General features: G+C 44.2%; 2 protein-coding genes and 1 gene segment (V, D, J or C); all 3 read left to right on the forward strand.

Annotated features, from left to right (window-relative positions):
* Positions 1-3947: 3947 nt before the first annotated feature.
* LOC141148556 (uncharacterized) lies at positions 3948-79536 on the forward strand. Of its 4 annotated transcripts, XM_073636108.1 has the most exons (11): positions 3948-4042; positions 24646-24748; positions 34730-35059; positions 35732-36025; positions 39043-39312; positions 39411-39515; positions 39789-40169; positions 44763-45065; positions 45655-46005; positions 74955-75266; positions 78786-79536. In XM_073636108.1, exons 2-11 carry the CDS (start codon positions 24703-24705, stop codon positions 78911-78913), a joined length of 2520 nt encoding a protein of 839 aa, XP_073492209.1. In that variant the 5' UTR covers positions 3948-4042; positions 24646-24702; the 3' UTR covers positions 78914-79536. The 4 variants fall into 4 exon arrangements, with proteins under 4 accessions (XP_073492209.1, XP_073492208.1, XP_073492211.1 ...); XM_073636107.1 differs by lacking the exon at positions 3948-4042 and having other exon boundaries at positions 24619-24748; XM_073636110.1 differs by lacking the exons at positions 3948-4042; positions 74955-75266 and having other exon boundaries at positions 24619-24748.
* A 4121-nt stretch (positions 79537-83657) lies between these two features.
* On the forward strand, positions 83658-154581 carry LOC141148557 (Ig mu chain C region-like). The segment is given in 9 exon segments: positions 83658-83699; positions 90244-90334; positions 92832-93161; positions 94866-95165; positions 102790-103059; positions 109929-110024; positions 136151-136495; positions 140442-140744; positions 154248-154581. Coding segments are annotated over 8 exon segments (1806 nt in total).
* A 62583-nt stretch (positions 154582-217164) lies between these two features.
* On the forward strand, positions 217165-249398 carry LOC141147974 (tyrosine-protein phosphatase non-receptor type substrate 1-like). The gene is made up of 5 exons (XM_073635130.1): positions 217165-217254; positions 221400-221726; positions 225525-225824; positions 242114-242383; positions 249193-249398. Exons 1-5 carry the CDS (start codon positions 217209-217211, stop codon positions 249396-249398), a joined length of 1149 nt encoding a protein of 382 aa, XP_073491231.1. The 5' UTR covers positions 217165-217208.
* The last annotated feature ends 38130 nt before the right edge of the window (positions 249399-287528 follow it).

Genomic DNA, 287528 nt, shown 5'->3' on the forward strand with positions numbered 1-287528 from the left:
TGTATGTTGTGTTCACTAAGATGCACGTCCAAGAGTCTTTTAAAAATATCAATACTCCCCGCTGACACCAACAACTGTGGAAGAGAGTTCCACATCCTTATTGCCCCGACAGTGAGGAACCCCCTACACAGCTTAAAGTTAAAATGCTTCTCCTCCAATCTCATTGTGTTCTCTTACGCTCCCTGAGACTGAACAGTTTTTTCCTACGCTGGGATCACCATTTAGATATTTATATATTGCTATCATATTTTCTCTCAAGCATCTCTTCTCCGGCGAGAATAAATTTAGTCCTTGTATTTCCTCGTGATTAAGGTCCTCCATTCCCCTTATCTCCGTATTTATCGGCGTATAGCACGCACCCCAAGTTTAGGAGGGAATTGTAAGGAAAAAAACTTTTAGGAGGGAAGTTTAAGGAAAAAAAACTTACATTAAAATGCCCATCAACGCAGCCTCATCAGTGTCCATCTGCAGCCTTGTCAGTGTCATTGCAGCCTTTTCAGTGTCCATTGCAGCCTTTTCAGTGCAGTCCATTACATGCTCGGACAGATCGCCTCCGACATACACATAGCATGTAGTTTTAAATATGGCGCCGCGGAGTTCGGAGGGACTCGGCGGTGCTGAACGAGCGCCGCCGAGATACACATAGTCGAGTGTACTCGGCTCTTTCCGGCGCCGCTCACAGTCCCGCCCAGTCCCGCCCTATGATGGACATAACACAGGTCCAATGGCGGGACTGGGCGTGACTGTGAGCGGCGCCGGAAAGAGCCGAGAACACTCGACTATGTGTATCTCGGCTCCGCCCAGTCACTGTGAACTCAGGGGAGCTCGTTCAGCTCCGCCGAGTCCCTCCGAACTCCATGGCGCCATATTTAAAACTACACGCTATGTGAATGTCGGCTGCGATCACGGCAATCGCTTGGAATAGATCACAATTAACGTGGATCGGCGTATAACATGCACCCCTCGATTTTCCCCTGATTTTAAGGGGAAAAAAGTGCATGTTATACGCCGATAAATACGGTAATTTTATTGCCCTTCTCTGGACTCTCTTCAGCTCCAGTACATCCTTTGAGGATTGGTGACCAGAACTGGACAAAATACAGTACTCCAGATGTGGCCGAGCCAGAGTTTTATAAAGTGGCAGAATAATCGTTTTATTTCTGAAGTCAATTCCTTTTTTTATGCATGCTAATATTCTACTGGATTTGCTTGCTGCAGCTTGACATTGCATGCTATTGCTCTTCTACTAGGACTCCCCAGATCTTTCTCTATCCTTGATTCCACCAGAGGTACACCCCTAGTGAGTAGTTTGCGTTTATGTTTTTAGCCCCCAAGTGCAACCAACCACTTCAGCCGCGGAAGGATTTGCCCCTTTCCTGACCAGGCCATTTTTTGCGATACAAGACCAAGATAGAACTTAATTCTAAGCGGTATGTGTAGAGAAAACCAGGCACTGCTCATCACCTGTCCAATACAGTCCCAACAGTGAAGTATGCTTGGTTGCAGCATCATGCTGTGGGGGTGTTTTTCATCCAGGGACAGGATGACTGGTTGCAATCGAGGGAAAGATGAATGCGGCCAAGTACAGGGATAGCCTGGACGAAAACCTTCTCCAGAGTGCTCAGGACCTCAGACTGGGCCGAAGGTTTACCTTCTAACAAGACAATGGCCCTAAGTACACAGCTAAAATAACGAAGGAGTGGCTTCACAACAACTCCGTTGCTGTTCTTGAATGGCCCAGCCAGAGCCCTGACTTAAACCCAATTGAGCATCTCTGGAGAGACCTAAAAGTGGCTGCCCACCAACGTTTACCATCCAACCTGACAGAAATGGAGAGAATCTGCAAGGAGTAATGGCAGAGGATCCCCAAATCCAGGTGTGAAAAACTTGTTGCATCTTTCCCAAAAAGACTCATGGCTGTATTAGATCAAAAGGGTGCTTCTACTAAATACTGAGCAAAGGGTCTGAATACTTAAGATAAGATAGAGAAAAAACTTTTCAATGCATATTTTGTATTTTATTCTTACCAAAGAATTGCATGGTAATACTGTACCCATATGAAATTTTTATCATTTTGTTTTCACACAAATAGAGCTTTCTTTTGGTGGTATTTAATTGCCACGGGAGGTTTTTATTTTTTGCTAAACAAACGAAAAAAGACCAAAAAGGTGAGAGAGGCACTGGGCGGGGGAGGCAGAGAAGCGCAGCCGACAGGAATCTCATTGTGGTCTTACACTAGCTCCATTCCCAGGACATTTTTGCTGGATAGGACTGGAAGTATATTGTGTCCGGGTCACAGGTGAACAGAGACCCGGGCAAGAGTGTCTAAACCTGGACTGTCCGGGGCAATACCGGACAGGTGGCAACTCTATCCAGGGACAAAACCGGAGACAGACTTGGTCCAGGGACAGTGTCCTCAGTCCAGGGACTGTCCCTGGAAACCAGGGACATCTGGTCACCCTAACCTAGCACAAAACATCACAAAATTTGTATTACAACAAATTGTGGATTGATTTCAAGTTAATCTTTTTCAGGAGTAATTTGGGGGTAGGTATTACAAAGTACCAGAATCCAAAGGATTATCCACCATGAATTAAAATTATAAGTCCATAGGTTGTTGGTGACCACCACAGTGCATGAAAACAGTAAGCACAAGGAGTACCAGGGGATCCTCAATAGAGGTATACACAAAATGAAGAGGGGGGGGAGGGACTAACCACAAACAACCATAATGATTCCCTTAATCCAAAAGATGTTTTCAGCCCAGTAGTTAGAAATTAAATACAAACGGGCATACAGGTCCCCAAATGGAAGGGCATTAATGCATCAGCAAACTCCTAGTCTGTTTTTCAATGGGATCACATCCACAGACACAGTAACAGCAGCAACTGTATTAAAGTCAGACAGCTGGGCAACAAACATTTTCAAATTGGGTCAGCAAAGCAACTTTCATATTTCTTGCAGCACAGGGTTAGAAAACTTGAAAAACAGGTATGAACACTACAAGTTCATCTGAATTAACTTTTTCCCACCCATGCTATAGCTGAAAGATGGCTACAGAGCGGGCCTTACTTTGCCGGGAGGGTGTCCTTGGATATCCTCCTGAGCATGTGCTGTCAGCGCCATCTCTGCGGGCCACGCGTGGCGCGCTCTGTGATCAGCGAGTCTATAAGACTTGGCTGATCACAGATCAGAGTAAGGGGTCGATCTCGGCCCCTTACTATGTGATCAGCTGTCAGCCAATGACAGCTGATCACGTGATGTAAACAGAAGACCGGTAATCTGTATTTTTTTTGCCCTCGCGCTATCAGCGTGGGGGGGAAGAAAAAGCCAATCACCGACTTCTGTCAGAGGGACATCAGTCCCTCACACAGAGAGCCGCGGTTACCTCATCGGTGCCCACCAGTGCCACCTGCCAGTGCCCACCAATGCCACCTATAAGTACCCACCAGTGCCATCTACCAGTGCCATCTACCAGTGCCCACAGTGCCACCTACCTTTGCCCACCAGTGCTGCCAATCAATGCCCATCAGTACGTCATCAGTGCCACCGATCAGTGCTGCCTGTTAGTGTCACCTACCAGTGCCCATCAGTGCCACTTATCACTGCCACCTCATCAGTGCAGCCTATCAGTGCCCATCAATGAAGGAGAAAAATTACCTGTTTTCAAAATTTTATAACAAACTATGAAACTAGGTTTTTTTTTTTTCAAAAATGTTGGTATTTTTTCGCTTTTTAGCAAAAAATAAAAAACCCAGCAGTGATCAAATACCACCAAAAGAAAGCTCTATTTGTAGGAAAAAAATGATAAAAATGAAATCTGGGTACAGCAGTGCATGACCGCGCAATTATCATTCAAAATGTGACAGCGCTTAAAGCTGAAAATTGGCCTGGGCAGGAAGGAGGTGAAAGTGCTCGGTAAGCAAGTGGTTAAACAAACTCAAAACAGGATTGAGGTGTGTCTGGTCCGAGCTCTGTGTAGGAGGACACCGGCTCTGTATGAACATATCACCTTTCACTTTCACGATAAGAAGCAGAACATGTAAGTATTCAAAATCGTTCTTTTCTTTATAAACTCGTATTAGGTATGCAAATGTTGTTGTTTTTTAAGCTCTTATGCCCCGTACACACGGTCGGACTTTGTTCGGACATTCCGACAACAAAATCCTAGGATTTTTTCCGACGGATGTTGGCTCAAACTTGTCTTGCATACACATCCGATCGTTCTAAACGCGGTGACGTAAAACGCGTACGTCGGGACTATAAACGGGGCAGTGGCCAATAGCTTTCATCTCTTTATTAATTCTGAGCATGCGTGGCACTTTGTCCGTCGGATTTGTGTACACAGGATCGTAATTTCCGACAATGGATTTTGTTGTCGGAAAATTTTATATCCTGCTCTCAAACTTTGTGTGTCGGAAAATCCGATGGAAAATGTGTGATGGAGCCTACACACGGTCGGAATTTCCGACAACAAGGTCCTATCACACATTTTCCGTCGGAAAATCCGACTGTGTGTATGGGGCATAACTGTTTAATTATTCATCTAGAGTGCAGTGATATACATGCAGGTCACACATCATCATTTATTTATGATATTTTAAAAATATTGAACTGATTGCACAGATTACAGGAGCATGTTGAACGCGGTTTGATTGCTATACCCATAATATGCTCGCTCTTTCATATCTTACATATAATTGAGGTGATTGTAGCCATATTGTGACCGAGAAAATTGAGTTCTGTCCGTGATACTTTTTACATTTTTTTCTTTGCACTAACATACAATTTTTCATGACAAGCTTTTGTGGTATGTCCTCTTCTTCAAAGTCCAAGCTCTACTCCACCTTGAAGAAGAGGACATACCCCGTAACCCCAAAAGCTTGTCCTGAAAAATTGTATTAATGCAAAGAAATAAGTAAATAAAAAAGTATCACAGACAGTACTGAATTTTCTATATCTTACATATGTATGTAACAAGGTGATGGGGCTTCTCTGCTGGACTGATTTTGGGAGGGCTTCCCTGGTTTCTGCAGCAACCTATCTCACTAAAATGGGTGGTGGAGCCTTCCAATGGGCATTGGTGGAGTGTGCCTAGGAAAGCCCTGAGAGATGTCAGGAGTGATATGTTTTTTTGGTTTGATAGAGACTGGAACATACTTAACCATTTCAGCTCCGGAAGGTTTACCCCCCTTCATGACCAGGCCATTTTTCGTGGTCATGTGACGCTGCACCCAAACAAAATTTGTGTCCTTTTTTTCCCACAAATAGAGCTTTCCTTTGGTGGTATTCGATCACCTCTGCAATTTTTATTTTTTGTGCTATAAACAAAAAAAGCCGACAATTTTGAAAACAAATATATATTTTTTACTTTCTGCTATAAAACATATCCAATAAAATATTTTTTTGGTAAAAAAAATCACAATAAGCGTATTTTGATTGGTTTGCGCAAAAGTTATAGCATCTAAAAATGATGGTATATATATTTTTGGATTTTTTTTTTTTTTTTACCATTACTGACGGCGATCAGCGACTTATAGCCGGACTGTGACATTGCGGCGGACAAATAAGACACTTAACTGACACTTTTCTGTTATAATAGTTTTTATTGAAATTTTTTTTTCTTTTTAGAAACATCACAAGATATAGCAGCAAACAATCCTTCCCATGCTCAAATCATTCAACGATACAAATACATAAGGAACTAAGGGGTGGGGGGGGAGGAGAGGGAAACCTAATCGAGGCTTCACAAATAAGACAGGTCCACCTTGGAGGCCGATATAGGCACAAGAGCGAACATGAGGACCAAACATTAAGTAGGTGGTTGCATAAAGGAAACCCATGAGGCCCCCGTAGGTGGAAGAGGGGGCCCTACAGGTCCATCCACTATACATACATAACCCTAAAAGCTTTGAGCAGCAATATCGCCAAACCTTTATGAAATATTCTTCAAACAATTAAACTTCTTATATTATAGGCTGCAGTTACTCTCTCCATTGTCAGAACACAATGGAATCTTTTATGGGAAATGTAACTCCCACTACTGATCGTTTGTGAAAAATAGGTAGGGTAAGGGGTAAAAAGAGAAAAAGAGTGAGAAAGATAGAGAAGAAAAGGAGGTAAGTCCATCTGGATGTCTATTGCCAACCGTTCCTGGAGTCAGCACCTTATGCCTGGGATCTGCAAATAGGCAAGCCAACTAACCAACACTTTTTGGGGACCAGTGAGACTAATACAGTGATCAGTGCTAAAAAATTATGCACTGTCACTGTACTAATGACACTGGCAGGGAAGGGGTTATCAGGGGCAATCAAAGGGTTAACTGTGTCCCTAGGGGGTGCTTGCTAACTGCGGGGGAGGTGCTTGCACTGTGAGAAGGCAGAGATCCTTGTTCCTCCTTAGCAGGAAGACAGGATCACAGCCTTCCCTTGTCACAGAACAGCGATCTGCCTTGTTTACATAGGCAGATTGCTGTTCTGTCTTTCTCCTGAACAATCGGCCAGTCCCAGCCAGTGTTGCCAACCATCAGTATTTTTTACTAGCAGCCAGTAAAAAACAGGCACTTTTCTCCTGTTAGTAAATGCCAGTGACAGGAAAAGGTTGTCAGTAAATAATATGGCTGTGACACTCTGCTTGGAACTGCGCATACGCAGTTCTGGTCCGGAGCCGTTTGAAACCATCCGAGTTCCTGCTACAGTGTGTTCAGGCAGTGCTGGCGGGGGGGGCAAATCTGGTGAAGGCTGTGCTGTTTGGACTGGAAAGGACTAACGGGATCACCTGGTGTGGAGAGAAAGTGTCACTGTGACTCAGGAGGGGACATGTTATGTTGGCGAGGTACCATCATCATCTGTGCTGCTGCACACTGCTGCCAGTGTCACTGAGAGTCAGTTTCATGTGTGTGCCACCTATTCTAATTTCTTGCCCTCCTGAGTTCTGTCTCTGAGCTACTTACTAACTATATCCAAAATAAAATAAGAAATATGTTTTTTGCCTTATTATCTACCTAACATCATTTTTGATATATAACTTTATGTATGTTATAGCTTAGCATCTGGCGCCATCTAGCGGCCAAAATATGTAAGGACTGCATCTTTATTTTTCATCGTTCAAGAAGTTAACATGGAAGTGTTTGTTTGTTTACATTGGACATTAACTTGACCTACCCATAATGCCCAATACCTCCCATGAACATCAGGAGAACAGAACTGCATTGTGGGAAGATTATAAAAGGGCTCGGCGTGGCCATCTTAGTTTTTCTTGGACACGCATGGCTAGCCTGGGAAGATCTGTTTGAGGTCTCCAGCGCAGTGCGGCCTACCTCCACGGAAGAGCGATCCAAGCAGCAAGATGGTGATACACCAGTTAGCTGGGCTGACGGCGGGGCAAGACTGGGAAGGAGCTAGAGGAGCCTGTCAGAGCCATCTGAGAGTTCTGGAGCGTCTCATTGTGTGGAGCGGAGCAGGGCAGAGGTGCCGGCTGGCTGGAGACAGGGCCATGTACACCAGAGCGGAACTTTCTGACAACACTGTCCTGGTTGGGTGAGAGGGCTGTTGCCCAAAAGTTTCCTTGATGCACTTTTACACATTCATCTATGCAATACAGAGTTGCTGGGATTCATAATCCCACAAGCAAAGTCAAGAGGATTAGACTGAGCTAAAACTAGGCCCCGGGACTGTGTCTCATTGAGGACTTGGTACTGCATCATTGGGATCAGAGATAGCTACAGTACTGCTTTATCATAACTTTGATTAAACATCCAGCTTGCTTTTATCGGGAATGATTAACCATTGGATTACAAATTCACTTTATTCATAGCTAGCAGAAGAAATAAGAAAAGAAGGACTGTCTAATAAAACACAAGGCTTTGTGTTTCATTGCCATATTAAAGTTACAGACAGTCACGGAGCCAAAGGGGGACCCTAAGCGCAGGGACGGCATGACAGTGCTGGACTGCACATCTGCCTGTCTTAGAATGGAACAGTTCCCCTTTTAGAGAAGGGGAGGGGCTGGACAAGGAAAGTGTAGGAGATGTGGAAAGGGGAAGTGACGTCAGTCGAAGAGCGGTGGAGGACGAGATTCCCACCCACCCTCCCGATTGTTGGCAGTTGTTGGTTTCCTTTAATAGGATAAGTTATGTTACAAGTTGTAACATGTGTTACCCATCCAAGGATGGGGGGTTGTTTGATGGTACCCATCCATATGATGGGGGGTTTTGCTGGTACCCATACATGGAAGGATGGGGATTGAAGTTGGTACCTTCAGGCCTTAAGGGTTAACCTGCAGAAGTTTAAAATGCTAGGTCACTGGGGTATGTTGTGATATGCCGTGTCAGCGGTTTCCGACTGGCAGGTTTTAAATTAAGGAGGTTGTACCAGTGAAGAGGGTCATAGTTATCGTTCTTACAGTAAATTTACCCTCACAAGTTATTTAAGAAAGTTCAGTTATTTATGATATTTATGTTAATTTATACGTTTAAATAAAAGGCCGCAAGGCCATTTTACTCCAAAAACTAGTCTGAGTCATCCATGATGTTTTTGGAGGGAGGGTATGTGCGGGTAGGATGGTTTTAGGTATATGGGCTTAAGTCCTACAGTGTCATGTGATATCAAATAATGGGAGCTCCCTAAATATTGTATTATACTTTATTAAATGAGCCTTTGATTTCTTTATAGTTACAAATCGTGCAAAGGATAGGACAGTGATCATAGTGAAATCAGTTCACTCTGCCATTTATCCTACTTTCCTTAGCACATTATTAGCAAGTTGTTTCAAACACCTTACATCTGTATAATATCTTTGTAAGCTGAAATCTGTTGACCGTCAGGCTACGTTGGTCTGACAGTACAACTATTGTGGTGTTCTACTTTAAAGCGAATACAGTAAACAAAGTTCTTGTTTAAGGAGAATTGTGTGAGTGTTGTTTTCCTTTGCATTATCGACCAAGTGGAGACCAAAGGTAAAGATAAAAAGGTTTATTACATTGTGAAATTGTCTTTAGATTCTTTACCACACACTATTATACAACAGCTGTGTCAGGGGGACTGAGAGAAATCAAAGGGGTAACAAAGCAGAGTACAGGCCCAATTAAAATACAGCAGCTCCTGCAGGGGTCAGTGCTACACGTGGGGGTTCATCCAGGATCCTGTTACATTGCAGAAAAACCCACCCTCTTGACGTCAGAATGGACCCCGTTACTGTGGTCCAGTGGCGCGAAGCTGAAGGTGCACACTCAGAAGCGAGCGTGGCAATTGAACTCCCCGGAGAAGGATGGGAGGAGAAACAGGTGAAAGAAGTGGTGCAGGTACTATCCCCAGAGAGGAAAAGCCTGGGTGATAGCTTTTGAGGCCAGACCATGGGACCTCCCGCACTTATGCCTTACTGGAATGGAGGAAGGGGGTCCCTGATAATTTTCACCAGTGAGACTGTCTGATAGAACTGAACTCTGCTTGACACATCCTGCCAAGCAGGGGGAGACAGAGCTCACTCAGCAAGAATTCAGTCTTCGGTCTACCCCAAGGGAAAGTGGCAGAGGGTCTCCTCCCTCGAAGAAAAGGGCAGCTATTAAAACAGTTGGAGTTTCTGAGAGGAATTCAGAGTCAGAGCAACAGTTAACCGAGTTGAAACAGCAATACAAGGAAATACAGAAGCGGTTTCAGGAGACTTCCAACATGATTGCAGAACACATTAAGGGACTAACTGTCACATGCAGAGACCTGGGTGACAGTCAAGTGATACCCAGACCAGTGTCAGTAATAAAAAAACGCCCTCATAACCGCCTGCCAGAGGTGGAAAGACTTCAAGATTGATGGTCAGATAGGAGAGAGGGGACAGAAGGATAAGCTCTCTTACCAAAAACTCTTGCACCAAATTGAACTGGGTTTACAGAGGGGATACTTGAAGTCTGAGATTGTAGAGGCTGTGATCAACGCCATTAGTCCAGGCCTAAGCAATAAGGGCATCCTGGAGATGAAAAATGGGTTGACTTTAACTCAACTCAGGAGAATTCTGAAGAGCTATTATAAAGAGGAAGATGCTGCTGAACTGTTTCATCAACTGATAAATATGACACAGAGTAGTCAGGAGACTCCTCAGAACTTTTTATTCAGAGCCATTGAGCTGAAGGACCGTCTGTTGTCTGCCTCGATGGGAGAAGGATCTGAGGAACACTTTGGAGTTGAACTGATCCAGAAGAAGTTCCTGAGGTCCGTGACTACAGGGCTGAGGAGCGACTATATCATGCTTCGGTTGAGGCAGCACCTAGAAGATCTATCTACACCAGATGAGGTTCTTATTGAGGAGATAAATGAGGCAGCAAAAATGGAGGTAGAAAAAGACAAGAAACAAAGAAAGAGTCATCCTCCCAGTATAACCAGGACAAAAGGACAGCAGTTAGATGTGTTACTAGGCATCAAGGAACCTAGTGTTCTGATGGTGAGCGCAGATCAGACATCTTGGCCTTCATCTACTCAACATCTGTCGACATGTGAGTCTGGTCTGGAGAAACTGCTCCAAATGCAGAAAGAAATGTTAGAGATGATGATCCTAATGGCTGCTAAACTGGGTATGCCACGTGAGAATGAAGTTTTGACCCTTAGGACTCCGACGAGTACTAACATTATTCAGACTGTGAAAAAAATGAAGAAGAACATCTGCTTTAAATGTGGAGGAGCGGGACACTACCGCCGAGTATGTCCAAGTTCAGCAGAACCACAAAAGCCAGGGGAAAACTTCCGAGGGCCCCAGTGAAGGAGTCAACTGGGCGCCCTGTCACAGCAATCAACTCCAAATCCAATTGTACTCATCAGGCTAAATCGGCCACAGCTACGTCGAAACAGAGGAAAGAAACTTCACATAAGCAAGGCATGAAGGTACAAGCCACTCAACAGGATAAACGTGCTAAAGCAAATGGATTTCCTTCCAAGTTAGTGGGACCTTCCCTAATTGTCCCAATTCAGATCGAAGGCATATACACGAAAGCCCTGCTGGGCAGGGGAGCTCAAGTAACTCTGCTATACAAAGACTTTTATGAGAAATATCTCAAGCATCTCCCCTTGAAGAAGCTGGAAGAGCTGGAGATATGGGGTTTAGGGACACAGAACTTCCCCTATGATGGATACATACCCATCAAGCTTACCTTTGATCCAATTGTGGCAGGAAAGGCCGAAACCTTTGACACCTTAGCAGTGGTGTGTCCTCGCCCTCCTGGGGCTGACAGAAGTTCCCTTATTATTGGGACCAACACTGACTTGGTAAGAAGACTTCTAACTCCACTTGTACAGGAGAAGAACACCCCAGCCAAGGGAGTGCACCCCATACGAACACAGGTGTACCAGGATCTTGTGCAGGAACAGAAGGCTCCACCCGAAGGCATGGAAAAGGTCTGGCACCTAGACAAGAGGGAAAAACTGGGTGAGGTAGTCTGCTTAAAGGCCTCTGTTAAGCTGAGTTGGAGAAAGCCGGCACGTTCATCGTTCTTGAGACAGACAGGCAGAAAGAAGACAAGGGCCTGGAAGTTATCCCTGAAGTGTTGTCAACTAAAGTGCTGAAGAGAAGTAAAGGACATATCTTGGTCAGTATTCGCAACACAGCAGCCTTGCCTGCCTAGTACTGCTGGGGCAGGTCAGTCCAGCAACCCCAGTCTCAACGTGTGGCATCATGGGAGAACAGGATGGAGAGATTCCCCTGGAAGAGTTCTACCCAAAGAACACACCTCTTACCCCTGCCTGGATGGAGAGAGCGAAGAATCAGCTCCTGAGATGGAGGACTGCTTTCTCAAGAAGTGAGTTCGATGCGGGACTTGCAAAGAGTGCCTAACACAAAATCAGGTTAGAAGAAGATAAACCTTTCCGTGAGAGGGTAAGGCAGATCCCGCTGGGAGATCTGGAAGACCTACGGGAGCAGCTGGCTGAGCTAAAGAGGACGGGGATTTTTCGAGAGTCCCGGAGTCTATATGCCTCTCCGATAGTAGTTGTTAGGAAAAAGAATGGCTCTTTGCCACTATGCATAGACTACCGGACACTAAATCGGAGGACCATCCCAGATCACTACACCACACCTCGGATAGAGGATGCCCTACAGAGTTTAACAGGAGCAAAGTGGTTCAGTGTGCTAGATCCTAAGAGTGGGTACTATCAAATCCCCATGTGCCCTGAAGATAGAGAGAAGACCGCTTTTATTACCCCTGTAGGATTCTTTGAGTTTAATCGAATGCCTTAAGGTCTGTCTGGAGCTCCAGCAACCTTCCAGTGATTAATGGAGAAGACAGGGGGTGACATGAACCTGATCGAGGTGTTGGTCTATCTAGACGATGTCATAGTGTTTGGCAGAACACTGGAGGAGCATGAAGAGCACCTGGAGAAGGTCTTGAAGAGATTACATGACGAAGGACTGAAGCTCTCCCTGGAGAAGTGTCACTTTTACCAACCCTCTGAGAATTACTTGGGCCACATCGTATCCGCTGAAGGAGTGGCAACAGACCCGCAGAAATTGGAGGCCGTTACCTCTTGGCCTAGACCGACTAATGTCACTGAACTTAGATCCTTTCTAGGGTTCTGTTCTTATTACAAGCGGTTTGTGGAAGGGTTTGCTAAGATACCCCACCCACTCACCGAGCTGTTGAAGAATCAAGAAGGAACTGGCTCAGACTCAGAAGGCTTGGGAAGTCAAAGGAAGGCTCCAGGAAGAAGAAAGAGTTCATCCAAGAAGAATGGACTCCACAGTGTGAAGAGGTTTTCAGACAGCTGAAATGGAGCCTTACCACTGCTCCGGTTCTAGCCTATGCAGACCCTACGAAATCCTATGAATTACATGTGGATGCCAGCTGAGACGGTCTGGGCAGAGTGCTTTATCAGGAACATGATGGACAACAAAGGCCCATCGCCTATGTGAGCAGAAGTCTAGTCCCAGCTGAGCGGAACTATCCCACTCACAAACTGGAATTCCTGGCTTTAAAATGGGCTGTGGTAGATAAACTCAAGGATTACCTGTATGGTGCAGAGTTCGTGGTTAAGACGGACAATAACCCACTTACTTGCTTACCACAGCAAAGTTGGATGCCACGGGCCATAGGTGGTTGGCTGCACTCTCAGCTTTCACATTCAGCTTGAAATATAGACCAGGAATTGGAAATAGAGATGCAGATGCATTATCAAGACGACCTCACTGCTCCCAGGGTCAAGAAGAAGAATGGACCCAGCTCACCCCAGAAGAAGTGAGAGCCCTTTGTGATGGAGCACAACAGCAAAATAAAGGTGGGGCTAGAGCAGAAGAAGCTGCTGCCGGAGTGCCTAAGTGTTACTGTGATGTCACTCAAATTGCAGAGGAAGGTTTATCAAAGGTGTACAGGAGGGATCTTCGGTTGGACCAACAACAAGACCCACTTTGTTGCCTGGCGCTGAAGGCTTTGGAGAGCAAACACCCTGACTTATTTCTCAGAAGCACTGAAAAGGAAGCTCGCGTCTTACACAAAGAGTGGGATCGGCTACAGCTCAAACAAGGGGTAGTCTACCGAAGGGGCCCCTCTGAAGATGGTGAAGAAAAGTGGCAACTGTTCTTACCGGAGAAGCACCGAGAGAAGGTACTGATTGCTCTACATGATCATCACGGCCATTTGGGAGCAGAAAGGACTTTCCAGCTGGTGAAGGACAGGTTCTACTGGCCCTATATGAGTACCGAAGTAGAGAGCTATTGTCACTCATGTCTCCGATGTATACAGAGGAAGACTTTGCCTCAGAGAGCTGCCCCAATGGGCCATTTGGAGAGCCAAGGACCGATGGAGCTGGTCTGTATAGATTTCCTGTGTGTGGAATCCGACTTAAGTGGAAAGGGGAACATTCTAATAGTTACTGATGACTTTAATTGTTATGCTCAAGCATTCCCTACTAAAGACCAACAGGCCTCTACAGTGGCGAAAGTTCTGGTGGAAAAGTTCTTTGTCCATTATGGTCTACCACAACAAATTAATTCCGATCAAGGGAGAGACTTCGAAAGTACTCTGATTCAAAAGCTGTTGGATCCCTTAGGTATTCGGAAATCTAGAACCACCCAATACCATCCACAAGGCGACCCTCAGCCGGAGAGATTTAACCGGACTCTTTTAAATATGATGGGAACTCTGACATCTGAGCAAAAACCATATTGGAGCAGGCACATTACTGCCTTAGTACATGCATATAATAGTACAAAGTGTGATGCAACAGGATATTCCCCCTACAGGCTAATGTTTGGAAGAGAAGCCAGACTACCGGTGGACTTGGCTTTTGGAACAGAGGATATGTGGATAGGTTGAGGAAGAGTCTGAAAACTGCTTACGATAAAGCTCAAGTCACATCAGACCGCAGAGGGTACAGAAACAAAAAGAACTTTGATCTCAAAGTACGGGTTCAAAATTTACAACCCGGTGACCGAGTTCTGTTAAGGAATTTGGGAATCCCAGGCAAGCACAAACTGGCTGATTGCTGGAAATCACAACCATATATTGTGTGCAAGAAACTTCCAGGACTTCCAGTATATGAAATTCGGCCAGAAGGAAGCACTGGGCCAATAAAGACTTGGCACCGTAATCACCTCCTGCCTCTCACGGAAGCAGTCAGGATTACCGCACAAGAGGAGCTGCCATCCACATCCACTGTTGTACACAGACCAGTAACCAGACTTAGGCCTGAATCTTCAGCTACTGAAGAAGAAGGAGAGGAGATGGAGATAAGTTGGTTGTGGACATCTGAAGTATCAGAATCTGAAGTGGACCTTTCATTCCAAGCAGGGGGAGAGGATGGTGGAATTCTTAGACCGGAGGCTCCTGAATTCATACCCAAAAGTAGATCAAGAGAAGATTCAGAGGAGTCTCAAGTTTTTCTTCCAGAAACAGATTTTGGAAATCTAAGTGATGGTTCCGATTCTGAGCCACGAGAAAAAGATGGAGTTGAGGAACAAACCAGCTTGCCTGAGATGCCAAAAGCACAGAGGACCAAAAGAGTTATTCGTCCCCCAAAGAAACTAACTTATGAGACATTGGGCGAGTGTTCTAAAGGAACTAAATTTACTGCCAGGAGAAACCCTGAAAGGCTTGATACTCTTGCTTTTGACTCAGAAAACCAAAACCCTGTCTCACCCACTGACACACCTGTATACGACATTAAAGTGTTGGCTGTGAATGTACAGGACAGCTCCCCATCATGTGGAAATTAGTGGGAAGCTCCCCTGTCGGTTTTGTGTAACCGTATAGAATCAAAAATGTGTAACAGAAACAAAATCTTACATCTCTTTGGGGACCAAAGAGTTCAAGCAGGGGGAATGTGTAGCAGTCACATTTTTGATATATAACTTAATGTATGTTATAGCTTAGCATCTGGCGCCATCTAGCGGCCAAAATATGAAAGGACTGCATCTTTATTTTTTCATCGTTCAAGAAGTTAACATGGAAGTGTTTGTTTGTTTACATTGGACATTAACTTGACCTACCCATAATGACCATTACCTCCCATGAACATCAGGAGAACAGAATTGCATTGTGGGAAGATTATAAAAGGGCTCGGCGTGGCAATCTTAGTTTTTCTTGGACACGCATAGCCAGCCTGGGAGGACCTGTGTGAGGTCTCCAGCGCAGCGCGGCCTACCTCCACGGAAGAGTGATCCAAGCAGCAAGATGGTGATACACCAGTGAGCTGGGCTGATGGCGGGGCAAGACTGGGAAGGAGCCAGAGGAGCCTGTCGGAGCCATCTGAGAGCTCCGGAGCGTCTCGTTGTGTGGAGCGGAGCAGCGCAGAGGTGCCGGCCGGCTGGAGACAGGACCCTGTACACCAGAGCGGAACTTTCTGACAACACTGTTCTGGTTGGGTGAGAGGGCTGTTGCCCAAAAGTTTCCTTGATGCACTTTTACACATTCATCTATGCAATACAGAGTTGCTGGGATTCATAGTCCCACAAGCAAAGTCAAGAGGATTAGACTGAGCTAAAACTAGGCCCCGGGCCTGTGTCTCATTGAGGACTTGGTACTGCATCATTGGCATCAGAGATAGCTGCAGTACTGCTTTATCATAACTTTGATTAAATATCCAGCTTGCTTTTATCGGGAGTCATTAACCATTGGATTACAAATTCACTTTTTTCATTGCTAGCAGAAGAATAAAGAAAAGAAGGACTGTCTAATAACACACAAGGCTTTGTGTTTCATTGCCATATTAAAGTTACTGTGATATCAAATAATGGGAGCTCCCTAAATATTGTATTATACTTTATTAAATCAGCTTATAGTTGAAAAGCGTGCAAAGGATAGGACAGTGCTCATAGTGAAATCAGTTCACTCTGCCATTTATCCTACTTTCCTTAGCACATTATTAGCAAGTTGTTTCAAACACCTTACATCTGTATAATATCTTTGTAAGCTGAAATCTGTTGACCGTCAGGCTACGTTGGTCTGACAGTACAACTATTGTGGTGTTCTACTTTAAAGCGAATACAGTAAACAAAGTTCTTGTTTAAGTAGAATTGTGTGAGTATTGTTTTCCTTTGCATTATCGACCAAGTGGAGACCAAAAGGTAAAGATAAAAAGGTGTATTACATTGTAAATTGTGAAATTGTCTTTAGAGTCTTTACCGCACACTATTACACCACAGCTGTGTCAGGGGGACTGAGAGAAATCAAAGGGGTAACAAAGCAGAGTACAGGCCCAATTAAAATACAGCAGCTCCTGCGGGGGTCAGTGCTACACACATGTAGCCAACACTATATTACCCCCGAAGGAGTTGCTAATAATTTTCTTCTGGCTTACCGTTACCATCTTCACAGTGTTCTTCATAGGGGTACTTGTCATTTGCTCAATTGAAACACTGGCTCCAACACTTAGTCCTTTTTCCAAGTTTTATTGAGAAAACAAAATAATGCAATAGCAGGATAAAGGGATGAACAGGATTCAGGTACTTTGAATCTTGCAGTTTAAAGGTATTTCTTATATCCAGCGAGCAGCAGCTTCACAGCTGGATTTAGCAATCATCGGATAGATTTCTCTCACCAACCTAGCAGCAGATGCAATGCTCAGATATGGTCTCTGCCACAGACCTGACAATCTTAGATGAATTGCTTACTGTACTTGACATGGTCTCTGCTACAGACCTGAAAATCTTGGATGAATTGCTTACTGTACTTGATCTCAGATGCGTCTCTGACTGAGTTCCCAGGCTCTTTTCAAGATACCAGCCTTATGCTCGGTCCTCTCCCGAAGAGTCCTCCCCTGGTTGCAACAATCCCTTGCTTCTTCCCGCAGGCCAGACAGCAAAAAGACCATCCTATGGACCAATAGGCCACTACGATTTTGGGCCTTCTTCTAGTAACAGAGCCTTGGGTCCGCCATCCCTAAGGCAGAATTTTAGGCAGCAGCAATTCCCCCAGGCCAGAAGGGTCATGAGGTCAGGAAGCGCGAACCCCCCTCAGGCCAGGAGGGCCATGAGGTCAGGAAGCGCGAAAAAACCAACACCCCGAAAAGATGGTGTCTGTCCCTTAAATACCTCTACCCAGGATGCAAGGTGAATGAACCACTCCCACCGAACCTGTTTCTGAGCAAAGAGCATTTAATATGCCCAACCAGACTGTATTTACAACATCCACCAATGGTGACAGCACCACCCATGGTCAGATGGAAAACTGCACAGTCCAGCTAAACTGTTACAGAAACCATTACATTTAGGTAATAATAAGCTGAGCCAAACTGTAGCTTCAGCCAACTTAAATTTCAAAAGAATAGCGTCTGCTCTTCAGGAGCAGGTAGCTACACATCACATTGCTAATGGCATATTGTACTTGTTTGTAGCCTAAATACTGAAATTTGCACTTAAAACTGTAATTTTGTAACTTTAGGATATGCCAGTAAAAACTTGGCTGTGCCATATAATTTTGAGTGTTGTGTCAGTAAATTTCAGTCTGGTAGGTTGGCAACATTGGTCCCAGCGTACATCGCTGATTGGCTCTCGCTGTGTCCAATCACCAGACCCCGAAGTGCAGAATCATGTACAGGTACGTGATTCTGCCCAGAGCGGCCGCCCTGCAGCAGTAAATGTGCATGGGGCGGTCGGCATCTGGTTAAACAGGGAGAGAAAAAGTTGAAAGCGAGGTAAGTGCAGGCGATTGGGATAGGCAGGGTTCCCTTTGAGATCCCTGGCACAGATGGACTGTGAAAAGGATGTCCTGCATGTGGTACAGTGTGAGCTCCAGTGATTACTGAGATCCAGGGCCGGGACAAGGGGGTGGGCGGGAAGGACGGCTGCCCTGGCACTGTGGTATCATGTGAGGTATAGGGGCACCATAAGGAGATTGGGGGGGGGAAATTTGTGTTGAGAGGGGGAATTCGGGGGGGGAGGGGCGGCAGGAGGTAGGAATTGTTCTAGGAGGGAGAATTTGGGGAGGTGTGCTGGGAGTGGTGATTTGTGTTGAGAGGAGAGATGGGGAAGAGGATTTGTGCTAGGAGGGGGGATTTGGGGAGTTTGTGCTAGAAAAGGTAATATGATTGGGGAGGGATTTGATATTTGGGGGAGGGGGATTTGAGCTAATTGAAGTTGTTTGGGGGGCATTATTTATGCTGGGAGGGGAATTTTTTTTTGGGGGGTGGGGAATTAATCTAGCATGGAGGATTGGGGGAGAGAATTTGTGTTCAAAGGGGAAATTTGAGGGGTAGAGGATTTGTGCTAGGAAGGTGATTGTGCTAGGAACATATGCGGAATGAGAGGATTTGAGCTGGGGGGATGAGGAAAAGATCTGTGCTGGGAGGGAGATTTCAGCAGGGGGGTGGATTTGTACTGAAAGAAGAGGGAATAAATGCTTAGGGGGTAAGCATGCAGATTAGTGCTCCATTTGTTTTGGCATGTTTGCCCTGGGCTCAAGATGACCTTGTCCCGGCACTGCTGAGATATTTATAGTGTTGGTGAAGGTAGAAGGTACAAGGGTCCTCTGATGAAAGGGAAGGGACCATGTGGCCCAATGCAATCACCACTCAGTATCAATACCCCAGTTTATAGTGCCTGTCCTGAGGGCACTGGTAAGGTTATTTCCTCTTGACATGTTTTGTGGCTGTTTAAACTCAGATAAGTTACACACAAAATCTAATTAACCAATAACCAGCTGTGTAAGGAGTGCAGTGTAGTGGTAGAGGTTCTATTCACTTAACTGGAGGATATTTTCCTCCCTTCAAGAGAATGGGCACCAGTTGCCGAGTGGAGAAGGTAATTCTGTTGAGGCAGTCGAAAGGAGCGCCCCCTTCTCTGTGTTTTGAATTTAACCACTTGCCAACCGCTGCATGACAATATACACTGTGCGCAAATGGGTGTACCTGTACGTCCCTCCGTCATCGCAGGCTAGCAAGAGCGTGCCCGTGGGTCCCGTGGACTCGGTGTCCGCCGGTGGCCCGCGATCGTGGCAAGGAGAGGCAGAACGGGGTGATGCCTATGTAAACAAGGCATTTTCCTGTTCTGCCTAGTGACATGACAGGTATCTACTGTCCCCAGTGATCGGGAACAGTGATCTCTGTCATGTTCTAGTGAGCCCATCCCCCCTACAGTTAGAACACGCAGAGGGAACACACTTAACCCCTTGATCGCCCCTAGTGTTGACCCCTTCCCTGCCAGTAACATTTACACAGTAATCGGTGGCTATTTTTAGCTCTGATCGCTGTATAAATGTCAATAGTCCCAAAATAGTGTCAAAAGTGTCCGATGTGTCCGCCGCAATGTTGCAGTCCCGATAAACTTCGCTGATCACCGACATTACTAATAAAAAAAAATAATAATAAAAAATGCCATAAATCTATCCCCTATTTTGTAGACGCGATAACTTTTGCGCAAGCAATCAACATACGCTTATGTTATTGCGATTTTTTTTTACCAAAAATATGTAGATGAATACATATCGGCGTAAACTGAGGAAGAAATACATTTTTTTAATATATTTTTTAGGGCATATTTATTATAGCAAAAAGTAAAAAATATTGATTTTTTTTCAAAATTGTCAGTCTTTTATTTGTTTATAGCGCAAAAAATAAAAAACGCAGAGGTGATCAAATAACACCAAAAGAAAGCTCTATTTGTGGGAAAAAAAGGACATAAATTTTGTTTGGGTGCAGTGCCGCACGACCGCGCAATTGTCAGTTAAAGCGACACAGTGCCGTATTGCAAAAAATGCTCTGGTCATTAAGGGGGCAAATTCTTCCGGGACTGAAGTGGTTAATACATTTTTATTGACTTTTGAAACATACAAACCAGAAAGGAAAAATAATCAACCTCCATTCAGGGCATCCCATAATTAAAGTTTCTGCCGGGCATACACGTAGAAGGAGCAGAGAAACATGATATTTCACTTCCAATAAGTAAAATACATGAAGGAACTAGTAAGTAGTAGAACAATTACCACACCAATCTGTCCATGGTTTCCACATCTTGTCAAAGGACGCCGAAAGTGGATCAAATGGAAAGTGAGCATTCATATCAGTGGCGTAACTAGAACCTTCAGGGCCCCGGTGCAAGAAGCCCTGAAGGACCCCCCGCCAGGGCCCTTTTCTTCAAGCCTGGTGACGGAATACCAAGGCCCGGTCACAAGTACGATGTTTGTGACCCTGGTAGTTCTGGCACGGATCTCAGAAGTTTTTTTATCTTTATTTTATTTTTTTACTATTTGTTTTATTTTTATTTTTTTTACAATATTTATTTTTTATTATTTTTTTTACAATTTTTTAAGAGCCCCATTGGGGGACTTTGGTGAGATATCTGGGGTCTAAACCCATCTCTGATGTTTCACCTTTGAGACAGTGAATGTTTGATTTTCTTCTGAAGCATATTAAACACGGTTTACTATGTTTCATTTATGAATGGGCAGAGTTAGTGAGTTAGTATAGATCACTGATTCTCTATTTCTAAAAGGTTCCATCCTGACAGATCCTCCGGGTACAGGGGGTACCAGGTGAGAGCACGGGGGCCGGGAAAAAGCACAAAGCACAGGGGGGCTGGAGAGCACACAGGGGGGGGGAGCAGCAGAAAGAAGCCACATAGGAGGAGCTGTGGGGATGGCTACATATAAAATAACTGATCTCTCCATCTCCCCCCCGCTTCTCCTCCTTTCCCTCTCGTAGGCATTCAGCAGCTTCAGGAGCAATATGGAGAGATCAGTTCCTCTATATCAGTGCTTCTCAACCTTTTTTCTAGTCAGGGCACCCTTGAAAAGTATTTTTCTCGAGGCACCCCAGCGTAAGGCTTGGTTCACATAACTGTGTGTCATGTTGTCCGTAAAAAAATTGCATGCGTTCCTGACACACAAACATACTGCAAAGTGATCTCAGCATGGATCACAGGAAGGACATTTTCTTGCTGGTATTATGAACAAGCCGTAAAAAAAAACAAAAAAAAAAAAACAGTTTTGATCGTACAGAAATATGGGGTCAGGATTAAAAGAAATGTGCATACATACACAAGCATGTAAACACACATGTACGCACATATAGATACTGTATATAAATACAAACACATACATGCACACACATATCTAAACACACACATACAGTACATGTACACACACACACATATAAACACACATAAATATATAAACACACACACACATATACATGCAGGGCTGCTGTTAGAAATCACGGGGCCCCATACAGGGCCCCCTCGGCCAAAAGTGGCTGAGGTCATAGATTTATCAGTCCCTTTCTCTACAGCCTCAGATGCACAGATGCATGAATAGGAAGCGCTCTGAAGCTTCCTGCTTATTCACCATCTGAAGCATAGTAAACACAGTTTACCATGGTTCAGTGGTGAATGGACACAGGAGTGATTTGTACCGATCGCTCACTATGTTCATTCAGGAAATGAAGGGGACAATAAATGGTATCCCCTGTTTGCCCGCAGCAGCTGCCAGCGGGAGAGGAGGGAAGCCAGCAGCACTGCAGGGGGAAAGGGGCATACAGGGGGGGCCCGGACAGCAGATGGAAGTGGCAAATGTGCTAGAACCAATCACCTTGCAGTGCAGCCGGAGGGAGGGAGGGGAGGAGAAGCTGGCAGCACTCTAGTGGGATCGGAGTCTGCAATAAGACCGTACAGCCGACCCTCCTGCTCAGCAGGTGCCTGTGCCCCCTTTTGAACTGATGGGGCCCGGGTCCAGTACAGGAAGGCTGGCTCTACTGCCTTTTCAGCGGCCCTGCATACATGCACACACACATATAAAAACACACATACATATATAAACACATACATGCACACACACACATACATACAGTATGTCACAAAAGTGAGTACACCCCTCACATTTTTGTAAATATTGTATTATATCTTTTCATGTGACAACACTGAAGAAATGACACTTTGCTACAATGTAAAGTAGTGAGTGTACAGCTTGTATAACAGTGTAAATTTGCTGTCCCCTCAAAATAACTCAACACACAGCCATTAATGTCTAAACTGCTGGCAACAAAAGTGAGTACACCCCTAAGTGAAAATGTCCAAATTGGGCCCAATTAGCCATTTTCCCTCCCCGGGATGATGATGACTCATTTGTGTTACAAGGTCTCAGGTGTGAATGGGGAGCAGGTGTGTTAAATTTTATGTTATCGCTCTCACTCTCTCATACTGGTCACTGGAAGTTCGACATGGTACCTCACGGCAAAGAATTCTCTGAGGATCTGAAAAAAGAATTGTCGCTCTACATAAAGATGGCCTAGGCTATAAGAAGATTGTCAAGACCCTGAAACTGAACTGCAGCACGGAGGCCAAGACCATACGGCGGTTTAACAGGACAGGTTCTACTCAGAGCAGGCCTCACCATGGTCGACCAAAGATGTTGAGTGCACGTGCTCAGCGTCATATCCAGAGGTTGTCTTTGAGAAATAGACGTATGAGTGCTGCCAGCATTGCTGCAGAGGTTGAAGGGGTGGGGGGTTAGCCTGTCAGTGCTCAGACCATACGTCGCACACTGCATCAAATTGGTCTGCATGGCTGTCATCCCAGAAGGAAGCCTCTTCTAAAGATGATCCACAAGAAAGCTGAAGAAATAGTTTGCTGAAGACAAGCAGACTAAAGACATGGGTTACTGGAACCATGTCCTGTGGTCTGATGAGACCAAGATAAACTTATTTGGTTCAGATGGTGTCAAGCGTGTGTGGCGGCAACCAGGTGAGGAGTACAAAGACAAGTGTGTCTTGCCTACAGTCAAGCATTGTGGTGGTGGGAGTGTCATGGTCTGGGGCTGCGTGAGTGCTGCCAGCACTGGGGAGCTACAGTTCATTGGGGGAACCATGAATGCCAACATGTACTGTGACATACTGAAGCAGAGCATGATCCCCTCTCTTCAGAGACTGGGGTGCAGGGCAGTATTCCAACATGATAACAACCCCCAACACAACTACAAGAAGACCACTGCCTTGCTAAAGAAGCTGAGGGTAAATGTGATGGACTGGCCAAGCATGTCTCCAGACCTAAACCCTATTGAGCATCTGTGGGGCATCCTCAAACAGAAGGTGGAGGAGTGCAAGGTCTCTAACATCCACCAGCTCTGTGATGTGGTCATTGGAGGAGGGGAAGAGGACTTCAGTGGCAACCTGTGAAGCTCTGGTGAACTCCATACCCAAGAGGGTTAAGGCAGTGCTGGAAAATAATGGTGGCCACACAAAATATTGACACTTTGGGCCCAATTTGGACATTTTCACTTAGGGGTGTACTCACTTTTGTTTCCAGCGGTTTAGACAATAATGGCTGTGTGTTGAGTTATTTTGAGGGGACAGAAAATTTACACTGTTATACAAGCTGTACACTCACTACAATACAATAAAACACAATACATACATTTTTTTTGGTAAAATATAAAAGATGATGTTAATATTTGATGAGTAAATGGATACCAAACATGTCACAGTTTAAAATTGCTCACACCTGTGCAACGGCAACAAACGGCGCAAATTTTACTATCCATAATCAACGTTTAAAAGCCTTTACAAGTTACCACTTTATATTTACAGAGGAGGTCTAGTACTAGAATTACTGCCCATGATCTGATGTTCCTGGTGATACCTCGCATGTGTGGCAGGGGGCAGGGTTGCTTTAACCTCTTCATGACCAGGCCATTTTTTGCGATACGGCACTGCATTACTGTTAACTGACAATTGCGCGGTCGTGCGACGCTGTACCCAAATAAAATTTTTTCCCACAAATAGAGCTTTCTTTTGGTGGTACTTGATCACCTCTGTGGTTTTTATTTTTTGCACTATAAACAAAAAAAGAGCAACGATTTTGAAAAAAAAAACAATATTTTTTTACTTTCTGCTATAAAACATATCCAATAAAAATATGTAAAAAATCTAATTTCTTCATCAGTTTAGACCAAATTGTATTCTGCTACATATTTTTTTTTTACTAGTAATGGCAGGGATCAGTGATTTTGAGGGGGACTACGACATTGCGGTGCACAAATCTGACACTTATGCAGCGTAGTGGTTAAATATGTTACAGCTTTGTTAGTCATTGTAGTATATATGACCTTCTCAGCCATAAACTCTTTCTTTTTGGTAGTTCTAGGCATGTGACAGGTGGACTTTGGTATGGCAGTTGCACATCTTTACTACACTATTGTCCTTTGTAGCCTCTATCTCGCTATAATGTTTTTTTTTCTTATAATCCTAGGCGTGTGACGGGTGGATTTGGTTCAGAAGAGGTTGCTGTGCTGCACAGAAAAGATCCATGAAGTTTCCAGATTTCTTTTTTCTACTTCTGTTGCATCGTTCATGTAAGTAGCACTTGGAACAATACTGATCTTTGGGTATTTCCAGGGCCACATTCACTATAGGCTTTAGGGACTGAGATCATTTTTTATTATGTGTACAATATCCGTATTTAAAAAAATAACAATTGTAGCAAAACTGCAGACAAATACTGTAACTAAATATGCATTTGGAATTCATGTACGCTTCCTGTTTTACTTGATTTGTAATAGTGTTTACCCAATTTTGTGATTAACATACATTTTCAACATTGTAAAGATAGACGGGTGCAGCTCTTGATTAAATTTTATCCAACTACGGACCACAAAATGTAATATGTTGCAGCTTACCAATGAGGTGGCTGCATTTGTTTTATATTTCCTGCTTTTTTCTCTTTGGGGTTAATTTACTAAGGTCAAAAAAACTGTCCATTTTGCAAGTGCATTTGCTCCAGAGCTTAGTAAATGAGGTAAGGCTTCACTTTGCAATGAATACCCAATCACGTGCAAAGAAAATTTAAAAAAAATGCATTTTTGCTTGGACATGATTGAATGATGGAAGTCAGCAGAGCTTCTGCTCATTTACTAAGCTCTGAAGCAACTGCACTGGTAGAGTGCAAATGCACTTTGCAAACTGCACAGTCTATTTGCCTTTAGTAAATCAACCCCCTTATCTTCACCTGGTAATCCTGCAAATCACACACAGGAGATTTACTAAAACTGGAGAGTGCAAAATCTGGTGCAGCTATGCAAAGAACCGGCGATCAGCTTACAGGTTTTATTGCCAAAGCTTAATGGAACATTAAGCTGTACCAGATTCTGTGTGTTCCGATTTTAGTAAATCAACCCCGCAGAAGCTTTGTTCACACAGGTGGAAGGGGGCAGCGAATCAAGTAGCATGACAAAATCATCATTGCTTCAGGCTTCCGGCTACTGCAGTCATGAGCTGAAAAAAAAAATCCAACCACCAGATCTGAGTACTAGTTACCTTCAATATACAGTAAAACATCAGATTGCGAGTAATGCGGTTTACAAATGATTTGCATTCCGAGCTGTTTTTTTAAAAGTTCCTGACTCGGTTTGTGAACGTTGTCTCGCAAGACAAGCGGGATTCAAGCCTCTGGGGTGTGCAGTACCGCAAAGGTGGGGGGTGGGGGCACTGGAGACACTCGGAAACACTCGGAGCCACTCAGAGGCGCTTGGAGACACTCGGAAATACTCCGTTCCCAAATGTGTCTCTGAGCCTTTCCGAGTGACTCCGGCGCCCCCTCACCTCTGGCCACATGCAGTACTGTATAGACAAACAGTGGCTGTGGATCAAATTATCTGAGTTTCCATTGATTCCTATGGGGAGACTCGCTTTGATATGCGAGTGCTTTGGTTTACAAGCATTCTTCTGGAACGGATTATGCTCGTAATCCAAGGTACTACTGCATGACATTTTTGTTCATGGGTTTAGTTGTGCTTTAAAGTGTTACTCCAGACAAAAATGAAAAAAAGCATCCATTTACAGTGCAATACAATACAAAAAAAAACCTCAATACAAGCATAAACAAATATCATCTATGTTCATATCTGTAGACTAGAGATGTATTACTGTATTCGTCTTGCTTCCTGAGCCGAGCTGCTATTGAAATAACTGATCCCCAAGCATTGATGGTGCCCAGAAGCTTTGCCTCTTCCTAGGTTGGCCACGTGATCCCCTCACTATGCATGGGCTGTTATTGTCCCTGAGCAGAGCATTCTCAGAGCTTAGGCACATTTACAGCACATACGCAGTGAGGGGAGCATGCAGCCAACTGCCCAGAGTCAGTAAGAGGGAGCGTCCGCCCTGGAAAGTGACCACATACAACTCCTGGCAAAAATGATGGAATCACCAGTCCCTGAGGATGTTCCTTCAGTTGTTTATTGTTGTAGAAAAAAAGCAGATCACAGACATGGCCAAAAACTAAAGGCATTTCAAATGGCAACTTTCTGGCTTTAAGAAACACTAAAAGAAATCAAGAAAAATAATTGTGGTGGCCGGTAACAGTTAGATTTATAGAACAAGCACAGGGAATAAATTATGGAATCACTCAACTCTGAGGAAAAAATTATGGAATCATGAAAAACAAACAAACAAAATAACACTCCAACACATCACTAGTACTTTGTTGCACCACCTCTGGCTTTTATAACTGCTTGCAGTCTCTGAGGCATTGACTTAATGAGTGATAATCAGTACTCTTCATCAATCTGGCTCCAGCCTTCTCTGATTGCTGTTGCCAAATCATCTTTGCAGGTTGGCGCCTTGTCATGGACCATTCTCTTTAACTTCCATCACAGATTTTCAATTGGATTGAGATCTGGACTGTTTGCAGGCCATGGCATTGACCTTATGTGTCTTTCTTCAAGGAATTTTTTCACAGTTTTTGCTCTATGGCAAGATGCATTATCATCTTGATAAATGATTTCATCATCCCCAAACATCCTTTCAATAGATGGGATAAGAAAAGTGTCTAAATTTCAATGTAAACCTGTGCATTTATTGAAGATTTAATGACAGCCATCCCCCCAGTGCCTTTACCTGACATGCAGCCCCATATTATAATTGACTGTGGAAATTTGCATATTTTCTTCAGACAGTCGTCTGCATAAATCTCATTGGAACGGCACCAAACAAAAGTTCCAGCATCATCACCTTGCCCAATGCAGATTCGAGATTCATCACTGAATATGACTTTCATCCAATCATCCACAGTCCACGATTGCCTTTCCTTAGCCCATTGTAACCTTGTTTTTTTGTGTTTAGGTGTTAGAGATGGCTTTCTTTTAGATTTTCTGTATGTAAATCCCATTTCCTTCAGGCTCGGTTCACACGGGGGCGACTTGTCAGGCGACCTAGCCGCCTGACAAGTCGCCTCCCGTTCTGTACAATGGAACCGTTCTAATCGGAGCGACGCAAGAAAGGTTCCTGTACTACTTTGGGGGCGACTTGCATAGACTTCTATACAGAAGTCGTCTTGCAAGTCGCCCCGGCAGTCGTGTGCAGGTTGCCTCGGTGAGGCGACCTGCAAGTCGTGCCGCCTCTGGTGTGAACCGAGGCTTAGGTGGTTTCTTACAGTTTCGTCACAGATGTTGACTCCAGTTTCCTCCCATTTGTTCCTCATTTGTTTTGTTGTACATTTTCTGTTTTCAAGGCATATTGCTTTAAGTTTTCTGTCTTGACGCTTTGATGTCTTCCTTGGTTTACCAGTATGCTTGCCTTTAACCACCTTCCCATGTTGTTTGTATTTGGTCCATGTTTTAGACACAGCCGACTGTGAACAACCAAAATCTTTTGCAACACTGCGTGATGATTTACCCTCTTTACCTACATACTAACAAGCAGATTTAATCTGATGCAGGTGTTAGTGTTTGTAATGAAAATTTACAGGGTGATTCCATAATTTTTTCCTCAGAATTGAGTGATTCCATAATTTATTCCCTGTGCTTGTTCTATAAATCTAACTGTTACTGGCCACCACAATTATTTTTCTTGATTTCTTTTAGTGTTTCTTAAAGCCAGAAAGTTGCCATTTGAAATGCCTTTAGTTTTTGGCCATGTCTGTGATCTGCTTTTTTTCTACAGCAATAAACAACTGAAGGAACATCCTCAGGGACTGGTGATTACATCATTTTTGCCAGGGGTTGTATAATACAAACAAACAAAGTTATTGAATATGCAATTTTTATTAAATGGAGATAAAAGTGTGCCAAAGGGATATATTAGGTAGCATTTAGGCTGTTGGGTAGCAGATGCCTTTCCATCTATTTTAAGCAGTTAATCTTCCTGGATCAGCTGTACAGTTTATTTGGTCTGCTTACTAGCAGAGGTTTTTGTATTAGAAGAACAGCTCAACTAAATTACAAATTGGCTTGAGGTTTCACTTTAATAAAGGCAGCATGAGTGTGTGCAATGCATGCTGAACCTTTTATCAGCAAAGCCCAGCATTGGTTCTACACTTGTAGGTAAGTACCTAAAATGTAATTTGTGTGTTGTGTAGCACTGTAGTCTTATGCCCCGTACACACGGTCGGACATTGATCGGACATTCCGACAACAAAATCCTAGGATTTTTTCTGACTGACGTTGGCTCAAACTTGTCTTGCATACACACGGTCACACAAAGTTGTCGGAAAATCCGATCATTCTGAACGCGGTGACATAAAACACGTACGTCAGGACTATAAACGGGGCAGTAGCCAAAAGCTTTCATCTCTTTATTTATTCTGAGCATGCGTGGCACTTTGTGCGTCAGATTTGTGTACACACGATCGGAAATTCCGACAACGGATTTTGTTGTCGGAAAATTTTATAGCCTGCTCTCAAACTTTGTGTGTCGGAAAATCTGATGGAAAATGTGTGATGGAGCCCACACGCGGTCGGAATTTCCGACAACAAGGTCCTATCACACATTTTCCATCGGAAAATCCGACCGTGTGTGCGGGGCATTAAACAGGGGCTACCAGTAAATTTATCTGTGCTAAGTGGTAACTAACTTGGCTAAATTTGTAGTCTTCGGGGGTTATTTACTAAAGGAAAATCCACTTTGCACTGAAAGTGCACTTGGAAGTAAAGTCGCTGTAGATCCGAGGGGGACATGCAAGGAAAATAAAAAACAGCTTTTTAGCTTGCACATGATTGGATAATAAAATCAGCAGAGCTTCCCCTCATTTCATATCTACCCCTTCGATTTAGAGCAACTGCACTTCCAAGTGCACTTTCTGTGCAATTTCAAGTGCACTTGCAGTGCAAAGTGGATTTGCCTTTCGTAAATAATCCCCCATGCGATCATTTGAATTTTCTCCTAAGCCTGGTTTAATTGTGGCTCCTCCGTTCTGTCAATAGGTGGCACTGTTGCCTTTGACATAAGCATGACGAGCTGCAGTGAGACTGAGTTATGAATTTACATATGTCTTTCAGCCTATCAGTAGGAATTTCAGGCCACTGAACATGCTAAGAGAGAGTATACAGTCAGCAGGGGCGTAACTACCACCATAGCGACCCATGCGGGCGCTATGGGGCCCGCAGCCGAGTGGGGCCCGGTGAGGATAAGAGCACCTCCAGCACAGTCTCCCAGCCAGGGGAAGAGAGAGGAAAGGAAGAGGCGAGCTGTCCGTATCAGCAGAGAGCTGAATTGCCCAATGTAAGAGCTTTCATTAGAACTTCCAGTGTTCCCGGGGCTCACGTCACATAGCTCCACCTTTTGGCCCGGTGCCTTTGATAGACAGAACGCCGATCCAATGCGGGACATGTGACGTCATCAAAGGCGTCGGGCCAAGAGGTGGGGCTATGTGACGATGAGCCCCGGGAAGACAGGAAATTCAAATGAAAGCTATTACAGCGGGCAATCCCGCTCTCTGCTGATCCGGGTGGCTTGCCTCTTCCTCTGCATAGGTGGGGCTGTATGGGGCACAGGCAGACCAGGCTGTATTGGGCACAGGTCATGCTGTATGGGGCACAGGTCACGCTGTATTGGGCACAGGTCACGCTGTATTGGGCACAGGTCACGCTGCATTGGGCACAGGTCATGCTGTATGTGGCACAGGTCACGCTGCATTGACACTAGGGCAGCTGTGGGAGGGGGCCCCATACAACATTTTGCTATGGGGCCCTGCTATTTCTAGTTACCCCCTGACAGTCAGGTCCATAAATATTGGGACATCGACACAATTCTAATCTTTTTGGCTTCATACACCACCACAATGGATTTGAAATGAAACGAACAAGATGTGCTTTAACTGCAGACTTTCAGCTTTAATTTGAGGGTATTTACATCCAAATCAGGTGAACGGTGTAGGAATTACAACAGTTTGTATATGTGCCTCCCACTTTTTAAGGGGCCAAAAGTAATGGGACAGATTAACAATCATCCATCAAACTTTCACTTTTTAATACTTGGTTGCAAATCCTTTGCAGTCAATTACAGCCTCAAGTCTGGAACGCATAGATATCACCAGACGCTGGGTTTCATCCCTGGTGATGCTCTGCCAGGCCTCTACTGCAACTGTCTTCAGTTCTTGCTTGTTCTTGGGGCATTTTTCCTTCAGTTTTGTCTTCAGCAAGTGAAATGCATGCTCAATCGGATTCAGGTCAGGTGATTGACTTGGCCATTGCATAACATTCCACTTCTTTCCCTTAAAAAACTCTTTGGTTGCTTTCGCAGTATGCTTCGGGTCATTGTCCATCTGCACTGTGAAACGCCGTCCAATGAGTTCTGAAGCATTTTGCTGAATATGAGCAGATAATATTGCCCGAAACACTTCAGAATTCACCCTGCTGCTTTTGTCAGCAGTCACATCATCAATAAATACAAGAGAACCAGTTCCATTGGCAGTCATACATGCCCACGCCATGACACTACCACCACCATGCTTCACTGATGAGATGGTATGCTTTGGATCATGAGCAGTTCCTTTCCTTCTCCATACTCTTCTCTTACTATCACTCTGGTACAAGTTGATCTTGGTCTCATCTGTCCATAGGATGTTGTTCCAGAACTGTGAAGGCTTTTTTAGATGTTGTTTGGCAAACTCTAATCTGGCCTTCCTGTTTTTGAGGCTCACCAATGGTTTACATCTTGTGGTGAACCCTCTGTATTTACTCTGGTGAAGTATTCTCTTGATTGTTGACTTTGACACACATACACCTACCTCCTGGAGAGTGTTCTTGATCTGGCCAACTGTTGTGAAGGGTGTTTTCTTCACCAGGGAAAGAATTCTTCGGTCATCCACCACAGTTGTTTTCCATGGTCTTCCAGGTCTTTTGGTGTTGCTGAGCTCACCAATGCGTTCTTTCTTTTTAAGGATGTTCCAGACAGTTGATTTGGCCACATCTAATGTTTTTGCTATCTCTCTGATGGGTTTGTTTTGTTTTTTCAGCCTAATGATGGCTTGCTTCACTGATATTGACAGCTCTTTGCATCTCATATTGAGAGTTGACAGCAACAGATTACAAATGCAAATAGCACACTTGAAATGAACTCTGGACCTTTTATCTGCTCCTTGTAAATGGGATAATGAGGGAATAACACACACCTGGCCATGGAACAGCTGAGCAGCCAATTGTCCCATTACTTTTGGTCCCTTAAAAAGTGGGAGGCACATATACAAACTGTTGTAATTCCTACATTGTTCACCTGATTTGGAGGTAAATTCCCTCAAATTAAAGCTGAAAGTCTGCAGTTAAAGCACATCTTGTTCATTTCATTTCAAATTCATTGTGGTGGTGTATAGAGCCAAAAAGATTAGAATTGTGTTGATGTCCCAATATTTATGGACCTGACTGTATATTTGGAGGAAGTCAAGTGATCGGGGAATTTCCACCTTGACCTTGGTCTGGTGTGGACGTGGTGTGAGGAACAGCGTCCGTGGGTAAGGCCTGGAGTCTAAGGCCTGGCCATGTGCTTGAGGCTCTGGTGGAGAGAGCCTGTTAATTGCCTGGAGGCATGGGGGAGGCTCTGGTGGAGAGACCTTTTTTGTTGCCTGGAGGTATGAGGAAAAGGATGGAGTTCTGAGGTTACTCCGCCACAAGCCAGGGACTGTGGAGAGGCTGGGAAAGCTTAAAGAGGGATTCATCCAAAGAAATCCTGCATGGCACCGTACATTTTTGGTTGCTATTGGAGACAGCGGTTGCCATGTAGATACAGAGCGTTGGGTGCAGGCCTAATGCCCTTGTTCTGCATTGCTGTCTACCTGGCTGGTTTTGTTTTTGGAGTCTGCTAATTTGTCTGCATACTGGATTAAGTATAGCCTGTGCCCTAACCCTCTCTCCCTGCATTTCTTTGTTGTTGTGAGCAATAAACTGGCGCCCATCTTTTCTGCAACCATATACACCCACCATGCCTAAGAACCAGCACCCTGAGGTTAAATGTCAGCCCGCCCTGATGCTGGGGGTCAGGGGGCACTACAGTTGCATTTAAGAGTTACTGTTTAGTGGTGTAAGGGTTATTACGCGGTGGTGTATCTGACATTTGACCTTTGCTGCTTCCTGTAGCAGGGGTATTTAGGTGGGAAGGGGTTGGATCAAGAAAGAGTTGGTTGATTGGCCATGGGAGTGAAAAGGACAATACACAAGGAGATGTAGAGTTGCGCCTAGCAGAGTTACCCTTGGGAGGGTCCCTTAAATGGGATTAGCTATTACAAGTCAAGCTGTTAGACACCACAACATAGCCCAAGTACAGTCTAATATTTAAAGAGGAGCTCCAACATATTTGTAACCTGTTCTGCCATGTGAATTCTGATGAACTGTATTGTGGAGATGAAAAGTAGCTGTATACCTATGCCATTTTTTCAGTGAAAGAAGTTGCTAGTTAAGTGATTCATTTGTTCTGATTTACTGTTAACAGAGCGAGACTGAAGCCCTTCAGTGTATGGGAATGGAGAAAAAAGTGTACACCTTCAAGTTAACCTTTTGTGTGATAGAGAGAAAAATGTAAAAAAGGAAGGAGAAGCAGCAAGTTTAGGAGAGGAGACTTATGCCGCGTACACACGAGCGGACTTTACGGCAGACTTTACCCAGCGGACTTTTCGACGTACTTTACGACGGACTTTCTGAATGAACGGACTTGCCTACACACAATCCACCAAAGTCCGTCGAATTCGTACGTGATGACGTACGACTGGACTAAAACAAGAAAGTTCATAGCCAGTAGCCAATAGCTGCCCTAGCGTGGCTTTTTGTCCGTCGAACTAGCATACAGACGAGCGGACTTTTTGACCGGACTCGAGTTCGACGGATTGATTTAAAACATGTTTCAAATCTAAGTCCGTCCAACTTTTGAGAAAACAAAGTCCGCTGGAGCCCACACACGATCCAATTGTCTGACGAAATCCCATCCGCCGGGCAAAGTCTTCCGTAAAGTCCACTCGTGTGTATGCGGCATTAGGTTCTGTCGGTGGGGTGGATTTGTGGCTGTATTGTCTACTTTTCAAAGCAGCTGAGACCCTATGTTAGGGCCACTGCATAGCAGAAACCTCCTAGGGAACGGGCCTGGACCACAGATCTGCGAGGCCTCACAAAAGAAAATGCAGCTTGCCTCCATGCCATCGGGCTAAAAAAATAAAGTTTATTGTGTAGTGTGTGTGGAAGAGCTGGTGGAGACAAAATCACTGTTCAATGCTATTTGCCTCAAAATGACATTGTAGTTGGTGCCAGGACAGGTGTCACTGGCAAGTAAGAAGACCTTGTCTTTTAGATCAGTGGTTCTCAACCCTGTCCTTAAGTACCCCCAACAGGCCATGTTTGTAGGGTTTCCTTTATCTTGTACAGGTGCTTTAAATCAGAGTCAATGGCTTGGTATTTTGGACAGCTATTTTATCTGAGAGATTCCCAAAACATGTCCTGTTGTGGTTACTTGAGGACAGGGTTGAGAACCACTGTTTTAGATTATGGGCTCTCATGAGCAGGGCCCTCTTAACCTTCTTGTGTTGTATTGTATTGTAATTGTACTGTGACCATTTATTTATTAAAAAGCTGTGTAAACTGTCAGCACTATACAGATCCTGTACAATAATATTAGTTATCTTGTGTGGGGCCCAGTGTAGTGGTTTGGCCCCCAGCCATGAGGGGGCACAGAATCCATATGAGTAACAATACAGTACAATCACCAAGCAGTTCCCACATGCTAACTTACTTGTTAAATATCATTCATAATTGGAGTGACTTGAACATTTTAATAAGTGATAAAAGCACATAGATAATTTTACAAAAGTTATTTAGGTACAACCAGCCTGCCAGACTTTGCATACAATTATTGCTTGCGGCTGTTATAGCCGCTAGTAATAATCACTGTGTTCTCCGCCCTTCCTCCCCGCCTGGAGAACACAATGGATCAGCGTGGGGGATTCCCCTGTCAACACTGACTGTGTGCAACCCATGGTTGCAGAAAAGAAAATTGCTCCAACTATGGCCGGCCTAAGGTTTCTGCTTTGCCCAAGTCTTTACAGTTTTCTTGTCTGGTCCATTTTTTCTCTTTTGTTGTTTAAGGTTCAGCGCTGGATGTTGTGGGAACCAAAACGCACAATGCTTTGATAGGATCCACCACTGTTATCCCCTGCTCATTCACAGTGGACAGTCCTCCCATAAACCCCCAGTTCTTGGCCATCTTGTGGCAGTATGAAGAGAAAGAATTAGTAAGATATGACAACAAGGAGAAATCTGCCACCCCGAGGATGTCCATCGATGAGAAGGAGACAAGACAGGGTAATGCTTCACTGACAATCCACAATGTGACCATCGATGACCAGGGGACCTACAAGTGTTTAGTCATCTACAGTCCTGACAGGAAGGTAAAGGAGATCCAGTTAAATATTCAAGGTAGGTTAATGGACAATTCATTAAGGAAAGGAAGAGGTAAAAACCTTTTTTGTTTTGTTATACATTCATAATGAATTGACAGGGTCTCTTTACATGCCTACATGACTGAGAATTCAGATTAAATTAAATTTATTCCTAACGTGATTACATTATTTTTCAAAAACACTATACATCAGAAACAATTGAATTTTTTTTTTTTTTTTTTTTTAGCAAAATACTGTTTTCGTCTTTGTCCATCTTTTGTCTCATCTCAGATATCCTATAGCCTTTTAGTAGGCAGTTCCTTTCTATAAGTATTGCAGGGATGGCATATCCCAGGACTTGATTCTTGGTGGTGACAGTGGTGTGCCATGCTTTGTGCATTAAGCATCAGCATGACTGCTTACACTTTTCACCGGAAATGCATGGGACAGTGTGACAATATAGAAGCACAATTGGGAGACAGGGACAGAACGTTGTCACCCATAACTTAATGGCAGAATCACCAGGAATTATTTCAATGAAGCTGCGGACTTAAAAATATAAAAAAAATGACATGTGAATTACAATTGAAACTTAAAATAAAAGGACAACTGGGTTTTGGGAGGCAAACATCTACAATATTACATAAAGCGTCTCTAACCAAATAGCTTTTCATCTATTTTCCTCTAAAATATTTATTTTTTCCTCCAGCTGCTCCAAAGGTAACGTTGGTGAAGAAGGCTCTGTCCAAGAATGGGAAAAACCATCTGCTCTGCCTGATCACAAATATCTTCCCCAAGGACATCACCGTGACCTGGCTCAGGAATGGCCAGGCCCTAAATGAATCAGAGTTAGGAATATTTGAGATGGATGCCCATGGGATTTACAGAGTAAACAGCTCTCTAACCATCTCTCCCAAAGAGGGTCATCTAATCATCACCTGCCAGGTGGAACATGTGTCTCTCTCAGATCCCATCCAAGATAGCTATACAGTGCAGTATGGAGGTAAACAATCAAATAAAAAAAGGCTTATTAAAACTAGACAAAACAAGAATTGCAAATTGCCAAAGGGCAAAATCATGAGCAACTCAAGAAAATTGAGTAGAAACACCAGAGCACTAACTGATTCCACTTTATGTGCTTTTACATTTCTGTTAATCATGATGGTTTAGGAGACACAGTGGAAAAGATTTTGAGGTTCACATGCAGTGGGGCAGCTTAAAAAAATGAGACATATTAGTTAAGGTCCAGGAGTGATTGTGCCATGTGTCCTGATGTATCTTGGTTATGCAAATTGACATAAAAGAGATCCCTAATAACACCTGCTTATAGTGGGATAATTTTACTGAAAAAAACACCTGACTGCCTGGTGCAAGCACAGGTGAGGCCTCGTCCAGACTTCTGCATTTGTGCAAGACTCCACACATGTAGTAGTTCCATCACTGGAAGGAACCACAGCCAAACCAAAATCAAATGTTAGACATTCTACAACGGGTTATCAATATATTTGAGAGCGTAGACTGTGGGTTAAACTTTACCCCACCCCAGATATGACAACTCTGGTGAGCAAAGCTGTATAAAAATGTCTTACGATTGTCATCAATCTCTTTATATGTATGAGTGGAGATGATGAGTGAACTTTATTATTCTAGTACTAAGCCTGCCCACATATCGCCCAAAATATTCAATATATGCAAAAATACAAAATATGATGCATTGGTTAACTGCGCACTGTGGTATACGAGGGTCTGGGGGGTTTTTATAGGTCAAATTGTTAAAGTAGAACTATAGGGAAAGCTTTTTTTCATTTTGGATAGAGCAAGGGAGGGTTATAACCCATGTCATATTTTATTTCGCAATCTGTGCCCCATTGGAGAGATTTCCCTTCACTTCCTGTTTCATTGTAAAACTGGAAGTGAGAGGAAATTCCTGCAAAATAAGGGAATTCCTGGGGACCCTCAAGTCACCAGAACTAGTGTCCCCACTAAGATTTCCCCCCTATTACTTTTCTGGGGGCAACCCAAAATTTAGAGATCTTCTTTTATTTTCACTTTCAATGGTAATGGTAAACAGAACAAATAGAGAGGGGGAATCTCCCTAACGATGGCACGGACAGCAATAAAAAGTGACAAGCTTTCTAATCCCTCTCCACTCTATCCAAAGCTTAAAAAAGTTTTGCCTCTAGCTATACTTTAGGTGTATTTTGAGAGGTAATTTCCAGAATATAAGGGTGTGGCCAATGTGCTTGCACTAGACAAGATGTCATTCTCTATTTTTTGCAATTCTGATTTCAACTGCATGCCACGTTTTGGTGAAACCAAGAATTATGGCACAAGCATTAAAATACAACACACTATATCTGAATGGTCACTGAGTTCTATAGTTGGACTGAAGTCTAATTATTCAGATACAAGTTGTAGGTGAGCATCATCTGTGGGGCTTGGCATCCAAACTAGAGAGGTCTAATTAGTAATATATGCATATTGCTCCTTCTAGAGTGTAGTTGAACATACTTGGCTTTTACTTTTCTGATAGATATATAGATAGACTGGAAAGGCTGTAAGTGTGTAGCCTATGTGACTAAGGATGTATGTGGCTGTGTAAGCCTTCTTTTTTGGACCTCATACTATAAGGGGGTACTGGCATAGTTATTACCTTTCTAGGATCTACGTTTATGGGTATACCCTGGCTTTGGTTGTCAGTTTGTAGCTGTTAGCTTCTATATACAGTATATATTATGGTAATTTGACATCAAGAACCGCCCCTGTCCGTTGTTGTTTTTAACATCAATCTATTACTAAATTACTTTGGATTGGCCTACTTTTTCTCCTTCCCTGTTTTACGGCCCTCTGCTGTACCTCCCAACAGCCCTGGATGATCTGATTGGTTCCTCTTGAAGTTACCTTTCTGTTATTGTTTTTAATTAAGAGAGTATTATGGATAACTGGTATAAGTGAATATGATAATCTGAAGAAGCGGAGTGTAATCGTGAAATGCGTAAAATCTACACACTTGACAGTATCTTGTTTATATCATATAATTTCATTGATGCACCCAATGATATACATGTTTTTATTACTATTTACCTCTGTATAATAAAGCTTTCAATGTTTTATATAAATATTTAGTGTATTTGTTTAAGAATATGAAAATATCAGCAGGTCACTCTTGAAAGCCCCTACTACTGTTTCTTTTTTCATTTTTTGACTTTTATGGGGTGGTGACCTCCTGGTTTAAATTTCCCAAATGACTCTCACAGCTGTCCTTTGGCAGCCCCACCGTATACATAATTTAGTTGCCATACCACTAGTAATAAACCTCCTAGTGATTGCCCAGATGGAACATAAATAACCCAGTATTACTGTGACCTCCCACTCTATTACCAGAGGTACCAGTGACACCTATGGGCAACAGGCAGAAGGAATAGCAATGCTGAGCTTAGGGACCTACTGACACTATAAATCAGCTGAGGAGGCGCTCAGGACCCCTTTGTCAGGCATGTAATGTGATGTGATAGGGGTCATGCGTGGCTCTGAAATATTGCACTACTTTGCTGTGATGTGATCTCTCTTTAATTAAAAAAATAAAAATGTTTGGATTTTATCTGAAGATCCATTGTGTGCTTCAAATATTTACATTGTTCCATGCATGGTTCTAGTCTCCAGCTGGCTGGTGCTGCAGCAACCATTACTTTTGAGCCTCTGCCAGGAACATGTGCGATGGCAAAATAGACGTTCACTAGAGCATTAATAACCAGGTACATGACACACAGACACCACACTAAGGCACTGAGAGAAGCTAGAGGAGGGGTTAAATACCTTCCCAGTAGCCAGTATCAGTTGGAGACTGATTATTGAGATCTGCTGACTACTGAGGCTACACTGTTCTGTGAGGCTACACTGTGAGCCCACTTACAGCAGTGTGACAGGGTGGCTACACACATTAATGCAATGCATCACAAAACTGAGGTGTGAAGGAACCATGAAAGTAACTGTTTATTGTATCTTTCCATCTTTGTGTAGCGGAGCCTAAGATCACATTCTTCTCATCTTATAATGGCGATAAGGAGATATTTGTGTGTGAGGTGAAGGAGTTTTACCCTGAGGCTGTGGAAATTAAATGGCTAATTGATGGAAAAATGACAGAACCCTCCAGGAGGAATGCAGATGGCACCTATAATAAATGGGACCATTTCTTGATATCTGGAAACCAGAAAAAGCCAAACAAGATCTCCTGTGTGGTGGAACATGAGACATTGGATAGTCCATTGATGGAGAACCTAAAAGTAAAAGGTAAATCTCCGTGCCATAGACAACACTGTAATACAATTGACAAAATATTGTCTGTCTATTTATTTATCCTATTACAACATACAGTACTTTTGTTTCAGATGGGAAGGACTCTCAAACACCTGTCCTGATTACCTCTGTATCAGTATTAACAATACTATTAACAGCTGGGATTTTGGCTGCATTGTGGATCTACAAGAAAAAATGTGAGTGATATACGTTTTGAAGTAATATTCTTTAGATTGCAAAGTGTCTTCTAGATGTTAAAGTATAATTCATTAGATGGTTAAGATCATACTGGCACTAGCTCTTTTTGTTTTAATATGAACCTGAGCTCGGCCCCTGAACCTCAAAGATAGCTAGAACTAGAGCTTCTGAAGGGCTAAGCTACAAAGAGAATGTTCTGGTTAATTACCATGTTGGAAATGTTTCAGCAAAATTGACTGCATAAACCTCATAATGTCCATCTTACTCTGTAGATTTTCAGCGGTTCCAGGTGAGTCCTATACACATCCCACGTGGATGGAGTAGGAATACAGATGAGAAGGTGACTATGTATTGTACAGCATTCAACTGTCCAGGGAAAATCCATGTGACCTGGACTGTGGTAGAGAAAACTGGAGAGAACGTAAGCATAGCAGACCATCAGACAAGGAGCGATGGAGAAGAAAGTGGCCAGTTGATGAACAGAAGTTATGCAGTGGTGACTGACCAATTTGAGTTAAACGGATTATACAACGCGATCACATCACTGACCTTCACACCAACTATATTAAAACATCGTAATACCAAGGTCACCTGCAGCTTCCTCTCCAGTGGAAAAAGCATAAAGAAAGACAAGGATTGGAGCTTTATCACTTGTAAGAACCAATTTATGATATTGTTATGCATACTGAATGTTACAAATGTATTATTATAAATATATATAATAATTATATGTATTACTGCCATTTTATATTATTCATACAAACCCATTGAAGTGTATCCAAAGCCAATATTTTTTTAACATATCTAAGAAAATACCCTGCAGTAGAAGCAAGGATATAGCCAAGACTGCTATGTTGGCATTAAATAGTCAAAGTTATTTTCAGATTTGATCTCACAGACCCAGAACATTTGTAGTAGAAATGTCACTGTGTAGCAGTCACTGAAAAAACAAATACGTGATAGGATATTCGCTACGGACTGCCAAGTTTCTTATTTACTAAAAATTGAGTATCCCCTTTAATTACATTACATATTTTTCATGCTCTTCTTAGCTCCTATTTTTAACCACTTGACCACTGGGCACTTAAACCCCCTTAATAACGAGACCAATTTTCAGCTTTTGGTGCTCTCACATTTTGAATGACAATTACTCAGTCATGCAACACTGTATCTATATGAAATTTTTGTCCTTTTTTTCACACAAATAGAGCTTTCTTTTGGTGGTATTTAATCACCGCTGGGTTCTTTATTTTTTGCGCTATAAAAGAAAAAAGACCGAAAAATCTGTAAAAAAATGAATTTTTCTTCATTTCTGTTATAAAATTTTGCAAATTAGTCATTTTTCTTCATATATTTTGACCAAAATTTATACCGCTACATATCTTTGGTAAAAATAACCCAAATCGGTGGATATTATTTGGTCTTTGTGAATGTTATAGAGTCCAAAAGCTATGGTGCCAATATCTGAAAATTGATCACACCTGAAGTACTGACGGCCTATCTAATTTCTTGAGACCCTAACATGCCAGAAAAGTACAAATACCCCCCAAATGACCCCTTTTTGGAAAGAAGACATTCTAAGGTATTTAGAAAGATGCATGGTGAGTTTTTTGAAGTTGTCATTTTTTCCCACAATTCTTTGCAAAATCAATTATTTTTTTTACTTTTTTTTTTTTTTTTTACAAAATTGTCATATTAGCAGGTTATTTCTCACACACCGCATATGCATACCACAAATTACACCCCAAAACACATTCTGCTATTACTCCCGAGTATGGTGATACCACATATGTGAGACTTTTACACAGTGTGGCCACATACAGAGGCCCAACATGCACGGAGCACCTTCAGGCGTTCTGGAGTGCCCAGGCCAATTCTGACATTTCTCTCCTACATGTAAAAATCATCATTTATTTGCTAGAAAATTACAAAGAACCCCAAAACATTATATATGTTTTTTAGCAAAGACCCTAGAGAATACAATGGTGGTCATTGCAACTTTTTATCTCGCACGGTATTTGCGCAGCAATTTTTGGAACGCGTTTTTTTTGGAAAAAAACTGTTTTGTGCTTTAAAAAAAAAACAAAACAGTAAAGTTAGCCAAATGTTTTTACATATTGTGAAAAGATGAAGTTATGCCGAGTAAATAGATACCCAACATGTCACCTTTCAAAATTGCACGTGCTTGTGGAATGGCACCAAACTTCACTACTCAAAAATCCCCATAGGCGACGCTTTAAAATTTTTTACTGGTTACATGTTTTGAGTTACAGAGGAGGTCTAGGGCCAAAATATTGCTCTCGCTCTACCGATCGCAGCGATACCTCACATGTGTGGTTTGAATACCGTAAGATCAATAAGACCCCACATCTCACCTCTAGGCTGGGAAGCCTGAAATAAAAAAAATAAAAAAAAAGATCCTGGCTTCGATCGGAGCGGTGAGTCGGTAGAAGCACCGGAGGGTGGCGGGATCGGGGGACGTCCCCTCTCGCCTCCCGTAAGAACGATCAAGCAGTGGAACAGCTGCTATGATCATTCTTATGGTGTAGGGAATCGCCAGCTAAAAAAGTTGATATCTGAATGATGCCTGTAGCTGCACCCATCATTCAGATATACCCGCACAAAGTCAAGGATGTCGTATGACAGCCGACGGGCGGGAAGTGGTTAAAACGCATTTTTTTTAACACAAAGTTGTCCATTTATACAATGTTTCTAACACATAGCATGTACATACCAAAAATGACACCCCAAAATAGATTCTCCTCCTCCTAAGTACGGCGATACCACATGTGTGAGACTTCCACAGCCTGGCCACATACAGAGGCCGAGTACAACTGAGTATGGCCGAGCATGGCAGGGTATGGCCGAGCATTGCAGGGTATGGCCGAGCATGGCTGGGTATGGCCGAGCATGGCTGGGTATGGCAGAGTATGGCTGGGTATCACCGAGTATTGCAGAGTATGGCTGGGTATGGCTGGGTATGGCAGGGTATTGCAGAGTATTGCGGGGTATTGCAGAGTATTGCGGGGTATTGCAGAGTATGGCGGGGTATTGCAGAGTATGGCTGAGTATGGCAGGGTATTGCAGGGTATCGCCGAGTATGACTGGGTATGGATGGGTATTGCAGAGTATTGCGGGGTATTGCAGAGTACTGCAGGGTATTGCAGAGTATGGCTGGGTATGGCAGAGTATTGCAGAGTATTGTGGGGTATTGCAGAGTACTGCGGGGTATTGCAGAGTACTGCGGGGTATTGCAGAGTATTGCGGGGTATTGCAGAGTATTGCGGGGTATTGCAGAGTATTGCACAGTATTGCGGGGTATTGCAGAGTATTGCGGGGTATTGCAGAGTATTGCGGGGTATTGCAGAGTATTGTGGGGTATTGCAGAGTATTGCAGAGTATTGCACAGTATTGTGGGGTATTGCACAGTATTGTGGGGGTATTGCAGAGTATTGCACAGTATTCTGGGGCATTGCAGATTAGTGCAGGGCATTGCAGAGCATTAGGGATGGCTGAGCATGGATGGATGGATGGCTGTATGTCACTGAGCAGCGCTTTGGGCACTACACATCCAGCCCACAGCGCTACTGCCATCCATCCATCCCCCTCTCCGCTCACAGTGTACCGATCGGTACACAGAGGGGAGGAGAGGAACCGGCGTCATGAGATGACACCGGTTTGTTTACATGTGATCGCTCCGTCATTTGACGGAGCGATCACATGGTAAACGGCCACGATCAGCGGCCATTTACGGGGATCCGTGATGCGCCGGGTCCAGTCACGGATGTGTTCGGGTGCGCCCCCCAAGGGGCGTGCGAGAGGGGAATTCTGGGAGGACGTCATAGTACGCCCTCCCAGAGTTAAGCAACCGCCCTGCAGCCGTCATTCCGCTATGGGCCGGTTGTTAAGTGGTTAAATAAGATATGTTTACATAGCTCAATAGCTGAAGCCAAATGAGTCCTGCATTGTTACCCTGTCACATGCATAGTAGAGACTTTTGGCTGGTTTGGCAAGGCACATTTCTCACCACTGCCACCCTCAGTGCTCATTTATACCTGCTTTGCTCTCTGAAGAGTAATAATGTAAAATACGGGTGAGGAGGAGGTGTTGTATCTCCTGCTTCAACCCCCTAAATACTGGACAATCACATGCATTGTGCATGGTTGTGGGATGGTTGCAGTGTCACCTTTTTAACTTGACACTGGTGGTAAAATTCCTACCGCGGCCGTGTAGCAAGATATTGCCACCACAGCATGTGTACTTTCCCAGCCGTTGCCTCTGCAGCAAATGGGGGAGCAGTTGACAGGCAGTAAAACGTGGCTCAAACATGGAGTTTTACTGCTCCCCAATTGCAAATGTAAATTAGCCCTCAGAGAGTCCATTGCTGCCACGAGGCTGCAGATTATCAGCACTGAGATGTAATAAAGGATAAAAAAGGGTGAAAGCAATGTTATCTAAAAGAAAACCAAAGGCAATTGTTTGATATACAGTGCTTTAGCAAACTATGTATAGTTATTTCGATCTAGGCCATTGAGGCCATACAATAAATTTAGGCAGATCCAGGTTTAATTTATTGGTAATGATTGTAATAAAAACACCAACACATTCCATAGTGCAGTACAATAAACCACTCTACAGAAGTTGACTCAGGCCTCTGCTCCCAAAAACTTACCAGCTATTCATGTAAATTACCATGAGGAGTTTTAAAAATATGCCCCGATTTGTGTTTTGTTAACCTGGCTGTTAGATTGCAGTGTTATGGGGCGTACACACGGTCGGACTTTTCGTCTACAAAAGTCCGACGGACGCCGACGGACCAAATCCGGCAGACAATTCGACCGTGTGTGGGCTTCATCGGACCTGCAGCGGACTTTTTCGGTCGAAAATCTGACGGACTTTAGATTTGGAACATGCTTCAAATCTTTCCGACGGACTCGAGTCCGGTCGAAAAATCCGCTCGTATGTATGCTAGTCCGACGGACAAAAACCCACGCTAGGGCAGCTATTGGCTACTGGCTATCAACTTCCTTATTTTAGTCCGGTGTACGTCATCACGTAAGAATTCGACAGACTTTTGTGTGATCGTGTGTAGGCAAGTCTGTTCGTTAGAAAGTCCGCCGCAAGTCCGCCGGAAGTCTGTCGGACAGGCTTTCGGACTTTTGTATCTGAAAAGTCCGACCGTGTGTACGCCCCATTAAATTTAACAATAGTTTACTGCATCTAATTGTGTTATGGTGTCCCTCCAGCCAAACCTTGTCTGTCAACCCCGTTGAAGATGTCCCTAGGTGACCTCGGAGATGTTGTGTGTTCTGTCACCCTGGAAAAGTTTTATCCTAAAAATATCGAGATAAAATGGAGTTCTGGAGTTGGAAATTACCAGGAACTTGAGCATGAAACGAATTTCATAGATGAGTCAGACTACACATTTAAGTGTGAAAGTGAATGTCGAGTCCCAGGAAATCTCTTCAAGGATCCAGGTTTCCGAGTACGGGTGACGTGGACGCATCAATCTTTGAATCATCCACAGAACCAAGAGGTGACTGCAACAGGTACTGCAAATATGGTTGTCAAAAAAAAAGAAAATCTAGTTAAGTTGTCGAAAGAAGTGTATAGTGGACCCCCTTACATGAAGACTGAGCTGTAGTAGTCACTATTAAAATCCAGCGGGGACACACTTTTATTAAATAGGTAGTAAAATCTACAATTATTTTTTTGGAATTCTAGGCTATTGCTATCTATACCAGCCCCACCCCCTTCTAAATCCTTTTGCAATCCCGGTGAAAGGAAGACAGTATTTGTAGCTTTTAGTATTTGTAGCTGCTAACATTTTATTTTATTGGTGGGGGGGACAGAGCTCCGTTTTAAATCCTCTGCTTTGATAAATGCAGGTTTCCCATTTGATCTTGATGATGACCAGAGGGGACCTGCTGCACATTCTGCCGAATGATTCCCAATAAACCTTTCAGTGAAATGAATCCAGGCTCATTTAAACCGCTTTGCATGTCCCAGTTAGTACAACACTAATGACTTCAGATTGTAATTTGCAATTCTGCATTTGTTATCCACTTCAAAACAAATTTAACATTTTATTTACAAAATGGGAAGTACAGTTCTGAATAATTTGCTATTGTGTTGCAGATCTTCCCTGGTTTCCGTTGATGGAAGACATACCAGTGCCTTTACTAGTGCACGGAAGAGAAGCCAAACTACAGTGTGAAATCCGGGGGTTTTTCCCCAACAATCTTGAGGTGAAGTGGTTACGGAGAGAAGCAGAAAAAGAGGAGTTGTATGACGTGTCCTCCAGTGATAAATACAAGATTCCAATGATGGAAACCAAGCAAGACTTTAATAAGACTTACATCTGTTCCACCAGTCTCATTGTATCTATGTCAGCCATAACAGACAAAGGGGTGGAATTTATCTGTCGAGTAACACATCCAAGTCTGAAGACCTATCTGGAGAAGAGGACAGGAGAGCTTAGAGTGAAAGGTAAGTATCACAATGACATCTTCAAGATTATTGTAGAAATCCAGGGCTCTATGCTAGCCAATTATGTTCTCCTAATCCCATCTTGGCATTCGAATGGGGCAGCTCTACCACTGCAGAAGTTTAATAGAATAACATTCATAGATTCACTAACAAGGTGTTTGAGCGCACTTTGTTCTTATCAGATACATTGTACAGATCAAGCCTTCCAGACACTGATAGTTATACATACAGTAAGGAGTTTTCTTGTTGGGTGAGTTGTTGGGATGTCCTGATGAACAACCTTGCTATAACAGAGAGGTTGATTTACTAAAAACTGGGGTGTGCAAAATCTGGTGCAGCCCTCTATAGAAACCAATCATCTTCCAGTTTTTTAGGCAAAGCTTATTTCAACAAGCTGAAGTTGGAAGCAGATTGGGTACGATGCACAGCTGCAATCGATTTTGCACTCTGCAGTTTTAGTAAATTAACCCCAATGTGTTTTGGGATAAAACATTTAACTGTACTTGAGGGTTTCCACATCCATGCCATATACACCAACTGAGCAATTTATTAGAAACACCAAAAACTGAGCAGGGCCTTCCTCAGTTCTTCGTGACATGGATTCCACATTCCACAAACATTCCTTTGAGATTTGGTTCACGTTCACGGTTGACGAAAGGATTGCGTCATCATTTCTGCTCATTTGTCTTCTGCACATTCATGCCACAAAACTTCCATTCTAACACATCCCACATCTATTTGATTTAGGTCTGGTTTTCTTGATATACCTTGCTGATAATGTTGGCATCCTGTTGTAGCACCATGTTAAATGTGTGCTAATAGACATTCCATGGCAATGGGCTTCATTTTTGTCACTGTTTTACAGTGCATCCGGAAAGTATTCACAGCACTTCACTTTTTCCACATTTTGTCATGTTACAGCCTTATTACAAAATGTATTCAATTCCTCAAAATTCTACAAACAATACCCCATAATCATAACGTGAAAGAAGTTTACTTGAAGTCTTTGCAAATTTATTAAAAATAAAAAAAATTCCATGTACATAAGTATTCACAGCCTTTGCCATGACTTTCAAAATTGAACTCAGATGCATGCTGTTTTCACTGATCATCCTTGAGCTGTTTCTACAACTTGATTGGAGTTCACCTGTGGTAAATTCAATGGATTGGACATCATTTGGAAAGGCACACACCTGTCTATATAAGGTCCCACAGTTAAAAGTGCATGTCAGAGCACAAACCAAGCCATGAATTTCAAGGAATTGTCTGTAGACCTTAGAGACAGGATTATATCGAGACACAGATCTGAGGAAGGGTATAGAAAAATTTCTGCAGAATTGAAGGTCCCATTGAGCACAGTGCCCTCCATCATCCGTAAATGGAAAAAGTTTGGAACCACCAGTACTCTTCCTAGAGTGGGCTGCCCGGCAAAACTGAGTGATTGAGGAAGAAGGGCCTTAGTCAGGGAGCTGACCAAGAACCCGTTGGTCACTCTGACAGAGCACCAGCATTTCTCTGTGGAGGGAGGAGAACCTTCCAGAAGAACAACCATCTCTGCAGCACTCTACCAATCAGGCCTGTATCGTTGAGTGGCCAGAGGGAAGCCACACCTCAGTAAAAGGCACATGACAGTCCACCTGGAGTTTGCCAAAAGGCACCTGAAGGACTCTCAGACCATGAGAAACAAAATTCTCTGGTCTGATGAAACAAAGATTGAACTCTTTGGCCTGAATGGCAAGCATCATGTCTGGAGGAAGCCAGACACTGCTCATCATCTGGCCAATACATAGTTACATAGTAGGTGAGGTTGAAAAAAGACACAAGTCCACCTGTGGAAAGGAATTCCACATCCTTGCTGCTCTTACAGTAAATAACCCTCTACATAGTATAAGGTTAAACCTCTTTTCTTTTAATTTTAACCACTTTAGCCCCGGACCATTATGCTGCCTAAGGACCAGAGGACTTTTTCCAATTTGGCACTGCATCGCTTTAACTGCTAATTGCGCGGTCATGCAATGCTGCACCCAAACGAAATTTGCGTCCTTTTCTTCCCACAAATAGAGCTTTCTTTTGATGGTATTTGATCACCTCTGCCGTTTTTATTTTTTGCGCTATAAACGGAAAAAGACGGAAAATTTTGAAAAAAAAAGATATTTTCTACTTTTTGTTATAGAAAAAATCCAAAAAACTCAATTTTAGTCATACATTTAGGCCAAAATGTATTCGGCCACATGTCTTTGGTAAAAAAAATGTCAATAAGCGTATATTTATTGGTTTGCGCAAAAGTTATAGCGTCTACAAACTAGGGTACTTTTTCTGGAATTTACACAGCTTTTAGTTTATGACTGCCTATGTCATTTCTTGAGGTGCTAAAATGGCAGGGCAGTACAAAACCCCCCCAAATGACCCCATTTTGGAAAGTAGACACCCCAAGGAAATTGCTGAAAGGCATGTTGAACCCATTGAATATTATTTTTTTTTGTCCCAAGTGATTGAATAATGACAAAAAAAAAAAATATTTACAAAAAGTTGTCACTAAATGATATATTGCTCACACAGGCCATGGGCCTATGTGGAATTGCACCCCAAAATACATTCAGCTGCTTCTCCTGAGTACGGGGCCCCGGAAACCAATCACTGCCTTCAGGATTTCTAAGGGCGTAAATTTTTGATTTCACTCCTCACTACCTATCACAGTTTTGAAGGCCATAAAATGCCCAGATGGCACAAAACCCCCCCAAATGACCCCATTTTGGAAAGTAGACACCCCAAGCTATTTGCTGAGAGGCATGTTGAGTCCATGGAATATTTAATATTTTGACACAAGTTGCTCACATAGGCAATGGGCATATGTGGAATTGCACCCCAAAAAAATACATTTAGCTGCTTCTCCTGAGTATGGGGATACCACATGTGTGTGAATTTTTGGGAGCCTAGCCGCGTATGGGGCCCCGAAAACCAATCACCACCTTCAGGATTTCTAAGGGTGTAAATTTTTGATTTCATTCTTCACTGCCTATCACAGTTTCGGAGGCCATGGAATGCTCAGGTGGCACAAAACCCCCCCCAAATGACCCCATTTTGGAAAGTAGACACCCCAAGCTATTTGCTGAGAGGCATGGTGAGTATTTTGCAGCTCTCATTTGTTTTTGAAAATGAAGAAAGACAAGAAAAAACTTTTTTTTTTTCTTTTTTCAATATTCAAAACTTTTTGACAAAAAGTGAGGTCGGCAAAATACTCACTATACCTCTCAGCAAATAGCTTGGGGTGTCTACTTTCCAAAATGGGGTCATTTGGGGGGGTTTTGTGCCACCTGGGCATTCCATGGCCTCCGAAACTGTGATAGGCAGTGAAGAGTGAAATCAAAAATTTACGCCCTTAGAAAGCCTGAAGGCGGTGCTTGGTTTTCGGGGTCCCGTACGCGGCTAGGCTCCCAAAAAGTCTCACACATGTGGTATCCCCGTACTCAGGAGAAGCAGCAGAATGTATTTTGGGGTGTAATTTCACATATTCCCATGGCATGTTTGAGCAATATATCATTTAGTGACAACTTTGTGCAAAAAAAAAAAAAAATTTGTCTCTTTCCCGCAACTTGTGTCACAATATAAAATATTCCATGGACTCGACATGACTCTCAGCAAATAGCTTGGGGTGTCTACTTTCCAAAATGGGGTCATTTGGGGGGGTTTTGAACTGTCCTGGCATTTTATGCACAACATTTAGAAGCTTATGTCACACATCACCCACTCTTCTAACCACTTGAAGACAAAGCCCTTTCTGACACTTTTTGTTTACATGAAACATTTTTTTTTTTTTTGCAAGAAAATTACTTTGAACCCCCAAACATTATACATTTTTTTAAAGCAAATGCCCTACAGATTAAAATGGTGGGTGTTTCATTTTTTTTTCACACAGTATTTGCGCAGCGATTTTTCAAACACATTTTTTGGGGAAAAAACACACTTTTTTACATTTTAATGCACTAAAACACACTATATTGCCCAAATGTTTGATGAAATAAAAAAGATGATCTTAGGCTGAGTACATGGATACCAAACATGACATGCTTTACAATTGCGCACAAACGTGCAGTGGCAACAAAATAAATACATTTTTAAAAGCCTTTAAAAGCCTTTACAGGTTACCACTTTAGATTTACAGAGGAGGTCTACTGCTAAAATTACTGCCCTCGATCTGACCTTCACGGTGATACCTCACATGCATGGTGCAATTGCTGTTTACATTTGACGACAGACAGGGCCGGATTTCCCACAAGGCCACCGAGGCCAGGCCTCGGGGCGGCAGTGGTACAGGGGCGGCGCCGCCCCCCACACTAACATCAGCATGCAGTGCACCCGGGCGCCAGAGAGGTGGGGGCGCTGAAGCGCTAGAGTGCTCCTCTCCCTCCTCCTCCTCTCTGTGTCCAGACTGAGGCGGCTCCCTCCGCAGGTCACCGCCGCCACCGCTGTCTTTTTCGCTGCTCAAGCCCGTCCCCCCTCCCTCCTCCTGTCAGAGAAGGAGAGCAGCCGCCGAAGATCGGAGCGGCTGGTCTCTGTGCGGCGGGGGGGGGCGTGTTCTCCTCTGTCTCTCACTCCCGAGTCCCGCCCAAGCCTGTGCCTGTCTCCATCTGTTCTATCTATTGTACACACTTGGAGGGGAGGTTGTCCTGGGGGGTTGTCCTAATGGAGGGGGGGGGTTGTCCTGGGATGTCTGTACTAGTGAAGGGGGGGTTTGTCCTGGGGGGGTTGTACTAATAGAGGGGGGGGGTTGTCCTGGGATGTCTGTACTAGTGAAGGGGGGGTTTGTCCTGGGGGGGTTGTACTAATGGAGGGGGGGTTGTCCTGGGATGTCTGTACTAGTGAAGGGGGGGTTTGTCCTGGGGGGGTTGTACTATAATGGAGGGGGGGGGTTGTCCTGGGATGTCTGTACTAGTGAAGGGGGGTTTGTCCTGGGGGGGTTGTACTAATTAGGGGGGGGGGTTGTCCTGGGATGTCTGTACTAGTGAAGGGGGGGTTTGTCCTGGGGGGGGTTGTACTAATGGAGGGGGGGGTTGTCCTGGGATGTCTGTACAGTGAAGGGGGGGTTTGTCCTGGGGGGGTTGTACTAATGGAGGGGGGGTTGTCCTGGGATGTCTGTATTAGTGAAGGGGGGGTTTGTCCTGGGGGGGTTGTACTAATGGAGGGGGGGTTGTCCTGGGATGTCTGTACTAGTGAAGGGGGGGTTTGTCCTGGGGGGGTTGTACTAATGGAGGGGGGGTTGTCCTAGGATGTCTGTACTAGTGAAGGGGGGGTTTGTCCTGGTGGGGGTCTGTACTAATGGAGGGGGGGGGGTTGTCCTGGGATGTCTGTACTAGTGAAGGGGGGGTTTGTCCTGGGGGGTTTGTACTAATGAAGGGAGGGGCGGTTTGTCCTTGGGGGGTCTGTGCTAATGGAGGGGGTGGGGGTTGACCTGGGGGGTTGTACTAATGGAGAGGGGGTTTTCCTGGGGGGGTTTGTACTAATTGAGGGGGTTTGTCCTGGGGGGGTTTGTACTAATGGAGGGGGGTAGACCTGCGGGGGTTTGTACTAATGGAGGGGGGGTTGTCCTGGGATGTGTGTACTAGTGAAGGGGGGGTTTGTCCTGGGGGGTTTGTACTAATGAAGGGGGGGTTTTGTCCTGGGGGGTTTGTACTAATGAAGGGGGGGTTTTGTCCTGGGGGGTTTGTACTAATAAAGGGGGGGGTTTGTCCTGGGGGGTTTGTACTAATGAAGGGGGGGTTTGTCCTGGGGGGTCTGTACTAATGAAGGGGGGAGCGGTTTGTCCTTGGGGGGTCTGTGCTAATGGAGGGGGTGGGGGTTGACCTGGGGGGGGTTGTACTAATGGAGAGGGGGTTTTCCTGGGGGGGGGTTTGTACTAATGGAGGGGGGTAGACCTGGGGGGGTTTGTGCTAATGGAGGGGGGTTGTCCTGGGGGGGTTGTACTAATAGAGGGGCGTTTGTCCTGGGGGTCTGTACTAATGAAGGGAGGTGGGTTTGTCCTGGGGGGGTCTGTAGTAATGAAGGGAGGTGGGTTTGTCCTGGGGGGGTCTGTACTAAGGGAGGGGGGTGGGTTTGTCCTGGGGGGTCTGTACTAAGGGAGGGGGGTTTGTCCTGGGGGGGTCTGTACTAATGAAGGGAGGGGGGGTTTGTCCTGGGGGGGTCTGTACTAATGGTGGGGGGTTTGTCCTGGGGGGGTCTGTACTAATGGAAGGGGGGTAGTTTGTCCTGGGGGGGTCTACACCCAGGAAAGTACACCCAGGGCTCCAGAGGGAGAGGGCAGTGCTGAGGGAACACCATCGGAGAGAGAACCCCGCTGCCCTGCGCCACCAGAGGGAAAGCCACACAGCCTGGCGCCATCCCTGGTGGAGAAAGGAATGGAGTCATTGCAGGAATACAGATCTGGGTGCTACCCAACGGAGTCGCCACGGGCAATTCAGAGTGAGCTGACTCCTGATCAGGGGAAGCATTGCTGTATCGCTGGGTCAGGTGAGAGGGCCGATCGGCCATTATCTACTAATGTCCATAGGAACTGCAGTCTCTGACCATCTCCTGTATCATGTCTGCAGTCTCTGACCATCTCCTGTACTATGATTGCAGTCTCTGACCATCTCTTGTATCATGTCTGCAGTCTTTGACCGTATTATGTCTGGGGGCTCTTTCTGGTGGTGTGGGGAGGGGGCGGCATTGAAGGGCCCAGCCTTGGGGCGGCAAAGGGAGTAAATCCGGGCCTGACGACAGACCGCCGCTTGCGTTCGCCTTAGCGCGAGAGCAGGGGGCGACAGGGGTGCTTTTTTTTTTTTTCTTTATTATTTTTTTGCTTTTTTATCTTATTTTTAAATTGTTCCTTTCATTTTTTAATTTTTAATCATTTTTATTGTTATCTCAGGGAATGTAAATATCCCCTATGATAGCAATAGGTAGTGACAGGTACTCTTTTTTGAAAAAATTGGGGTCTATTAGACCCTAGATCTCTCCTCTGCCCTCAAAGCATCTGACCACACCAAGATCGGTGTGATAAAATGCTTTCCCAATTTCCCAATGTCGCTATTTACATCCGGCGAAATCTAAGTCATGAAATGCTCGTAGCTTCCGATTTCTTAGGCCATAGAGATGTTTGGAGCCACTCTGGTCTCTGATCAGCTCTATGGTCAGCTGGCTGAATCACCGGCTGCATTCTCAGGTTCCCTGTTGAGACAGGAGAGCCAGAGAAAAACATGAAAGACTGTGGGGGGGGGGCATTCCCTCCCACGGCTTGTAAAAGCAGTCTAGAGGCTAATTAGCCGCTAGGATTGCTTTTACATGAAAGCCGACCGCTGGCTGAAAAGAATGATACCAAGATGATACCTAAACCTGCAGGCATCATTCTGGTATAACCACTCAAAGTCGTGAATGGCGTACCTGAAGCCAAAAAAACGGTTAACAATAAAACACAGTAAACGGTAAAGTATAAAAAATTGCATACCTGAAAAGCAAACATGATAAAACATCATAACAATAAAACATTGCAGAATAGAACAATAGAGAGAGAAAGAGAACAATAAAACGACAACTATTTTTTTTTATTCTATATATATTTTTTTTTTTTACACTTTTTTTGTAACTGACTTTTATAACTGTAACCGGTTCCAGGTTCGGGTCTCTCAAAATGTGATGGCATCTTGGGAGACCCTGTGAAAGTGTGCCTAGTCTGTGCAATGCTGTACCCTACGCTAATACTCAACTAGTGCATGGTAGCGTTCAAAACATTCACCAATGCTAAGACCAGGATTGTCAGGACAGGAGGGACAATAATAGCGGGTGTCATGCCTATATCCGCGCTTGCTGCAGACACAACATCTTTTTTGGGGGGGGTTCGTTGGGTAGGGGTACTCGGGAGGACATAAAGAAAATGCCTCTCATGCAGCCGACTGCATTTGGTTGGGGATGTGAATGGGGGAAGTACGGGCGCTGCAGAAGTGGTGGGTTCCCAATTAGGATTGGCAAATGCAGCAGGAAGGGCACTATGGGCACGACGGGTCTGTGTTTGTCTTCTTCTTGGTGGCAGCGGGACACTACTTGTGCTTGCCACCTCACCAGCTTGAACTGCACTTATGGGACTCGCCACGTCACCAAGTGTTACTGCAGTGCTGGTTTGACTACGACCGGGGTGTACTAGGTCGCTGGCGCTTGCCAGTTCACCAAAACGCTACCAAAAAAACTGTTAGCGATCGCAGGGATCAGGCCTGACTCTGCAAACGCTGCAGTTATGTGTTTAGTGTTTTGTAAGTGACAGTGATCGATCGATACTGCACTTGGGTGGGCTGGGCTGGACCGGGCGGAGGGGCAAAACGCAGGTGCTAGCAGGTATCTGGGCTGATCCCGCTAACACTGCGTTTTTGGGAACCCTAAACTGCTGGGGACGCTAGTATAGATCTAGTTGGATCAGATATTGATCCGTTCAGATACTATACCCCTAAGGGAGGTGTACGGTGCGTGCGTGGGTGTTAGTGGTACTGGCGCTAACCTGATGCTACCTGGGGCTGGTTCTTGCCAGTTCACCAAAATGCTACCAAAAAAACTGTTAGGGATCAGGCCTGACTCTGCGAATGTTGCAGTTATGTGTTTAGTGTTTTGTAAGTGACAGTAGCAGTACTGGCGCTAATCTAACGCTGCCTGGAGCGACGCATATCACCACCGGGCGATCAGGGGGCTAAACCTTTATTCGGTAATAAACGGCGGGTGCCCTGACACTATAAAAAATAAACGAACTAACCAACGTCACCCGTAACAGTTATACAGTGATCAGTGGTGAAAGGGTTAACTAGGGGGCAATCAAGGGGTTAAAACATTTATTAGGTAGTATATGGGGGTCCCTGCAGTGTTGCCAACCGCCAGTATTTTTACTGGCAGCCAATAAAAAATGGGCACTTTTCTCCTGCCAGTAAAAGCCAGTGAAAGAAAAAGGTTGCCAGTAAAAAATATGGCTGTGACGCTTGGCCGAGACTATCCGAGTGCCTGCTACATTGTGTTCGGACTGTGCCGACACTGTGTCACATGAAGTCATGGTGCAAGGGAACAGAGCAGCCGGAGCCTCATGTGCAGGTCTGCGGAACCGGAGGAAGACAAGCTGGTAGTGGACTGAAGGGACCACCTGGCATGGAGAGAGAGGGTCACTGTGATTCAGGAGGGGACGTGTCATGTTGGTGAGGTGGCATCATCATCTGTGCTGCTGCACACTGCTGTCAGTGCCACTGTGTTGTGTCAGTAAATTTCAGTCTGGTAGGTTGGCAACACTGGGTCCCTGTCGCTATAAAACGCTGACGGTGAACCTAAATATTTACCTCCCTAACTAGCGTCACCAGTGACACTAATACAGCGATCAGAAAAATGATCGCTTAGCGACACTGGCGACAGGGGATGATCAAGGGGTTAAAACTTTATTAGGGGGGGTTAGGGGGGTACCCTGGACCTAAAGGGGGCTAACCCTAACTGCCCTAACACAATAACTGTCACAAACTGACACCATGCAGTAATCAGAAAAAAAAAACAAAAAAAAAACAGCTTGGTGTCAGTGTGACGGGGGGGAGGGGTGATTGGGGGGATCGGAGGGTAAAGAGGGGTGTTTTGTGTGCCTGGCATGTTCTACTGAGTGTGTAGTGTTTGTGCACTCACATTAAAGTCTTCTCTCCTCGACGCCGGAACGGAATATACCGAGCCGAGGAGAGATGACATCATTTCCTTTGCTGCTGTTTAGCATACAGCAGCAGAGGAATGATTCTATTGGCCAGCGGCGATCACGAGGGGGGCGCCATGAACGGATGGTCTCCCCCTCATCTCCGATCGCCGCTGGACAATAGCCGACCGCCTCGGGCACCGGGGGGGGGGTCCGATCGGACCCCCCACCCGCAGAAGGCAGATCACGTATATGTACGTGATTCTGCCTGTCCGTGCCACCTTGCCGACGTAAATCGGCGTGAGGCGGTCATCAAGTGGTTAATGAGTGGCCACCTGTCTTGTTAAACTCCTTTCTGTGAAAAAGTTGTATCCCTATTGTGTGGTCACCAGTACGGTATTTGTAAATTTAAATCATATCCCCTTCTCAAGCGTCTCTTTTGCAGAGAGAATAAGTTCAGTGCTCGCAACCTTTCTTCATAACTAATATTCTCCAGACCCTTTATTAGCTTTGTTGCCCTTCTTTTGTACTCGCTCCATTTCCAGTACATCCTTCCTGAACTGGACAGCATACTCCAGGTGTGGCCGAACCAGAGTCTTGCAGAGTGGGAGAATTATCGCTTTATCCCTGGAGTTAATCCTTTTTTAATGCATGCCAATATTCTGTTTGCTTTGTTAGCAGTAGCTTGGCACTGCATGCCATTGCTGAGCCTATCATCTACTAGGACCCCCAGGTCCTTTTCCATCCTAGATTCGCCCAGAGGTTCTCCCCCTAGTGTATAGAGTGCATTCATATTTTTGCAACCCAGATGCATAATTTTACATTTTTCTACATTAAACCTCATTTGCCATGTAGTTGCCTACCCCATTAATTTGTACAGATCAGTTATTGCCCTGCTTATAAGTGAATTGGATGGGTGTGAATGCGCTATTCCTATCTTTACACCACTTGTAATAATATGTGATCAAAAAAATTAGTTACTAGATAAATAACTGTATCATGTGATAATACAATTAGCCATCTCCTGCGTGCAAATAGAATACATAAAAAACACAATTCAAATAAATATATATAAACCAATATCCTTTTCTTGTGTGTGAATTACACAAAAAACCTGTAAAAACAGTTGAAGACCATGTGCAAATTGCCCCTCCTGTGCATATACACAATATTAAAGTCCCATAAATTCCATAAACCATAAAACCAGTGGCGGCTGGTGAAGTTTTAGGATGGGGGGGGCGCTGGTGAAAATGGGCGTGGTTTCAGCGAAGTAGTGGGCGTGGCTCTAAGGTGGTGTAGTTAGCGTCTGAGATGAACGAGGGATGGAGGGAGTGGGAGAGAGGAATGAAGGGACAGCAGCCCCAGATCCTACACAACAATAGAAATGTGTATTCTAGAAAGTTTAACAATCAGCAGATAAAGATACTCCAAACACCTGGTGTTAGCACTTCAATCATCCCGGCACCATGGTTGTTATGGTGTCAGGATGATTGAAGCGCATTATTACTATTATTACATTGTAATATAAAATAAAATCATTCAACTCACCAAAATGCAGAATCAGTGGGAGCCCCGAGCGTGTCGCCTGCCACCAGATGCCATCAGGTGTCCCCAGCGGAGTCGCTCCTTACATGCAGCCTGTGTCACACAAAAAGCAACCAGCTGTGTGTAGAACATCTTATGTAGGACATGCCATGAATTACATGTTGTACATAGCATGTTCTTCTACACATAACATGACATACACATAACATGCCCTCCACATGACATGTCCTCCACATGACATGTCCTCCACATGACATACACATGACATGTCCTCCACATGACATACACATGACATGTCCTCCACATGACATGTCCTCCACATGACATACACATGACATGTCCTCCACATGACATACACATGACATGTCCTCCACATGACATACACATGACATGTCCTCCACATGACATACACATGACATGTCCTCCACATGACATACACATAACATGTCCTCCGCATAACATGTCCTCCACATAACATGTCCTCCACATAACATGACATACACATAACATGTCCTCCACATAACATGACATACACATAACATGTCCTCCACATACACATAACATGACATACACATAACATGTCCTCCACATACACATAACATGTCCTCCACATGACATACACATAACATGTCCTCCACATACACATAACATACACATAACATGTCCTCCACATGACATACACATAACATGTCCTCCACATGACATACACATAACATGTCCTCCACATGACATACACATAACATGTCCTCCACATGACATACACATAACATGTCCTCCACATAACATGTCCTCCACATAACATCCTCCTAATTCTCTGTGTCCTCTCCTCTGTCATGCTGTTGGTGTGGATGGAGGGATCACCAGCCAGATTCCAGTGTCCGGAGAGTCAATCTGCAGTCCTCATACTTCCTGTTTCCTCTGTCTCTTGGGCGCAATGAGACAGAGAAAACAGGAAGTGACATCAAACAGAGATGTCAATCAAACCGCCCGGCCACAGTACAAGCGCCAGGCGGATGCTACTTGGCGATTCGGGAAGCGCCCCAAGGCGGGCTAAATGTCCGCAAATGCAGCGCCACGTCTGCAATCTCGTGATTGCACAGACGTGGCGCTTCCCATAAGTGCACTGTGTCCGGCGTCGCACTGTATCCGGCGTCCGAACACAGTGCACTTAAGGACTTTTTCTTTGTCATTTTTTTATATTTAAAGGGCCAGTATTAAAAAATGTATTTATTTATTTTTTTAACTTTTTTTTTTGACTGCCTGGAGGGGGGGGCCGCCACTGCATAAAACCAAAAAAACTTAAAAAATCCAAAAAACAAGGAAGAGAAATCCTCTTGCAAATGCTGTGACTGTATTGTGCTCTTGTATCTCTTCTTAATTATAAGTGACTTTGTGACCCACCACCACCTTGCAGATTGGCCACTCACCAGATACTGTAAAATGATGTGCCTTTGGTTCATTCATGGGATAACCACTCCACCTTTTTTTTTTAATGCAGCAATTCTGACAAACACATTGTTTTTTTGCGCCGGTGACACATATTTATGCAATTGCCCTGCTTAGCTTAGTATTGTCTGCAAATACAGAGATTGAACTGTTTACCCCATCCTCCAGGTCATTTATGAACAAATTAAATAGGATTGGTCCCAGCACAGAACCCTGTTGGACCCCACTACCCACCCCTGACCATTCAGAGTATTCCCCATTTATCACCACCCTCTGAACTCGCCCTTGTAGCCAGTTTTCAATCCATGTACTCACCCTATGGTCCATGCCAACGGACCTTATTTTGTACAGTAAACATTTATGGGGAACTGTGTCAAATACTTTGGCAAAATCCAGACACACCATGTCTACGGGCCTTCCTTTATCTAGATGGCAACTCACCTCCTCATAGAATGTTAATAGATTGGTTCGACAAGAATGATTGTTCATGAATCCATGCTGATTACTGCTAATGATACCGTTTTCATTACTAAAATCATGTATATAGTCCCTTATCATCCCCTCCAAGAGCTTGCATACTGTTGATGTTAGGCTAACTGGTCTGTAATTCCCAGGGATGTATTTGGCTTTTGTACATTGGCCTTTCACCAATCTGCTGGTACCATTCCAATCAGTAGACTGTCAGTAAAAATGAGGAACAATGGTCTGGCAATTACTTGACTGAGTTCCCTTGACTGAGTTCCCTAAGTACCTTCGGGTGCAAGCCATCCGGTCCTGGTTATTTACTGTATTATGTTAAGTTTCCCAAGTCTAATTCTAATTCTGTCCTCTGTTAGCCATGAGGGTGCTTCCTGTGATGTGTGACGAGGATAAACACTGCAGTTTTGGTTACCGAAGCCCCCCGATTCCCTCGCATGAAGACTGAGGAGAAGAATAAATTCAATACCTTCGCCATCCCCCTATCCTTTGTAACCAGATGTCCTTCCTCATTCTTTATGGGGCCAATATGGTCTGTCCTCCCTTTTTTACTGTTTACATACTTAAAGAATTTCTTGGGATTTTTTTTTTGCTCTCCTCCGCTATGTGTCTTTCGTATTCTATCTTAGCCGCCCTAATTGCACCCTTACATTTCTTGTTGCATTCTTTAAAAAATTCTGAATGCTGATGATGATCCCTAAACCTTGTATTTTTTGAAGGCCTTCTCTTTTGATTTTATATGCATTTTTACATTGGAGTTAAGCCATCCAGGACTTTTGTTCGCTCTTTTAAATGTATTACCCAATGGGATGCACTGGCTAATGCCCTTATTTAATATGCTCTTAAAGGGAACCCATCTCTCCTCCGTGTTCTTTGTTCCTAAGATTTTATCCAAATGTATGCCTTCTAGCAAGGTTCGTAGTTTAGGGAAGTTGGCTCTTTCAAAATTCAGTGTCTTTGTATTTCCCTTATGTTTCCCATTTGTGTGATTTATACTGAAGCCAATTGACCTGTGGTCGCTGTTTCCTAAATTGCCCCGTATTTCCACATCAGATCAGGTCTGTATTGTTGGTAATCAGTAGATCTAGTAACGCTTTTTTTCTAGTTGGTGCATCTACCATCTGACCCATGAACTTGTCCTGCAAGACATTTAGTAACTGGCGAGCCTTAGACGAATGCATGGTTCCCTCCGTCCAGTCTATGTCTGGATATTTAAAATCCCCCATTATGTTAACACTTCCCATCCTTGCTGCTAATCCAAATTGTGACAGGAGGTCCGCCCCCCCCTCCTCCCTCAGGTTAGGGGGGCTATAGCTTACTCCCAGTATTATTTTCCCCTTAGCTTCATCCCTTTGGAGCTCTACCCATAAGGATTCCACCTCCTCCCTAGCTCCCTTAGTGATGTCATCTCTCACATTCACTTGTACATTATTCTTGATATATAGGCACACCCCTCCCCCTTTTTTACCCTCTCTATCCCTGCAATAAAGGGTATACCCTAGAATGGTTGCCAGCCAATCACAAGAGCTGTTGAACCAGGTCTCTGAAATTCCCTCAAAATCCAAATCCTCCTCGTACAACAGTATCTCTAGTTCACCCATCTTGTCCGCCAGGCTCCTGGCATTGGTGAACATGCCACGTAGTTTAGACCGGTCGCATACTATCCTCTTATTAGGTGTTCCGAGATTGCAACTAGGATTTGTTACTATACTTACCTTGGGTTTATGTGCTTTAGTCAACCCACCACTAATGCCCCCAATACTACCCTCTGGACTATGTTCCATGCTGACTATCTCTACCTCTGGACCCTCCCCCCCGTCGCCTAGTTTCAAAACCCCTCTAACTTTTTGGTCATCTTTACTCCCAGCAGATCTGCACCCTCCTCATTTAGGTGCAGTCTGTCCCCTATAATACTGTTGACCAACCGAGAAGTCAGCCCAGTCCTCAAGGAACCCAAACCCCTCCTTACTACACCAGCTCCTCAGCCACTTGTTTACTTCCCTAATCTCCCTCTGCCTTTCTGGTGTCGCTTCAGGTACCGGTAGTATTCCTGAGAATACTATCTTGGAGGTCCTTTTCCTCAATTTAGCTCCCAAGTCCCTAAAATTGTTCTTTAGGACACTCCATCTGCCTCTGACCTTGTCATTGGTGCTAACATACACAATGAAAGCCGGGTCTTCCCCAACCCCTCCCAGTAATCTGTCCACCAGATCCGTGATGTGCCAAACCCGAGCTTCACTAGATTCAGAACCTGGGCTTCCAGGGAAACAATGTGCTTACATTTTGCACAGCAGTATTCGCCCTCGATCAGATAATCAAAGAACGCATACATGCCGCAAGATGTACACCGAGTCGCATCTCCACACCCACCGGGCATCGTACCTACTAATTTAATGAGGATTGGGGATTATACCCTGTCAAAATTACCTAACAACTAGCTTCCTGACACGAATACCATCCCTACGGTGAAGCATGGTGGTGGCAACATCATGCTGTGCGGATGTTTTACAGCGGCAGGAACTGGAGATTAGTCAGGATCAAGGGAAAGATGAATGCAGCAATGTACAGACACATCCTTGATGAAAACCTGCTCCAGAGTGCTCTGGACCTCAGATTGGGGCAAAGTTTCATCTTCCAACAGGACAACAACGCTAAGCACACAGACAAGATAACAAAGAAGTGGCTACGGGACAACTCTGTGAATTTCCTTGAGTGGCTTAGCCAGAGCCCAGACTTGAACCAGATAAAAACACAGGGGTGGATCTAGGGGGGCAACGGGGCACTTGCCCCCTCCGAAAATGCTGGGGAGTGAGTGGGCGGGTGGTTCAGCGGGTGAGCGGGCGGCTCTGCGGGTGAGAGCTCATGCAGCTCCGCGGGTGGGCCGGGCGGCTTGGTTGGTGAGCGGGTGGGTGAGAGAGCAGGCGAGCAGCTGGGCAGCTCAGTGTGCGAGCGGGCTGCTGGTCAATCAGGGAGCCGGTGGGCGGGAAGCAGAGAGATTACATAATCTCTCACCGCCCGGCGCCTGCCCTGCATCCCTGCAGTTCCCTGCTTACTGTGCAGGCAGCCGTAGGCAGCAGAGAGATTACATCATCTCTCTGCTGCCTGGCTGGTAATCTGCTGCCTGACTCTGGGACATAGCAAGAGACCACCTTAGCAGGAAAGTGACATAGCAAGTGCCAATTGTAGCAGGCAAGTGACAATCCGCAACGTGTGGCAGGTGACGTGGCAAGTGGCAATCCGCAACTTGTGGCAGGTGACGTGGCAAGTGACAATCTGCAACGTGTGGCAGGTGACGTGGCATGTGACAATCCGCAACGTGTGGCAGGTGACGTGGCAAGTGATAATCTGCATCTGGTGACAGGCGACGTGGCAAGTGACAATCCGCAACGTGTGACAAGTGATGTAGCAAGTGACAATCCGCATTTGGTGGCAGACAAGTGACAGTCCGCATCTGGTGGCAGGTGATGTGGCAAGTGACACGCTCAGGGCTCCCACTGATTCTGCATTATGGTGAGTTGAACTATTTCATTTTATATAACAATGTAATAATAGAAATAATGCGCTTCAATCATCCTGACACCATAACAACCATGGTGCCGTGATGATTGTAGCGCCAACACCAGCCATTTTCCCGATAGATTGCCCCCAAAAAAAGTATTTTCTGGCAGTGCCCCTCCCGAGACTAGACTCTGGATCCGCCCCTGATTGAACATCTCTGGAGAGATCTGAAAATGGCTGTGCTTGAGAGGTCCTGCAAAGGAGAATGGGGGAAACTGCTAAAAAAATGGTTTTCCCAGCTTGTAGCATCATACTCAAAAAGTCTTGAGGCTGTAATTGGTGCCAAAGGTGCTTGAACAAAGACTGTGAATACTTATGTGATTTTATTTCTATTTGTAATACATTTGCAAAGTTTTCAAACAAACTTCTTTCATGTTGTCATTATGGGGTTTTGTAGAATTTTGAGGAAAATAATAAATTTTTTGGAATAAGGCTGTAACATAACAAAGTGTGGAAAAAGTGAAGCGCTGTGAATATTTTCCGGATCCACTGTAAAATAAAAAATTAAAGTGTTTGGAAGTTTAGAAGCTTCCTTATTATAACTCCTACGTTATTTTTTGATATTCTTGATTTTACAGATAGGAGTCTCTTTTAAATAAACAATGACAAGCAAGATAAATCTAACATTAAAACCAGTGATATCACCATGATGCTGTAAAGAGATCTAAATGAAATTGTAAAGTATCCACAAAAGAACCGTACCCTCTAAAAAAGCTGCCCAGGTGAAACACATAAAAACAATGTGGTATCACCAGTCACAGAGCCCCATTTCTTCCATTATACATGGGACAGTGCATGCACACCTTACATATCTTTGATGCTTTTCAGCCTTGTGTTTTACAACTCTAATCAGATCTCTTGACTGTATATTGGTAAGCTTGTTCATTTTTTTTGCCAGATTTTGCTTGCTTGTAGTGGGTTATAGTAGGTTTGATGTGATAACTCTGACAATAATTCCTGTCAGAACAATGTGAGCTGGTACATGTTCTGAGTCAGTGGCGGCTCGTGCACTGTGGACGCACGGGCGCTGCGCCCCCATCCATGTGCTGGCCCCTTTTAGGATGCTGGATGCATGGATTCCTATGGCGGGGGTGGTATTTTTTGAAGCACCTGATTACAGCCAGAGGCTCTAATAGGCTTCAAAATAGGGTGGGCTAAGGGCGCAGAGATTACGCCCTGATCCCACCCAATTGTGTGACGATAGCAAATTAATCTTTGCTATTTTCACGCTAACCTTTCTCCCCGCCAATCAGGAGGCAGGGCATCAGACCTGTTTCCTGATTGGCCAAAGCGCCAGGCCACCCTATTCGATGCCTTGCGCTTAGGAAGAGGTACAGAGGAGACACGCGCGGCTGGAGCGAAGGTCGCTGTCGTCTGGTGCATTGGAGAGGAGCTGCTGCGGTAAGTCCCCTCTGTCAGAGCCACGCGGGGGGGTTGAGGGTGCTGCCAGAGCCGAGAGCCCCGCAAGTGCGGGGATTGGTGGGCACAGTGGCTGCATATGACGGGCACAAGTGGCTGCATTTGACGGGCACAAGTGGCTGCATTTGATGGGCACAAGTGGCTGCGTTTGATGGGCACAAGTGGCTGCATTTGATGGGCACAGTGGCTGCATATGATGGGCACAGTGGCTGCATATGATGGACACAGTGGCTGCATATGATGGGCACAAGTGGCTGCATATGATGGGCACAGTGAGGCTGCAATTGATGGAAGATTCAATATTTTTCCATTTGTTTGCGCCCTCCCCCCCAAAAAAAATTTTTGAGCACCAGCTGCCACTGTTCTGGGTGGATCTCAATTTTTTTTTTTATTATGTCCTAATATCTATGGCAGTTGGACTGGAACCATCTCCACCCCAAAACTGAAACACTGCTATCTGCTTTTCTTATGTGTCTTTAATAATGCTGGCATGTGCTAACTGAACCATCTCCACCCAAAAACTGAAACACTGCTATCTGCTTTTCTTATGTGTCTTTAATAATGCTGGTATGCTATTTTTACTTAACCGTCTGTAGACCTGTCCACATAACAATGCTTTATTATCTCCCAAAATTATGGCCCGTTTAACTTCAGTGCCCTCTTGCTAGTCTGTTTCTGAAGTTAGAATTTTGCCCTGTTAACCAGCCAAGCTTTATTACCTCCTGAGTGATAATTGAAATCCACCCACACCCCACCCCTATCAGTATAAATATAAGCTTCTTTTGGGGGAAGCATCTGCAGCGGGTACACATTTTCAGCTGGGCTCTTTCTCAAAGTGGGCTATTTCTATAAGTGGGAGCACTTCTGACTCTGCACTTCAGCAAATGCACAAAGCGAAGGGACACAAGAAAAAACTTTGAAAAACACCACACAGACATCAGGTGACCTTGTTTACCCCTTTAGGTCTTTCTCCTTGTAACATGCATTCTCTACCACTCCTTTTGACAGCTCTGTCCTCTATTCTAAAACTATCTCTCCTTCACCCCTCTTCCCCCCCCACAGCATATATATATATATATATCACCCTCACTTCTGTCCTCTCCTTATTACTGCACCCACCAACTCCTGCTAATTCTAAATCCACACACACTAAAAATCTTCAAGACCCTGGGGCATGTCCCTTCATATAAATCCCACTACCATATTACCTCCCTCACCCTCTTGCTTCTCCTAACCTCTGGAGATATATCCCCAAACCCTGGGCCTCCATCATTTAACTGTACCCCATGCACCCATCAACACAATTTAGTTCCCATTTCTATTCTTCCCAAGACCAGACTCCCGAAACCTGGCTCCACGAATCCGACACTGCGTCTTCTGCTGCCCTATCCCATGGTGGTCTTCTCTGGACTCACTCCCCCAGATCCAGTGGACGTAAGGGAGGAGGTGTCGGAATCCTTCTAGCCTTACATAGCACCTTTCAGGTACTTCGGCCACCTCCCTCTCTGTCATTCTCCTCTTTCAAAGCACACTACATTCGTCTTTTCACTACAATTTCTCTAAGGATAGCCGTGATCTACAGGCCCCCTGGACCAGTATCAACCTTTCTTGATGACTTCTCTGCCTGGCTACCCTACTTTCTTTCCTCTGAAATCCCCACAATCATTCTCGGGGACTTCAACATCCCTATTAATACTAACACTCCTGCCCCTTCCAAACTTCTCAGCCTAACCTCCTCCTTTGACCTGAAGCAGTGGATACATGCTCCTACTCACTCCGAAGGCAATACCCTTGACCTCGTTTTCTCTGACCTTTGCACTCCATGCAACCTCTCTAACGATCCATTCCCTCTCTCTGATCACCACCTTATTAGTTTCACTCTCTCCCTCTTCTCCACCTCCTCTCCCTCCAACCGCCTAAAAGTTACCCGCAGAAACCTACGTCATCTCAACCCTTCTCTTCTCTACTTTGCGATCGACAACCTCTACGACAAAATCTCACCCCTATCCTGCACCAACCTAGCCACTTGTGTCTACAACGCTTCACTTCTAGCCTCACTGGACTCACTGGCCCCCCTCACTACACACAGAATCAGGCCCCGACCCCTTCAACCTTGGCAAACAGATGATACTAGAAGTCTGAAAAAACGTAGTCATGCTCATGAGCGCCTGTGGCATAAAACTAGGTCTCAGAGAGATTTCAACCAATATAAATCTGCCCTCCAAAAATACAATTCCAGCCTCCTCTCTGCCAAGCAGACCTATTTTATCACTCTCATTAGCAACTGATCATCCCGCCCCCGTCAACTCTTCTCTACCTTCAACTCTCTACTGCATCCTCCACCACCTCCACCCGCCAACTCACTCACTGCCCAGGAGATCGCTAATCACTTCAAACAGAAGATTGATACAATTTGTGTGGAGATCTTTACTGTTCCAATTCCCTCCACACTTTACACTTCATGCCCACAGGCACAATCATTACTTCCCTCTTTCAACCCCACCACTATAGACGAGGTTGCTAAATTACTTGGTAATGTCCACCTTACCACCTGCCCTCTGCATCCTGTTCCCTCACAATGCTGGGTCCACCCTCTGGCTCTATGCTACACTCTCTAACCCACATCTTCAATCTCTCCCTCTCTTCTGGTATCTTCCCCAATTCTCTAAAACATGCACTTGTCAGACCCATACCTAAAAAGCCCTCACTGGACCCATCCAATCTCAACAACATCTCCTTGCTCCCCTTGTTATCCAAACTCCTCGAACGTCTGGTCTACAATCGTCTGAGCATCCACCTCGCTGATAATAGCCTTCTTGATCCCCTTCAGTCTGAATTTCGTCCTCAACACTCCACAGAAACTGCGCTCCTAAAACTAACAAACAATCTACTAACGGCCAAAACCAATCGACACTATTCTGTGCTCCTACTCCTGGACCTCTCTGCTGCCTTTGATATGGTTGATCACCCCCTCCTCCTCAAAAAACTCCACGCCTTTGGTCTTCGTGACTGTACTCTCCGCTGGTTCTCTTCCTACTTATCCAACCGCACCTTTAGCGTTTCTTACAACTCTGCTTCCTCCTCTCCTCTTCCTTTCTTTGGGGTCCCCCAAGGTTCTGTTCTTGGACCTCTCCTATTTTCAATCTACACCTGCCTGGATCAACTAATAGCCTCCCATGGCTTCCAATACCACCTCTACGCTGACGACACCCAAATCTATTTCTCTACCCCTCAGCTCACTCCCTCTGTCTCCTCACGTATCACTAATTTACTATCTGATATATCAGTCTGGATGTCACACCACTTCCTCAAACTCAATCTATCCAAAACCGAACTTATAATTTGCCCCCATATGCCCCTTCCCCTGATCTCTCTGTCAAAATCTATGGCACAACTATAAGCCCATCCCCAAATGCCTAGGTTCTAAGTGTAGTCCTGGACTCTGAACTCTCCTTCAAGCAACACATCCAATCACTGTCCAAATCCTGCCGCCTCAACCTCCGCAACATCTCCAAAATACACCCCTTTCTAACCAATGACACAACAAAGCTCTTAATTCACTCGCTGGTCATCTCTTGCCTCGACTACTGCAACTCCCTTCTCATTGGCTTACCTCTACATAGTCTATCACCTCTTCAGTCCATCATGGATGCTACTGCCAGACTCATCCACCTTACAAATCGCTCTGTCTCTGCTACCCTTCTCTGTCAATCCCTCCACTGGCTTCCGGTCGGCCAAAGAATTAAATTCAAAATACTAAAAACTATGTACAAAGCCATCCACAATCTCGCCCCCAGCTACATCACTAGCCTAGTCTCTAAATACCAACCTACTCGTTCTCTTCATTCCTCTCAAGACCTCCTGCTCTCTAGCTCATCACCTCCTCCCACGCTTGCCTCCAGGACTTTTCCAAAGCCTCTCCAATCCTATGGAATGCCCTACCCCAATCTGTCCGCTTATCTCCTACTTTATTAGCTTTTAGACGATCCCTATAAACCCTTCTCTTCAGAGAAGCCTACCCTACCCACACCTAACAACTGTATTTTCATTTTCTCCATCAGCTCACCCCCCACAGTTATTACCTTTTTGTTTCCACTTGACTCTCCCTTCTAGATTGTAAGCTCTAACGAGCAGGGCCCTCTGATCCCTCCTGTATTGATTTGTATTGTAAGTGTACTGTCTGCCCCATGTTGTAAAGCGCTGCACAAACTGTTGGCGCTATATAAATCCTGTATAGTAATAATAATTGGACTGCAACATGTATGTCATACTTGCCAATTGTCCCAGATTTGCAGCAACAGTCCTGGCTTCTACTTTGCTGTTCCATAATGGGTGTTTCCTGGGATCACAGTGTGAGGCTTACCCCAAACTACTGATGAAACTACCACCATAGCATGAAGCAGACAATAAGATCTGTAGACACCCCTGTAACTAAATCATATCCCGTTCAGACCTTTGTCCTCAGTATGGACCCACTTGCTGCAAGCACCCGCTGCTTCTTTAGGAACCAGCGACAGCAGGAAGCGGTCATATACAGAAGAGGTAGAAATACTGAATACCCGAATGGCCAAAGTTCAGTCCAAACCTAGGTTTGGACAAAACAGTTGTCTCATCCCTAGACTATACAGACTGAAAGTAGATTGTACAGTTTAAATAAATAAAATTGCATAATAATTGTATTAATATGGAATGTCTTCTTTGCTGTGTTTCTGTCATTATTATAAATCTTCCTGTATAAAAACAGTTTTTAAACGTAACCACTTCTGGACCGCCCACCACATATATACTGCGGCAGGGCTGTGCAAAACCACGTGCCTGTACGTGATTTTGTGCACGTGATCTGGGGCGCCCACGCGTGTCGCTGGAGCGCTGCTCCCGCTGTAATCGGCGGGTCGTGGTGGCCATTGCCAGCGATGATTGACTCCCGCTGTGTCCAATCACAGCGGGAGCCAATCAACGCTGGCAATGGCCGCCGGGACCCGCCGATCATTCGGAGGAAAGGCAGAACGGCAGTCTGCCTATGTAAACAAGGCAGACCGCAGTTCTGTCAGGGAGTAAAAGAGAGATCTTGTCTTTCTGCTAATCAGAAACACAAATCTCTCTTTTCCTCCATTGCATCCACCCTCCACAGTTGGAAAACATTCCCTAGGATCACACTTAACACCTTGATCGCCCCTGATGTTAACTTCTTTCCTGCCAGTGACAGTGCATTTTTTTTTGCAGTGATCATTGTATTGGTGTCACTAGTCCCCAAAAAGTGTCACTTGGGGTCAGATGTGTCTGCAGCAATGCCGCAGTCCTGCTAAAAATCGCTGATTGCCGCATAACTAGTAAAACTTTTGCGCAAATCAATCAATATACGCTTATTTTTTTTTTTACCAAAAACATGTAGCAGAATACATAATGACCTAAATTGATGAAGAAATTCGATTTTTTTACTCTTTTTATTGGAAATGTTTTATAGCAGAAAGTAAAAAATCGTTAGTACACAGCTTTCGAGAGCCGACCACGACAGTTTATCTGAAATTATCCAAAGGGACAAACACAAAAAATTTTCTCATACAATACCAGATCGTACGATTTTCGTTTAACCACTTAACCTCCGGAAGATTCACCCCCCTTCATGGCCAGGCCATTTTTTGCGAAACATCACTGCATTACTTTAACTGACAATTGAGAGGTCATGCGACACTACACAAATAAAATTGATGACCTTTTTTTTCCCACAAATAGAGCTTTCTTTTGGTGGTATTTGATCACCTCTGCGGATTTTATTTTTTTTTTTTTGCGCTATAAACAAATAAAGACTGACAATTTTGAAAATATTTTACTTTCTGCTCTAAAACACATCCAATAAAAAAAAAAAACAAATGGCCAAAATGTATTCTGCTACATATTTTTGGTACAAAAAATAATCCCAAAAGGCATATGTTGATTGGTTTGTGCAAAAGTTAAAGCGTCTACAAACTTTGGGATATATTTATGAATTTTTTTTTATTTTTATTTTTTACTAGTAATAGCGGCGATCAGTGACTTATAGCAGGACTGTGATATTGCAGCAGACAAAAAAACACCTAACTGACACTTTTGACACTTTTTTGGGTACCAGTGACACTAATACAGTGATCAGGGCTAAAAATATGCACTGTCACTGTACTAAAGACACTGACTGGGAAGGGGCTAACATCAGGGGCGATCAAAGGGTTAAGGAGGAAGTAAACTCTGATGGTTTTTTTTGTTCCCTGCAAAGTAAAGGCATAATGTGCTAGTATGAATTGCATACTAGCACATTATGTGACACTTACCTGCAAACGAAGCCTGCGTCGTCCCCGCTGGAGGCCGCATCCATTTTTGCCCATCTACCTTCCAGAGCTGCGGACTCCGGCTCTGTGACTGGCTGGATCCGTGTGACTTCACTCCTGCCCATGCGCGTAGGAGCCGCCGGTCACGGAATACGCTTCTGAAGAAGCGGCACAGGCGGTAGTTCCTTCAGAGCGCATGTGACAATGACATCATTGGCGCAGTATACAGTAAATATCTCCTAAACTGCGCATGTTTAGGAGATATTTACAGTACCTACAGGTAAGCCTTATTCTAGGTCTAGGATACAAAGTACACATGAAGGTTTACAATCTCCTTAACTGTGTTCCTAGCTAATGTTTCAGTGTAGGATTGCCACCTGTTCGGGATTCACCCGGACAGTCTGAGTTTTGAATCATGTGTCCGGGTTTCAGGCAGACTGAAACCCAGACACATTATGCAGACTGGGCTGTGGCTCCCCACATAACCAAAATAGTGACACTGCGGGTGGCTTTCTGGGAGCAGGTTCGGCATCACTGGGGGGGCAGGGCGATGATGTCAGCAAGAGCAATTTGCCCACACCCACTGTTCGCTACGGCACGTGATGCGCAACGCATTATTACTCTTCTTCTAGGCCGCTAAAGTATTCGGGTTTGGCTTGAAGAAAAGGTGGCAACCCCAGTTGTGGGGGAGGTGCTTTTACTAGGGAAAGACAGGAATCGCTGCTGGCGGCTCGCTCCTACTGTGATTTTACTGCCAGCACCCACTGATCCATGTCCTCTGTACTGACAGAATGGCAATCTGCCTTGTTTACATAGACAGACTGTCGTTCTGCCTGTGTACCGAATGATCAGTGGGTGCTGGCAGTAAAATCACAGTAGGAGCGAGCCGCCAGCAGCGCGCACTCGTGCCGATACCCACAAGTGCAGGATCAAGTAGGTATATGTCAGGGGCAGCCCGTCCATTGTGGGTGCATGGGTGCTGCCCCCCTATTCATGCCACACTGCCCTCCCTATCCATGCGCCCGGCCCCTTTCAGGATGCCATTGCATGAATTCCTATGGCGGGGGTTGTGTTTTTTGAAGCACCGATTAGAACCAGATGCTCTAATAGGCTTCAAAATAGGGTGGTCTCGGGGCGTAGAGCATTGCGTCCGGAGCCCACCTAGGTGTAATGCAACAGCGAATGAATATTCCCTGTTGCAACACTGATTCTCCTCCCGGCCAATCGGGAAGCGGGTCTGATATCCGTCACCCGATTGACTGAAAGGACAGGCAATCCTATTGGATACCTATGAGAAGAAGGGAGGGGGTGCACAGAAGACACAGGAGCCTGCTGCCATCCATAGAAGCCAGCTGCCACCCGAACCCGCAACCCGCCGAAGCCCGCCGCCATCACCAGAGCCCGTTGCAGCCTGCCAGAGCCCGCCGGGGCCTGCTTGGGTAAGTTGCGGGGGGGGGGGGTGCTGACTGAGATGCCACCCACCAACTGGGGGGGTTTGCCACCCCCCCCTAAAAAAGAAACCATTGGTCGCCACTGGTATACGTGATCCTGCACAGTGTGGCCACCCTGTCGCTGTAAATCTGCTATGGGGCAGTCGGCAGATGGGAAATCAGTACAGTTTTCATCTGAAAATACAATGCAATACATCACTTCTGAATTTTTAATCTGGTGTACGAGAACATTTTCGTAACTTTAGTAACCTCTTCATTTTTAATATGAGGCTAGCATGCAAAAAAAAAAAAAAAGGCCGCTCATTCATCCAATAATATCATCATGCATACCAGGTTTTAGCCTACTCCCCCTATACTCAGCACACATATGCCACAGTACTTTTGCTGACAAAATGTGCTTTCATGACTGTGCCATAGGCAGGAGTGTAACAGACACGTACAACTCTCAGTACATTCATTGTACTAAAATGAATCTGTTCCATCATATATCCTTTTCTACAAAGCCTACTTTACAAAAGAATGTAACGTTTTTAGAGTGCTGTAATCAGGAGTATGAAATGTAAAATATATGGGGGGGATTTTAGCAAAACTGGAGCAGACAGAATCTGAAGCAACTGTGCATGGCAACCAATTTGTTTCGATCTTCAGATTGTTTATTTAAGCTTTGAAAACTAAAACTATAAGTTGATTGGTTACTGGCTGCTCCAGTTTTTAAAATTGTCCTTAGTGTCTATAGTGCAGGGGCCAGGGGTGCAAAATACACAGGCCACTTAACAAAGCACAACCAAAACAACTACCTCCAACCAGTACAAATCACCCCCAGCCCATATCCTCCACGTTATAGATCTCCCCTAACATCCCTAAATATCTCCTTTCAACCTACCTCCTCAGTGCAGACTTCCCTCCAATACAAACCGACCCCTCCCGCAAAGACCCCTCAGTACAGACAGACTACCCTAGCACAAACCCCCTAGTAGAGACTCCCCCCAGCACAGAGTCCTCAGTACAGATTGACCCCCACCCTCAGCACAAACTCCTAAGTATAGACTACTGACCGATGCTCTCCAGTACAGACTGACCCCCCAGCACAGATCCCTCAGTACAGATGGACTCCCAGCCCCCAGCACAAACAATTCAGTACAGACCCTCCCAGCACAGACTGACCCCACCAGCACAGGCCCCTCAGCACAGACCAACCCCCTCTCAGACTTCACAGTACAAACCACTCAGTACAGAAATAACTCCCCCAGTACAGACCCATCAGTACAGAAACCCCTGCCCCCCTCTCCAGAGCAGACAAGCCCGTCCCCTCAAGGTACAAACAGTACAAAACCCCCAGAATCACTTTCCCTCCTCCCTAAACTCAATCAGATGATCATACTGTACACAGCAAGAGATCAGAGTAAGAGGAAGCCAGAGCAGGGGTGGAATGTGATGGGTATGTAGCGGTACCCCCCGTAGGGGCTGCTGAGTGTTATGGCCTACCTGTCACCCTGCCCAGCCCGGCATTCAATCCTCAGTCACTCCAAGGCAATAAACAGTCCATTAGCTTTGTTTTTATGTTTTATTGAGGGGATTGAACTTGGATAGGGTATAGGAAGTATGGGATGCCCAGTATATTTTAGAACAATCAATTGGGAATTTTAGAACAATCAATTGGGAATTTTAGAACAATCAACTGGGACAAACTATGTACACTCCCTGTACATATTACTACTTCAGTCTCCTCCAGCACTTTCCCTGCTTGCAGACTATTCCTCTTCCTTCCTCCAGCACAAATCTTAGCTCTCAGGATCAGCTAACACAAAATGGTTAGGCCTGACTCTGACTCAGCCAGGCCTTAGCAACCGCCTTTTGCAGGCAGGAACCGCGGGCCCCTATGGTGTAACAAGAAAGTAGAAAGTTCTGGTGCTAGCTGTCCTATATTTGGTTACTAAGCCCAGTAACCCATCTTCAGGTCCTGCCAGCCCTTCTGGCTGCAGCTGCCCTTCTTCACTGCCTTTGACAACACAGTCCACTCCACTGGCTCTGCACCCATCCCAGACTACATTTTCCTAGTCCTCTCAGGCGTGCCTCCCCAGTCCTCCCATCTGTGCTTGTCACTCACCAGCCCTCCTGTCTGCGGTCTGTTGTTCCTCTCCTTGAAGACTTGCCCGGCAATACTAGCTCCTGCTGTCCTCTTTGCTCCTCGTGTGCCTCCTGTCCAGAACCTTCACGTTTTCTTGAAGGGCTCTATTTGTACCCAAGCCCCGGGCCCAAGGTCACCCCCAAGACTGGGGAGCTCCCTCAGAGGCCCCCGACAGCCTTGCACTCCATCTTCAAGCTCTGAACAACTCCGACTCCTCCCCAGCTGGGCTGACTCTGGGTATTAAAGGAGGCCTGCCCCCTGCCAGTCCAGGATGGGGATTGGTCAGGGCTCCTCAGAGCACCCCACGCAACTCAACCTCTCCTCTCCACTCTTTCTAGTACCTTCCAGAAGGCTCTAGAAAGAAGAGGGAGGTCTTATTGATGCTGCCTGTGAGTCACCGGCTGCTATCCCGAGCCACCCCCAGCCCAAATCAAAAAACAGCCAGCCAGCCAGGCCTGCCTAAATCTACCTTGCCTACCACACAAAAATCCTATTCTAGCATCTACCTAAGTAGAGGCTGCTACAGGTGGAACAGAGAATGAGACTTTATTTCACTCTGAGCTCCTTGCTGTAACTGAAGCAGCAGATGTGGACTCACCAGGGGTGCCTGACATTTTTCTTTTGTATTGCATGGAGCTGTGGTGGAGCACTGTGCGTGCAAGACTATAAATTTGGAGTTAGAGACCGGAAGACGAGATCATCAGTGATGGGGCGATCCTCCAACTGTTGTCCAACCAGCTTGGAACGTAGCTTCTCTCACTCAGAAACTGTGGTGTGAGACTGAAACACAGTTTGGAGACTAGGTTGTGGCTAAGTGGAAGGTTACAGTTGGCTTTAGTGTGAGAGGCCCCTAGGGTATAGCATCAACCTCTGTGCTAAGAACTGCTTGTCTGATCTTCCAGAGATAAAAGCAAATGATCTTTCTTGACATGAATATTATTTAAATATTCCAGGAGAACCAGTTATTAGGAGGATTCTCCAGAGTGGTGTATATATTATACTGGAAGTCGATAGTTTGTATACAAAAGATCCTGTGGTGACTTGGGAAGACTCAAACAAACAACATGGCCAATATAAAAGGTTTGCTGAGAAACACATCCGGAGTTTTAGAAGAGAGAGCAGTGATGGCAGCTACAGTCTCACCTTCATATGTGAGGCCTTAACACTGGGTGATCTTGCCAACCCGATGAACAAATATATTAGAGCCACCATTAAACATGAAGCTCTGGAATCTGCAAAAAATATTTACTTCTTACGTACCAAAGGTAAAGCCAGATTTTTGAATACATCTCTGTGTAGCACAATACATTATAACAAAAAGGTCTTCACATGTCTTATTTCATCACATATCCCAAAAATAGAAGGATTATTCTTCATTACACCCCATTAGCCAGGTGCACATCAGGAACGGTTGGTGTATAGTGCAAATACAGCCAAATATTATTACAGATGTTTGATGCGATACCTGTTTGTGTGGTGCAATCGCTCTTTACATACACAGGCATCCTACGCACACATTTGCATTTGCATGCATGTGTGCGGGGAATGAGAGGGATGCTTTTACATTTTTTAATTATTTTTATTTATTTTAATTAAATTTATTTTTTTCCTTTAACTTTATTACTATGTGATAGCCTAGACAGGTAGTAGGTCCTCTTTATGGAGACATCAGGGGTCTCTTCTGCCCTCCACTGCAGCTAGTCAAGCACAGATTGTGTGGGTGTTACAATAGTAGCCGACCACAGAGATTCCTCCATCCATGCTCCTGTTTAGCTCACAAGCTGAATGCAAGAAATCTAGCAATGTGTGATTAGCTTAAGCCTAGTACACTCTAGTACAGTGGAACCTCGGATTGCGAGTAACGCGGTTAACGAGCGTTTGCGAGTGTTGTCCTGCAAAACGAGCATGATTCAGGCCAAAGCGGTGTGCAGTACTGCTTTTGGCCTGAGGTGGGGGGGCGCCGGAGCCAAGCAGAGCCAAACGTCGCTGATCGCAGCCGTACGGCGCCAGTCGGAAATGCACGGAAAGGCCCGAGGACAGCACAGCTGACCTCGGCACCTACCTCTCGGGTAGGAAGTCTTTCCGAGGTTTGCCGAGGTCTGCCGAAGTGTTCCATCGGGCCTTTTCGCCCGTTTCCGAGGCTCTCCGGCGCCCCCCGCCTCTGGACGCATGCGGTATTGCATCCCATTGAAGTCAGTGCGAAACTAGTTATTTTTATTTCCATTGACTTCAATGGGAAAACTTGTTCGATATGCAAGTACTTTTGGATTACGAGCATTCTCCTGGAACGGATTATGCTCGTAATCCGAGGTTGCACTGTATATATCTTTTTAGTTCAAAGCAGCAGGGCTGAAAGAAAAACAACTGAAAGCTCAGAAGGAGCCGCTGTACTAACGCTGTTCCATTGTGTTCTGATAGGGGGACAGACCCCGCCCCCTGCCAGAACACTTCGGTTAGCACTCTCAGCCACTGGCTGAGAGCAATGATTGGAAGCTGCTTGCATAGCTCCCAACTGTCCCTGATTCGGAGCAATGTCCCCCTGTCCCTCATTCCACCTCAATTGTCCCTCATTTTGGTCTGATCCATATAGTTGTATATAAAATGCACTTTTTATCTTTCAAAAAGTGTTTCCCAGCGCTAAACCTTTCATCCAAATTCTAAATTGCTGCATTTGAACATTTTAAAAGCCAATATAAAGGAATAGTAGTGGTAAACTTTTTTTGGTTAATTCTCCTTTAGGGGGCGTGTCCTATGCCTACATACATTTGTTAGTAGATGTCCCTAATTCCCATCCCAAAATGTTGAGAGGTATGCGCTTGGCAGACCTTTTTCGGTCATGTCCCTTCGAAAGAAGCCGGCTTCTGTCTGACAGACTGCAATTAAAGAGGAACTGCAGTCTGCTCGCATAATTTGTGATAAAAAATTTTTTGCCATTCTGAAGCTTCCCTCCAAAGCATTTGCATATTATCCTTTATGTACTGTGATTCTGTACTTGCCAAATATGCTGCAGAAATCTCCCTCCACTGAGTCTGGCTGCATCCATTTTAACTGTGGGCAGCTGAAGCTGCTGCCTGTTCACTTCCTAGATTTACACAGAGGCACACCTCCAGCTCTGCAGCTCTCATTGGCCCTCTTATGACTCATTCCCCCTCCCTTCCTGGCAAACTCTCACAAGAGAGCTGTGCATGATGTCATAAGCTTGGTCTAATGACCAGACAAGAAACAGGAAGTGGGCTGTATAAGGGATTTACTGGCAGAAAAAAAAATGTTTTACTGTACAAAGTTAAAACAACAACAAGGATAGAAAATTTAGAAGATGGAAAGATGAAAAAACGACTGAAGGTCCGCTTTCACATGGGCTGAATATCAACTGATGCCGCCCCACATTTGGCCAGTGTGTAATAGGCTTTAGAGGCTTTAGACCTTTATTTCTGATAATAGAAGACATAAGACTGCACTGCAAATGTCAATTCTGTGTTAAATATTGGGGCCCTTTTATAGAGAGTAGGACTAAGATGCCATTTTCAGCTGGATTATGTGATGCTTCTAGGTGGCCACATTTTCTGCTTTCAGGCCAAATTTCCAACTGCGAATGGCTCCAACTCCGATCACATGAGAGAACCCCCTGCAGGGGTTCCCAGGAATTAGCTGCAGGAAGCAACCCCATTAAAAGCAATGAGAGACTGCCGGCTCCTGATCACATGTAATCATTAATGAAGACATCAGCCACAAGTGTCCAAGGCCGATCTCTCGCAGGTCATAGCTCATGACAGATTTACTAATACCATACACATACACTATATTGTCAAAAGTATTGGGACGCCTGCCTTTACTTAATCCTGCCTTTACCCTTAATCCGTAGGGTTCAATATTGAGTTGGCCCACCCTTTGCAGCTATAACAGCTTCAAATCTTCTGGGAAGGCTGTCCACAAGGTTTAGGAGTGTGTCTATGGGAATGTTTGACCATTCTTCCAGAAGGGCATTTGGGAGGTTAGGCACTGATGTGGATGAGAAGGCCTGGCTCGCAGTCTCCACTCTAATAAATCCCAAAGGTGTTCTGTCGTGTTGAGGTCAGGACTCTGTGCAGGTCAGTCAAGTTCCTCCACCGGAAACTCACTCTTCCATGTTTTTATGGACCTTGCTTTGTGCACTGGTGCGCAGTCATGTTGGAACAGGAAGGGGCTATCCCCAAACTGTTCCCACAAAGTTGGAAGCCTGAAATTGTCCAAAATGTCTTGGAATGCTGACACCTTAAGAGTTCCCTTCACTGGAACCAAGGGACCAAGCCCAACCCCTGAAAAACAACCCCACACCATAATCCCCCCTCCACCAAATGATTTGGACCAGTGCACAAAGCAAGGTCCATAAAGAAATGAATGAGCGAGTTTAGGATGGAGGAACTTGACTGGCCTGCACAGAGTCCTGATCTTAGAAGAACCAGGCCTTCTTGTCCAACATCAGTGCCTGACCTCACAAATGCGCTTCTGGAAGAATGGTCAAACATTCCCATAGACACACTCCTAAACCTTGTGGACGGCCTTCCCAGAAGAGTTGAAGTTGTTATAGCTGCAAAGGGTGGGCCAACTCAATATTGAACCCTACGGAGTAAGACTGGGATGCAATTAAATTTCAAGTGCGTGTAAAGGCAGGTGTCCCAATACTTTTGACAATATAGTGTATGTGTGTGGTATTAGTAAATCTGTCATGAAGACAAGTTGTACTGTATGTTGGGTTTACTGGTCATCAACTGTACATGGTTCATTTGTGTTTTATATTTATACAGGGTATTTTTATATACTATTTGAATCTGGAAAAAAACAGTTGGATCAAGCTGATCGGGAAACATCAGAAATGTTTATTTCCAATACTCATCTGGAAATTAAAGAAACTGAGAATTCAGTGGAGTCTTAAGAATCGGGCTTTAGTGCCGATGGGAATAAAACAGATGCTGGAATTCTAGAAATGAGGAATGTGAACAGGCAGAAACAGCAGTGGAGGCCTATTTCCTATTCCATTGTACGTTATCCAGGCTTTACATCAGTGAACAATGAGCAGAAGCCAAAGATCCTCCATGGAGAAGATGAGTCCTCTCGAGGACTGATGGACAACACACAGTCTGTATTAGTGTCCTATTGTGGTCGGGTGATGGGGCAGCACCAAACCACCAACATATTTCTGATTGTCAGCAACAATTTCCAATGTAGAGTGAAAGATTCCAGATTGACTGAGGTTGATTTTGGTAGAAAATGTTCACATAGCAAAAGCAAAAGTTTTCTTGGCTTATTGAAAAAGATGCACTTTGTATATCTAAACATGTACTGAGAAAATTAAAAGAACAAAACTACTGTGAAAGACTACTTTACAAAGTAAAAATTTCTGTACTCCTTTAGGAAACCTTCCCTATTGTCTTACTTCAGCTCAAACAGTGAAAAAGCTTTGTGATTATTGTCATGTTAGATTTGTGACATACCTCCCAACATTTTGAGATGGGAATGAGGGACACCTACTAGCAAATGTATGTAGGCATAGGACACGCCTCCCTACCCCAAAGCACCTTGCCCTCATGTTGATGAGGACATGGGCCCCTTCCGACAACCCTGGCCGTTGGTTGTCGGGGTCTGCGGGCGGGGGGCTTATCAGAATCTTGGAGCCCCTTTTAATAAGGGAGCCCCCAGATCCCAGCCCCCCACGTGAATGAGTATGGGGTACATCAGGGGTCTTCAAGCTATGGCCCTCCAGTTGTTTAGAAACTACAATTCCCATCATGCCTAGTCATGTCTGTGAATGTCAGAGTTTTACAATGCCTCATGGGACGTGTAGTTCCGCAACAGCTGGAGGGCCATAGTTTGAGGATCCCTGGGGTACATCGTACCCCTACCCATTCACCTGGAATAAAAAGTGTCAAAAATAGCTCAGAGGGTCTCTTCCAACTTCGGGGGTCTCTTCCAACTTCTCCGCTCTCTCCGGCCTCTTCACCCGCTCTCCGGCTATAATTATTGCTCTCGCTCTAACGGTTCTTCTCCTGCTGCTCTTTTGCCCACTCTTTTGCTAGCTCTTGCCCAGTCTTCTCCATTGTCTTCTTCCCTCTGCTCTTCACCCGATTTTGAAACAACGCTCTCTCCCGCTGTAATGCCATGTGTGCGGTGCGCAACAACTTATATAGGCACTGGGCGTGGTCATTGGGTGATGTCATCCGGTGACCCTGCCCCTTATGACGTCACTGTCACATTATGCCTCGGGGGTGATGTCATAAGGGGCGGGGTCACCCGGGGCATGATGGGGCGGTGATGTCATAAGGGGCGGGGTCACCGGATGACATCACCCGGTGACCACACCCAGTGCCTAAATAAGTCGTTGCGCACTACACATACGGCAATACATCGGACGAAGAGCAGAGGGAAGAAGACGACAAAGAAGACCGGGCAAGAGCTAGCAAAAGAGTGGGCAAAAGAGCAGAAGACAGAGGGAGAAGAACCGGAGAGCGTGGAGAAGAGGACGGAGAGAGCAGAGAAGTCGGAAGAGACCCCCAAAGTCGGAAGAGACCCCCATAGCTGCCTAATAAATTACTTTAAAAATCTGTGTAGTGTGTTTTATTTTTGACACTTTTTATTCCAGGTGGATGGGTAGGGGTACGATGTACCCCATACTCATTCATGTAGGGTGGGAGGCCGGGATCTGGGGGCCCCCTTATTAAAGTGGCCTCCCAGATTCCGATAAGTCCCCCGCCCGCAGACCCCGACAACCAATGGCCAGGGTTGTTGGTAAGGGGCCCTTGTCCTCATCAACATGGGGGCAAGGTGCTTTGGGGTGGGGGGGCGCAGTGCCGCCCCGCCACAAAGCACCCACCCCCCATGTTGAGGGCATGCGGCCTGGTACAGTTCAGGAGGGGGGGTGCTCGCTCGTCCCCACCCCCTTTCCTGACCTGCCGGGCTGCGTGCTCGGATAAGGGTCTGGTGGCGTCTTGGGGGGAACCTCACGCAAATTTTTTTTTTTTTAATTTTCATCTTGATCCGACTTCTGGTGCGACTTCTATTCAAATCAATGGGCTCCCATAGATTTTAACCATTGATTTTAAATAGAGACAGAAAAGCCGGACGAGGCTTAACACAGCTTTAAGCCTCGTTAAATCGCGTTTAACACCTTTTGCTGGTGTCTGACGTTTTTACAGCTCTAGCGCTGGAGCCTCAGAATGCACTGGTCCTGTTTTTTTTTTTTTTTGCAGCTTAAAAACGGCTATGCCATTTACAGCTCGAAAACGCCATGGTGGGCATGAGGCCATAGGCTAACATGGAGAGGCGTTTTTAAGCTGCAAAAAACGCTCATAAAAGCAACTGTAAAAACGTCCGTGGGCTTGAGGCCTAACAGTGTAAATTTGCTGTCCCCTCAAAATAACTCAACACACAGCCCTTAATGTCTAAACCGCTGGCAACAAAAGTGAGTACACCCCTAAGTGAAAATGTCCAAATTGGCCCCAAATTGTCAATATTTTGTGTGGCCACCATTATTTCCCAGCACTGCCTTAACCCTCTTGGGTATGGAGTTCACCAGAACTAGCAAGGCACTGGTCGTTTTGGAGGTGTGTTTGTGGTCATTATGTTGGAATACTGCCCTGTGGCCCAGTCTCTTAAGGGAGGGGATCATGCTCTGCTTCAGTATGTCACAGTACATGTTGGCATTCATGGTTCCCTCAATGAACTGTAGCTCCCCAGTGCTGGCAGCACTCATGCATCCCCAGACCATGACACTCCCACCACCATGCTTGACTGTAGGCAAGACACACTTGTCTTTGTACTCCTCACCTGGTTGCCACCACACACGCTTGACATCATCTGAACCAAATAAATTTATCTTGGTCTCATCAGACCACAGGACATGGTTCCAGTAATCCATGTCCTTAGTCTTCTTGTCTTCAGCACACTTTTTTCAGGCTTTCTTATACATCCTCTTTAGAAGAGGCTTCCTTCTGGGACGACAGCCATGCAGACCAATTTGATGCAGGGATAAAACCTTTTCACGGAAGGGAGTTCAACAAGACTTGTGGCCACTCATTAAAATGAGAAGAAAAGAGGTTTAACCTTAAACTACATAGAGGGTTCTTTACTGTAAGAGCGACAAGGACGTGGAATTCCCTTCCACAGGTGGTGGTCTCAGCGGGGAGCATTGATAGTTTCAAGAAACTATTAGATAAGCACCTGAATGACCACAACATACAGGGATATATAAGGTAATACTGACATATAATCACACATATAGGTTGGACTTGATGGACTTGTGTCTTTTTTCAACCTCACCTACTATGTAACTATGTAAAAAATGATAAGTCCATAGGTTGTGGGTGACCCCCACAGTGCATGAAAAGAGAAAGCACAAAGAGTACCAGGGGATCCTCAAGATGAAGGGGGGGGGGGGGGGGGGCTAACCACAAACAATCATAATGATTCCCATAATCCACAAGATGTTTTCAGCCCAGTAGTTAGAAATTAAATACAAACGGGCATACAGGTCACCAAATGGAAGGGCATTAATGCATCAGCAAACTCCTAGTCTGTTTTTCAATGGGATCACATCCACAGACACAGTAACAGCAGCAACTGTATTAAAGTCAGACAGCTGGGCAACAAACATTTTTAAATTGGGTCAGCAAATCAACTTCCTTATTTCCTGCAGTACAGGGTTAGCAAACTTGAAAAACAGGTATGAACACTACATGTTCATCTGAATTAACTTCTTCCCACCCATGCTATAGCCGAAAGACAGCTACAGAGCAGGCCTTAATTTGCCATGGTGAGGGTGCCCATGGACGTCCTCCTGAGCATGCGCTGTCAGCGCCATTCCCTGCGGGCCACACGTGGCGCGCTCTGTGATCAGCGAGTCTATGAGACTTGGCTGATCACAGATCAGAGTAAGGGGTTGATCCCGGCCCCTTACCATGTGATCAGCTGTCAGCCAATGACAGATGATCATGTGATGTAAACAGAAGACCGGTAATCTGTATTTTTTTTGCCCTCACACTATCAGCGTGGGGGAAAGAAAAAGCCGATCACTGACTTCTGTCAGAGGGACATCAGTCCCTCACACAGAGAGCCGCGGCTACCTCATCGGTGCCCACCAGTGCCACCTGCCAGTGCCCACCATTGCCAACTACCAGTGCCTTCTACCAGTGCCCACAGTGCCACCTACCTTTGCCCACCAGTGCTGCCAATCAATGCCCATCAGTACATTCATCAGTGCTACCTACCAGTGTCACCTACCTGTGCCCATCAGTGCCGCTTATCAGTGCCCATCAGTGCCACCTATCAGTGCAGCCTATCAGTGCCCATCAATGAAGGAGAAAAATTACCTGTTTTCAAAATTTTATAACAAACTATGAAACTAGGGGTTTTTTTCTAAATTTTTGGTATTTTTTTCGTTTTTTAGAAAAAAATAAAAATACCAGCAGTGATTAAATGCCACCAAAAGAAAGCTCTATTTGTGGGAAAAAAAATATAAAAATGTAATCTGGGTATAGCATTGCATGACCGCACAATTATCATTCAAAATGTGACAGCGCTGAAAGCTGAAAATTGGCCTAGGCAGGAAGGGGGTGAAAGTGCCCGATAAGCAAGTGTTTAAACAATATCAACAGGAATGAGGTGTGTCTGGTCCGGGCTCTGTATGAACATATCACCTTTCACTTTCACAATAAGAAGCAGAACGTGTAAGTATTCAAAATCTCTCTTTTCTTTATAAACTCGTATTAGGTATGCAAATGTTGTTTTTTAAGCTCTTACTGTTTAATTATTCGTCTAGAGTGCAGTGATATACATGCAGGTCACACCTCATCATTTATTTATGATATTTAAAAAATTTTTAACCGATTGCACAGATTACACCAGCATGTTGAACGCGGTTTGATTGCTATACCCACAATATGCTCGCTCGTTTATATCTTACATATAATTGAGGTGATTGTAGCCGTATTAGTGCAATTGTGACAGAGAAAATTGAGTTCTGTCCGTGATACTTTTTTTCTTTGAACTAACATACAATTTTTCAGGACAAGCTTTAAGGGTGTGTCCTCTTCTTCAAGGTCCAAGCTCTACTCCACCTTGAAGAAGGGGACATACCCCAAAAGCTTGTCCTGAAAAATTGTATGTTAGTGCAAAGAAATAAATAAATAAAAAGAGTATCACGGACAGTACTCAGTTTTCTATATCTTACATATGTATGTAACAAGGTGTTGGGGCTTCTCTGTAGGACTGATTTTGGGAGGGCTTCCCTGGTTTCTGCAGCAACCTATCTCACTAAAATGGGGTGGTGGAGCTTTCCAATGGGCATTGGTGGAGTGTGCCTAGGAAATCCCCAAGAGATGTCAGGAGTGATAAGTTTTTTTTTCCGGTTTGATAGAGACTGGAACATACTTAACCATTTCAGCTCCAGAAGGTTTACCCCCCCTTCATGACTAGGCCATTTTTTGCAATATAGCACTGGCCTTACTTTAACTGACAATTGCGCGGGCCTGTGACACTGTACCCAAACAAAATGTATGTCATTTTTTCCCCACAAATGGAGCTTTCTTTTGGTGGTATTTGATCACCACTGCGGTTTTTATTTTTTGCACTATAAACAAAAAAAGACCAACAATTTTGAAAAAAATATATATATTTTTTACTTTCTGCTATAAAACATATCCAATAAAATATTTTATTGGTAAAAAAAAAAATCACAATAAGCGTATTTTGATTGGTTTGCGCAAAAGTTATAGTCTATTAGAGTCTAAAAATGATGAAATATATAGTTTTGGATTTTTTTTTTTTTTTACCATTAATGGTGGTGATCAGCGTCTTATAGCGGAACTGCGACACTGCGGCGGACAAATCAGACACTTAACTGACACTTTTCTGTTACAATAGTTTTTTTGAAATTTTTTTTTCTTTTTAGAAACATCACAAGATAGAGCAGCAAACAATCCTTGCCATGCTCAAATCATTCAACAATACAAATAAATAAGGAACTAAAGGGTGGGGAAGTGGGGGGGGGAGGAAATGTAATCGAGGCTTCACCAATAAGGGAGGTCAACCTTGGTGGCCGACAGTGTTAATTTTGGCAGCAAATTTCGATTTAGTTTTAGTCTTAGGACTAAAATGGCATTTTAATTTTAGTCCCATTTTAGTCTTCTGCAATTGTTTTAGTTTTAGTCGTATGGAATCTTTTATGGGAAATGTAACTCCCACTACTGGTCGTTTGTGAAAAATAGGTAGGGTAAGGGGTAAAAATGGAAAAAAGAGAAAAAGAGTGAGAAATATAGAAAAGAAAAGGAGGTGAGTCCATCCGGGAGTCTACTGCCAACCGTTCCTGGAGTCAACACCTTATGTCTGGGACCTGCAAATAGGCAAGCCAACCAACACTTTTTGGGGACCAGTGAGACTAATACAGTGATCATTGCTAAAAAATTTTGCACTGTCACTGTACTAATGACACTAGCAGGGAAGGGGTTATCATCAGGGGGGGCAATCAAAGGGTTAACTGTGTCCCTAGGCGGTGCTTGCTAACTGTGGGGGAGGTGCTTGGACTGTGGGAAGGCAGAGATCCGTGTTCCTGCTTAGCAGGAAGACAGGATCACAGCCTTCCCTTGTTACTGAATGGTGATCTGCCTTGTTTATATAGGCAGATTGCCGTTCTGCCTGTCGAATGATTGGCGTGTCCCAGCGTACATCGCTGATTGGCTCCCGCTGTGTCCAATCACATTGGAAGCAGGTCGCCGGTGGCGCACGTGCACGCCACAGACCCGATTCTGCCCAGAGCAGCTGCCCTGCCGCAGTAAATGTGCATGGAGTGGTTGAACAGGAAGAGAAAAGGTAGTGCTCCTTTTTTGACAAGTTGAGAGCGAGGTAAGTGCTTGCGATTGGGATAGGCAGGGTTCTCTATGAGATCCCTGGCACAGATGGACTGTGAAAAGTATATCCTGCAGGTGGTACAGTGTGAGCTCCAGTGATTACTGAGATCCAGGGCCAGGACAAGGGGGTGGGCAGGAAGGGCAGCTGCCCTGGACACTGTGGTATCATGTGAGGTATAGGGGCACCATAAGGAGATTGGGGGAAGGAAATTTGTGTTGACAGGAGGAATTTGGGGGGGTGGCAGGAGGTAGGAATTGTTCTAGGAGGCGGAATTTGGGGAGGTGTTCTGGGAGTGGGGATTTGTGTTGAGAGGAGAGATGGGGAAGAGGATTTGTGCTAGGAGGGGGGATTTGGGGAGTTTGTGCTAGAAAAGGTAATATGATTGGGGAGATTTTTTGGTTGAGGGGGATTTGAGCTAGTTGATGTTGTTTGGGGGGCATTATTTGTGCTGGGAGGGGAATTTTGTTTTTCGGGGGGAGGATTTATGCTAGGATGGAGGATCGGGGAGAGGATTTGTGCTCAAAGGGGAAATTTAAGGGGTAGAGGATTTGTGCCAGGAAGGGGGGATTTTTTCTTTTGGGGGGGGGATTGTACTGGGAGCATATGCGGAATGAGAGGATTTGAGCTGGGGGGATGGGGGAAAAGATCTGTGCTGGGAGGAGGATTTCATCAGGGGGGTACTGAGAGAAGAGGGAATAAATGCTTAGGGGGTAGGCATGCAGATTAGTGCTCCATTTGTTTTGGCATGTTTGCCCTGAGCTCAAGATGACCTTGTCCCGGCACTGCTGAGTTCTGTATAGTGTTGGTGAAGGTAGAAGGGTGAAAGGGAAGGGACCATGTGACCCAATGCAATCACCACTCAGTATCAATACTCCAGTTTATAGTGCCTGTCCTGAGGGCACTGGTAAGGTTATTTCCTCTTGACATGTTTTGTGGCTGATTGAACTCAGGTAGGTTACACAAAAAATCTAATTAACCAATAACCTGTAAGGGGTGCAGTGTAGTGATAGAGGTTCTGTTCACCTAACTGGAGGATATTTTCCTTCCTTCAAGAGAATGGGCACCAGTTGCAGAGTAGAGAAGGTAATTCTGTTGAGGCAGTCGAAAGGAGCACCACCTTTAACCACTTGCCGACCGCTACATGACGATATACAGTCTCTCATGAAAGTGAATACACCCCTCACATTTTTGTAAATATTTTATTATATCTTTTCATGTGACAACACTGAAGAAATGACACTTTGCTACAATGTAAAGTAGTGAGTGTACAGCTTGTATAACAGTGTCAACACACAGCCATTAATGTCTAAACCACTTACAACAAAAGTGAGTACACCACTAAGTGAAAATGTCCAAATTGGGCCCAAAGTGTCAATATTTTGTGTGACCACCATTATTTTCCAGCACTGCCTGAACCCTCTTGGTAATGGAGTTCACCGGAGCTTCACAGGTTGCCACTGGAGTCCTCTTCCATTCCTCCATGATGACATCACAGAGCTGGTGGAAGTTAGAGACCTTGTGCTCCTCCACCTTACATTTGAGGATGCCCCACAGATGCTCAATAGGGTTTAGGACTGGAGATATGCTTGGCCAGTCCTTCACCTTTAGCCCCAGCTTAAGGCAGTGGAGGTGTGTTTGGGGTCGTTATGTTGGAATACTGCCCTGCAGCCCAGATTCCACAGGGAGGGGATCAAGCTCTGCTTCAGTATGTCACAGTACATGTTGGCATTCATGGTTCCCTCAATGAACTGTAGCTCCCCAGTGTCAGCAGCACTCATGGAGCCCCAGACCATGACACTCCCACGACCATGCTTGACTATAGGAAAGACACACTTGTCTTTGTACTCCTCACCTGGTTGCCGCCACACACGCTTGACACCATCTGAACCAAATAATACGTTTATCTTGGTCTCATCAGACCACAGGACATATGGTTCCAGTAATCCATGTCCTTAGTCTGCTTGTCTCCAGCAAACTGTTTGTGGGCTTTCTTGTGCATCATCTTTAGAAGAGGCTTCCTTATGGCCATGTAGACCAATTTGATGCAGCGTGCGCCATATGGTCTAAGCACTGACAGGCTGACCCCCCCCCCACCCTTCAACCTCTGCAGCAATGCTGGCAGCACTCATATGTCTATTTCCAAAAGACAACCTCTGGATATGACGCTGAGCACGTGCACTCAACTTCTTTGGTTGACTATGGCGAGGCCTGTTCTGAGTGGAACCATTCCTGTTAAACCGCTGTATGGTCTTGGCCACCGTGCTGTAGCTCAGTTTCAGGGTCTTGGCAATCTTCTTACAGCCTAGGCCATCTTTATGTGTAGAGCAACAATTCTTTTTTTCAGATCCTCAGAGAGATCTCTTCCATGAGATGCCATGTTGAACTTCCAGTGACCAGTATGAGAGAGTGAGAGCGATAACACCAAATTTAACATACCTGCTCCCCATTCACACCTAAGACCTTGTAACACTAACAAGTCACATGACACTGGGGAGGGAAAATAGCTAATTGGGCCCAATTTGGACATTTTCACATAGGGGTGTACTCACTTTTGTTGCCAGCGGTTTAGACTTTAATGGCTGCGTGTTGAGTTATTTTGACAGCAAATTTACACTGTTATACAATCTGTAGCAAAGTGTAATTTCTTCAGTGTTGTCACATGAAAAGATATAATAATATATTTACAAAAATGTGAGGGGTGTACTCACTTCTGTGAGATACTGTACGCAGACAGAATGGCATGGGTGCCCAAATGGGCGTACCTGTAAGTCCCTCCATCATCGCAGGCTAGCGGGCGCGCGCCCACCTCGGGAGCGTGCCTGCGGGTCCCGCGGGCTCGGTGTCTGCCGATGGCCCGCGATCATGGCAAGTAGAGGCAGAACGGGGAGATGCCCATGTAAACAAGGCATTTCCCTGTTCTGCCTAGTGACATGACAGGGATCTACTGCTCCCAGTGATCGGGAACAGTGATCTCTGTCTTGTTCTAGTGAGCCCACCCCCCCCTACAGTTAGAACACACAGAGGGAACACACTTAACCCCTTGATCGCCCCTAGTGTTAACCCCTTCCCTGCCAGTAACATTAATACAGTAATCAGTGGCTATTTTTAGCTCTGATCGCTGAATAAATGTCAGTGGTCCCAAAATAGTGTCAAAAGTGTCCAATCTGTCTGCCGCAATGTCTCAGTCTCAATAAAAATCACAGAAAAAATAATAATAATAAAAAAAAAATAATAAAAAATTCCATAAATCTATCCCATAGTTTGTAGACGGTATAACTTCATTACCGCTCACTGACTGGTTGCTAGAGGTTACAGCACACATTACGGCTCACTGATTAGTTATTAGAGGTTACAGCACATGATTTCCGCTTGTTGATTGGCTGCTAGAGATTACTGTGGATATGACCTCAGGGGGGCATGATATACATATCAATGCCGCCGGACGCCGCTATTTACATATGAATGCCGCCGCTATTTACATATGAATGCCAGTCATTTACATGTAAACACAGGGTCTGCAGGTGAGTCATCTGTACACAACAAAAGGGCAGAGCATTAGTAGCAGCACTTCACACTGAGATATTGGGATGCAGCACGGGACTAAAACCTCAAGGGACGAGGGAATTTAATCTGGGATAGTTGGCAAGTATGAGGCAGCTGCTTTGGGCCCCACAACACTGACAGGGCCCAGGGCAGCTGCCCCTTTTGTCCTGCCTTAAAAACGGCCCTGGACGTTGCGTTCTACCCAAATAAAATTGATGTCCTTTTTTTCCCCACAAATAGAGCTTTCTTTTGGTGGTATTTGATCACCTCTGTGGTTTTTATTTTTTGCACTATAAACAAAATATTTTTTACTTTCTGCTATAAAACATATCCAATAAAAATATGTAAAAAAATTAAATTTCTTCATCAGTTTAGGCCAAAAATTAGTTTTACTAGTAATGGACTGCAACTGCAGGACTGCAACATTGCGGCGCACAAATTGAACACTAAGTGACACTTTTTGGGGACCAGTAACACCAATACAGTGATCAGTGCTCAGGGGCAATCAAAGGGTTAAATGTGTTCCCTGGGAGTGTTTTCTAACTATGTGGGTGATGGATGCACTAGACAGAGAGAGAGATCTGTGTTCCTGATTAGTAGGAATCACAGATATCTCTCTTTGTCTGTGAGAGAACGATGGTCTGCCTTGTTTACATAGGCGGAGGGGGATTTTAGAAGACAACTTCAGAGTTGAGTAATTCTAAGTAGCTAAACAAAAAAACACTTTTGGCTGAAGTTCTACCAAATATAAGATCATTTTGTCACTCTGTCCACCTTGAGTACTTCAACATTATTAAATATATGTTTATGTTCCAACTTCAGAGACAATAGTTCATTTGATGCTCACCTGCTGGGAAAGAAAGCTGCATGGAATCTGCAAGATTAATATTTCTACTTTTGCTGCATCGTTCATGTAAGTGGTTCTAATTACATTTACAAGGAGCTTTACAGCTAAGGAGTGGGAAAGTAATGTGGTGTAGGTGTGGCGGTGACATACATGGGCAAAATTTACTTTTTTATGTTGGTCAGTCATCCTCATGGCACCCCACAGTTCCACAGCATGGATTCTGCAGGGACTCTGTATCTAATGGGGTAGACACACACTAACTTCACCCCTGGGAGCCCTGGATAAGGCCCGGCTTACTTAAGCCTGCTTTGATTAAAAAAAAAATTTGAGTCCAAAATTTAGAGTCCACACCAGGCTATTTAGAAATAGCATGTACTGAGGAACGATAAGTGAACAATCGGCCATACTGGGTAATGACCGCACAATACTTTAATATTACAGTGGTTCTCAAAATACAGGATTGAGAAGAGAGGAGAGATCCTTGCTTTAGCAGTGGGTAGGAAATAGTCAGAACATTCCTCCGTGGGTGGAATATGATCTGTCTTACCTCCCCAGATATGAAAAGTCCATACTCTTCTCCTCCACATGGGGAAGCTCATGTAAGGCTCCTGGCTACATGGTCACTCCTGGAAAACCCAAGGTAAAAAGATGGTGCAATACTTCCAAAAGTATTTTGACAGCTGGTTACTATCCCTTCCTATAAATCCTGATTATATTTTTGTAGCCAGTTGTTGGACTACAGAAACATTGAGAAGGAGACATTTCCCATAATCAGTTTAGTTTCATTTTCAGTGTTATACTGAATGTTTTTGCGCTACCCCTTCCAGTCTGTAGAGGGAGAACCATAGTCAGAAAAGCCTATGGATGCCTGTGCAGAACGCTAAGGATCATGGATATTTGAGTCCAGCAAGTAAGCCGTTTTGTGGAGCTTATGACCCCTTTGCATTATAATTCCCAAGAGACACTGAAGCAAGAAGGAGTGGAGCTGCCCTTCTGAGAAAGCTAGGTTCTTCCTCTTGGTGCCAAGGGAACCGATAAAAGCACATTTGCTGCATATTGACCAGACTGCTGAAAGGCCAGACCAGTGGTGACACCAGAGGCCACACAGCACAGGCCACAGTGACCACATCTGCACTGTTACTGCGAGGAGTCCTGAGCATCCTCTCACCGTCTACTACCCATGGTTGAATTTCTGGAGTGGACTCCTGTTCTTACAGCGAGAATTCACAGCTGCACTGCAGGGACTGGTGAGAGGGCACTGCAAATTGTTCACACTGATAGCAGGGACTGAGTTACTGGAGGCAGGACATTAAGTATACTGCACCTATATTGTACTTTTGCTGCATCTTTACTGCACCCACACTGAATGATGCTTTATTAAAACTGTAGTTAAGTGTACCAATGCTTCCTAAAGGGCCCCATCAATAGCTGGCAGAAGAACAGCATAAAGGACTGTCCTTCCCATAAAACCATCCTGCGAGTCCCCTTTGTTTCCTTCTCCCATTTCCTTAATTTCTTTGGACAGTACACATCAAGTCAGTCTAGGCCTAGCATAGTTGCAATCCACATTGGCAGTATAGTTCCTGTGTTCAATAAATCAATCTTTATTACTGCTCACTGCTGCCCTATAGGTGACTTTGCTACAGTTTATGCTGGTCTGGACACCAAATGTTATGTTATGCCTAGTTCTTATTACTTATTCTACTCACCTTGTATGGTGAATTGCGTAATTACCATTGTTAATCCAATACTATGCCTGCTATGTTACCAACCATATCAGGTCATTATATATATATTTTACTTTTCATTACTATACTATCCCTACTGTGTATCAGGTATTGCAGTCAGTGACTTTCTGTGATATTGCATGCTTTTTGTATCTATCCTAGTGTGACATATGGGCTTAAGTTCTTAAATAGGTTGAGACAAAAAACAGATGACCCATCCTAACCAGCGGCTCCTACGGGGGTAGTGCTACATACCGTATTTATCTAGGGTCACTAATGAGTGATAGGGCACGGTTGTCAAACAACCAAAGTGTGGTGTACCAGTTTTAAGGACCTCTATCCCAGTAGCTACCCAATATGCAAACACTCACATTACCACCGAACAGAGGCCTCTTGTGGTGTCTATGGAAACTACAACAAAGGTCTCTCTATGTACATCCAACACTCCCCTACAGTAACATTATTGGTACAGTGTGTTCCACCTGCAATAAGCCTATCAGGGTAGTTGGACCTGTTGAACTATGAAAACCATTTGAGATCCAAGGTTGGAGCTGTCACTTAAACAAAAAATGGATTGCTCTATCTCTGAAAAACTAACTAGGAGGATTGCAACCTACTGGCAAGACTTCAGCTCCAGGACAGTTGCCTTTGGAATGTAGTTTTTTTTCGACTTGATCTGAGATGGGCTTCTTTCCTACTAATGATATTCCTAAAAACAAAATTCAGACACAGGGAAATATCTCTTCACTTTTTGCATTTGTTGTTGAATTTTCTATATTGCTCAGATTGTTTTCATGTCCACTTTTCATTTGCACATTGTCAAATTTTTGGTTCAGGTTCAGCTCTGGATGTTTTGGCACCTGGAATTCATAATGCTTTGATCGGATCCACCACTCTGGTCCCCTGCTCATTCACAGTGGACAGTCCTCCCATAAACCCCCAGTTCCTGGCGATCTTGTGGCAGTATGGAGAAAAAGAATTAGTAAGGTATGACAACAAGGAGAAATTTGTCTCTCCGAGGATGTCCATCGATGAGAAGGAGGCCAAGCGGGGCAATGCTTCATTGACCATTAACAATGTGACCATCGCTGACCAGGGGAACTACAAGTGTTTAATCATCTATAGCCCTATGAAAGGGATGAAGGAGATCCAGGTAGACATTCAAGGTAAGCTAACTGTTTTTTGAAGCAGAACTCCAGGCAAATGCAGATACCTAATTTTGCTTCTATCATTTAAAAAAAAAAAAGCCAGGTTAAATGCGCTGGGAAGATTGTGGATGGTGTATATGTGTCACCTAGGGTTCTCTCCTAAGCATGGAGAGGGGCTCCAGAGTTGATGACTGATATGGAGAAAGCAATCTTGTTGTTTTCTCAGTATCTTCATAAGTTCTGTTCTGGGTCCTGGAGCCCAGGGCTTTGTATAGCTTTGGGGAGGAAAATGCCCCCATTCCTAGATCCATATCATACCTGGTAGCCAGACTTTGTTATAAGTCGCAGTTGTGCACAGGTCTTTATATAAGTCAATCGACAGATGCTCAGGTTCCCTCTCTGCTGTAAAATCCTGCTGCTGAGTGAAAAGGCCGACTGCTGACAAAAAATTACCAGCGTACATGGGCTGCCTGTTTTGGGGACCGTTAGTGGGTACCCAGTTAGTGGCTTAGATGAGCAGATGTTTTGTTTGTTTTATGCTATGGACTTGATGTACAAAGTCATCCTGCATTGAATGGTGTTTGATTGCTGCTTTACTGAATAAAAATGCAGTACAAACCTGCTTGGACTGTTCCTGGGTGTCCTGTTCTTGTGCAAGGTTTACCACTTTCAAGTTGATACCCAGGAAGGGGATATTGTGGACTGCAGCGGTACCACCACTTAAATGGTGCCCCATTGTGGCTGATTGTGACATGCAGAGTGGCAGCGGTGCGAACTAGAGAGATAGATTGGCACAGGAGCATGAGGTTTATATTGTTTCTCAAATCAGCCAGTGACCACCAGTGCTGGGGAAGATGCTATATTTACAGCCAGCCACTGACCATCAATGCTGGGGGCAGGGGGTTATATTTACAGACAGCCACTGACCATCAATGATGAGGGGAGGTTAAATTTACAGCCAGCCAGTGATGGGGATATTTAAAGGTTAAAGGAAACCTATAGTGAGAGAATAGAATGGTTTGCATTTAATTATTTTAAATGTAGTGTGAAATATTATAGTTTTTACAGAGGTGTAGTTTTTACAGAATAATTTGCTCATTCTTCCACATAAAGTACTGTACCTGTGTTTTGTTAAACTGGTTTCCTTGGAACTTGAAAATTTCCTGTTGCCAACACAGAGAAGTGATGTATAAAAAAATTTATTGCATATCCATTTGTCCAAATGGAATTGCATTCTACTTTAATTCTGTGCAAATTGGGAAAAGCAAATGTAATTAGGCTACATCCCGTGCTGTGCAAATATAAATCATTAGTTTAAAATAAAAATTATGCATTTGGCCACTAGATGGTGCTAAGAAAATTTCTATAATATTTAGCTCCACCTAGTGGTCGAACGCAGCATTTTCCATTTGAAATCATTAGGTGCTATATAAGTACAATGCAATTTCTTTATAAATCAAACCCAGAGTGATATCCTCATCTGTAAATCCTAGGTTTTCTGAAGGCAGTCAGCTCCAAGAACAGATTCTACCTGCACCTGCTGGTGAAGTCTGGCATTGCAGCATGCCCAATGATTGTGTATGGAAATCATTTAATGTTTTTGTGGTTTGAATTTAGCTCAGTAAGTAACAGAAACACAGAGGTCTTGCTGTTGTTTGTCCAGGAACACTGAGAGATGGGGGTTCCCCTCGTCACAATTTAATGTCACTTTTAACCCTCTAGCTACTCCAGAGGTGACACTGATGAAGAAGGCTCTGTCCAGGAGCGGCAAAAACCAATTGTTGTGTCTGATCACAAACTTCTATCCAAAGGAGATTTCAGCAACCTGGTTAAGGAATGGTCAGACCCTGGAAGGATCGGAGTTAGGACCATTTCAGAAGGATGCGGATGGGACTTACAGAGTGAACAGCTCACTAATCATTTCCCCCACACAGAGCCAGGACCATCCAATCATCACCTGCCAGGTGGATCATGTGTCTCTGCCAGAACTCATCCAAGATAACTTCACCGTGCAGTATGGAGGTAACACCAAGTACTTTTTCATGTAAACAAATGCAAGTACAGTGCTTTGCAAAAGTATTCACCCTCCCCTTGGCATTTTTCATGTTTTGTTGCCTCACAACCTGGAATTAACATGGATTGTTTGAGGATTTGCATCATTTAATTTACAGAACATGCCCACAACTTTGAAGATGTTTTTTTTTTTATTGTGAAGCAAACAACAAATAGGACAAAATAACAGAAAAAGTCAATGTGCATAACTATTCACCCCCCTAAAGTCAATACTTTGTAGAGCCACCTTTTGCGGCTATCACAGCTCCAAGTCGCTTTGGATAAGTCTCTATGAGCTTGCCACATCTTACCACTGGGATTTTTGCCCATTCCTCCTTGCAAAACTGCTCCAGCTCCTTTAAGTTGGATGGTTTGCACTTGTGAACAGCAATCTAAGTCTGACCACAGATTTTCTATTGGATTGAGGTCTGGGCTTTGAGTAGGCCATTCCAACACATGTACATGTTTCCCCTTAAACCAAAGTGTTGCTTTAGCACTGTGTTTGGGGTCATTGTCCTGCTGGAAGGTGAACCTCTGTCCTAGCCTCAAATCACACACAGAGTGGTACAGGTTTTGCTCAAGAATATCCTTGTATTTAGCACCATCCATCTTTCCCTCAACTCTGACCAGTTTCCCAGTCCCGACTGCTGAAAAACATCCCCACAGCATGATGCTGCCACCACCATGTTTCACTATGGGGATGGTGCTCTTTGGGTGATGTGATGTGTTTGCGCCAGACATAGCATTTTCTTTGATGGCCAAAAAGTAAAATTTTAGTCTCATCAGACCAGAGCACCTTCCTCCATACATTTTGGGAGTCTCCCACATGCCTTTTCGCAAACTCAAAACATGCCATTTTGTTTTTTGCTGAAAGTAATGGCATTCTTCTGGCCACTCTGCCATAAAGCCCAAATCTATGGAGCGTACGGCTTATTGTCGTCCTATGTACAGATACTCCAGTCTCTGCTGTGTATCTCTGCAGCTCCTCCAGGGTTATCTTAGGTCTCTGTGCTGCCTCTCTGATTAATGCCCTCCTTGCCCAGTCTGTGAGCTTTGGTGTGCGGCCATCTCTTGGCAGGTTTGCTGTTGTGCCATGTTCTTTCCATTTGGTTATGATAGATTTGATGGTGCTCCTAGGGATTATCAAAGATTTGGATATTTTTTTAGAACTGACTTGTACTTCTCAACAACACTCAAAAAATGAAAATTATATGTAAAACAGTACACATGTACTGTTTTACATGTAATTTTCATTTTCTGAGTGTTCATGGTCCTTCAAAGTCCCATCTTGGAGGGAATTTGTATTGACAGATCATGTGACACTTAGATTGCACACAGGTGGACATCATCTCACTAATTATGTGACTTCTGAAGGTAATTGGTTGCACCAGAGCTTTTTATGGGCTTCATAACAAAGGGGGTGAATATATACACACATGCCAATTATAATTTTTATATTTCTGAAAAATAGTTTTATGTATATATTTTTCTAATTTTACATCACCAACTTAGACTATTGTGTTCTGATCCATCACATATAATTCAGATTAAAAAAACATTGAACTAAAGCCTGTAATGTAACAAAATAGGTAAAAAGCCAAGGGGGGTGAATACTTTTGCAAGGCACTGTATGACTCAGAATGAAGTCAAGAAAACTTTTTGGCTTTTGACTTTTTAACTTTATCACTGGAGAATGGAATATCAAACATATTATTAGATTCATTGGAAATGACAAAGGGGTATTAAAGTAGAACTCTACCCTTCCCATCAACTTTATATCAATATCCTCCTGCCCCCCTCCTCTGATAGAATTGGGTATTCATTTATGTTTTTTAGGGGGTCAAATATCTTTTTGGGGACCCCTCCTCATACTTCTTTATTTCTGGCCTAGGCCAGAATGATGTGTACAGTGCCCACAGCCCACAGCCCACAGGGATACCAATGTCATGGTTCTCAGGAGGCTGTAGGGTACTCTACGGCACATGTGCCATGCCGCTTCATCAGGGGAGCTGGTCATTTGTTCATGGCTTTTGCAGCCACCCCCTGATGACACAACGTGGCACATGTATGTCATCACAGGGCAAAACATGGAAGAGATAGAAGTACCCCCTGGTGACAACAAAAGAAGATGGTGGCACAGGACAAGGTGTGCTGTGGCAAATCGGTGGATCCCTGGAGAACACCACTGGATCACCAAATGTAAGTATGCTTTTTTTGCACTATACCAGTAAGAAGGGAAAGGGAAATAAATATTTACATTTTTCCAGGTTGCAGTATCTCTGTAAACTACAGAATATTTCCCATCAAGTTATGGAGATGAGAATATGAAGAGATATTCTGTAGTCCTGTCCCAGTCCTGACAGTGTTTCTCCTCCATAAAGTATGACAAGTGGGTGTTGTCACTCAAGCACAGGAAGTGAAGAGTTCATACAGACATGTATGTCTCAGTACATAAAAAACAATGATAGTGCTAGTACAGATAATGTGTGTTAGATATACATCAAGGATCAATGCTGATACAGAGGGTCTTCATGTACCGACGCGTTTCGTCAATTTTTCTTCATTGATGGTTTTATACAAATTTTTGCTCCTCATTTTGGTCTGCACAGTTCAATATCTCTCTTTCTATTCTCTTCTATTCAACAGGGATGATGGCATTAATTGGCACAATAATATATTAACAGAGATGAAACAAAGCCTTCTACATAAGTTGTACCTGTTTAATTTCAGCCATTTGTCCTGTACACCCTTGTAAAAGTCAGAGATGAAAATGAGTTTTCACAAAGCCGGGGACAGGGGGCTGGAGTTTCACACTGTACAAGAGCTCACAGAGCTGACTGGAGGGAAGAAACACACCCCTTCACACAGCACACAGGAACAGAGCCGCTGCTGTCAATCATAGGTTGGGTGCTTGAGCTCCCAACTAGATAGCAGAGAGAAATTTCGCTTAATGCTTTGAAGAGAGGCAAGTGAACTATATAGAAATATTTTCTTTATTCAAATATCTTATCTGAGGTTTACAACCACTTTGAAAGGACTACTCACCCTCTTCATGATCCAGCACTGACCTTCATGTCTTCCTGCTACAATTGTCACCAGTCCTATTCTGAATTGAATGATTACCAATGTGATCAAATCAATTCCCAGGCTGTCATGGACACACCCCTTGTGGGCTTGTCATCATGTAACCTCATGCGGACTCACAGTGGAATGATTCATAGACTGAGGACTGCCCATCACAAATGTTACAGAAGAAGTGGAGGGACCCCGCTCATCATATAACCACATAACCAGGCGATGCCTAAAATAAGACCCCCTCAACTATATACAGCGGGTAAAATAAGTATTGAACATGTCACCATTTTTCTAGGTAAATAGGTGCTTTTGACATGAAATTTTCACCACATGTCATTAACAACCCATGCAATCTATACATACAAAGAAACCAAAACAAATAAGTTCAGAAATTAAGTTATGTGTAATAAAATGGAATGGCACAGGGAACAAGTTTTGAACACATGGAGAAAGGGAGGTGCGAAAAAGACAAGGAAAGCCAAGACACCAGCTGAAATCTATCAGTAATTAGAAAGCAGTCCTGCCCCTTGCCAGTGCAAATTAATATAAGCTGGTTTAGTCTCAACTGATGGTCTATAAAAAGCTGTCTCATTACCAAGTTGTCACACAAGAAACATTTAATGATCGGTAAAAGCAAGACCTTTACAACCTTAAAGAGGAGGTCCAGTCAAAAAAAAAAAAAATTAAAAGTCAGCAGCTACAAATACTGCAGCTGCTGACTTTTAATTGGACACTTACCTGTCCCAGGGTCCAGCGATGCAGGGGATCGAAGTCCCGCTCGTCTCCCCCTCCGTTCGGCGGCGCCGGCATTGCAACTGTGGGCGCCGGGCTGTGGCTTCACAGCCTGGCACCCACTGCGCATGCGCGAGCAGCGCCGCACGCCATGATTGGCCGCTCAGTCACCTGGGACCTGTAATGGGTCCCAGATGATTGACAGGAGGGAGGGAGCAGAGCTGAGCCCTTCCTGTGCCGAGGGGGAAGTGATGTCACCAGCCCAGGAAGAGGCAGACTACGAGGGACCCCCTAGCAAAAGGCATTTAGAGGTAAGTAAAAAAAAAAATATCCAAATTTTTTTTGTATTTTTTTTTAGTATTTTTCATGTAGTTTTTTTTTTGGGTGGAACCCCACTTTAAGGTCTGAAGACCTTCACAACCTTTTTCATGGCATTGGTTACAGAAGGAGAAAATAAGAAACCTCTGTGTTGGGATTTTTTGGGCAACAAGAAAAAGTTGAAAAAGAAATTGTATGTAATATAAAAAAATGTCATTTATTTTACAAAATAGAAAACATTTCTAAAAGGTTCTTTGGAACTTAGACACACATATATATTCAAGCATTAAAAACATGATGGGTTTAAAGAGTGATACTGTCCGCTCAAAGATTCAGAAACCTCCAGGAAAACTGGTGGTGATGGAACCGGCGGATCATCCAACACGTTTCAACATGTAATCATAAATACAAACTTCATCAGGGATATTAGTGTAACATACGTATATATACGTATATAACTATATGTGTGTCTAAATTCCAAAAAACCTTTTAGAAATGTTTTCTATTTTGTAAAATAAATGAAATGTTTTTTATATTACATACAATTTCTTTTTCAACTTTTTCTTGTTGCCCACAAAATCACAGAGGTTTCTTATTTTCTGGGATGATGGCAACCACATATTCATTGAAATGAGTCATCATCTTTTGGTTACAGAAGGATTTCTAAACTTCTAAATGTTCCAGCGAGCACTACTGGGGCCATAATCCAGAAGTGGAAAGAACATGATTTCACCATAAACCAGCCACGACCAGGTGCTCCTCACCAGATTTCTGACAGAGGAGTGAAAAGAATTATCAGAAAAGTTGTCCAAGAACCTAGGGCCACTTGTGGAGAGCTACAGAAAGACCTAGAATTAGCAGGTATAATTGTTTCAAAGAAAACAATAAGTAATGCACTCAAAATGCAACTCTTTGGATGCCATAATACACACCATGTTTGGAGATTAAATGGCACTGCACATCACCCCAAAAACACCCCCATACCAACAGTGAGGTTTGGAGGTGGGAACATCATGGTGTGGGGCTGTTTTTTAGCACACAGTACCAGCAAACTTCATATCATTGAAGGAAGGATGAATGTTAAAATGTACCAAGACATTCTTGATAAAAATCTGCTGCCATCTACCAGGATGATTAAGATGATTAAGATAATAAAGATGAAATGAGGATGGACATTTGAGCAAGACAATGATCCCAAACACAGAGCCAAGAAAACGCTCAATTGGTTTCAAAGAAAGAAAATAAAGCTGCTAGAATAGACCAGCCAATCACCTGACTTGAATCCAATAGAAAATCTATGGAAAGAACTAAAGATCAGAGTTCATAGAAGAAGCCCACCAGAACCTTCAAGATTTGAGCAACACATGTGACTAGTTTCTCCATACAGGAGGTGTCTTGAAGCTGTCATTAATAAAAAAAAGGATTAAATAGATTTCAGTTAGCGTGTTCAATACCTTTTCCCTGTGTCAGTCCATTTTATTACACATAATTTAATTTCTAAACTTATTTGTTTTGATGTCTTTGTATGTATGGATTGCCTGGGTTGTTACTGACATGTGGTGAAAATGGTGACGTGTTCAATACTTATTTTACCCGCTGTACATACCTATACATATTTTTTAAAATTAGGTGCCGGTAGGGGGGAAAGACTAGGAAAAAGATTGAGTTGAAATGATTTTGATAATCTCCTGGAAGACAGATAGTATTACGCTGACCATACATTGATAACATTTTGGCTGATTCAGAGTTGATTTGATTGTAGCCGTATTTTGTGAATTAAATTTGTGAATTAGTACTGCTTGGACCTTGAAGAAGGAGACATACCCCGAAAGCTTGTCCTGAAAAATTGTATGTTAGTGCAAATAAAAAAAGTATCACAGACAGTACTCAATTTTTGGCTGATTCAGAGGAAAGACAAAAGAAGCTGGGCCAAAAATTGTTGGCCAAACAGCACCTGCAGCCAATCACCTGCAGGCACTTTTTGGGTATTTTGATTGTTGGCTCTATTACCCCTCAGAATACAATAGTCCGGGGGGGGGGGGGGAATTCATCCATCCATGCTATTTGTGTGGATGGAGGAATCTGTTAGTTTTTTTGATTAGCCTACAGACTGAATGCAAGAAATGTGTTTAGCATGGCTAGAATAAAGTAAAACTATAGGCAAAACTTTGTGTGAATAGAGTAAGGAAGAGTTATAACCCCTGTCAGCTTTATTTTTGCCATCTGTGTCCCATCAGGGAGACTTCACTTCCTGCCCCATAGCAAAAACAGGAAGTAAGAAGAAATCCCCATTGCAAGATTTCCTCTCTATTCCTGTTCTGGTGTCAACACAAAAATTGTGATTGTCTTTCACTCTCAGTGATAACAGCAGATTTTGAATCTGCCCACTGCTGTGTGCTGCCAATCAAAAGTGAAGGGGACCTCATGGAGAGGTAGTCTTCTACTTCCCCATCAGGCTCCGCCCACTCAGTGATGAGTTATTTCCCAAATATGGGCATCACCAATATTCAGGTAATGACATCAGCTGTATCCCCGACCCCTTTGTTTTCATTTACGTTTCAGCCAGGGATACAGCCCTGTGCAGGGTCACCTACAGGACATGACAGCTTCCTAGCACAGCATACCTCCCAATATTTTGAGATGGGAATGAGGGACACCTATTAGCAAACGTTTGTAGGCATGGGACATGCCTCCTGCCACACCCTATTAAAGGAGAATTAACAAAAAATAAAAGGTTAATTAAATCCACAAGGGCTTTTTTTTACTGCTACTATTCCTTTATATTGGCTTTTAAAATTTACAAATGCAGCAATTTAGAATTTGGATGAAAGGTTTAGCACTGGGAAACACTTTTTGAAAGATAAAAAGTGCATTTTATGTACAACTATATAGGTCAGTCCAAAATGAGGGACAAACAAGGGGGAAAGAGGGACATTGCTCCAAATCAGGGACAGTCCCCCGAAATCAGAGACAGTTGGGAGCTATGGCACAGGCATGACCTGCTCTGAGTACTGGGGTACCTCCTGTAGGCCAGCTTAGATTTGGTCTTAATTACTGCCTGTTTCCTAATCTGAGAATTAGCGGTAATTCTTTAAGAACTTGTCATTGCCATAGCTACAGTTTCTTAAAGCAGCGGTATTAAGAACTATCTGAATTTACTGAACTTGTTGGTAATGTTACAGACACTAGCGCAAATGCTTGCCTGAATTAGGTGCAAGTAGTTCTTAATGAAACTACCACCAAAAAATATGTTGTTCAGGCTTTATTGAATTCCCGAGAGAGATTGTGTTGCATAAAATTTTGCTTGTCAACACCTAGATATCTGTCTTTACCCAAAAGGTAATCCTGGTATTGTAGATCAAAAATCTAACTATAACAAATCCCTAAGTAGACTGTGGTAAGTGCATATTTTTGTGCAAATATTTTTTTAACCAGCATTAATTCAATTTGTCTGCTTGCTTCCATACAGTGGAGCCTGAGATCATACTTTTCTCATCTCATGATGGTGATAAGGAGATAGTTGTGTGTGAATTGAAGAGCTTTTACCCTGACACTTCGAAAATTAATTGGTTATTAGAAGGGAAGAGGATTGAGCCTTCCAGAAAGAATGCAGATGGCACCTACAATGATGGGGACCATTTCTTGATTCTTGGAAACCAGAAAAGACCAAAAAATATCTCGTGTGTGGTGGAACATGAAACATCGTATAGTCCATTTATCAGGACTCTAACATTGACGGGTATGTCTATCTCCATCCATCCATTGTTTATCTATCTATCTATCTATCTATCTATCTATCTATCTATCTATCTATCTATCTATCTATCTATCTATCTATCTATCTATCTAGTTGTGGTGCTACCCCTGCAGGAGCCATTGGAAAGGATGGTTCCTCTGTTCTTTGCCTCAACCACCTCAAGGACTTCAGCCCATCTGACACACTAATGAACAAAGTGAACATAGTGAACAAACTAAGTAAACAAAGCTTGCAATATCATGGAAATACCTTTTTTTGCAATATCAGTAGCCAATAATGATGCCCTGTCAGAAAGCAGATAACAGCTTAGGAAAAGCAAGTCTCGATATATTGTCACACAGGATGATTGATAACGGAGGAACGAAGGATAACAATAAAGGCATGAACGTGAGTTAGCAATAGTAATAGTAAAACTCAACATATGGTAAGATCAGTAGTCAGAAGTCGATATAGGATAACACTTTGCACCAGGATCAGCATAAACAGCATAAACAGTAGCAAGGTCACCATTACTGCATTCAGGAGACTATACTACCAAGGTGCATTAAGGGTGACTATGCTAGGCCTAGGTTAACTGGATGGAAGTACCCTTTAAAAGAGTAGTAGATAGGGGCTGATAGAATAGCTTTACAGTATGTGAGTAGTCTTTTACTGTGTTCTTTTGCAGGCTATAGTTGGGGCCCTTAACTAGCACTGGTGCACTTAACAACAGTCTTAGTAAACCAGCATGCAGTGTTGAGACTATAAAAAATTTTATTTTGTTTTTGTAGTGTCAGTTGGACCACCCTGTCTGAGGTAGGCAGCATCCACCCAGTTTTTGGAATTACCGTTGTCCTTGTTGTTTTGCACTACAGAAGACCTCTTAGCACTTGAAGTGACTGCTTGCCAGTTTTGAGACTATGTACTAAGTATCCTGCTTCCAATGACTCAGTCTCTGCTATCCGTAAGCAAAGAGTGGGCAGTGAGCCCTCTCACCTGTCCCAGCGATACAGCTATGATCTCCCTCTGTGCAGTGGTCCCTGGAGACCAGAATTACTTCTCCTGGTGACAATAGTGGTATCACCTCAGCAGCCACACTTCCAAGCCTTGCTCCTGCCAACACACTGGCACCAAAGACCACTCTCTGACTCTGGTCACTCACCCTGTGGATGGTCTGTGTGCATCAGGGCTGATGTGTGGGGCTGATGTGCACACCTCGGCTGCCACGCTGCCAAGAGGAAGAAGTTCAGTAAAAGCTATTTCGCCACTGCCCATATTCCTCAGTGTGCTTTGGGAAATGTAGTGTAATAGTCTATAAGTTCCATTCTATAGTTGATGTCCTGGATCTCAAGTCCTATGATCCACAGTATGCTGCATAGAAGTCCATAGGTTTTCTGGCTATATATCCTCGTGCTGACTGGAGGGGATAGTGCAAGACAGCACAGAAGTAGAAAGTGGAATGTAAACTGTCTGTAAAGAGGAAAATGTCTCCTCCTTTATGTTTCTCTAGTCCAGCACCTGACTACATATCTATCTCTCCATCCGTCTATCAAGGGCTTTTTTTTTTCTCAGAAAATAGGTGCAGGAACCCAACCATAACCCCCCTCCCCCCACACACACTTCCTCCAAACCACATCAAATAGTGGATGTGGTCTCATTTTACTAACAGTGGGAGGGTCTTAAAGGGGCATTAAATACCAGTGCATTATATATATACAGAATGCAGAGTCCATAGGCCTTTGATCTGACCTCTGCATGCAACCCCCCCCTCAACTGCCCCATCTACTCCCCCCTTAAAAGCTCCACCATTTTCCACAAGCCTTACTTTTGTTGCTGTATTAAGCTGAAGCACCCAGCCGACTTTAGTACCTCCCCAAACACTGTAGGTGGCTCTGCCTCTCTTACTTGCAGGTAGCATATCCAGTGGGGGTGTCGGCAACAGCACTGCACCCCGGGCACCTGCATCTGTCAATTGTAAACACAAAAGCCAGACAAGTGATAATGGTGAGCAGGGGGCAGGAAGCCTCAGCCATAGGTGGTGGAAGCAAGTTCCAGATGAAAAAAGGCTCTATCTATCTATCTATCTATCTATCTATCTATCTATCTATCTATCTATCTATCTATCTATCTATCTATCTATTCTTTCATCTATCTATCTGACACTATTTAGCACTACCCCTGTAGGAGCTTCTTGAGTATTGCCCGAGTGTTCCCTACTACTATGCTGACAGCCAGGAACAAGGTATTTTCCCGCAGCCAGGTGCATGAACTTTTAGCTCGTTGGAGTCAAAGACCAGTCTAGGGGTGTTTTGTCGTTTTATTTTAGAGTATAGAATAGATAGAGCCTTAGATTAAGTACTTTGCTGGGAGCAGATGGCAGACTTCTCCTGATTTGGAGTGTAGAAGTAAAGAAGTTTGAGCAAAGTCTCTTGCAGTAAGTGGCAGGTAGATGGAAATCCTCAGGTCACTAGCCAGTGGGCCCTTAGCAGACTAAAGAACAGCAGGGGGGGTTAACAGCACCAGGTTAGTGAGATCCTACAATGGCTGTACTCACAGGCTCTTGTAAAACAACTGGCATCCTCTCTTAGTGATACCAGATGGACCCTCAGTGGACTCCCCCTCAGTCAGCATTTAGGAGAACCAGGGCCACTCATCAGTTCCAGTTTCAGGCCCTCAGGTCGCTCACCTGACGCTTCTTAGCAGCAGGTACCAGGGGAGGCAAGCCTGCATCAACGCTGGCGTGGTACAATCCACTCTGGGAAGGACTCATGTACTCCCAGAATATAAATACCACTCCCCAGCATGCAATCGGGCCACACTCCCCCTGTAATTGGCCAGAGCTGTATCCATATCCATGCTGTTCTTTTGCCAAGTTCCTACCTCTGTTCTGGAAAACTCTAGTGGTTTCCAGAAGGCAGGAGGAGCTCAAGGCAAGCTCAATAGCACCGGAGCATCATAAGTAGTCCTGACTAATGGATTGCAGCACTCTGTTAAGTGGAGGGCCAAGGTAAATTTACCTATTAGCTTTACATTTACTTTAAAGAGACCCTGCCACCAACTTAAAAAATTGAATGTAAAAGCATAGAGAAATCAAGTATTTAAATGCTTACTTGCTTTGTTTTTCTTTGTTCCAAAAATGTATTTTATCCTCTTGCAATGTGCATTTAAAGAGGTTGTAAACCCTGGTTAAAAAATAAAAAATAAATAAAAAATAAACCTGTGCAGCACCCTTGTCCTAAACAGGGCTGAAAGTAAATTTAGTTGTGCTAGGTGGTAACTAGCCTGGCTAATTTGTAGTCTAGATCAAATGGGTTTCTCCTAAGCTTGGGTTTAACTGTGATCTCTCTTTTGTCAATAGGTGGCACGGTTACCTTTGGCATTAGTGTGATAGATTACAGTGAATTCAGGTTATGAGTGAATATGCTTTTCTCAGCCAATCAGCAGGGAGTTTCTTTGGCCGCTGAGGCTGCTGGGATAGTCTATTTATTCGGAGAGAGTCAGGTGGTCGGGGTTCTTTCCAACCGGGCTGCGGCCTGGGTGTGTGTGTGTGTGGAGTAGCAGCTGAGGTGTAGACATGAAACCTGAGGCCTACCCACATGTAAAGGGGCTCAGCCTGAGGGGAGCCTGATCGCTGCCAGGAGGCAAGGGAGAAGAAGTTGCCAGAGGGTCAGCCACTCTTGTTGCTGGAGGCAGGTGTAAAGGAATGAAGTTCTGAATGGGTACCAGAGGAAATTCTTCATCAGCTGGGGACTGGGAAGTAGCTGGGAAAACTTCAGGAGAGTGTACGAAGTACAGCGGGTAGCTGTGAGTAAAGCTTGAAGAGAAGTACAGCGGGTAGCTGTGAGTAAAGCTTGAAGCGAAGTACAGCGGGTAGCTGTGAGTAAAGCTTGAAGAGAAGTACAGCAGGTAGCTGTGAGATAGGTTTGAGGGATCCAGTGGTTAGCTGTGAGTCCGAGGAACCCAGCGGGTAGCAGTGGGTGAAGCTTGAGGAATACAGCAGTTAGCTGTGGGTGAAGCTTGAAGAATACAGCTGGTAGCTGTGAGTGAAGCTTGATCTACAGTGGGATCTTGCGAGTAAAGTTGTTGCTATAGGATACAGTAGTTGCTATGAGATACAGGCATACCCCACTTTTAAGTACACAATGGGGTTTATTTACTAAAGCTGGAAAGTGCAAAATCGGGCTCACTCCTGCATACAAACCAATCAGCTTCCAGGTTTTATTACCAAAGCTTAATTGAACAAGCTGGGGTTAGAAGCTCATTGGTTTCTATGCAGAAGTGAGCCAGATTTTGCACTTTCCGGCTTTAGTAAATAAACCCCATTGTGTACTTAAAAATGGGGTATGCCTGTACAGATTGCAGCAATCAGCTTAAAGGCCCTTTTTCTGTATTGCTGTCTGTCTAGTTCTATTTTTGTCCAAGGAGTCTGTCAAGTTGCTATTGCATTTGCCTAAGGTGTGTCCTGTGCCCTACCCTTCTCTCCCCCTGTTCCTGTTTAGAGAAATAACACTCTCCCTGTTCATTTATAAAAGTAATAGGCACCCATCGTTCTACCTACACTACACCCACCATGCCTAGTAATCTGCACTCTGAGTAGGAATGTCTGCCCTCCCTGACTCTGGGGGTCACCACCAGGCCTGTGGAGGTTGGGGAGAGCGCTATACCTGTAAGACAAAGGCACAGGGCTTTTTTTCTCAGGGAATAGGTGCAGGAACTCCCTCCTTTTCGAATCACCCCTTGTCTCCGCCCCCTACACACCTCTGAGCACCGACCTTGGGTTCCACTCCCTACCCACCTCCCAGTACCCTCCCTTCCAGAGAATACAGAACCAAGTAATTTGTATAGAATTTGACACCGATAACAAGAAAAGCAATTAAATAGATCCCCTGCAGCCAACAACAGTAGACAACCCCCATTCAATAACATACCCCCAGCAACAATAGACCCCCACTAGCAATAATAGATCTCCCAACCGCCAGCAACAATAGACCCCTCCCTCAAAAGTAGATCCCTTCCAGCAACAAGTACCCCCCTCCCACAACAATAGATCCTCCACCAGCAACAATAAACCTCCCCAGTAACACTAGACCCCCTACAACAATAGATCCCCCAGCGACCATAGATCCCCCAGCAGCCAGCATCAGTAGTCCCTCCAGCATACTATAGTACCCCTCGCCATTACATAAATTCTGTGCTGGTGGTGCCGGAACTATGTTCCCCCACGTTCCCGCTGAAAAAAAGCCCTGCAAAGGCATAATGAGCTAGTATGCATTGCATTATGAATCATTATGAAAAAGTTCCCTTAGAACAAAGCCCTCCAGCAGCGCCTGCACACATGTCATCGGCTGCATGCACTCTGAATATCTCCTAAACTGTGCAAGCCTTACTATACGCTTACCTGTAGGTAAAATTTAAAAAATCTTTAAACTTGCTGAAAAATATATTACTCCAAGAGAGTCAATTCCCTAACACTGCACCTCCCTCCTTACATGTCATAGTCCCCTCCTTTTGTGGGAGTGTCTAATTACTGTCTTTGCTGGTCCAGCTCCTTTGCCCCCCCCCCCTCCACCTTCACATGTAAAGAGTCAAGGAGAGTACTATAGATCAGTCTTTTACAACTAGGGTTTCCTCTGGAGGTTGCTAGGGGTTCCTTGAGCAAAAAAAAAACTTCTGCCTCTCAGATAAGTAACCACTTAAACCAATGATCTTTAACTACCTGTAAGGGGGGTTTCTTTCCATTTACCACAAATGTAAGGAGCATTCATCCCATTGATTATCACATCCATTTACCATGAGCTGTAGGTACAATAATTAGTAGTAAGGCTTTCCTGACACCGGAAAATGATTTCAATGTGTTGGAATACAGTGTTCATGCATTTTGTGCAACAACTACATCAGCATTCAGTAGAGATATATTCTTCAACCGGTAGATGGCAGTGCTTAAAAGTTTTAAACTGCATCTATTGTATTGTATACTTTGTTATTTTAGTGAAAAAAGTTTCCTGCTTCCTTGTTGCCGTGAAACAGAAAAGCACATGTGGTCTGTTCTGTAGGGCTATATACAGAATTTCTAACACAAGGGATCCTCCATGTTAAAAAGGTTGAGAATGGCTACTAGAGCTTCACTTGAGTGACAGCTCTGAGTCTGGTGGGACTGCAGACTTTACATCCAAGACTGCAGCACCCAGCAGCTGTCTCAGGGCTTTTGGATGTCTACACAAGGGAGGCTTTTTCGAGTATATAACATAAAAAAATGTTAAATGCACAAAAAACCTTATAGGAAATTGTTGTTAAAATGAATATTCTGGTAACAGGATCTCTTTAATGGTGCAGCGTGGATAACAATTCTGAGACTAAATTTGCTTTTCCCTGGGCACAGCAATCTCTTTTGAGATCTGTTCACATTGCAGGCAAAGTGGAATATGCAACAAATGTTGGTAGCACAATGTTGATCATTCTATGCTTCTTGCTCTGTGGTGACAAATTAGAAAAGGACCTTTACTATTTTACAATGATAATGTTGCTATCCATAAAGCCAGATTTGTACAAAACTGGTTTGATGAGATTAGAACGAAAAGAAGGGACCAGCCAGCACAGGGTCCAGACATTAAAGCTACTGAATGCTTAGGCCTGAAAGCCCAATTTCATTGTCCAACCTCACTAATACTCTTGCGAATGGAGGTAAATCCCACCAACAATGTTGGAAGATTTGGTGGAAAGTCTTCCCACAACAGTAGAGGCTGCCATGGCACCAAAAAGAGAACTATCTTAGTATTAATAACCTGAATATTTTGTCTGCATCATTTTGGTTATACAATGAATCCATTTATTTATTCATTTAGCTAATCAGTTTTTAATATGTTAATTTTTAGAAGAGAAGTACTCCTGGGTTGTTGCTCTGGTTCTTACTATTGGACTTATATGTGTAGTGATTTCTGCATTGGGGTATTTCATCTTCAAGAAAAAATGTAAGTAAGCGTTTTTTTTTTTCATTTTTATTACACACACCAAAAGATAAAAGTATAACCACGAATAGGATAAAATAAAATAAGTCCTAGATAAATGGATCTCCACAATACAAATGAACAAAATATTCTTAATTGCATCTCTTTGCATACTTTGCCCTGTCATATACTCATGGGTCAAACAAGCATATTGGGCTCCATTTACAAAAGCAACTTGCATGCAGTATGTAGGTGTCCGGACACATTTTGCCTAAATATCGCAATCCTGAAACTAAACATTCACATTTTACCACAAGATAAATACCGCATGAAAAGGCGTTAAACTCAGTTCACAGAAGGAAAAAAGTACAGTGAGGGAAAAAAGTATTTGATCCCCTGCTGATTTTGTACATTTGCCCACTGACAAAGAAATGATCAGTCTACAATTTTAATGGTCGGTTTATTTTAACTGTGAGAGACCGAATAACAACAAAACAAAAACGCATTTCAAAATAGTTATAAATTGTTTAATGAGTGAAATAACTATTTGATCCCCTATCAATCAGTAAGATTTCTTGCTCCCAGGTGTCTTCTATACAGGTAACGAGCTGAGATTAGGAGCACTATCTTAAAGGGAGCACTCCTAATCTCAGCTTGTTACCTGTATAAAATACACCTGTTCACAGCAGCAATCAATCAAAAAGATTGCAATCTCTCCACCATGGCCAAGACCAAGGAGCTGTCCAAGGATGTCAGGGACAAGACTGTAGACCAGGGATATGCAATTAGCGGACCTCCAGCTGTTGCAGAACTACAAGTCCCATGAGGCATAGCAAGACTCTGATATCCACAAGCATGACACCCAGAGGCAGAGGCATGATGGGACTTAGTAGTTAGTAGCTTAGTAGTTTTGCAACAGCTGGAGGTCTGCTAACTGCCTATCCCTGCTGTAGACCTACACAAGGCTGGAATGGGCTACAAGACCATCGGCAAGCAGCTTGGTGAGAGGGGGACAACAGTTGGTGCGATTATTCGCAAATGGAAGAAACACAAAATAACTGTCAATCTCCCTCGGTCTGGCGCTCCATGCAAGATCTCACCTCGTGGAGATTCAATGATCATGAAAATGGTGAGAAATCAGCCCAGAACTACACGGGAGAATCTTTTCAATGATCTCAAGGCAGCTGGAACCATAGTCACCAAGAAAACAATTGGTAGCACACTACACCATGAAGGACTGAAATCTTGCAGCACCCGCAAGGTCCCCCTGCTCAGGAAAGCACATGTACAGGCCCATCTGAAGTTTGCTAATGAACATCTGAATGATTCAGAGGAGAACTGGGTAAGAGTGTTGTGGTCAGATGAGACCAAAATCGAGCTCTTTGGCATCAACTCAACTCGCCGTGTTTGGAGAAGGAGGAATGCTGCCTATGACCCCAAGAATACCATCCCCACCGTCAAACATGAAGGTGGAAACATTATGCTTTGGGGGTGTTCTTCTGCTTAGGGGGGTGTCTATAGTATCCTCTTAAAGGGGCGCATGTTTCCCGTGTTTAGAACAGTCTGACAGCAAAATGACATTTCAAAGGAAAAAAAGTCATTTAAAACTACTTGTGGCTATAATGAATTGTCGGTCCGACAATACACATAAAAGTTCATTGATAAAAACGGCATGGGATTTCCCCACAGGGGAACCTCGAACCAAAATTAAAAAAAAAATGGCATGGGAGTCCCCCTAAATTCCATACCAGGCCCTTCAGGTCTGGTATGGATATTAAGGGGAACTCGCGCCAAAATTTAAAAAAAAATGGCGTGGGGGTCCCCCTCAAAATCCATCTCAGACCCTTCAGGTCTGGGATGGATCTTAAGGGGAATCTTGCACCAAAATTTTTTAAAAAATGGCGTGGGGTCCCCCCAAAAATCCATACCAGACCCGTATCCGAGCACGCAACCTGGCAGGACGCAGGAAAAGAGGGGGACGAGAGAGCGCTCCCCCCCTCCTGAACCGTACCAGGCCACATGCCCTCAACATTGGGAGGATGCTTTGAGGTAGCCCCCCAAAGCACCTTGTCACCATGTTGACGGGGAGAAGGGCCTTATCCCCACAACCCTTGGCCGGTGGTTGTGGGGGTCTGTGGGCGGGGGGGCTTATCGGAATCTGGAAGCCCCCTTTAACAAGGGGACCCCCAGATCCCGAGCCCCCCCTGTGTGAATTGGTAATGGGGTACAAATGTACCCCTACCATTTCACAAAAAAAGTGTCAAAAAGTTTAAAAAACACAAGAGACAGTTTTTGACAAGTCCTTTATTAATTTCTTCTTCTTTCGGCTTCTTCTTCCATCTTCTTTATTCTGCTGTTCTTTCGGTGTTCTTCGTCCTCCATCTTCTTCACCTTCTTCTTCTCTATCTTCTTCTTCCTCCGCTCTTCTCGTCCCGCATCTTCCTCCAGGCTTCTTCTCCACTCCGTCTGCACAATCCGCCTCAGTGGGAGTTTTCAGCCGCGTGACGCTTGGCTTCTTCTGACACTTCTTATATAATGGAGGGCGGGGCCACCCGGTGACCCTGCCCTCCTCTGACGCACGGGGAATTCACGGGACTTCCCTGTGGCTTTCTCCGTGTTGTCAGAGGGGGCGGGGATTTTTGAGGGGACCCCCATGCCATTTTTTTCTTTAATTTTTGCCTGTTCACAAGTTCTGCTGCGAACTGAACCAGGGGGTGTTCGGCTCATCCCTAATGGAGACCCTAAGACCCTGCCTCGGCTGTCCAAAGTGCAATGAATCATAATAAAGAAAGTGGCAGAGGAATACGGGTACCTATACCCATACATACCCGCTCACCTGGAAGAGGAGATCTTGGAGAAAGAAACTCAATGGGTGGATGAAGCTGTGCGCAGTTTCCTCCGGATCCCTCTCAACCTAGCCTTTCTGAAACTGTCACCCAAGGTGGCTGAAAGATATACCTCTGTACTACACACCTGGGGCTACGGATGGAAAATGTATCTGGACAGTGTGGTTATCCGTAGGCCAGACAGGAAGGACATCAGGTGCTTTGTCACTATGGTGAATGTCAAAGGAGAGTCCTTAGTATTGCCCGATCCCAGGTACAGGTAAATGCCATCTGTTATCTTTACTGTGGATTACAAATGTGTGTTGTGTGATGTCAAGGACGCTATGCTGACAGCCACTTCACATTCACATTCAAGCTGTTGCTAGTGGAGAACATTCCAGAGAGCTGTACAGCCAGGATTGTGCTGGACTAAATGCTGCTGGCAGATACATGCAGTGCCCACCTGAGCCATGTTGGCTAAAGTTGAAGTTGTTGGGGTGCTCCACCATGAAAAGTGACCTGTGATCTTCCGCAGGTTGTAGCTTCCTCAGTTAAGGAAGGAAGCCATCTCAGTCCCATGTGGACAGACTGATGATATTATTGCAAGGGGACCTATGTCCCAAAGTGCGGTCTCTTGCACTATGGCCTGGCTGCCTGTTGTCTGAAATGCAGCTGTGTCTCCTTGTCCATGGAGTTGTCTCTAAAGAAGAAGGGAAACTGCTGGGAAGTATTGTCTACCCCAAGTGAAATTGATGGACTGTGACGCGTCATTGACACTGGGTGTGTAGTTAGTTAGAATAGGCTGTGATAAAGGGGCAAATGCTTACCTTTCTTTGAATAGTGGACTCATCTATGCATCAGGACTGTCACTCGATGAAACCCTAAAAAAGTTTTATGTTTGACTAGGAAAGGAGCTTTCATTATGTATATAATGCAGATATTTTATAGGGTGTATTTACACTGCTATGCTGTCTTCGGCTGAGGACAATTGCAAACCATTTAATCATGCATATATATATATATATATATATATATATATATATATATTGCATCATGTTACAATGGGATAGGATGCATTTGCATTGCTGTTAATTTCTCTTTCAGGTATTGCTGTATCGGTATGTCTTCCTTGGCTAAGGAAAGACAGGGGATCCAACCTGATGACAACACTAACTCTCTTATATTTGTTATCACTGTATACATTAGACAGATAGCTAGGAAGTAGGTTTATTACTTATGCCTACCTTTATATATCTGGGTGGCACATTACCTTTAGGGCTGTACATAAAAGTACTTACAGTATATACTCGAGTATAAGTCAAATTTTTCAGCCCTTTTTTTTGGGCTGAAAGTGTCCCCTTCGACTTATACTCGAGTCACCGCCGTCTGTCTGCATGATCAGCGTGTCATGCAGGCAGACGGCGGCCGTCGTGTGATGATAGTGTTCGGCGGCTATTCCAGCTTTCAAAAGCCGCGCCTCCTGCTCGTCTGTGATAGGCTGAACAGCTGTCAGTGTACATCCTATCACGGACATTCTCTCATCCTCGTCCGTGGTATGAGAATGAGAGAATGTCCGTGATAGGCAGTCAGCGGTCAGCCTATCACAGACGAGGAGGAGGCGCGGCTTTTGAACTGTGGAATGGCCGCCGAACACTATCATCACACGCCAGCCGCCACTTGAGGATGGAGATCGCCACAGGGAGGATGGAGATCGCCACAGGGAGGCTGCACAGGACACAGGTAGGCTGCACATGCACACAGGACACATGCACACAGGACATGTACAGGACACATGCACACAGGGACACAGAAACACAGGACACATGTACAGGACACACATGTACAGGACACACATGTACAGGACACACACATACATGTACAGGACACAAGACACATGCACAGGGTACAGGTAGGCTGCACAGGACACAGGGAGGCAGGCAGCTGCAGATGGGCATTGTTGATCCTCTGCATTTTTCACACTCGTCTTATACTCGGGTCAATACATTTTTCCCAGTTTTCTGTGGTAAATTAGGGGCCTCGACTTATACTCGGAACGACTTATACTCGAGTATATATGGTAATATTTCTTTGACATATATGATCTACCATTTCATGTGTTTGATACTATGTTTATTCCTTGTGGTACGCCACATACATTACTGTTATTGTTACTCCTTCTCTGTTTCTCCACCAATCCCAGTTTTTGCCAGGAAATTCGCTCTCAGGCTTGAAAGCTTAAAAATATTTTTCTGCAAACTCCAAGAGGTAGTTTTGTAGGCAGGGGGAGGATGTAGCATCTTGGAGTTGAGGCAGTGTTGCTCCTAAATTTACCTGCCAGAAGTAGCTACCTTGGCTAATTCTTAGGGATCAATTGATTTCTCCCTGAGTCTTGCATTGCTGCACTTTTCTCTTCTGCCGCTAGGTGGCCAGGTACCTGGTGGCATTAGGTATGAGAAGGGCAATGCAAGGTCAGATTATGGGTATATGGGGTGTCTCAGCCAATGGGCAAGGGTTGGTGTTCTGTGCCACCTGGACAGTTGTCTGGGTGGACGTGTGTTGTATTGCCCAGGCCGCTAGGCCAGAGTTTGGGCCTATCCCAGGCACATCTGGCTGCTATCCACCTTATTATCAGAGACATATACAACCAAGTGTAGCGCTAAAAAATGAAAAAGAAAATATTGCTATACCACATATAATAGCAAGATAAGTTGTGAAAAGATAGTGTTTTGTATATTTTGTGAACGTTCATACATATAAATCACTTATATTATAAAGCCTTAAGGTCACCAAAAGTGATGACAGGATATAATAATGGCAATAAAGTCCAAAACTGAATATGCAGGTACGATGAACATAAATGTTGCAATGGTGATAAATTCCAAAACCTATACTCGTGAAAGATTTCTGAATGTAATCCAACATGTGCTGACAGACACTTGTGCGAAACCACCACCCGGGATGACTGGAGGCTTACCAGAAAGTTGGGACCCACCTAGCATACGCTATATGGGTCAAACAGGCTTGGATTGCTCACTGGCAATGAAGGTAGGGAACCAAGGGCTGGTGAATGGTGAAGTTGTAACGTTGCTATCCCAAAGAAGTCTTCTTCATATGGAAGCTCAGACAGCAATGGACATTACCCACATGTAATGAAGAAGGGGCTCATAGCGTAATTCCGTAAACCATAAAAAATTTATTTAAATGAAAAACACTTACATTTCAGAATAAAAAGCGCTTGCAAGTAAAAATGGCGGCAGTGGAGTCCTCCCGACGCGTTTCGTCATACAAGACTTTGTCTGGGGTACTTACCCACTGCAGCCAGACTCCTTTATACAGGGACAAGGACCCCTCTGACGAGAATCCAGCTCCCAGGCTTGTTTGCATTGGCACTTCCGGGGTCATCCAAAATGGCGGACCCGAGTGCCTTCCAAGCCTCTCTTTCATGTGATTCAATTCTCATAGGTCTAATAGTGTCATGTGTTTCAAAAGGAGACGTGATGCTGAGTCACGGCATCCAGAACCTCCCACTTTCACTTGTTACCACCCCCTATGGCCTCTTAGTAGGTGTATGGAGGGGGAGGCCGTGACTCTGCTTCACCGCATCAGTGACATCCCCCATAATGTATATTACGATGGAGACCGCGCTCGTGCATGCGCGCGGCGTAATCCAGCGCGGTAACATCATCCATAGGTGTATGGAGGGCGAGGCCGTGACTCCGCGTCACAGCGTCAGTGACATCCCCCATAGTATGATGGAGACCGCGCTCACGCATGCGCGCGGCGTAGTCCAACGCGGTGACGTCATCAAAATACGGCGCATGCATACATCTCCTCCGGCCTCCATTCGATCACACCAGGAAGTGACCTGCAGAGAGGGGAGATGGGCCGGAAATGATGTTGTAATCCCCGGACAGGCATACAAAGTGTACGCAATGAGTGTACATTAATGGGTAACCTAAACACGACTAGGACTTCATTCAAAAATGATAGATGAGTCCATGAAAAACGAAAAAATATATGAAGAAGATGGATTCTCAGCAGGAGAAAGAAGAGGTGGATAATTAATTATTCCATCTCCTAACTCCCTCCATGTCCCCATATAACTCGTATTATATTACTTCAAGAACAACAATACTTTAATAGTAACTACCCAGTTGTCCAAAATAAAGTAAATATAATCATAATAAAATAATGTGCAACAGATGGAAAGGCACATACATATAACTAAAAAAAAAAAGTAACAGACATTATATACCCCCTAGGTGTTTAGAATTCCTAAGCGGAAGTTAGTGTTTCCTATCTCCTGATAAATCTGTCAAGACTCATTTATAAAGGCATTAACATCTACTTCCACATTCATGCCTTGAGGAAAAAAGGTCTGTAGCTCATACGCCCAGAACATTTCAAGGCGAGAGACCCCTCTGATTTTGGCCCCCCCCCTCCGCGGCGGGACATATTTGTCTATAATGACAAATTGTGATCCAGTGGCGTTACTATTATGATATTGCTTGTAATGTCTGGGTACTGTATGCTTAGAGTCCCTGCCTTTGATTAGAGCAATATGTTCCCCTACCCTTGTTGTAAACGTTCTGGTGGTACGACCTATGTATTGTCTACGACAAGGGCACGTAATGAGATATACTATGTATTTGGTACTACACGTGCAAAAAGATTTCACTGTATATCTTTTTCCCGTGACTGTGGATGTGAACTCTGTGACTTTACGTCCTTCCAGGTTATTGTGCAGACATACCACACATTTTTTACACGGGTAAAAGCCTGTCATGTTATGGAAAAAAGAAGGCCGGGATGGTGGATTTATAACATTGGGGGCTATCTGACCCTGTAGAGATGGTGCTCCCCTAAATATAATCTTGGCCTCTTCTGGCAATGACCCGCCTAGAATGTTATCATGTCTCAAGACATCCCAGTGTTTTTTTACGATGTTTTTAATTTGTTTGTGCTGGGTTGAGAAAGATGTTACCATGGCCCATTTAAACTTTTCATCCGGTTCTTTTTTTGGCTTTACCTCAAGTAAAGTTTTCCTTTCCATATTCATAGCTCTCTGGATCTTGAAATCTAGGTTGGCGTTGTCATACCCTTTGTCTATAAATTTTTGTTTGAGGACACCTGCTTGTGTGATAAATAATTCCGTGTCCGTGCAGTTCCTACGGAGCCTGAGAAATTGGCTGCGAGGAACAGCACTTAACCAGGATCTATGATGACAACTGGTGGTAGGAATGAAACCATTACGGTCGGTGGGCTTAAAGTAGGTGTTAAATTTAAATTTTCTGTCTACTATTTCTATCTCTAAGTCCAGGAAATGTATCTTGGTCATGCTGGCCTCATAGGAAAGGGAGATGCCCCTGTCATTGGAATTCAGACACTCGAAGAATTGTTCGAGTGTCTCAAAAGAATCATTCCACAGGAGGAGGATGTCGTCTATGTACCTAGCCCACAGAACCAACGAAGTGGTCTCATGGGCATAGACGACATCCTCCTCCCACTTGGCCATAAACAAGTTCGCAAGACTAGGTGCAAACTTGGCACCCATTGCCACTCCCCGTTGTTGGAGGTAGTAGTTTTGGTTAAACCAGAAGTAATTGTGTCTGGTTGCGAAGTCCAACAGTTCAATTATATAATCACATTGAAAAGTTGCAAGGGACTGTTCACGATGGAGAAACTGTTTAACTGCATCTATGCCTTTCTCATGGGCTATACACGTGTACAAAGATGCCACGTCAGCAGTGGCCATAATGAATCCTTCCTGTATGTTGACCTCTTCTAGGCGTCTAATGGTGGAACCAGTGTCTTTAAGGTAGGAGGGTGTTCGTTTTACTAACGGTTGCAGGTAAAAGTCGATATACTTCCCAATTCTTGCCGTAATGGAATTGATGCCACTGACAATAGGTCTACCGGGTGGACATGTAGGGTTTTTATGTATTTTGGGTAGATAGTATATGGTAGGGATTTTTATTACCAGAGACCACAGTGAGTAGCCGTAGCAAGTACCAGAGCAGTATTCTCACCAACCGGGGACGGTGAAGAATCGGGAATCTTCAGCAGGTATCAAGCCAGGAACCCAGCCAGCGGAGGCGCTGCTTGCAGAGCAGCCTTGTGTGTCAAGCCAGGGACCGAGCAGGCCAGTGGGGTGAAGCTTGAAAATTATCTTGAGTGCCAAGTTAGGGACCCAGCAGAGAAACGGGGGTGACGTTTGAGGAAGTTACTATGTTGAAGATTGGAGGAGCTCAAGGGATTCAGTGGCAGTGAATCATCCAGTCTAGTGAGAGACTGGGAGCTCAGTGGGTTGAAGAACTACAAGAAGTGATTGTAGTTGAAGCAAAGGAACTGTTATTCTTTGGGTTAGAAACTGTTAAAGACTGTTGCCATAGGAGACAGCATTCCTACACATGCAGATGTAGCATCTTGCTGGATGTCTTTCCTTGCATGGCTGTCCTCTTGTTGAAGTCTTGAAGTCTGCCAATTAATCTTACAACTACCTAAGGGTATCCTGGCCCTAACCCTCTCTCACAAAGTTCTGTTAAGAGAAAAAAAATCTCTTTTGCATTCAAGAAGTGGCTGGTACCCGATTAACCACTTCAATACAGGGCACTTAGACACCTTCCTGCCCAGACCAATTTTCAGCTTTCAGTGCTGTCGCACTTTGAATGACAATTGCGCGATCATACAACACTGTACCCAAACTAAATTTTTATCATTTTGTTCCCACAAATAGACCTTTCTTTTGGCGGTATTTGATCACCTTTGCGGTTTTTATTATTTGCTAAACAAATAAAAAAAGTCTGAAAATTTTGAAAAAAATAAAAGTTTTGCTTTTGTTTCTGTTAAAAAAAAATGTAAATAAGTAAGATTTCTCTTTCACTGATGGGCACTGATAAGGCGGCACTGACAGGCACTGATACGGCGGCACCTATGAGGTGGCACCAATGAGCGGGCACTAATGGGCACTGACAATGGGCACTGATATGCAGCACTGATGGGCACTGGTAGGCAGCACTGATGGGTGGCACTCATATGCAGCACTGATGGGCATTGATAGGCGGCACTGATGGGCACTGATGGGTGGCACTGGTTGGCACTGATGGGCACTGATGGGCAATGAAAGGCGGCACTGCTGGGCACTGATAGGGTGGTGCTGATAGGCGGCACTGATAGGCCGCACTGCTGGGCACTGATACATGGCACTGATGGGCACTGATACGCGGCACTGATATGAGGCACTGATGGGCATCCCTGGTGGCACTGGCAGTGGTAGGCATTGAAGTGGGCACTGATTGGCAGCTGCCTGGGCACAGATTGGCAGCTGCCTGGGCACAGAGTGGCATTTCCCTGGGGGTCTAGGGGCATACCTGGTGGTCCAGTGTGGATGGCTTCCCTGGTGGTCCTGGGCGGCTTGCCTGGTGTTCCTGGGTAGCATCCGAGGGGGGGCTGTGCTGATAAACAATCAGCACAGACCCCCCCTGTCAGGAGAGCAGCCGATCGGCTCTCCTCTACTCATGTCTGTCAGACGCATGTGAGGAAAAGCCGATCACCGACTCTTTCTATATACATCGTGATCAGCCGTAATTGGAAATGGCTGATCACGTGGTAAAGAGTCTCCGTCGGAGACTCTTTACCTAGATCGGTGTTGCAGGGTGTCATACTGACACCCCGCAACAACGATCGCCGCGATGCGCGCCCCCGGGGGCGCGCAGCGGCTCGATATTCCTGATCACGTCATATGACGTCCGGTCAGGAATATCAAACCACTTTGCCACCGTCATTTGGTAATAGGGCGGGCGGCAAGTGGTTAATATACCTCATATTACACCCACTATGCCCTGCAACCCACCATATACAGAAAGATATCAGCTCTCTCTGGCCCTGGAGGTTCTCATTAGACCAAAGGAGGCCTGGGACCTTGCTACATATGATAACAATTTTATAGTCTGCACATCCAGCTTTTGTCGGACGAAAAATCGAAATCAGCTGTCGAAAGCACCTTACTAACGATCTGAAAAGACACACACCTCCAGGAGGTGACCTTCCCCCAACACCAGCCAACACTCACAGAGAAACCTTCAGAAATTGCTAAAACAAATCCCTTAACATCTCCTCGGGGGGCCCCTGAAGGACTGCAGGCTCCAGATTTTGTGTCACATGGCTGTGCCCCCCCAGATCTAAGTTGCCTTCCTGCCCCAAAGCCCCCAGACCAACCCCTCCATCCTGCATGCTATGCCCGGCTGCTGAGCTCCTTTCCCATTAAAGCACTCTATAGTGTTCCTCCTCTGCAGGGCTGAAATCACATTCCTTTACAACACAGCCAGTTAGCCATGATCTGCACAGGGTTATCTGCCTACTGCAACTACACTGCCATTCTGACCAGAGAATTTCACAGGTCAGAAGGGCAACATAAAAGCCAGATACACCCTGTGAAGGCTGATAGACTGTGTGTAAAGGAATGTGATTTCAGCTGTGTAGTGCGTGTGTGTGTGTGTGTGTGAGGGGGATGTATACAGTGCAGGGATGAGAAAGGAGCTCTGCCAAGTGACCTGCCAGGGGTCCCTGTCCTCTGATTCTCCAGAGGTGATCCTTGTCCTCTGATTCTCCAGTGCTGATCCCTGTCCTCTGATGTAAAGAGGAACTCTGGGAACTCAAAACTCTTAAGCCACTTTAAGTATCTTGGCGTGTGGTGGATGTATCTGTGTAGATATTTGCCAGCACACCAAGGATCAGCACACGGTGGCGTCCAAACGGTTTCATTTATTGCATGATCACAACACAAAAAGGTGCAACGTTTCGGAGTCACGCAGGACCCCTTCGTCAGGCATGTGATAGATGTATGTGTGGATGTATCTGCACGCACGTTAGAATTAGTGGGCGTGGGGGCAGGTCAACTTTTGCATCGGGGCCCACAAGCTTCACCATATGCCTCTGGCGGTGAGCATAATGACAGTCAGATATCACACAGATATGAGATGATTGATATTGGGGCTGCCTGCGCTACTCTACTGGTGCATCTTATTTTTCCACTTTATTTGTAATCTTGTGTAAAAGTATTCGCATAAGATGTGGAGGGTTAAAATAGAATGGAAACAGTAACCTTTTCTATGCTTATTTGGCTGTGTCTCTCTGGTTACATACCAACAAACTGACATGGACCGGACACCATGTGTGGTGCATACCTTACAACTTGTGATCCACATGGTGCAGAAGGAGGCAAGCATAACGAGAATACTGGATAAAGCAAGATCAAATATGAACCTCTTCTGCAAGTCTTCCATTGCAACACAGAAGATATTGGAGCATTGTGGCCTTACTATTTTAAATGACTGCCCCACACGATGGTCAAGTACATTCAACATGATCGTAAGACTGCTCAAACTGAAAGAGCCGGTCTGCAAAATCGCAAACAACATCTGATGGGACAGCTTGCTCTTCCTAGTGAATGGCAAAAGCTCACATCATTGCATGACCTACTGCTGCCTTTTGCAGAACATACCAAAACCCTCCAGTGTGACACCATGTCCATGTCCCTGCCCTCTTTGGTCTACTCAGCCACCTTCAGGGCTGTAAACAGAACACTAGCTACCAGGACCTTGTCACAATTGCACAAAATATGAAAAGGAGTGTGAACCAGCGTTTTGCTTCATTCTTAGATCCAACTAATGAAATGTTCCCACCACTTGCAGCAGCTGCTTGTTTTGTCAACTCTATTGTCTGTGAAACCCTTGTTGATGTGGCAGATGAAACTAAACCGGCTCTGCTTAAAAAAGCAGAGGAGTATGCCGTAAGAAAATCCACATTGCCCCCCACACAAAATGAGGAATTGTCTGAAGATGATGTGGAAGAGGAAAATATTGAAAAATCACAGGAAGTGGAAGAAGCACCATCCACATCAAAGCAGCCATTCTTTTAATTTTCAGGCAGAGGATCTCCTCAAACAGCATAGAGTAGCAGATTAGAAAAGATAAGGAAGAGCTTTTGCACCAAGTTGCCACCATCAATGAGGACAACGGAACAGATTTTTGGCTGTCAAAGAGTGACACTCTTTATCACCAGCCAAAGCTTTTTGCATTAGACCTTCTGGCTATGCCAGCTTCCAAAGCCTTTGCAGAGAGGGTATTCAGTGTCACAGGTGATCTCTCTAGAGGCTAGCGGAATAGACCAAGGGTCATTTGGAACTAGGTGCTTTCATTAAAGTGAATTGAACCAAATAGAAGTGTTTTATTCTCTAGTTATTTATAACACGAAAAGCATACCTAATACTTGTGGGTTGTGCTTATTGTGAGAGGAAGAATCAGTGATTCAGCAACCGTTCTAATTGTCAATTAAATTCATAGTAAAAATGCACATGCTACAAATGCCATTAGTATGTGGAACTATCACAACCACCACTTTTTAACAACTCCTCCCTCTCTCTCTTAGCACTGACAAATTTGACAATAGGAGGTAAATATCACACTAATGAAATAGAAAAAAAGACAAAAAACTGTCAGTTAGATGCATATTGTTGTTATGAATGCTTTCAATAGCATAGCATAGTATTTACTGCTATTGACAGCACTTCCTAAACCTGTATGCAGGGCTGGATTTATAATTAGGCAGAGTATGCATTTGCCTAAGTGCCCTCCATAGACGGGTGCTGTACAGGTGCCTTCTCTGTCTATTTTCTGACGTCTGGTGATGTCCTGTTGTGTATTGACAGGACAACACACACCTCAGCGTAAGGCTGCCCTATACAATGCCTGCAGCATTTTGTTGGGCTCCTGCCCCTATGGGCACTAACAGGACCTCAGAGTAAGGCTGGCCACCCCTACCCAACGTTACACCCACCCAGTGTGTCCACGATGTAGTGCCAAAAATGTAAATCCAGCTGTGGCAGTGCCTATAGGTGCTTACTGCTCATGTGCTGTCAATACACTGAATGGTATTCTCCGCTATGACAGCAGAACCTCTTATAGCAACAATATTCATCTCATTTTAAGTTAATGGTGTGTTCTTATGCAGCGTACACACGACCAGACTTTCCGTCAGACTAGGTCCGACGGTCTTCCTGACGGACTTCCGGCGGACTTCAGATGGACTTTCTGAACGGACGGACTTGCCTACACACAACCGGACTTTCCAGCAGACTAGGTCCGCCGGTCATCCCGATGGACTTTCGACGGAGTTACGGCGGACTTTCCGAATGAACGGATTTGCTCCCACATGGATAAGTCCATTCATTTTGAACGTGACTCGGGTACGACGGGACTAGAAAAGGAAGTCAATCTCGTTGCTTTTATCGGCGAGATTGACACCTTGCGGGCCTCGTCGCAGGGTATACCAGGCCCTTAGATCTGTTATGGATTATATGGGGAACCCTCTACGCCCAAAATCCATACTAGACCCTTATCCAAGCACGCAGCCCGGCCAGTCAGGAAAGGGGGTGGGGACATGCGAGCGCCCCCCCTCCTGAACCGTACCAGGCCGTATGCCCTCAACATGGGGGGGTGGGTGCTTTGGGGGAGGGGGGCACCCTGCGGCCCCCCCACCCCAAACCACCTTGTGCCCATGTTGATGAGGACAAGGGCCTCTTCCCGACAACCCTAGCCGTTGGTTGTCGGGGTCTGCGGGCGGGGGGATTATCGGAATCCAGAAGCCCCCTTAATAAGGGGGCCCCCAGATCCCGGCTCCCCACCCTATGTGAATGAGTATGGGGTACATCGTACCCCTGCCCATTCACCTAGGGAAAAAAGCGTCAACAAAAAAACACAGTACACAGGTTTTTAAAGTAATTTATTAGGCAGCTCCAGGGGTCTTCTTCCGACTTCGGGGGTCTTCTTCTGACTTCTCCGCTCTCTCCGGCCTCTTCTCCTGGTGTTCGGCCTCTTCTCCCGGTGTCTGGTTCTTCTGCCGGGCTCCTCCGCTATCTTCTGCTGCTCTTTTGCTAGCGGTTGACTGGTCTTCTGCTTCGTCTTCTTCCCTCTTCTCTTCTTCCGATGTTGACACAACGCTCTCTCCCGCCATAATTCTGTGTGGACGGTGCGTAATGACTTATATAGGCATGGGGCGGGGTCACTGGGTAATGTCATCCGGTGACCCCACCCCCTTATGACATCACAGTCTGAGCATGCCCAGTGCGCCCCCCTCCCCCAAAACACCCCCCCCATGTTGAGGGCATGCGGCCTGGTACGGCTCAGGAGGGGGGGCGCTCGCTCGTCCTCACCCCCTTTCCTGACCGGCCAGGCTGCGTGCTCGGATAGGGGTCTGGTATGGATCTTAAGGGGGACCCCACGCCGTTTTTTCAGCATAGGGGGTTCCCCTTAAAATCCATACCAAACCTAGGGGACATTGTCGCCTCGAGATGTAGCACCCTGTCGCGAGAACCAGCGTGATAAGATCGCGCTGGAAACATTCTCACGGGCAGGTGCTGTAGCTGCCCTTGCGTCGTATTTGATCCGTCGGACCAGCATACAGACAAATGGGCTTTCCGATAAGAACTGAGTCAGGCGGAGTTCTGGCGGGAAGATTTGAAGCAAGTTTCAAATCTAAAGTCCGTCAGATTTCCGACTGAAACAGTCCGTCGGAAGTCGTGTGTACGCTCCATTAGTATGCTATTTACCTCTATTGTCAATGCTGAGTGAGTGAGGAGTTGATTAAAATTAGAGTTTAATTAAAAAGAGTTTAATTTTTTTTTTTTTAAACACTTCTGTCAAAAAAGCAATATTCTTGTAACTAAACTTAGTTTTACTTATAAAGACGTTGTATCTTGACCAAATCTGTGTCTGTGTAGTTTGTCCAAATCTTAAAGTGGATGCAAAACCCTCACATATACTCAGTGAAGTGAACAGCCTTGATGATACACAGAGATGAAACAAAGCTCCCTACATAAGGTTTACATGTATATCTTCTGTCTTAAGCTTTATATATTCTTTAGGAAGTGAACATCATGTTAGAGATTTTCTCTTCCTGTTCAGCACTAGGAGTGGATTCTTGGCATACAGCCAAGACAGCTGATTGGAGGAAAGGCACACACCTCCACTCCCACATAGGCAGAGACTTGCAGAGCTGTGTTGTGACAAGGCAAGCTCTCTGCTAATCTATTTATAGCAACCTCCATGGACACAAATTTCAGGCTGGTTTATTCTTGGTTGACAGAGTTGTCAGAAGCTCTCAGGCTAATAACAGAGCAAAGAAACAGTAGAAACACACAGGACTCAGTGCTTTGGAGAGAGATAAGAAAACACTACAGATATATGTGCTTAGGTCAAATTTCCACTTAAAGACCAGCCTCGTTTTGGATTTTAGGTGTTTACATGTTTAAAACAGGTTTTTTTGCTAGAAAATTACTTAGAACCCCCAAACATTATATATTGTTTTTTTTCTAACATCCTAGAGAATACAATAGCGGTCATTGCAATACTTTTTTTTGCACCGTATTTGCGCAGCGGTCTTCTAAGCGCACTTTTTTTGGAAAAAATTCACTTTTTTGAAAAAAAAAATAAGACAACAGTAAAGTTAGCCCAATTTTTTTTTATATTGTGAAATATAATGTTACGCCAAGTAAATTGATACCCAACATGTCACGCTTCAAAATTGCGCCCGCTCGTGGAATAGCGTCAAACTTTTACCCTTAAAAATCTCCATAGGCGACGTTTAAAAAATTCTACAGATTGCATGTTTTGCGTTACAGAGGAGGTCTAGGGCTAGAATTATTGCTCTCACTCTACCGGTCGCGGCGATACCTCACATGTGTGGTTTGACCACCGTTTTCATATGCGGGCGCTACTCACGTATGCGTTCGCTTCTGCGTGCGAGCTCGTCGGGACAGGGCGCTTTAAAAAATTTTTTTTTTTTTTTTATTATTTATTTTATTTTATTTTATTTATTTTTTCACTGTTTTTTAAAAAAAAAAAAATTTGGATCACTTTTATTCCTATTACAAGGAATGTAAACATCCCTTGTAATAGAAAAAAGCATGACAGGTCCTCTTAAATATGAGATCTGGGGTCAAAAAGTCCTCAGATCTCATATTTACACTAAAATGCAAAAAAAAAAAAAAAAAAAAAAAAAAAAGTCGTTTAAAAAAATGACACTAAAAAAATTTGTGCCTTTAAGAGAGTGGGCGGAGCCGTCGTAATGACGTCGCTCCGGCCATCACATGGTATGGAGACGGGTAGGCGCCATCTTGGCCTCACTTGTCTCCATACCTCAGCAGGGAAAGGACCCGATCGCCTCCGCCGCTACCGACGGCTCCGGTAAGCGGCGGAGGGTGCGGGAGAGCGGCGGGAGGGGGGGTGGCACCTCTCCCGCCGCCGATAACGGTGATCTCACGGCGAACCCGCCGCAGAGACCACCATTATCGTGTACAGAATCGCTCACTGTAAAGATGGATATCTCGGTTGTGGCAGCAGCTGCTGCCGTTACCGAGATATCCATCTTCAAAAAAATGACGTATATATACAGTGAGCGGGGCTGAAGTGGTTAGGAAGTGAACATCATGTTAGAGATTTTCTCTTCCTGTTCAGCACTAGGAGTGGATTCTTGGCATACAGCCAAGACAGCTGATTGGAGGAAAGGCACACACCTCCACTCCCACATAGGCAGAGACTTGCAGAGCTGTGTTGTGACAAGGCAAGCTCTCTGCTAATCTATTTATAGCAACCTCCATGGACACAAATTTCAGGCTGGTTTATTCTTGGTTGACAGAGTTGTCAGAAGCTCTCAGGCTAATAACAGAGCAAAGAAACAGTAGAAACACACAGGACTCAGTGCTTTGGAGAGAGATAAGAAAACACTACAGATATATGTGCTTAGGTCAAATTTCATGAATCAGGTTTACATCCACTTTTAATTCCATAAATAACAACATGATAAAAGATTTTTTTATTCCAGGAGTATATAATGAGTTTAGAAATTCTAGAGAAATGCTTAAATAACGCATTACAATTTAACTAAACCCATTCGACTTTAGTCAACTAAAATGATTTTAGTCAATTAAAATGTACTGCAGATTTTAGTCGACTAAAATAAAACTAAACTTAAAACAATTAAGATGACTAAAATACTAAAATGGCATTTTAGTCAAAAGACTATGACAAAAAACGAAATAGAAATTTGATGTCAAAATTAACACTGATCAACACACACACTGTGAAGCATGTGAATGAACATGCGCACTCCTGTGCCTATTCCTGGCTCTATGTGCAGGGATTTGTGGGCTCTCTGATACATACTTTTACAAATAATCAATGTAGATCGATAACACAGCAAACAAAGGTCATTCGACCAGTAAAAGTTTCTTGTAACATAAATGAAAAAACCCAATAGTTTTTGGCTATGGTTTCCAGTCCGGGAAGTTAGGGGTTTGGAGAAGGAGCTGCCAGCAAAGTGTCACTTTAAAGATATTCTGAACAGGCAAGTTTTGTTATAGAACAATTGAAAATGCAATGTCCATCTTTTTCTTTAGACTTCCAGAGGTTTCAGCTCAGCAATATTTGTGTAGCAGATGAATGGACCAATGAAAGAGAAGAAAAGGTAACTATGTATTGTATGGCCTTCCACTGCCCAAGGCAAATCCAGGCTACATGGACTGTGTTAGAGAACAGTGGAAAGAGGGTGACGGTGGAAGATCATGGGGCCCCAAGCGATGAGGAAAGTGAACAGTTACTGAGTGATTACGAAGTGAGAACTGGCCAATCACAGAGAGATGGATTATACAACGCCGTTACATCACTTACCTTCACACCAACAGCGTCAAGAAACTGCAATATGACAATCACCTGTAGCTTCCTCTGTGATGGGAAAACCAGAGAGAAGAGCGTGAAATGGAGCTTAGATTCCGGTAATAGGTTTTTATATTTATTTTTGGACATATATTCTATGTAAAAAAAAAAGAAAATGTCTACCAATCCAATCAATTTATAACTTGCACAGAGAAAGTTCACCTTACTTTAAAAAGTGTGTAATGACCACCTGACCCCCACAGACATGGTGGTACCCCTAGAGACAGGGAGGGCTGATATTTCGCCTCAGGGTGTAGTTCTTAGGGGTTTATTGATTCCCACTCAAAACTCCAGGGAGAAAGGGGTAGAGAATTCAGAACACCTGGTACTGACCTGCAGACTCAATAGCACAACAATAGAATCCAGTGCAGAAAAAGGGCCGTTAGGCTGAAATCAGCAGCCAGTACCTTCTTGAAAGTAGCAGCCATTCCCTATGGCAACTGTACCCTCTTCTATAGCAGCAGCAACACCATTAGTGATCCTTCCGATGCTTTCCCAGCCTTGATGCAAGTTCACTCTCTATAGGACCTCAAGCAACAGAGTCACCTCTGGTACTCCATCCCAAGACATTACCTTCCCTGTTCTCTATAAGGCTCCCTGAACATAGGGACCCCAAGCAACAGGGCACTCTGGATAGGCAGGCTCCCTCCACGCCAAGCACATGCATAGGCCTCTAAACTTTAGACCTAATTTCTCAGCTGATCCTAATACATCCTCCCCAGGCTGCAGCCTGGGGTGATGAGAGAGATCACATGACCTACCCCAAATATTCCCACACAAGCCAGAAGTACCAGTGACACCTACTGGCAGCAGAGAAAAAAAACACAGCTCCAACCAAATGAACAAATACACTATGAATCAGTCTGGGCTGACCACTACCCAGCAAGGCTAAATTTAGATAGTAACCCCAGTTTAGGGCAGGGTGCTACAAGTGAAAACTGGATCACTTTTCAGAAAGTGGAGATAGAGACATTGCCAATCTAAACAAGCCCTTAGCATGTTGGAAAATCTTTGTATTGTGTTTTTTTTCTGTGAATGTTTCATAAAACAAGCACAATACAAAAAAATCCTGACACACGAAGGGCCACTTTACATAGCCGTCAGTCTCTACTGCCCCTCTGAAAAATGATCCACTTCAGATCACTTTTCAGGGGGCAGTAGAGCATCTAATGCCAGACATTCAGAAGGCGATACTCCTACCTCCTGAAGGTTTTTTTTTCTCAGCCAAGGAGTATTTCAGATGGGATACTGCACTGCAACTGTGCAACTGTGAACCAAGTGTATGGCTCAAGGTTACGGCTTGGCCCCAAGCATTTGAATTTTCATTGTTTTAACAATTTGCATTTAAACATTAGATTTTAGTTGCATACATCTCCAAATTTCTTCTTGCCCAGGCCCCTCTGTGAAGTGTAGTCCATAACACCAATCTATAAGAGTCCCCATCTTGGGACATGTATAGCAAACAATACATTGAGACCAGGTATGCCTGGGGGTTGCCCATCCTCCCCAAAATGTTCAGGGATACAGCAGAAGCCTGAAACAGAACATGGACAGCTGAGGACCTCCAGTGTGTCCTGGCACTAAATCCAGAAAGCAAAACAAGGTCTAAACAATATATTACTTTTAACCACTTAAGGACCAGCCTCGTTTTGGAATGTAGGTGTTTACATGTTTAAAACAGTTTTTTTTTGCTAGAAAATTACTTAGAACCCCCAAACATTATATATTGTTTTTTTTCTCTAACACCCTAGAGAATAAAATGGCGGTCATTGCAATACTTTTTTCACACCGTATTTGCGCAGCGGTCTTACAAGCGCGCTTTTTTTGGAAAAAATTCACTTTTTTGAATAAAAAAATAAGACAACAGTAAAGTTAGCCCAGTTTTTTTATACTGTGAAAGATAATGTTACGCCGAGTAAATTGATACCCAACATGTCATGCTTCAAAATTGCGCCCACTCGTGAAATGGCGTCAAAATTTTACCCTCAAAAATCTCCATAGGCGACGTTTAAAAAATTCTACAGGTTGCATGTTTTGCGTTACAGAGGAGGTCTAGGGCTGGAATTATTGCTCTTGCTCTACCGATTGCGGTGATACCTCACATGTGTGGTTTGACCACCGTTTTTATATGCGGGCGCTACTCACGTATGCGTTCTCTTCTGCGCGCGAGCTCGTCGGGACGGGGGTTTTTTTTAAAAGAAATTTTTATTTTTATTATTTATTTTACATGATTTTATTTATTTTTACACTGTTGAAAAAAAAAAGTGTCACTTCTATTCCTGTTACAAGGAATGTAAACATCCCTTGTAATAGAAAATGCATGACAGGACGTCAAAAGACCTCAGATCTCATATTTACACTAAAATGCAATCTAAAAAAAAAAGTAATTTAAAAAAATGACATTGAAAAAAATGTGCCTTTAAGACGTATGGGCGGAAGTGACGTTTTGACGTCGCTTCCACCCAGCAGTGTCATGGAGACGAGTGGGCGCCATCTTAGCCTCACTCGTCTACAGGCACAGCAGGGAGACAGATGCGATCGCCTCCGCCGCTACCGATGGCTCCGGGGCCCCTCTTGAGCCACCAATAAAAGTGATCTTGCGGTGAATCCGCCGCGGAGACCACTTTTATCTGAAAGCCGACCGCCGCACAAAAATGGGGATACCGGGGTTATGGCAGCTAGCTGCTGCCATAACAACAATATCCGCCGCCAAACTTTAGACGTACATCGGCGTGCGCCGGTCGGCAAGTGGTTAAACGTAAGGTGCGCAACCACAGGGCAGTTCAAAGAACAAGCAGAATACAAACGTTCGCCAGCACACTTGCCAGCTACCAAAAAATAAAAATAAACGGTTTCAACAATTTGTATTAAGAAATAAATATCATGTCACATTGGATAGCCCATGTTTATTTGTGGTTGATGATTCACACAACCAGAGCAATTACGCAGAGAGTCTGAAAGGGAATAACTTGTGCTGTGATGTCTCTTTAAAAAAGCCACTGAGCTCTGGTAATCCTTTGTCAGTGGTGAACCTTGTTAAATGTTTTTTTGTAACACACCCTAGGTCCACTGGTTGCCAGGTTTCAGTAACATATACATACCTGATTAAAGGCATTTGATTATGTTAATGTGTAAGTTAAAGTATATCTAAATGCAAAACATTTTTTTTAGGTTTGAAAGGGGTTCAGAACCACTGTCAAGTTTTTAATTTCTTAATGGGTTACATTCTAGAGGTGCTGGGATTTCAATGCTTATTGATACAGAGTAGTAGAGGGGAGGACAACAATCATTCAATCAGCTCACTAGCTCTGCTTAAGTAACTCACATGCAACCAGAGCTACCCTCCAATGGAAACCTAGGAAATTCCCTCAGGGCTTAAACCAAAGAAGAAACCTGTCAGGACCTGAATCACCTGCTGGTGGCACTGTGCTTCCCAGAGCAGAAGGTTGTAGTCCCAGTGTCCATCAGCAGGTGTCTCCCAGCAGCCAGCAGATCCCAGTGATCAATTTTCACCTAATGCTGGCTGTTGGGAGGGTATTTAGATCCTCTGTTACTAGTGCCTCTCGCTCCAGTGTTTTGCTGCTGCCAGATTCTTTTTTCCATTGATCCTGATCTTGTGCCTGCACCCACTTGTTCCCGATCCCAGTTTTGGTTCCCCCTGCCTTCTGCTCCCTGCACCTCTAGTTTTCCCCTGCTTTTCTGTGTTCCCTGTTTTGTATATATTTTTCATAGTTACTGTATACCGACATTAGTTCCTTACTGTATATCCTCACATTTTCTGTTACCTGTTTGCTGGTGTTTGGGTGTCTTTTGTTTTACTATTACTAAATTTACTTTACTATATATAGTCTGTGTATATGTGACAATCAGCGCCACCCCTAAGACTCGGTTCACACAGGGGCAACTTGTCAGGTGACTTAGCCGCCTGACAAGTCGCGCTCCGTTCTGTACTATGGAACCGTTCTAATAGGAACGACTCAAGTCGCTCCGACTTAGAAAAAGGTTCCTGTACTACTTCGGGACGACTTATGGGCGACTTGCATTGACTTCTATACAGAAGTCATTTTGCAAGTCGATGCTGAAGTAGTGTGCAGGTCGCCTTACAGAGTCACGCTGCAAGTCAGGCTGCCCCTGTGTGAACCGATCTCTAATTCTCACTAAAGTGCTATGTGCACAATAGCAAGTAACAAATATATACAATCCTGTGCATAAGTATATCAAACTACCGCAGTTACTGTACACTCCTAGCGGATTCATCAAAGAATTGAGATATATATATATATATATATATATATATATATATATATAGTGCAGCGCATCAATATAAATCAAACAATACGATCATCACAATCTCCCATTGAATAAAGTTCTAATGTGAATATATTTGTGTGACTTCTTGATTGCTGTGAACATCCATTGATATCATTCACCACCGTGCTCCTCTATAGACAATGCTACACACCTTCACCAGCTGTTATACCTGCTCACCTCAACAATGAGTCAGACAGACTCAGATATAAATCTTTACTCCCACTCCTCTACGGTCCCTCTTATCCACAATCAATCAGCTGTTCTGCCCTCTTTTGCTTCAACAACCTCCCGAGTGATTCCAGTGGTTTAAAGAATTGATCTGTCCTATATAGATCCCCGCTCCTTAGACACTCTTCCACTTCTGGGATATCGCTCCAATATCATGCAATCACAAACACAGGATACATAGTGCACTCTGTTTTAAAATGTATTAAAAAACCCAGCTAAAAAGACACTTACAGGATAATTGAATAAAACTGGCACCTTTTGTTATTCTGAAGAAATAGCTATTTGTTTGTCTGTGACCATGTGCTACTATGCACATGAACATCGACAAATAGCTATTTCTTCTGTATAGGAGTGCATTTATAATTATCAGTCCGCTGCTGCACCTGCAGGGCTCTAATGAGGAAAATTGCAGGGTCTGCCAGAGTCCATATTGCATTTTACAGAAAATTACAGAGCTCCAGATTGAAAAGGAAAGGTCATTGTAATAACATTCAATTACAATATGTACACAATTGTATACACTACATTTTTTTGTTTGTTTCTTTATACCTTTCAAGCTTCTCTCTGCATCTGCTTCTCTGAGTCCATTCAAACCTTTGCAAACATTACTGAGCCCTGATGAAGGGTGCGGAGCGTGTTTTGCCATGAAATGTGTTGGCTGCTTTGTGAATCATTAAAGCTGTTTTGGTTGCTTTATGAATTTGGTCTGGTGTTCCTTCTTTTGGTTTAGGCTCTGAGGTTTGTATTGCTGTCTGTTCTCCTGTTAGGAAGATCCATCCTCTCTATTTGACCTGTTTACTGTTATCACCGGGAATGAAAGAAAATCCCAAATTTTGGGTTGTCACCGAAAAGAAATAGATGGTAAATCTTGCAATGGGGACACTAGTTCCAGGGATTCCCTCACTTTGGGGGGGGGGGATTCCTCTCACTTCCTGTTTTGGCCATGGGAATAGAAGTGAAGTGAAATCTCCCCAACAGAACAGAACAAATGGCAAAAAAAAGAAAACTGACAGGGGTTATATCCCTCCCTTATTCTATCCAAAATGGGAAAAAATAAACTTTAGTCTGAGTTCATATACACTATATTGTCAAAAGTATTGTGACACCTGCCTTTACACATACATGAACTTTAATGACACCCCGGTCTTAGTCTGTAGGGTTCAATATTGAGTTGGCCCACCCTTTGCAGCTATAACAATTTCAACTCTTCTGGGAAGGCTGTCCACAAGGTTTAGGAGTGTGTCTATGGGAATGTTTGACCATTCTTCCAGAAGTGCATTTGTGAGGTCAGGCATGGATGTTGGATGAGAAGGCCTGGCTCACAGTCTCCACTCTAATTCATCCCAAAGTTGTTCTATCAGGTTGAGGTCAGGACTTTGTACAGGCCAGTCAAGTTCCTCCACCCCAAACTCACTCATCCATGTCTTTATGGACCTTGCTGTGTGCACTGGTGTGCAGTCATGTTGGTACAGGAAGGGGCCATCCCCAAACTGTTCCCACAAAGTTGGGAACATGAAATTGTCCAAAATGTCTTGGTATGCTGACGCCTTAAGAGTTCCCTTCACTGGAACTAAGAGGCCAAGCCCAACCCCTGAAAAACAACCTCACACCATAATCCCCCCTTCACCAAATGATTTGGACCAGTGCACAAAGCAAGGTCCATAAAGACATGGATGAGCGAGGTTTGGGTGGAGGAACTTGACTGGCCTGCACAGAGTCCTGACCTCAACCCGATAGAACACCTTTGGGATGAATTAGAGCGGAGACTGTGAGCCAGGCCTCCTCGTCCAACATCAGTGCCTGACCTCACATATGCGCTTCTGGAAGAATGGTCAAACATTCCCATAGACACACTCCTAAGGCTCGGTTCACACTATTGCGAATTGGATGTGGGTCTCCCAGCATACATTTTGCATGTCAGGAGATTGTGACAGGCTCTCAATGGAGCGGCTCCAGAGCGAATTGCACAGCAGCCCTGTGTGTCTTCTGGTCTGTTTCAGGTCTGAATTCATCCAAAAATTTGGACCAAAATCAGACCTGAAACTGTGAACAGGGACAGAGCAGACCCCTGCCGTGAGCCGCTCCATACAGCAGTGTGAACCCAGCCTTAACCTTGTGGACAGCCTTCTCAGAAGAGATGAAGCCGTTATAGCTTCAAAGGGTGGGCCAACTCAATATTGAACTCTACGAAGTAATGCCCCGTACACACGGTCGGATTTTCCGACCGAAAATTTGTGATAGGACCTTGTTGTCGGAAATTCCGACCGTGTGTAGGCTCCATCACACATTTTCCATCGGATTTTCCGACACACAAAGTTTGAGAGCAGGATATAAAATTTTCCGACAACAAAATCCGTTGTCGGAATTTCCGATCGTGTGTACACAAATCCGACGCACAAAGTGCCACGCATGCTCAGAATAAATAAAGAGATTAAAGCTATTGGCCACTGCCCCGTTTATAGTCCCGACATAAGTGTTTTACGTCACCGCGTTCAGAATGATCGGATTTTCCGACATCTTTGTGTGACCGTGTGTATGCAAGACAAGTTTGAGCCAACATCCGTCGGAAAAAATCCTAGGACAAAGTCCGACCGTGTGTACGGGGCATTGGACTGGGATGACATTAAAGTTTATGTGCGTGTAAAGGTCGGCGTCCCAATACTTTTGGTAATATAGTGTATGTCCGGTTATGTTTCATTGCGATTTTTCAAAGGAGTCCGGTGCAGTTTTTGTTCACCAGCTCAGGTGCGAATTTGTTAAGTGACACTTGAAATCGCACCTGAACCGGACCTAAAATTGTACAGGACTCTTAAAAATGGCAATGCCCACACATATGTACCTGAAATAAATATGTGAACCGGCTCTATAGAGAAGGCTGCCAGGTCACATGTCATGAGAATTGTATTCGGTTCCAAACGCATCCAGTTCTCATATATGTGAACCAAGCCTGTCAGCCACTTCAAGCTAAATTCAGAAATACAAAACTGATCAAATGTTAACTTTTTATGTCTTGCAGATTCGTGTCCACAGTTGGATGACATCATAGTCCCATCCTTAGTACACGGAAGAGAAGCCAAGCTGCAGTGTGAGATCCGGAGGTATTTCCCCAACAATCTGGAGGTGAAGTGGTTACGGAGAGACGCAGATAGGCCGGATCTGTATGAATTGTCTTCTGATGATAAATATAAGATTCTAGAAATGGAAGTTACACAGGACCTTGATAGGAAATACTTCTGTACCGCAAGTCTCATTGTATCCATATCAGCCAAAACAGAGCAGGGGTCAGAGTTCATTTGCCGGGTGAAACACCCCAGTATGGATACCTATCTGGAAAAATGCACAGGAGAGCTAAACGTGGCAGGTAAATTTCATAACACCACCCACATAGCAGGTGTGGGGTAGACTAATTCTTATGATACAAAGGGGTTGATTTACTAAGAATTAAATAACGGCTAATAATATGTGGTACAATGCAGTAACAATTGTGCAAGTGCATTCACTAAGAATTTGGAGTTCAATACTGAATTCGGTATTTGTTTGATTTAGCAGTAATTAGCGCATTGAGCTGGCTGCCAGGAAGCGGGCCGGGAAGCCAGCCGTGTCCTTAACAACCAATGATTTATCAGCTGTCAGTGGGTTTCCCCGCTCACAGCTGATTGTAAAAAAATAAAGCCGACAATTAAAAAGTATGAAAAAAAAAAAAACGGCCAACATTGGACCCCCCCCCCCCCCGAACCATACCAGGCCACGTGCCCTCAACATGGGGAGTTGGGTGCTTTGGGACAGGGGGGGGCTCTTTGTTTTTTCTTTGTCTTTTTCGGGTGCGGCGGGCGGCGTGATTGACGATGGATTTACATCTGGGGACACTATGGGGTTTATTTACTAAGGGCAAATAGACTGTGCACTTTGCAAAATGCAGTTGCTCTCTGCAAGTGCCGTTGCTCCAGAGCTTAGTAAATGAGGTAAGCCTTCATTTTTTAAAGAGTACCCAATCACATGCAAGGAAAATTTTAAAAACTGCATTTTTGCTTGCAGTTGATTGGATGATGGAAGTCAGCAGAGCTTCTGCTCATTTACTAAACTCTGCTCTTGCGGAGGGCAACTGCACTTTGAAAAGTGCACAGTCTATTTGTCTTTAGTAAATTAACCCCTATGTTTCATTTATTTATTTTTTTAATAAAAGAATTGTCAAAAACTGTGTGTGTGTTTTTATTACCTTGTGACACTTTTTTTGGTGAATGGGTAGGGGTACGATGTACCTGACACTCATTCACATGGGGGGGGGGGGGGTGGGATCTGGGGGCACCCTTCTTAAAGGGGGAATTCAGGTTCCATTTAGCACCCTACCGCATACCCCCACAACCACTGGCCATGGTTGTGGGGATGAGTCCCTTGTCCCCATCAACATGGGGACAAGGTGCTTTGGAGTGAGAGGGGCAGAGCCCCCCTGCCGCAAAGCACCCACCCCCCCATGTTGAGGGCATGTGGCCTGGTATGGTTCAGGAGGGAGGGGGCGCTCATTCGTCCCCCCCTTTCCTGAACTGCCAGGCTGCATGCCCGGATAGGGATCTGGTATGGATTTTGGGGGGGGGGCCAAAACGTTTTATTCTTAAATATTGACGTGGCCTGGTATGGACTGGGGGGATCCCACGCTGTTTCTCTTTCATACTTTTTTTAGCTTCTTTTTTACAATCAGCTGTCAGCGGGGAAGCCCGCTGACAGCTGATGAATCATTGTTTGTTAAGGATGCAACGGCCGGCTTCTCGGTCTGCTGCTTAGCAACCAGCTATTTGTCAAAAAACAGCCTGAGGGTCCCACAACCCCCAGGCAGTTTTTTTGACGAATACCGCATGTGATACCGCCAGCTAAACCCTGGTGGTAATTATCACATGCTCCTTAACAGGGATGGGCCAGACACCCCCCTTTTCGGTTCGCAGTAGAACTCCCAAACAGGGGAAATGTTCTAACCCGAACAGCGAACCCGATTGAAGTCTATGGGAGCTGAACAGCAAAAAAATCAAAAGTGCCCATTTTGAAGGCTTATATGCAAGTGCATAAAAAGGGTATGGGGGTCTGGGTACTGCCCTGGTGGACATGTATCAATAAAACCTTTTTTTTTCTTTTTTAAACAATCGTTTTTTTCAGTGGCAGTGATTTTAATGATGCTTAAAGTGCAACAATGAAAATGAAAAAATCCCTTAAATATCATGCCTGGGGGGTCCCCTTAGTGTGTAAGTAGGAACAAAGATCTCTCTCCTCTAGTCAGCCACATTCCCCTCAACAGTTATGCCCTGTACACATGATCAGAATTTCCGTCAGAAAAAACATGGATGGTTTTTCTGACGGAATTTCGCTCAAGCTTGCCTTGCATACACACGGTCACACAAAAGTTCTCTGAACTTTCAACCATCAAGAACGTGGTGACGTACAACACTACGACGAGCCGAGAAAATACAGTTCAATGCTTCCAAGCATGCGTCTAATTGTTTCCGAGCATGCGTGATTTTTTACGCGTCCGAATTGCATACAGACGAACGCATTTTCGGATAGGAACTTTTTCCGACCGAAAAATAGAGAACCTGCTCTCAGTCTTTTGCTGGCTGGAATTCAGACACAAATAGTTGGATGGAGCATACACACGGTCGGAATATCCGACCAAAGGCTCCCATCACACTTTTTTTGACGGAAATTCCGCTCGTGTGTACGGGGCATTAGAACACATCTAAGGAAAACATTTAACCACTTGATCGCCCCCTAGTGTTAACCCCTTCCCTGTCAGTGACATTTATACAGTAATCAGTGGCTATTTTTTGCTCTGATTGCTGTATAAATTTCACTGGTCCCAAAAAGTGTCAAAAGTGTCCGATGTGTCCGTCGCAATGTTGCAGTCCCAATAAAAATCACAGATCACCGCCATTACTAGTTAAAAAAAAAATAAAATAAAAACACAATAAATCTATCCCTATTTTGTAGACGCTATAACTTTTGCGCAAACCTTTAAATATATGCTTATTACGATTTTTTTTACCAAAAGAATGTAGAAGAATATATATCGGCCTAAACTGAGGAAGACATTTGTTTTGTTTTTTTTTGGATGTTTATTATAGCAAAAAGTACAGAATATTGTGTTTTTTTTTTAAATTGTCGCTTTTTTTGTTCATAGCGCAAAAGAATAAAAAACGGCAGAGGTGATCAAATACCACCAAAGGAAAGCTCTATTTGTGGGGAAAAAAGGTCATAAATTTTGTTTGGGTACAGCGTCGCACGACTGCACAATTGTCAGTTAAAGCGACGCAGTGCCGTATTGCAAAAAATGGCCTGGTCAGGAAGGGGGTTAATTCTTCCGCAGGCTGAAGTGGTTAAGTGCACAAAATACTACATTTAAAAAAAAAAACATTTTACTGATCTTAACATAGCACACGTTTACTGATATTTATGTGCCTGTGTGTACAGGCCCATTGATAGCAACATGCTGCATTCAGATCATTTAAAAAATGCCTGAATGTCTAAAAAATGTTTTTGGCCCTCATGTGATAGATTCCTTAAAGTGTTTGTAACCCCCCCAAACAAAAACAGATACTGTTCCCTTACAGCATGCATAACAGCACAGTGCTTTTGCTGTATAATTTGGCCCCTTCTATCACCTAAAAAACCTGGCTGATCCTGCCTGGCTATACCCTCCCCTGTAAACTGATCACGGTTTATTATGGCTGCTGAGCCCTGACACCGTGGTCAGTTTACGTACCTCCGTCATCCATAGCACTTCTCTGTCCTCTCTCCCCTTCCCTTCCTGTCTGTCAGCTAGTCTGTGCCACTATGCTCCCCCCCCCACCTCTTCCTGCTGCTATCATAACTTTACTACAAACATCCTATCCCCTCTGTTAGCTATCATTATCTATCTCAGTGTCTGTGCTGCAAAAAAAAGCAGATTATACCTTCTATCAGAGCATCTACCAAGGCTCACTTGACTCCTGGGCTCTCTTCTCTCTCCTCCCCGGCTGACATCAGAAGCAGTACTCGGCCCCGCCCACTATAGCTGTCAACCGGGCAGAGGAGAGAGCCGAGGAGTCACATGAGCACCGGGAGACGTTCTGATAGAAGGTATAATCAGCTTCTTTTTATTTTTGCTGCACAGACACTGGGATAGAAAATGATAGCTAACAGAGGGGATGGACTGTTTGTTGTACAGTGGCTAAACAACCACTTTAATGCCTAAAATTGTATTTTTATATATAATTAGTGAGAATATCAATGTGCATTAGCAAGATAAATTATATGATCATTGATCTCAAAATTAAACCTTTTAGGAATCCCGGTTATACAGAGTAATGTACAGGATGATAACATTATTGTACTGGAAGTGGACAGACTTTACACGGAGGATCTTGTGTTGACCTGGGAGGAAGCTAGCAATGAACATGGGCCATACAAAACGATTAAAGACAAAAATATCACGACCACTACAACTGAGAACAGCGATGGCAGCTTCAAAATCCTCAGTAAATGTGACGTATCATATGTGTTGCTCGAGATAAAGGACAGATATTTTAAAGCTACCGTAGAACATAGCGCTCTGAAGTCTCCAGAAGAGATCATCTTTTACAACAAAGGTAATAGTGTGACATTTCTTATCTTGTTGCTTAACCTCCCTGGCTTTATGATTATGGCAGATTTTTGTGTCTCAAAGCAGTACATTGTTTTGCATGGAAATTTGGAGTTTTATATTGTAGGCCTCTAATTCTTAGAGCCCTTGCACACTGGGGTGGTTTGCAGGCACTATTGCGCTAATAATAGCGCCTGCAAACCGCCCCGAAAGTGCCGCTGCTTTCATTCCAGTGTGCAAGCCCCGAGGGCTTGCACACTGGAGCGATGCGCTGGCAGGACGGTAAAAAAAGTCCTGCCAGCAGCATCTTCGGAGCGGTGAAGGAGCGGTGTGTATACCGCTCCTGCCCATTGAAATCAATGGGACGGCGCGGCTATACCACCGGCAAAGCGCCTCTGCAGAGGTGCTTTGCGGTAGTATTTAACCCTTTCTCGGCCGCTAGCAGGGGGTAAAACCGCCCCGCTAGCGGCCGCATACCGACGGTAAAACGCCGCCCCCCGCCCCAGTGTGCAAGGGCTCTTAGGAATAATTTAAATCTGTCCAAACAATAGTCTAGTAGACATCTCAGGTATGATAAAGTTTGAAACACTAAATCATAAATTCTAATATAATAAATAACTATAAATAATTATAACAAATAATAATATAATAATAAAATGTATTCAATAAAGTAATCAAATCAAAAACACTGAAATTTGCTCAGTTGCAGAATTGTCGCTGTCGTTACTTTCAGTGTCTGATGACCAATTTCCCCACTAATTACTTTTTCTCAATCCTGCAAGTGATTCTAATTTACTATCGCTGGGAACGGAGCCCGGCACACAGTACATCGGGCGGAGGACACAGCGGGAGGACATCGCAGGATCCTGGGGACAAGGTAAGTAACAATCCAAAGTGTGGCTCGGGGTTACTGCTTTTGGTAATGAAAATTTGCCCCGAGTAACACTCGGGATTACCACCAGAGATGTTAATGACAAACATGACAATGTGTCAATATTGGAATAGATATTCTTATAGGGATTAATTATATGCAAAAACACTTAACCCCTTTATAACAAAAGTAAAACAAATCCTTATGTCTGAACGCAGCAACTTTGACATGTGTTAGTAAAATTTTACATATCATCACAATTAATTAGTGTATCCAGGTGAATTATACCTTGTTATTTCAGGAAATATTAGGCGTTTATTTGGTGGTAAATGGAAAAGAAAAACTGTCCCAAAATAGTAAAAAAAATATATATTTTTTAATTTAGCTGTATTACTTCTTGCCAATACCACGACCTTCCACCAAAGAACTACCCAATAAAAAATTCTCCTGCTGCTGGTGATCACAGAGCTACCAAATATGTGTATGTTATTTGTTGTTTGTACTCACAGTATGGCTCAGAAACAATAGTGCGCATTTTGCTTTTTAATTCTACCCAATGGTGTCGCTAGGGGGTGGCTTCTGGGGCTATAGCCCAGAATCTGGGGCCCATAGCCCCAAGTCTCTTGGGTGACCAGGGCAGTTGCTGGGCACAGGTGAGGCTGCATTCCAGGGCACTGGTAAGGCTGCATTATTGGGCACAGGTGAGGCTGAGATGTGGGCACAGGTAAAGCTGAATTCCTTGGCACTGGTGAGGCTGCATTCCTGGGTACAGGCGAGGCTGCATTCTTGGGCACTGGTGAGGCTGCATTGCTGGGCACTGGTGAGGCCGAATTGCTGGGCACTGGTGAGGCTGCATTGCTGGGCACTGGTGACGCTGCATAGATGGGCACAGCTGAGCCCTGCATTCTGTATGTAGTACACTTCTGAGCCCTGGGGCTCACTGGGGACCCCGATGTAATGAGGGGGGCTCTGGAGACCCTGATGTAAGTAGGGAGGCTCTGGTGGGACCCTGATGAAAGGGGGGCCTCTATGGGGACCCTGATGTAAGTGGGGGGGGGCTCTCTGGGGACTCTGATGTAAGGGAATAATATATATATATATATATATATATATATATATATATATATATATATATATATATATATATATACATACAGTGGGGACGGAAAGTATTCAGACCCCCTTAAATTTTTCACTCTTTGTTATATTGCAGCCATTTGCTAATCATTTCAGTTCATTTTTTTTCCTCATCAATGTACACACAGCACCCCATATTGACAGAAAAACACAGAATTGTTGACATTTTTGCAGATTTATTAAAAAAGAAAAACTGTAATATCACATGGTCCTAAGTATTCAGACCCTTTGCTCAGTATTTAGTAGAAGCACCCTTTTGATCTAATACAGCCATGAGTCTTTTTGGGAAAGATGCAACAAGTTTTTCACACCTGGATTTGGGGATCCTCTGCCATTCCTCCTTGCAGATCCTCTCCAGTTCTGTCAGGTTGGATGGTAAACGTTGGTGGACGGCCATTTTTAGGTCTCTCCAGAGATACTCAATTGGGTTTAAGTCAGGGCTCTGGCTGGGCCATTCAAGAACAGTCACGGAGTTGTTGTGAAGCCACTCCTTCGTTATATTTTAGCTGTGTGCTTAGGGTCATTGTCTTGTTGGAAGGTAAACCTTCGGCCCAGTCTGAGGTCCTGAGCACTCTGGAGAAGGTTTTCGTCCAGAATATCCCTGTACTTGGCCGCATTCATCTTTCCCTCGATTGCAACCAGTCGCCCTGTCCCTGCAGCTTAGAATTAAGGCCAAAAAGTTCTATCTTGGTCTCATCAGACCAGAGAATCTTATTTCTCACCATCTTGGAGTCCTTCGGATGTTTTTTAGCAAACTCCATGCGGGCTTTCATGTGTCTTGCACTGAGGAGAGGCTTCCGTCGGGCCACTCTGCTATAAAGCCCTGACTGGTGGAGGGCTGCAGTGATGGTTGACTTTCTACAACTTTCTCCCATCTCCCGACTGCATCTCTGGAGCTCAGCCACAGTGAACTTTGGGTTCTTGTTTACCTCTCTCACCAAGGCTCTTCTCCCCCGATAGTTCAGTTTGGCCGGACGGCCAGCTCTAGGAAGGGTTCTGGTCGTCCCAAATAACTTCCATTTAAAGAGGGAGTCCCGCGAAAAAAAAAAAATAAAAGTCAGCAGCTACAAATACTGCAGCTGCTGACTTTTAAAATAAGGACACTCACCTGTCCCAGGTCCAGCGATGTCAGCACCCGAGACCGAATCGTCCCTCGGTCGTCAGGTGCTGCCGCCGCCATTCTCTGTAAGGGAATCAGGAAGTGATTGGGGGGTATCTGCACCCCCCTCCCCCCTGAAAGGTGCCAAATGTGACAACGGAGGGGGGGAGGGTTCCGAAAAGCGGAGGTTCAATTTTTGTGTGAACCTCCGCTTTAAGGATTATGGAGGCCACTGTGCTCTTAGGAACCTTAAGTGCAGCAGAATTTTTTTTGTAACCTTGGCCAGATCTGTGCCTTGCCACAATTCTGTCTCTGAGCTCTTCAGGCAGGTCCTTTGACCTCATGATTCTCATTTGCTCTGACAAATGAGCTGTAAGGTCTTATATAGACAGGTGTGTGGCTTTCCTAATCAAGTCCAATCAGTATAATCAAACACAGCTGGACTCAAATGTAGGTGTAGAACCATCTCAAGGATGATCAGAAGAAATGGACAGCACCTGAGTTATATATATGAGTGTCAAAGCAAAGGGTCTGAATACTTAGGACCATGTGATATTTCAGTTTTTCTTTTTTAATAAATCTGCAAAAATGTCAACAATTCTCTGTTTTTCTGTCAATATGGGGTGCTGTGTGTACATTAATGAGGAAAAAATGAACTTGATTTTAGCAAATGGCTGCTAAATAACAAAGAGTGAAAAATTTAAGGGGGTCTGAATACTTTCCATCCACACTGTATATATATATATCTGCATGTTTTAATCCTACCTAAAATACACTGAACCTGATCTTTGCTCCTAAATTTTGACTCTGAGCATGACCTTTGACCCTAAGGTATCCTTGACACTGAGCTTGATCAAACACTGATCTAGCTATTTTATCTTTATTTTTTATTAATATTTTATACACACACTTTATTTTTATTTACAATTTTCTCATCTAGCAAGGAGAAAAAAAATACAATGTATCTTTTTCTCCATTCAAGAGGAGAAAAATACACAGGGGAGAGCTGTACAGTCCCTGTTCACTGTGATAACCAATCACAGGCTGGTACAGTGATCAGGTGATCAGGAACCAGTCTTTCTAGTTTCCGATGAGACCCAGAGCTGTCCATGACAGATTGTTTATTTTGCTGGGAGTGCGCTATGCAGCATTGTAGCGTATATACAGTGAGGACGGAAAGTATTCAGACCCCCTTAAATTTTTCACTCTTTGCTATATTGCAGCCATTTGCTAAAATCATTTAAGTTAATTTTTTTTCCTCATTAATGTACACACAGCACCCCATATTGACAGAAAAACACAGAATTGTTGACATTTTTGCATATTTATTAAAAAAGAAAAACTGAAATATCACATGGTCCTAAGTATTCAGACCCTTTGCTGTGACACTCATATATATAACTCAGGTGCTGTCCATTTCTTCTGATCATCCTTGAGATGGTTCTACACCTTCATTTGAGTCCAGCTGTGTTTGATTATACTGATTGGACTTGATTAGGAAAGCCGCACACCTGTCTATATAAGACCTTACAGCTCACAGTGCATGTCAGAGCAAATGAGAATCATGAGGTCAAAGGACCTGCCTGAAGAGCTCAGAGACAGAATTGTGGCAAGGCACAGATCTGGCCAAGGTTACAAAAAAAATTCTGCTGCACTTAAGGTTCCTAAGAGCACAGTGGCCTCCATAATCCTTAAATGGAAGACGTTTGGGATGACCAGAAGCCTTCCTAGAGCTGGCTGTCCGGCCAAACTGAGCTATCGGGAGAGAAGAGCCTTGGTGAGAGAGGTAAAGAAGAACCCAAAGATCACTGTGGCTGAGCTCCAGAGATGCAGTTGGGAGATGGGAGAAAGTTGTAGAAAGTCAACCATCACTGCAGCCCTCCACCAGTCGGCGCTTTATGGCAGAGTGGCTCGATGGAAACCTCTCCTCAGTGCAAGACACATGAAAGCCCGCATGGAGTTTGCTAAAAAACACCTGAAGGACTCCAAGATGATGAGATATGTTTCTTTGGTCTGATGAGACCAAGATAGAATGTTTTGGCTGTAATTCTAAGTGGTATGTGTGGAGAAAACCAGGCACTGCTCATCACTTGTCCAATACAGTCCCAACAGTGAAGCATGGTGGTGGCAGCATCATGCTGTGGGTGTGTTTTTCAGCTTCAGGGACAGGACGACTGGTTGCAAACGAGGGAAAGATGAATGTGGCCAAGTACAGGGATATTCTGGACGAAAACCTTCTCCAGAGTGCTCAGGACCTCAGACTGGGCTGAAGGTTTACCTTCCAACAAGACAATGACCCTAAGCACACAGCTAAAATAACGAAGGAGTGGCTTCACAACAACTCCGTGACTGTTCTTGAATGGCCCAGCCAGAGCCCTGACTTAAACCCAATTGAGCATCTCTGCAGAGACCTAAAAATGGCTGTCCACCAACGTTTACCATCCAACCTGACAGAACTGGAGAGGATCTGCAAGGAGGAATGGCAGAGGATCCCCAAATCCAGGTGTGAAAAACTTGTTGCATCTTTCCCAAAAAGACTCATGGCTGTATTAGATCAAAAGGGGCTTCTACTAAATACTGAGCAAAGGGTCTGAATACTTAGGACCATGTGATATTTCAGTTTTTCTTTTTTAATAAATCTGCAAAAATGTCAACAATTCTGTGTTTTTCTGTCAATACGGGGTGCTGTATGTACATTAATGAGCAAAAAAATGAACTGAAATGATTTTAGCAAATGGCTGCAATATAACAAAGAGTGAAAAAATGTAAGGGGGTCTGAATACTTTCTGTCCCCACTGTATGTGACCCCATGGATAAAGACCCTTGTACACTCAGTGGGATGGGGTTAAAAGGCTAGTGTAATTGTTATGTATTTAGTATATTCTCTTTACTTATATGGTCTAGATAAAAGAATAGCTTTTTATTTTTTTTATTTAGGTAAATACAATGTCACTGACATTCTAAATTTCAGGGTGTAGGTGGAGCTCTCAGTTCCTTTTCACTAATTATGCAGATTTTCATTTGATCTGCTTTGCTGGAAAAAGCCTGTAGTTTATAGAGCTCTAAAGCTCAAGCTGTGATTTATACACAAAAGAGCAGTGACTCCTCCTCTTCTGTTTGTGCTGCTCTGATAAAAAAGATTATTTCAGGCATTGTGACAAAAATAACACATTAACCTCCTTGACCCCTTACCACATGATCAGCTGCCAGCCAATGACAGCTGATCACGTGACGTAAACAGAAGCCGGTAAAAGGCTTTATTTTTCTCCTCCCGCTGTCAGCATGAGAAGGGGGAAAAAAAGACAATTACCAGCTTGTGTAAACAGGACATCGGTGCCGCACACGGAGAGCCACTGTTGCCTCATCAGTGCCCACCAGTGCTGCCAATCAGTGCCCATCAGTTTCTCGTCATCAGTGCCACCTATCAGTGCTGCCTGTCAGTGTCACCTACCAGTGCCCATCAGTGCCACCTACCAGTGCGCATCAGTACCACCTATCAGTGCCGCCTATCAGTGTCCATCAGTGCCACCTATCAGTGCAGCCTCATCAGTGCAACCTTATCAGTGCCCACCGGTGTCACTTCATCAGTGCCCATCAGTACCACCTATCAGAGTAGCCTCATCAGTGCACATCAATGAAGGAGAAAAATAACCTGTTTGCAAAGTTGTATAACAAACTATGAAAACTCTTTTTTGATTTTTTTTTTTTCAAAATTTTCAGTCTTTTTTTGTTTAGCAAAAAATAAAAACCCCAGTAGTAAATACCACCAAATGATAGCTCTATTGGTGTGAAAAAATGATAAAAATTTCCTATGGGTACAGTGTAAAATGACCGTGCAATTGTCATTCAAATTGCGACAGCGCTGAAAGCTAAAAATTGGCCTGGGTGGGAGGGGGATATAAGTGCCCAGTGAGCAAGTGGTTAAAAAGACATATAAGATTTACCCCAAACCACTTTAGTTTTCCTAGACCATTAGGCCCCTTTCACACTGGAGCGGTTTTCGGGTGGTATTGCGCTAAAAATACCGCCTGAAAACCGCCCCTAAACAGCCTCCGCTGTTTGTTCAGTGTGAAAGCCCGAGGGCTTTCACACTGAAGCAGTGCGCAGGCAGGGCGGTGAAAAAAGTCCTGCAAACCGCTTCTTTGGAGCGGTGAAGGAGCGGTGTATTCACCGCTCCTTCACCCCTCCTGCCCATTGAAATCAATGGGACAGCGAGGCTATACCGCGGCAATACCGCGGCTATAGCCACGCTATACGAGGGATTTTAACCCTTTTTCGGCCGCCAGCGGGGGTTAAAACCGCACCACTAGCGGCCGAATACCACTGCAAGAACGACGGTACAGCAGCGCTAAAAATAGCGCTGTTGTACCGCCAACGCCCCCACCGCCCCAGTGTGAAAGGCGCCATAGTGACACAGAAAAGAAGAAGAAAAACTCCACGGTCCACATAAAAAATTAGCTAACATTGTATCAATGCTAACATTATATCAAGTTGCACGCACTGTGTATTCATTCTTTCATTAACCACTTCAGCCCCGGAAGATTTGGCTGCTGAATGACCAGGCCATTTTTTGCGATTCAGCATTGCTTTGCTTTAACTGACAATAGCGCGGTCGTGCGACATTGCACCCAAACAAAATTTGATGTCCTTTTTTCCTCACAAATAGAGCTTTCTTTTGGTGGTTTTTGATCATCTCTGCGGTTTTTATTTTGTGCGCTAAAAACAAAAAAAGAGTGACAATTTTGAAAAAAAACACAATATTTTGTACTTTTTTCTATAATAAATATCCCCATTTTTTTTTTTTTAAAAGCAAATTTTTCCTCAGTTTAGGCCCATTTGTATTCTTCTACATATTTCTGGTAAAAATAATTGCAATAAGCGTATATTGATTGGTATACTGATGGTTTGCGCAAAAGTTATAGTGTCTACAAAATAGGGGATTGATTTATAGCATTTTTATTATTATTTTTTTTACTAGTAATGGCGGCGATCTGCGATTTTTATCGGGACTGCGACATTATGGCGGACACATCGGACACTTTTGAGACATTTTTGGGACCATTGGCAATTATACAGCGATCAGTGCTATAAAAATGCACTGGTTACTGTAAAAATGTTACTGTCAGTGAAGGGGTTAATACTAGGGGGCGATCAAGGGGTTAACTGTGTTCCCTGTGTGTTTCTAACTGTAGGGGGAGGGGACTGACCTAGAGAAGATGAGAGATCGTGGTTCCTAGCTATTAGGAACACACTCCTCACAGAACAGAACAGGGATTTATGTGTTTACACACACACGTCCTTGTTCTGCCTCTCGTGGCCGTGATCGCTCGTGGCTGGCAGTCATTGCGACCGTTGGCCACGAGTATCGGCACCCCCGCAGTGCAGCGGGCGCGTGCGCGTGCCTCCAGCTGCACGCGTGTGCCTGCTATCCCGCTTAAAGTGCTTCTAAGACCCTTTTCACACTGGGGAACCTTGCAGGCGCTACAGCGCTAAAAATAGCGCCTGCAAAGCACCCTGAAAGAGCCACTCCTCACACTCCAATGTGAAAGCCCCGAGTGCTTTCACAATGGAGTGGTGCGCTGGCAGGACGCTAAAAAAAGTCCTGCTAGCAGCATCTTTGGAGCGGTGAAGGAGCGGTGTGTATACACCGCTCCTGCCCATTGAAATCAATGGGGCAGCGTGGCTATACCGCCGACATAGCGCTGCAGCAGCGCTTTGCGGTGGTTTTAACCCTTTCTCGGCCGCTAGCGGGGGGTACGACGGTAGCGCAGTTTTACCGCCGTCGCCCGCACCGCCCCAGTGTGAAAGGGCTCTAAAGCTAAAACATTTTTTACCTGCATTAAGGTAAAAAAAATGTTTTGCCACTGTGCACCCCCCCCCCCCCATTATTTAAATTTTTACCTGAGTCCTATATCGATCCAGGGCTGTGCCTGTCTGACAGTCTTCTCTCCCCTCTTCCTTCTCTCACAGACTGGCTGACAGCAGCAGGTGCCATTGGTTCCTGTTGACGTTAGTCAAATCATGTGAGCAGAAAGCAGGAGGCGGGGCTGAGCCACACTATGTGTGTCTATAGACATACCACATGTCTGCCCCAATAGCAAGCACTTGCTATTGGTTGGCACTGAGAAGAGGAGAAGCCAAGTTTGTTAGCAGGGGATCCCAGAAGAGGAGATTCGGGGTCACTCTGTACAATACCATTGCACAGAGCAGGTGAATATAACATGTGTGATATTTTAATAAATATATGTCTTTAGAACCTCTTTAACCACTTGCCGGCCTGCTCATGTCGACATACGTCGGCAGAATGGCACTCCTGCGCAAACCGACGTACCTGTACGATGGTCCGCAAAAGCAGGGTCGCTTGCGCGCCACAGGAGCGTGCTCGCGGGTCCCGCAGGCCCGATGTCCGCCGGTGGCCAGCGATCGCAGCGAGGAGAGGCAGAACGGGGAACTGCCTATGTAAACAAGGCATTTCCCTGTTCTGCCTAGTGACATGACAGGAATCTACTGCTTCCAGTGATCGGGAACAGTGATCGATGTCATGTTTCAGTAAGCCCATCCCCCCTACAGTTAGAGCACGCTGAGGGAACACACTTAACCCCTTGATCGCCCCCTAGTGTTAACCCCTTTCCTGCCAGTGTCATTTTCACATTGATCAGTGCATTTTTTTTTAGCACTGATCAATTTAATAATGTCACTGGTCCCCAAAAAGTGTCATTTGGGGTCAGAATTGTCCGCCGCAATGTCGCAGTCCCGTTAAAAATCACAGATCGCCGCCTTTACCAGTAAAAACAATTAAAAAAAAGTCCCTAAATCGATCCTGTAGTTTGTAGACACAATATCTTTTGTGCAAATCAATCAATATACGCCTATTGCAATTTTTTTTTTTTACCAAAAATATGTAGAAAATATGTAGAAGAATATATATCGGCCTAAACTGATTTTTTCAAAATTGTCCTTCTTTTTTTGTTTACAGCACAAAGAATAAAAACCGCAGAGATGATCAAATACCACCAAAACAAAGCTTTATTTGTGGGAAAAAAGGATGTCAATTTTGTTTGGGTACAGAGTCGCACGACCGCATAATTATCAGTTAAAGAGACGCAGTGCCGAATCGCAAAAAATGCTCTGGCCATTAAGGGGGTAAAATCTTCCGGGGCTGAAGTAGTTAAAGTAGAACTAGTGCATTTTGGATAGAGTAAAGGAGTGTTATAACCCCTGTCAGATTTTTTTTATTCCATCTGTGTCCCATTGGGGAAATTTCCCTTTACTTCGTGTCTATCAATGGGGTACCAAATGCCTCCGGGTTGCCACATTGCATTGAATTTTACAGAAAGTTGAAGCCCTGCAGGTTGAAATGGAAAGACAATTTTTCATGTTAAAATAGAACTAAAAGCGAAACTTTTTTATTTTTCCTTTTTTGGACAATGTAAGACCCCTTTTCACACTGGGGCGGTTTGCAGGCGTTATTGCGCTAAAAATACCGCCTGCAAACCGCCCCTAAACAGCCTCCGCTGTTTGTTCAGTGTGAAAGCCCGAGGGCTTTCACACTGAAGCGGTGCGCTGACAGGACGGTGAAAAAAGTCCTGCAAACCGCTTCTTTGGAGCGGGGAAGGAGCGGTGTATTCACCGCTCCTTCCCCGCTCCTGCGCATCGAAATCAATGGGACAGCGCGGCTATACCACGGCAATACCGCGGCTATAGCCACGCTGTACGAGGGATTTTAACCCTTTTTAGGCCGCCAGCGGGGGGTAAAACCGCACCGCTAGCGGCCGAATACAGCTGCAAGAACGACGGTGCAGCAGCGCTAACAATAGCGCTGTTGTACCACCGACGCCCCCACCGCCCCAGTGTGAAAGGGGCCTAAGGGATGGTTATAGCCCCTGTCTGTTTTTAGCCATCCTCACTGGGGAGATTTCCCTTCACTTCCTGTCCCAGAGCCAAAACAGGAGGTGAGAAGAAATCCCACCATAGTGAGGGAAGCCCTAGAATGACTGTCCCCATTGGACGATTTCCCTTCTATTTCTGCTCTGGTGACTACCCAAAACTTGGGATTTTCTTTCCCTTTCAGTAATAAAGGTAAACAGAACAAGTAGAGAGGGGGGAATCTCCATAACGGGGACACAGACAGCAAATAAAAGCCTGACAGGTGTTCTAATCCTTCTCCACTCTATCCAAATGTTACCTTTCATTTTACTTTAATATCTATTAAACTGGGATCTGGACGGGGCTGATCACACTGCTTTAGATTTGCACAGGTAGTTACAAGCTCAACTGATTTTTGGCATAATCAACGTGTATTTTATTGAACTTATCAAACAGATTTAACAAAATGCATTCAATTGTATATTTACCGAACGAATAGGAGTAAGTAAAAGAAGTTTACATACACTTTAAAGCCTAAACCTAATACCCTCGTGCCCTGTATCCTCCCCCCTCCCACTCTTTAATTGGATATAGATGGGAATGACATCTGGGAGTTATACCTGACACTTTACAATAAGTACAACATTAAATATTACTATACAGAAAGCTTATATTTAAATAAGTATATTTATATAAGTCAAAGCGGGAAATAATAAATAGACTTTCAGGCATTTGTGTATCTAGAGGCAAATTTGAAGATCTTCAGTTATCTGCATAACAACTAAAATGGCTTCTGTAGCTGAGGTAAAAACTTTATGTTGTTCAATAAGAAACTTTATTAACAAAGGTAAGACTTTCCTGTGAGGAACTGGACTGCAATTACAACAGGCAACCACCAGGTGTCCTCAAAATTACAATCCTATTCTGTAATAGACAGCACACGCCCCGCCTGGTATAAATATATAACACTACTATATAATCTATGAATTACTGTACTATATACAGTGGAACCTCGGTAACGCGGTTAAAGAGCGTTTCGCGAAACGAGCACTGTATGTCTAAAAATCCTAACTCGGTTTGCGAATGTTGTCTCGCAAAACGAGCAGGATTCAGGCCAAAAGCGGTGTGCAGTACCGCTTTTGGCCTGAGGTGGGGGCGCCGGAGCCGAACAGCGCCGATCATCGGTGTTCGGAAAGGCCCGAGGACACTTCAGCTGACCTCGGCAAACCTCGGAAAGGCTCGTGAACGGAGTCTTTCCAAGGTTTGCCGAGGTCAGCTGAAGTGTGCTCGGGCCTTTTGGTCCGTTTCTGAGACTCTCTGGCACCCCCCGCCTCTGGCCGCATGCGGTATTGCATCCCATTGAACTCAATGCGGAACAAATTATTTTTGTTTCCATTGACTTATATGGGAAAACTCACTTTGATATTCAAGTACTTTGGATTACGAGCATTCTCCTGGAAAGGACTATGCTCGTAATCCAAGGTTCCACTGTAATATATAATCTACTATATACTTTAGCAATTCCTTGTTTAACCACCTCCCACCCGGCCGCTGCACATATACAGCCAGCTGGGCGCTTCCACCTTCTGAATGGACATTTAGGAACGTCCCTCAGAAGGAGTGGGATCGCACGCGCATGCCCGCGCATCGGCGTGATCCCGACTGTCTTATATATGCCTGTAAAGGGGCGCATGTTTCTCATGTTTACAATAGTCCGAGAGCAAAATGACATTTCTAAAGGAAAAAAAAGTCATTTCAAACTACTCGCGGCTATAATGAATTGTCGGGTCTCTGCAATACACGTAACAGTCATTGAAAAAAAACGGCATGGGATTCCCCCACAGTCAATTACCAGGCCCTTTGGGTCTGGTATGAATATTAAGGGGACCCCTGAACCAACATTTTAAAAAAAATTGCGTGGTGTCAGAGGGGGGCGGGGTCACCCATTTACGTAAACTTTAACGGTGTTCGCGTGTTCAAACAAATTTTTGGCCTGTTTGCATGTTCTGCTGCGAACCGAACCGGGGGGTGTTTCGGCTCATCCCTAATAGACAGCACAAGGGGAGAGCCATGAAAAAAGGGGACTGAAGCTTCCCTTTAAAGGAGAAGTATGGCCAAAGGTTTTTTTTTTTTTACATTTTCAGCCGACAGCGGGCTAAAGTCCACTGTGAGCTGATGTCACTCATATGGTCGGTATCCACCCAGAAGTCTGGACCGACCCTTGGCTCAACCTCTCCAAGAGCCCGAGCCAGCCACTCCCGCCCCCTTCACAGCCCAACGCTCCAGTGAGCGCTGGAGGGGCAAAGCAGAGAGCCAGAGACTGACAATCACGGCTCTCTGCTCAGAGCGGAGGGGAGAACTGAGCGATCAGTGGTATTTGGTTGTTCCGGTCTCACTGCTGAGCCGGCGGTAGACAGATGTAGCATCGGACTGATGCTGCATCCACCCAGGTGAGTATGATTGTTTGTTTTTATGTAAGTCCATACTCTTTTAATTCATATTTACTAATCCTATAAATGTTGTTTTTCTCCAAACAGGTGCTTTTGAGAGGTTGTTAAAAAAAGAAAAATTATCGCTGGAGCGAGTACCAAAGACAATTACAAAGTCCAACAATGATCTGAAATCAATGGACAGCAGTGTAAACCCAGTGTGATAAAACCATTGTGCATGGATACAGAATTGAAATTCACCGGTATTCAGAACCAATATAAGTCATGGTAGCACAAGAATAGGGACCGTTTGTCGCCTTGACCTTCAGTCTGATAATGGGGTCTTCAGCTATCTTTTCAATTTAAATCTCCACATTCCCACCCATATAATAGGAAAAAGGGATTTTAAAGTGGCACTTAGTCCGTAGGGTTCAATATTGAGTTGGCCCACCCTTTGCAACTATAACAGCTTCAACTCCTCTGGGAAGGCCGTCCACAAGGTTTAGGAGTGTGTCTATGGGAATGTTTGACCATTCTTCCAGAAGTGCATTTGTATGGTCAGGCACTGATGTTGGACGAGAAGGCCTGGCTCGCTGTCTTCGCTCTAATTCATCCCAAAGGTGTTCTGTCGGGTTGAGGTCAGGATTCTGTGCAGGCCAGTCAAGTTCCCTCACCCCAAACTCGCTCATCCATGTCTTTATGGACCTTGCTTTGTGCACTGGTGAGCAGTCATGTTGGAACAGGAAGGGGACATCCCCAAACTGTTCCCACAAAGCTGGGAGCATGAAATTGTCCAAAATGTCTTGGTATGCCGACACCTTAAGAGTTCCCTTCACTGGAACTAAGGGGCCAAGCCCAACCCCTGAAAAACAACCCCCCACCATAATCCCCCCTCTACTAAATGATTTGGACCAGTGTACAAAACAAGGTCCATAAAGACATGGATGAGCGAGTTTGGGGTGGAGGAACTTGACTGGCCTGCACAGAGTCCTCAACCCGATTGAACACCTTTGGGATGAACTAGAGCGGAGACTGCGAGCCAGGCCTTCTCGTCCTACATCAGTGCCTGACCTCACAAATGTGCTTCTGGAAGAATGGTCAAACATTCCCATAGACACACTACTAAACCTTGTGGACAGCCTTACCAGAAGAGTTGAAGCTGTTATAGCTGCAAAGGGTGGGCCAACTCAATATTGAACCCTACGGACTAAGACTGGGATGCCATTAAAGTTCATGTGCGTGTCCCAATACTTTTGGCAATATAGTGTATATAATCCTTTATGTAACAATATAAAAATAATGTCCCGTGCTGTAAATCTAATGTCAGTCACATCATCTAGGAATTTAAATCAGTAACGTGTAACTCGCTGACTTCATTACCAGCAGCACCAATATTGCTGCCCAGTTGCACTCCTGTCTGTAAATGACAGTTTCCTGGCTGCTGCAATAATGAAAACAAACTGGATGGGGATACTGGGTGACATAATTGACCAAATATAATCTTTAGGCTCCATGCACACTGCATGGAGCTCATAAATGGCCGTTTTTTGGGAGTTTGGGCGTTTTTTTTTTAACAGCCCATAAACTCCCCTCTATGTTATCCTATGTGTCCATGCACACATGGATGTTTTTGGACGTCTATCAGCAGTGGAGTTTATGGGCTGCTTTCTGAACGCCCTAAAATCGCATTCAGGAGTCATTTTTATGACCACAAAAAAACACGGATAAACGTTGATATATGCTAAAAAACGTGGTTCACCAGCGTTAAACGTTTTTGATCCACTGAAAAAAAAAAAAATGTTTTCACAAAAAAAAAAAAACACTATTGCAAAAAACGTTAAACGTTGAAATACTCACTGCAAAGCTCCTGGCGTTTTTATAACATTATTTTAACGTCCAGTGTGCATGGAGCCGTACCATATTTAGTCAATGACGTTACCTGGAATCCCCCTCCTGCTTTGTTTCCAATCATGACAAAACCCGCCAGTAACTGTCATTTTTGCAGCAGGGTTTTTTTATGTCACATTTGCAGGAGTTCATTGTAGTGGTCACAACATTACTTACAAGGTTAAGGCATCCCTCAAGCATGGTATTTTAAGGATTAGTGAATTTTTAATGGTGCCTTTTAAGCTGCATTAACCACTTGACCTCTGGCAAGATTTACCCCCCTTCATGACCAGGCCAATTTTTGCGATACGGCACTGCGTCGCTTTAACTGACAATTGCGCGGTCGTGCGACGTTGTACCTAAACAAAATTTATGTCCTTTTTTTTCCCCCACAAATAGAACTTTTTTTAGGTGGTATTTGATAACCTCTGTGGTTTTTAATTTTTGCGCTATAAACAAAAAAAGAGCAACAATTTTGAAAAGAAAACAACAATATTTTTTACTTTCTGCTATAAAACAAATACAGCAAAAAAAAAAAAAAAAAAAATCAAATGTATTCGTTAATTTAGGACCAGCATGTATTCCACTACATATTTTTGGTAAAAAAAATTCCAATAACCGTATATTGATTGGTTTGGGCAAAAGTTATAGCGTCTACAAACTATGGGATATTTTTATTTTGTTTTTCTATTTATTTTTTCACTAGTAATGGCGGCAATCAGTGACTTATAGCGGGGTTTGCGATGTTGCCGTGGACAGTCGGGAGACTAACTGACACTTTTTGGGGACCAGTGACACTAATACAGTGATCAGTGTTAAAAGTATGCACTGTCACTGTACTAATGACACTGGCTGGGAAGGGGTTAAACATCAGGGAAGATCTAAGGATTAAAATGTGTGCCTGACCAGTGCTTGTACTAGGGGAAGGCTAGTGCTACTGTGGGTGCTTGTACTAGGAGAAGGCATGGATCGGTGCCCCTGATTAGCAGAGACACACAGCACTCCTGTACTGACAGAACGGCGATCTGTCTTGTTTACATAGACATCAAGTCCACCGTACCCGCTGATCAGCTCCTGCTGTGTCTAATCACAATGGGAGCGGGCCTCCGGCGGTACGTGTGCGCAACACAGACAGCGGTGCAGGATCACGTACAGGTGCTGCAGAGCCACCTTGCCGCCGTATATATACAGTATACGGTTGGCACGTGGTTAAATTATTCCTATTTCAAAATGACAAGGTTTACCTCCCATAGAGGGGTTTGCCACTATGTTCGGGGATTGGGGATTTCCCGCTGGGTTTGGTGAATGTCCAGCAAACTGAACTTTGCTAAGTCCACTTATCACTTCTGTCATTCAACCTGGACTTGTAACATCTAGTGGAGTGAAATAATGATTGCAGGGGAAAGCTTCTCTGAGTGGTTTTGGGCTCGATCACTTGTGTGTTGATTATGAAAGTAACGTGCCCCTGGAATTTTTAGGCGTAGAAAAAGTATCAAGAGATCTTGTCAAATGCCCTTGAAAGTGATGATTTTTTTTTAACCGCTTGCTGACCGACGCACATAGATATACGTCGGCAGAATGGCACAGGCAGGCAAATGGGCGTACCTGTACGTCCCTTTACAGGGTCCCGGGAACTCGATGTTCGCCAGCGGCCCGCGATTGCGGTGTGGAGAGGCAGAACGGGGGAGATGTAAACAAGGCATTTCCCCATTCTGCCTTGTAACACGACAGAGATCACTGCTCCGTGTCATTGGGAGCAGTGATCGCTGTCATGTGAGTTGAAGCCCATCCCCCCCACAGTTAGAATAACTTCCTAGGACACACTTAACCCCTTGATCGCCCCCTAGTGGTTAACCCCTTTCCTGCCAGAGTCATTTACAATTTACACAGTAATCAGTGGATTTTTATAGCATTGATCGCTGTATAAATGACAATGGTCCCAAAATAGTGTCCGGTGTGTCCGCCATAATGTCGCAGTCATAAAAAAAATCGCAGATCGCCGCCATTACTAATAAAAAAAATAATAATAATAATAAAAATGCCATAAAACTATCCTCTAGTTTGCAGATGCTATAAATTCTGTGCAAGCCAATCAATATATGCTTATTGCGATTTTTTTTTTTTTACCAAAAATTTGTAGAAGAATATATATCGGCCTAAACTGAGGAAATTTTTTTTTTTTAATTGGGATATTTATTATAGCAAAAAGTAATATTGCTCTTTTTTCAAAATTGTCGCTCTTTTTTTATTTATAGCTCAAAAAATAAAAACCGCAGAGGTGATCAAATACCACCAAAAGAAAGCTCTATTTGTGGGAAAAAAAGGACGTCAATTTTGTTTGGGTGCAACATCGCACGACCGCGCAATTGTCAGTTAAAGCGACGCAGTGCAATATCGGAAAAAGTGCTCTGGTCAGGAAGGGGGTAAAATATTCCGGGGCTGAAGTGGTTAAAGTGGGAAGTGCTTGAAGAAGATGAGATGTAGAGGAAATGATCTGATTTGAGGAATGGTTAGGTTGTGGTGTGATAGCCCACATTTTTGTCATTTCTCTGCAAGATGGATTCATATACTTTGATCTCTTTGACACTTGGCTTAGCTTGGCCCAGCTCACGATGGTCATGGAAAGATTGTCACAGTCACCTGCTGGCATTGAAACTTGCTGGCATGGTCATTTGGTGGCACATTACATTACTTGATGGCAGGATCACTTACTGACATAGAAACGTAGAAGGGTGACAGCAGAAAAGAGACCAAGTGCATACCTCCCAACTTTTTGAGATGGGAACCAGGGACACCTATTGGCACAAATATGTAGGTATAGGACACACCCCCTGCCACGCCCCCTTAAAGGATAATTATACAACAAAAATGATTAGTTAAACCCACCAATGCTTCTTTTTTTTTTTTTTTACAGCACTATTCCTTTATATTGGCTTTTGAATGTTACAAATGCACCGATTTAGAAATCGGATGAAAGGTGCATTTTATATACAACTATACAGATCAGACCAAAATGAGGGACAAATGAGAAGGACAGAGGGACAGAGGGACATTTTTATCCAAATCAGGGACAGTTTTAAAATTCATACATGTTTTTGCTTTTTTGTTTTGTTTTTGCTTTTTTTACTATATTGTCTGAGTATAGATCTATGTTTTGTCTCATGCATGTTTGAAGCCATTTACTGTTGTCTGACTCACTACCTCTGCTGGAAGTCTATTCCAAGCATCAACTATTCTTTCAGTAAAATAATACTTTCTAACATTTTTTGGGGGGTTTTGATCTTCCCTCCTGCTAGTTTGAAATCATATCCCCATATTCTTGATCTTGGTTTCATATTGAAAATACTGCCCTTCTGAACTTAATTGACAGTCTTCATGTGTTTAAAGGTTTCACTCATATCTTACCTTTCCCTTCTCCTCCAGACTGCACATATTAACCACTTGCCTACCGGGCACTTTCACCCCCTTCCTGCCCAGGCCAATTTTCAGCTTTCAGCGCTGTCACACTTTGAATGATAATTGCGCAGTCATGCAACACTGTACCCAAATGAAATTGTTATAATTTTCTTCACACAAATAGAGCTTTTCTTTTGGTGGTATTTAATCAGTGCTGTTTTTTTTTATTTTTTACAAAATAAAAAAGACGGAAAATTTAGAAAAAAAAAAGAAGTTTTTCTTAGTTTCTGTTTGTAAATAAGTAATTTTTCTCCTTTACTGATGTGCGCTGATAGGCTGCACTGATGAGGCGGCACTTATGGGCACTGATTAGGTGGCACTGATGAGGAGGCACTAATATGCCGCACTGATGGGCGGCACTGATAGCCAGCACTGACTGGCACACTAATGGGCACTGATTGGTGGCACTTGTGGGCACTGATTGCTGGCACTCGTGGCGCTATACAAGTCATTAGGTGGCCTGCTCAGATACGCCTGAAAAATGGACAGGGGGATCTGAGCGGGTCTATCGTGTGAAAGGGGCCATAGTTTCTGTTATAAAATGTTATAAATAAGTAATTTTTCTCTGTCACTGATGTGCGCTGATGAGGCTGCACTGATGGGCACTGATAGATGGCACTAACATGCAGCACTGATAGGCAGACTGATGGGCACTGATAGGTGCCATGGATAGCCAGCACTGATGGGCACTGATGGGTGGCACTATTGGGTGGCACTGATGGGAACCAAGGATAGGCAGTACTGATGGGCACTGACTGGCACTATTGATGGGCACTGATTGGCATCAATGCTGGGCACTGTTGGGGCTGCACTGATAATCAGGGCACTGATTATCTGTGCAGATCTCCCCTGTGAGGAAATGCCGCTGATCAGCTCTTTTCTCCTCACACACTGTCAGCGTGAGGAGAGGAATATCGATAAGCGGCATTTCCTTGTTTACATGTGCTGTGATTGGACACAGCTGATCACATGGGTACAGAGCCTTGTGTCATCAGCTCTTTACCGGGATCCTAGGGACAGAACACACCAGCCGGGACCCCATGCAGAGAGGGAGAGCGCGTCTCCGCTGAGTGAATGAAGAGGCTCAGGTAAGTAAAACTGGGGGGGGGGGGGGCTGGTCACTGCCAGAAGTTTTTTTACCTTAATGCATAGGATGCATTAAGGTGAAAAAACACGTAGGTTTACAACCCCTTTAACATCCAGGGCAATCAAGGGGTTAAATATGTACCTAACTATGTGTAATGTGTGTACAGTGTGCTGCTTTTACTGAGATATCTCTCAGTTTCTCATCTCTGCTTTGCAGGGATGAGAAACTGACAGATCATTCCCTCTGTGGAGAGCTCTGGGCTGTGATTGTACACAGCTGATCAGCAGGCCCTGGCCATGAATTATTGGTTGGGACTTGCTGACAGGCTCCTGCTGGGTACAATCACAGTGGGTGCCTGGTGGGGGGTGCGCATGCATGTGCCCTAAACCCGGCAGTAGGCAGCGACATACCAGTATGTCACTGTCATGATCACTTAGTCCTCATTCCAGCACCTGGGTGTCGGCTGTTGCTTTTCCCCGTCTGTGTTCACCTGGAAGATGATTGATCTGATCAGTAACCTGATATAAGCAAACCGAACACTCCATCACTTGCTTGTGATAGAGACCGAGTACCCTTCATTGTTCTGTTCAAGCCTCCCGTTTGTCTGCCCTGCTTTGCTGTTAGATTTCCCTGTGTATGTCCCGGATCGGATATTGGACTATCCCCTGAACTCAGCCTGCCTTTTACTTAGTCTGTCATTGGATCGGATTAGCCTATCCCCTGAACTCTGCCTGCCTTTTACCTGGACTGTCTTAGAACCACGCTATCTGCTACACGGCAAGTATCTCTTGGCTTTGCTCAGTTCACATCTGCCTTGGCGTGGTGGCCAGACACTATAGCATTGTGTATAAGTCCTGGGGGCAACCAAGTACTGGTAGGCCTGCTTGCCTTATGGGAAAGGGGGCTGCTATAGGTGAAGCACACAGTAGCTAGCTATATAGTGTCTGACCACCTGCATTGAGGTAGATGTGACATTCATGACAGTCACTTTGCCTACAGCAGACGCTCTCCCGCAGTACATTGTGGCCAGGCAGCTGCCAAAGGGTTAAACACACAAAATATTGATTGCTTAAAAGTGACTCATCTCCCTCCCCTTCCCGGCTATTGTGTTTAAAAGAACCTTGTAGTAATTTTTTTGTGTGAAATATATGCTGTAAATACCCAAAATTATATATATATATATTATATATATATACCAAACATCAGCATAAAATCGTATAAAGTAAAATAAATTGACCCCGAATGTATGTACATGATTGCTTCATACATGTTGAAATGTAACTAAGGACAGCGTTTTTTTTATTAGTTTTGGATAGAGTGGAGATGGATTAGAACATCTGTCAGATTTTTAGAATAGTGTTTTTGTTTTATTCTTCATCATAAAAATAAAGAAACCTTTTTACTTAGAATATTAATGTGATTTGATAATGCTGCCATACTTTTTTTACTTATAATAATAATATTTGATAATGCTGCCATACCTTTTTATTTATAATAATAATAATAATAATAATTAAAAAGGTATGGCAGCATTATAAAATAACATTAAAATAATAATAATAATAATAATGTTATTTGATAATGCTGTGATATGTGTAGTCATGTGAAGTAGGAAGTATTCATTGTGTCAAAAATGTTTTGATAAAAATAAAAGAACAAAAATGATACAGCGTGGAAAATGTTATTGGTTATTGTATCGGTGACAGTGGTTATTGGTATAAGAAGTGAGGAGAGTCCCTTCAAAGGGGCACAGACAGCAATGAAAAAACTTTAGTGGGGTAGGGTTGGCTTTTAGACTTTTATTGGCATCTTTATGTGTGTTTTATTTACTTTATGACTCTTTGTAGAATTGGGTAAGGGGTAATCATTCCTCTGGGACAAGCAGATATCTGATTCAGGAAGAATACACATGAAGAATGGATTTAGACAGTATATACTTATCCCTAAGTTCAGCTTTAAGGCATGTGGCCTGGTATAGTATAAGAAGGGGGCCGTAATCTCTCTGCCCTCCCTTTCCAGCTCTGGATTTCTGGAAGGGAAGCCGGAGGTTTGCTAAGGTTCCAGAGTAAGCCTGGAGCTGGAACTCAAATGATGGAGCCACTCCGGGGGCAAAGGTATAAAAACACTGAGCGCTGCCAGGCGCTAGTTTTGCGTATTAAAAGTTAATGCTTTGCCCGTGACAATCCATCACATTTCAAAAGGCATTTGCCTAGGGGAGGATGAAAGAATAATTTAACTTCTTGCCAAGGAGTAAATGCACATATGTGGCCCCACTGAAGTGGGTCTTCTACTGTGGGGCCCATATGTGAATACATGTGTTTGTGCTGCAAGGAAAATTCCTGGCCACAAACTAACAATTGGGAACTGGGGGAACTGGCTCTTGATCACATGATCACTGTGATCAGTCACTGTACAGACTGCCCCGTACTATTTTTTTCCTCTTGAATGGAGAAAAAACCCAAAATGTTGTGTGCAAAAAAAAGTTAAAGTGATTGTAAAGGCATTTTTTTTCTCTAAAATAACAAACATGGCTCCCGCTGCTGTCTCGTCCAATGATGTGGGGGATACCTGGGACAACAGAAGCTCTCGTGTACATCACTGGACTGGGCTTGGGCTCAGGTAGGTATTTGGGGGGCTGGGGGCTGCTGCTGCATACAGGAGTTTTTTTTTACCCTCATGCATTCTAAAAAACCTGGAGCCTTTACAACCACTTTAAAAGAGCTAGATCAGGATTTAATCTAGGTCAGTGTCAGGATTAGGTTCAAGGTCAGGGTCTCTGTGTTTTTTAGGTAGAATTACAAAAAAATGTATATTTTTTTTATTTAGTGTCAGTATGATTTAGACAACACAAAGTGCCTTATTGTTTCTTGGTCCTACTACAAGTACAAACATCAAATAATATGTTTGTCACTGTGATTGTCAGCAGCAGGAGCATTTATTTTGGATTGTTCTTTAGTGGGGGCTATGGTAATATATATTTATGCTGTATACAGTGCATCCGAAAAGTTTTCACAGTGCTTCACTTTTTCCACATTTTGTTATGTTACAGCCTTTTTTCAAAATGGATTAAATTCATTATTTTTCTCAACATTTTACAAACCATACCCCATAATGACAATGTGAAAGACGTTTGTTTAAACCTTTGATTTATTTGAAATAAAAAAAATCCCATGTACATAAGTATCACAGCCTTGCTCAATACTTTGTTGAAGCACCTTTGCAACCAATTACAGCCTCAAGTCTTTTTGAGTATGAAGTTACAAGCTTGGCACACCTATTTTTGGGCAGTTTCAAGCTCCATCAGGTTGAATGGGGAGTGCACAGCCATTTTCAAATCTCTCCAGAGATGTTCAATTGGGTTCAAGTCTGGGCTCTGGTTGGGCCACTCAAGGACACTCACAGAGTTGTCCTGTAACCACTCCTTTGTTATCTTGGCTGTGTGCTTAGGGTCGTTGTTCTGTTGGAAGATGAACCTTCACCCCAGTCTGAGGTCCAGAGCGCTCTGGAGCAGGTTTTCATCAAGGATGTCTCTGTATGTTGCTGCATTCATCTTTCCCTTAATCCTGACTAGTCTCCCAATTTCTGCCACTGAAAAACATCCCCACAGCATGATTCTGCCACCACCATGCTTCACTGTTGGGATGGTATTGGCCAGGTGATGAGCAGTGCCTGGTTTCCTCCAGACTGGACGCTTGCCATTCAGGCCAAAGAGTTTAATCTTTGTTTCATCAGACCAGAGAATTTTGTTTCTCATGGTCTGAGAATCCTTCAGGTGCCTTTTTTTCAAACTCCGGGCGGGCTGCCATGTGCCTTTTACTGAGGAGTGGCTTGCGACTGTCCACTCTACCATACAGGCCTGATTGGTGGAGTGCTGCAGAGATGGTTGTTTATCTGGAAGTTTCTCCTCTCTCCACAGAGAAACGCTTGAACTCTGTCAGGGTGACCATCAGGTTCTTTGTCGCCTTTCTGACTAAGGCCCTCTTCCCCAGATCACTCAGTTTGGCCGGGCGGCTCGCTCTGGGCAGAGTCTTGGTGGTTCTAGACTTCTTCCATTTATAGACGATGGAGGCCACTGTGCTCATTGGGACCTTCAACGATGCAGAGATTTTTTTGTACCCTTTTCCAGATCTGTGCCTCCATACAATCCTGTCTCGGAGGTCTACAGACACTTCCTTGGACTTCATGGCTTGGTTTGTGCTCTGACATGCACTGAAAATTGTGGGACCTTATATAGACAGGTGTGTGCCTTTCCAAATCATGTCCAAACAACTGAATTTACCACAGGTGGACTCCAATCAAGTTGTAGAAACATCTCTAGGATGATCAGTGGAAACAGGAGCTCAATTTTGAATGTCATGGCAAAGGCTGTGAATATTTATGTACACGTGATTTTTTTTGTTCTTTATTGTTAATAAATTTGCAAAGATTTCAAACTTCTTTCACGTTGTCATTATGGGGTATTGTTTTGTAGAATTTTGAGGAAAATAATGAATTTAATCCAATTTGGAATAAGGCTGTAACATAACAAAATGTGGAAAAAGTGAAGCGCTGTGAATGCTTCTCGGATGCACTGTGTATATATATATATATATATATATATATATATATATATATATGTTTGCCTTAAAAAAACATGGTAACAAGTAAGATCATATCATATATCAACGTTACAAAATTGGGTGCAGGTGTTCATATTTGTTTGGACCTTTGCCCTTAAAGTGGGAGTAAACTCCCATGTATGAATTTTACCTATAGATAAGCCTATAATAAGGCTTACCTATAGGTACTGTAAATATCTCCTAAACATGCACCATTTAGGTGATATTTACCATGCAGCCGGTGAGTGTGACGGCCGGTCCTTCAGAGTCCTGTGTCGTAAATGCCGGCTCCCGCTCACACAGTCGGAGTCCGCAAACTCCGCTTCACATAATGTGCATTACCTTGCAGGTTTAAAAAAAAAAAAGAAAAACCGCAGTTTAATAACGCTAATGCCGTGTACACACGGTCGGACTTTTCGGCTACAAAAGTTGACAGTCCGTCCGACAGACTTTCGACGGACTTTTGGGGGACTTGCGGCGGACTTTCTAACGAACGGACTTGCCTACACACGAACACACAAAAGTCTGATGTATTCGTACGTGATGACGTACACCGGACTAAAATAAGGAAGTTGATAGCCGTAGCCAATAGCTGCCCTAGCGTGGGTTTTTGTCCATCATACTAGCATACAGACGAGCGGATTTCTGCGTCCGTCGGAGTTACGACGTAAAGATTTGAAGCATGTTTCAAATCTAAAGTCCATCAGATTTGCGGCTGGAAAAGTCTGCTGAAAGTCCAGGGAAGCCCACACACGATCGGATTGTCCACCGGATTTGGTCCATCGGCGTCCGTTGGACTTTTGTAGACGAACAGTCTGACCGTGTGTACGTGGCATAAGGATTGAGTTAACTGCTCAACAAGATCAGATATTTTATCTATGAGGGCCTTGGTGTTGAACACAAACACATCATCAAGTGGTACGCAGGCTTCTGTGATGAAAGATGCTTATTCTCTGATGCACAGTAGACATGTGCACTGCCAAAAAATGTGTTTGTTTTCATTTCATTCGTTTTTATTTTTTTTTAGTTTTTCGGGTCATTTGTTATGATCGCAATTTGTAAGTTCAAAAATTAGAAAATTCATAAATACAAAAATCTGAAAATCCGAAAATTCTATGCTATGATTGCAATTTGTAAATTAGAAAATTCGTAAATTTGAAAATTAGAAAATCCGAAAGAAGAAAATTCTAAATAGTAACTAACTAATAATAACTAACTATTAAATTATAGGTATTGGAATTTCTTTTCAAATTTGTCTGTTAGTGAACGTAACGAATATGAATTTATCCGAAGTTACGAATTATCCAAAATAACAAATCCCGCATCTAAACAAATGGAAAGGAACGAATGAATAATAAATAATAATAAAAAGTTTTTATTATTATTATTATTTATTATTTATTGCATCAAATATATGTCAAAGAAAAATTTCTAAAACATTAGCAGCGCTAGTGCAAAAATAGCAAATATTTAAAAATATCAATGAAATCACTTAAGAGCCCATTTAAACAAAATATCAAATGGTGATCCACTCAGTGAAAGTCCATTAAGAAAAGGCAGGTGAGTATAAACTAGACAATCGTGGAAGAAAATATTAGCAGCGATCCCAAGTCTCCATCACCACACCACTTGTGCCACAGCCCTGTAGGTAATCCACTTACCAGACCCTGCTGTCTAACACGCTTATCAATCAGGGATAATCGCTGTTCACTGGACACTTTTCATCTGTATTTTGCTCATTGCAAGCAATAGATAAAAAAATTCCACATAGCGTAATCCAGTACAATAATTATTTATTAATTTAAAATTATCCCACAAAAAAACACTCACAATGTTTGCATAATATAAGGGCATGTAACATCAATACTATGTCAGTCGTGCGTTCCCCTCTAACCTCTCACCGCTCCCGCGGTGTTCCCGGGAAGGACAGACGAGGATAAGCTGACTCTGTAGATAGCTGTGTAGCAATTTCATTGATATTTTAAAATATTTGCTATTTTTTGCACTAGCGCTGCTAATGTTTTAGAAATTTTCTTTGACATATATTTGATGCATCTCATTTTAGTATAGCAGCTGCTGACTATTGTTTTACCAATATTTTCTTTGTGTGCGCTGAGGGAGGGATACTGAACATAGTTTTTTATCTCTCATTCTTTGATATTCATTATTATTAAATTGTTACGTTCCATTTGTTTAGATACAGCATTCGTTATTTTGGATAATTTGGAACTTCGGATAAATTCGTTACGTTCATTAACAGCCAAATTTGAAAGGAAATTCCAATACCTATAATTTAATAGTTAGCTATTATTTCAGATTTTCGGGTTTAAGGATTTTCGAATTCCGATTATTTCGAATTTACGAACATTTGGAAAAATTAGTTAAACGGGTTTTCGTTAATTCTGATTTCTCCGAATTAACTTATTTGTCGACATTCGTTAAAAACTAATTCAGAACGAAACAAATTGCACATGTCTAATGCACAGTCCATGGCTGTAACCCCACATAACCTCCTCTTGTGAAGCTGATAAATGGTTATGCCCCGGAGGAGGTTACCAAATAAGCACATCTCAATAGTAAATACAAGCAATGCTCAGCTATGAATGATGTAAACAATAAGCATAGAGGGGCACACTGTTAAGCACAGTGATCAGGCATAAATTAATTTATTTCTGGCTATCCTGTACCAATTGCATGCAAAATATTTAACCCTTTCTCTGCCAGGCCCTGTGCTCCATTTTGTACACTCAGGTGGCCAGACCATTTTTGCAATTTTTCCTTTTGTTTTTGTTTTTTCACTTATTTGCTTTCATAATTTGTGAAAGACCCCCCCAAACCATATATTTTTTAAAAGCACATGATAAGTAGAATAAAAAGAAGGTGCTACTGATTTTTTAGACCGCGTGGTATTTGCGTAAATCCCTACTAAATATAAAAGCTTAACCTTTTTGGAGTTAATAACAAAAAGTTTTAATTTTTACATTGTGCCTTTTTGCAAAATGGTGAAAATTGAACGTACACAAAAATGTAAATTTCCAAATTTCTCAAAAAATCTGAAGTTTTTCATTTTTTCCCTTACAGCTTTCAGAATTTGTGAAAGACCCCCAAAACCATATATTTTCTGAAAGCATATGACCTCTAGAATAAAAAGGAGGTGCTACTGATTTTTTAGACCCCGTGGTATTTGCGCAAATGTTTATCGAACCAATATATTGGCAAAAAATACACTAAAACCATTATTAGGAGATAGGGATGAGTTTGATGTTTGGGTCGAACATACATTCGACTCGAACATTGGGTGTTCGCCAAAGAGCGAACATTATGGGGCATTCGCGGCAAATTCAAGCGCAACGGAATGCCCCATAATGCACTGCGAGATCACAGTGCATTGCTGTATGATGCTGTATGATGAATCCTAGCGCCCTCTGCTAAGAGAGCCATAATTGGCCAAAGGCAGGGTGTCTTTGGCCAATCAAGGCTCAGGGGGACTAAGTCCACGCCCCACACTATATAAGGCTGCCTACACGGCGGCCCTGTGTAGTGTTGGTGTGGACGGAGAGATAGCTCGATTTAAATTAAGCAGGCAGGTTATTCAGTTAGTGGCAGTGTATTTGATAGATTTATATATATATATATATATATATATATATATATATATATATACACTCTGCATCCAGTGTAGCCTATGTCTACAGTGCATTCCATGGTGTACTGTTTCTAATACACTTGAGTAGTGTAAGTAAGTTAGGAGCAGTGGGGTATATCATGAATAAGGTCTCGGTGTCTCCGTCTGTAAATTGGGACCTTATTCATGATATACCCCACTGCTCCTAACTTACTGCTACATTGTAAGTGTGTTTTTTTTACTCTCAATAAACCACCTTTTTGTACATGTTACACTATGGATATCTTTTGTTTTATATTCCTGAGAATCATCTGCTGCTAGTTGCTGCACTGCACTTTGGGTTGTGGGGAGACCGATTTCCCTGTGCTGGGTGAGACTGCCGTAATAGCAGTCATCGCCATCTGGTAAGCATATTTTATTACTCACCTTGGGTGTGAAGTGACACAGAAGATAACCCTTGTTTCCTGGCACTTTCACTGATGGATGTTTTTTCTTGTTTATTATATGGACTCTTGTCTTATGGGACTATCTTATCCCTCTTTATATTTTATCTGTAAAGTATATTTTTTCAATATCATTCGCAAGTTTTTGTCATATGTATATCATTGATCACGTATTGATATTTTTGTGAGACTCTGCCTTAGTCTTCTTTAGTCACTCTTTTTTCACCACTACTTATCTAGCGCTGCATCTTTTGTGTTTGTAAAAATATACATCTCCAGGCCACCAAGGAGAGGCAGATGCTCACAGGCCACTAAAAGAGGCCACGCAGCCTCTGTGTCTACAGTAAACAGTGCTGGTCGTGGACATGGTTCATCCTCTGCAGGTGGCCGTGGGGCACGCTTGTCCTTTTTGTCTGCTGCTGGTCTTGTTATTGAGCCAGAACATGCAGAAGAGTTGGTGGAGTGGATAACAAAGCCGTCCTCATCCTCCTCATCCTCTGTCACCCAGGCTCAGAGTAGTTTGCCTTCCAATGCAGCTGCCAAAGCGGCCTATTCCACTGGCTCCTTGTCCACAGTCACTCCTTCCATAGCCCGGATGTCAGGTACATGCTGCTGGGAGGATACGCAGCGATTTGAAGGCTCTGATGTTGGTTCCCAGTTGAAGGAAGGGAGTAATGTGAGCCTAGAGAGAGGGGGTGCCCAAGAAGGACAAGAAACTGGTGTGGGCCTTTTTTCGACATGTGTGCAGCAGATCGCACCATTACTGTTTGCAACCTATGTCTGAAGCAGATCAAGTGTGGCCAGAACAGCAGCCGCTTGGGCACCACATGCTTGACCAGACATATGATGACCTGTCCATTAGCAACAGCACTTGAAAGACCCACATCAAAGAAAAAGGCTGACTTCTCCTTGCTCCTCATCTGGGATCTCCAACCTCCAGTCCTCTCAAAAACCTGCACTGAGAGGAATGAATCTATAGAAATAGGTGTCCCAAGTACTTGCAGCCAATCTGCTAGCAGTACACCACCATCTGATTTTAGCAGGCAAATTTCCCTACCCCAGTTGCTGAACTGTAAAAAGAAATTCAGTCCCAGCCATCCACATGCTCAGTGTCTGAATGCTAGCCAAATTGCTAGCACTGCAACTGCTGCCTTTTCAGCTGGTAGACTCTGCCCCCTTTTGTGAATTTGTGGAATGTGCTGTACCTCAGTGGCAGGTTCCAAAATGCCATTTATTTTCACGGAAGGCCATTCCGGCTCTCTACCGGGATGTGGAAGGCAATGTCTTGGCCTCGTTGGACAGGGCGGTCAGCAGTAAGGTACATATTACCACTGACTCATGGTCCAGCAGGCATGGGCAGGGACGTTACCTTTCCTTCACGGCACACTGGGTAACTCTGCTCGCAGCTGAGAAGAATGCAAGACAGGGTTCAGTATTTTAGGAGCTTTTTTCGCCACCACACCTCCAAAATGCTAGTGGTGATTCTGACACAGCTCTCTTCTCCACCCCCTCCTCTTCTTCTTCCTCTATGGCCTCTTCTGCAGATTTGTCCTCTGAACCAGCGGTGCTCCGTAAGCGATCAAGGGGCTACACAAGCAGTCAGGCAAAAAGATGCCATGCGGTGCTTGAGTTGGTCTGCCTAGGGGACAGGAGCCACAATGGGGCAGAGATTCTGTCAGGTCTGCAGGGGCAGGTTCAGAGGTGGTTGACGCCACGCCAGCCAGGAATGGTTGTGTGCGACAATGGCACTAACCTTCTCTGATGCCATCCACTGCTCTACTGACACTGTCCACTGCTCTACAGACACCATCCACTGCCCTACTGACGCCATCCACTGCCCTACTGACGCCATCCACTGCCCTACTGACACTATCCACTGCTCTACTAACACTGTCCACTGCTCTACTGACACCATCCACTGCCCTACTGACGCCATCCACTGCCATACTGACAATGATTACTGCTTTACTGACACTGTCCACCGCTCTACTGACACTGTCCACCGCTCTACTGACACCATCCACTGCCCTACTGACACCATCCACTGCTCTACTGGCTGACAGTGTCCACTTTTAAGGTAGGCTAGTTTCATATTTTAACTGACATTTCTTTTATTAATCAAATCATATTTTATGGGTACACAAATGCTTTTGTTTTATTTGACCATGCCCCTTTAAGTCCCCCCCACTCTTAATGCAATTTGGCCATAGCCACTGTTCACCGTAGCACACCTCATTGCTACTCTCTTTGGGTAACCCAAAAGGTGCCCCAGGTATTTTACAATCCTATAGCGTGTACTACAAAAAAATTGCTGTACGCTGTGAAAGTGTTTGGATTTGGCTTGAAGAAAAAGTGGCAACCCTAGGCCTGACATATATACAGATGAGAGGGCAGCTGAGTGCATACAGGTATGATCAGTGAGGGGGGTGCCAGATGTAGGAAATATCATATCATCTGTCCTGTATACAGCTTTATACACCTATTTTCCTTCCTGTATTCCTCCATCATCACTGACTGCAGATATACATAATCTGTCCTGTATATATAGCTGTATACAGGACAGATGATGTATATCTGCAGTCATTGATGATGGAGGAAGGTCTCTATATACAGGTATATACTCACCTTCCTTCCTGTATATAGAGAACTTCCTCCGTTATAGCTGACTGCACATATACATCATCTGTCCTGTATACAGCTATATACACCCACTTTCCTTCCTGTATATACTAATACCACCCACCCTATATATATATATATATATATATATATATATATATATATATATATATATATATATATATATATATATATATATATATATATATGTGTGTGTGTATATATATATATATATATATATATATATATATATATATATATATATTTATTTATTTTATACTGTATTTTATTGAATAGTTTAAAAAAAGAGTAAATGTACCACATACATTATAATAACATAATAGAACCTCAAACAGTCCTCCAATAAACAGCCGTGGGGGTAAGTTGTACATAGCAATGGAGGATCAACACTGGGTGACATAATCAATAGACATGTGCATTCGTTATCGTACAAATGCATTTTCATCCGAATTGCTGGGATTTTAGTGTTCGTTTTAACAAAACTATAATGTAATGCGCAGAGTCCGAAATCCGAAAGATCCGAGAAAAAAATGCTTTATTTTTGTATATCCATTATATTTTCGCATCATTGCGATGACAGTTCGATATAGATAGATAGAAGATTCAACATGACGGTGACAATAGCGATATGTGTCTATTGAACCTGCGGTCGAATGTGCCTAACCTAACTCTATTAGTCCAAGATTATTCGACATAGAGAGAAAAGATTCAACATTATAGAGACAATAGTAAAAACCGTATTTATCAGCGTATAACACGCACTTTTTCCCCCTTAAAATCAGGGGAAAATCGTGGGTGCGTGTTATACGCCGATCCCCCGCTGATTGTGAGCGGAGGAGCGAGCCGCCGAGATACACATAGCCAAGTGTACTCGGCTAGACTCGGCTCCGCTCACAGTCATGCCCAGTCCCGCCCTATGATGGACAAAACACGGGGAACGGGCGTGACTGTGAGCGGAGCCGAGTCTAGCCAAGTACACTCGGCTATGATCTCGGCGGCTCTCAGCTCCGCTCACAGTCACACCCAGTCCCGCCATTGGACCTGTGTTATGTCCATCATAGGGCGGGACTGGGCGGGACTGCGAGAGGAGCCGAGAGTGGCCAAGAGCGGCCGAGAGCCACCGAGCGCCGCCGAGATACACAGGACATGCGGCTCTGTATCTCGGCTGCACCATTTTTAAACTGAAAGGCTACACTGACAAGTCTGCAAATGACACTGGGGCAAGGCTGCAATGACAAGGCTGCAAATGACACTGGATAAGGCTGCAGATGGACACTGATGAGGCTGCATTGATGGGCATTTAAATGTAAGTTTTTTTCCTTAAACTTCCCCCCTAAAAGTTTTTTCCTTCAAATTCCTTATATATAGGGAATTATACGACGGCGTGTGTTATACGCCGATAAATACGGTAGTCAGAAATATGTATAATACCGTTCGACACGAAGATTCAATGAAGCAGCTAAAAACATACGATCGTTATGAGCAGACATTTACGGTAAAATGCTCCGCCCATAGGCTATAGAATAATTCTAATGTTGTTTGACTAGTAACAATAATTAATTATCACTAGTCAAACAACATTAGAATTCTACTATAGCTTGTGGGCGGAGCATTCAACCAGAAATGTATGATCGCGGCGTCATACAGTTTAGTTGGTTTGTCTAATCTTCTTAGAACATCCGACAGACACCATAAGCCTTCAATTGACAGATTCGACCTTAATTAATTCGGATTTTCGTAATGCATTTTTTAACTAAACAAAATAAATAAAAACGAATTTCGGGAGTAACTAAATACATTTATTTTTCGGAGGAAACCAAAAATTCTGAAATGAAATGTTTCAGTGCGCACATGTCTAATAATAAATAATAGCATAGTATGATGCAGTCAGTTGTAAAACCTCAAAGAAAATACAACAAAACAAAACAAAGACTTACTAGCTGATCAAATAATCTTTGAAACCTGTCTCATAGTTGTACCTAAAAGGGGTACATTATATAAGTCCGGGATAGAAAGTACTGTATATGCCTTTGTGTACTAACCGAACATCAAATAAAGAGTAAGTAAGCAGATATGGTGTGCCACACATCCTCAATAGTTAACAATAAAACAGGCATCTGGTAACTTACATGTATCGAAAAATGCAGCCCATGGACCCCAAATTTTGTTAACCGGTTCCCGACCGACTCCTGTACTTTTATGTCGGCAGAATGGCACGGCTGCGCAAAGTAACGAACCCGTACGTTACTTTGAATTTGCCGCCGTGTGCGTGCGCGCGCGCTGCCTGCCGCGATCTCCGTGAGTCAGGTCGCGGGTCCCGCGGACTTGATCGCCGCGGGCATACCCGCGATCGCCTCACGGAGAGGATGAACAGGGAGATGCCGTTGTAAACAGCATTTTCCCATTCTGCCTAATGATAAGTGTCACTCGATCTCTGCTCCCTGTCATCGGAGCAGAGATCAGTGACGTCACACACCAGCCCATCCCCCTGACAGTTAGAAATCACTCCCCTAGTACTGACTTAACCCCTCCCCGCCCCCTAGTGGTTAACCCCTTCACTGCCAGTGTCATTTATACAGGAATCAATGCATTTTTATAGCACTGATTGCTGTATAAATGACAATGGTCCCAAAAATGTGTAAAAAATATCCGACATGTTCGCCATAACGTCGCAGTCACAATAAAAATCGCTGATCGCCACCATTACTATTAAAAAAAAATTAATAATAAAAATGCCATAAAACTATCCCTATTTTGTAAGCGCTATAACTTTTGCGCAAACAAATCAATAAACGCTTATTGCGATTTTTTTTACCAAAAATATGTAGAAGAATATGTATCGGCCTAAACTGAGGAAAAAAAAAGTTTTTTTATATATTTTTGGGGATAATTATTATAGCAAAATGTAAAAAATAATGCGTTTTTTTCTAAATTGACGCTCTTATTTTGTTTATGGCGCAAAAAATAAAAATCGCAGAGATGATCAAATACCACCAAAAGAAAGCTCTATTTGTGGGAAAAAAAGGACGTCAATTTTGTTTCGGAGCCACGTCGAACGACCGCGCAATTGTCAGTTAAAACGACGCAGTGCCGAATCGCAAAAAACGCTCTGGTCAGGAAGGGGGTAAATCCTTCCGGAGCTGAAGTGGTTAAACTTCTGGGGACATCCCCTAGCTTCATATGTCAATTAATAAAGTGGCAAAGCCTTATTGGTCATGTTTTCCCACATATGAATATGGATAACCTCCATATATATCCACTGGAACACAACAGTTTTCCTTGCATAGAACAGAAAAATCATAAAAATTGTTTCTGATGAGTGCCCTGGTCCACATCTTCCAGTACCCCTAGGACACACCACTTTGGATTGCATACTGTACTGTATATTGGGTATCTTAAAATACGTAACAATAAATTGAGTGATTAGTGACCAAACGGACTAACTTTTTGAGAACCCCAAAGCATATGGAGAAGGTCCCCAGTCTGCTTTTGACATTTATGACTAAAGCCTCGTACACACAAGTGCGCATGCGCGGGACTCCCGGGTCCCCAGACGACGGATTCATTAGCGGAACGTCCCTGCTAAACACCCGCAGGTAGAGGAGGCTCGTGGGCACAAATCTATATGCCCAACCGATCACAGCGCTCAGCGGCTAGCAGGAAACTCTCCTTTGGCCTACCCGACCCCACTACATCTAAGATGGCGGCCTCCTCACAGGCAGACACAGGAGACGGAGACCTCATGGCAGACATCCCAGAGGAGGAACAGCTTTCCAACATCACACTGGGATCCTCTGTGAGTAACATCTCCCCCAAGAATGCTTATCCTACCAGCAAAGACTCCCTTTTTAACAAGGCCCTATCTGATATGCTCCATATCCCATCACTGCATGCTCCCGCCCCATCCCCTGCCATGCAACAGGCAGCACCTCTGAACTCTCCCCACCAGTCAGACATGGCACAACTTCTGAATTGCTTTTCAGACATGCTGGCCACAGGCCTGGCCCAAAATGCAGCACAGATCACCACGTCTATAAAGGCAGACCTACAGAGCTTGGGGGCTCGCATTGATTTGATCGAACAAGCAGTGGATCATACTGTCGCGCGCACCAATCAGAATACCGACTGCATTCAATTGATGTAGGAACAACTTGAAACGGCACTAGGGAAGATTGACGATTTGGAAAATCGTAATCGGAGCGGTAACTTTCGTATTCGAGGTATCCCTGAATCTGTAACTAATATTCATGACACAGTGCAGCTTTTCATGAAAGAACTTATCCCAGATATCTCTGACCGCAAACTAGAGATTGACAGAGCTCACAGAGCGCTGCAACCACCCAGACAGGACGGGCTCCCGAGGGATATAGTGGTTAAGCCCCACTATTACGAAACCAAAGAGGAAGTCATGAAAAGATCTCGGAACCTGGACACCTTATCCTTCCAAGGAAACAAGATTCAAGTCTTCGCAGACATCTCCAAAACTACAATTCTAAAAAGAAGAGCTTTAAAACCTCTGCTTGAAATCCTCTCTCAGAAATCAATTAAATATCGCTGGACTTTCCCTTTCCGTCTTCAGTTTCAACATAAGGAAAGATCATATGGTTTCTCCTCATTCCAAGAAGGCGAACACTTACTCCTGCGACTTGGATTCATCTCTCAAGAAGCTTCCCCCCAGGATCCTCCGTCCAAGTCAAGTTCCTCGAAGAGACCCCCTCCAGGCAGTCCCATCACTCCCCTCTGGAACAAACAGCAACCGAAGCGTCACCGCGACTCCTTTCCTCCAAGATGAAGTCGTCTTTACTCAGCTCTACAAGGACTATGTGACTTCCTTTTTTCCTTAAGGTTATACCCTCTGAATGAGGGGTACTTGTGTACATTGCGTACACCCCATCCAATCCCACATATCCATCAGTGAAAATGGTCGCACTTACCTGATCTTTCTCCACTCACCTCACTAAAATGAAGATGGAAGAAGATGATCCCGGGTTGTTTGTTTTTTTTTTTTTTCTTTTTTTCTCCCCCCCCCCCTTATCCTTGGTTTTCATAATGGACCGCACTTGAAGTTATAATGACTTCCGGGAACACCAGGGCATAAGTTTGTACCCCATTTCACTTCCCCCCCCTCCCTCCCACATCCCTACTCCTACCCTCCCTCCCCCCTCCCGGTTACTAGTAGACTATCCCCTATGGCAGGTTTTGTTTTGTCATTTTTATTTAAAGCAGTGATTTGCCCATGTACCTCTTAGAGTTTGGGCTCAACTCCTCATTTTTGTTCCGTTTCTTTTATTTGGGTATATATTTAAAATTTTTGTCTTTCACACTCTTTAGGTTCCATATTTCCCCAATAGATGGGGTCCCGGCGGCTCGGCTGGGCTAGCATCGCCACTCCCTCTGTTGTGATCAGGGGAGACTCTCCCACTGGTTACATCAGACTAACAACCTCGGCTGAGGTTGTTCCTGTTTTTCTGAGACCCTTTTGTTTTTGGGTCTCAGACTCGAACTGAACTTTTCAGTCCAGTTCCTTGCTTTTCTGGGCTCTTACGCCTAGTCTTTTTTGAAGTTATTAGATTGTTTTAATTAATGATTCCTCCCTTCTTCTTTCATTTTCTTCTCACTCCCCTCTTCCCCCTCTTCTCCTCCTTCCCCTTTTCTCTATTTCAGGAATGTGCACAGGAGACCGGCTTTATCCAGAACCTCCCGCTGCGACAGCAAGATCTCCCTCCCAGACTCCGCGCTGCATCATCAGGGAACCGGGTAGGAGAACATCTAACACACCAGGGTTACTCCCTTTGTGAATATGGCTGACCCACCTCCTTTACAAAGGGCACTTAAGGTTGCCTCTCATAACACCCAGGGGCTCAACTCATCCGTCAAGAGACGCAAAGCTTTCCAAAGCTATCACTCAAGAGGAGCAGATGTAGTGCTCCTCCAAGAAACACATTTCCCCTCAAACTACTCGCCTTCTTTTTTACACAACAAATACCCCACTTTTTTTCTTGCAAACGCTAGCGAGAAAAAAAGAGGAGTAGCCATCCTAATCTCCAAACAGACCCCTTTTTCTCACACTTTAACCGTGAAAGATAATGATGGGAGATACATACTAATCAAAGGATTGATTGAAGGTAACCTCTACACTTTCATTTCATATTATGCCCCTAACAAAGGCCAAGCTAAATTCTTCTCCTCCTTACTGGCAAATCTCTCACCCCACTTTGAGGGTAGGGTGATTATGGGAGGGGACTCCAACATTACATTTGATCAGATCCTAGATAAGGCAGCTCAGGGGATCCCTCACCTAAAACAACCCCCCAAACAGAGCCTCCAGATTGCCAGACTTATTCACTCGGTGGGACTCATTGACTCATGGAGGGAATTAAACCCCTCAACAAGGGACTATACACACTACTCAGCACCCCACAAGACATATGCTAGAATCGACCACATTTTCATATTGAACTCTGACATACAAATTGCTAACCGCGCCTCTATCCACGATGTTCCGTGGTCCGACCACTCCCTAGTAATCTTAGGAATATCCAATTCATTGTCCCCATCTGGCTTACGCACATGGCGCCTAAATGAGAAAATCTTATCTAATCCCGTCCACTGTACTATACTAGAAAAGGATATTAAAGAGTATTTTCTATTAAATGACACTGAGGACATCTCCCCTAACACTCTTTGGAATGCTCACAAAGCAGTAATCAGAGGGAAATTGATCCAACTTGCAGCCAAATTAAAGAGAGAACGGCAAATTGATATCATGAAACTAGAGAAAGAATACAAAAATCTTAGCAAGTCCCATAAACTGAACCCCAATCTTACCACTCTATCTAAACTTGACACTATTAGACTATCCCTTAACTCAGCCTTGACTTCCAACGCAGAAAAGCACCTTCATTGGCTCAGCGGCAGTTTCTATCTGCGAGCGAACAAATTTGGCCCCCAGCTAGCGGCCAAACTTACTCCGAAACATAGGTCATTTGCCCTACCCAAAATAAAAACCCAATCCGGGTCGCACACCCAAAACCCAAGTAAAATTCTTAAATCATTCCAATCCTTTTATGCCAACCTGTACTCCGACGATTGCCCAATTTCTCAACAAAAGTTGGATGCTTTTCTAGACAAAATCCCATTGCCTAAAATTTCTGAATCCCACCGCTCCATCCTGGAATCCCCATTTCAAGAATCCGAGATCCGAGCAGTCATAAAAGGGCTCAGAAAAGACTCAGCCCCAGGTCCAGATGGTTTCTCAAACCACTATTACAAAACTTTTATAGATTCCCTCTCTCCGTACCTGGTCCGCCTTTTCAACTCCTTAGCTAAAGCATCCCCGCTGGACCCTAACGCCAATTTAGCTTTTATTTCGGTCATACCTAAGCCAGGTAAAGACCCCATCGAAGTCAGTAACTACAGACCTATTTCATTAATTAATAACGATCTAAAACTTATGACAAAAATATTATCCAATAGACTCGCCTCTTTTATAGATACCTACATACATAAGGACCAAGTGGGGTTCATACCGGGGAGACAGGGACCGGACCAGATACGGAGAGCGATAAACGCAGTCTCCCTAATGAGATCGGGGTGGGATGGGGGATCTCCTCAGGGGGGCCTCCTCCTCTCCATAGATCTCCAAAAAGCGTTTGACACAGTGGCTTGGCCCTACCTCTTCACAATTTTAGGTAAATGGGGTTTTGGCCCAAACTTTATCAATATCTTGAGAGCCCTCTACCATCAACCTAAGGCACAGGTGAGATTACAAGGACATCTATCAGATAAATTTTCCATACAGAAGGGAACAAGGCAGGGATGCCCCCTCTCCCCCCTTCTTTTTGCGATGGCTATCGAATCTTTAGCCATCGCGATTAGACAACACCCAGACATCCATGGAGTTCGTTGTGGGCAAAATTATCACAAATGCGCTCTATTCGCGGATGACGTCCTCCTGTTCGTCACATCTCCCCTAATCTCCATCCCCAACATACTGCAACTTTTACAAGACTTTGAATTAGCTTCCGGACTTAAGGTTAATGTATCCAAATCAGTCGCTCTCAATGTTTCCACTTCTCCAGACATCGTAAATACCCTAAAGAGTACATTTCCATTCTCATGGAATTCCACATCTATCCCTTATCTTGGCATTAACCTTACGTCCGGCATCGATACTCTTTATAAACATAATTTTCCCCGCATGATCAAAAAGCTCACAGACGACCTGACCCAATGGTCGCTATATAAGCTCTCGTGGTTAGGTAAAGTGAACGCAGTTAAAATGACACTCCTACCTAGGTTACTATATCTCTTTCGTTCCTTACCCATCCCAGTCCCCAAATTGCACATTCAACGCCTACAATCTGCCATAATCCGCTTTATTTGGGATAAAAAAGGCCACAGGTTTTCTAAAGAGGTGCTTTTTAGGCCCAGAAAAAAGGGAGGACTAGGGGTCCCTAATCTTTGGTGGTATTATCAGGCAGCGCAATTGAGCCAATTCTCAACTATTTATATGAAAGGACCCAAACCAGACTGGGTGAGCATGGAGCGAGAGGCGGTCCCCGGTTTCACCTTAGACTTTCTGCTTTGGAATATCCCCAAAAAACGCCCCCCTATATTAGCACCCACATTATCTCACTCAATGAAACTTTGTGACGCCCTTCATAAGCTCAAACCCCTCATCTCCACATGGCACCCCCTGGCACATATCTTCAGGAATCATAATTTTCCACCTGGCCTAGAGATTCGAGCCTTTAAATGGTGGCTGGACAAGGGCCTTTATAGAATTGGTCAATTCTTCAACTCCAATGGTCCCCTTACTCTAGCATATTGTATTTCCAAACTTGAAATGCCCTCAGCCGAAAAATTTAGGTTCTTTCAACTCGCACATTTTTTGAATCGGGTTTGGAAGAAAATGAAAACCATCTTTTTGTAATGCCTTATGAACAATGGTGTGCTTCGGCCTCAGACACCAAAGGTAGTATCTCTCTCATCTACTCATCCCTGGCGGAACCCACGGAAAAAGCAGCATACATGACAAGCTGGGAGCGAGATCTTGACTTCAGCTGGGACATGGATAAGTGGCATACTAATTTTGCCCGCTCCTTTAAAGGTATGGTTAATACTTCAATTAACGAAGCAGGGCTGAAAATTCTTACACGCTGGTATCTGGTACCGTCACGTCTTGCCAAACTCTATCCGCAAACGTCACCTCTTTGCTTTAGAGGCTGCGGTCATGTGGGGACTCTTTTACACATACTATGGGAATGCCCTAAAATCAGAATGTATTGAAACAAGATCTTCTCCCTTATCCGCAGAACATGCGGTTGTACTCTGAAACAAGATCCAACTATTGCATTGCTTAACGGTCCCATACCTAAAATTTCCAAACATACACAGAAGCTGATCCAGTTTATTCTAGTGGGGGCCAAAATGACCATCACCAGGGCCTGTAAATCACCGAAAGTGTCCATTCGGTTAGCCAAACAAAAAATTACTTGGATCATGCTGCAAGAAAAAATTTCCAACACTATCCTAGACACCCCAGATAAATTCAAAACTATTTGGGAACCCTGGGCAACTCTAGTAGGGCACCCTCTGTATGTGTGATTGATAGTTCACAAGAATGGTTCTTAATTGAAGGGCTCTCAGTCTCTCCCTCTTAGAAGTCTCCTGTGCACTTCCGTCCCATCATTCCTGACGATCAACTAATCCTTTCACCCTCTCTATCCCCTCTGTCTCTCCTAATTTCTTTCTTTCCCCCTTTCACTCTTCTGCTTTCTCTACACTTCAATACTGGTTCCTTAGGCTCTTAGTACTTTCAATTACCTTGGCTATTAGCCTCAGGGCAGATTATCAAAAGTAACACCCCCCTAACCCCCAAGCATAACATGCTTCGGACTGGATCATCCAACCAAAATTTAATCCACCCTGAGAGATAGACTGACCAGTTGGCCTTTTTTTTTTTTTTTATTAAAGTAATGAATGTATAAACGCGTTACTGACATGGCATTCAATTGTCATAGAGATACAAGCTCCCTTCAGTTTTCTCCTTTTTATCATTTTTCCGGTTTATGTAGTTGTGTATCTGTATCCTAGACATTTATCCACATGTTAGTGGCGAGATGGGCTCGGGGAGACCCGGTTCATCAGAGCAGTTAGCTCCCAGAAGGGGCTCTGGTGCCGAGACTCCCAACGCCCATATCAACGTATTTGGTTATGTTACAAGCCTATATCTACTCAAAATTTACTGTTGACATCCTTTATAACCGCTGTACCACTTTTATAACTTGTACTCGATGAGCGATGTGCTCCTTTTTCTTTCTCTTGATTGATGTAATCTTTCAATAACTTAATAAACTTTACTCTTTAAAAAAAGAAAAAAAAAAAAAAAAGAAGCCTCGTACACACGATTGGACTTTCGAACAACAAAACCGTGGAATTTTGTTAGAAGGTTGTTGGCTCAAACTTGTCTTGTATACACATGGCCACACAAATGTTGGCCAACAATTACGAACGTAGTGACGTACTAGGCGTACTACGTGGTTTTTCAGCTCTTTAGCGCCACACTTTGGGCTCCTAATTTCGTGTTAGTCGAAATTTGGTGAGTGTTAATTCGTGCCTTTCAGTTCGTTCCTGAACGGCCGTTCGTCAACCAGCCATGTTGCGGAATCGGAGGAGATAATGTGTTATTTATTATTGGCCTTGGAGTTATTGCTTTGACATTATTTTTTTGGTTGAATAATGATTTGATTTGGTATATTTTCTTTTTTTTTGATGCATAGAATGCACCTTTTAGTTAAGTTCTATTGGCAGATAACATGTCTAATTTTATTTGTTTTATTTTTTTAATGCACAATAAAAAAATTGTGGAGAATAATACTTGGCTATGTGTTTTACTTCAAATAACAATTTGGAAGTAGGCAGTTACATTTTATAAAATACAATGTAAAATTGACAAGGGACACCAACATAGTTGTATCTTTGATCTTAAAAACTACGGGATAATGGTGTTGTGGTAACTTGCAAAAATTTAAAAAAAAAAGCATAATAATATTATTCTTGATATCACTAGAAAAAAAAAGCCTTTGAAAATTAGTTTGCAATAACTTCATCAGTATCACCAGCAAAGCAGCTTCCTTATTATCCCATTAAAGAAGAAGAGAATTGTGCGCTGAATTTCGAGATTTCATAATTTGCCACGTCATGAATGTTAATTCTCCATTACGAACGCTAGTTTACAAGACCGACCGCTTCTGCTTCCGAGCATGCGTGTTTGTACTGTGGACTTTTGTCCGACTTGTTTGTTTGCGGAAAATTTGTTGGCGGAAAATTTGAGAGCATGCTAGCCAACATTTGTTGGCAGAAAGTCCGAAAACAAATGTCCGATGGAGCATACACACGGTCGGACTTACCGCCAACAAGCTCACATCCAACATTTCCTGTCGGAAAATCTGATCGTGTGTGCATGGCATAACAGTGGGTTGTCTCTCTTATGTATCTGAAAAAGTGGTGTGTAATAGATTCTGTGGAATATTTGTAGTTGAAAACGTCTATGCCTAGCTGAGATGGTAATGTTGAAGTAAGTGTGTAGGATCTCATCCCAATTGTCATCTGAGAGATCCCGGATATCCTGCAGCCGACGAGATCGTAAATTGTGGAGTTGGGTGGACCTGGCCTGCAACAGGGTACTATAAAAGGAAGATATTAACTGGAGTGGTCAGGGTGTAACAGGACCTTTTCAAGTACAAAATTACCAAAACATATTTCTCCTCTGGTTTTGGGCCGATACCGGAAGTTTATGGTATCTGATACTGTTGTAATCCATTTTAAATGTGACTTACTACGTTTTTATACATTTTAAAGTGGTTGTAAACCCTCAATGGGGAAGTTGTACCTACTGTATAGGTAAGCCTATAATAAGGCTTACCTATAGGTACAGTAAATATCTCCTAAATGTGCGCCGTTTAGGAGATATTTACCTTGTACTGCGCCGATGATGTCATCGATGCATGCGCTGTGAAGAAACGGCCCTCCGTGCCGCTTCTTCACTAGCGAGTGCCGTGACTGGCGCTCCCCCGCACTTGCACAGGAGTAACGTCACGCAACTCCGGCCAGTCACAGAGTCCGTGACCCTGGAAGGAAGAGGGGCCTGAGTCAGTACCTTCCCTACTTACACTCCCAAGCTACCATACACCACACCACCACACTGCTGAAGTGAGGCTTACAATGCAATTGGGTGTTGGCATGCAAATGTGAAACATTGGCTATAGTAAAGTTGGCCATATGCCAAAGGAATTTCATTTGAACGTTCCTAAGGAAATTCTGATAAATCGATCAGCCATCCATGAGTCAACTAATTTTCTTCAAAAGCCTATTAAACTTAAACTCCTGCTACATGAATGGATTCATAGAGAACAGATTTCTTTGGTGCCTAGAACATTCCCATTACAATATGTACAACTTTCCTGAAACAGAAATCACATTCACATTTTGAGTTACATTCATCCAGATGAGAAACAAGTAAAAAAATGTCCATCCTACTAGTTTGAATTTACTCATCATTAGGGGTTAAAAATGAGCATCGATTTGAACCCACTAACCATTAAACATTAAAGTGGTTGTAAACCCTCCCTTATACCCAGTGGATGATCAGGTCTACTGATGAAGCCCAATCAGAGGGCGACACGCATATAGAGGGGAGGAGCTGAGCCCGTGACGTCACACAGTCACCCTGAGTCCATGGTAGTGGTGAACGAGTGGACGTATATGCTTTTTTTATCCTTGGATCTTGAAGTGTGCCTAATTTTGGGGCTGTTTTTAATAAAGTAACAAGCAGAGAGCACTATGGAGTTTATGTTTGTTATTAGCTTATAGCTGAGCTATAAGCGGTGATTACATGTTAATGATCGATTGGAGAGAGAAGCTGAGCTGCAAGTGGTGAGGAAAGGAGAAACTGCCTTGATTTAATCTCTGTGAATCTGTCAGTGTGAACACACTGCTTAGAGAACGTAGGAGGATCAGCTGTTGTGGCGTGGAGGAAAGAAAAGGAGTAACCATTATGTGAGTTTTTTACTCATCTGGGAGGTGAGCAGGCAATTTGACTGGTGAAGGATACATAAGTATTGATCTCAGTTAAGACGGATAAGCACATCGGTGGATTATTTCATACACTTTGATAAAAGAACAATTTTTTCAATAATAGATGTTATACACATACGGACTGGTTTCACTGGGATACCAATCACTCTTTTGAATATATAAAAGTGGATTATTATGTTTTTTCAAATTTTATATAATTTATTTCATAATTTATTTGATATGAATATGTAAATGTCATACAGCGCTGCACTATAAGGAAATAATTCCATAAAAATATCCCATAGTTTGTAGACGCTATAACTTTTGCGCAAACCAATCAATATACGCTTATTGGGATTTTTTTTTTACCAAAAATATGTAGCAGAATAAATATTGGTCTAAACTGATGAAGAAATTTGATTTTTTTTTACATTTTTTATTGGATGTTTTACATGACACCAAAAGAAAGCTCTATTTGAAGGGGAAAAAATTACATAAATTGTATTTGGGTAGGGCTTCGCACGACCGTGCAATTGTCAGTTAAAGTAACGCTAAATATGGCCTGATCATAAGGGGGGGGTAAACCTTCCGGAGCTGAAGTGGTTAAAATAAGAAAAGAACATTTTCAAAAACAATTCTACTGATGTATGGCCAGCTTTTCTGTAGTCAATGTTTAACATTTACATTCCAAAACCCAATGGTAGAAAACGGAAAATTGTATACTCACCTTTCCGTAATTTTCCTTTCCTGTCGTATCTTCATGGCAGCATCCTCTTTGGGTTGTGACTCCGCCCCTCACAACCTGATAGGACCACATAGCCGATCGTGTGTATGGGGCATTAGCCTTCCGTTATCTTACTGGCTCTTTACATGGGTGGGAGAAAGAGGAGAGAGGAAACAAAAAACAAAGAATAAAAAAAAAAACCCAACACCTAGAAACCTTCTAGGTTGGTTATCTATGGTCTCTTGGCACCTAGTGATGACCTCCCCAAGAGTCACTAAAACAAACACCCCTAAAGGAACCAAGGGAGATTGCTTCCCCTTCCCCTCATCTCCTCTTCCTTCAAGGCCATACAGAAGAGATAGGAAAAAAGGGTATTTTGACTTTTGTGTATATGTCTGTAAATGCATGTCTGCATTAGATACTGTACTATGTGCTAGAAAATTATAGGAGGAGGAAGAGGGGAAAAAAAAAAGCTACTGACTGTGAGTGTCCCCCTCCCCTAGATTGTGAAATAGCATTCCCAATGCCCATCTTTAACTAATTTGTGTCATATGTTGCCTCTCCCTTCCCCCTGTTTCCCTCCCTCTTCTGGTGTTTTTGTTGTGTATTAATAGCGTGTGGAAAAATAGTCTTAAATAGTGTAATAGTGTAAGGTCCCTTTCACACGAGGCGGACTCCGTTTCCACGGAGCCCGCCTCGGTCCGCCGGCTCAGCGGGAGATTAGTCTGTTGATCTCCGCTGAGCCGGCGGATGACAGGTCCCTCTCTGCTCACTGAGCGGGGAGGGGCTTGTCAGGCGCCTATGGAGGGATCGGATGAAAACGGACAGCATGTCCGTTTTCTTCAGATCTCACCCGATCCGATCCGCCAGGGACGGACCTGGACGTAGGGCCATCCGTCTGCTTTTTGCGGATCGGACCGGGTCGGATGTCAGCGGACATGTCTCCGCTGACATCCGTCGCTCCATAGGCTAACATGGAGCGCCCGTTCAGGTCCGCCGTCAAAACTGACAGGCGGACCTGAACGGTCCGATCGTGTGAAAGGGGCCTAAATTGAATGATGATAAATGAAAACGTGTTGATGATTTCACTTCTGTGTATATCCTATAAAAAAATGTGAGTTGGTGATTTCACTTCCATGTGTATCCTCTAAGATAAAAAAAAGATCAGTGCCCATCAGTCCCGCCTCATCAGTGCCTATCAGTGCCCATTAGTCCTGCCTCATCAGTGCCTATCAGTGCCGCTTTATCAGTGCCCATCAGTGCCGCCTATCAGTGCCCATCAGTGCTGCCTCATCAGTGCACATCAGTGACGGAGACAAATTATCTGATTTCTAAATTTTATAACAAATTATAAAACAGTTTTTTTTTTCAAAATTTGGGGTATTTTTTGGGGTTTTTTTTTAGCAAAAAAATAAAAAACCCAGCAGTGATTAAATACCACTAAAAGAAAGTTCTATTTGTGGGGAAAAAATTATAATCTATAAATGATATCTGGGAACAGCGATATATGACCGCACAATTATAATTCAAAATGTGAGAGCGCTAAAAGATGAAAATTGGCCTGGGCAGGAAGGGGGTTTAACCACTTGCCGACCGCCGCACGCCGATGTACGTCCAAAGTTTGGCGGCGGATATTGTTGTTATGGCAGCAGCTAGCTGCCATAACCCCGGTATCTCCGTTTTCGTGCGGCGGTTGGTTTTCAGATAAAAGTGGTCTCTGCGGCGGATTCGCCCCAAGATCACTTTTATCGGTGGTGGGAGAGGGGCCTCCCGCCGTGATCCGGTGCCCTCCTCCACTTACCGGTGCCCTCCTCCACTTACCGGAGCCGTCAGTAGCGGCGGAGGCAATCGCGTCTGTCTCCTTGCTGTGCCTGGAGACAAGTGAGGCTAAGATGGCGTCCACGCGTCTCCATGACACTGCAAGGTGGAAGTGACGTCAAAAAGTCACTTCCGCCCATACGTCTTAAAGGCACTGTGACAGACCTAGCCGGGAGATAGACTTTTGGAGGGGACTGAATGCTAGCCTCTTGCCGATCGATCGTGGGCCCTGGCATTTGGGGGAACGGTGCTCTTTGTGAGCTGTATGCCTGGGGACCCTTGAGGTGGTATTACTGTGGATTCGGGTCCTGGTCTCCCAGGACACACAGACTCTGGGGACCCTGGATTTGCCATATTAGAAATAGTGGCTGATTCATAATGCTGGGACAAATACTGTTAGGAGATGCTGATGTCAATTCCAGCTGCCTGTCTGTCTCTTGCCTGCTAGAATGTGTATTGTAAATAAGTCACTAGTATGGGATCTAAGAGTCATTAGATCCCCATTGTTGATTGTGTTAATTAACTCTGCTATTGTGATAATGTTGATTGGGTTTTCTGAGCTACAAGACGGCCAGTCTGGCCTAAAGGTCATGTATGAGTCATCTAGGCTGTCTATAGGGATTAGTTAATTGCCCATGTTAATTAGGTTTCTGGTCACAGTTGTATGTTCAGAGTAATATGAGCCGGAGGTATGCACCTCCTCTTTTATGGTATAAAAGAGCCTGTAATTTTCAATAAAAGAGATTCCTGGTTGAACTTACATGCAGCCTGACTGGTGTTTGTTCTGAGCTACACAACTGGATTAGAACGGCACATAGCTGTAGTTTTAGTCCCGGAGCATCGGATGACCGAACCATCAAATGTTGCATTCTGCAGTCTGATTCTATAGCCGCAGAGGAGTGTCGGGAGAGTGGAACCGAGCGAGCAGGGGCTCGTTACATTGGTTGGCAGATGTGGGATTTGCTCTCCAGTTACTGGGACACTCCAAACCAGCCTGCAGGAGAGCCACGCTGAAAGACTTACTTGAGAGCCGTGGAGAGAATGGTGGGATTGTGCTTACTTGCCGTGAACACATCCAAACCATTACTTGGATCCAAGGTCCAGATAGCAGGAGAGGAGAGGGAGGTACAGATACCAGCCACCATGGAAGAGGAATTCAGAAGGAGGTTGCGAAAGATGCGGATACAGCACAGAGGACCAGTATCAGAGCAGGTCCTGCTAGGGTGGTTTGATTCTATCCGCTGCAAACTCTGGAAGGAAGCGCTAGCCCGTGAGCAGCGAAACCAGGGAAAAGTTCTTCCCTCCATCCATGTAAGGTACTGGTCGCAGTATGAAGTGCGAATGCTGTTGTTGGGGGAACAGCCGAGCCAGGAGTGGACAGCTGAGTTAAGCAAGCTGATCCGGGCAGAAATGCGGTTGGACGAGAGCTACAGAGCCCTTCAGTGGTATGTAGCCCAAGTGTGCCCATGGACAGCGGATAACAACCCCATGGAAGGCTTTGACTACAATGGCCTGGGATTGTTGTACTGGAGGCTGTCCGAGGACCCTGACTTTGGGAGTGATCGGGAGTGGCGTTTGGAGGAAATAATGGAGCACAGAGAGCGAAGACTGAATGTCTCGGAAGTGCACTGGGCACAGGAAGATTTGGAGTTTCTGGCTGTTCAGGAATGGGAGCTTGAAATGGCCTACAGACAGCTGCTAGACTCCGCTCAGCAGCAGGGTGGGGCTCCCTTTGCCTGGGACTATCAGGAAATACCAGTTGACAACTCTGAAATCCTGGCTGAAGAGTTGACAATGTGGCAGAGTAACAGTGTGCTTTGCCAACATGCCTCCACAGCTATGGAGGCGGAGGTCTTAGGGCAAGTGCAGCAAGTGCTGACTGACCTTGATGATCCTGTTTCTGCATGGGATGATCTTGGATGGAGGAATGTGCCTGTCCAGCAGCATGCCAGAGAATCGGCAGTGGAAAATCTGAAGATTGTCGTCCCCAAACCTGAAGTGCTGACAACAGGGCAGAGCTCTGCTAACCTCTGCCCAGCACTGATAGCATCTTCTGGGTTCCACGGAGAGGAGATGGTGAACCTTTATCCCCAGACACCAGTTGCAGAGACAGGGGATTTGATAGACTTTTCTGCTGAGGAAGAACAACCTGGCGAGCCTCCAGCAGAAGAAGAGCTGTTATTAGGGCCAAACTTCACTGTGCTCTGCCCAGCACTGATAGCATCTTCTGGGTTCCACGGAGAGGAGATGGTGAACCTTTATCCCCAGACACCAGTTGCAGAGACAGGGGATTTGATAGACTTTTCTGCTGAGGAAGAACAACCTGGTGAGCCTCCAGCAGAAGAAGAGCTGTTTTTAGGGCCAAACTTCACTGTGCTCTGCCCAGCACTGATAGCATCTTCTGGGTTCCACGGAGAGGAGATGGTGAACCTTTATCCCCAGACACCAGTTGCAGAGACAGGGGATTTGATAGACTTTTCTGCTGAGGAAGAACAACCTGGTGAGCCTCCAGCAGAAGAAGAGCTGTTATTGGGGGCCAAACTTCACTGTGCTCTGCCCAGCACCAACAGAAGTATCTGTGAAGTTACAAGGAACTTCCCCAGCTGAAGCGCTGGCAACCGGACAGAGGGTCCAAGATCTCTGCCCTACACCTGCGGTGGTTCCGGAGGCTCAGGGTGAGAAGGAGGTGGTCACTTCCCAGCAGCAGATCAGGATACAGGGGGAGAAGGGAGAGGAGATGTTTGTCGTCCCTCCCCAACAGTTGGCCAGGGTGGAGAAGGTGGTCTTTCCTCCCCAGCAAAGATCCGTGCACCTGGGAGACAGTACCACAGACATATCATCCCAACATCCAGATGAGGGAATGGAAAAGGAAGCAGCCGGCTCACCTCCCCAATGGCAGCTACACAGTTTGGGAGTGGAGGAAGCCAGCCTCCTGCCCCAACAGTTAGCCGGAGCAGATGGTGTGGGGTTTCCAGCAGAAGGGCTGGTAACAGGGCCGAATACTGCTGGACTCTGCCCTCAACTAACAGAAGATGGATTTCCTGTGAAGGTGGATGGGACTTCAGTCTCCACCTGTATACCCCAGGGATGCTGGACAGTCGGCCCAGATCCCCAACAGCATGATGGAGTGAGCCCAGACACCCTGTCTTCTCTCCAGCGGCAGAAAGGACTCCAGGGAGAAGGGCCAGTCCAAGCCTCTCCCCAGCGGCAGATATGTTCTCTAAGAGAGGCAGGGGTTGGCTGGGTGAGTAATGCTTTGTTTGGAACAATTTGTTTGGGGTACTGTGTGGGTACAGGCATTAGAGGACTGGAACTACTGACTAACTTCGGAGTCAACCCGTCTGGGGTCTCCTCCTGTGTTAGTCTCCTGCCGAAAGGGGAGAAATGTGACAGACCTAGCCGGGAGAGAGACTTTTGGAGGGGACTGAATGCTAGCCTCTTGCCGATCGATCGTGGGCCCTGGCTGTCATGGACATACTACTTCCAGACCTGCAACAGGGCTCAGGCGCATCCCCACCAACAGGTTCCCAGTAACGAACAGGCGTGCGCCAATGCCCGTTCGCCGATCGCGGAGATCGCACGCACAGTGACGTGTCTTTGGCGCCCAGTGGCCTTTAGGAGGGGCTTCCACCATTCAGCTCTTGCTGTTTGATCTGCAGCTTCACCTGTGACCTGTTCCTGTAATCTGCATCCGATCACCTGACCTGGCTCTCTGACCACGCTGCTGTCTCCAATCCTGAACCTTGGCTTTCCCTGACTCTGATCCTGTTTACCTGCCTGCCTGATCTCCTGTTACCAGAAACCAGCCTGAACTTGACCATTCCTTGCCTGCCGATTCTGTTGAACTGATCCACTGTGTATGACCCGGCTTGTCTGACCTTGCTTCTGCCTGCTGTGTGCACCCTGCTGACCTGCATCCAGCTTACCTGCATCCTGCTGACCTGCATCCAGCTTACCTGCAGCCTGCTGACCTGCATCCAGCTCACCTGCAGCCTGCTGACCTGCATCCAGCTCACCTGCACCCTGCTGACCTGCATCCAGCTTACCTGCATCCTGCTGACCTGCATCCAGCTTACCTGCATCCTGCTGACCTGCATCCTGCTGACCTTCAGCCTGCTGACCTGCATCCAGCTTACTTGCACCCTGCTGACCTGCATCCAGCTTACCTGCAGCCTGCTGACTTGTATCCAGCTTACCTGCACCTGGCACTCAAGCCAGTTCCAGTGTCTGCCAGTGGACATCATCTCCAGTTCCAGAGAATCCACCAGGCACTCATACCCCACTGTGCTCTTACGGTCACTGTCCTCAACTCCAGTGATCTGGGAACCAGGACGGTACAAGAGGTCTCCCTCTGCACGTCAGGCTCACATACGAGGTACGTGTCACTGGCATTTGGGGGAACGGTGCTCTTTGTGAGCTAAATGCCTGGGGACCCTTGAGGTGGTATTACTGTGGATTCGGGTCCTGGTCTCCCAGGACACACAGACTCTGGGGACCCTGGATTTGCCATATTAGAAATAGTGGCTGATTCATAATGCTGGGACAAATACTGTTAGGAGATGCTGATGTCAATTCCAGCTGCCTGTCTGTCTGTTGCCTGCTAGAATGTGTATTGTAAATAAGTCTCTAGTATAGGATCTAAGAGTCATTAGATCCCCATTGTTGTTTGTGCTAATTAACTCTGCTATTGTGATAATGTTGATTGGGTTTTCTGAGCTACAAGACGGCCAGTCTGACCTAAAGGTCATGTCTGAGTCATCTAGGCTGTCTAAATGGATTAGTTAATTAGCCCATGTTAATTAGGTTTCTGGTCACAGGTGTATGTTCAGAGTAATATGAGCTGGAGGTATGCACCTCCACTTTTATGGTATAAAAGAGCCTGTCATTTTCAATAAAAGAGATTCCTGGTTGAACTTACATGCAGCCTGCCTAGTGTTTGTTCTGAGCTACACAACTGGATTAGAACGGCACATTAGACATGTGCAGGGTGAAAAAATTTGTTTAGTTTCGTTTCGTTTCGAATCGTTATTTAACTAAATTCGTTTAGTTAAATTAGTTGCATTCGTTACATTCGTTTTCGGAATTAGTTTCGTTTCATATTCGAATTCGAAAAAATTCTACCACATTCGAAAAAAAACTATCAAATTCGAAAAAATTCTACCACATTCGAAAAAATTCTACCACATTCGAAAAAAAACTATCAAATTCGAAAAAATTCTACCACATTCGAAAAAAAACTATCAAATTCGAAAAAATTCTACCACATTCGAAAAAAACTATAAAATTCGATAAAATTCTACCGCATTTGAAAAAAACAATAACTGAATTCGAAAAAGTAAACTATATATAACCATTTTGCGAAATTTGAAATTCGTATAGAATGAAATCGAATTCCAATAGAAAAGATTAGGATAGAATAGAAAGTATAAAAGAATAGCATAGAAAAACAATAGAACAGAATAGAAAAAAATATAATATATTGTATTCTAATCTTTTCTATTTGAATTCGAATTCATTCTGTACCAAATTCTAATTTTGGAAGATGGTTAAATATATATATTATATATTTTTTTCTATTCTGTTCCATTGTTTTTCTATGCTATTCTTTTCTATTCTATTCTAAACTTTTCTATTCGAATTTGAATTAATTCTATGCGAAATTCGAATTTCGGAGGATGGCTTCTAAAATTAGAATTTCGTATAGAATGAATTCAAATTTAAATAGAAAATAATAGAAATAGAATAGAGTAGAAAAACAATAGAACAGAAGAGAATAAAATATAATATATATATTATGTTTTTTTCTATTCTGTTTCATTGTTTTTCTATGCTATTCTTTTTTATTCTATTCTAAACTTTTCTATTCGAATTTGAATTCATTCTATGCGAAATTCGAATTTCGGAAGATGGCTTCTAAAATTAGAAAAGAATAGACTAGAAAAACAATAGAACAGAACAGAATAAAATATAATATATTAATATTAATATAATATATTATATATCTTATTCTATTCTGTTCTATTGTTTTTCTAGTCTATTCTTTCTACTCTATTTTAATCTTTTCTATTCAAATTCATTTTATACGAAATTCGAATTTTGGAAGATGGTTTTATATATATATATATATATATATATATATATATATATATATATATATATATATATATATATATATATATATATATATATATACAGTGGCTTGCGAAAGTATTCGGCCCCCTTGAACTTTTCAACCTTTTGCCACATTTCAGGCTTCAAACATAAAGATATAAAATTTTAATTTTTTGTGAAGAATCACCAACAAGTGGGACACAATTGTGAAGTGGAACGAAATCTATTGGATATTTTAAACTTTTTTAGCAATTAAAAAACTGAAAAGTAGTGCGTGCAAAATTATTCGGCCCCTTTACTTTCAGTGCAGAAAACTCACTCCAGAAGTTCAGCGAGGATCTCTGAATGATCCAATGTTGTCCTAAATGACTGATGGTGATAAATAGAATCCACCTGTGTGTAATCAAGTCTCTGTATAAATGCACCTGCTCTGTGATAGTCTCAGGGTTCTGTTGAAAGCGCAGAGAGCATCATGAAGACCAAGGAACACACCAGGCAGGTCCGTAATACTGTCGTGGAGAAGTTTAAAGCCGGATTTGGATACAAAAAGATTTCCCAAGCTTTAAACATTCCAAGGAGCACTGTGCACGCGATCATTTTGAAATGGAAGGAGTATCAGACCACTGCAAATCTACCAAGACCTGGCTGTCCCTCTAAACTTTCAGCTCAGACAAAGAGAAGACTGATCAGAGATGCAGCCAAGAGGCCCATGATCACTCTGGATGAACTGCAGAGAACTACAGCTGAGGTGGGAGAGTCTGTCCATAGGACAACAATCAGTCGTACACTGCACAAATCTGGTCTTTATGGAAGAGTGGCAAGAAGAAAGCCATTTCTCAAAGATATCCATAAAAAGTCTCGTCTAAAGTTTTCCACAAGCCACCTGGGAGACACACCAAACATGTGGAAGAAGGTGCTCTGGTCCCATGAAACCAAAATCAAACTTTTTGGCCACAATGCAAAACGATATGTTTGGCGTAAAAGCAACACAGCTCATCACACTCAACACACCATCCCCACTGTCAAACATGGTGGTGGCAGCATCATGGTTTGGGCCTGCTTTTCTTCAGCAGGGACAGGGAAGATGGTTAAAATTGAGGGGAAGATGGATGCAGCCAAATGCAGGACCATTCTGGATGAAAACCTGTTGGAGTCTGCAAAAGACCTGAAACTGGGACGGAGATTTATCTTCCAACAAGACAATGATCCCAAACATACAGCAAAATCTACAAAGGAATGGTTCACAAATAAACGTATCCAGGTGTTAGAATGGCCAAGTCAAAGTCCAGACCTGAATCCAATCGAGAATCTGTGGAAAGAGCTGAAAACTGCTGTTCACAAACGCTCTCCATCCAACCTCACTGAGCTCGAGCTGTTTTGCAAGGAAGAATGGGCAAGAATTTCAGTCTCTCGATGTGCAAAACTGATAGAGACATACCCCAAGTGACTTGCAGCTGTAATCGCAGCAAAAGGTGGCTCTACAATGTATTAACGCAAGGGGGCCAAATAATTTTACACGCCCCACTTTTCATTTTTTTATTAGTTAAAAAAGTTTCAAAAATCCAAAAGATTTCATTCCACTTCACAATTGTGTCCCATTTGTTGGTGATTCTTCACAAAAAAATAAAAATTTTATATCTTTATGTTTGAAGCCTGAAATATGGCAAAAGGTTGAAAAGTTCAAGGGGGCCGAATACTTTCGCAAGCCACTGTATATATATATATATATATATATATTCTATTCTTTTCTATTGTTTTTCTATTATATTCTGATCTTTTCTATTTAAATTCAAATTCATTCTATACAAAATTCGAATTTTCGGAAAATGGTTATATAGAAATAGAATGAAATCAAATTCTAATAGAAAAGAATAGAATAGAAAAACAATAGAACAGTAGAACAGAATAGTAGGAAATAATATATATATATATATATATATATATATATATATATATATATATATATATATATATATATTATATTTTATTCTGTTCTGTTCTATTGTTTGTCTAGTCTATTATTTTCTATTCTAATCTTTTCTATTCAAATTCGAATTCATTCTATACGAAGTTCCACTTTCAGAAGCCATCTTCTGAAATTCGAATTTCGTATAGAATGAATTCAAATTCGAATAGAAAAGTTTAGAATAGAATAGAAAAGAATAGCATAGAAAAACAATGAAACAGAATAGAAAATTATATATATATATATATATATATATATATATATATATATAAAACATCTTCCAAAATTCAAATTTCATATAGACCGAAATCAAATTTGAATATAAAAGATTAGAATAGAATAGAAAATAGAAAGGAATAGACTAGAAGAACAATAGAACAGAATAGAAGAAAATATAATATATATATATATATTATATTTTCTTCTATTCTGTTCTATTGTTTTTCTAGTCTATTCTTTTCTATTATTTTCTGTTCTAATCTTTTCTATTCAAATTCGAATTCATTCTATACGAAATTCAAACTTCAGAAGCCATGTTCCGAAATTCGAATTTCGTATAGAATGAATTTGAAAAGACTATTATAGAATATAAAATAATAGAAAAGAAAAGCATAATAAAACAATATATATATATATATATATATATATATATATATATATATACATACATATTCTATTGCTTTATTATTTTATATTCTATCTTATTGTTTTTTTTAGAAAAACATTTTCTATTTTTTTCGAATTCGATTTGAATTTGTTTTCGAATTCGATTCGAATATGTTTTCGAATTCGTTCGTTTTTTTTCGGATTCGTTTAAATTCTTTACTTTTGTAATTCGAAAATTCGGATGCATCCGAATTTCGTAATAATGAAAAATTCGTCCGAATTTCGATTCGGAACGAAACGAAATGCACATGCCTACGGCACATAGCTGTAGTTTTAGTCCCGGAGCATTGGATGGCCGAACCATCAGATGTTGCATTCTGCAGTCTGATTCTATAGCCGCAGAGGAGTGTCGGTAGAATGGAACCAAGCGAGCAGGGGCTCGTTAGAGGCACATTTTTTTCAATGTCATTTTTTTTATTGACTTTTTTTTATTGCATTTTAGTGTACATATGAGATCTGAGGTCTTTTTGACCCCAGATCTCATATTTAAGAGGTCCTGTCATGCTTTTTTCTATTACAAGGGATGTTTACATCCCTTGTAATAGAAATAAAAGTGACACCATTTTTTAAAAACAGTGTAAAAATAAATAAAATCATGTAAAATAAATAATAAAAATAAAAATAAACATTTTTTAAAACCCCCCATCCCGACGAGCTCACGTGCAGAAGTGAACGCATATGTTAGTAGTGCCCGCATATGAAAACGGTGGTCAAACCACACATGTGAGGTATCGCCGCAATCGTTAGAGCGAGAGCAATAATTCTAGCCCTAGACCTCCTCTGTAACGCAAAAAATGCAACCTGTAGAATTTTTTAAACGTCACCTATGGAGATTTTTGAGGGTAAAAGTTTGATGCCATTCCACGAGCGGGCGCAATTTTGAAGAGTGACATGTTGGGTATCAATTTACTCGGCGTAACATTATCTTTCACAATGTAAAAAAAATTTTGGCTAACTTTACTATTGTCTTATTTTTTATTCAAAAAAGTGAATTTTTTCCAAAAAAAGCTCGCTTGTAAGACCGCTGCGCAAATACGGTGTGAAAAAAAGTATTGCAATGACTGCCATTTTATTCTCTAGGGTGTTAGAAAAAAAACAATATATAATGTTTGGGGGTTCTAACTAATTTTCTAGCAAAAAAAACTGTTTTAAACATGTAAACACCTAAATTCCAAACGAGGCTGGTCCTTAAGTCGTTAAGTGCGCAGTAAGCAAGAGGTTAAACAATACCAAAACAGGAGAAAGGTGTGTCTGAACCGGTTCTGTATGAATATTTCACCTTTCACTTTCACATTATAAGAAGCAGAACGTGTAAGTATTCAAAATCTCTCTTTTCTTTATAAACTCGTATTAGGTATGCAAATGTTGTTGTTTTTTAAGCTCTAATGCCGTGTACACATGGACGGACTTTTCGGCAACAAAAGTCAGACCGCCTTTCCAATGGACTTTCGAAGGACTTTTGACTGACTTCTGACTGACTTTTTAACGAACGGACTTGCCTACACACGATCACACCAAAGTCCAACGGATTCGTATGTGATGACGTACGACCGGACTAAAATAAGGAAGTTCATAGCCAGTAGCCAATAGCTGCCCTAGCGTCGATTTTCATCCATCGGACTAGCATACAGACAAGTGGATTTTTCGACCGGACTGAAGTCCGTCGGAAAGATTTGAAACATGTTCCAAATCTAAAGTCCGTCATATTTTTGACCGAAAAAGTCTGTTGCAGGTCCGATGGAGCCCACACACGGTCAGATTGCCCGCCGGATTCGGTCCGTCGGACCAGTTCAGTCGAAAAGTCCGCTCGTGTGTACGCGGCATTACTGTTTATTTATTAATCTAGTTCAGTGATATACATGCAGGTCACACGTCATCATTTATTTATGAAATTTTAAGAATATGTAATTGCACGGATTACAGCAGCATGTTGAACACGGTTTGATTGCTATACCCATAATAAGCTCACTCTCTCATATCTTACATATAATTGAGGTGATTGTAGCTGTATTAGTGCATTTGTGACAGAGAAAATTGAGTACTGTCCGTGATACTTTTTTTATTTGCACTAACATACAATTTTTCAGGACAAGCTTTCGGGGTATGTACCCTTCTTCAAGGTCCAAGCTCTACTCCACCTTGAAGAAGGGGACATACCCAAAAAGCTTGTCCTGAAAAATTGCATGTTAGTGCAAAGAAAAAAGTATAACGGACAGTACTGAATTTTCTATATCTTACATATGTATGTAACAAGGTGATGGGGCTTCTCTGCTGGACTGATTTTGGTAGGGCTTCCCTGGTTTCTGCAGCAACCTATCTCACTAAAATGGGGTGGTGGAGCCTTCCAATGGGCATTGGTGTGCCTAGGAAAGCCCCAATAGATTCCAGGAGTGATATGTTTTTTTTGGGTTTGATAGAGACTGGAACATACTTGTTCTTTAACCATTTCAGCTCCAGAAGGTTTACCGCCCTTCATGACCAGGCCATTTTTTGCGATATGGCACTGCCTTACTTTAACTGACAATTGTGCGGTCGTGTGACGCTGTACCCAAACAAAATGTATCTGATTTTTTTTCCCACAAATGGAGCTTTCTTTTGGTGGTATTTGATCACCTCTGCGGTTTTTATTTTTTGCGCTATAAACAAAGAAAGACCGAAAATTTTTCTCAGTTTAGGCCGATATGTATTCTTCTACATATTTTTGGTAAAACAAAATCGCAATAAGCGTGTGTTGATTGGTTTGTACAAAAGTTATATCGTCTACAAAATAGGGGATAGGTTTATGGCATTCTAATTGTTATTTTTTTTATTAGAAAGGGCAGCGATATTAGGGCGAACACATCGAACACTTTTGACTCTATTTTGGGACCATTGTCATTTATACAGCGATCAGTGCTATAAAAATGCACTGATTAATGTGTAAATGAGACGGGCAGGGAAGGGGTTAAACACTTGGGGGCGATCAAGGGGTTAAGTGTGTCCTGGGGAGTGATTCTAACTGTGGGGGGGATGGGCTACCACTGACATGATAGCTATCACTGCTCCCGATGACAGGGAGCAGTGGATCTCTGTCTTGTCACTAGGCAAAATGGGGAAATGCCTTGTTTACATAGTCATCTCCCCGTTCTTGCGCTGTGTGACACAATCACGGGCACCAGGCGGACACTGAGTCCGCGGGACCCACAGGCACGGTCACAGAGTACGTGCCGGGCCCACAATGCCGCATCTTAAAGGGGACGTACCTGTACGCCCATTTGCCCAGCCGTGCCATTGTGCTGACGTATATCGTCGTGCGCTGGTCTGCATGTGGTTAATGGCGGTGATCAGCGACGTATAGCGGGACTGCGGCAGGCAAATCAGACACTTAACTGACACTTTTCTGTTACATAGTTTTCATTGAAGTTTTTTTTTTTTTTTTTAGAAACATCACAAGATAGAGCAGCAAACAATCCTTGCCATGCTCAAATCATTCAACAGTACAAATACATAAGGAACAAAGGGGAGGGGAAGTGGGGGGGAGAGGGAAATGTAATGGAGGCTTCACAAATAAGACAGGTCAACCTTGGTGGCCGATATAGGCACAAAAGTGAGCATGAGGACCAAACATTGAGTAGGTGGTTACATAAAGGAAACCCATGAGGTCCCCGCAGGTGGAAGAGGGGGGCCCTCTTTGGGGAAGCCCTACAGGTCCGTCCACTATACATACATAATCCTAAAAGCTTTGAGCAACAATATGGCAAAACCTTTATGAAATATTCTTCAAACAATGTTATAGGCTGCAGTTTCTCTCTCCATTGTCAGAAGACAATGCAATCTTTTATGGCAGTGGTCATCAACCATGTCATCAGGGCCCACTAACAGGCCAGGTTTGCAAGATAACTGAAATACATCACAGGTGATATAATTTTCTGCTCAGTGATTGCAGTATTCTAGTCTGCATTTCCACAAGGTAATACATAAAACCTGTCCTGTTAGTGGGCCCTGAGGACAGGGTTGATGACCACTGTTTTATGGGAAATGTAACTCCCACTACTGATCGTTTGTGAAAAATAGGTAGGGTAAGGGGTAAAAATAGAAAAAAGAGAAAAAGAGTGAGAAATATAGAGAAGAAAAGGAGGTGAGTCCATCCGGGAGTCTACTGCCAAACGTTCCTGGAGTCAGCACCTTATGTTTGGGACCTGCAAATAGGCAAGCTGACTAACCAACACTTTTTGGGGACCAGTGACACTAATACAGTGATCAGTGTTAAAAAATATGCACTGTCACTGTACTAATGACACTGGCAGGAAAGGGGTTATCATCAGGGGCGATCAAAGGGTTAACTGTGTCCCTAGGGAGTGCTTGCTAACTGTGGGGGGGTGAGGTGCTTGTACTGTGTGAAGGCAGAGATCTTTAACAGGAAGACAGGATCACAGCCTTTCCTTGTCACAGAATGGCGATCTGGCTTGTTTACATGGGCAGGCATTCTGCCTGTCTCCGAAAGATCGGCAGGTCCCAGCGTACATCGCTAAATGGCTCTCGCTGTGTCCAATCACAGAGGGAGCGGGTCATGCTGGAAGTGCAGAATCATGTACAGCTACGTAATTCAGCCCTGCCGAAGTAAATGTGCGTGGGGCGGTCGGTATCTGGTTAAACAGGGAGCGTAAAAGGTAATGCTAGTTTTTTGACAAGTTGAGAGCGAGGTAAGTGCTTGCGATAGGCAGGGTTCCCTATGAGATCCCTGGCACAGATGGACTGTGAAAAGGATGCCCTGCAGGCGGCCCAGTGTGAGCTCCAGTGATTACTGAGATCCAGACCTGGGACAAGGAGGGGGGCAGGAGGATCGCTGTGGCATGTGAGGTACGGGGGCACCACAAGGAGATTGGAGGGAGGAAATTTGTGTTGAGAGGGGGAATTTGGGTGGCGGCAGTAGGTAGGAATTGTTCTAGGAGGGGGAATTTGGGGAGGTGTGCTGAGAATGGTGATTTGCGTTGAGGGGAGAGATGGGGAAGAGGATCTGTGCTAGGAGGGGGTATTTGGGGAGTTTGTGCTGGAAAAGGTAATATGATGGGGGGGGAATTTGAGCTAGTTGGGGTTTATCAGATAAACGATATGATTGAGAAAAGTGATTTAATGTAGAAGATCAAAGATAAAAGTGTATATATACAGTCTACTCTTTAATTTTTTTCTTTGTTTTTACATATCTTTTTGTGCAGTATTGTATGGTTTGTCCTAAATGTAAAACATTTAATAAAAACTGAATTATAAAAAAATTAAATTATAAAAAAAAAGAAGGTTCAAAGGGGACTCTGATGAAAGTGAAGGGCCCATGTGGCCCAATGCAATCACCACTCAGTATCAATACCCCAGTTTATAGTGCCTGTCCTGAGGGCACTGGTAAGGTTATTTCCTCTTCCATTTAAAATCTATGAATTTGACATATTCTGTAGCTAATTAAACTCAGGTAAGTTACACACAAAATCTAATTAACCAATAACCAGCTGTGTAAGGGGTGCAGTGTAGGGGTAGAGGTTCTGTTTACTTAACTGTAGGATATTTTACTCCCTTTTAACCACTTCCCTACCCGCGTATGTACATATGACGTCCACAGATGGGATCTCCCATCCTGGGTGGACGTCATATGACGGCCTTGGGTTCCCGGCCGCCTAGGGGGCGCGCGCGCGCCCGCCGCGTTGCTCGGGTCCCGGTGCGTGTGCCCGGCGGCCGCGATGTCCGCTGGGCACCCGCAATTGCCCGTTAACCGGAGATCCACGTCATGTCAGCTCAGAGGAGAGCGATCTGTGTTCCCAGAACGGAGGAACACTGATTGGTCTCCTCCCCTTGAGCGTCCCCTCCCCCTACAGTTAGAAGCATTCCCTAGGAAACACATTTAACCCCTCCCCGCCCCCTAGTGGTTAACCCCTTCACGGCCTGTCACATTTACACAGTAATCAATGCAATTTTATAGCATTGATCGCTGTATAAATGTGAATGGTCCCAAAAATGTGTCAAATGTGTCCGATGTGTCCGCCATAATGTCGCAGTCACGAAAAAAAAATTGCGATCGCCACTATTACTAGTAAAAAAAAAAAAAAAAATATTTTTTTTTTTAAAAATGCCATAAATCTATCCGGTATTTTATAGACGCTATAACTTTTGCGCAAACCAATCAATATACGCTTATTGCAATTTTTTTTACCAAAAATATGTAGAAGAATACGTATCGGCTGAAACTGAGGAAAAAATTTGTTGTTTTTTTAAAAATGGGGATATTTATTATAGCAAAAAGTAAAAAATATTGTGTTTTTTTCAAAATTGTCGCTCTTCTTTTGTTTATAGCGCAAAAAATAAAAACCGCAGAGGTGATCAAATACCACCAAAAGAAAGCTCTATTTGTGGGGGAAAAAAGGACGTCAATTTTGTTTGGGTACAACGTCGCACGACCGCGCAATTGTCTTTTAAAGTGCGACAGCGCTGAAAACTAAAAATTGGTCTGGGAAGGAAGGGGTTGAAAATGCCCTGTATTGAACCGGTTAAGAGAATGGGCACCAGTTGCCAAGTGGAGAAGGTAATTCTGTTGAGGCAGTCGAAAAGGAGCACCACCTTCTCTGTGCTTTTAATTTAATAAGTTTTTATTGACTTTTGAAACATATAAAGCCAGAACGGAAAAATAATCAACCTCCATTCAGGGCATCCAATAATTAAAGTTTCTGACGGGCATACACGTATAAGGAGCAGAGAAGCATGACATTTCACTTCCAATAGGTAAAATACATGAGGGAACTAGTAAGTAGGGATGAGCCGAACACCCCCCCGTTCGGTTTGCACCAGAACCTGCGAACGGACCGAAAATTTGCACGAACGTTAAAACCCCATTGCCGTCTATGGGACTTAAATGTTCAAAATCAAAAGTGCTAATTTTAAAGGCTAATTTGCATGGTATTGTCCTAAAAAGGGTTTGGGGACCCGGGTCCTGCCCCAGGGGACATGTATCAATGCATAAAAAAGTTTTAAAAACTGACATTTTTTTGGGAGCAGTGATTTTAATGATGCTTAAAGTAAAAAAAAAAAAAAGTGAAATATTCCTTTAAATATCGTACCTGGGGGGTGTCTACAGTATGCCTGCAAAGTGGTGCGTGTTTCCCGTGCTTAGAACAGTCCCTGCACAAAATGACATTTTTAAAGGAATAAAAGTCATTTAAAACTGCTTGCGGCTTTAATGTAATGTCGGGTCCTGGCAATATGGATGAAAATCAGTGAGACAAACGGCAAAAAAATTGGGCCTTAGGCACTGGTGCTGGTGCCACAACACTGCAACCCCTCACAGATACTCTAGTTGGAGCGCAGGAACGAGCCCTGCTGCAAAGTATTGCATCAAAAATTCTAATTACACACCCCTGTTAAACAGGGGCTGAAAAATTGGGCCTTAGGCACTGGTGCTGGTGCCACAACACTGCAACCCCTCACAGATACTCTAGTTGGAGCGCAGGAACGAGCCCTGCTGCAAAGTATTGCATCAAAAATTGTAAATACACGCCCCTGTTAAACAGGGGCTGAAAAATTGGGCCTTAGCCACTGGTAGCGGCGCCCAGAACCTAAAATTTTCTTACAAGCTATCAGCATGATCATTGAGGAAGAAGAGAATAATCAGTCAGCATAACAGGATAGTCATTCAGCATCAGCATAGGCAGTCTTGAAGGGATCTGACATTTCAAAAAAAAAATATTCGGTTACATCAGCATCAGGTGCTTGGTAGCTGGTGGTGATCGAAGACTGATTCATTTTTATGAAGGTCAGTCGATCGACTGAGTCGGTGGACAGACGCACCCTGTGATTGGTTACAAAGCCTCCAGCAGCACTGAATGTGTGTTCCGAAAGAACGCTGGATGAAGGACAGGCCAGTAGCTCAATTGCATACTATGCAAGCTCTGGCCAGTGATCCATCCTCAAGACCCAGTAACTAAGAGGATTTTCGGTGGGAAAGGTGTCCAAGTCAGATCTTGCACCTAGGTATTCCTGCACCATGTAAAACAGACGCTGGCGATGGTTGCTGGAACCGATCATACCTTGGGGCTGCGGACTAAAAAGTTGTCTGAACGCATCGGTCAGACGGCCACCTTCTCCACCACTCCTTCTTTGACTGACCGAAGCCTCAGCAACACGTTGTCCAGGAACAGGAGTTTGAAACCTCAAAGTCTCTGGGAACGCGTTGCACAGACCTTTTTTGCAAGGCCTCCCGAAGATGTTTCATCTTCTGCTCCCTCTGCGATGGCAAGATAAGGTCCGCAACCTTACCCTTGTAACGTGGATCAAGGAGGGTTGCCAGCCAGTATTAATCCCTCTCTTTGATACCACGAATATGAGGATCCTTCCGCAGGCATTGCAGGATCAGGGAGGCCATGCAGCGTAGGTTTGCTGAGGCATTCGGTCCGGAGTCCTCTGGGTCACTAAGGACGACATGATCCGCAGCCACCTCCTCCCAGCCACATACAAGTCCATGGATTTCTTGGGACTGTAAATGATCCCTTAAAGACTGCTGCTGATGCTGAGTGCCAGGCTCCACCTCCATGCTGACACAATCCTCCTCCTCGTCCTCTTCCTGTGTGATCGGCGGGCATGCAGGAACACTGTCTGGATAAAGGGGGCCTTGAGAGCTAAGGAAGTCCTCCTCTTTCTGCCTCTGTTCTGCCTCAAGTGCCCTTTCCATTATTTCACGCAGCGTGTGCTCCAATAGGTGGACAGGGGGGACAGTTTCACTGATGCATGCACTGTCACTGCTCACCATCCTCGTGGCCTCCTCAAATGGTGACAGGACAGTGCATGCATCCCTGATCATAGCCCACTGGCGTGGGGAAAAAAAACAAGCTCCCCTGACCCTGTCCTAGTGCCATAGTCACACAGGTACTCATTGATGGCCCTCTGCTGCGTATGCAGCCGCTGCAGCATGGCCAATGTTGAGTTCCACCTGGTGGGCATGTCACAGATTAGGCGGTTCTTGGGGAGGTTAAATTCCTTTTGGAGATCTGCCAGCCGAGTACTGGCATTATATGACCGGCGGAAATGCACACAGACTTTCCTGGCCTGCCTCAGGACATCCTGTAAGCCCGGGTACCTGCCCAAGAACCGCTGCACCACCAAGTTAAGGACGTGAGCCAAACAGGGCACATAGGTCAGTTGTCCCCGTCGGAGGGCGGAGAGGAGGTTGCTGGCATTGTCGCAAACCACCATTCCTGCCTTAAGTTGGCTCCTGTCCCCCAAGCACACCAGCTCAAGCACTGTATGGCATCTTTTGGCCTACATACTTGCGTAGCCCCTTGAACACCTATGGAGCACCGCTGGTTCCGAGGACAAAGCACAGGAAGAGGCCATGGAGAAAGAAGAGGAGGGGGTGGAGGAGAGAGGTGTGTCAGAATCACCAGTAGTGGCATTTTGGAGGCATGGTGGTGGAACAACCTCCAACACTACTGCACCTTGTCCTGCATCCTTCCCAGCTGCCAGCAGAGTCACCCAATGCGCCATGAAAGTGAGGTAACGTCTCTGTCCATGCCTGCTGGACCATGAGTCAGCAGTAATATGCACCTTACCGCTGACCGCCCTGTCCAGCGAGGCCAAGACATTGCCTTCCACATGCCGGTAGAGAGCCGGAATCGCCTTCCGTGAGAAAAAGTGGCGTTTGGGAACCTGCCACTGAGGAACTGCACATTCCACAAACTCACGAAAGGGGGCAGAGTCTACCAACTGAAAAAGTAACAGTTGAAGTGCTAGCAATTTTGCCAAGCTAGCATTCAACCGCTGGGCATGTGGATGGCTGGGAGTGAACTTCTTTCTGTTTTGGCCACGCTCGATACGCTTGAGACATATATTGCAAATAGCAGCAGTGGGATCTGATGCACTCGTCTCAAAAAAGGCCCACACCAAAGAACTTTTGGAATAACGTGCAGAGACAGCAGCGCCCTGCACATGCGGAGTTCGGGATGTGATGCAGTCAGTGTGCTGCCCTTAGGCTGGCCCCTGGAGAGCATCCTGCCTCATTGGTGATGTGCCTCCTCCTCCTCTCTCCTATCAGGCACCCTCGTTGAGTCAGTGACCTCATCATCCCCTTCCTCCTCATCACTGGAGCAAACCTGGCAGTATGCTGCAGCAGGGGGAGCATGACTGCCAGACTGATGTCCTTCTTGGGCACCCCCTCTGTCCGGGCTCACGTTACTGCCTTCATCTAGTTCAGTACCATCATCAGAGCCTTCAAAACGCTGGGCATCCTCCTGGAGCATGTACCCAACACTGTGGTCAAACAGTTCAAAGGACTCCTCAGGAGGACATGGTGGGGCTAGGGAAGGAGTCACTGATGCCATTGAGCCGAGGGAAGAGGCTGCGTTGGCAGCTGCTTGGCCAGACAAAGTACCCTGAGCTTGGGTGAGAGAGGATGAGGAGGATGAGGACGGCTTGGTCATCCACTCGACCAAGTCTTCCGCATGTTGCGGCTCAACACAGCCAGCTGCCGAAAAAAAGGCCAAGCGTGTCCCACGGCCACGTGCTGATGAGGATGCACCATGTCCACGACCAGCACTGTTGCCTCTAGACAGAGAGCCTGCTTGCCATCTTTTATTGGCTTGCGACTGTCTGCCTCTCCCTGTTGGCCTTCCAGATATACTATTGGCCTGCAGTGAGCTGCACAAAACTGGGATATATATATATATATATATATATATATATATATATATATATATATATATATATATATATATATATATATATATGTGTGTGTGTATATAAATATATATATATGTATATATATATATATATATATATATATACATATACAGAGAGAGAGAGAGAGAGAGAGAGAAAAGAGAGAGAGATTATACTGCAGCTAGCAGAATCAACTGCCTGCCTGTAGTATTATTAGTATGATAACACTTGCACTGGTCTTCAGGTAGCTATACTGTAGGTGCAGCTGTGCGGGGTACACAGTAGACATGTGCACACTTTCGGAATTTCGTTTTCGTCCGAAAAATAAATTTATTTAGATGCTCCCGAAATTCGTTTTTATTTATTTCATTTTTCGTTAAAAATTGCATTTGTGCGAAAATCCAAATTAAGGTCGAATCTGTCATTGAAGGCTTATGGTGTCTGTCGATTGTTCAAAGAGGATTCGACGGAGCAGCTAAACTGTACGACGCCGTATAGTTTACCTGCTCCGTCGAATCTTCTTAGAACTTTCAACAGACACCATAAGCCAAAGTACGTGTGTACTTAGTTCTAGCTATTTTACTGCTCCTCCTCTTTGGTTACAATCAGCCAATAACATTCATCATCATCATTATTTTTGTTTATCTTTTCTCCCCTACGTCAAATCTTTTCTCCCCTACGATGAATCTTTTCTCCCCTACGTCGAACCTTTCTCCCCTACGTCAAATCTTTTCTCTCTATGTCGAATCTTTTCTCTCTATGTAGAATAATCTTGGACTAATAGAGTTAAGGTTAGGCACATTTGACCACAGGTTTGATGGATACAGATTGTTATTGTCAGCATCATGTCGAATTTCCTATCTATATCGAACTGTTGTAGCAACGAAAATGAAAATAAAGTATTTGTTTATGTCGGATCTTTCGTTTTTCAGATTCTGCACTTTCGTTATCGTTTGTTAAAACGATAACGAAAATACCTGAAATTCGGACGAAAATGCATTCGGACGAAAATGAATGCACATGTCTAGTACACAGTACAGTAACTGGAAATATGTCAAGAGCCTACACAAGCACCTGGCTGCAGGTAGCTATATTATAGGTGAGACTGTGCGGGGTACACAGTACACTAACTGGAAATACGTCTGGAGCCTACACAAGCACCTGGCTGCAGGTAGCTATACTGTAGGTGCAACTGTGAGGGGTACACAGTACAGTAACTGGAAATACTTCAAAGAGCCTACACAAGCACCTTGCTGAAGGTAGCTATACTGTAGGTGAGACTGTTCAGGGTACACAGTAGAGTAACTGGAAATACTTCAACTGTGCAAGGTACATAGTACAGTAGCTGGAAATACTTCAAAGAGCTTACACAAGCACCTGGCTGCAGGTAGCTATACTGTAGGTGAGACTGTGCGGGGTAAAAAGTACAGTAACTGGAAATACTTCAAAGAGCCTACACAAGCACCTGGCTGCAGGTAGCTATACTGTAGGTGAGACTGTGCGGGGTACACAGTACAGTAACTGGAAATACGACAAGAGCCTACACAAGCACCTGGCTGCAGGTAGCTATACAGTAGGTGCAACTGTGCAGGGTACACAGTACAGTAACTGGAAATACTTCAAAGAGCCTACACAAGCACCTGGCTGCAGGTAGCTATACTGTTGGTGAGACTGTGCGGGGTACACAGTACAGTAACTGGAAATACGTCAAGAGCATACACAAGCAACTGGCTGCAGGTAGATATACTGTAGGTGTAACTGTGCGGGGTACACAGTACAGTAACTGGAAATACTTCAAAGAGCCTACAGAAGCACCTGGCTGCAGGTAGCTATACTGTAGGTGAGACTGTGTGGGGTACACAGTACAGTAACTGGAAATACTTCAAAGAGCCTACACAAGCACCTGGCTGCAGGTAGCTATACTGTAGGTGAGACTGTGCGGGGTACACAGTACAGTAACTGGAAATACTTCAAAGAGCCTACACAAGCACCTGGCTGCAGGTAATTATACTGTAGGTGCAACTGTGCGGGGTACACAGTACAGTAACTGGAAATACTTCAAAGAGCCTACACAAGCACCTGGCTGCAGGTAGCTATACTGTAGGTGAGACTGTGCGGGGTACACAGTACAGTAACTGGAAATACATCAAGAGCATACACAAGCACCTGGCTGCAGGTAGCCATACTGTAGGTGCAACTGTGCGGGGTACACAGTACAGTAACTGGAAATACTTCAAAGAGCCTACACAAGCACCTGGCTGCAGGTAGCTATACTGTAGGTGAGACTGTGCGGGGTACACAGTACAGTAACTGGAAATACTTCAAAGAGCCTACACAAGCACCTGGCTGCAGGTAGCTATACTGTAGGTGAGACTGTGCGGGGTACACAGTACAGTAACTGAAAATACTTCAAAGAGCCTACACAAGCACCTGGCTGCAGGTAGCTATACTGTAGGTGAGACTGTGCGGGGTACACAGTACAGTAACTGGAAATACGACAAGAGCCTACACAAGCACCTGGCTGCAGGTAGCTATACAGTAGGTGCAACTGTGCGGGGTACACAGTACAGTAACTGGAAATACGTCAAGAGCCTACACAAGCACCTGGCTGCAGGTGAGACTGTGCAGGGTACACAGTACAGTAACTGGAAATACTTCAAAGAGCCTAAACAAGCACCTGGCTGCATGTAGCTATACTGTAGGTGAGACTGTGCGGGGTACACAGTACAGTAACTGGAAATACGTCAAGAGCATACACAAGCACATGGCTGCAGGTAGCTATACTGTAGGTGCAACTGTGTGGGGTACACAGTACAGTAAGTGGAAATACTTCAAAGAGCCTACACAAGCACCTGGCTGCAGGTAGCTATACTGTAGGTGAGACTATGCGGGGTACACAGTACAGTAACTGGAAATACGTCAAGAGCCTACACAAGCACCTGGCTGCAGGTAGCTATACTGTAGGTGCAACTGTGCGGGGTACACAGTACAGTAACTGGAAATACTTCAAAGAGCCTACACAAGCACCTGGCTGCAGGTAGCTATACTTTACGTGAGACTGTGTGGGGTACACAGTACAGTAACTGGAAATACGTCAAGAGCATACACAAGCACCTGGCTGCAGGTAGCTATACTGTAGGTACAACTGTGCGGGGTACACAGTACAGTAACTGGAAATACTTCAAAGAGCCTACACAAGCACCTGGCTGCAGGTAGCTATACTGTAGGTGAGACTGTGTGGGGTACACAGTACAGTAACTGGAAATACTTTAAAGAGCCTACACAAGCACCTGGCTGCAGGTAGCTATACTGTAGGCGAGACTGTGCGGGGTACACAGTACAGTAACTGGAAAAAGGACAAGAGCCTACACAAGCACCTTGCTGCAGGTAGCTATACTGTAGGTGCAACTGTGCGGGGTACACAGTACAGTAACTGGAAATACGTCAAGAGCCTACACAAGCACCTGGCTGCAGGTAGCTATTCTGTAGGTGAGACTGTGCGGGGTACACAGTACGGTAACTGGAAATACTTCAAAGAGCCTACACAAGCACCTGGCTGCAGGTAATTATACTGTAGGTTCAACTGTGCAGGGTACACAGTACAGTAACTGGAAATACTTCAAAGAGCCCACACAAGCACCTGGCTGCAGGTAGCTATACTGTAGGTGAGACTGTGCGGGGTACACAGTACAGTAACTGGAAATACTTCAAAGAGCCTACACAAGCACCTGTCTGTAGGTAGCTATACTGTAGGTGAGACTGTGCAAGGTACACAGTACAGTACCTGGAAATACTTCAAAGAGCCTACACAAGCACCTGGCTGCAGGTAGCTATACTGTAGGTGAGACTGTGCGGGGTACACAGTACTATAACTGGAAATACTTCAAATAGCCTACACAAGCACCTGGCTGCAGGTAGCTATACTGTAGATGAGACTGTGCAGGGTACACAGTACAGTAACTGGAAATACTTCAAAGAGCCTACACAAGCACCTGGCTGCAGGTAGCTATACTGTAGGTGCAACTGTGCGAGGTACACAGTACAGTAACTGGAAATACTTCAAAGAGCCTACACAAGCACCTGGCTGCAGGTAGCTATACTGTAGGTGAGACTGTGCAGGGTACACAGTACAGTAACTGGAAATACTTCAAAGAGCCTACACAAGCACCTAGCTGAAGGTAGCCATACTGTAGGTGAGACTGTGCAGGGTACACAGTAGATAAACTGGAAATACTTCAAAGAGCCTACACAAGCACCTGGCTGAAGGTAGCCATACAGTAGGTGAGACTGTGCAGGGCACACAGTACAGTAACTGGAAATACTTCAAAGAGCCTACACAAGCACCTGGCTGCAGGTAGCTATACTGTAGATGAGACTGAGCGGGGTACACAGTACAGTAACTGGAAATACTTCAAAGAGCCTACACAAGCATCTGGCTGCAGGTAGCTATACTGTAGGTACAACTGTGCGGGGTACACAGTATAGTAACTGGAAATACTTCAAAGAGCCTACACAAGCACCTGGCTGCAGGTAGCTATACTGTAGGTGAGACTGTGCGGTGTATACAGTACAGTAACTGGAAATATGTCAAGAGCCTACACAAGCACCTGGCTGAAGGTAGCTATACTGTAGGTGAGACTGTGCAGGGCACACAGTACAGTAACTGGAAATACTTCAAAGAGCCTACACAAGCACCTGGCTGCAGGTAGCTATACTGTAGGTGAGACTGTGCGGGGTACATAATACAGTATCTGGAAATACTTCAAAGAGCCTACACAAGCACCTGGCTGCAGTGCACCTCCTTGGCTTTGGCCAATTACGGCTCTCTGTACACAGCGATGTGATTGGCCAAGCATGTGGGTCATAGTGCATGCTTGGTCAATCATCAGCCAGCAATGCACTGCGATGCTGCAGTGAATTATGGACTGTGATGCACCACTCGAATTTGGCACGAACGGACCATATCGTTCGCAATTCGGCGAACGACCGAACACACGATGTTTGAGTCGAACATGGGTTCAACTCGAACACGAAGCTCATCCCTACTAGTAAGCAGTAAAACAATTACCACACCAATCTGTCCATGGTTTCCACATTTTGTCAAAAGACACGGATCAAATGAAAAGTGAACATTCATATCAGTGGCGTAACTAGAACCTTCAGGGCCCCGGTGTAAGAAGCCATGAAGGCCCCCCTGACCCCCGGCTGGGGCTCTTCCCTCCAAGCCCGGTGGAAGTACACCAGGGCCTGGTCACAAGTACAATGTTTGTGATCCTGGTAGTTCTGCCTCTGTTTTTCTTTTTTTTACCATTTGTTTTATTTTTATTTTTTTTACAATATTCATTTTTTATTATTTGTTACTATTGTTTAGGAGCCCCGTTGGGGGGGGGGGGGGGCCTTTGGTGAGATATCGGGATTCTAAACAGACCTCTGATTCACTTTTGAGACAGAGAAAGAAGATTGAGGACACACCCCTCAATCTCCATCTCTCCATCAGCTGCACAGGATGAATGGACAGGAATAGCTCCTTACAGAGCTTCCCATTGATTCACAAAATGAAGCATAGTAAACACAGTTTACTATGTTTCAATTATGAATGGGCAGAGTTAGTGATCGGGATAGATCACTATCTGATTCTCTATTCAGAAAAGGCTCCATCCTGACAGATCCCCCAGGTACAGGGGGTACCAGGAAAGAGCATGGGGTTGGGAAAAAGCACAGGGGGGCTGGAGAGCACACGGGGGACAGCAGAAAGACGCTACATAGGAGGAGCTGTGGGGGTGGCTACATATAGAGGAACGAATCTCAATTTTTCCCCCGTTTCTCCTCCTCCCCCTCCCGCAGGCATTCAACAACTGCAGGAGAAATATGGAGAGATCAGTTCCTTTATATCAGTGCTTCGTAACCTTTTTTCTAGTCAGGGTGCCCTTGAAAAGTATTTTTCTTGAGGCACCCAGCCTAAGGCTTGGTTCACTTAACTGTGTGTCATGGAATGCACATAAAATTGTGTGCATTCTTGACACACAGACAAACACACTGCCAAATGCCTCTGAAAAGTGATCTGTGCATGGATCACAGGAACGCCATTTTCTTGCTGGTATTATGAACAAGTCGTTAAAAAAAAAATAGTTCTGATCGTACAGAAAAAGATGGTCAGGATTAAAACAAATGTGCATACATATACAAGCATGAAAAAACAAATGTACGCACATACACACACATATACATACACATACATAAATACAAACACACACACAGACCTGTACACGCATATATAAACACACACACACATACAGTATATAAACACATACATGCACACACACATACATATATAAACACACATACAGATAGCCTTTTTAAAAATTGGCAGTACTGTACCTTCACTCTCCCTGCAGGGTACTGCACTGTAGGGGGAGGTAGAGAGCACAGCACACACTGTACAAGACCCTTCTCACGTGTTTTCACTTTTTTAAGTGTAAACAGTGTGACCGAGCTCCCACAGTGCCAATTTACAGTTCGGCTGACGATTGGGGAGCTCGGTCTCAAGCGCCTTTCTCTACCAGGATTCAACGGCACCCCTGGCGACTTCAGGAAGAACCCCGGTTGAAGAAGCCGCCTCCGCTACTCCTATCCAGGCATATGGGGGGCCTACACAAAATAGCAACCCCTGTAGGTTTTCCCCTTGTTCATATCGTATAAAGTATCTTCACTAAGGCTTTGACTTCTGACAGGTTTGGTATCTGATCTTCCCTCCAGTGTCTTGCTATGACAGTTCTCCCTGCTTAAAGAACATGTACCATGACCAGTGGCGGCCCGTGCACTATGGGCGCACAGGAGCCGCCCCCCCCATCTATGCGCCTGGCCCCTTTCAGGACACCGGACGCATGGATTCCTATGGCGGGGTGGTATTTTTTGTCTAATAGAACATTGTTTTCCTCTAGTGGGACTTTGTAAGGCAAGAGTCTTCAAAAAATATCAAAAAAAATATGTATAATTTTATTGTCAAAAAGTTAAGACATTTTTTGAAGCACGTGATTAGAGCCAGAGGCTCTAATAGGCTTCAAAATAGGGTGGGCTTGGGGCGCAGAGAGTGCGCCCTGATCCCACCCAATTGTGTGACATTAGCGAATTAATTTTCGCTATTTTCACACTAACCTTCCTCCCCACCAATCAGGAGGCAGGACATCAGACCTGCTTCCTGATTGGCCAAAGCGCCAGGCCACCCTATTGAATGCTTGGCGCTTAGAAAGAGCAGCGAGGAGACTCGCGCTGGAGCTGCCGCTCTGAGAGGATCCCCAGCTGACAGTACTGCGGTAAGTCCCCTCGGCTCTGTCAGTGAGAGCTGTGGGGGGGTGCCGGAGCCGTGATCCGCGCGGGGGAAGTGCATTTCATGGGCACAGGTGGCTGCATATGATGGGTACAATTGCTGCGTTTGATGGGCACAGGTGGCTGCGATTGATGGGTACAAGTGGCTGCATTTGATGGGCACAAGTTGCTACGTTTGATGGGCACAATGGCTGCATTTGATGGGCACAGGTGGCTGCATTTGATGGGCACAAGTGGCTGCATTTGATGGTCACAATGGCTGCGTTTGATGGGCACAAGTGGCTGCAATTGATGGGCACAAGTGGCTGCAATTGATGGGCACAGGTGGCTGCGTTTGCTAGGCACAATGGATGTGTTTGATGGGCACAAGTGGCTGCATTTGATGGGCAAGTGGCTGCATTTTATGGGCACAATGGCTGTGTCTGATGGGCAAGTGGCTGCATTTGATGGGCACAAGTGGCAGCATTTGATGGGCACAGGTGACTGCATTTGATGGGCACCAGTGGCTGCGTTTGATGGACACAAGTGGCTGCATTTGATGGGCAAGTGGCTGCATTTCATGGGCACAAGCAGCTGCGTTTGATGGGCACAGGTGGCTGTGTTTGATGGACACAGGTGGCTGCATTTGATGGGCACAAGTGGCTGCATTTGATGGGCATAATGGCTGTGTTTAATGAGCACAAGTGGCTGCATTTGATGGGCACAGGTGGCTGCATATGATGGACACAAGTGGCTGCGTTTGATGGGCACAATGGATGTGTTTAATGGGCACAAGTGGCTGCATATGATGGGCAAGTGGCTGCATTTGATGGGCAAGTGGCTGCATTTGATGGGCACAATACATGTAGCTGCGCTTGATGGGCACAAGTTGCTGCATTTGATGGGCACACTCGATGTGTTTGATGGGCACAAGTGGCTGCATTTGATGGGCCCAGGTGGCTGCATATGATGGGCACAAGTGGCTGCGTTTGATGGGCACAATGGATGTGTTTGATGGGCACAAGTGGCTGCATTTGATGGGCACAGGTGGCTGCTTTTGATGGGAAAGTGGCTGCATTTGATGGGCATTGGTGGCTGCATGTGATGGGCACAGGTGGCTGCATTTGATGGGCACAGGTGGCTGCATTTGATGGGCACAAGTGGCTGCGTTTAATGGGCACAATGGCTGTATTTGATGGGCACAGTGAGGCTGCAATTGATGGGGGGGGTTCAGTATTTTTTAGTTTGTTTGCGCCCCCCCAAAAATTTTGAGCACCAGCCGCCACTGACCATAACCATACCAAATGTTGTAGGAAAGTTATCTGTCTCAAGGGTGTGGAAAATGTTTTAAATAACTACTTGTCCAAGGGACTAAATTGGGGTCTACTGGTCCCTCATGACAATCTACTTGTCCTGTTAAAAAAATAATGCTTGCCAGGATGGAAAATATGAAGGGGTTGATGTTTTTTTATTAGGAAGAAGTGCTTTTAGGAATGTCTTGGCCTTTTAAAAATGAAAGGGGCTTTATGGTGACTTTAACATTTAATGTTTTTTATTTTTTTCCATAAAATTTCCTAGAACCTACAAACATTATATACTTTTTTGAAACAGAGGCCCCAGAGAATAAATTGGTGGGAGTTGCAACTTTTTATGCCATGCTGTATTTACACAGCCATTTTATACAGTTTTTTGAGTTTCAATGCAAAAAAACACAATACGTAATCCATTTTTTGGTAAAGTGTTAAAGATGATGTAAATATTTGCAGCGCAAATAGATACCAAACATGCCAACGAAATATTTTTTACTTTTTGCTATAATAAATATTCCCAAAAAATATATAAAAAAACATTTTTTTTCCTCAGTTAAGGCCGATACATATTCTTCAAAATATTTTAGTAAAAAAAAATCGCAATAAGTGCATATTGATTGGTTTGCGCAAAAGTTATAGCATCTACAAAATAGGGGATAGTTTTATGGCCTTTTTATTATTAATTTTTTTTTACTAGTAATGGGGGCGATCTGCGATTTTTATCGGGACTGCGACATTATGGCGGACACGTCGGACAATTTTGACACATTTTTGGGACCATTGGCATTTTTACAGCAATCAATGCTATAAAATTGCACTGATTACTGTAAAAATGTCACTGGCAGTGAAGGGGTTAACCACTAGGGGGCAGGGAAGGGGTTAAGTATATCCTAGTGCGTGTTTTAACTGAAGGGGGGTGGGGACTGTGCAGGGGAGATGACAGGTCGTCTGTTCCTACTCTGTAGTGTGTGCCCCAGAGTGATTGTGGGAGCCCGGCGGTGATTGTGACCGCCGGGCACTCGCATCGGCTCCGTGGGTGAGCTAGTGGCTGTCTATGGTACCGACGTACCATGACGGCGATTCGCGCAGCCGAGCCATGTTGCCACAGTATAACTGCGGCAGCTGGTCGGTATGTGATTAAAAGCCTTTACAAGTTACCACTTTAGATTTACAGAGGAGGTCTGGTGCTAGAATTACTGCCAATGATCTGACATTCGCGGTAATACCTTCCATGTGTGTGAGCAAGGGAGGGGGGGGCAGGGTTGCTTTAACCACTTAAGCCCAGGAAGGATTTACCCCCCCTTCATGACCAGGCCATTTTTTGCGATCTGGCACAGCATTGACATTTGGCACAGCATCTGACATTTGCGCGGTCGTGCGACACTGTACCCAAACAAAATTTATGTCCTTTTTTTCCCACATATGGAGCTTTCTTTTGGTGGTATTTGATCTTTTATTTTTATTTTTTGCACTATAAACAAAAAGAGAGCGACAATTCTGAAAAAATGTTGAGTAATTCTAAGTAGCTAAACAAAAAAAAAACACTTTTGGCCGAAGTTCTACCAAATATAAGATCATTTTGTCACCCTGTCCACCTTGAGTATAACATTAATAAATATATGTTTATGTTCCAACTTCAGAGACAATAGTTCATTTGATGCCCATCTGCTGGGAAAGAAAGCTCCATGGAATCCGCAAGATTAATATTTCTACTTTTGCTGCATCGTTCATGTAAGTGGTTCTAATTACATTTATTGCATAAAGGAACTTTACAGCTAAGGAGTGGGAAAGTAATGTGGTGTAGGTGTAGTGGTGACATACAGTATCTCACAAAAGTGAGTACACCCCTCACATTTTTATAAATAATTTATCCTATCTTTTCATGTGACAACACTGAAGAAATGACACTTTGCAACAATGTAAAGTATCGTTATTATTATTATTATTATTATAGGTATTTATATAGCACCGTCAATTTACGCAGCGCTTTACATATATATTATACATTCACATCAGTCCCTACTCTCAAGGAGCTTACAATCTAAGGTCCCTAACTCACATTCATACATATACATACTAGGGCCAATTTAGAGAGGATTAACCTACCAGCATGTCTTTGGAGTGTGGGAGGAAACCGGAGTACCCGGAGGAAACCCACACAGGCTCAGCAAGAACATGCAAACTCCAGGCAGGTAGTATAGTGTGTGTACAGCTTGTATAATAGTGTAAATTTGCTGTCCCCTCAAAATAACTTAAAACACAGCCATTAATGTCTAAACTGCTGGCAACAAAAGTGAGTACACCCCTAAGTGAAAATGTCCAAATTGGGCCCAAAGTGCCAATATTTTGTGTGGCCACCATTATTTTCCACCACTGATTTAACCCTCTTGTGCATGGAGTTCACCAGAGCTTCACAGGATGCCACTGGAGTCCTCTTCCACTCCTCCATGATGACATCACGGAGCTGGTGGATGTTAGAGACCTTGCGCTCCTCCACCTTCCATTTGAGGATGCCCACAGATGCTCAATAGGATTTAAGTCTGGAGACATGCTTGGCCAGTCCATCACCTTTGCCCTCAGCTTCTTTAGCAAGGCAATGGTCGTCTTGGAGGTGTGTTTTGGGTCGTTATCATGTTGGAATACTGCCCTGCGGCCCAGTCTCCGAAGGGAGGGGATCATGTTCTTCTTCAGTATGTCACAGTACATGTTGGCATTCATGGTTCCCTCAATGAACTGTAGCTCCCCAGTGCCGGTAGCGCTCATGCAGCCCCAGATCATGACACTCCCACCACCATGCTTGACTGTAGGCAAAACACACTTGTCTTTGTATTCCTCAACTGGATGCCGCCACACACACTTGACACCATCTGAACCAAATAAGTTTATCTTGGTCTCATCAGACCACAGGACATGGTTCCAGTCATGCATGTCCTTAGTCAGCTCTTCTTCAGCAAACTGTTGGCTTTGTTGTGCATCATCTTTAGAATAGGCTTCCTTCTGGGATGACAGCCATGCAGACAGGCTGACCCCCCACCCCTTTAACCTCTGCAGCAATGCTGGCAGCACTCATACGTTTATTTCCCAAAAACAACTTCTGGAGGACGTGCACTCAACTTCTTTGGTCGACCATGGCGGGGCCTGTTCTGAGTGCAACCTGTCCTGTTAAACCGCTGTATGGTCTTGGCTGCAGCTCATTTCAGGGTCTTGGCAATCTTCTTATAGCCTAGGCCATCTTTATGTAGAGCAAAAATTATTTTTTTCAGATCCTCAGAGAGTTCTTTGCCATGAGGTGCCATGGTGAAGTTACAGTGACCAGTATGAGAGAGTGAGAGTGATAACACCAAATTTCCAGGGGGTCCTACTGCTCCAGTGGAGCTGATGCAGCTGCATCTCTCATCTGTGGCACAGCCGGCAATCCCTGCTTCTCTAGGCTTTGTGTTCTCTGTTTCCACTCTCAGGGACACCAAGCACTCAGCCGCAAGGAGAGTCCTCTCAGCATTTCGGCTTCAGGACCAGGTACGTGACAGTTACACTGTTGCTGCAGGGAGAACTGAGCATCTTCTCACCCTCTACTTCCCACGGTTGAATCTCTGGAGGCATCCTGTGGAGAGACTGATGGGGGTCCCCTCTTCTTACAGCGAGAGTTCACAGCTGCACTGCAGGGACTGGTGAGAGGGCACTGCCCATTGTTCACACTGCTAGCAGGGACTGAGTTACTGGAGGCAGGACATTAAGTATACTGCACCTATACTGCACTTTTACTGCATCTTTACTGCACCCATACTGTATGATGGTTTATTAAAACTGTAGTTAAGTGCACCAATGCTTCCTAAAGGGCCCCAATGATAGCTGGCAGAAGAACAGCATAAAGGACTGTCCTTCCCATAAAACCATCCTGCGAGTCCCCTTTGTTTCTTTCTCCCAATTCCTTCATTTCTATGGACAGTACACATCAAGTCAGTCTAAGCCTAGCATAGTTGCCATCAATCTACGTTGGCAGTTTAGATCCCATGTTCAATAAATTAAGCTTTATTATTGCTCACTGCTGCACTATAGGTGACTTTGCTATTGTTTATGCTGGTTTGGACAACAAATGTTATCTTATGCCTAGTCCTTATTACTACTCACCTTGTATTGTGAATTGCGTAATTACCATTGTTAATCCAATACTATGCCTGCTGTGTTACCAATCATATCAGGTCATTATATATACAGTAAAACCTTTGGTTTGAGAGTAACTTGGTTTGAAAGCGTTTTGCAAGACAAGCAAAATGTTTTAATACATTTTGCCTTGATATACAAGCGATGTCTTGATATAAGAGTAGCGTCATGTCACAACTGAGTATAAAAAAGAAGAGAGTAGCCTCTAAGTGTAGCAATATGGTTACATTTAATGAAGGTACAACATTTAGCAACTTATTGCTACACTTAGAGGTTCCTCTCTTCTCTTTTATATCCTGTAAAAAAAATGCTTTGATATACAAGTGCTTTGGATTACAAGCATGTTTCTGGAACGAAATATGCTCGTAAACCAAGGTTCTACTATATATATATATATATATATATACACTGTGAAAGCTCGGATTGCGATTAACACGGTTAACGAGCGTTTCGCAATGCAAGCTATTATTTTTTTTTAATTCCTGACTCTGTTTGCGAGTGTTGACTCGCAAAACGAACAGGATTCAAGCCTCTGCGGTGTGCAGTACTGCATTTGGCCAAAGGTACGGGGGCGCCGGTGACACTCGGACCCATTCGGAGCCGTTCGTAAATACTTGGAACCACTCTGTAATACTCAGAAATACTCAGTTTCTGAGTGTGTCTGAGACTTTCCGAGTGCATCCAAATGGTCTCCGAGTATTTCCAAGTCTCTCCAGAACACCCCCCCGCCTCTGGCCACATGCGTTATTGCATGAAATAGAAGTCAATGTGGAACAAATTATCTTCATTCACATTGATATGCGAGTGCTTTGGATTACAAGCATTCTCCTGGAATGGATTATGCATGTAATCCAAGGTTTCACTGTATATATATATATATATTTAACTTTTCACTACTTTACTATCACTAATGTGTATCAGGTTTTGCAATCAGTGATTTTCTGTGATATTGCATGCTTTGTGTATCTAATCTAGTGTGACAAATGGGCTTAAATTCCTAAATAGGTTGAGAAATTGGTACACAATATTCTCTGTCACAATTGCACTAATACGGTTACAATCAAATTAAATAGGTTGAGACAAAGAACAGATGACCCATCCTAACCAGTGGCTCCCATGAGGGTAGAGCTACATAGAGTATTTATCTAGGTTCACTAATGAGTGGCAGGGCATGGTTGTCAAACAACCTAAGTGGGGTGTACCAGTTTTAAGGACCTCTATCCCAGTAGCTACCCAATAAACAAACACTCATATTACCACCGAACAGGGGCCTCTTGTGGTGTCTAGGGAAACTACAACAAAGGTCTCTCTATGTACATCCAACACTCCCCTACAGTAACATTATTGGTAAAGCGTTTTCCTCCTGCAATAAGCCTATCAGGGTAGTTGGACCTGTTGAACTATGAAAACCATTTGAGATCCAAGGTTGGAGCTGTCACTTAAATAAACAAAAAATGGATTGCTCTGTCTCCGAAAAACTAACAAGTAGTGCAACCTACTGGCAAGACTTCAGCTCCAGGGCAGTTGCCTTTGGAATGTAGTTTTCTTTTAACTTGATAGATAGGCTTCTTTCCTACTAATGATATCCCTAAAAACAAAATTCAGACACAGGGAAATATCTCTTCACTATTTGCATTTGTTGTTGGATTTTCTATATTGCTCAGATTGTTTTCATGTCCACTTTTCATTTGCACATTGTCAAATTTTTGGTTCAGGTTCAGCTCTGGATGTTTTGGCACCTGGAACGCACAATGCTTTGATCGGATCCACCACTCTGGTCCCCTGCTCATTCACGGTGGACAGTCCTCCCGTAGACACCAAGTATCTGGCCATCGTGTGGAAGTATGGAGAGAAAGAATTAGTAAGATATGACAAGGAGAAATCTGCCTCCCCGAGGATGTCCATCAATGAGAAGGAGGCCAAACAGGGCAATGCTTCATTGACCATTAACAATGTGTCCATCGCTGACCAGGGGAACTACAAGTGTTTAATCACCTATAGCCCTATGAAAGGGATGAAGGAGATCCAGGTAGACATTCAAGGTAAGCTAACTGTTTTTTGGAGCAGAACTACAGGCAAATGCAGATACCTAATTTTATTTCTATCGTTTAAAAAATAAAAAAAAGCAAGCTACTTTAAATTATATGGTATGAGTCACTCGCTGGGAGGATTGTGGATGGTGTATATGTGTCACCTAGGTTTCTCTCCTAAACATAAAGAGGGGCTCCAGAGTTGATGACTGATATGGAGAAAGCAAACTTGTTGTTTTCTCAGTGACTTCATAAGTTCTTTTCTGTGTCCTGGAGCCAAGGGCTTTGTAGAGCTTTGGGGACGAATACGCCCCCATTCCTAGATCCATATCATACCTCGTAGCCAGACTTTATCATAAGTCTCAGTTGTGCGCAGGTCTTTATATAAGTCAATTGACGGATGCTCAGGTTCTCTCTCTCTGCTGTGAGATCCTGCTGCTGAGTAAAAAGGCTGACTGCTGACAAAACATTACCAGGGTACATGGGCTGCCCATTTTGGGGACCCATTAGTGGGACCCTGTTAGTCAGTTAGTGGCTTAGATGAGCAGATGTTTTGTTTGTTTTATGCTATGGACTTGCTGTACAAAGTCATCCTGCATTGAATAGTGTTTGATTGCTGCTTTACTGGATAAAAGTGCAGGACAAACCTGCTTGGACTGTTCCCGGGTGTTCTTGTCTTTGCAAGGTTTGCCACTTCCAAGTTGATACCCAGAAAGGGGGTACCACCACTTAAATGGAGACCCATTGTGGCTGATTGTGACATGCAGAGTGGCAGTGGGAACTATAGTCAGGGCCATAATAGGAGAGATAGGTTGGCACAGGAGCATGAGGTTTATATTGTTTCTCCAGTCAGTAGACATGTGCGATTAGTTTCGTACGAATCGGAAATTCGTATGAATTTTCCCTAAATTCGTACATTCGTACAGATCCGAAATACGAATTGCTATGCTTCCGAATTTTGTACGAAATACGAACTTTCATTTACGAATTCCGGATCCAAATTCCGTTACAACGGAAACGAGAATGTTCGTTAATTACGATTTTTCGTTATGATGAAGTTAAAAAACCCCAGGAAGTCAGCACAGCCCAGGGATGGTGGGAGCCCCTAATAATAAATTCATCATGACGAACATTCGTAATTGTTACGAAAAGTTAACGAACCTAAAAGTTAAAACCCCAGGAAGTCAGCTCAGGGATGGTGGGAGCCCCTCATAATGATAAATTCATCATAACGAACATTCGTAATTGTTATAAAACGTTAATGAACCTAACGATAGTTCGTAGTTCGTATGAATCCGAACTGAATTCCTGACACGAATTACGAAATACGAATTAATTCTAATACGAAGCGGAACGAAACAAAACAAATTTATTGACAGCGCACATGTCTAGTCAGTGATGCACTGACCACCAGTGCTGGGGGGGGGGGTTATATTTACAGCCAGCCATTGACCATCAACGATGAGGGGTGAGGGGGGGTTAAATTTACAGCCAGCCAGTGATGGGGATATTTAAAGGTTAAATTAAAACTGTAGTGAGAGAATAGAATGGTTTGCATTTAGTTATTTTAAATGTAGTGTGAAATATTATAGTTTTTACAGAATAATTTGGTCATTCTTCCACATAAAGTACTGTACCTGTGTTTTGTAAAACGTGTTTCTTTGGAAATTGAACATTTCCTGTTGTCAACACAGAGAAGTGATATATAAAAAAAAATTGCATAGCCATTGGTCCAGTGGAAGTACATTCTACTTTCATTCTGTGCAAATTGGGAACAACAAATGTAATTAGTCTACATCCCGTGCTGTTCAAATATACAGTATCTCACAAAAGTGAGTACACCCCTCACATTTTTGTAAATATGTTATTATATCTTTTCATGTGACAACACTGAAGAAATGACACTTTGCTACAATGTAAAGTAGGGAGTGTTTATTTACAAAAATGTGAGGGGTGTACTCACTTTTGTGAGATACTGTAGATCAATTTAAAACAAAAATTATGCATTTAGCCACTAGATGGTGCTAAGAAAATTCCTATGATATTTAGCTCCATCTAGTGGCCAAATGCAGCATTTTCCATTTTCAATAATTAGGCGCTATATAAGTACAGTGGAACCTTGGATTACGAGCATTCCAGGAGAATGCTAATCCAAAGCACTCGCATATCAAACCGAGTTTTCACATAGAAGTCAATGGAAACGAAGATAATTCGTTCCACATTGACTTCTATTGTAGAGGTCGACCGATATATCGGCCGGCCGATATATCGGCCGATATTTGGCGTTTTTTACTTAATCGGCATCGGCCGATTGTGCTGATAAAAAAGGCCGATTATAACTTCAGCCGTGACTTGCAAATGACTTCTGTAATAGAAGTTAATGCAAGTTTTCTGAAGTTATCTGTGGAGAGGATTCTCCCCTCCTCTGGGCAGCCTGCCAAGTCTGATAAGAAGATACATTGTATCTTTCAGGTTCTTTTTATCAATAGACTGAACTCCGTGTGTAGAAGTTTTCAGTTTAACCATTTAAAGACTAAATCTTTTCTGACACTTGTTGCTTACAAGTAAAAATCCTGTATTTTCTGCTAGAAAATCACTTAGAACCCCCAAACATTATATATATTTTTTTAGCAGAGACCCTAGGGAATAAAATGGTGATTGTTGCAATATTTTATGTCACACGGTATTTGCGCAGCGGTCTTTCAAACGCAATTTAAAAAAAAAAAATACAGTAATGAATTAAAAAAAAAAAATAAGCAGTAAAGTTAGCCCATTTTTTTTCGTCCAAAAGTTTTGATTACCTGTTTTTGTGTATTTATTATTTAAGATAGGGTTTTTTTTTTTTTTTTTTTTTTTTTTTTTTAGGTTTTTTTTTCTAAATTATACATACAAGTGAACTGATTGGAGGTTTGTTTTGTTTAATGTTTAAATGAAAAAAAATTTCTGTATTACTTAAGGCTGCTTTCACACTGGAGCGGGCAGGCGTTGATGGTAAAACGCTGCTAGTTTTAGCGGCGCTTTACCGTCATTTTAGAGGCGCTATTCGGCTGCTAGCGGGGCGCTTATAACCCAGCTAGCGGCCGAGGAAGGGGTTAAATGCGCCCCTGAAGCGCCGCTGCCAAAACGCTTTGCAGGCGCTTCGGTAGCGGTGCGCATTTATTTCAATGGGCAGGAGTGGTGGAGCAGCAGTATACACCGCTCCAAAGATGCCGTTTGCAGGACTTTTTTTTACATCCTGCCAGCGCATAGCCTCAGTGTGAAAGCACTCGGGATCTCACACTGAGACTGCAGGGGAGCCGTTTTACAGGCACTTTACAGGTGCTATTTTTAGCCCAAAAGCGCCTGAAAAACGCCCCAGTGTGAAAGGGGTCTAACTGTTAGATTTTATGAGATGAAGGGAAAAAAGAAAGGAAAAAAAAAAATCGGCCAAATATATCGGCCCAAAAAAATCGGCATCACATATCGGCCATCGGCCACCGCGATTTCTAAATATCGGCATCGGCATCGGCCAGAGAAAAACCCATATCGGTCGACCTCTATTCTATTGCATGCAATATCGCATGTGGCCAGAGGTGGGGGGCGCCAGAGAGACTTAGAAGTACTCGGAGACTGCTCAGATACACTCGGAAAGGCTCGGAAACATTCTGGAACGGAGTATTTCTGAGTGTTTCTGAGTATTTCCAATCGGCTCCGAACGGCTCTGAGTGTCACTGTTTTTGTGGTTTGAATTTAGCTTAGTAGGTAACAGAAACACAGAGGTCTTGCTGTTGTTTGTCCTCGTCACAATTTAATGTCACTTTAACCCTCTAGCTACTCCAGAGGTGACGCTGATGAAGAAGGCTCTGTCCAAGAGGGACAAAAACCGATTGCTGTGTTTGATCACAAATTTCTATCCAAAGGACATTTCAGTAACCTGGTTAAGGAATGGTCAGACCCTGGAAGGATCGGAGTTAGGACCATTTCAGAAGGATGCAGATGGGACTTACAGAGTGAACAGCTCACTAATCATTTCCCCCACACAGAGCCAGGACCATCCAATCATCACCTGCCAGGTGGATCATGTGTCTCTGCCAGAACTCATCCAAGATACCCGCACCATGGAGTATGGAGGTAACACCAAGTACTTTTTCATTTAGGGCCAGTTCACACCATATAAATGGAGTCCGGATGCGTTCGAGATGCTTTTCTGCATGCGCGTTTTTGATGTGTTCCAGTGCGTTTTTGATGCTTTTTTTGTTGTGTTTTTGATGCAGGTTATTGCATTTTCCCCCTCTTTCTTCTTACTATTAAATAAAGATATGGGTGTTCCAGTGCGGTTTTTGGTGCGTTCAGGTGCGTTCTAGTGCATTTTTTATGCTTTTTACAGCGTTCCGGTACAGTCCAGTGCAGGTAAAATGCAGCATGTTCTACTTTTTTTCTGGAACTGAAACGCACTGGAACTGCAAACACTGGTGTGAACTATGCCATTGGAAATCATATAACCTACTTTCCATGCGTTTTTGATGTAGAAAAAAAACACACACTGGACTACATGTGGTGTGAACTGGCCCAAACAAATGCAAGTATGACTCAGAATGAAGTCAAGAAAACTTTTTGACTTTTAGCTTTTTATTTTTATCACTGCAGAATGGAATATCAAAGATATTATTAGATACATTGGAAATGACAAAGGGGTAATAAAGTAGAACTCTACCCTTCCCATCAACTTTATATATCGATATCCTCCTGCCCCCCTCCTCTGACAGAATTGAGTATTAATTTACATTTTTAGGGGGTCAAATACCTTTTTGGGGACCCCTCCTCATACTTCTTTGTTTCCGGCCTAGGCCAGAATGATGTGTACAGTGCCCACAGCTCACAGCCCACAGAGATACCAATGCCATGGTTCTAAGGAGACTGTAGGGTACTGTACGGCACATGTGCCATGCTGCTACACCAGGGGAGCTGGTCAATTGTTCATGGTTTTTGCAGCCACCCCCCGATGACACAGCGTGGCACATGTATGTCATCACAGGGCACAACAGAGATAGAAGTACCCCCTAGTGACAGCAGAAGAAGATGGTGGCACAGGACAAGGTGTGGTGTGGCAAATCGGTGGATCCCTAGAGAACACCACTGGATCACCAAATGTGAGTATGCTTTTTTTTTTCTTTTTTTTGCACTATACCAGTAAGAGTGGAAGGGGAAAGAAATATTTACATTTTTCCAGGTTGCAGTATCTCTGTAAACTACAGAATATTTCCCATCAAGTTATGGAGATGAGAAAATGAAGAGGTATTCTGTAGTCCTGTAACAGGTTGACAGTGTTTCTCCTCCATAAAGTATGGCAAGTGGGCGTTGTCACTCAAGCACAGGAAGTGTGCTGTTGGCGGGATCACCAGGTTAAAATTAAAGGGTAAAGAGTATAAAAAAGGTTAAAAAGAATTACATTTCAGTTCTTGGGTGTCAATATGCTTTAAGAGCAGACAGACTATCAAGTGTGTGCAGGAATACCGGTGTTTGTACCCCAAAATAGAGATTATGACTAAGGTTGGAAAAGTGTAATGGTTCAGTGGCTAGGGTTCCATTACATGCTGCAATGGGTGAATATTTAATGTTAGTGAAGTGATCCAATCAGCAGATTATTACTGGCAAAATGTACAACTTCCACTGTCAATAGATGAGGCTTGTGCTAATAGAGAGCACAGGGATCTAATGGAAATCCTGATTTTAATATTGTACTGGGTTATGGGGTGACAGTGAAATTGGGTGTAGAGGGCGCTCTAGTGACAAATTGTAATTGGCTGTGCAAAGATAAGAGATGTTCGAATCTCTTAAACAACTAACATTGAATTGTGAAATAAAGTGCAAAGTGCCATAAATAATTATACATAACCACTGATAAACACAAGTGGTAAAACAATATATAAACCAAAAAAAAATAAAAAAAAGCAGTCAATCATTCAAAGTCCCAAACACAAATAAATCTTCTGTGTTGAATTGCTCTGAACAATAAAAATAGTGGATAATCCTTCACTAACTGAGAGAAATACACCCAAAGTGCTCCGTATGTGGATTCTGCTTAACAGATGGTGGTGACCCCTTTAATTAAAAAGCAGGTCAAATAAGAGTTAGCAAGATAATGCTTGCTGCAATGGTGAAGACTGTGGATGCTAAAACCGCTCCTCCGCAAAGATCATAGATGGGATATGTAAAAGAATAATAGGAACCAATAGGGTAATCCTGTTTATTTAAAAAATGCTAAAATACAAAAGCCAAATGGCTGCTTACATGAATAGTGCCTTAGCCCGGCTCTGGGGCTGTTGAGCATGTCGGGTGATCTGATGGTGCCTCGCAGCTCACCCTTGCACCTGGCGTGCGTTCCATCGTCCAGCACGAAACAACCAAAGGGACCGGAAGTAACGTGATCAAGACTCGCCTCGACGTACGTTTCGTTATCACGTCCTCAGGAAGCGTTCTTGGTCAATACAGGGCATGTGGTTATATAGTGTGGAGCCAAAACACACTAGAGGGAGGGAAATATTGAATATTAACAGCCACAGTACTGGTTTACATTGGTCGGGCTTGCTCAAAGCTGGACAACAGAGTACATTAGTATAAAAATATATGTAAAACAATTGAAATTAAAATTGAAACATTGATGGCATGGGACAAAAAATGTTAATAATGTGGGATCACTATTATGATAAAACCGAAATTTTAATTGTTTTACATATATTTTTATACTAACGTACTCTGTTGTCCAGCTTTGAGCAAGCCCGACCAATGTAAACCAGCACTGTGGCTGTTAATATTCAATTTCCCTCCCCCTAGTGTGTTTTGGCTCCACACTATATAAAGATAGATAGATAAGATAAAATTTATGGTCATTGTAAAACAAATCACAATGAAATTACATTTCTACTCCATACATTATTCATACATCACAATTTTCAACCATGCATTTACCACATAGGATTTAATTATACCAAAAAGTGTAAACTATATAAAAGTGTCCCCATATTTTAAAAGTATAAAAAGGGCCCTCAAATTAAGAAAAAACTAAGCCGATCCGAATATAAGCCGAGGCACCTAATTTTACCACAAAAAACTGGGAAAACTTATTGACTCGAGTATAAGCCTAGGGTGAGAAATGCACAGCTACTGTAAGTGGAAAAGAGGGTCAACAATGCCCAATTGCAGCCTCACTGAGCCCATTTGCAGCCATAGGTCCCCCGAACTTCAAACTCAGTAGTTAAGGGTTCCTAGATGGGGTCTCTGGACCCAAAGGGTCCCGAAATGACATTGTTGCAGATGGACACAGTTGACCAAATTTGGGGCCCTGTATTTTGGGGCCACTTGGTGCTAGGAAATTTGGTATGCAAACCACTTGGTGCTAGGGACCCCAGCTTTGGATATGTTATAGTGCTAGTTGCACTGGGTTTGCACACCAAATTTGGGGTTCCTAGCACCAAGTGGCCCTGAGATACGGGGCCCCAAAATTAGTTCAGAAAATGTCATTCTCTGCTGCAGAAAAGTGCATGACTCGCGTATAAGCCGAGGGGGGCACTTTCAGTACAAAAAAATGTGCTGAAAAACTCGGCTTATACTTGAGTATATACAGTAACCTCTTTCATTTCATTCCTGCATTGATAGCCTTAAAGCGGAGCGCCACCGAAAATTTTTTTTTTAAAAGTCAGCAGCTACAAATACTGCAGCTGTTGACTTTTAAAACATGGACACTTACCTGTCCAGGGCGCCCGCGATGTCGGCACCCGAGGCCGAAGCGTCTCTCCGTCCTCGGGTGCTGCCGCCTCCATCTTCGGTAAGGGAATCAGGAAGTGAAGCCGTGCGGCTTCACTTCCCGGTTCCCTACTGCGCATGCGCGAGTCGCGCAGCGCAATACGGATGGTCCCTGCTGCCTCTGGGACCCGTGTGTTTCCCAGCAGGCAGCGGGGAGGGAGCAGGAAGTGGCGTAAATACCCGCAGATTCTGCGGCTATCTATGCCGGAAGTGGGTACAGATACCTGTAATATACAGGTATCTGTACCCCCCTCCCCCCTGAAAGGTGCCAACTGTGTCACCAGAGGGGGGGGGGGGAATCTGATGAGTGGAAGTTCCACTTTTGGGTGGAACTCCACTTTAACAGCCCTGGGAAAGAAGCTCTTTTTAAATCTCTTTGTCCTTGTTTTAATCACCCTAAAACGTCTCCCAGATGGCAATAATTTAAAGAAATTACAACCAGGATGAGTCTGGTCTCTCACTATTTTTCCTGCTCTACAAAGGCAACGAGTCTCATATATTTCTTCTAGAGAAACAAGTGCACACCCTACAATTTTCTGCGCTGTTCGAACCACTCTCTTTAGAACATTTTTATCTGCCTGCGTACAACTAGGATACCAAACTAGAATACAATATGTTAATGTACTCTCAATGACAGAGCGATAGAAGGTCTCTAGCACCCTCCTTCCCAAGCCATTTTTCCTAAGGAGTCACAAAAAATATAAACTCTGTTGTGCTTTCTTAATAATGGCTTTAATGTTGATTGTGTCGGGTGATCCCATGCCCTGTATTGACCAAGAACGCTTCCTGATGACGTAATAACGAAATGTATGTCAAGGCGGGTCTTGGTCACGTTACTTCCGGTCCCTTTGGTTGTTTCGTGCTGGACGATGGAACGCACGCCAGCTACAAGGGTGAGCCGCGAGGCACCATCAGTTTCACCCGACACGCTTAACAGCCCCAGTGCCAGACTAAGGCACAATTCATGTAAGCAGCCATTTGGCTTTTGTATTTTATAATTTTGTAAATAAACAGGATTACGCTATTGGTTTCTATTATTCTTTCACATATCCATCTATGATCTTTGCGGAGGAGGGGTTTTAGCATCCACAGTCTTCACCATTGCAGCAAGCATTATCTTGCTAACTCTTATTTGACCTGCTTTTTCATTAAAGGGGTCACCACCTTCTGGTAAGCAGAATCCACATACGGAGCACTTTGGGTGTATATCAATCAGTTAGTGAAGAATTATCCACTATTTTTATTGTTCAGAAGAATTCAACACAAAAGATTTATTTGTGTTTGGGACTTTGAATGATTGACTGCTTTTTTTTGGTTTATATATTGTTTTACCACTTGTGTTCATCACTGTTCATGTATAATTATTTATGGCACTTTGCACTTTATTTCTCAATTCAATGTTAGTTGTTTAAGAGATTCGAACATTTTATCTTTGCACAGCCAATTACAATTTGTCACTAGAGCGCCCTTTACACCCAATTTCATTGAGTAGTATATCTACCTAATTAGGGGAGCAGCCATTTTATAATATTCTTATTAGTTGTATATTTAATATTCAAGTAAGTTCTGCGCGAATTACACATTTTTTTATTACTTCATGGGGTGACAGTCCCCACCCACTGTGATTTTTTTTACTATGTGAATGTACTCTAGATAAATGTGGTGTACAAGCTGAACTCCAGCAAGTGGAGTTCTCGCCTCTTTTTTCAATGTTTTCCAGTTTCTCCTCTTGTCCTGTTGTTAAAACCCTTGTGTTTACAGAGCTCCATAGCTCAAGATGAAATTTAAATGCACGAGGAAATGAATATGACTAGTGACTCCCCCCCCCCTCCATCTGTATAGCTCCCTCCAAACTTTAAATCTGAGACAAAGTGTCTGAAAGGATACTAAGTATCATTCAGATAGACCATCTGTTATTATTAAAGTCAGTTTTAGTTTCTTTTCTCCTATCTATTTTTTTAAACCTTTCTCAGAATTCTTGTTGGAAAAAAAGTCTATCTAAAGCAAAAACCGATATACAAAGATAGATACACTTAAAGTGGATGTAAAGCCTTCCATATACCCAGTGAAATGACTGGCCTCAGGTGTTCCATAGAGATGAAACAAAGAAGAGAACAGAAAGAGAGATATCGGAGGAGCAAAAATGAGTATAAAACCATACATTTTATTATTAGCAAATAGGGATGAGCCGAACACCCCCCTGTTCGGTTCGCACCAGAACATGCGAACAGGAAAAAAGTTCGTTCGAACACGCGAACACCGTTAAAGTCTATGGGACACGAACATGAATAATCAAAAGTGCTAATTTTAAAGGCTTATATGCAAGTTATTGTCATTAAAAGTGTTTGGGGACCCGGGTCCTGCCCCAGGGGACATGAATCAATGCAAAAAAAAGTTTTAAAAACGGCCGTTTTTTCAGGAGCAGTGATTTTAATAATGCTTAAAGTCAAACAATAAAAGTGTAATATCCCTTTAAATTTCGTACCTGGGGGGTGTCTATAGTATGCCTGTAAAGGGGCGCATGTTTCCCGTGTTTAGAACAGTCTGACAGCAAAATGACATTTTGAAGGAAAAAACACATTTAAAACTAACCGCGGCTATTGCATTGCCGACAATACACATAGAAGTTCATTGATAAAAACGGCATGGGAATTCCCCACAGGGCAACCCCGAACCAAAATTAAAAAAAAAAAATGATGTGGGAGTCCCCCTAAATTCCATACAAGGCCCTTCAGGTCTGGTATGGATATTAAGGGGAACCCCAGCCAAAAAAAAAAAAAAAGGCGTGGGGTCCCCCCAAAAATCCATACCAGACCCTTATCCGAGCACGCAACCTGGCAGGCCGCAGGAAAAGAGGGGGGGACGAGAGTGCGGCCCTCCCCCCTCCTGAACCGTACCAGGCCACATGCCCTCAACATTGGGAGGGTGCTTTGGGGTAGCCCCCCAAAACACCTTGTCCCCATGTTGATGAAGACAAGGGCCTCATCCCCACAACCCTGGCCGGTGGTTGTGGGGGTCTGCGGGCGGGGGGCTTATCGGAATCTGGAAGCCCCCTTTAACAAGGGGACCCCCAGATCCCGGCCCCTCCCCTGTGTGAAATGGTAAGGGGGTACTTACCCCTACCATTTCACTAAAAAACTGTCAAAAATGTTAAAAATGACAAGAGACAGTTTTTGACAATTCCTTTATTTAAATGCTTCTTCTTTCTTCCTTCATCTTCTTCTGGTTCTTCTGGCTCTTTTGGTTCTTCCTCCGGCGTTCTCGTCCAGCATCTCCTCCGCGGCGTCTTCTATCTTCTTCTCCTCGGGCCGCTCCGCACCCATGGCATTGGGGGGGAGGCTCCCGCTCTTCTCTTCATCTTCTTCATCTTCTTCTTCTTCTTCATCTCTTCTTCCTTCTTCATTTCTTCTCCGGGCCGCTCCGCAGCCATGCTGGCATGGAGGGAGGCTCCCGCTGTGTGACGGCGTCTCTTCGTCTGACGGTTCTTAACAACTTGCTTACTGGGCACTTCAACCCCCCTCCTGCCCAGACCAATTTTGAGCTTTCAGCGCTGTCACACTTTGAATGACAATTGCACGGTCATACAACACTGTACCCAAATGAAATTTTTATCATTTTTTTCCCACAAATAGAGCTTTCTTTTGGTGGTATTTGATCACATCCGGGATTTTTTAATTTTTTGCTAAACAAACAAAAAAAGATGGAAATTTTTGAAAAAAAAAAAAAAATCATGTTTAATAGTTTGTTATAAAATTTTGCAAACAGGTAATTTTTCTCCTTCATTGATATGCGCTGATGAGGTGGCACTGGTGGGCACTGATAGGCTGCACTGATGGGCACGGATAGGCACAGATAAGGCGGCACTGATGGGCACAGTTAAGGCGGCACTGATAGGCACAGTTAAGGCGGCACTGATGGGGACAGATAAGGCGGCACTGATGGGGACAGATAAGGCGGCACTGATGGCCACGGATGGGTGGCACGGATGGGTGGCACAGATGGGTGGCACAGATGGGTGGCACAGATGGGTGGCATGGATGGGTGGCACGGATGGGTGGCACAAATGGGTGGCACGGATGGGTGGCACGGATAGGTACCACTGATGGGGGGGCACTGATGGGTGGCACTGATGGGCACTTATGGGCACTGGTAGGTGACACTGATGGGCACTGATAGGTTGCACTGATGTGGGTGTTGATGGGTGGCACTGATGTGGGTGCTGATGGGTGGTACTGATGGGTGGCACTGTGGGCACTGATGGGTGGCACTGTGGGCACTGATGGGTGGCACTGTGGGCACTGATGGGTAGCACTGTGGGCACTGATGGGTAGCACTGTGGGCACTGATGGGTGGCGCTGATTGTTGGCACTGTGGGCACTGATGGGTGACGCTGGTGGGCACTGGTAGGCAGCACTGCTGCCTATTGCCTTGTGTCAGAAGATCGCCGTGATCGGGACTGATGTCCCGATCACGGCCGCCGGTGATCGGGTTTTTTTTTTTCCTCCTCGCGCTGTCAGCGCGAGGAGGAAAAATAGCCGATTACCGGCTCTGTTTACATCACATGATCAGCTGTCATTGGCTGACAGCTGATCATGTGGTAAGGGGTCGGGACCAACCCCTTACTCTGATCTGTGATCAGGCGAGTCTCATAGACTCGCTGATCACCGAGCGCGCCGCGCGCGCCCTGCAGGGGGCGCGCAGGCCGCTCATGCACGGGACGACGTCAATAGACGTCGTCCCGGCAATTTAGATCCGCGCTGTTGACGTCATTTTACAACGGCCCGGATCTGAAGCAGTTAAATAACGGGGGCGGGGCCACCCGGTGACCCCGCCCCCCTCTGACGCACGGGACATGACGGGACTTCCCTGTGGCATTCCCCGTGACGTCACAGGGAAGTCCCGTCAAGTCACCGTGCGTCAGAGGGGGGCGGGGTCACCGGGTGGCCCCGCCCCCGTTATTTAAGAACCGTCAGACGAAGAGACGCCGTCACACAGTGGGAGCCTCCCTCCATGCCAGCATGGCTGCGGAGCGGCCCGGAGAAGAAATGAAGAAGGAAGAAGAGATGAAGAAGAAGATGAAGAAGATGAAGAGAAGAGCGGGAGCCTCCCCCCCAATGCCATGGGTGCGGAGCGGCCCGAGGAGAAGAAGATAGAAGACGCCGCGGTGGAGATGCTGGACGAGAACGCCGGAGGAAGAACCAGAAGAGCCAGAAGAACCAGAAGAAGATGAAGGAAGAAAGAAGAAGCATTTAAATAAAGGAATTGTCAAAAACTGTCTCTTGTCATTTTTGACAGTTTTTTAGTGAAATGGTAGGGGTAAGTACCCCCTTACCATTTCACACGGGGGGGGGCCGGGATCTGGGGGTCCCCTTGTTAAAGGGGGCTTCCAGATTCCGATAAGCCCCCCGCCCGCAGACCCCCACAACCACCGGCCAGGGTTGTGGGGATGAGGCCCTTGTCTTCATCAACATGGGGACAAGGTGTTTTGGGGGGCTACCCCAAAGCACCCTCCCAATGTTGAGGGCATGTGGCCTGGTACGGTTCAGGAGGGGGGGGGGGCCGCACTCTCGTCCCCCCCTCTTTTCCTGCGGCCTGCCAGGTTGCGTGCTCGGATAAGGGTCTGGTATGGATTTTTGGGGGGACCCCACGCCGTTTTTTTTTTTTTTTTTTTGGCGCGGGGTTCCCCTTAAAATCAATACCAGACCTGAAGGGTCTGGTATGGAATTTAGGGGGAACCCCACGTCATTTTTTTCTAAAATTTTGGCTGGGGTTCCCCTTAATATCCATACCAGACCTGAAGGGCCTTGTATGGAATTTAGGGGGACTCCCACATCATTTTTTTTTTTTTTTTTCGGTTCAGGGTTGCCCTGTGGGGAATTCCCATGCCATTTTTATCAATGAACTTCTATGTGTTTAGTCGGCAATGCAATAGCCGCGGGTAGTTTTAAATGTGTTTTTTTCTTCAAAATGTCATTTTGCTGTCAGACTGTTCTAAACACAGGAAACATGCGCCCCTTTACAGGCATACTATAGACACCCCCCAGGTACGAAATTTAAAGGGATATTACACTTTTATTGTTTGACTTTAAGCATTATTAAAATCACTGCTCCTGAAAAAACGTCCGTTTTTAAAACTTTTTTTTGCATTGATCCATGTCCCCTGGGGCAGGACCCAGGTCCCCAAACACTTTTTATGACAATAACTTGCATATAAGCCTTTAAAATTTGCACTTTTGATTTCTCCCATAGACTTTTAAAGGGTGTTCCGCGGCATTCGAATTTGCCGCGAACACCCCAAATTGTTCGCTGTTCGGCGAACTTGCGAACAGCCAATGTTCGAGTAGAACATGAGTTCGACTCGAACTCGAAGCTCATCCCTATTAGCAAAGGATAAAAAGAGTTTATACAGACATGTATGTCTCAGTACATAAAAAATGATAGTGCTAGTATAGATATTGTGTGTTAGATATGCATCAAGGATCAATGCTGATACAGAGGGTCTTCATGTACCGATGCGTTCAACCAAATTTTCTTCATTGTATGGTTTTATACAAATTTTTGCTCCTAATTTTGGCCTGTACAGTCTGATATCTCTCTTTCTATTCTCTTCTATAAAACACGGATGATGGCCTTGAGTGTCACAAAAATATATTTACAGAGATGAAACAAAGCCTTCTACAGAAGTTGTACCTGTTTTTCGTCAGCCATTTGTCCTGTACATCCTTGTAAAAGTCAGAGATGAAAAGGAGTTTTCACAAAGCCGGGGGCAGGGAGCTGCAGTTACACACTGTACAAGAGGTCTGAGAGCTGACTATAAGGAAGAAACACACCCCTTCACACAGCACACAGGAACAGAGCCACTGCTGTCAATCATAGGTTGTGTGCTGGAGCTCTCTACCTTTTCATCTTTTTAGCTTTTGGTGTCAGGAAAACTTGTCAGAAGTGACTTATGCTGATACCAGAGGAACTAGATAGCAGAGAGAAATTACACTTAATGTTTTGGAGAGAGGCAAGTAAACCATATAGAAATATGTGCTTTGTTCAAATATCATATCTGAGGTTTACAACCACTTTGAAAGGACCACTCACCCTCTTCATGATCCAGCACTGACCTTCATGTCTTCCTGCTACAATTGTCAACAGTCCTATTCTGGGTTGAATGATTACCAATGTGATCAAATCAATTCCTGTAAGCCCAGGCTGTCATGGACACACCCCTTGTGGTCTCGTCATCATGCAACCTGGACTCACAGTGGAATGATTCATAGACTGGTGCTTATATATCACAACGGCAGCAGTGAGGACTGCCCATCACAAATGTTACAGAAGAAGTGGTGGGACCCCGCTCATCATATAACCACATAACCAGGCGATGCCTAAAATAAGACCACCTGAAGTGTATACAGCAGGTAAAATAAGTATTGAACACGTCACCGTTTTTTTAGTTAAATATATTTCTAAAGGTGCTATTGACATGAAATTTTCCCCACGTCGGTAACAATTCATATGTAGCGGGTATTGCAGCCAAAGACTTACATTATCACAGATGACTGGATGTACACAGGCTTTCGAAGCCTGAATGAGGGGCGAGAGCTGGCTGTCATGTCTGTATGTGCTCCCTCCTCCTTCTTCCTGTTTTCACTGATTGAGTTTACTGTAATGAGCTAACACACAGAGCTGTCATTCGGTAGCCTCTCTTGTGCCCCTATTGGCAGGAAGAAGAAAGCCAATTAAAGGCACGGTTACAGCAGCCAATGGGAGAGATTTACTGAATTGCAGGAAGAGCTGCAATGGATTCTGGGACTAGCAGTTCCCACACAATACGGCTCCAGACTGGTATACAGGGAGAAACTACAAATCCCAGAGGGGTTTGCAAAACAGGGGGCTGGCTAAAGACTCCATTTTGTGTTCTGAGGAGATTCTCAGTGGAGGAGGGAATGAGAGAGAGACAGACGTGATCTGAGGGGCTGCTGTTACCCATGGAGGGGATCCATCCAGCCACAGTTCCAGAGGTCAGTGTGCTGATAGTGCCATGGTTCCAGGAGTCAGACGGCGACGGACATCCAGACTAAGAGGGATCCTGGCTATATCTCCAGGTGTTCCTGGGGGCGTAGGCCAATCCGGTTACAAGGTGGCCAGTCGGGCCTTTCGAGGAACTGGTCGCTTGATCCTTTGGTCGCAGGATGGGTGAGCGGGCATTTGCCCATCTTTAAAGACACGGTAGTCAAGCAACATTGCCTTACCAGTGCCCACATTTGTAGGAATACTTGCACCCTGCTGAACAGTCACTACATTCTACTTTGCTTATCAGGATACTGCTAGCATCCCACATCCTACTTTGACTATCGGGATACTTTCAAGTACCCCTTTGTTTATCCTGCTCAACAGGACACCAAGTGAAGACCCTTTCTGTTACTCCTTTGGTATCAGTAATTTAGTGATTCCAGCGACTACCTTTAAAGGGGAACTCTCACATTAATTATTAAAGTGATAAATTGCATTTGTAGCCTACTGCCTCACATTAACCTGCCTGGGTCTGTGATTTTAGGATATGAGGGAAACAGACTGACCGTTGCTAAGTCAGATCAGTTCCCCTTTATGCCTGAGTGCATAGGTCACTCTCAACTTATTTAAGTTGTTTGACTGTGTCATTTTGAAGTCTGCATTTTGGGTTTGATTAACACTACTAAATACCACAGTTTGCCATTCTTGACTATTGAGTTACCAGATCACTGTTTGTTTGATTGTGGAAAGTCTCCCAGTAAACAAACTACCTGTTCACTACATCTGTGTCCGTTTTACTGTGTTTGCAGGTACACTATTTGCTAGGTGTGCCAGAGGGGCTGAGGCAGTTCTTTGGGGTTTAGGGGCAGCGTAAAGGACTGAACAAACTTAAGCAGCTCCTTCAGGGGTATTGCTACATGTGGGGCGTCGTCCGGGATATACCGCTACTCAGCAGTCAACTTCCTCAGTCAGCATCCCTGCAAGCACCAGGATGGACCCTGCAGCTGCGATCCAGTGGTGTGAAGAAGAAGACGGCCACTCAGAGTCGAATGTGGTGATCGAGCTCCCTGGGGAGACCTGGACTGAGCAACAAATCAGCCAAACTGTGAAGACACCGTCCCCAGACAGGAAGGTGTGGGTGATTGCTGTCAAACAGACCATGGGACCTCCCACACCTATGAGCTGTTAGAGTGGAGACAAGGAGTCCCTGAAAGCTTCAAAGGTGCCAGTGCGCAATCGGTCAACAAGAAGGGAGCTTTGTATTATCCACCTAAAGGTTCCAGATGAGTGTCCTACCAGCTCCATTCAAGTTGCTTCATCTACGGAAGAAGTTCCCTCCCCATTACCTCTGGCCATGATTGGACCAGGATTCTTGCTGCCCTGGGAGACTTTGTTTTAAAATATCAGAAAGACCCTCCAACATACTCTGGAACCGGGTATCCGGGGCTCAGGGCCTTCTCTGGAAGACAACCAGTGCCTACAGGGGAGGACAACTTTGAAGAGTGGCTGGACCAGGCCACACAAGCCTTGGATGAATGGGTCATTCCTAAGACCCACAAGAAACAGAGAATCACAAAACCATTCTCGACCTATTTAAGCTTAATTTTGAAGTCTGCATTTTGGGTTTGATTAACACTATTAAATACCACAGTTTGCCATTCTTGACGATTGAGTTACCAGATTACTGTTTGATTGTGGAAAGTCTCCCAGTAAACAAACTTCCTGTTCACTACATCTGTGTCTGTTTTACTGTGTTTGCAAGTACACTGTTTGCTAGGTGTGTGCCAGAGGGGCTGAGACAGTTCTTTGGGGTTGAGAAGCAGAGTAACGGACTGAACAAACTTAAGCAGCTTCTTCGGGGATATTGCTACACATACATACAAAGAAACCAAAACAGATAAGTTTAGAAATTAAGTTATTTGTAATAAAATGGAATAGCACAGGAAAAAAGTATTGAACACGTGAATAAAGGGAGATGCAAAAAGGCACGGAAAGACAAGACACCAGCTGAAATCTATCAGTACTTAGGAAGCAGTCCTTCTTGTCAGTGCAAATTAATATCAACTGGTTCAGCCACAACTGGTGGCCTATAAAAATGTGTCTCATTACCAAGGTGTCACACAAGAAACATCTCATGATGGGTAAAAGCAAGACCTTTACAACCTTTTTGAAGGCATTGGTTACAGAAGGATTTCTAAACCTCTGAATGTTCCAGTGAGCACTATTGAGGCCATAATCCAGAAGTGGAAAGAACATAATTTTACCATAAACTGGCCACGACCAGGTGCTCCTCACCAGATTTCTGACAGAGGAGTGAAAAGAATTATCAGAGTTGTCCAAGAGCCAAGGGCCACTTGTGGAGAGCTTCAGAAAGACCTAGCAGGTACAATTGTTTCAAAGAAAACAATAAGTAATGCCCTTGAAATAGAACTCTTTGGATGCCATAATATACACCATGTTTGGAGGTCAAATGGCACTGCACATCACCCCAAAAACACCCCCATACCAACAGTGACTTTGGAGATGGGAACATCATGGTGTGGGGTTGTTTTTCAACATACAATACTAGCAAACTTCCAATCATTGAAGGAAAGATGAATGTAAAAATGTACCAAGACATTCTTGATAAAAATCTGCTGCCTTCTACCAGGATGATGAAGATGAAATGAAGGTGGACATTTCAGCAAGACAATGATCCCAAACACAAAGCCAAGGAAACTCAATTGGTTTCAAAGAAAGAAAATAAAGCTGCTAGAATAGCCCAGCCAATCACCTAGCTTGAATCCAATAGAAAATTTATGGAAAGAACTAAAGATCAGAGTTCATAGAAGAGGCCCACAGAACCTTCAATATTTGAAGACTGTGTGGAAGAATTGGCCAAAATCACACCTGAGCAACGCATGTAACTAGTTTCTCCATGAAGCTGTCATTAATAAAAAAAAAGTTTTGAACCAAGTAATAAATAGATTTCAGTTAACGTGTTTAATATGTTTTTCCTGTGTCAGTCCATTTTATTACACATAATTTAATTTCTAAACGTATTTGCTTTGATGTCTTTGTATGTATGGATTGCATGGTTTGTTACCGACGTGGTGAAAATTTTATGTCAATAGCACCTTTACCAATATATTTACCTAGAAAAATGGTGACGTGTTCAATACTTATTTTACCCGATGTACAAACCTACTGTATATATATATATATATATATATATATATATATATATATATATATATATATATATATATATATATATATATATATATATATATATACACACACACACACACACACACACACACACATTTTTTTTAATTAGGTGTTGGTTGGGGGGAAAGACTAGGGAAAAGATTGAGTTGAGATGATTTTGAGAATCCCCTGGAAGACAGATAGTATTACACTGACCATACATTGTTAAAATTATGGCTGATTCAGAGGAAAGACAAAAGAAGCTGGGCCGAAAACTGTTGGCCAAACAGCACCTGCAGTCAATCACCTGCAGGCACTTTTTGGGTATTTTGATTGTTGGCTCTATAACCCCTCAGAATCCAATAGTCCAGCAGGGGGGATTCATCCATCCATGCTATTTATGTGGATGGAGAAATATTTTTTGTTCAGCCCACAGACTGAATGCAAGAAATGTGTTAGTGTATGGTTAGAACAAAGTAAAACTAAAGGCAAAACTTTGTGTGAATAGAGTAAGGGAGGGTTATAACCCCTGTCAGCTTTATTTTTGCCATCTGTGTCCCATCAGGGAGACTTCACTTCCTGCCCCATAGCAAAAACAGGAAGTAAGAGGAAATCCCCATTGCAAGATTTCCTCTCTATTCCTGTTCTGGTGTCAACACAAAAATTGAGATTGTCTTTCACTTTCACTCTCAGTGATAACAGCAGATTTTGAATCTGCCCACTGCTGTGTGCTGCCAATCAAAAGTGAAGACCTGATGGAGAGGACCTGATGGAGAGGTAGTAGTCTCCTAGTTCCCCATCAGGCTCCGCCCACTCAGTGATGAGTCATTTCCCAAATATGGGCATCACCAATAATCAGGTAATGTCATCAGCTGTTTCCCCGACCCCTTTGTTTTCATTTAGCTTTCAGCCAGGGATACAGCCCTGTGCAGGGTCACCTACAGGACATGACAGCTTCCTAGCACACAGGCATGACCTGCTCTGAGTACTGGGGTACCTCTGTAGGCCAGTTTTTTAGATTTGGTCTTAATTACTACCAGTTTCCTAATCTGAGAACTGGCGGTAATTCTTTAAGAACATTGCCATAGCAACAGTTTCTTCAAGCAGCGGTATTAAGAACTACCTGAATTTGCTCAACCTGTGCAAATGCTTGCCTGAATTAGATGCAAGTAGTTCTTAATTAAACTACCACCAAAAAATCTGTTGTTCAGGCTTTATTGAATTCCCCAGAGAGATTGTATTGAATACAATTTTGCTTGACAACACCTAGATATCTGTCTTTACCCAAAAGGTAATCCTGATATTGTAGATCAAAAATGTAACTGTAACAAATCCCTAAGTAGACTGTGGTAAGTGCATATTTTTCTTTGTGCAAATGTTTTTTAATCAGCATTAATTCAATTTGTCTGCTTGCTTCCATACAGTGGAGCCGGAGATTACACTTTTCTCATCTCATGATGGCGATAAGGAGATAGTTGTGTGTGAACTGAAGGGTTTTTACCCGGACACTTCGAAAATTACTTGGTTATTAGAAGGGAAGAAGACTGAGTCTTTGAGGAGGAATGCAGATGGCACCTACAATGATGGGGACCATTTCTTGATTCTTGGAAACCAGAAAAGACCAAAAAATATCTCGTGTGTGGTGGAACATGAAACATTGTATAGTCCATTTATCAGGACTCTAACATTGACAGGTATGTCTATCTCCATCCATCCACTGTTTACCTATCTTTCTAGCTATCTACTTGTAGTGCTACCCCTGCAGGAGCCATTGTATAGGATGGTTCCTCTGTTCTTTGCCTCAACCTCCTCAAGAACTTTAGCCGATCTGAAACACTAGCGAACAAACTAAGTAAACAAAGCTTGCAATACCACAGAAATCCCTTTTTTGCAATACCAGTACACAATAATGATGCTGTGTCAGAAAGCAGACAGCAAACGGCTTAGGAAAAGCAAGTCTCGATATATTGTCACACAGGATGATTGATAACGGAGGAACGAAGGATAACTATGAAAGTGAGTTAGTAATAGTACAACTCAACATATGGTAAGATCAGTAGTCAGAAGTAGATATAGGATAACACTATGCACCAGGATCAGCATAAACAGTAGCAAGGTCACCATTACTGCATTCAGGAGACTATACTACCAAGGTGCATTAAGGGTGACTATGCTAGGCCTAGGCTAACTGGATGGAAGTACCCTTTATAGGAGTAGAAGATAGGGGCAGATAGGGGCTCATAGAATAGCTTTATGTAAGCAACATTGGTGCACTATAATCAGAGCAATAGTCTTGGTAAACCAGCATGCAGTGTTAAGACTATAAAACACAAAAAAAAAATGGAAGGCACACACACCTAGTGCGCCTACCATTTTATTTTGTTTTTGTAGTGTCAATCGGGCCACCCTGTCTGAGGAGGGCAGCAATCGCCCAGTTTTTTGAATTACCATTGTCCTTATTGTTTTGCACTACAGAAGACCTCCTAGCGCTGCAAGTGCCTGCTTGCCAGTGTTGAGACTATGTTCTAAGTGGTCTGCTTCCAATGACTCAGTCTCTGCCATCAGTGTGCAAATAGTGGGCAGTGAGCCCTCTCACCAGTTCCAGCGATACAGCTGCGATCTCCCTCTGTACAGTGGTCCCTTGAGACCAGAATTACTTCTCCTGGTGGCAATAGTGGTATCACCTCAGCAGCCACACTTCCCAGCTTTGCGCCTGCCAACACACTGGCACCAAAGACCACTCTCTGACTCTGGTCACTCGCCCTATGGATGGTCTGTCTACATCATGACTGATGTGCGGGGCTGATGTGCACACCTCGGCTCCCACGCTGCCATTAGGAAGAAGCTCAGTAAAAGCTATTTCACCACTCCCCCCTATTCCTCAGCGTCCTTTGGAACTGTAATGTAATAGTCCATAAGTCCCATTCTATAGTTGATGTCCTGAATCTCAAGTCCTATGATCCACAGCATTCTGCATAGAACTTCATAGGTTTTCCTGGCTATATATCCAAAGACATGCTGGTAGGTTAATTGGATCCTGTCTAAATTGTCCCTAGTATATGAATGTGAGTTAGGGACCTTAGATTGTAAGCTCCTTGAGGGTAGGGACTGATGTGAATGTACAATGTATATGTAAAGCGCTGCGTAAATTGATGGTGCTATATAAGTACCTGAAATAAATAAATATATCCCTGTGCTGACTGGAGGGGATAGTGCAACACAGCATAAAGTAGAAAGTGTAATGTAAACCAACTGTAAAGAGGAAAATGTCTCCTTTATGTTTCTCTAGTCTAGCACCTGGCTACATATCTGTCTCTCTATTCGTCTATCCAGGGCTTTTTTTCTCAGAAAATAGGTGCAGGAACTCAACCATGACCTCCCAAATCCCCCCCCCCTCCACAAACACTCCCCCCAAACCGAAGCAAATAGTGGGTGTGGTCAAATCTTACCAACAGTAGGTGGGTCTTAAAGCAGCATTAAATACCAGTGTATTACATACAGAATGCAGAGTTTGTGAGGGGGGAGGGTGTTACACACAGAGTGCAGAGTTCAGGAGTGCACTACATGCATAGAAAAGAGCAGTCTTGGCCGGGGGGCCACTCTGATGGCCTGTAAAAACGCCGCACTGCTTCCGCCGCAGCAGTCATGGCACTATTTATTTATTTATTTTTTCTGCTGCTTAACCTCAGGTGGCGGAGGCAATCACTGACGCTTTTCCTGTAAATACTAATATAGTAGATGCAGTGAAAGTTAGCTTTCCTGGGAGTTGGGCTGTATCTGCTTGTCAGCCAACCCATTGCCACTGTCTTCCCAGTTCCTTCCTCACTCAGCTGCCTGTCCAATCTGACACTTCTTCTGTTCTGCGCTCAGCCCACCTATAGAGACCAACCTGAGGGGGGGAAGCTTAATTGGTGAGTGAGGTATCTGGACCCTGCACAGCCCCCGTCTCTTCCCTGACCTCTTTTTTCTTTGCCTATCGTTTTCCTTCTCTTTTTTTATTCCCCCTGTGCAAACTGGGGGGGGGGGGGGGATTATGCAAGCTGGGGGGCAGTGATCAAGCTGCATTGATGAACATTGGTGAGGCTGCATTAATGGGCACGGATCATGCTGCATTGATGAGCACTGATCAGGCTGCATTCATGGACACTGGTAAGGCTGCATTGATGGGCACTGATCAGACTGCATTAATGGACACTGGTGAGGCTGCACTGGTGAGGCTGCATTGATGGGCACTGGTGAGGCTGCACTGATGCGCATTGATGAGGCTGCTTTGATGGACACTGGTGAGGCTGCATTGATAGGCACTGATCAGGCTGCACTGATGACCATTGATGAGGCTGCATTGGTGAGGCAGAGCTGATGGGCACTGATGAGGCTGTATTGATGGGCACTAATCAGGCTGCATTGATGGAAACTAGTGAGGTTGCATTGATGGGGACTGATCGGGCTGCATTGATGGGCACTAATTAGGCTGCATTGATGGGCACTGGTGAGGCTGCATTGATGCATCATTTTTGTTAAACCTCCTTTGTTGCTATTAAAGAGGAGCTGCAGTTTGCTCACATAATTTGTAATAAAAACATCTTTGCCATTCTGAATCTTCCCTCCAACCACTTTGCATACTATTTTATATGTACTGTGATTCTGTACTTGCCAAATATGCTGCAGAAACCCCCCTCCACTAAGTCTGGCTGCAACCATTTTAACTGTGGGCAGCTGAAGCTGCTGCCTGTTCACTTCCTGGATTTACACAGACACACACAGAGGCACACCTCTAGCTCTGCAGTTCTCGTTGGCCCTCTTATGACTCATCCCCCCTCTATTCCTTGCAAACTCTCATGAGAGTGAGAGAGAGCTGTGCATGATGTCATAAGCCTAGGCTAATGACCAGACAAGAAACAGGAAGTGGGCTGTATAAGGTATTTACTGGCAGAAAAAAAAATGTTTTACTATCCAAAAATAAAACAAGAAGGACAGAAGATTTAATAGATGGAAAGATGAAAAAATGACTGAAGGTCCGCTTTAACATTAAATTATGTTACTGCATTGTTTTATATTTGTCTTGCTTCATAACATCAATATGCGTTATAAAAACAGGTGGGCATGGATGGTGAGCTGATTCGGTGGTTCAATGGGCCACTTTGCTGAACTTGCCCCCCAGGCCTAAGGATGCCACCCCTCCCCTGGTGAAGAGTTCAGGGATGCGCTTCACACAGAGTGCAGAGTCCAGCCTTCTTCCACAGCTGCTTACCTCTGATTCTCCATCCACATCTCATTTTCACCCCTCTTCTGTTGTGACCTCTGCATGCAACCTAGCCCCCTTACTTCCCCATCTAACCCACCCCCCCCTAAAAATTACACCATCTTCCACATGTCTAACTTTTGTTGCTATATTAAGCTGAAACACCCAGCCAACTCTAGGACCTCCTCACACCCTGTAGGTGGCTCTGCCTCTCTCACTTGCAGGGAGATCATCCAGTGGGGGTGTCACCATCTGCGCTACACCCCGGGCACCTGCGTCTGTCACTTGTAAACATAGAAGCCAGACAAGTGATAGTGAAGAGCGTAGGTGGTGGAACCAAGTTCCAGCTGAAAATAGTCCCTATCTATCTAACACAATGTAGCACTATACCCCTAGGAGCTGCTTGAGTATTGCCCAAGTTTTTTTCACTATTATGCTGACAGCCAAATACAAGGTATTTTCCCGCAGCCAGGTGCATTTATATTTAGCTCATTGGAGTCAAAGACCAGTCTAGGGGTGTTGTTTTGTAGTTTTATTACAGAGGATAGAATAGATAGAGCCTTTGGTGAAGTACTTTGCTGGGAGCAGATGGCAGACCTTTCATGATGCGGCAGTGTAGAAGTAAAGAAGCTTGAGCAATGTCTCTTGCAGTAAGTGGCAGGTAGACGGAGCTCTTTGGATCACTAGCCAGTGATCTCTTTAGTTGGGCCTTAGCAGACTAGAGAACAGCAGAGGGAGTTAACAGCACCAGGTTAATGAGATCCCACAATATCTGTATTCACAGGCTCTTATAGAACAACTGGCAACCTCTCTAACTGATACCAGACGTATCCTCAGCGGACTTCCCCCTCAGTCAGGGCTGGGGTTGCCACCTGTCCGGGATTCACCTGGACTGTTCGGGTTTTGAATCATGTGTCCTGGTTTCAGATCACCTGAAACCTGGACACATTGTTCATACGGGACTCTGGCTTCCCAGCAGGGTTGCTGTCTGCAGTTGTCTAAGCCAAGAGTGTAATGTGTTCTCAGTGTTCCCCCTTAAAACAGGGTTCCCAGAGCATTCCTTAGGTCAGAGTCCCCAGGGTTCTCCCTTACATCAGTCTGCAGAGTCCCCCTTACAGTGTAAGGGAACTCTGCAAGTTCATATGTAAATGGGGAACTCTGCGGATTCAGGTTTAAAAGGGGAACTCTGTGGACTCTGATGTAGGAGAGGACTCTTGTGATTAACTTCATATGATTATAAATGTTATTTAATCACAAAATATGTACTGCATAGTATATGCTGTAAAAAAAAAAAAAAAAAAAAAAAAAGAATTGCTGTGTACTGCTAAAGTGTTTGGGTTTGACTTGAACCAAAGGTGACAACCCCAGTCAGGCCTCTTGGCAGCAGGTGCCGGGGAAGGCAAGCCTGCATCAAACCCTGGCATGGTACAATCCACTCTGGGAAGGACACAGAACTCCTGTGCTCCCAGAATATAAATATCACTCCCCAGCATGCAATGGGGCCACCCTCCCCCTGTAATTGGCCAGAGCTGTATCCATATTCATGCTGTTCTTTTGCCTGGTTCCTACCTATGTTCTGGAATCTCTAGTGGCTTCCAGAAGGCAGGAGGAGCTCAAGGCGAACTCAAGAACACCAGAGCATCATGAGATGTCCTGACTAATGGATTGCAGCACTCTGTTGAGCAGAGTGTCAAGGATAAATGTATCTATTAGCTCCCCTGTTAGGTAGAAGAGCAAACTACAATAATCTAACTATGTACATCCTAGCACCTATACTAAGAGGGTGCTTGACTATTGGATAACAGATGTCAATTCCCTATACTCCAAACCCTTATACTTTTATTCAAATAATAAAACCACACCAGCTCTTTTTGGAGTATAAAAAAGGCCGTAGCAGCCTACTTTATTTTAACATATCTATAAAAATATATAAAATTCTGTCATCATAAAAAACCATAACCAAAAACATCTGTTATACAACTTATTAATTCCAAAGAGCGTTGGTCTGAGCAACCGGTTTAGCAAAAACAAAAACTGATGGCCATACCAAATATAGCACTGCAGCCCTCGTCCAAAAAACTCCAATAGGCCTCAAGCCGACAAGCTGGCTCAGAGACTGCCGTGACCGCAGTGCCCCATTATCACTTCCCGGCTAACCTCCGTTAACCAGGAACCAAAAACCTCCAGACCCATATCAACGTTGGATCCCCACTCTTACTTTTTCCGCCATCTTCCTTCCCTTGCCCAGACCAACGCCCGCCGCTGCCACGACATCTTCTCTTCTTCACCTGTTAACAGAAGAAAACACCATACCATTCTACAATCCCCTTTACCTAGCTATTAGGGAGGGTGGGCGGGAACTTTCCTGCTCCTTCTGTTGTCCCTCCCAGAGCGGGAACCCCTTTTAAATAGCCCCTCCCCTGATCCTCCCTCCCCCTCGGCTCCACATTATAACTTTCTTTAACCCTTTCACTGCTACCACTGTCATGGGCGCCCTTTGCATACATCATTGCATTCTGTTGCTCCAGGCTTTTCTTGACTATTGGATAACAGATGTCAATTCCCTATACTCCAAACCCTTATACTTTTATTCAAATAATAAAACCACACCAGCTCTTTTTGGAGTATAAAAAAGGCCGTAGCAGCCTACTTTATTTTAACATATCTATAAAAATATATAAAATTCTGTCATCATAAAAAACCATAACCAAAAACATCTGTTATACAACTTATTAATTCCAAATAGCGTTGGTCTGAGCAACCGGTTTAGCAAAAACAAAAACTGATGGCCATACCAAATATAGCACTGCAGCCCTCGTCCAAAAAACTCCAATAGGCCTCAAGCCGACAAGCTGGCTCAGAGACTGCCGTGACCGCAGTGCCCCATTATCACTTCCCGGCTAACCTCCGTTAACCGGGAACCAAAAACCTCCGGACCCATATCAACGTTGGATCCCCACTCTTACTTTTTCCGCCATCTTCCTTCCCTTGCCCAGACCAACGCCCGCCACAGCAACCCAATAGTAACACCTTACTCTTGGGTGCCCCTCCACACCCGAAGCGCTCGCTGTATACCATCTTGTAGGCCTAGAGCCCATAAATCTGTACCTACATCATTGAGATGTACCCCATCACGTCTCAAATACCTCCATGTCTCAAATTCTAATTCTGTATGCCGAATTGCCAATCCCCCAATACTGCCCACAAATTTACTAATTTCCCTGTTGATCTTCTTCCTTGCTCTGTTCACACCCTCAACAGACCTGGCCATTCTCCAAGACAGCCTGGCAACCATGTCCGACCAGATAATGATCATCTGCGGAAATTCCTTCGACAGACGCCAAATGTCAAATTTAATATCTCGTATGATGTCTACCATCGAGCGAATGCCCAAATCGTTTCCGCCTACATGTATCACCAGGACGTCCGGAGGTCCCTCCCTATTGGCATACCTCTGTACCTCCTGAACCAGCCTACCCCACAACATCCCTGGTATACCGAACCACTTTATGCATACCTCCCTCCTATTAAAACTTAGCTGCCTACCCTCAGGCCGAGCGTCTCCCCTCCGAGCCCCCCAACATACATAAGAATGGCCCATAATCCAGACCATTCTTGTCTCTGCACCTGAAAATAGAAGAAAACAAAACACTATCCTCAACATTGACTATGCAAAAAATCGTACTTGCCGTAACATCCACCTCTAATACCTCCCCTATAGCAACCCCGTAATCCCCCCGTCATCTACAACTTTAAAGCCAATTGAGGCCGCACATAAGACTGGAACCTGTTAGATTCCCATCTCCCAATCCTTTTTATTACTTCAACATCCATCCCTAACCTGGCCGCCTCAGTCGCAGCTCCAATCCTAAATGAGTGGGATGAAAATTCTTTCTCCACCAGTCCCAGCCCCTGTAAACATTTTCTAAACACAGCCCCAAACTGAAAACGTGACAACATACTACCATTCAAATGTATTAGAAATGGGCCCTGAACATTTGGTCTAACCTTCAAGAATTCCTTAACCGTGCTCACTGGGCACTGGGGGGAACCGTGAATTGGATAAACCCGCACCATCCTGCCTCTTCCCCCTTGATCCGTCTTAGATTTCCTCAAAAAGATCGCTACCCCTTCCTCTTCCCATTGTACCTCCTGAAACCCAATTCCCCCTTGCACCTTTTTGGAAGGGCTAACAAGCTCACTTATCCGAAATGCGCCAAAAAATGCTAACACGAAAGCTACCTTAAACAAGGTGACTTCGTACGCAGACACACAAACCTCCCCTAGTTGCTCCACAATCCCCCTCAATATTTCAAAAGTTACCGGTCTCCTTGAATCACGCTTGACTACTGCCCTCCTATAACCCTTTAAAGCTTGTTTTACCCAAAAATCCTTGGTGACGTCAGGCTGCCCTTGTAGCTTGAACAGGAAAGCCAAACCAGCCAACTGTGCATTCATCACTGACACCGACACCCCCTCGTCCAATTTTTTTGCCACATAGTACAGCAACAAAGAACGTAGCCCATGTCCCATGGGCTCCTCCCCTAAAGCTTGTCCAAACGCCAGCCACTCCTGCCATACCTTGCTGTATGCTGCCCATGTATGCCCACTTACCGACCTCTTAATCCATCCCTCGATTATGCCAGCGCAATCTCCCACAGCCAGTCTGGACAAGGTATCCCCTGTTGTTCCGCTTCCGGCGCCAACACTCGGAACCTGTCCCACTGGAAGCGAGATAGTGCATCAGCAATGACGTTTTCTACCCCCGGTAAGTGCACAGCATGGATGAAAACATTCAGTTGTAGACATCGCAAGACTAAGTGCTGCAGCAGCCTGATCACTGGCGGGGACGACGCCGTGACCCTATTTATCACTTGCACCACCCCCATGTTGTCCCCATGAAAACGCACCTTCAGATCCCTGAATGATGCACCCCATAGTTCCACAGCCAGAACTACTGGAAACAATTCCAGCAGAACCAAATTCTTCGTGAAGCCCTCTTTTACCCAAGATTGTGGCCATGGACCCGCGCTCCATTGTCCTTGGAAAAAAGCGCCAAAACCTGTTGATCCTGCGGCATCAGTAAACAATTCCAAATCAAAATTGCTGACTGGACCCGACATCCACATTGCCCTACCATTAAAGGATTCCAAGAAGGTGTGCCATACCTTCAGGTCCTCCCTATGTGTTTTCCCCAAGCGCACGAAATGTTTTGGCGACTTTATTCCACTCGTGCTGGCCGCCAGCCGGCGACTAAACACTCTCCCCATTGGCAGTATGCGACAAGCAAAATTCAGCTTGCCCAACACCGATTGTAGCTTACGCAGCTGCACCTTTTTTAGACCTATCAACCCTGCCACCTCTTTTTTCAAGTCCTCCAATTTTTCATCAGGTAGTCTACATTCCATCGCCTCCGAATCTAGCACGATGCCCAAAAACGTGATGACCGCACAGGGTCCCTCCGTCTTTTCATCCGCCAATGGAATGCCAAACCTTCCTGCTATATGTTGCAAAGAAGCCAGCAACACAGCGCAGACTCTAGAAGCAGCCGGGCCTATGCATAAGAAATCATCCAGGTAGTGAATTATAGAATTCACCCCGGATACATCCCTTACCACCCATTCCACAAAGGAGCTGAATTGTTCGAATATCGCACATGACACTGAACAACCCATGGGTAGGCATTGATCGACATAAAAACCACCATTCCAATGGCACCCGAGCAACCGGAAACTATCCGGGTGTACTGGCAACAATCGAAAAGCTGATTCTATATCTGCCTTAGCCATCAAAGCACCTTTTCCATAATGTCTCACCCACCGCACCGCAGCATCAAATGACGTATAAGTCACCGAGCATGCTTCCTGTTCTATGGCATCGTTCACTGACCCCCCTTTGGGGAAGGATAAGTGGTGAATGAGCCTGAATTTGTTGGGCTCCTTTTTGGGCACCACCCCCAGCGGAGATACTACCAACTCCGCTATTGGTGCTGCTGGGAAAGGACCACTCATTCTCCCCAAGGCCACTTCCTTCTGTAGTTTCTCAGAAACCACTTCCGGATGTTGCAGGGCCGACTTTAAATTTTTGGGCACTGGGGGAGTCGCCGATAAATTACATGGAATCCGAAAACCCATTGCAAAGCCTTCTTCCAATAGTAACGCCGCCTTCCTGTCCGGGTACTTACCGAGGAACGGCCGCATCCTTTCCACTATCACCGGCGTCCTCCCTTTTGTTCCCAGACTCTCCTTGTCGACCCTTTCCTTGTTTAAAACATCTGGATGATGGATGTGTACCCCCACAGCCTGAGCACTCATGTTTATATTTACATGTTCCTCCGAACTTACAGGACCCCGAGTTGTACTGCCAACACACCCCTTTTTTGTTTCCAGCCGAATGTCCCTGGGCTGACGGTCCACCGGCTCCCCCCTCAAAAAACTGGTTCGTTGTCCGCGCCGTCGTCATCAAACGCATCCACAGGCTAATGTCCTTGTGGTCCCAACGTAACTCCTGGCGAACTGCTCTCCTTTGCCTAAACTGTTCATCGTAACGCAACCATGCATTACCTCCATACACTCTATACGCTTCTCCTATCGCATCTTGATAGCAAAAAAGCGCCGAACAGTGTTCCGGGTGCTTTTCCCCTATCACGCTTGCCATGATCGCAAATGCTTGCAACCAATTCGTGAATGTCCTGGGTATCAGCCTATACCTCCTCTTTTCCTCATCTTCTTTTTTGGAATCGTCCGGCTTGACTCTGTCAAGATTGAACTTTTCCAAGGGCAACAATGAAAATATTTCCACATACTCACCCTTCCATAATTTTTCCCGCACTTCCTGTTTCAAGTGTGCCCCTAACGGTCCTTCGTAGCACACATACACCTCACAGCGAGCCGCGTCCGCCAGCCTAATGATGTCCTTCCTCGGAACCGCCTCCCCTGACGGCGCTGCCTTATCCTTCCCCTGCGCAGCTCCATTCTCTGTGGTTCCTTGCGTCTGCAAAGCTACCCCCGCTGTAACTTCCCCTGCAACCACCGGTGGCAGGGCCCCCCCTGCACTTCCCACCTCTGTCCTTGACTGCTGAACCCAAGCTGCTCCCGGGTCCCCCACCGTCCTCGCTTCCGCCTCTAACCTCTGCACCAGTTCTTTGATTCCTATTAGAAAACCCAAGAAACCTGGAGACCCCACCATGCTGTGTACTGACCCCCCAGACCCCGTAGCTACCCTTGCTGCAGTATTTACATCAGATCTTGCAATACCATGTGCTGGCTCACCTGGCTGCATAGGTGTTGTCCCATCAGCCGACCGTCTGCTCTCTTCTGGCCCCATCCTCTTGGACAGGGGGGCCGCATCCTCCTCCGATCCGGACTCCTCATCTCGTCCGCTCCGACCCGATTCTTCTTCTCCTTCCGCTGCAGGCCCGCCCTGGCTGAGGGCCGCGGCTGCCGCCTTGTTCACCATCCTCCCCCTCCTCCGAGCAGCGAAGCCACCCGTGGACTTCCGGACAGCCTTCCCAGGACCGGTGTGGGCTACCGCAGTCCTGTAGGCCTCCGCTCCTGTAGTTGCTAGGCCAGCTCTGCAGCTCTCTCCATCTTGCCTGTCCCCTGCCGAGGAAGCAGAAGGCCCAGGGATCCCTAAAGGCATTGCTGTGCTGGCGATGGCGGAGCGCACCGCCGCCATCCTGGGGGCGGGGCTTGCGCTCTCCGCGTGTCTCCGTCCCGTAGGCCGCACTCGCGCCGGTTCACTTGCCTGCCTCTGTTCTTGTCCCGCCGGGGCCGTCCTCCCGCTGATCCGCTCTCCTCCCGCCGCTCGTTTTGCCGGTGGGCCCCCCGGGAGTCTGGAAGACAGACCACCCGGGTGCCGCTGTGCTGACGTCACGCGGTCCGGCGAGAACCGCTCGGGCGGACGAGAACGGCGCGCTCTGTTGCCGCTTCTCTCTCCCCCACTTGCTGGTACCGTGGATGCTTGTAGCGCGGCTGCGATAGTCTCTTGCAGCCACTCAGCACCCCGAACCGCCGCTTCCGCCCGCAACTGGGCCATAAGCCCTTCAAGTTCAGCCATGGTGCAGCACTAACCTCTTGGTGACCTTCCTAACAACTTTCCTGCTCCTTCTGTTGTCCCTCCCAGAGCGGGAACCCCTTTTAAATAGCCCCTCCCCTGATCCTCCCTCCCCCTCGGCTCCACATTATAACTTTCTTTAACCCTTTCACTGCTACCACTGTCATGGGCGCCCTTTGCATACATCATTGCATTCTGTTGCTCCAGGCTTTTCTAAAACAACATAAGGGCTTCTGTGGATGGGCTTTGAATTCCGGTGTTTGATGTACTTTTATAATTCATTTTAGATGCAAGTCTGCAGCTTTCCATTTACTTTAAAAAGAGACCCTGTCACCAACTTAAAAAAAATGAATATAAAAAGCACAGAGAAATCAAGTATTTAAATGCTTACTTGCTGTGTTTTTCTTTGTTCCAAAAATGTATTTCATCCTCTTGCAATGTGCCTTTAAACTTGCTGAAAAATATATTACTCCAAGCCCAGATAGCAAGGATAACTTGCCATAAATTTGTTGAATTGTAAGTCTGTTAACTTACTGCACATTTTCACTGGCAAGTTGTACCCTTGCAGAACACTTAAAGAGGTTGTAAAGGTTCAATTTAAAAAAACAAAAAGAAACAAACATGTTATACTTACCTCTGTTGTGCAGTTGGTTATGCACAGAGTGGCCCCGTTTCTCCTCTTCTCGGGTCCCTCCGCATCACTCATGGCTCCTCCTCTTCTCGAGTGTCCCGCTGGAGAAAAGCTCTCCAACGGGACAACCGTACGGGCACACTCCCGTGTCCTGCTGCTGCGTCTGTAGACACAGACAGCAGGACTCGGCTCCGACCCCCACATCATTGGATTTGATTGACAGCAGTGGGAGCCAATGGCTGTGCTGCTATCAATCTATCCAATCAGGACACAAGACACCGGCCGGAGCTGGTGTGCTCATTCCCGTCGTGGGAATTACAAGGCTCAGGTAAGTATTAGGGGGGCTCAGGGGCGCTGCTGCAGCACAGGAGGTTTTTCCCCTTTAATGCATAGAATGCATTAAGGTGAAAAACGCAGAGGGTTTACAACCCCTTTAACGCACATGTTCTAGTTGACACTTTTTCAATGACAAGTCTCTAGCAAGAACAAAGTTGCAGTGGTGAGTCTACAGCCAGAGCTCTGCAAGTCTACAGCATGAAATCCAGCCACAGTGACCCCCTGTGGGAGGACTATTGTACAACATAACTGAACCAGAACTTGCAGTAGACTTGCAGAATGTTTGCAAAGAAAGTTGATCTGGAGTCATGCAAGGCAAACTTGCTGCAATTGTGCAACAAACTTGTTAAGCCTGGCAAGTCTAGCAATAGCTTAGCCTTTTCAAACTTTCAGCACAATTTCTTGCTATCTGGGAGAGAGTCAAAAAAATGGTTTCAACGTGTTGGAGTACAGTGTTCATGTATTTCGTGCAACAACTACATCAGCATTCAGTAGAAATATATTCTTCAACCAGTAGATGGCGGTGTTTAAAAGTTTGTAGCTGTAGTAAGAAGAGCCAGCAAAACTGTAAACCTTGAAGTGTCGTTTTATTGGTACATCAGAGTGACAATAAAACAATAAAGCTGACGCATAGCTACGACTAAGGCTATTGCCGAAACACGGCAGCTTTATTGTTTTATTGTCACTCTGATGTACCAGTAAACGACACTTCAAGGATTAAAGTTTTGTCGGCTCTTCTTATTACTGTTGCATTGGAGTGTGTTGGGACACATCGAGCTTTGGCACCTGTGAGAGGACCCGGTGTATGGATTGAGTTGTCCCTGCAGAGAGCGCTGTTACCTTTCTTCTTTTAAAAGTTTGTAGCTGCATCTATTGTATTGTATACTTTATGTTATTTTCATGAAAAAAATGTCCTGTTTCCTTGTTGCAGTGAAACAGAAAAGTTCACGTGGACTGTGCACTGTCTGTACTGTAGGGCTATATACAGAATTTCTAACACAGGGGTTCCTCCATGTTAAAAAAAGTGAGAATGGCTGCTAGAACTTCATTTGAGTAACAGCGCTGAGTCTGGTGGAGCTGCTGACTTTACATCCAAGACTGCAGCACCCAGCAGCTGTCTCAGGGCTTTTTCAAGTAAATAACATAAAAAATGTTAAATGCACTAAAAACTTTATAGGAAATTGTTGTTAAAATTAATATTCTGGTTCTCTTTAATGGTGCAGCGTGGATAACAATTCTGAGACTGAATTTGCATTTCTCTGAGCACAGCAACCCCTTTTGAGATCTGTTCACATTGCAGGCAAAGTGGAATATGCAACAAATGTTGGTAGCACAATGTTGACCATTCCATGCTTCTTGCTCTGTGGTGACAAATTAGAGAAGGACCGTTAATACTTCCGAATGATAATGCTGCTATCCAAAAATCCAGATCTGTACAAAACTGGTTTGATTAGATAGGAATGGAAAGAATTGACCAGCCAGCACAGGGTCCAGACCTCAACCCTACTAAATGCTCAGGCCTGATTGCCCAATTACATTGTCCAACCTCACTAATACTCTTGTGAATGGAGGTAAATCCCACCAACAGTGTTGGAAGATTTGGTGGAAAGTCTTCCCAGAACAGTAGAGGCTGCCATGGCACCAAAAAGAAAACTATCTTAGTATTAATAACCTGAATATTTTGTCTGAATCATTTTGGTTATACAATGAATCAATTTTTTTATTCATTTAGCTAATCAGTTTTTATTATGTTAATTTTTAGAAAAGAAGAAGTACTCCTGGGTTGTTGCTCCGATCCTTACTATTGGACTTATATGTGCAGTGATTTTTGCATTAGGGTATTTTATCCACAAGAAAAAAATGTAAGTATGTTTTTTTTTTTTTTTTTTTTTTTTTTTTTTTTTTTTTTTACACACACACCAAAAGATAAAAGTATAACCATGAAGTGATATTAAAGTCCTGTTGAGTGCCCCCACAGTAAGCAGTTTGCTATGGGGCACCCGACCAAAGCCACAGCTCCGTGTATCCATTCAGACACAGATCTGCGACCCGCCCCCACCCCTTTTCTCTCCTAATTGGCTGACTGACTTTGATTGACAGCAGTGGGAGCCAATGGTGCCGCGCTACTGTCTCAGCCAATGAGGAAGAAAGTCAGGAGACAGTCCTGCAACATTGCTGGATCTAGATGTATTAGGGGGGCTTTTTATCTTATTGCAGAGAATGCATTAAAGTGGAGTTCCACCCAAAAGTGGAACTTTCGCTTAACCCGTGCTGACTGGCCATAGCCGAAAAACAGCTGCAGCGCGGTCGGATAATTCTGGGAGGGCGGACTATAACGTCCTCCCAGAATCTTGCTCCTACTAACGTCGGATCCGGGGGACTTGGCGCATCACAGATCACGGTAAAGGGCAGATGACAGCAGCCCTTTACCACGTGATTGCTCCGTCAGATGAAGGAGCGATCAGTTGTAAACAAGCCGGCGTCACGTCGGGTTCATCTCTTCCCCTCTCCATACCGATCGCTACAGTGCAAGGGGAGAGAGAAGAGATCGGGTGCAGCAGTGCTGTGGGCTGGATCTGTAGTGCCCACAGTGCTGCTCTGTGCCCATTCCAGCCTCATCCATCCATCCCTGCTCAGTCATCTCATCCATCCACATGCATACTCAGCCATGCCATCCATGCTCAGCCATACCATAAATGCCACCCATACTCAGCTATCCATGCTCAGCCATTCTCATTCATACTTAGCCATGCCATCCATACTTAGCCATGCTATCCATACTCAGTCATCCTCATTCATGCTCAGCCATGCCATCCATGCTCAGCCATCGCATCTATGCTCAGCCATCCCCATCCATCCCCATCCATGGCTCATCCATCCTCATCCATGGCTCATCCATCCCCTTCCACAGCTCATCCATCCCCATCCATGGCTCATTTACTGTATGACTCATTCACGCTCATCCATTCCACATCTGTTCTCATCCATGCAACATTCATGCCACTACAGTGCCTCACAAAAGCATAATAGGTAGTCAAATTATATTTGAAATGTGTGCCCCTAGAACACCTGATGGTGCTCCCTGCATGTTGGGCCTCTGTATGTGGCCAGGCTGTGAAAAAGTCTCACACATGTGGTATCGTTATACTTGGGAGGAGTAGCAGAATGAATTTTGCTATTATTATTGCTATGTACATACTATGTGTTAGCAATATTGTATAAATGGACAACTTTGTGTAAACAAAAATGCGTTTTCATTTTCTTTCCTCGTATTCCAAAAACTTGTGGAAAAAAAATGACACATTCAATAGACTCATTATGCCTTATAGAATATACGTTGGGGTATTTGCTTTCCAAAATGGGGTCATCATTATTTGTTGATGGGGACAAGGCGTTTCCATTGTCCTGGTGCTCCAGGGCCTTCAAAAGTGCAAGAGGTAGTCAAGAAATGATATGTGTAATTTATGCTCCTAGAACGCCTGGAGGTGCTACTAGCATTTTGGGCCTCTGTATGTGGCCAGGCTGTGTAAAAGTCTCACACATATGGTATCGCCATACTCAGGAGGAGTAGCAGAATGTGTTTTGGGGTGTAATTTGGGGTATGCATATGCTGTGTGTGAGAAATAACCTGTTAATATGACAATTTTGTGGGAAAAAAAAGAATCTTCATTTTGTAAAGAATTGTGGGAAAAAATTACAACTTAAAAAAACTCACCATGCCTCTTAATAAATACTTTGGAAATTCTACTTTCCAAAAAGGGGTCATTTGGGGGGTATTTGTACTTTTCTGGCTTGTCAAGAAATGAAATACATTTAGTACATCAGGTGTGATTAATTTTCAATGATTGGCACCATAGATTGTAGACGCTATAACTTTTACAATGACCAAATAATATACACGGATTTGGGTTATTTTTGCCAAAGATATGTATCAGTATAAATTTTGGCCAAAATTTATGAAGAAAAATTACAAATTTGCAAAATTTTATAACAGAAACGAAGAAAAATGCATTTTTTTTTACAAAATTGTCGGTCTTTTTTAATTTATAGTGCAAAAAATAAAAAACCCAGAGGTGATCAAATGCCACCAAAATAAAGCTTTATTTGTGGGAAAAAAGGACAAAAATTCCATATTAGTACAGTGCTGCATGACTGAGTAATTGTCATTCAAAATGTGAGAGCACTGAAATCTGAATATTGGTCTGGTTAGGAAGGGGGTTTAAGTGCCCAGTGGGTAAGTTACATTTGGCACCTTTCAGGAGGGGGGGGGGACCTGTTTCTGACAGGTCCCCGTCCCGACTTATGGGGGACCGGGCCGCTGCACTGCTGAGTTCCCTTACCTGGAATGGTGGTGGCTGCACCCGGCAGTCGATCTGAAGGACAGGTAAATTTTCATATGCTAAAAAGGTGGAACTCAGCTTTAAGATAAAAAACCTTCTGCCTTTACAACCCCTTTAAAGCAAATAAGTCCTAGATAAATGAACCTCCACAATACATATAAACAAAATATTCTTAATTGCATCATACTTGCCCTCTCATATGCTCAAGGGCTGAACAGGCATATTGGGCTCTATTCTAAAAAGCAACTCACTCACAGTATGTAGGTGTCCGGACACATTTTGCCTAAATATCGCATGCGATCCTGAAACTGTCAATTCACATTTTACCACAAAACACTTGGTAAATACCGCATGAAAAAGGCATTAAACTCAGTTCACAGAAGAAAATAAATAATTAAATGCATGTGGTAGTGGTCCTGGCATTCTGTATTTAAGAAATGTAAAAATATAGTAGCGATTTTGAGTCGTTTCTGCTTTTTTGGTTTAGTTCTTTCAACAGTAATGCATAAAAGCCTAAACATGAAAATCATTGGGATTCATTTACTTAAAGGAATTTTTTTTTTTTTTTTTTAACTTTTGGATAGAGTAGAGGTGGATTAGAACATCTGTCAGGCATTCATTGCTGTCTCACTTTAGGGAGATTTCCCTCTCTCCATTTGTCCTGTTAACCATTATCATTGAAAGTGAAATGACTTATATATACACTTTATATGCTGTTCTTTTTGTTTACAAAAGTTTATTTGAAAGACATATAATAAAACGGTTGCAGAGTACAACAATATGGTTTAACATGAGTAGTACATGAAAGTAGAATATACAGAGTTGGGTAATTAGTGAATAAAATATAATGAAGACATTGTATAAAGATGTAAGGGACATATAAAACAAAGCTGATATAGAAGGATGGTTAATAATATTTAATCGTTAGAATGTAGGTGATACGTTATCATGAAAACCAACAATATACAGGAATGAGTTCTAGAATGGAGTGAAGAATTATAAGCATTGAGGGTTTGATAAGGGCCAGAACTTCCATTTTTCGTTATAAATATGCATAGTGTCAAATAGGGTATGATGGATTCTTTCGGAAAGTCTAAGTGATTCCATTCTAGATTCCACCTGGGGCCATGGTAGGTTTTGTGATTTCCAATTGAGAGCTATCATCCAGTGTATTGAACTGATTAGAGAGTGGATTAATCCACTGCAGGGAGTTGGAACATCTGGAACTGTAGCGTATAATAAGCATATTTGGGGGGATAGGGAAATTTTTTTCTTAAGAGGATTTTCTAGTATATTGATTAACTTATCCCATATTGGTTTCAAGAAATCACAGCTCCAAAAGATGTGCATATAACTGCCCTCCAAAGGACAACCTCTGAAACAGTTCGGGGAGGTTGAGGGGGTAGAAGGAATGTATCCTAGATGGAGTCATGTACCACCTGATGTGAAGTTTTAATGGAGATTCTCTAAATGCAGCAGCGCAATTACTTTTGCGGAGGTTTTTGATCATCTTGGTCCACGAGTCCGTTGAGAATGAGCTACCAATCTCTGCTTCCCATCTAATCATGGGACCGGTTTTTTCGGGTTGGAGAAAGTTATTGAGATTACTATATAGGAAGGATATTAGTCTCTTGTCTCTAGGAGAAGAGATACAGATGTGTTCGAATAAAGTACTGGGGGGATTGACAGATAGTGAGTAGTATGTAGAGTAGAACTCGCGGACCAAGGTGAAATGGTAGTACTCCGAAGGGGGGAAATTGCATCTGGATTGTAATGAGGCAAAAGATGGAAATTTAGAGCTGAGTGTGATAGACTTTAATGTGGTAAGATTGTTTTTGATCCAGTTGTGAAAGGGTGTGTGGTCAAGGAAAGCGAGCGGAAATCTGGGGTCCCCCAGGAATGAGGCCAATGGAGGAGTTGCAGAGAGGAGTTTAAAGTTGTCTTTGATTTTATTCCAAAGAAGTATAAGATGGGCAATTAAAGTGTTTTTTTTACTAAGAATATGGTGTAGTTTTGTGTTGGACCACAAAATTCCTCTGATGTTCAATGGATGAATAGAGGTGGATTCAAAGGTCAACCAGGGGATATTTGCATTAGGGGAAGACCACTGAGCCATTTGTACTAGTTTGGTTGCTAAGAAATAAAGCCAAAGGTTGGGAAGTCCCAGCCCACCCCTATCTTGTGGTCTATGCATGAGATTGTAACTACACCTGGGTTTTTTGTTGTTCCAGATAAATTTATTAATTTCACGTTGTATAGATTCCAGTTTGGTTTTGGGTACATTAATGGGAAGTGCTCTAAAATAGTATAATAATTTTGGAAGGATTGTCATTTTAAAAGCACAAATCCTTCCGAGAAAGGAAATATGGTAAGAGGACCAGATTTTTAACAGTGAGTTGATTCGTGAGAAGAGGGGAAGGTAGTTACTTTTATATAATAGATTATGGGATATTGTAATATTAACTCCTAAGTATTTAAAGGAGTGTGAAGACCAAAGGAAGTTGAAGTTTTTTTTCAGAAGTGAGGTTAGATCTGGGGGGCTGTTTATAGGTAAAATGGAGCATTTGTTGGTGTTAATAAAAAGACCAGAGAGTTTATGGAATGAATGGAGATCAGAGAGGAGGTTGGGTATTGAGATTAGTGGGTCTGTTAAAAATAAAAGTGCGTCATCTGCATAGAGACTGAGTTTAAAGTCATATGGAACTTTTTGATAGCCTTTGATGTTAGGGTTATTTCTGATGGCAACTGCGAGGGGCTCTATGGCCAAGGCGAAAAGGAGAGGAGAGAGAGGGCAGCCCTGTCTGGTTCCTCTGCTTAGGGGAAAGAAATCAGAGTTGATCCCTGGAATTTTAATTCTGGTTTGGGGTAAATGATAGAGAGCATTAAATCCATGTATAAATTTTTCTGATATGCCGAATTTAGGTAGGAGGTGATTAAGATATGACCAGTTAATGCTATCGAAGGCCTTGTGGATGTCAAGGCTAAGTAGATATAGGGGGCGAGAATGAAGGTTGGCATCTTGAACAATATTTGTGACAAGTCTAATGTTATCGACTATTTGTCTGCCTGGGATAAATCCCGTTTGATCCGTATGGATCAGAGATGTGATAACTGTAGCAAGCCTGTTTGCCAGTAATCTGCCAAATAGTTTAAGGTCATTGTTGAGGACTGAAATAGGGCGAAAATTTTGGGGAAGGGAATGGTCTTTTTCAGGTTTAGGGATTAAAGATAAGTTGGCCAATAACATATCTTCTGGGAAGTGACCACCTGATAGGATATAATTGAACATTTTTGTAAGGCTGGGAGTCAGTAAAGAGGCAAATTTTTTATAGTATGATGTGGTGAAGCCGTCTGGGCCTGGTGCTGTCGATGTTTTGAGGTTCTTTATTATATTGAGAATTTCGCTGTCCGTACAAGGATCATTCAATGAAGAAGCTTGGAGTTGGGTAAGTTTAGGGAGTTGAAGGGAGTTTAACCAGTCTAATGTGGTGAGAGGTGGGTGTGTTTGGGGGCCAGAAAGGAGGTTTTTATAGAATGAGGTGAAAATGTTTAGGACATCTTGGGGGTGCGTTACGATATTGCCTTTTTGGTTTCGCAGTTTATATACGTGTGGGGGTTTAGTGTCATGATTTAGTTTCCTGGCAAACATTGATGAGGAAGAGTTGCCATGTAGTAGGAATTTGGCTTTGGAAAATCTGAGGGATTTCTCTGTGTCTTCAGAAAGTAAAGTGTTTAGGGATTTACGTTTTATCTGAATAAGATTTACTATATCTGGAGTGGTATTGTGGTTTAGTTTAATATATAAATCATGTAGTTCTTTTGTAAGACATTTAATTTCTGTCAGTTTAGATTTATTTCTGGCTGCGGCAATATTAATCAAATGACCCCGCAAGACCGCTTTGTGGGCTGCCCAGACTGAGGTAGGGAGGACATCTTCTGAAGTGTTTATGTGGAAGTATTCTTCAATGTGGGTATTTATTTGTTGGACGGTAGAAGGGTTAGATAAGAGAGAATCATTAAGGCGCCAATTAAAAGGGGTAGGAGTCATGCCAATATGGGAGGTATCAAATTCTACTATATTGTGATCTGACCATGGGCATGGGTGTATATCAGTATTTGAAGAGTTTGCCAAGAGGATTGGTGTGCAGAAAATATAGTCTAATCTGGCAAAGCAATTGTGGGGGTGAGAATAGTGAGTATATGCTCTGATACCAATATTATGGGCCCTCCAGGAATCAATGAGCTGCAGTTTGCTAAGAGAGCGGTTTATAGTTTTACTGAAAGCTTTGGAGGAGGGGGCCATTTTACTTCTATCAAGAGCAGGGTGTGCAGAGAGGTTGAAGTCGCCTCCAATTATCAAATGAGGTGAAATATATTGCTCTAATACGCTGAAGAATTTGGTGAAGAATGTTGTCTGGGCCTCGTTTGGGGCGTATATAGAGGCTATAGTGATATTTTTCCTATTTATACAGCCTTTCAGTATGATAAATCTACTGTCCACATCTCTGTAGATAGAATGGGGTTCAAAAATTATGGAATTTTTAATAAAAATAGCGGCACCACGGGATTTGTTGGAGAATGTAGTATAATGGGATTGGTTGAATGATTTATCAAAATATTGTGGGTGATTGGAAGTAGAAAAGTGGGTTTCTTGCATTAGTATTATATCTGCACCCAATCTTTTGTATTGTTTGAATGCTTTTTTACGTTTATTGGGGGAATTAAAGCCTTGGACATTATGGGAGAATACTTTAAGACCCATAGTAGTTGAGGAAAATACTTCTAATTATATAAATAAGGAACGGTATATACCAAAATAGGGGAAGGAATACTAGTTGGATGGTAATGAAGTAGTAGGTTGTATGTGATTTCATAAATCGAAATGAGATCAATAGCTTTGTGTTAAGGTTTGAATTCAGTGTGTTATTACAATGAGTAATGATTTTTAAACAGTTGAAATTACCCAAAATTGAATGAACTGTAATAAAAAGTCTTCCATAAAATATAATATTTGCATAAATTGCCATAAGGGCGAAAAAAACAACTATTAAAATAACAAGAAAAAGGGGACTGAAGGACATAAGGTCGTTCAGCCTTTTAAATTTTTTCAAAGGACGAGAACGTCCAAATTCCACCAGCGGGGGTCGCAGCAACCCACTAGGGGAAGAAAGGGCCGCAGGCCCCTCTGGTAGAATGGGGGACAAACTAGCGACGGCGGATAGGCCAGGCATTAGTAAAGTAAAGTCTAGGTATGAAACCCAGAAAAAGATTGGTGCATGGTGAACACATAATATAAATAACATTAGTGTATCACAAAAATGGTATAAGTCCTCAAGAAATAAATGTGGAGAACATTTTTATAATATTTTATGTTTCTCTACCATTACCCTGCTATATCTGGGTTAGAGTGACACAGCAATAATATCTAAACTTAGGTAGAGATAATGCATATTAGATTAGGATACCTGAATAAGTGAGAGGAAAAAAAAAAAGACCGGAAAAAACCGGAACATTATAAATAGAAAATAATGGGAACATGGGAACATGGGGGTTACCCTTCATGACCCCACCACCCCCGTTGCGACCCCTTACAAACTTTTTCTTCCCAGAAACAAAAGGTCCATGAAAAATTAGGACGAAAAAACAAAAATAGTATTGTTCGTCTGGGTAGGAGATTGAATAGGTGATTTGCTCTAAAGTTTTGAGCTAGAGTTGATTGTAGAATCAGGGGCATTTACAGTAAGCAAGAGGGTATATACTCCACTGGGGAGTTAGGTCGAAGCTGGAGATAGAAGGACATCACATGCAAGTGGTCATAAAGTCGCAGGCTTGATTGTTGTGTAAACAGATCAGGCGACACGATCTTGGGGGGAGTGTTGTTGCCATCTTCTTTGGTCTCTTGGGATGCGTCTGGTCGAAGGTGTGGACCATATAGGTGAAGATCTGGGAGTGGTGGGCAAACGCTGTGATGGTTGTGGGTCTAGTAGACCTAGTTTAATGAGTAAATCTTTTCCTTCAATGACGTTATAGACCGTATAGGAATTGCCATTATGGGTTAATGATAATTTGAATGGGAATCCCCATCTGTACTTGATTCTGGCTGATTGAAGAATATTTGTGACTTCTTTCATTCTGCGTCTTCGGTCCAAAGTCGCAGGGGAGATATCAGGGAAAATCTGCAGCCTTGTTCCATCTAATTCTATGGATGGGGAATTTCTGGCGGCACGCATTACATCTTCTTTGGTAAGAAAGTCTTTCATGCACATTATAATATCTCTTGGAGGTTTATCTGCAGTAGGTTTTGGGCGCAGTGCCCTGTGCATTCTATCACAAGCAAAAGCAGAGAGGGGTTTGTCTGGTACGAGATCATGGAAAAGCTTTGTAATAACCTTATTTATGTCAGTAACTGACTCTGGGACACCACGCACTCTTATATTGTTCCTCCTGTTTCTATTATCGAGGTCTTCGATATGAGCTTGCATGAAAGAAAAACTGTCTGCCAATGTTTCATAGTCCTTTCTGAGGTCATTGTGTGCAATGGCTAGTTCATCATGCTTGGCTTCTAATAGGTCAGTGCGGCCTCCTATGCTAGCAATCTCCTGTGAGAGAGCAGTGGTAGATTTGTGAATCTCTCTTTCTAGTTTGTCCACAAATCTGTCATAGATTGCTGAGAGGCTTGCATCAAGGTCAGCTTTAGAAAGGGGTTGAGGGTACTCACTGTCTTTAGCTGTATGTTCCGGACCGCTGGAGGCCGCATGATGGCCGGCGCCATTTTGGGTCTTCCTCTCCATAGTAATGAGGTAGTTTGTGAGGGTATGTTGGGAGCGGTTCTGTCGCTCTTTTTTGCTGGATGGCATGCACAAGTTGATCCCGCAGGGGTGATCGGTCGGATGGTGCTATTTTAAGCTGGGAATAGCCCCGGGTATCGTGCCTGGCCTGCCTCGTCGGACGGAGCTCAGCTCAGCAGCTTCCGTTCCGCATCGCGCCGCGCATGCGCCCCCTTTATATGCTGTTCTAATCATGGCTATACTTATATTGGACTTAGATATTTGTATTTTCACTTTTCCATCACTAGGTATTTTTAATGCATTATTAAGTGCTAGTCTCTATTTACCTCTTTTGCGAAGATTGCGGTAGATTTTCAGATTTTCATTCTATACTCACTATATTAAGTGGCAGCTGTAGTAGATGGTATTCTTTTTTTGGCGCAGTGGTAGGATCAATCGATAGTAAAGCCTCGTACACACGATCAGACTTTCAGAGGACCGTTCATCTGTTTTTTGTTGCATGCTAGTCTCATGTCGAAAGTGAAGCTGTTACTCACCATACGAAAATTCTCGTATGACAGAATACTATGTCAGAAGTGATGTAATGTGTTGAATAGTTTTTTATGTATTCTTTCATTTCCGAGCATGCGTAGTATTGCTCCTTTTTTTTTTTTCCGGACAAAAACCGTACTAATTAAACGATAATCGGACGTTGAGTTCACGTACATGTAGCACCCTGGAGTTCAGGCAGGGTTGCTCCTAAATTTACCTGTCAGGAGTAGCTACCTTGGCTAATTCTTAGGGATCAATTCATTTCTTCCTAAGTCTGGCATTGCTGCATTTTTCTCTTCTGCCACTAGGTGGCCGGGTACCTGGTGGCATTAGATATGAGAAGGGCAATACAAGGTCAGATTATGGGTATATGGGGTGTCTCAGCCAATGGGCAGGGGTTTTCTTGGATTCCTCGGCCTGCTGGGAGAACCTATATATTCGGGTGGACATGTGTTGTATTGGGTGATCGGTGTTCTGTGCCACCTGGACGGCTGTCTGGATGGACATGTGTTGTATTGCCCGGGCTGCTAGGCCAGAGTTTGGGCCTATCCCGGGCACATCTGGCTGCTAGGCTGTCTGAGGGCCTATCCAGAAGCAAGAGAGCAGCGCAGGATTGGGACTGCGGCTTGCAGTCCAACCAGAAGTGATGGTTCTGCTGGCCGGAAAACCTGTCGTGGTCGGAGGTAGAGGGGAAGCTGTCGCCACTAAGGGACCACCTTATTACCAGTGACCACAGTGAGTAGCTTAAGCAAATACCGGAGCAGTATTCTCACCAACCGGGGACGGTAAAGAATCGGGAAACTTCAGTGGGGATCAATCCAGGGACCCAGCCAGTGGAGGTGATGCTTGCAAGGCAGCCTAGTGTGTCAAGCCAGGGACCGAGCAGGCCAGTGGGGTGAAGCATCTTGAGTGCCAAGCTAGGAACCCAGCAGAGAAACGGGGGAGACGCTTAAGGAAGATACTACGGTGAAGATTGGAGGAGCTCAAGGGATTCAGTGGCAGTGATTCATCTAGTCTAGTGAGAGAGACTGGGAGGTCAGTGGGTTGAAGAACTACAAGAAGTGATTGTAGTTGAAGCGAAGGAACTGTTTTTTCTTTTTATTTCATAAAATTTTATTGAAGAATAATGCAGGATACAAACAAAGTTCCTAAACAACAGCGTTACAAAGAGATGTTGATATCACCACAATACGCCAACAACAAAAGTGGGGCTAGGTGCAGCATAAGTTGTTGAAGTAACTGTTATTCTTTGGGTTAGAAACTGCTAAAGATTGTTGCCATAGGAGACAGCATTCCTACACATGCAGATGTGGCGTATTGCTGGATGCCTTTCCTTACATGGCTGCCCTCCTGTTGAAGTCTCGAAGTCTGCCAATTAATCTTACATCTACCTAAGTGTGTCCTTGCCCTAACCCTCTCTCCCAAAGTTCTGTTAAGAGAAATAAAATCTCATATTACACTCACTATGCACTGCAACCCACCATGTACAGAAGGATATCAGCTATCTCTGGCCCTGGAGGTTCTTATTAGACCAAAGGAGGCCTGGGACCTTGCTACATACGATAAAAATGTTATAGTCTGCACATCCAGCTTTTGTCAGACGAAAAAACTGAATTGGCCGTCGAAAGCACCATATTAACGATCCGAAAATCGGCAGATCCTTCGGGCGACTCCACTTACTTCCAGTTTTTGTATCGTGTGTACAGGCCTTTAGGGTGTTCTTAGATTCTGTGGAGTTTAATTTTTTTCTGAAAGCCAAAAAATGTTTTGAAAAATGGTACGAGGTATTTTACCACAAATTTTGAAGATGAAAATACCGCTTTGTGAATGGAGCCCGTTGTCGCATACCTGATAGGAGACTGAAATGATGAGGGTGGCCTCTCTTGCATCTCCTGCCCACACAGGAAATATAATAGGTGTGATGGGTTAAGACGGAACATGAGTGCCAGTAGATGTTGCTTGCAGAACCTCAGACTGAAGACGCCAACCAGGAAGATCCAGCAGAGCATGCAGCCAGAAATGTCATCTGAAAGATCAGCAGGAGCACAAAGGAAACCAGCTAAATTTAAAAGGGAACTCCAGTGGGGTCACAGGTTCAGAATGGCAGAGTCCAGCAGTGATCTCAGCAGACAGGTGGCAAAAATAAACATAGACAACTTTAGCTGGTTCTATAGTGGACCAGAACTGGCACTAGGTGATTGCATGGAACAGAAACAAAGGTAGAGGAGTCACAGATCAAGCCAGGTCAGCAACGAGTGGGCAGCACAAGCTGAAGGTTAAGGATGAAGTCAAGCTCAGGGACTAGTAGACAGCAGAACAAAGCAGAATTCAAAATCAGATCAGGGGAGAGCCAGGTCATTAACAGGAATAGTAAGTAGGATGCAGGTCTGAACATGAAGTACTGCTGAAGACCAATCAGGATTGAGTTAGAGCTTCCTTTAACCTCCCTGGCGGTATGATTATTTCAGATTTTAGGTGCTGAAAGCGGTACAATTATTTTGCACAGAAATATGGCGTTTCATATTGTAGGCCTGTAATTCTTAGGAATAGTTCACTTAAATCTGTCCAAACAAGAGTCTAGTAGACATCCCGGGTATGATAAAGTTTGAAAAACGAAATAAAAAATTATAATATAATAAATAACTATAAATAATTAAAACACATAATAATATAATAATAAAAATTATATAATAATGTAATCAAATCAAAAACACTGAAATTTGCACAGTTGCAGAATTTTAGCTTTTATTACTTTTAGTGTTTGATGACGGATCTCCCCACAAATCACTATCGCTCAATTCTGCAAGTGATTATAATTTATTATCGCTTTTTTCTAGCTGGTCTAAAACCACTTTTGATGTAAAGAGACAGTTTTGGTTGCTATGGACAATCTCCAGTTTCCTGGCAGAAAGAACAGTTTTATATATATAAAACTGCATGCAGGACACTGGACAGACCACTAGGGACAAAGGGGATGTGTAGTTATTTGATACAGTACTGTAATCAGTAAGATTGCTGTATCTGTACTGTGTGTTTCACTTTTGAATTTACCGCCGAACTCCGTCCCCGTGCGTCGCAACGCTCGCAGGGAACGGAGCTCGGCACTGTGAATCGAGCGAGACACAGCGGCTCGCCGATCACAGCGGGGAGACATCGCAGGAACCAGGGGACAAGGTAAGTAATCTCTTCCTGGATCCTGCGATGCAAGCCCGAGTCTGGCTCGGGGATACCGCTTTTGGTATGTAAAATCCACCCCGAGCCAGACTCGGGAATACCGCCAGGGGGGGTTAAATAGGCCACCTGGCACAGATACTGACTGTAGGCATGCCCATGCATTCAGGTCAGTGTTAATTTCATTAAGAAAATTATTTTTCTCAAAATTTTTCTCAACAGCATGTTTCCAATGATGAAAACAAAACGAAAATGACCCCGAATTTTCGTCAATTGACGAAAACAATGAGAAAATCAATTCCAATTTTCAACGAATGAAAACTGAACTAAAATGTGAGGGAGAGAGGTTTACCCATGTGAACTTCCGGTTTCCTTTGAGCTCCACCTGTAAAGCTCATGAGTGTTCCCCCTCCCAGCAATCAAGGTAGCGACTGTAGCGTGCTTAGTGGTGTGTTTAGCATTGTGTAGCATTATAGGCCTCCTCAGATGACAACCCAGAGCACTGTGTGCATTACAGGTCTCCTCAGACCATCCAGAACACTGTGCAGCATTACATAGTTACATAGTTGCTGAGGTTGAGAAAAGTCCATCAAGTCCAACCTATGTGTGTGATTATATGTCAGTATTACATTGTATATCCCTGTATATTGCGGTCGTTCAGGTGCTTATCTAATAGTTTATTGAAACTATCAATGCCCCCCGCTGAGACCATCGCCTGTGGAAGGGAATTCCACATCCTTGCTGCTCTTGCAGTAAAGAACCCTCTACGTAGTTTAAGGTTAAACCTCTTTTCTTCTCATTTTAATGAGTGGCCACGAGTCTTGTTAAACTCCCTTCTGCGAAAAAGTTTTGTCCCTATTGTGGGGTCACCAGTATGGTATTTGTATATTGAAATCATATCCCCTCTCAAGTGTCTCTTCTCCAGAGAGAATAAGTTCAGTGCTCGCAACCTTTCCTCATAACTAATATCCTCCAGACCCTTTATTAGCTTAGTTGCCCTTCTTTGTACTCGCTCCATTTCCAGTACATCCTTCCTGATGACTGGTGCCAAGAACTGGACAACATACTCTAGGTACGGCCGGACCAGAGTCTTGTAGTGTGGGAGAGATATCATTTTATCTCTGGAGTTGATCCCCTTTTTAATGCATGCCAATATTTTGTTTGCTTTATTAGCAGCAGCTTGGCATTGCATGCTATTGCTGAGCCTATCATCTACTAGGACCCCCAGGTCCTTTTCCATCTTCGATTCCCCCAGAGGTTCTCCCCTCAATGTATAGATTGCATTCATATTTTTGCCACTCAAATGCATTATTTTACATTTTTCTACATTGAACCTCATTTGCCATGTAGTTGCCCACCCCATTAATTTGTTCAGATCTTTTTGCAAGGTTTCCACATCCTGCGGAGAAGTTATTGCCCTGCTTAGCTTAGTATCGTCCGCAAATACAGAGATTGAACTGTTTACCCCATCCTCCAGGTAATTTATGAACAAATTAAATAGGATTGGTCCTAGCACAGAACCCTGGGGACCCCACTACCCACCCCTGACCATTCCGAGTACTCCCCATTTATCACTACCCTCTGAACTCGCCCTTGTAGCCAGTTTTCAATCCATGTACTCACCCTATGGTCCATGCCAATTTTGTACAGTAAACATTTATGGGGGACTGTGTCAAATTGCTTTCTTTATCTAGATGGCAACTCACCTCCTCATAGAAGGTTAATAGATTGGTTTGGCAAGAATGATTCTTCATGAATCCATGCTGATTACTGCTAATGATACCATTCTCATTACTAAAATCTTGTATATAGTCCCTTATCATCCCCTCCAAGAGTTTACATACTATTGATGTTAGACTAACTGGTCTGTAATTCCCAGGGATGTATTTTGGGCCCTTTTTAAATATTGGTGCTACATTGACTTTTCTCCAATCAGCTGGTTCCATTCCAGGCAGTAAACTGTTAGTAAAAATTAGGAACAATGGTCTGGCAATTACTTGACTGAGTTCCCCAAGTACCCTCGGGTGCAAGCCATCTGGTGATTTATTAATGTTAAATTTCCCAAGTCTAATTTTAATTCTGTCCTCTGTTAACCATGGAGGTGCTTCCAGTGTTGTGTCATGAGTATAAACACTGCAGTTTTGGTTACTGAAGCCCGCCGATTCCCTCGTGAAGACTGAGGAAAAGAATAAATTCAATACCTTAGCCACCTCCCCATCCTCTGTAACCAGATTTCCTTCTTCATTCTTTATGGGGCCAATATGGTCTGTCCTCCCTTTTTTACTGTTTACATACTTAAAGAATTTCTTGAGATTTCTTTTGCTCTCCTCCGCTATGTGTCTTTCACGTTCTATCTTAGCCATCCTTATTGCACCCTTACATTTCTTGTTGCATTTTTTATAAAGTCTGAATGCTGATGATGATCCCTCAACCTTGTATTTTTTGAAGGCCTTCTCCTCTGCTTTTATATGCATGTTTACATTGGAGTTAAGCCATCCAGGACTTTTGTTTGCTCTTTTAACTGTATTACCCAATGGGAGGCATTGGCGAATGCCCTTATTTAATATCCTCTTAAAGCAAACCTATCTCTCCTCCATGTTCTTTGTTCCTAATATTTTATCCCAATTTATGCCTTCTAGCAAGGTTTGTAATTTAGGGAAGTTGGCTCTTTTGAAATTCAGTGTCTTTGTATTGCCCGTATTTTTCCTATTTGTGTGATTTATACTGAAGCCAATTGACCTGTGATCGCTGTTACCTAAATTTCCACATCCGTGATCAGGTCTGTATTGTTGGTAATCAGTAGATCCAGTAACGCTTTATTTCTAGTAGGTGCGTCTACCTTCTGACCCATAAAATTGTCCTGCAAGACATTTAGGAACTGGCGAGCCTTATGCCACATACACACGATCGGAATTTTGGCCAGCAAAAGACCAATGAGAGCTTTTCGTCTGAAAATGTAACCGTGTGTATGCTCCATCGTACTTTTGCTGGCCGAATTTCTTCCAGCAAAAGTTTGAGAGCATGTTCTCAATTTTTCAGACGGAAAAAGTTTTGGAAATTCCGATCGTCTGTACCAATTCCGACGCGCAAAATTCCTACGCATGCTCGGAAACAATTCGATGCATGCTCGGAAGCATTGAATTTCATTTTCTCGGCTGGTCGTAGTGTTGTACATCACCGCGTTCTTGACGGTCGAAAATTCAGCGAACTTTTGTGTGACTGTGTGTATGCAAGCCAAGCTCGAGCGGAATTCCGTTGTGTGTATGCGGCAATACAGGTCTTACAGGTCTCCTCAGACCGTCCAGAGCACTGTGCAGCATTAGAGGTCTCCTCAGACATCCAGAGCACTGTGCAGTAATTATGGGCCTCCTTAGACCACCATCCAGAGCACTGTGTGCATTACAGGCCTCCTCAGACTACCATCCAGAGCACTGTGTGACTTACAGGCCTCTTTAGATCACCGTCCAGAGCACTGTGGGAATTAGAGGCCTCCTGACCGTTCAGAGCACTGCGCATTGCAGGCCACCTTAAGACCACTGTTCAGAGCACTGTGCAGCATAACAGGCCTCCTCAGACCATCCAGAGCACTGTGCAGCTTTTACAGGCCTCTCAGACCACCGTCCAGAGCACTGTGCATTACAGGCCTCTCACACCACCGTCCAGAGCACTGTGCATTACAGGCCTTCTCAGACCACTGTCCAGAGCAGTGTGTGCATGAGAGACCTCCTTAGATCACCGTCCAAAGCACTATGTGCCTTACAGGCCTCCTCAAACTGTCCAGAGCACTGTGTGCATAACTCTTCACGTTCCAGACCTCACCGAGTCAGAGTCACTTCCATTTACTTCCCACCCCATCATACATGCTGCACAAATTGTACCGAAATGTCGGTGTCTGGGACTGAGAGAAAGAGAAGAGAAGATCTATGGATTGATTTTACATGCTAAGAAGAACAATACACTCTGCAAACCATGTGGAGCGACAATCTCTGGTAAAAATACAACAAACTTGAAGCGTCATTTGCGGACGAGTCATCCTGAAATTCATGCAAAGGTAAGCACAGTACACTTAAGACTTTTCTCAACAAAAGTGGAGTTATTTATGAACATTGCAGGGATTTTTACCAAACTTTGTGTAAGTCAGATTTCCTACTTTTTGTTATTCTAAAGTAGCCGTTTGTCTGTGTCCATGTTATGCAGTTACTGAATCTTTATGGTAGTGATTTCATAATTATCTATCAGCTGCTGCAACTGCAGGGCAGGCTGGCTCTAATGGGGAAAATTTGGCGGGTCTGCATGATGCATCCCTTTAGATGTGCTTTCCCTTTGGAAGTATCTCACCAAAAAGGATATTTGTATTGCAAAGGGGTTGCCCAAAATCTGGCTTGTATCCAGGGCCGGTACGCCCACTAGGCAAACTAGGGTGTACTGCCACCTAGGGCGCAGCCAACCCTTGCCTCACCTCTTGTTGTCCCCGAGGCTCCCGGTGTCGGACTGTTGGCTACAAGTCTCCGTGAGATCCTAGCTCATCGCTCCATCTGGAGAGATGGGGGGCATGCTGGTGTGCTGATCGCGGCTGCTCAGGACCACCAATAGTGGGCTAGCACACAGGCGGCATGAACAGTAGGGAAAACCAGTTGTGAGCAAGACAGGGAGGGCAGAGCAATCACAGGAACGATGCCCTGTGTCTGTGTCTCCTCTCCCACCAGCTTTTAGCTGCTGCAGGGAGAGACACAGACACAGGGCATAGTTTCTGTTTCTGTGATTTCTCCCCCCACCGCACCTAGGGTTGCCACATTTTCCAGCCTGGAATGGGGAGTTCTGGGGGTCTCTGTAGTGGGAATTCTCTGGGTTTCCCACTAGCCATCACTAAACAGTGCTGCTCTCCCTGGTGTTCATCCCGGACTCCCCTGTGACCTGCACTCCCCCCTCTCCACTTCCTGGGCAGCAGCAGATCTTTTTTAAGCTAACGTTATTTAGTAAGTTAACCAAACTGGTGTGTTTTCTGATTCGCAAAATGAACTGCTATGGAGAATTTTTCCAATCTGGCAAATTGTGACCTAGATCTTTAAACTCTTTTCTGCAGTTTACCTTGGATAAACCTGTTTGTGTCTCTCTTACACACACACACACACATTTTGTGTCTCTAATGCCGCGTACACACGAGCGGACTTTACGGCAGACTTGGTCCGGCGGACAATTCGATCGTGTGTGGGCTCCAGCGGACTTTTTTTCCCAAAAGTTCGACGGACCTAGAAATGAAATAAGTTTCAAATCTTTCCGACGGACTCGAGTCCGGTCGAAAAGTCCACTCGTCTGTATGTTAGTCCGACGGACAAAAACCAACGCTAGGGCAGCTATTGGCTACTTGCTATGAACTTCCTTGTTTTAGTCCGATCGTACATTATCACGTACAAATCCGTCAGACTTTGGTTGATCGTGTATAGGCAAGTCCGTTCATTCAGAAAGTCAGTCGGAAAGTCCGTCGAAAAGTCCACCAGACCAAGTCTGCCGTAAAGTCAGCTCGTGTGTACGTGGCATTACACATTGTGTGTCACACACACACACACACACACACACACACACACACACACACACACACACATATATTTGGTCAGGGACGCTGTGACGAATTTTTGCACAGGGGACCTAAAGGCCTAAGGCAGGCTCTGGGAATGGGCGTACATGTAGTATATTATAGAGAGACAACTTGGAGCTGTGTGGATGGGTGAGAGAGAAAGAAAAATCAGAATAACTTGATTTTTTCCCCTAATTCAACCCCACAGATACAGAAAACCTCCAAATGATGGGCCAAGTCAAGCCAGTGCACCACCATAGCAAATTACTGCGCTGCTCTTTTGTAGTGTTACTAAACCCAGGAGCCCGCATTCACTATATCTGGTTTCTCACAGTACACAGAATATGGAAATACAATAGTTTTAGTAAATATAAACTGCTAAATATCTTTTCTCATAAGTAGTTAGAGCCTTCTGACTTCTATGAGTGTCTGGTTAAAGCTTGTAAGAGGAGTTTTCATTCTCCCACGATTGTCCTATGAGTATGCAGGACCCCTGATCCTCTGTCTGGACAGTACTGATTGGCCCAGTGGTGATCACATGCACTCCCAAGAAAAAAAAAACTCTCTAGCAATACACACAAAACTGAGCATGTACAGCTTGTCCCCGAGGCTCTGTACTTTCCGAAAATGGGTTTGCGACTCTGAAAGAAGAGGAGGATCAGAGGAGACAGGATCAAACAGTCTTTTTACACAATGCAGAGGATTAACCCCTTAGGTTCCACAGTGAGTATAACAAGCATGCTTTTACTGTTGTGGGTTTAGTAGCACTTCAAGTGCTTCAAAATCGACTCTAATGCCCTGTACACACGATCGGACTTTCCAGCAGACTAGGTCCGACGGTCTTCCCGACGGACTTTCGGCAGACTTCCGACGGACTTTCCAAACGAACGGACTCGCGCACACACAATCGGACTGTCCGGCAGAATAGGTCCGACGGTCTTCCGACGGAGTTACGGCGGTCTTGCCCACACACGGACTAAAGTCCGTTCATTTTGAACGTGATGAGGTACAACGGGACTAGAAAAGGAAGTCAATCTCGCCACTTTTATTGGCGAGATTAACACCCCCCAAAATCCATACCAGACCCTTATCCGAGCATGCATCCCGGCTGGTCAGGAAACCGTACCAGGCCGCATGCCCTCAACATGGGGGGTGGGTGTTTTGGGGAAGGGGGGCACCCCGCGGGCCCCCCCACCCCAAAGCACCGTGTCCCCATGTTGATGAGGACAAGGGCCTCTTCCCCAACAACCTTGGCCGTTGGTTGTCGGGGTACACGGGTAGGGGGGGGGGCTTATCGGAATCAGGGAGCCCCCTTTAATAAGGGGGCCCCCAGATCCCGACCCCCCACCCCTACCCATTCACCTGGGGAAAATAGTGTCAATTAAAAAAAAAAAAAACACACAACACACTAGACAGGTCATTTATTAGGCAACTTCGGGGGTCTCTTCCGACTTCTCCGCTCTCTCCGGTCTCTTCTCCGCTCTCCGGTTCTTCTCCCGCTCTCCGGTTCTTCTGCTGGGCTCCTCCGCTATCTTCTGCTCTTTTGTCGCTCTCTTGCTAGCGTTGACCCGGTCTTCTCCATCGTCTTCTTCCCTCTTCTCTTCTTCCGATGTTGACACGATGCTCTCTCCCGCTGTAATGCTGTGTTCACCGACTTATATAGGCATGGGGCGTGGTCACCGGGTGATGTCACCCGGTGACCCTGCTCCTTATGACATCACAGTCTGCGGCCCCCCCACCCCAAAGCACCTTGTCCCCATGTTTATGAGGACAAGGGCCTCTTCCCGACAACCCTGGCCGTTGGTTTCGGGGTCTGCGGGCGGGGGGGCTTATCGGAATCCAGGCGCCCCCTTTAATAAGGGGGCCCCCAGATCCTGGCCCCCCACCCTATGTGAATGAGTATGGGGTACATAGTAGTACATAGGCGACAGGGTACTCTACATCCCACGCTGGCTGCAATAGGAAAAACACATTTTCCTATTGCAGCGAGTGCGAGAGAGAATTCCCCTCCAGGGGCATACCCTGCCCTTAGGTCTGGTATGGATTTTAATGGCGTGGGGGGTCCCCCCCAAAATCCATACCAGACCCTTATCCGAGCACGCAGCCCGGCCGGTCAGGAAAGGGGGTGGGGACGAGCGAGTGCCCCCCCCGAACCGTACCAGGCCGCATGCCCTCAACATGGGGGGGTGGGTGCTTTGGGGAAGGGGGGCGCCCTGCGGCCCCCCTACCCAAAGCACCTTGTCCCCATGTTGATGAGGTCAAGGGCCTCTTCCCGACAACCCTGGCCGTTGGTTGTTGGGGTCTGCGGGCGGGGGGCTTATCGGAATCCGGGAGCCCCCTTTAATAAGGGGGCCCCCAGATCCCGGCCCCCCCACCCTATGTGAATGAGTATGGGGTACATAGTACCCCTACCTATTCACCTAGGGAAAAAATGTCAAAAAAAAAAAAAAAAAAAACCCACACTGCACAGGTTTTTAAAGTAATTTATTAGACAGCTCCGGGGTCTCTCTGGTTCTTCTCCGCGCTCTCCGGGTCTTCTGCCGGGCTCCTCCGCTATCTTCTGCTCTTTTGTTAGCAGGGGTCCGGACTTCTGCCTTCCGATGTTGACACGACGCTCTCTCCGGCTGAAATGCTCTCTAAGAGCTCCGATGTGACCCCGCCCCCTTATGCCGTCACAGTCCCTGGGCATGCTGGGACTGTGACGTCATTAGGGGGCGTGGTCACCGGGTGATGTTGATTATTAAAAGGGGGCTCATTAAAGGGGGCTCCCGGATTCCGATAAGCCCCCCACCCGCAGACCCCGAAACCAACGGCCAGGGTTGTCGGGAAGAGGCCCTTGTCTACACCAACATGGGGACAAGGTGCTTTGGGGGAGGGGGGCCGCAGGTTGCCCCCCCTCCCCCAAAGCACCCACCATCCCATGTTGAGGGCATGCAGCCTGGTACGGTTCAGGAGGGGGGGGGGGGCGCTCGCTTGTCCCCACCCCCTTTCCTGACCGGGCGGGCTGCGTGCGCGGAGTGGGGTCTGGTATGGATTTTGGGGGGACCCCATGCCGTTTTTTCGGCGTAGGGGGTTCCCCTTAAAATCCATACCAGACCTAAGGGCCTTGTATGCCCCGCGACGGGGTTCGCAAAGGTGTCAATCTCACCGATAAAAGCGGTGAGGTTGACTTCCTTTTCTAGTCCCGTGGTACCCGGGTCACATTCAAAATGAACGGACTTGGCCGTGTGTGGGCAAGTCTGTTCATTCTGAAAGTCCGCCGTAACTCGGGCGAAAGTCCGTCGGGAAGACCGGCGGACCTAGTCTGCCGGAAAGTCCGGTCGTGTGTAGGCAATTCCGTCCGTTCAGAAAGTCCGGTGGTAGTCGGAAGTCTGGCGGCAAGTACGTCGGACCTAGCTTCCCAGAAAGTCCGACCGTGTGTACGAGGCATTGGATCCAACTGATGAAATGTTCTCACCACTTGCAACAGCTGCTTGTTTTGTCAACTCTATTGTCTGTGAAACCCTTGTTGATGTAGCAGATGAAAATAAACCAGAATTGCTTAAAAAGGCAGAGGAGTATGCCCGTGCCGTAAGAAAATCCACATTGCCCCACACACAAAATGAGGAATTGTCTGAAGATGATGTGGAAGAGGAAAATATTGAAAAATCACAGGAAGTGGAAGAAGCACCATCCACATCAAAGCAGCCATTATTTTCATTTCCAGGCAGAGGATCTCCCCAAACAGCATAGAGTAGCAGATTAGAAAAGATAAGGAAGAGCTTTTGCAAGTTGCCACCATCCATGAGGACACCGGAACAGATTTTTGTCTGTCAAAGAGTGACACTCTTTATCACCAGCCAAAGCCATTTGCATTAGACCTGCTGGCTATGCCAGCTTCCTAGGCCTTTGCAGAGAGGGTATTCAGCTTCACAGGTAACCTCTCTAGAGGCCAGCGGAATAGAGCAAGGGTCATGTTGGAACTAGATGCTTTCATTAAAGTGAATTGAACCAAATAGAAGTGTTTTATTCCAAAGGTTACTAATACTATCGCTAGGTGTACAGTGAACAGTTTGATCGATAGTGTGTGTTAGGCATCTCATGAACTATCAGTTTGTTTATGGACAGGAATGGACAGGGTTAGTACCTTTGTTTTAGTACAATTATATAATGATCCAGTCATGCTAATCTGAGACCCACTATTGTAACATTCCTGTTGACACAAAACTTGTATCAATGTGAACCCTTGTTATCTGTCAAAACTTGATTTCAATAAAAACCGTTGAAAGAGAAGTGTTTTATTCTCTAGTTATTTATAACACGAAAAGCATACCTAATACTTGTGGTTTGTGCTTATTGTGAGAGGAAGAATCAGTGATTCAGCAACAGTTCTAATTATCGATTAAATTCATAGAAAAAAAATGCACATGCTACAAATGCCATTAGTATGCGGAACTATCACAACCAACACTTTTTATCAACTCCTCCCTCTCTCTCTTAGCATTGACAAATTTGACAATAGAGGTAAATATCACACTAATGAAAGAGAAAAAAAGACCAATAACTGTCAGATGCATATTGTTGTTATGAATGCTTTCAATAGCAGTGAATAGTATTTACTGCTATTGACAGCACTTCCTAAACCTATACGCAGGGCTGGATTTATAATTAGGCAGATTATGCATTTGCCTAAGTACCCTCCATAGACGGGTGCTGTACAGGTGCCTTCGCTGTCTATTTTCTGACGTCTGGTGGTGTCCTGTTGTGTGATGACAGGACATCACACACCTCAGCGTAAGGCTGCCCTATACAATGCCTGTCCAGCGCGTTGTATAGGGTAGCCTTACGTTGGGCTCCTGCCCCTATGGGCACTAACAGGATCTCAGAGTAAGGCTGGCTGCTCCTACCTAACCTTACACCTGCCCAGTGTGTTCGCAATGTAGTGGCAAAAATGTAAATCCAGCTGTGGATTAGCAGCAATATACATCTCATTTTAAGTTAATGGTGTGTTCTTAGGGGAGAGAGAGAGAGAGAGAGAGAGAGAGAGAGAGAGAGAGAGAGAGAGAGAGAGAGAGAGAGAGAGAGAGAGAGAGAGAGAGAGAGAGAGAGAGAGAGAGAGAGAGAGAGAGAGAGAGAGAGAGAGAGAGAGAGAGAGAGAGAGAGAGAGAGAGAGAGAGAGAGAGAGAGAGAGAGAGAGAGAGGACTGTTATAATCCATACACTAATGGCATTATTGTTTATTTATTATTATTATTTCTTTGAATGCATCTGAGAATTAGAACTGTTGAAATAAACTGTGAACAGTAAACTGATTTTTATTGCAGCAATAAACAGTACCCACGAGTATTGGTGTATTATAGTGTGCCAGTGACAGTGCTTGTGCATATAGTTACTGAAATGTTATGTTGTGTTTTGTTCAGTTATTTGAACTGTTCAAGTAAATGTGCATGGTGGCATCACAGGCAAAGAGTTTAATTTTTTTTTTTAAACACTTCTGTCAAAAAAGCAATATTCTTGTAACTAAACTTAGTTTTACTTATAAAGACGTTGTATATTGACCAAATCTGTGTCTGTGTAGTTTGTCCAAACCTTAAAGTGGATGTAAACCCTCACATATACCCAGTGAAGTGAACAGCCTCAGATGATACACAGAGATGAAACAAATCTCCCTATATGAGTTTTATTATATATATATATATATATATATATATATATATATATATATATATATATATATATATACACATATACACACACACACACACACACACACACAGTCTTCAGCTTTATATATTCTTTAGAAAGTGAACATCATGTTAGAGATTTTCTCTTCCTGTTCAGCACTGGGGGTGTATTCTTGGCATACAGCCAAGACAGCTGATTGGAGGAAAGGCACACAGCTCTCTGCTAATCTATTTATAGCAACCTCCATGGACACAAATTTCAGGCTTGTTTAACCACTTCAATACCAGGCACTTATACATCTTCCTGCCCAGACCAATTTTCAGCTTTCAGCGCTGTCACACTTTGAATGACAATTGTGCGGTCATACAACACTGTACTCAAACAAAATTTTTATCATTTTGTTCTTACAAATAGAGCTTTCTTTTGGTGGTATTTAAACACCTCTGGGATTTTTATTTTCTGCTAAACAAATAAAAAAATACCGAAAAGTTTGAAAACACATTTTTTTTGTAAACAAGTAAGTTTTCTCCTTCACTGATGGGCACTGATAAGGCGGCACTGATGGGCACTGATGAGGTGGCACTGATGGGCACTAATATGCGGCAGTGATGGGGCACTGATAGATGGCACTGATGTACACTAATGGATGGTACTGATGGGCATCACTGATTGGCAGGCATTATTGTTTGGCACTGATTGGCATCCATTGTGGGCACTGATTAGCATACCTGGTGGTGACTAGTGGTGGGCATCCCTGGTGGTCAATTGTGGGCATCCTCAGGGGGGGCTGCGCTGATAATCAGCACAGATCCCCCCTTTCTTTTGGTGGTATTTGATCACCTCTGCAGTTTTTATTTTTTGCGCAACAAATAAAAAAAAAAGACCGAAAATTTTGAAAAAAAAAGTTTTTCTTTGTTTCTGTTAAGATTTTTTGTAAATAAGTACGTTTTCTTCTTCAATGATGGGCACTGATATGGCTGCACTGACGGGCACTGATAAGGTGGCACCAATGAGGGGGCACTGATGATGGGCACTGATAGGTGGCACTGGTATGCGGCACTAATGGGCATTCGTAGGCGGCACTGATGGGCACTCGTAGGCGGCACTGATGGGCACTCGTAGGCGGCACTGATGGGCACTCGTAGGCGGCACTGATGGCTGGCATTGCTGGGCATCACTGTTTTTTTATTGTGCCACAGAGGTACCAGTCAGTGCCCATTTGTGGACACTGATTGGCATATGTTTGGCATTTTTTTCCACATGTGGTCCTGGTGGCTTCCCTGGTGGTCCAGTGTGGGCATCTGAGGGGGGCTGCGCTGATAAACAATCAGCGCAGACCCCCTGTCAGGAGAGCTGCCGATTAGCTCTCCTTTACTCACGCCTAACAGACGCGAGTGAGGAAAAGCCAATCACCGTCTCTTCCTTTTTACATCGTGATCAGCCGTGATTGGACACGGCTGATCACGTGGCAAAGAGCCTCCGCCGGAGGCTCTTTACTGAGATCTGTGTAGCGGTGTGTCTGACTGACACACCGCACCACCGATCACCGCGATGCGTGCCCTCACGGGCACACGGCGGCTGTTTATCCTGCAGGATGTTATATGACGCCCAGTCAGGATAACAGAACCACCGCCCGGCCATCATTCTGCTATAGGCCGGGCGGTAAGTGGTTAAATAATGAATCCCCCTTCCCCTCCCATCCTGGATCGTGTTTTAGTTTAATTTATCCTATATCACTCTACAAGGACATTATAGTCTTAACACTATATAATCTTAGACATAAATATGGCCCAAGCAAGTATTTGCCAACCAAACAGTCCTCCTATTCCCCCCCCCACCCCTTCCTCCCCACCCCTTTCCTCTTCTCCCATTCCCCTTTCTCTCTGCTCCCCTGCATACACATACCAGTGTCTTCTATTCCCATTTCCAGATACGTGCTTATGCATCTAAATCTTTTTTTCCACATGCTTACATAGTATTGCATATTACCACATAATTGCATACTCCCAACACTTTCAGTTGATGAGAAATTCATTCCATCTGGGCGGATCCGTTATTGCTGGCACGTCTAATTTAAGGATTTAGTCAGGGTCTTGTACCTGGGAGAGAAACACTAGGAGGCGTGAGATAAGGATCACCTCGAGTCTGGCTGCTATTTTAGCTGAAATGAGCGGTGACAGTCATAGAATGAGCACCTGTTGACAGTGTGGTCACCAAGGAGTGCAGCTGAGTAGTCGCTAAGAAAATATACTGCAGTGATGCCTGGGTGCCTGGTAGGGCTGCCAGTGGCGTTTTTTTTTTTCTATATATATGGTCCAAGCTCTGTGAGACTGTGAGCCGCAGCTTGCTGTGCCCGCAAAGGGTGACGGCCGGGCGGAGGCGAAGTTATCGCTGTCGGCCTGCGACGTGGCGTCAGCAAAAGCAAGAAATGGGCAATGCATATGTTTAAGGCAAGTTGCAAAAGTAGGAGGGGATAGATGCGTTTGGGTAGATAAGATGGAAAGGCAGAAGGAAGCAAGGCGGGATCCCTTTGAACTATGCACCTGACTTGATGCCCTAGTAGTGACATTTTTGGTTGAGGTTGAGGACTGAGTCGACCAGGAACCTGTAGTAAGGTGACATGGGAATTTTGGTTTGACAAGGGGGATTGCAAAGAGCCGTTTGGGGCAGCTAGCCCCCTGGTGTAGATGCAGGCCCTCGACAAAATTTTTTTTTGGGAGATACTGTCCAAACCTGGTGCAGGGTGGACCAACTGGTAGTCTAACTGACCTAAAGGGGAAAGAGAGAAAATGATGAGTAGCCGTGTTGCTATTGGAGATGAGTGGCGATTTGCACCACTTGCTGAAATGCTTGCAGCGATTGCAAGGAAGCAGCCTTATTTGAAAGGTGAAAAAACAGAGTTTAGCAGAATTATGCGTATGTAGGAATGACCGTGCGCAACATTGTACAATAGATGGAGTGGGATGTGAATGTTAATGCTTTGATACACGTAAGGCTGGAGATCTGAATCCTAAGTTCCACTGTATTCGTAAGCGCCGATGCAACTAGTTCGAACCGGGCTGAGGTGTAAGCACCGGTAGGGTTTATTTGTGAAAGATCGGTCGAAGAAGTTTTGTATTGCCAAGGATCCGAATCGTTGAGCTGGTGCTGCGATTTGGACCCGGAGCGGTCGGTGGAGTTGTACTGCCAAAGATCCGAATTGTTGAGCCAGTGCTACGGCTGGATTCGGATCGGTTGGTGGAGTTCGTATTGCTGAGGATCCGAATTGTTGCACTGATGCTGCGACTAGATCCGAAGCGCTGAGCCGGTGCTGCGACTGGACTCGGATCAGTCGGTGAGGTTGCATTGCCAAGGATCCGAATCGTTGAGCCGGTGCTACGACGGGACTCGGATCGGTTGGTGATGCTTTGTATTGCAGATGATCCGAATCATTGAGCTGGTGCTACGACTGGACTCGGATCGGTCGGTGAAAGTTGTATTTGGCAAGGATCTGAATCATTGAGCCGGCGCTACGATTGGACTCGGATTGGTTGGGGAGTTGAAATGCCGAGGATCCTGAATCATTGAGCCGGTGTGCGACTGGACTCGGATCGGTCCTGGAAAGTTGGGTTGGCAAGGATCCGAATCTTTGAGCCGGTGCTACAACTGGACTCGGATTGGATGGTGGGGTTTGTATTGCCGAGGATTCTGAATCATTGAGCCGGTATGCGACTGGACTCGGATCAGTTGGTGAAAGTTGGTTTGGGAAGGATTCGAATCGTTAAGCCGGTGCTACGACTGGACTCGGATTGGATGGTGGGGTTTGTAATGCTAAGGATCCGAATCATTGAGCCGGTGTTGTGACTGGACTCGAATCAGTCGGGTGAAAGAAGTAACAAGACACTGGTCACCGCCCACACCCATAACTGGCCTTCACAGTAAGGAGCACATGAAGGGCATATACATACAAGAAAAAGACAATTCCATAGCTCAACTCACCAACCAGTCTGCTGACCAACCAAATTTACCTGTCTAACCGTATGTTAAAGGCAGGGGTTTAGTTAGCACACATTTGCAAACGCATGTGAAAGCTGCAAGGCCTCGTCAAGGCACCCTGTATTACTTGCAGTCCTAACACTAAATTTATAAGTGTCTCCACAGTGGAAGCACATGCATTGAATGGATAGGTGTGAGACAGGTGAGCCAGGAGGCCGCCCTAGCCCCCTTAAAGGGACAGGACACACACTGGACACCCAGCAATAGCAGCAGAGGCGTCCAGTGTGTCCCCAACCCAAATATACAAACGGTAACAAGACACTGGTCACCGCCCACACCCATAACTGGCCTTCACAGTAAGGAGCACATGGAGGGCATATACATACAAGAAAAAGACAATTCCATAGCTCAACTCACCAACCAGTCTGCTGACTGTTGGTGAGTGCTTGTGTATGCTGAGGATCCGAATCATTGAGCCGGTTTTGCGACTAGACTTGGATCGGTCGGATGAAAGAAGCACACTGTTGGCGAGTGCTTGTGTATGCGGAGGATCAGAATCATTGAGCCGGTATGCGACTGGATTCGGATCAGTTGGTGAAAGTTGGTTTGGGAAGGATCCGAATCGTTAAGCCGGTGCTGCGACTGGACTCGGATTGGATGGTGGGGTTTGTAATGCTAAGGATCCAAATCATTGAGCCGGTGTTACGACTGGACTCGGATCGGTCGGATGAAAGAAGCACACTGTTGGTGAGTGCTTGTGTATGCTGAGAATCCGAATCATTGAGCCGATTTTGCGACTGGACTCGGATCGGTCGGATGAAAGTAGCACACTGTTGGTGAGTGCTTGTGTATGCTGAGGATCCGAATCATTAAGTCGGTGTTGCGACTGGACTCGGATCGGTTGGCGAAGTTTGTATTGCCGAGGATCCAAATCTTTAAGCCGGTGCTGCGACTGGACTCTGATCGGTTGGTGGAATTCGTATTGCCGAGGATCCGAATCTTTGCTCTTATTATGCGACTAGATTCGGATCGGTTGTGGATGTAAGGTGACGATGGGGCTTGTGTTCCGAATCGTTGAGCCGGTGCTGCGAGTGGACTCAGATCGGCTGACGGTGTTAGTGGTTGAAGGGGCTTGTGATTTGCTGAGGATCCGAATCATAGGGCCGATGTTGCGACTAGATTCGGATCGGCTGTTGGTGTGTGCTTGGTATCCAATAAGAGGTGTAGGGGGTCAGTTAGGTGAAGTGTGTTTTCCATAGGAGGTGTAGGGGGTCAGTAGGTGAAGTGGGGGTTTAGTAGGGGTGTGGTATGTGGGACGCAGGTTCGAGACCCTGCAATGTAAGTGACTTGTTCCTGAAGGTGACTTGTGCTTATTCGTACGGTTCTTACCACCTAGTCGGTAAGATACCAGTGTTGCCGAGTGAAGGCTGTCATGAGTCGTAACATCGCGGATGCGACTGGGCTCGAATAAGGAATGGAGAAAGGCAGTAAGTATGGATGAGTGCGAATAACCGGAGTAAGACCTACGAAGCCATAGGCGGTTTACGAAGGGGAACATAAAGTAACGGTTCGATAACCACAAGACCTACCTGTGACAGTGAGTGTGGGACAATCGATGAAAACCTACGACCAATCTCTAAAGACATGAAGTGAGTTGGTAGAGTCGCCCTCTGCAATGCATCTGATACGAATCAGTTTGTAAAACATATGAAATTAATCCGATATAAATCGGTAGTAAGGAGTATCTGTTACACTCTACAACCAATTTGTATGCCATCCCTTACTGTGAAACTGAACACCTACCAACCACCCATCCCCCCAGGCTAATCAAGTGCAGAGAAGGCACCAGGTGGGTTTAATTACACCTCAATCAGCCATAGAAACCCATACAAACAGTACATGCTCATCTCCTAATGAATGAGATGGCAACCCCATGGACAATGAATTTTATAACCAGTGAAGCCTATGGCGAGTGATATTGAGAACGACCGATAGTGACTGGAGGCTTGGGTCTACGAATGAATCATATATTTGGCAGAAGGAACTTTACGAATGTACTACGCCTGTGCCTGTGACATGAGCGACAACAATTCCGGGGCAGGTTTTTTCACGAAAGGGGTGCAGGATAGGAAGCATAATAAACCGCAAGATTTTGCACATGACACGAAAAGTTTGGATACTACCTGCGACCATGAGTGGGAACCGCCGACAAAGACCAAGAATGAAAAGCCGGAGTGCACCTGCGATTGAATGCACAGGCTGCCGACCATGAGGTGAGCTGGGAAGAGTCAGCCCTGTGATGTGCACTACCTTGCACTGGGAGGTCTAGTTAAATACCCTCCGGGCTCCTCCCATAATTTCAGGCCAGTAAACAGGCCTTCCTATATATTCTCTCTGATAGAATTTACTTATACACATTCCCATTAAAAAAACCCATTCCAAATCGTTTTTAATTTTTTCCTAATTTTTATTTTTATTTTGTCATTTTATTTTATTGTTTATATTTTTTATTTTTATTTTTCATCTTACCTG

Source organism: Aquarana catesbeiana, linkage group LG06 (assembly GCF_042186555.1).
Source record: "Aquarana catesbeiana isolate 2022-GZ linkage group LG06, ASM4218655v1, whole genome shotgun sequence".
In the NCBI taxonomy this organism is placed as follows: domain Eukaryota; kingdom Metazoa; phylum Chordata; class Amphibia; order Anura; family Ranidae; genus Aquarana; species Aquarana catesbeiana.

Bases quoted from the DNA above. Each gene is read 5' to 3' on its own strand.
- LOC141148556 (XM_073636108.1), top strand. From the start codon at position 24,703: ATGAAGTTTCCAGATTTCTTTTTTCTACTTCTGTTGCATCGTTCAT. The intron at 46,006-74,954 runs GTAAGTATCACA...TAAATATTCCAG, and splicing joins AGGAGAGCTTAGAGTGAAAG to GAGAACCAGTTATTAGGAGG. The intron at 75,267-78,785 runs GTAAAGCCAGAT...ATATTTATACAG, and splicing joins TTACTTCTTACGTACCAAAG to GGTATTTTTATATACTATTT.
- LOC141147974 (XM_073635130.1), top strand. From the start codon at position 217,209: ATGGAATCCGCAAGATTAATATTTCTACTTTTGCTGCATCGTTCAT. The intron at 217,255-221,399 runs GTAAGTGGTTCT...TTTTTGGTTCAG, and splicing joins ACTTTTGCTGCATCGTTCAT to GTTCAGCTCTGGATGTTTTG. The intron at 225,825-242,113 runs GTAACACCAAGT...GCTTCCATACAG, and splicing joins CCGCACCATGGAGTATGGAG to TGGAGCCGGAGATTACACTT.